This window comes from Excalfactoria chinensis, chromosome 1 (genome assembly GCF_039878825.1).
Source record: "Excalfactoria chinensis isolate bCotChi1 chromosome 1, bCotChi1.hap2, whole genome shotgun sequence".
Taxonomy (NCBI): domain Eukaryota; kingdom Metazoa; phylum Chordata; class Aves; order Galliformes; family Phasianidae; genus Excalfactoria; species Excalfactoria chinensis.
The window spans coordinates 65,814,890-66,103,247 of NC_092825.1; the positions used below are offsets into that span (position 1 = coordinate 65,814,890).

Consider the following 288,358-nt stretch of genomic DNA (forward strand, 5'->3'; position numbering starts at 1 on the left):
CTGACTAGCTCTACCCAGAGTTCCACCCTAAGAAAATGAATTCAGATTCCATCAGATTCATTCTTGAGAGCTGAAAATTGAAACTTACTCACATTGGAATCAGTGAAATTACTGATGGAGCAAGGCAAGCAGGGGAAATTATAAATATATTCTTCTGGTCTGCATTCTTCAGCAACAGTAAATCAAAGGAGACCACATCCTCATTATGGGTGGACTATATATCTACATCTATAAAAACAGTAAACCTAGAGTCTCACTGGAATTCTGGATAATCCAATAAAACTATCAATTACTCTAGTAGAAAAGTCCCCTAACAGCTTTAACATTCAAAAGCACTACTTTAAATTAAAACCATAAACCAATAAGTAACCAGATCACACCACGGAGTTTCAGTTCTACATACTGCCACTAAAACTCATCACTAATGGCTTACTAACAGATTTTTTATCCCTGAAAGAAGCTGTTACTGTCTTCTGTGTTTTTTTATACAGAATAAAAAAATGTTTCTGGACATCATGCTACAAAATTATGCATTGTAATTCAGGACACAATATAATCCCAAGACTATGAAGAAGAGTAAGAAGTGCTGGGGACAAGGGTCTACTTGAGGCAGAGATCAGTCAGTCACTTTTTGCAGTCTGTTAGTGAAAACTCAATCACACATCTCTGTGGACCTTTATCTTACATCCCATAAGTTCCAGTTTCCTTCCAAACATGGGTTACATAGTCAGCAGTTTAACTTGATCAGAAATCAAAGATCGACAGAGATACAGGTCATCCATGTGCTAAAAATCACGCCATGAGACTTTCTAATTTCACCAATAGTATTTCCTAGAAAGAGAAAAGTTCTGGATCTTCAACAAAATCTTGTTTCATGTTTTATTGATGCTAAAATTTCTTTACCTCCCAGTATTGCCAGAAAATCAAGGTAACTCAGTCTTCCATCAACTACCCCTAGCTCTTCTGTTAGTAAATTGAACTGACAGTCATCCATGAACTGACAGGCAAGCCATGATCTGCATACCTTGTTAGAAGAGAAATAAAATAAGCTATACACTGACCTATTTTCTTGCTTAATATACCATTTTCAATAGTAAATGTCTAGGTGTTTTTATCCTATGGCTTAACTTGAAATTACTCTGAAAATTGATCTCTCTTCCTTACTTTCAAAGTAAGCCATTAAAATATAAATCTGTTCTCTACAATTTCAATTCTAAGCAGAAAGAAAGAACAAAATTTCCCTGCTATTGAGGCTGGCATTTTTAGCTGAAGCAACAAATAACAGACAATGACATGGATGTCCAAACTTATGGCCCGCCTGGGCCACCATGAATGAAGAGGTGGGATGCATATAAGTAAGATGCTCTGAAAATAATGTTGCATATTTATTAATACGCAAACTGAAGCAATATAAAAGCACAATAATAGAATTTAATAGAGACAATTCTCAGCTACAAAACACTGTTTTTGAACAGAGTCACCGCCATTAGCTATACATTTTTACCATCAACAAACAAGTGCCTGCATGCTATGCTTATAAACATCTACGGAACAAAGCTTGTCTTCCATGCCACTGTCATCACTGATGAAGCCCAGAACCCTCTGCCTCACTGTGCTCACATCCACTATTTTGTCTCCATAAATGTTCAGCAAATGTCGATCGATGTAAACAGGTCAAATTTAGTCTTATTAATGTGATTGGACATAGCCCATTGATGTAGTCTATCTATACCCCTATGGCGAGTCTTCTTACTCTCAGTCAGATCAGCAGTCTTCTGTTCACTTTCAGTTCAGGCATGCAACTGCTTCTACAGCTGGTGAACTGAACACCTGTCCAAGCTGTAGGCAGCCAGTTACTCCCAGAGATGGCTGTGGGAAACAGCGTCAATCACTTCACTGAAATCCAGGCAGACAACACAGACTGTTCTAACTTGGAAGGGATCAGCAGAGATCACTGAGACCAATGCTGCTTCCACACAGGGCCAACCAAAATTAAAAACACATTCTAGAGACTGTTATCCAAAAGCTTCTAGAATTCTGGAAGGAACCTTTTCCTAGTATCCATCTGTTCTCTTGGTCCTATGGGACTTATCCTTAGGTGAAAGGAGCACAGCCACAGACGTGGTTCCCCCTTATCACTTGATTCCCATATTCCTATAGTAGCATGAAAGTTTTCCTTACATCAAGTAAAGAGCAAAGAGAGGTGTTTGTTTCCTGTGCAGTGACTAAATTGCAAACAGTGTGCCAGGAAACTGAGCAGACTATTGTGGAGCTAGAGAAAACTCAGACAGTTGCGTTGGTGTTTCTGTTGAGGGGTTGCCAGGCCTGTGCTACCCTGGTGTCAGGGAGTCCCAAGATACTTCCTTTTCCAGGATGCTTCCAGTGCTTTGCTTTTATGCACTGTATAGATGGAAAAGGTAACACTGGCTACTAAACCGTCCACTGGGCCAACGGAGGCAGGTGTCCCCTCTCAGCTACTTCACAGTGTCTTTTATCTCTCTGGCTCCTGTTGTTTTGGGAAGGTCACAAAAAAGACCAGATATCTGGAGAACTGCTTGTTGGTTGGTTCTTTGGGTTTGATTCATTGCACACAGAATGGTCTTTGTTGTCTGATTCTAAAATTATCTAATCCCTCCTGCCACGTGCAGGGACATCTTTCACTGGATGAGGTTGCCTCAAAGCCCTACCCAAATTTGACAGGCTGAGGAAGCTGGGCTAGTTTAGGCTGGAGAAGAGAAGGCTGTGGGGTGACCTCATTGCAGCCTTCCAGTACCTAAAGGGAGCCAACAAACAGGAGGGGAGCCAACTCTTTACAAGGGCAGATAATGGCAGGACAGGGGGAAATGGTTTTAAGTTGAGGAAGGGAAGATTTAGGTTAGATATCAGGGGGACGTTCTTTACCAAGAGAGTGGTGAGGTTCTGGAACAGGCTGCTCAGAGAGGCAGTGTACCATGGCCCCTTCCACACCCTATGGCCCTTTGGCCCTGGGCTGGGCCTTCAGCCCATATACCAACGTTGTTCCTGTACTGGGAAGACTAGAAGAGAACTCACAAATCCACACACATGCTCTCAAGTTCCAAAGAAACCCCAGAAGAATATGTATTGCTTTCATCATTTTTGTGGCTTTAGGTGTATGTTTGTTTGCTCTGTTTGGGTTTTTTTTGTTGGTTTTTAATTGTTTATATTAAATTTTCTATTCTATTTTTTTTAAATCTTCTGCTGACCACGCTTGACATAAGTCCTCCAAGCTGAACATCAGCCTTGCTCCTGTCATTACAGCCAAAGCCTTCTGCTTCTCCACAGGAGCAGCCACCCTCTGTGACACCTTTGACAGCTCCTCACGTCCCCGGGCAGCTCGGGTCCCTCCGCTGGACTCCTCCTGTTGCCCCGGTGCAGCAGCTCCGAGGATGCCAGTCCCTGCTCTTCCTTCTTCCTCTTGGTGAAGAAGAGATGAGGGAACTTGGGGAGGGACAAGAGGTGGGGACGGGAAGGAGGGGTCCACAGGAACATTGGCTGTCAAAAGAAGAATGCCCAGGACATGAATGCCTCATGTGAGCCTGCGGAGCGATCTGAAAGCTGGGGCTGTATCAGATAATTGCACACTTACAGGATGGGAGGATCAGGGTTGGCATCGAGGCGGCTATCTGCAGGGAGGTGGACTGGACCTCAGGCCACTCCAGTAGTAGGGGTGGGCTCTGGGTCTGGCTCTTCTCTGCCGCTTCCTGAGAGCGATGGGCTGGTGGTGGCTCTGCCCTGCTGGAGGTGGATCTACTTCCATCGGTTCTTCATCTGGCTCCAGATCCACCTCCATGGGCTCCTCATCGCTCTCAGGAGGGTCCACCTCCATGGGCTCCTCCACACTCTCAGGAGGGTCCACCTCCATGGGTTTGTTGGTGGGGAGCCTCTCAATTAGCCGCCTCTTCTTAGCAGGGGAAAAATCCATCCTGCCTCTTTTGATGCAAAAAGACCACTCAGCAATCAAGCTCAGTGCAGCCACTGGCGTCTCTCGCTCAGCAACTGGGGTTCCAGGCCCAGGAACACCCTTTTGTTAGGGTTCAGAACACTGGGCTGTGAGGTGACCTGTGACATCAGGAGGCCATGGTGATGCCATTCAAAGAATGTCCCATGGTGACCAAGTGTCAACACTTTATAGGTCAGTTTGGACCTGGTCTGTGACTAATGGAGCATGGGAACCCAGTTTTGAACAATAGAGGAAATATTTTTATGTATTAAAAAAAAAAAAAAACAAGAGACGGAGATAAACACAGGTTTCTCTGAATTTAATGCCTCCTATTTGTTTCCATAGACACTGTAACAGGTACAAGGAGTGCAATAACACTATCATCTGCTAGTGCAAATTCTCAGCTAAAAAACACTGTTTTTCAACAGAGTCACCACCATTAGCTGATTTGTGCATGGTCCGATCATTATGCTCTTCATTTTGTAATGTGACAACTGTGCATGGCCATCCAGAATATGACTTGCCTTTCCCATCACTTTTGCCACAGATGAAATGCATCACCCACCTTTTCAGTGTGCTCACAAATTGCATGTCCCAACATTTGGTCTTGTTGAACTTCATCCCATTGGCTTCAGACCAGCCATCCAGCCTGTCCAAATCCCTCTGAAGGGGCTTCCTACCCTCAGGCAGATCGACATTCCTGGCCAACTTACTGTCATCTGCAGACTTAATGAGTGTTCTCTCAATGCCCTCATCCACATCATCAGTAAAGATATTAAACAGGACAGACCCCACCACCAGGCCCTGGGGAACACCACTCATGACTCTGTTGCCAGCTGAATTTAACTCCATTCACCACCACTCTCTGGGCCCAGCCCTCCAGCTAGTTCCTTACCCAGCAAAGTGTACCTGTCCAAGCCATGGGCTGACAGTTTCTGCAGGAGAATACTGTGGGAGACAGTGTCAAAGGCTTTGCTGAAGTCTAGGTAGGCCACATCATCAGCCTTTCCCTCATCATGGGTCACTCAATCATAGAAGGAGATCAGGTTGCCCAAGTAGGTCCTGCCTTTCATGAACCTGTGCTGGCTGGGCCTGATCTCCCAGTTGTCACACACATTCCGCGTGATCTGCTCCATAACCTCACCTGGCACTGAGATCAGGCTGAAAGGCCTGTAATTCCCTGGATCTTCCTTATGACTATTCTTGTAGATGGGAGTCATGTTGGTGAGTCTCCAGTCTTCTGGGACCTCTCCAGTTGACCAGGAACACTGATGGAAAGCAGCTTGGCTATCACCTCTGTCATCTTATCACCCTCGGATAGATCTCATCTGGCTCCATGGACTTGTGGCAGTACAGGCGGAGTAGCAGGTCTCTGACTTCCTGAATTGTGGGGGTTTGTTCTGCTCCTCATCCAAGACTTCCAGGTCAGTGGGTAGAGCACCCCAAGGACAACTGGTCTGAATTTTAAAGACAGACATAAAGAAGTCATTGAGAACCTCAGCCTTTTCTTTATCCTCAGTCATCATATTCACAGCCTCATCCATTACAGAATGGAGATTCTCCTTGGTCTTCCTCTTCCTGTTAATATATTTGTATAAGAGCTTCTTGTTCTCTTTTACTCCAGCATCCAAACTGAGTTTAAGCTGGGCTTTTGCCTTTCTAATTTTCTCCCTGCACATTCTAACAACTTCTTTGTACTCTCACTGTGTTGCCTGTCCCTTCTTCCACACGAGGTAGATCCTCTTTTTCTCCTAAAACTTCAGGAAGAGCTCCCTGTACATCAGTGTTGGTCTTCTTTCCCACCAGCTCATCTTGCAGCTCAGGAGTACAGATTGCTCCTGCACCTTTAAGACTTCCTTCTTGAGAAATGTCCAGCCTTTCTGGACCTCTTTACCCTCCAAGACTGAGTCTCAAGGGATACTCCCTATTAGTCTCCTAATGTTATCTGGTAGTTAACTGGGGAGAGGGGTCTCTGTTTTTCTCCTCCTTTTCTCAACTCCTGATTCCCTGAAAAGCTGTAGTTGCAGGCTGCTGCTGAGGGCTTTCTAAGAAGCCTTTCATTTCTTTCAGCTGCTTTGTAACTCTTGATTTAGGTGTTTGCCATTATAACTGTACAGCATAGCTCCTGTAGGAGCTCCTGCAGTGATTTCTCTTGTTATTACATTTTAGTTAAATGCACAGATTAAAAGAAAAAAAAAATCATTTAATGGCTGAAGATGTAAGGAGCATGAAAATAGTAAGAATAATTAACAAATTGTCGTTCTTTTCTATGAATGTAAAGCTTCTGGATAAACAAGTATATTTCATGTTCAGTTGAACAAGTATTTAGCATTAGATCAAATGTTTAATAGTAGTGATAAGGAAATCTGGCTGCACAAATCCAATCAAAGCTGGAGAGAATCAGTCACAATAGTAATGCTGGCAACGACAGCCTCAACTATTAGCACTTTCATCTAGAGAAAAAAAAAACAAGCGATAATATTCTCCCCCAAACTGCATACAAGATTAGGTTATATTAAATCCCAAGATCAGGTCATAGTCCTGTGCTGAATGGATCACAAAATGCATGGTTTCTAAGTTTTGCTTAAAGGAAGATGATTGATGACAACCTCATAGGGAGGAAATACTGTAATCCTTCACAAAAGAGAACACACACACATGCATAAATTGTGGATATTATCCCAGGATACCTGAAAAAACTTCAGTCACCATCTTCCTCATTTTGAACTCCATGAATAATCATCCAAGTCCCAAGGTGTAAAGGCAAAGTTTGTGTCTATTGACAGAGGTTCTATTTTGTCCTTTGGTAAGCAGGGTGTGAGTTCTGCTTCCCACCTTTCACTAACCTCACACATTCAGTGGTGTACAGATGATAGACAGCTAAAAGGTGTCCTATGCTGTAAGCTGTAAAGAAAAACTCTACAAAGGTTAACTCAGAGATGATTTTATGTCTGCAGTTTTTAGGTGTTAAGGCATACAATGAACAGTTATCTATCAGAGGAATAGAAGGGTGTATTCTGCCCTCCCTTCAGTGCTATTCTACCATCACATTATCTACATAAACAGAGCATATCCACTTTCAAATTGAGAAGACAGCTTTTGCCCACTTCTATGGCTTGACCAGGAATAACAAACCCAAAACTAAGGATCCTTGTGGTTTTCCACGCACTATATTGTTTACTGTTTGAGCAACCTGCTCCACCTCTGAGGATAAGCAACTCCGTCCCTGCTGTACCTGACAACTCTGGATGAGTCTGTAGATCAGAGAAAGACTTTTCAAGGTTGACATTAATGTAAGAAATGGTGCTGGAACAGCTGCCCAGGATTTGGTTGAAGAACAGCATACAATGTAGATCATTTAACTTCAGTGGCACCTTAGAATGCTTCACAACCTACCCACCTAAACACAGCTGGGACAGGTTACATTGCATGAAAACTGGTTCCCAGTGCCATTGTGATGATGTGATATATCCAAAACATTTATATGCAGGCAGCAGATACAGATAACAGGAGCTCTACATTCTTCTCAGGCAGAAATTGAAGGCCAGGGTAGATTTCTCACAATGGTGGTATTTCTAGATGCTCTTTACTGACTGCTGAAATTCCACTAGCTCTGGGATGAAAGGGGCTGTACTCCTATACAAGTCAGGAAAGCAGTGGATGAACATCTTGGTAGAAATGTCAGGGAAGTTAAGGTAAGAGCAATGTAAAAACTGCCAGTTGGAATTCTACCTAGATGACAAAGTTAAAACCACTTTCTTTTGCAACAGGTGCAGGGATCTTTAAAGGCAAGCGACTGTGAATCAGTTTAAGTTTGCATTTCACCTGAAAACACGTGCCCAGGCAGTTCCTGGAAACATAAGGTATTCAGTCGCTTCAGCTCTAACAACAAATCCCTTTTAATTACCCTTATTCATACAGAACTTTCATCCTCCTTTATTCCAGAGTACACTTATTTCACTCAGCATAAGAAGGGTAGAACAAGACTTGCAGGGAAACCCATCCTTTTTGAATGATTAATAGCAGAAGTAGAGCAGAGTTCCTGTGCAGTATCCCATCCAGCTGGACTGTGCTGAGCTTGCAGGGTCCAAGAATACCACAGTGCAGTGATGCACATACCTGGCTGCAGGTATATGATGATTTTTTATCCTTTCTGTATTGCCAAAACTAGAAATGTATCATCTCTAGTGTAATAAAAGAACAATGAAATCATGAAGACTGACTATTCAATGGCTTCTGGTGTGATACAAATATCTTAAATGCAAGTGGTACACAGACAGTCAGTAGAGAAGAAAAGCAGCAGGTAGAACAAGTTCGCTCTGCCTAATAGTGACAAAAAGCACGTTACTGCATTGGCTGCAGGCAACATATAAGTCACTTAGGTATCGCACTGTAGTGTAAATTGCAGCAACCAAACCCAGCATCCCAAAGGTATGTGCCACAGATATCAGATTTTATTGATAGGGATGGGTTGAAGCTTAACGCATTCCTAAATAAGTACACAGTATTAACAAGAAAATTTCAAGATAAATGACAAATGTTTGATGTGTTTTGCCCTCTCTTTCCCTCCCCCCTAGTTTCAAAGCAATTCTGCTTCCTATGCACAATTGCAGGAATATATCCACCTGAGGGTAAGACGATGTGCAGCTGGATGTAGGTAGTGTTCATGGGGGAAGGCTCTATAGTAACTAAGTATTCATCTTATCATACAATGTGAAGCATCTATCTCATGTGTCTATGCTGAGAAACAGGGAAAGGAAGGCAACAACTCTGCCATCTCCTTTCAGCTTGTACATTCTGCCCTGCAGTGTTAGCTGATAAAAACAAGCATAGTCCATAGTACATGGATGGGAAGACTGCTGAATTGTAGTAAAAACAGACTGGGACAGCCTTTCCTACAGAGCTATGCAGGCTGTTTTCAAAGGTGCGGTTCTGTTTTGATCCTTGCTGAGTTTTTATTTACCTCAAAATCTTGAAAAAGGGCAGAGTATGAATTACTGTCATAACACTTGTTTAGCGGGAGCTCTTGCCTAAATGTAAGTGAACTAAGGAAATATTATTGCCCTCATACTTTGTTTCCTGTCCATTGTCAACTTTCAGCAAAGTATTTTGCTTTGAAAGGTGGAAAAAAAGAAATGTACAGCTGGGTGCCATCGGGAACACAGCTACAGTCTCAAACCCATGACCTCACCCATCTGTCTGAAGGACAACGTGCAGAGAGAAATAAGCAGTCAAGGCTGTGATGGGCCCTGGGAGCACCACACAGAAACATACCTCAGAAAGACACATACAAAATCCGACAGGAAGTCTTGGCAAGTAGAAACAAAACAATTTTAATGTATTCATATTGTGGAATTTTATTTCTTTATTTATTTAACACTGAGATGCTGTGTCCAAATCAGGTAACCCAGTTTGAAAGCTACTCAACATCACAAAATTACTGTGGAAAAATTACAACATGCTCAAATCAACTGAATCCAAGAGTTACAGAATAGTTTTTCACTCTTGTTGTGGACCAGTCAACAACCTGAAATACTATTAGATGTCTGGAGGAGATTTCTCTGACACAGCCACTGCAGGCTCCTTTGAAATAAGAGCAAGAGTGAGCAAGAAAGAGAGCCAGAGAGCCCAGGGAGTATCTCCCATCTCCAGTATGATTACAAGCCACGAGTAGTTCAGAGGAGGCTGTAGTTTAGAAATCTGAAAGATGACACAAAAGCAGTTCAGGCCATTCATCCTAAAGTTTCTGTTAAAGAGACTTATTTTTTACCTAATCAAATACTGCTCCTGTCAGCTAGCGCTGTAGAGATATGAAGAGGGCTTAAAGACTCTGAGTTAAGGCTAAATAATTCATCAGGAAACCTCCACCCATTTTGCACTAGAGGTGTACTGCATGCTAACATTAGACCTCCAAGTTCCAATAGTATCTCATCATTCCCAGGTCATACAAGCTCATTTCGACAACTGGAAGCAGTTGAAGCTTTTAAGATAAGATGCTGCTACAGGATGACAATTTTATGTTTTTAAACACAAGCTGAGGTTCCTTTTCATGCAGTAACCTGCATGAGGCCTGTTTAGTTCGTCAGTGACTGAAACAATCCTAGAGGATTTAACTCTAGCTGTGTGAGCAGGCAAAATAAGACAATAACCATCCTTCTGGGAAAAGCACAGGAGAGAGAAAAATAGCAAACATTTTTTTCACCTTCTGCAAGCCAGCTTTACTGATTTTCCCATGTGATTACTTGTAGAAAAAAGACAAAATTGTCTTTAAAAGTTAGTTGTATCACTCTGTCCCTCAGCCTTTTAATTATTTCATCAACAGTTCTATTCTTGGGAAGTTTGTTAGCTTGATCTTCAGTCTGCTTCCTTCTAAAACTGAAAGATTGTACAGACAAGTTACTTATTTTTTTTTGTAGTTTCAAACATTTGATTCAGCAATAATGAACAAGACTTTAACAACAAACAAGGCACTGACACGGAAGAAGCTTTTTTGATGCACAAGTAAATGATAGGTTGATCAAGTAATAGCACACCGGCATATTTTGTGCAACCATTTTTAAATGTGTAGCTGGTTCTTAATAATAGCTTGCTTTGTGATACTGCTACACAAAATTTATCTTGCAAATGGAGATCTTAGACCTCCAGATCATGGGCTTAGATTATAATGAGTCTAGGTTTCTGCACCAGCTACAGAGCCATCTTTAATACATACTTTAATACATACTCAGTTAACGTGAGTGGGCTAAGCCAACATAAAAGAAGTTAATGACTGCTTTCCAGTGATTTTGAAGAAGAAAACATCTCTGAGGACATATTCTTTCCTCCTAGGAAGGTGAAATTTCCTCTTTCTGGATCCCAAGAAAGTCACTTCCACATTTTTTTCCTTTGTGAGGAGTAGTCAGAATACCTCTTTTTCTCTGTAAGAAAGTCTACATGGACAGGATACTCTTCCTGCTGAAATACCACAGCCTTCATAAATAAATCACTAATGTAAATAATGGTTAAATATTTAATAACTTTAAAAGATGGAAAAGAAATTCAATTAGAGGGCATGTAACATGTCCCACTTGTACCTATTTTACATCTGCTATGGATTTACTATAGCTCATGAAATGGAAAGTTAGAACAATTACTTCTGTTAAATCTATGCACACTTATTTCCGTATAAGCAAAATGCAGAATTATTCAGCAGTCTTATTTTTATAGATTTATTAAGTGTGTTTTATAGTATTCCCTCAACTTGAAGATAATCTTAAAATTTTAACTCTCTTTCTAAAAATACACTCACAAAAAGAGTTTCACTTTTATCTGAACAGCACAGAGAATATTAACTCTTAGCATTCCAAGAGGGATCAAAGGAGGGATCAAAAGATCCCTTCTTCAGATGGAGTCATCTGCTGACGTGACTTTGCCTTCTGAGTTGTCTTCTATCTTGCCTGAATACAAGAGATTGCCAAAACTTTACCAGCTTTATCTGCCACATCCTACTGATCATTATACTTTCCTGTTAGTCCTGCATTAGCACACAGTGAACAGTGAAGTTAAATTCAAGATTTCTTTCTACTGTTCCTTGTTTGTGAAGTTTAAGACTGATGCAGAGGAAGATTATCTCCTGAAAATAAATGAATGATTACTTGTAGGATGTCATCTGGAAGACTATCTTATTTGTCAGTGTTTCTTTTTTTCTTGCAAAGTTTAATAACCCAGTAGAGAAACCTTGGATTAGGATTGAAGAAGGGACCTGTCATAGGAGCTCATGGGAAAGTATGAACCACAGCCATCTAGCAGAAAGCTTAAAGCTACTTGGAATAGGATTATATATAACTGGATCATACAAGAGACAAAAAATGATAGAATGGATATAGTATGTTTTTGTCCATGCATGTGTCAGCAAATTAAACCTTATTTACAGTTCCACCCTAAGAAAATGTGGGTATTAAATTATAGGATATCTGCTATACATCACCAACAGAGTAAACAAGACTTAGATGAAAAGCTTTGGGAGGTCGGGAGATTTTTTTTTCTGGGCAAAAAAGAAGGGGTAAAAATCACAGGGTAAAAGAGTAGGTTGTAATTGGTTGGGTGATGGTTACTAGCAGAAAAGAGTTTGTGCAGTAGATTATTAGAATGTGTCATTGATATCCCATTGATGCTACAAAATCTAGTGAAGAGATTTTTTTTCTAAATTTTACCCTAATTAACCCAGCAAAAGTGTTTGGAAAGGCAAAATACAGCTTAGGTGGGACTGTTGATAGAATGACAGAGTTCTTTTGAAAGGAAGGCAGGAGAATGTGGGAAAATAAAGTAGATTTCTACATACTCAAGGAATTAAGACCCGATGGTAAATGTGTCTATAGGGAAAATATCTTAAAGTACTGCATCAGTGAAACACATCCCTGTGTTTAAAAGTATAATAGTATAATAATAATAGTGTAAAAGTTTAATAGTATAAAAGAGAAGCATGAATACATATACAACTAAATTTTAAGAGTAATTAGGACTCATCCCATAAATACTTCAGTAATATAAGTGTGATCAAGAAATGTTTGGACTTTCTATTTAATAGGGAAGAGAACTACCAACAGATTACATTAAGGGGAATGAAGCACGTATATAAAGCCTGTTTCTGTATCAGTAGTTGTCAGAAAGTCAAATACAAGCAGGTGGCTTGAACAATGAACACTAGTAAAAAATAAGGCAAGAACAAACTATAAAATATTACTAGGTATTCAAATTGGTACTTGACTGACTAAAATGGTGCCCCAAATTCATGCAGAAAAGCAAACACACCACCTAGCTTTAAAAAGAAGGAAAGAGAACTGTAGAGTTACAAGAAATTTATTCCTGCTTTCAGGCAGTAATTACAGAGTCACAAAGAGTTCAAAGCCTGTTAAGAGACATGAGAGCCACTAGGGATCCTTGCAATCTACCCAGATTTCAGGCAAGCTTGTATTTAAAATTACACTGCCCTCCAACCAGTGCCACTTTCAACTTGGTTTCCTAAAGAAATAAGCATAGCACAGTCAACATTTTAATCCAAATCTTTGTCAGCCTTTCTCCCAGATTTGGAGCCCATCTACCAATTCCATTTAAACTTGAGATTGGTAGAGGTCTTAGGAAAAAGTGGCTACAAGTTTTGCCAAGCTGACAGTCATGAAAGGAGAGAAACTGTTCATTCTTCTAGTTGGAAAGACAGGACTGTTATCTCTTCCATTTGTCAGCATCTAGACAAGCAATCAGCACATTTCTCTGGGCCAGGCCCATGTTGTTTCTTGCCCAGATTCCAGCTTGAATTAGTCAGTGAAAATGATGTTATTTGTCTGCTTTCAAGTAATAAGCCACAAGTACATTAACCACCCTACTCCCTGCATATTCCCATCTTACTGGAGCTGGGTCTTAAAGTTCTTCATTCAGATCTGACAGACGTAACTGAAGAGTCTGCTGTGACAATCAGTTTTGGATGCATAATGCTTTTTGTAGGTATGAATATATCTCCAGATTTATCAGCAGAAGTGGAAGACAGAAATACTTATACCTGTGGTCATTGATTTATCCTGAGTTTAGTGTGCTGCGTCCTACTGACAGTCTGTATTCCACATTGGTGAGTCATATGCGTTTTTTACCCTGTTGGCTCTCTGCTTTGATGGTCTCTATGTAGAAATGGCATCGGACATCTCAGCAAAAATAACTTCAGGGAACATCTGAAAGATCTGGTCTTCCCAAAACCAAAGCACTCTTGACCTCAAGAACAGGATAGACAAAATTAGCTTGCAGAAGACAAACAGGCTGATCTCTTGAGTGAAGTACTACTCATATTCTGCTTTGGGAAAAACTTGGAGTGCACCTCCAAGGAACATTCTTTCCCTAGAAAACATGATGCAGAAGGAACTGGTCAGATAATTCTTAGTGTCTCACAAAAGCAAATTAAGAAAGACTTCCAGACTTTGAGACAGTCTGCTTAAAGTCCTGAAGACCAAGCTGAAGGTCTTGTGGAACAAGACCTCTTTCACAGATACAGGCACCTTAACCATCCTAATCTGCTAAAGAATTTACAGTTAGAAAGTCGTGAAAATATAGAAGATTTAATCACTGGCAGACTGTTGGACCAAAATCAGCACTTCAAAAAGCAAGGGACCAGGCTTAATTCTCTGGAAACTTCAGGTAATATTCCATTTCCACTGAATGAATTCTTGTTCAGGAATGAATTCTTGCTCAGGAGAAAAGCAAGCATAATGTGGTACATGACAGTCAAACAGCATCCATTATATAATAAACAGAGATATAACAGTTAGTAAATATTCCAAAGTTTCATCTTAGCAGTTGCAGGATGAGAGACAGAAGCCTTAAAACAAGGCTAAGAGGCACGGGAAGCACTGACAGTAGAGCATACTTGTCCAGATGGAGTGAACACAGTTACCAGTGCAGCAATAGGACATCATCAGGACAAAATGAACTGAAGGAAAGATATAAACCACTGTGTGTATTTACAGGAGCAACAACTCTTCTATGGAACTTTGGAGCTGTAGGAATAAGCTGCCTGTTTTGAGGATGTATGACAGCAAATACAAGGCAGTCCCAAGTGCTGCTTTAAAAGATATGTAGGTGGGGACTTAAGAAGAACAAAAAGGCCAATTAGATGGAGAGCAAACAAAAGTTTCAGGATGATATAGGATAATATGCATCATTAACAAAACTGCTGACTTCAGATATTCCTGTCTTGTGAACTGCAGAAAAAAATGTGAGCTTCGTTCAGTGTATCCTCTGTCTTATGAAATAGCACCCTTAAAGTTGAGGGAAGATAGGCAGTGGATATGCCTCCAAGGATAGATTAGGGGGTTGTATTGCTGTATTACTGGGGTTCAAGTGAGAGGAAATACTCGTCCAGAGTTGGCATACACATCTTGCAAATACAGAAAAATATATGTCTTTAAGGGAAACAAAGCTCATCCCACTATGATAGGTGATGTTTTGTTTGTTTTCATGTTTTCCTCTGGATTGTGTACATATTTCCTTGTATTCAAAAGTGAGGAGAACCAACGGTACATACAACTTTGAAACCAGAGTGCCAGTATCAGGGACACTGGCTGGTTCAGACAGATAAAGGCCACAGATCAAGGCCTGCAGTAGTCACAGTCATCAGAAGCAACACTGTTCCCAATCCTCTAAGAATGTCCAAATACGCTTCCTGAGTAATGAGCTACAGAGGGTCACAAGCTTACTCATCAGATGTTATCTAGAGAGCAAAGCCCAATTGTTGAAGGATGCAGTGAGACATAATCCTTATGAAGTCTGTGAAATGGACTCAATAGCTTTTTTACCTGAGTCCTAGAGTCTTTGAAGAATGATCCATATGTGTTTGCTCTCCTGATGCAGTGCTTTGAGTGTTGTACGATTCTGAATATATCTCCGTGAAATGAGAGATCAGCCTAGGACAGTACTTACCATTACAAAGCCAGCATGTACCCTCAGTCTTTCTGAAGGCCTCTTTTCTATACATGTTCTTTTTCTTTACATTAAATAGAACATTGTCTGTATTAATAACTTCACCTTTTTGAAAGCTGTTTGCCTTTTTTCTTCTCTTTGTTGGCTTCTCTTTGATATATGTGAGCTGATACCATTTAAGTCACCAGGAAGAACAGCAACTTTTAAGTTATACCAAAGCATCTTCTAAAAAATCTCATCAGACGAATTATCCTGATATTTATAGCATAACTTGGATAAAATGAGAATTTAAAAATAATTTGTGAGGTTAAGAACAATGTATATTACTTTGTCTTAGGGCAAAGATGACCAAAGTAGCACAAGCCCTTTCCATACACAGTTAAGGTCATTATTCAGAAGATTATCTTTAGGTATTGGAAACTGGCCTTCCCAGGCTTCTTCTGAAGCCTACAGAGAAAGGAGGAACCTAATTCAAACAGTACCTGGAAGACCAACTTTGACTCAAATAAGCTGAGGGAGAAAATCCTCTCCTACCTGCAGCAAGCCTTTGTGAATACCTTGCGTAGTTAAGACTTGAATTATACAATGGACCCTTGAAAGAAACATGGCTTACTCAACATCAGCCTGTCAAACTTAGGTGTACTGGTGGAAAAGGCAGCTAAGATCAGAGCAATTGCACCACTAAACCTGACGTAAATCATGAATGAAAGTCCTTGTTTATCATAACTCGACATCTTGCATAGGAATGTAAAATAAAATCTTTAATGGCTTAAATTAATACTCCTAGCTGTGAATGCTGGCAGCCTGGGAGCAGGCACTGTTCAGCTTCTTCAGCTATACTGCAGGCATAACAGGAGGTCTGGTGAGTAGCTCCTCATACCTGCTGAACCACCCTCTCAAATCATTCCTATATAAATGAGTAGAGGTCATAAATTAAAGCCTGTGTCATCAAACCCCCATTGCTGCTTTGCTGAACTGTTTAGACTTTGAAGACTTCATTCATCTTCAGAGAGCTTTGGGCATTCCTGGATGAAAGCAGGAGGCTCCTGTCCTTTTACTGAGGAAGCGTGGCATTCTCTACATTCCACTTAGCACAAGGGCTAGACTGACACTAGAAAAACAGCTGTGGTAAACGACACTGGTAACTTAACATGTCACGTGCCTCAGTGTCTTCCTTCTGAAAAATAAATAAATAAATAAATAACATGGAAATACAAGCTTTCATTTATTTTGAGAAATCTAATCCACACTATATGCATCACAGGGGAGAAAGTATCAGAAGGGCGGTGAGAGGGAGAGAAAAATGTCTCCATTTTCTAGTATTGTTAAGCCCTCCTCAGTTAAAAGAACACTTCTTTTCTAAGCCTTCACTTAGAAAATGGCTGTGAACACTACAGAGCAACATCTGCTTTGTGAGTGTAATCCATAAAAGGCTTCCAAATGCCCTTAAAAATTGTTCCCTCTTTTCTCCAGTCTGAATGTCATCTCACAGGAAGCCATCTGGGACAAGCATGCCAGCTATTCTGCTGCAGTGATAGCGGTATTGTCCTCAAGTGCCTCAGGATGAGTCACATCAATGCAAAAGTCCAATTATAGCAGAAGCCCCCCAAAGCAGAAGTATCATTTCAAATAAAGAAGACTGATGTAGCTGAACCGCTGGATTCAGAATGTAATTCAGTCACTTCATCACCTTTTGCTCAAAAGCCCTGCATCTCTTAAAGCGCCTGTGCTAAATCCCCAGCCTGGTTCTGACATTCCCAGCACAGATGTGATAGTCTTAAGCCCGGTATGTATGCATGTGGAGGAGCCAATAACAAGGGGTTTTGATTATTATTTTTAAAAACAGCATTTTTAAACTTAGCATTTCTTTTCACTTGAGAGCAGCGAATGAACAGTGCCATCCACTGTTCCTCTGCATGATCCACAATACTTTCCAAGGATAGTCTTAAATAAATTTCAACGTTAAAAAAAAGACTCATTTATAATAAAGAAATATACAGTGGTTAAAAGACGCAAAGCAACAAATATTTTTAAGGATAAATCATAGGATTGCAACTCTAAAAGCTGATTATGACAAGGTGGATTTTCAGAATATTTCTCAAATGTGGGCAAGCCATTCTAATTAAATTAGTTAGCTTTTACTCATTTATCCTAAAACAAAACATTACTACAATCAATTAGGCCATCTACTGCAGTGTTAAGTATAAATTCTCTCTTCATCTTACTATAAGAGCTACATTTCTTCTTCAGTGTGATCATCAGCTGTATGGAACATGACCCTGATGAATGATACTGCTAAAAACAGTACTTTTAGAGAGGCTTAATAGAGAAGAATAAATAATACAGTGTTAATGAAACTCTGTATTCATGGATTAATATGATCAATACAAGACTGTATGTTCCTGAATGTCTTTGACAACAAAATTCAAACTTTGCCTTTCAGATGTATATTTTAGAAGCTATTCCTATGAAAAGATTTCAGATTCATCCAATCTGTGGTGATGCACGTCTTGTTTGCAAAAACGGGTAGCCACACTGTATAGTGATGCTGCAGTTCAATTGTGCAAATATGCTCTATGTTCCCCAACCCAGAAATCCTGAAAGTATTATACCCATTTTTCCTGTTTGCTAGAACACAACTTCAGCAGCTAGCATTTTGCTAAGCAGATTTCTCAACGTTTGCCTTGCATCCATTTAAAACAAAGATATAATGTTCATTGAACACAATGATGAATGAATTAAACCCTGACAGTTTGCATTTCACCACTTTATGTTATTTTCTTGCAGGGAATGTCTAGACTATCAAGTAAAGACCACTTTACAGTTCAAAGTGACTATAATTCCTGATTTTTCTTGCATTACAGATCTCTCATTGACACAAATAATGGTAGAAATACTATTTAGAAAACTGTATAACCGCTGAGTCCCAGGTAATTCAAAGGATAATTACTTGTTCATGATCAATGTCCGCTGATTATATGCTGCATAGTGCAGAGCTATAAAACTGACCTATTATTATAAAAGCATATACTCATAACACGCTGTGCTGGCAACATGACTTTTATGAACTCAACGCAAACGCATAGCACCCAAAGTTTTCTCCAAGACATTTATAGGAAGGAGAAAACTTACAGTAGAATTGGTTTTGCTGATCAGGCTCATGCTCATTCATATTTCAGGATCAAAGATTATTTTCCAAAAGCCATTTCCTATTGATGCTGTTGTGTTTGCTGCTCGCTCACAACGATCAGGAGGACGCTAGGTTGTAAGGGTCAGACTGGAACTGATTTCTTTGATTTTCCTATTACGTTTTCAAAGGTAGGAGAGAATTTCACATCTTTCTGAAAGTCACTGGCTGTATACAAAGAAAGCTAGAGCTCCTGTGAGAGTAGATTAGAGCTGATTATAACTTGACTGAAATATTATTGCAATAAATTATATAACACAATTCCCTCTTCTTTAGACACAGATATTTTGACCCATTCTCCCCATATTTGTGTCTGTTTAGATTCTCCCAACTTGGGCAGCCTGCTCATATTGAAAATGAGATTTAATGTTAACAATATTAAATTTCAATTTCCCATTCTTTACCACAGTAGTCTACTGAGGAAAAATGTAACATAAATTGAATTAATATTTTATTACATTGTGTTTGGAATTACTAAACAATGTTTGATAATGGCTTGAATCTCCAGGACATTAATTGCTCCTTCATGGAAGACGCTTCTTTCCTACTGAAATGGTGAAATTATGCCAAACTCTCAAGTTTCCAACATTTAATTGTCATAGAAATAAATAAGAGATTTACAAGTTGCTCATATGAGGAATGGGGCATCTCTTCTACCAGCTTCTTCTTTTCCATGTGCTTAAGATAAACCAGAATCCTTAATGATGTCTCTAGATACAACTATCACATTAAAAGACAGGAAATAAATATATGTGGTATGAAAAGAAATTATATTATCTATTGCAATTCACACATCATCAGTTTACTCTGTAAACTGTTGATCTGTCAAAGAAGGACAACACAGGTGCAGGACTTTTCTGAGATGATTTCTATTAATAGGACCAGTACATTTAGGGTCATATGATTGCAAAGCCTTATGAAACTCTTTCCAATTTCCCATGACTTTATCCGAAAGGATCTCCTCCACCTAACAAATGAACAAATGCAGGAAAGAACCAAAGCACCCCTGGGGTTAGGCACTGAAAGTGTTATCACATCAAAAAATGTACTACGGTGACAAACCTAGTGTTGGAAGACCAACACTTGCTAAAAGTGAATCATGTTATTACTTAGAATGTAGAACAAGAAGAACAGACTTCTTAAATCTATTTTCTACTACGTCATTTAGGAACCATCTGAGTTAACAGAAAGTTATTTTCAACTAAAACAATTTTAGTGTATTGATTCCAAAACATGATGCAGCTTCAGGCCCCAGGTTTACTTTTGGACATGTTTGTTCTGCAAACTGGCTAAAAAGTAACTGTGCAGGAAGCTGAGTATCTCACTTAATTGATCTTCTTTTTTAAGTGAAGAGTCATACCTGATGACTGGAAATGATGAGTTTTTACTATTTCTCCACAGTTCTATGAAACCCAGCTCACTAGGACTAAATGACTTGCAAGAGACACTCAACTTACTCAAGGCATAATTTGAAGACAATGGGCTTTCACAGGAGGAAAATCTTGCTGTAGATGTCCCTGTTCAATGCAGATCCTCTAAAGGTCCCTTCCAACTCAAACAATTATGTGATTCAGTGAAAGTAATGACAAAAACTGTCTTATTGAAGTTCCTTTGGGATCTGCCTGTAGTACCGGCAGTTAGAATAGAAGCTTTTATTCACTTGTAAATTGAGTACAATAAAAACAAAAAGTTCTGAGAAGAAATAAAACCAGAATCACAATTTTGATGGTAAATCTGAGATCTAACAGTAAAACTGCACATCTGACTAAGCCCTGTACTATGCATTGTCAGGTGAAAGGAAGGAGGTGGAGAAGCTTTCAGGATTGTCTTGTTTTCTGGGAGCATAAGTTGGTTCCAGGTTTTGCCCATTACTTTTTCTCAGAGTCCTCTAACTGATTATCTTCCTAAAGGAATGATGAAAGTGGTTTCTTAAAAGAGCTGTCCTCTTCTACAACCTTTAACCTGCCTTTTATATAAAAAGAGACACAATGATGAAGCTGGAGTTACCTCTCAGTACACAAAAACTAAGGACTCCCAGACACTCAGGCTTACTTGCAGTTGTTTTCATTGAAACCTGGGAAAAAAAGCAGTCCAGAACAGATCTACTCCTCAGAGCAGAATCACATACTGGGTTTGAAATTAGGGATGACATGGTAATATGTGGCTACTGTGTTATCCCATGTTGTATCTCATCCCAAGGCGACAATGATCCATGATATTTAACATTTCCTTTACCTGCCTTCTACTCAAAAGCAGCTAGAATGGACCTGAGCTGATGCATGAAATATAGCTATTGTTGGATCCATGATCGGAGCTGTTTAATGCAACCTTCTTTTTCTGCATCTATTACCTCTTGACACTACTGTGCTCCTTTTGTATCTCTCCAAAACACTGTCCAGACTACTCAAGACAAAGCTAAACATGAGGTTACACAGTTGATATACTAATGCAAACCTAAGAGAAGTGATACTGAAAATTATGAACAGCTTTGTCGTAATATGAAGAATTATACAAACCACAAACTGCAGCTTAGGTTATTTCTTAGAATAATTTGCTAATCAAAAATGTATTGACTTATCTCTGTCAAAGGGATCTGGCAGGGTGAACTGAAGTTTTGACTGCAGGACTCTGTGTGTAGTCCCTATGAATGCACAGTGAACGGTTTGAAAGGAAAACATTGTAAGGAGAATGTAGATTCAGAAGATGTCAGTGTTGTTCTCAGGAAAATACACAACCTCTGTGTAGCATATAGCATATATTTTTAACATATATATATATAAAACACACACACACATATATATAAAAGTATAATAGATAAAACAAGAAACAACAAAATCTCAGTGAAACATATCTGACACCTGAAAGCTGAGAACTATTCCTGTCCCTTATCTGCAGTATACGCATACATAAGCTAGTGATTCTGATTGGGATTTCAAAAACTTTCATTAAGCATGAGGCTGCTTCCCAGCTGATAACTCAGCAGAAAGTGTCCAGAAGTACTGATTATGAAGAGGATTTACATTGTTGGAAGTAGGTGAACATACCAACACAGACAAAAACTGTATGCAGAGCGTGAATTTTAATAAAACACAAAATGGCCTCAGTCAATATAGAAAAGTTTATTAAAGAAATGACCCTCACCACTGATTCTTTTTCTTCAAATGAACTGAAAAATTCACGATACCTAAGGTGTCCAGTCTGATCTGGATTAGCTCTTGTAAGTCTTTATCTCTGACTTGAAACGCAACGTAGTGAGAAACATGACAAAAGTCATTTCTTGCGATCATTTCGTCTTCTTTAAAAATGAAGGAAGGAAGGAAGGAAGGAAGGAAGGAAGGAAGGAAGGAAGGAAGGAAGGAAGGAAGGAAGGAAGGAAGGAAGGAAGGAAGGAAGGAAGGAAGGAAGGAAGGAAGGAAGGAAGGAAGGAAGGAAGGAAGGAAGGAAGGAAGGAAGGAAGGAAGGAAGGAAGGAAGGAAGGAAGGAAGGAAGGAAGGAAGGAAGGAAGGAAGGAAGGAAGGAGAGAGAGAGAGAGAGAAAGAGAGAAAGAGAGAAAGAGAGAAAGAGAGAAAGAGAGAAAGAAAGAAAGAAAGAGAGAAAGAAAGAAAGAGAGAAAGAAAGAAAGAAAGAAAGAAAGAAAGAAAGAAAGAAAGAAAGAAAGAAAGAAAGAAAGAAAGAAAGAAAGAAAGAAAGAAAGAAAGAAAGAAAGAAAGAAAGAAAGAAAGAAAGAAAGAAAGAAAGAAAGAAAGAAAGAGAGAAAGAAAGAGAAAAAGAAAGAAAGAGAAAAAAAAAGAAAGCATGCATTGGCATGCATTAAAAAGAGTAAATCTTTACCATTTATTAAACCAGTGCTGATACTAACACATTATTCCTCATGTCTAAAACTGTGCAATGAAATTATAACGACCTTTCCATTACCTTGATATAGATTATTTAGTTTGCTGATAAACTGTGCCACCAGTGAATGAAAACATAAACTTGATTTGCACAGACCAGCTCAAATTCAGGTCAGCTTATCAGCTGCATTGCGTTCCTTATCTGATCTGGAATCAGTAAGCACTTGGTGAACCTTGAGAAATTCTGAATCTTAACAGTAGTGTGTTAATTCAAAACATTTGAGACCTACCCATGGACTTTGCCTTTCTTTTCTCATGCTCCTTTTGCATCTTAACATGCAGTTTTTCTATCAGTTGTGCCACTAGGTTGGGTCTATTGGCACTCTTGACCTGGCTACCAAGGGAGCACCGGCTTTCAGGGAGAATCTTTGGCTAAGAGCTTGATGTCCTGTCACATTGTCATGCCAAAGGATACGTAATTAGACTGTAAGGTAACAGGCAATGGATGTATGCATGCAAGAGAATCCAGATATTTTTATTTTGTTCCTCTTAAAACACAGGTTTTCTCTCAGTTCCCATGGCAAGTAATATCAATAATTTATGTAGGAGAGTTTTAAATAAAGGTCTGTATCAACACTTATCTGTGACTGTCTACTGCATTTTATAAATGTGTTTATGAAAAAGTTTAACTTTTTTTTATCATTATTAAATCGTTTGTTTATGAAAAAACCTAAGGAAGGATAATGGAGGGAGAGAAAAAAAACAAGGGGAATAAAGTCTTTGGAACAATAACAGAAACATTAGAAGTAAATAGTTCCTTCAGTGATTCAGCTCCTGGATAAGCACTAGACAAATATCTTTCTGTTCATAAAATTCACCCTAAGAAAATTCTGTTTCCCTTTAGTCCCCCACAGAGATCCTGGGTGGCAGTAATAATATAGAGGATGAGCAATTATTTACTTCATCAGTTGGTCTGGGAAATACTTTAAAGTTTTGCAATCAAAAGATAATGGTCTTCTGAAACTACTTTCTGCTATTTGAATTTTCTTCAGAGACTATTGTCACTGCATTAAATCATATGGAAACAAAACTTGATAATATACCTACCTCCCCCGGTAAATAAGTTAGGGAATCTGGTACTGGAGCTAGAAAGATAGCTTGTGCTTCATAAGAAACAATTATACAGAATGAGTATATCTTACCCATGAAGATGAAATATCTGTTATGATGCAAATGTTTAAACCTGTGAATTTAAATATGTGAAAGCTAAGGTATACTGCATCTGTGTTTATTGAGTTGTTCATGTTTGGTGTTTTGGCTAACTTGCAGTTTAATTCTATTTATTTAAAATAGCTTAATTTAATTTCCCAGATCATAATCTAATTCAGTTCCAGCATCAGCGATGTGAATGGAGATGCACTAGTTCTTTCCAACCACAAAAAATCATTATGTATGTTACGTTGAAAGATAAGCAATTCTTACAGGTCTTTCTTTCAATGTAGGAGCCTCTGGACGCTGGTGATTAAATGGTTGTTTCAGCCTGTCTTTCCTTTCTACAATCTCAAACACCTTTCCCTTTGTTAACAATTTCATTCAGTAAAGACCCAGTTCAGTAAATGACTTAATGCCACGTAGTAAGGAGACTTAGTGAATGATGGCCTGAATGCCGCAGTTGTGATTATTATCCACTGCAATCTGTGACACTGATTTCTTTTCTTATAAATTGCTGGGTGAATTCTTTCTTTCTGTGGTCATATATATATGTGTAGAGATGATATACTGCAGAGCTAAGGAGAACGGTTTTTATGTAATTATATTAGAAAGGAATTGCGATACATCATCTATATAAAACTACCTAATAAAAAATGCCAACAGCCCTTCTGAAGATATGCCCTGCGCTCATTTTGCTTGTGTCAACCAGACTGAAAGCTTTAATTTTTTTTCAGTCTATTATTTGCTCATTGGATTCGGAAATAGAGTCTTCAATTTAAGAAGCGCAATGTGTAGCAAATCAAAGTAACAACAAAAAAAAAATCCAGCTGTGCACTTCAGGGACAATCACCTCATCCGCTGCATGAGACTTACATATCATGGCATTCCATCAAAGCTGACAGAAAGGCATTTTAGCATAGTTCTGTACATTGGGAAGGCCACGGAACTGGTGAAAACAGACAGTTCCTTATCAAAAGTTCACATTCTAAAGATAGACATAAAAAGGCAATTCAGACTCTACGGAAAGTCAGATTAAGTTATTTTTGAAAATGAACTATGCAGCAATAGGCTGGATACCATGTCAGTGTCAGACACACGTTACAATCTGTCAGATGACAAACTCCAAATGGAAATATCTGTATGTATAGAGTATAGTACATTATAGAAATGTGAGCTCTTAATAATTACCACGCAGTTATAATTCTAATTAACTACACATATCATACTAATTTTATCCTCTCATCAAAACAGATTCCCTTTGTCTGTCATTTCTCCTACGTGCACAAGGACCACGGGGATATATATTCATTGCTACTCAGCACGTTTGGATGTACACACTTATGTCAGTCATCACCCTTCTTTTCCAAAATGCTGCATCTCAAATTAAGGTGTAATATTATCCTGCATATATTTATGCCTATCTTCAATTTGTACGTCAACTGCAACAAGCTGCATTATGATACAATACTAAAACTAGTAACTATGCACCTGAAGGAACACTCCAGAGTTTACCTGATGCCAGGCTTCAGCACAAGGCAGAAAACAATTCAGATTCTGTTAGGAATCTCATGCATCTAGGAACTTTGAGTTAATAGGCTTTCCAGTAACAGCAAACTTCCTTGCCCTGAGATAAACAATCTCTTTAAAGAAAAATACATATCTGTTTGTAAAGATTTTAAAGTAATGAAATTTTGCAGATGAAAGATGACAACCCAGTACCACAGTTCTAAATTTCTCCTCAAAAGAGGATGACAAAGACTCTGAAAGAACGACAGTGACACGTTTTCAAATGACGCAAATGAGAATGCCTTACGTGGCTGGGACATCACATGCAGTCAAGAACAAGAGCGCTCCTTATGGTGGGATGAATAAGCATATAGTAATCATGACTAGATAACAAACCACATAAACAAAGCTCAAAGCTCAACTCATGTATATTGAATATTGCCAACTCAGATTATTCTTAGTGTTTTTCTTTCTGCTCTTCAGGATATACGGATAAATGTTTCCAAAGCGCCCTAGAAGCTAGACAGTTTGCTTTACTATTAACTCCTTGGTGTTGAAACATTTGCATAACTGTTTTTTGGGTGGTTTTGTTTTTGTTTGTTTGTTTATGTTTTTTTTTGTTTGTTTTTTTGATTTTTTTTTAATGAGAATGTCAGTTTTAAAGTAGATCACAAATTATTGCAGAACTTGACGAAGGACATCAAAGGGAACTTCACTCATCTTTTATGAAACATCCGATTCGACATTTTAAAGTCAAATTTGTAGCTATAGTTACAGGAAATATTGTAATTCTAGACTGTACATTAGAAAGTGCTAGTAGTAGGTTAGGATTTGGTTTCAGAATATGGATTAACAGCAAGGAACTAGTGGCATTTTTTATTCCAACATGACAAGAACAGCTCAGGAAAAAAAAAAAAAAAAATTAGTTGGAAGAAAAAGGCTTCAGGCAGTTGCCCATGAGCTGGGCAGCGATACGAAGAATCCAAATCATGCTGAATAAACCTATTAAAACCTTTTAGATAAGAATTTGAATTTATTTTACGACCCGAAACAGAAGAAGCTCAAGTTTAAATCTATTCCTATCTCCCGAAATAAATAGGGAAAGAAACCTACTCCTGTTAACTCTAAGACATGATAAAATTTCTTTACTTGGTTTATACTATTTTTTTTTTTTCAGATGCTGAAAACCTGCTCTCAGAACTGCATCAGTATTTAAGAAAACTACAGATTCACACACATTTAAACATACAGTAATGAGTTCACAGGTGAGATCAGTGCTCTGTTACACTACTGCAAACAGGAGCTGAGCAGATTAATAGTATTTGCTAAATGTTACTATGTGGACCTTAGCATGAAAAGGAAATATGGCATCCAAAAAGACTTTTATTGTGTTGATCACATGATATTCAATATATGTCACACGATATTTTTTTATGCACTAAATGTCGAAGCCAGTAACTATCACATTGCTTTTTACCTAGGAACTACTACATTTGATGAGAGACTGGTAGGCAAAAAGAGGCAGTGAACCACTTGGGCCCGGGGACAGCCTTGAGCAGGGAGATGACTGAGGAAAGAGGGAACACAGAGATAGGTTTGGTGATGAACATCGCATAAACAGGGCATAATGCCCAACACAGAAAAAAACTAATTGTCCCAGTCAACAGAGGGGTAGCAACAGCTGCAAACTGACACATCTGGATCCCTCCCTTGGCGGTGGTAGCCAACAACTGTATCTGGTCTCTATTTGAGCTGCTCTCCTGGGGCAGTCTGCTGTTCTGGGAACTGTATACTTTGCTCATGTCTTAAAGCATGCATGTTGATTAAGAAATGAGAGCAGTATAGAATCAAATAGCAGATATTAAACAAACGTGGGAGATAAACCAGATAACAGAAACTTGCACATGGAACTGTAGATGATAATCTATTCTAAAGCAGTTCTATTTTCAGTGAGGTCTTGCAGCCACTGATCTGCATCCTTCTTATGCATATATATGCACATACTTGTATCTGTGTGTGACTGTGTATAAACAGAACAAAACACAGCATTCACACCTTCTCGCACTCTCTCCGTATGTATTTGTACAAATAACCTAAAAAAATAAAACTTTTAAGCATGAGAGGATCATAGGTAACTGAAAAAAATGAATAGTAAGATGACACATGAAACAAACCAGGGATACAGCATGTCTAGGTATAATAAGAGCAAAGGACAAGATTTCTAATAAAGCTCTACATTGAGAAATGAAGTAAATAGGCCAGAATCAAAGAGGAATCTTAATTATAAGCAGCAGTAACTCAGAAAGATTTGCAGGTCATAACATACAATCAAAGCATAAATAAATTGCCAGCATGATGTTAGGCCTCAGGGATTCAGGCAATCCTAGTGTGTAGAATCAAGGGAACACTTAGCAGTATCTCAAAAGTTATTTTATTTACTTTTCTGGTACCAGTAAAACTTCTGTGAGAGCACCAATTCTCATTTCTATCATAACATTTCATGAAATATACAGAAAAACTAGAAAGGGGTTCAGAGGGAGCCACAGAGATGATTAAAAAACCGGCCAACATGACTTCCAGAGAAACTCTAGGAGGTCAATAATTTCTGTTTATCAGAGAGGTTGTTACAGATTATTTAGTCCCAGGCTGCACATAGCTATGTTAAATAAATTCGAACAGCAGACTCTGCAAGCTACTGTAAAACAAAACAAAGACTGGCATCCACGAGACTGCTTTAAAGCTGACACAGACACAAACGGTTAGCTGTGAGAGTGGTTAACCAAGGCAACACCTAAAAATAACTGCTTTCACTTCATCAGGCATAAGGAATGTCTGCTTTAAAGAGGGATAAGCATCTGGGATGTATCCACACAGCTTCTGGAGAACAGTGCCACTGGGAAAAGCTTCATCTCATCTAGCTGGATTTACTCTGCAATAGGAAAAAGACGGTCTTAGCAGTGCTTTCATGCCTTACTCTCTTCTCTTCAACATGTTCTTCCTAGAGCAGAAAGAATAAATCACCTCATTAGGGCTCCAGGGACTCAAAATAAGTCTCCGCACTTAGACAAAGCACTGCCAAAAAATTATTTAACTGAATTTAATCTAGGGCGATCACCAAATGGATGCTCTCTCCTCATTTTCAGTAACCATGTGTGCCACACATTACTCTGAACTCACACAAAAAAGCAACTTTCTACTTACCTTCCTGCCTGCTTTCAAAGGTGCTTCCAGGATCTCTGAGTTTTTCTAAAAACTGTTGCCAAGCTATTCTACCCGTTGCTTTCAGTCCAAACCTGAGAAAAAGAAAACAGTTTTAAAGGATTTTCTGATGAAAACACTGTGTTCCAAGGAGAATTTTGAAGTAGAAACATTACAACATCAGTACAATATCAGCATGCGCAACATTCATGTTTAGAATAAACTTCCATAGCTTTTCTTTGTTACTAAAAACATAAACTGAGCCAACTTATTTTCTCAGTTCCAAATGTCTAGCTGTGGAAGAATTAGACCCCAAGCGAGAATTCATCTAACCATATGTACATGCCTGCACCTGAGCAAGTCACACTATCCCTTTATAGTCATTGGGAAGAACAAGCACTTTCAGGACAGAATTCATCTATCTCATTCTAAAGTACATAACTAAAACCAGTTAGATGAATCCTGCCCGTTGTTTCTCTCCAGTGACTATAAAATGGAGTCTAGGAGGAGCAGTTCAGATGTAGATGTTCACATTACAGATGTCTAGAATGCATCCCTTCTCATTATTTACACATAACAGTGGAGGAACTAACTAAAGGGAATGTATGTTTGTTTTTTTCTTTAATATTATGGTGCTGATTGCATCCACACTTGAAAACTCCAAAAGTATTGTAAGTGTTAAACTGTGTTAAAAACAGTAGGAGTTAAACTAGTATCATATTCAGTGAATGATTATTTGAAAAATAATAAGGAACTGATCCCATGACCATCCATATTATTGGCGTATTTCCTATTCAGTGTCAGTGATACTGTAGAAAGGCTCAAGTGAGTATGGCTAAAAGCCTACTTCACAAAGTTCTTCATAGGCAACTACATCCCTCATGTATTATCAGAAACGTACTGACTTGCTACTCTAATAATCTCAGAAAAGCTTTTAAAACTTCTATTGCTCCTTAGAATGGTGTCAGATGGTGTTTAGAGTATTTGCTAATCCAAAGTGCCAAGGCCAAAGCTAAAAAATATCCAGACAAAATCAGAGGCATGCAAGACTTTCTGAGTCTTTTACAAAATAAACAAACAAAGAAGAAAACAATAACCACAAAACAAAACAACCTCCAGTTTCAGGACTATGGCAGTTTCTCAAGCTCAAGCAAGAAGGCAAAACACACAAGTTACTGGAAGCACAGAATTAACTCTGGCTGTCTGAAACTGAAGACAACGCAGAGTATTTGAGGGGAGGGAAAGGAGCTGGTCTGTATACAGTGTTCCTGCACAAGAACAGAGTGCATGCACCACGTTCAGCAGCTCAAGGGACAAACACCTTAGAGTACCTAAGCAGCACAGTTGCACCGGAGCCCAGAACAGGGACTGGGAAGGACTAAGCACCAAAATACCGAGGTAAATGAAGGTAGGGGCAGTGCTGACATTTACATTTCACCATCTCATTCCTTCTTTACCAGCAGTACTACTGAGGGGTTGGGTTAATTAAAAAAAAAAAAAAAAATAGCTGTAGAAAGAAGAAATATTTCATCTCTGATTATTGTCTAGGATAAACGAATATGAGACAGTGTGAAATAACAGATGACCTTTAAAATTAAGGCCAAGATAACAACTGTTATTTTGAGCCCCCAGCTGAGATCCCATCCCACTCAAATGTCTGCGGTCCACTAAATCACTCAAATGATGCAGCAGAGAGTAATTCTGCATGAAAATGTGCAACTAGCCAATGGTACATCTATCAGAGCAACAGGTGTCTCCACTTCTACCTCCTTTCTCAGAAGTCCTACACTCACCTGTTGGACTTCGGCAATTACAGTTGCCAAAATCTTGGGAGCTGACATAAACTTAGGAAGAAATGCTAATATGATTCTAAGGTCTGTCGTGATTCACTGTAATATGTGATGCCACTGATTGTTCCACAAGGTATGGTGTTTTCCCCCATTCTGCAGATGGCTAATGGATCACGGAGCTCTTCACGTTTTACTCGTCGTCCAACACAGCCTTTTCTCTTGCAAGTTGGAAGAGGATGTGTCAGGCCCACATAGGGGGTGACGGGGAACTTCCCAGCAGTAAGTTTCGTGGATCAAATTAAGGGAAGTCTTATTTAGACAAAGCTCATTACAGTCAGCGGGAATAAAACCTGAGGAAGGACATCCATGGAAATAAATAGGAGGCGTTACTTTTGGAGCAATGTGTGTGTATTTGTCTGAAGACAATTCCTCTTCACTCAATGCAGCCCAGTCAAGTCAAAAGGCTGGACACCCATTATTTAGATGCTACAGGTGGAAAAACTGACACACACAGATACCATTCCTCTGCAGGGTTAGAAAAACTGCAAGCATTTTTAGAGTGGTAATCCAGCATTTTATCTACTACAATATACCAACATATTTGTTAAAGTGAGTAGAAAAAAAACAACAACACTGCATGCCTTCTTGGAAGTATACTTATGATTATATCTAAATGAAAAGGAGTATACTTCAAAAAAGGAAAAAGGAAGGAAGGAAGGAAGGAAGGAAGGAAGGAAGGAAGGAAGGAAGGAAGGAAGGAAGGAAGGAAGGAAGGAAGGAAGGAAGGAAGGAAGGAAGGAAGGAAGGAAGGAAGGAAGGAAGGAAGGAAGGAAGGAAGGAAGGAAGGAAGGAAGGAAGGAAGGAAGGAAGGAAGGAAGGAAGGAAGGAAGGAAGGAAGGAAGGAAGGAAGGAAGGAAGGAAGGAAGGAAGGAAGGAAGGAAGGAAGGAAGGAAGGAAGGAAGGAAGGAAGGAAGGAAGGAAGGAAGGAAGGAAGGAAGGAAGGAAGGAAGGAAGGAAGGAAGGAAGGAAGGAAGGAAGGAAGGAAGGAAGGAAGGAAGGAAGGAAGGAAGGAAGGAAGGAAGGAAGGAAGGAAGGAAGGAAGGAAGGAAGGAAGGAAGGAAGGAAGGAAGGAAGGAAGGAAGGAAGGAAGGAAGGAAGGAAGGAAGGAAGGAAGGAAGGAAGGAAGGAAGGAAGGAAGAAAGAAAGAGAAAGAAAGAAGGAAGAAAGAAAGGAAGGAAGGAAGGAAGGAAGGAAGGAAGGAAGGAAGGAAGGAAGGAAGGAAGGAAGGAAGGAAGGAAGGAAGGAAGGAAGGAAGGAAGGAAGGAAGGAAGGAAGGAAGGAAGGAAAGGAAGGAAGGAAGGAAGGAAGGAAGGAAGAAAGAAAGAGAAAGAAAGAAAGGAAGAAAGAAAGAGAAAGAAAGAAAGGAAGAAAGAAAGGAAGGAAGGAAGAAAGAAAGAAAGAAAGAAAGAAAGAAAGAAAGAAAGAAAGAAAGAAAGAAAGAAAGAAAGAAAGAAAGAAAGAAAGAAAGAAAGAAAGAAAGAAAGAAAGAAAGAAAGAAAGAAAGAAAGAAAGAAAGAAAGAAAGAAAGAAAGAAAGAAAGAAAGAAAGAAAGAAGATAGATTAGAGCTGTAACAACATGGATGTCCAACAAAATCATTGGATAAATCACTTCACAGTGATTTTTCACCAAACATTTCCCACTGAAAAATTCTCAGTCATCACTACCCCAACATCTGGTACTTTCATACAAATCTTAAATCAAAGAAAGAAAACATGATGGTAACAGAAAAAGTTTTAGAAAAATCCTGACAAAGTGACAAGTGAGTTTCTCTACATCGCAAATTATATTCACCAACTAGAAATCTCGGTAATCTGGGTAGAGTCAAGAAAATGGCTCTTCATTTAGACTGCTTTCATACTGGTGGTGTATGATTTGTCAACAAGAACGCCATACTAACCCATCACCTGTGAAGAGATATAATGCGCAGCAAAACGCTAAAACACAATCAGAAATGTGTCTCGTGTGGCAATAGTAAAACACTGAAATTAATTCCTTCAGTTAATACCGCTTTTTGTATAGTCTCAAGTTCACAACATTCTATTTCTGACTCAGTTTTCGAAAGTAAAAACTATGGAATTCCAGGAAGCTGGGTCTCAGTTGAGAGATGCCCTTTAAGTAAAGTGCACTTCAGTGGCTTGCCTCCAGTGTATTTGATCTTGCTGCAGTGGGAACATACACTGAGAGAGAAGTGTGTAGATGATCTTGTCCTAAATGTGTAAAGGATGAAACCCTTGCTGAAGTCTAAGGCAAAACTGCATCAACTTCAATGGGCCTGAATTCCTTAACAGGAGCCCAGGAGATGTAAATACCTCCAACATCCATAAAATGCTATGGTGTATTATTTCTTATAAACAGCTTCCTGACACATCACATGTCATGTTATTTAAATATAATCCTAAAAACCTTGAATCGTGTCCCTTGCCCATCAATTACTATTACACTTATTTTCAACTGTAGTGAAGCTACATTGTTATAAGAATTAGATAACTATGAAGAACTTCCGTCATTCCCTTCAGCTGGTAGATCTTCTGAATCACGTTCTCTGAGAAGTACCACCTGAGAGACACATCATACACAGGCTCAAACATTTCTGTTTATGGCATCGTTAAAATGTCACCATATTTTTCATATGCTAGAGAAGGCTCCAGTGGAAGAACACATGCAGAAATCTTTCCATTATGTAACTGCTTTTAAGAGCAAGATTTACTTGAAGATTTAAACGTGAAAGTGACATGAATTGAAAGAACTATAATAGCCATTTTTTGACAAAGCAATAGTCCATCACTGTTATATCATACTGTGAATGACTAGAAGCAAACACGATTTATCTGACAAACACAGAGCAATATGGTTAGTGCAGATGATACTCTCCAACAGCACCTGCTGCTGTAAAACATATCTGCACTGAGGTCCTTACAGCTAACTATTTCATATAAAGAAAAAATAATTCTGCCCTTTATTTATATGGATGATTGCATTATTCAAGCAATTTCCATATAAATTATGAACTGTGGAAACGTTAAGCAGTGATGCAGGATCTAGTCATTGGCCTCCTCACACTCTGTGGTTTGGGTACCTTGTAAGCTCAAGCAGTATCTTGTAGTAAAATTGGTGTGTAAGAGTTAATCTGTTCTTCCCTTGTCTTTGGCCATATGCCCTTGGCAATGTTGCCAAGGAGTACAGAGTGTATCCTGGAAGTTTCCTTCTCACAGTTTTTGCTTTCTGAGTATAAAAGATTAATCATGAGAGATCCTGGTCTACATTTAGCCAAGAGCCACAAAAACATCCATTCCTATGATATTTTGGCTTTATAAAGGAAATACGAGTTTAGGAAGCTAGTCTACATAAACGAACTGAAATAATGTTTAGGAAATCAGATTCCGGAAAGCATCCCACAGCCCAAACTCAGATCTGCTGAGATTCAATAGGCAAGGCAGGAAAATGTTTTCGATTCATTTATCTTCTGTATACTATAGTGCCCACAAGATCATTTGAGTTTTGGTAGTAATACTGAGAAGGTGCCTGGTGAAAGTAAAATAGCATACTGTCGAATCCAGCAGTTGGCATTATTTCTCAGTTGTCACAGCAAATGCACAAAAAATATTTGCCACATTTAGTTTACACTGACATTTCAAGGTATGAAATTTATTCATTACGGCGCACAGGAGGGTCCCTTCAGTGGCCTTTCTCAGTGGCAAACAATGAACAGGGCAGAGTGAAAGCTTTCAGCATCAGCTCATTCGTTGCCATTAATTGTACTTCTCCCTTTCTTTTCCTTGCCACATTAGTATACTTTGAAAGGAGAGGCTTGTAGAGTCACACTATTACTGTGCAGTTATGGTGCTAGCAGTCATAAAGCTGTTCTTCAAGCAAATTCACACCATCCCACATCCCTAGTCATTTGAATGCAAGACAGTAATGTTCCCTTTAGGATATTAAATACAAATTTGTGAGAACATAGAAGTAAGAAAGCAGTAACTTAAAGCTCCTACTCCATTAAACCTATATACATTACTGAAAAAACAAAAACAAAAACAAAAAACACCACCAACAAGAAAAAACAACCCAAGCTTTATATCCAGCTTTACCAGCTTTTCACACCGTGCCATATGCACTGCAACACAAGCACAAATAAGATGAACTAGTGGTGGTAGTCACAATAAGTAGTAGCAAAGTTATAAAACAGCACCACTAAAAAAAATGCCCCCTAAGAAAATATAGTTCTTACCTATTCATTAGCTCTTGAAAAGTTTCATTTGGTAAGGGAAATACAAAGATATTTCTGACTGACTTCAAGTAATGCAAAGACACAAATGCACTCCAACTGACATCAATTGCTCTGAAGGCTTTTTCAGTGTCCTGATAGGCTGAACGCAGCTGTAATGAATGCAATTTATGGAGTTTTGTTCAGAAAAATCAAGCTCATCAAGCTTTTAAAACAATAATGCATTTTTTACAAGACCTTCTCAAATGTTTCTCTTTGTGAACTGATCAAATAGGTTACCCTGGCATGCTCTGACCGTCAGATGTTTAATTAATAAGCTCACTGAAAAACAGTATTCCCAATCATACACTCTCAAATGACAAGTCAGACAAGTTTCTCAAACAATAAACCTGCCTCAAAATTCTGTGCTAAAAACACTTGGTGGATCAGCCTGCTTGATCTCTCTTCGGTAATTTTAAAACCATCAATCGCATAACCTAGTATCAAAGTTCCTCTTATTAAAAATGGGCCCTTAGCACAATGAATACTGGAAAATTTTAGGAAAAAAATGTAATAGTTTACATAGCTTGTTGTATAAAAATATTACACATCTCTTTGGTTATTTCTTCTTAATTCATGTGCTGTTGCAACAGAGCTATGTGGATGTGTTTTTGCTTGTGGGACTTGTAAAAAGCCTGAAAGTTGACTTACTGCAGATTCTGATAAGGCTCATGAAACAATAGGAGTCTGGTTTGTTTTCCTGAAACGTTAGCTCACACTGGGTTGCTGAATACTACAAGCATCCCTGAGGCTTTTCTCCCCCCACCATTTTTTGACAAGTACCCCATCTGCTTCTAAGCTGATTATTGTTTATTCAGAACTGCCAAAATCACGGAGTGAAGATAATGTATGGAGAGATTTTAGAAAGCCCAAAATAAACATGAAACACTGGGAGTGCTTGTAAGGTGAGATGCACCATACTTCCAATCCAGGCCTTGACCTCCATATCAAAGATAGTAAAGACAAAAAAAGGTCAAGAAGTTGAATGTCCCTGAGGCATGTTTGCCCCTCTTGTCTTTTCAAGGTTGAAAAAGAACAGCTACAGGTCTGTGTAACCCAGTTTCTAGTAAAACATGCAGTTCTGATACATAGCCTGACTTCTAAGTGAGGATTTCCATAGCATGAAGACACCTGAGTGAATATTGGAAAGCTTTTTTCTTTTCACCTTGTATAAAGCAGGCGAAACACAGTAATACAGTGACAGTTATGTTCATCCATCACACTCACAACTTTATTCAGTTAAGATCATATCTAAAAATCACAAGAGGTCATTGGTCATACCTATTCCATCTTCTATCTCAGTTCTAAGCTTGCTACCACATATGAAAATATATGTATTTCTGCAGCAGCACCTATCCACTAACAATTTATTTTATGTAAGTCAGAAAATAATTGTCAAATCGTGATAACTAGTCATTACTCAGAGAAGTCATTACTTACTTTTATCTGACAGAGCAATCTAGCAATTCACATTATGAAATACTTTAGCCATCAAGCTTCAATACACTCACATTTTGTTTTAACCCAAGGAATTTGGAGTTCTAATACTATTTTTAACACTGTTAATCTAAAAAGCAAAATCGGAACATGCAAAATAAAACAGAAGTACTGCTTCTGCTATCTGGCTGCAGAAGCAAACAAGGAAACCTGTGAATAGTACACATGCATTCCCATGACTTCTTGCTCGTTTTCTCCACCTATCAAAGTATTCTGAATTATTAATAGTACTCCCTTAACTTTCCTCTAAATGACCTCTCGGTGCCCTCCAGACCACACTTTGTTACAGAACACTCAGCTGGTAAACGCTGTCAAAAACTTTTTCCTAGTGAAGGTTGTAGAAGAAGTTTTTCCTGCTTCTGCATCTATTTCTACCTGCTGGCAGATTAGAACTGATTTAGCAGAGTTTGTGTCATTTTCATCTTCAAAGAAATAAAGCTACCTGAAACTCCCAAGGCTGTTCTTGTTTTTGCATAAATTGTTATGTACAAAAAGAATTAAAACAAAAATAAAACACTTGTATTTTCTTGTATTTAAAACTTGATCAGTATTTTAAATTGATGGCAATTTATGTGCATATTTGTCGTGGAAGTACCTTTTCATTTAATATTTCTTTTAAAACATTGACTCAAATGCCTTACAATCTTAATAGGTAACTTTATTACATTTAGTTTTATAAAAACAAATCAGAAGGCGCTTCTAGAAACTCTCTCTCTTTGCCAATATGAATCATAGAATCATTTGAGTTGACCATCATAGCGGGCTACTAAGCTGTTCAGGCAGGACTTGCCCTTGGTGAAGCCATGCTGGTTGTCTCTTAACACCTCCCTCCCTTCTATGTGCCTTAGCATAGCTTCCAGGAGGATCTATTCCATGATCTTCCATGGCAGAGATGAAGCTGACAGGTCAACAATTCCATGGGTCATCACCTTGACATCCCCGCTCTGCTCAAATTCACCATCTTGTCACCATCTCAGAGTAAAAGATAACATGCCAAACTTGGTATTATTGAGTACTGAGTGAAAAATGAGGTTCCAACATGGTACAAGATTCCAAACTGCAGGAACAAATTCACTATCTGGGATCCATGAGCTTGTAGTGCTGATTTAATTTTTTGTTGCATGTAAAGCATCATCTTTTGATTTTAAAGGCAGATTTAGCACACAGTTGGTAGAATTTTCCAGGCCAAAGGAGATTTTCTTCTCATTCCTGTACTAGTTGGAATTGCTGTGAATCAGGGCTGAAAAGTCCAACAGAATTCCAAACTAGATCCATCAGGACCAACAGAAATACTTCTATTGATATGGATGGAAAGAGAGAAAAGTACCCAAGAATTCCACTCTTTTTCTGAGCCATATCTGGAATTTGGTTTTCTGCAATGTTTTTTGTTTGTTTGTTTTTTGCTTAACTGTATCTGTACTTAGGCCAAAATTCCTCAGAAATTCTTTATAGCTCATCATATCTAGCATAGTAGTGGTTCCACTTCAAAGAGAAAAGAGCTTTATGAAAACACTGCTATTCTATATCACATTTGCAGTGATTTGAATAAATATTTATGAAAACTTTAGAAGAGAATACATACATAAAGATTGTGAAAAATGAGTAAATAACTATAACTTTTTTTTTTTTTTTTTTTTTTCCTGGTCTCTTAACTCCCCATTACATTCTTTTCTGGTGTCGTTTCTCTGCACAAGATTATGTCTATAGCATGTGAGCTGTCTGCATAATATCATTCAAATCCAAGATACAGCACCATTTGGTTGGTCATCTACATGAACATGAATTTTAATATATCTGCACAAATACATTCCTCTTCCAAAAATATAAGAATATTATGGTATTCTTAAACAAAATCTAGCATAACTTATGATAAATCATGCCTAAACTCTGTAGCAAGTTGTCTAGATGTTACAGTAGGCTAAAATTTTGCAGCAGCTTCATTTGGATTAAATATGAATGGCATTTTGCAATTAGAACTCATTCCCACATGGTATTAATTTCCACAGCTTTGAAATTAACCTTTGATTGCAAGCAGTTACTTTCTAGATATTACCCCTGATCGGCAGTGGAACTGTTAACGTAAAAATACACTTGTCATACTTAAATTGTATCCAATTGCTTGGAAAGAATGAGCAGTTTTTACCTTTCAGAGTGACAGTTTGCTAGAGAACTCAGAACCAGTTTAGCACATTTTATTGTAGGATTTACCTCCAATCCCCAACAGAAAACAGGGCTGTGACTCATGTTCACATTTTACCTTCCTAATAATGAATTCCAGAAATATGTAGGTCTTAAAATCAAAAATCTGTTCCATAAAGAGAATGCATAAACTCTAAAGTTGAAACGGTTTACCATTAGAACATCTTGTATATCACAGGCTATCAAGATTCTCTCAACTTCCTTTGCATTTAGTTCCATAATTAGTGTTTAAATAAAATTAAACTCACGGTCAATTTAGGGTTTTCCGACAGAAATGCATCCAGCTAATCCTGATCAATTTGTTCTAAAAGCTAATAGCAGGAGAATTGCCTTATTTTTTTTATTTGAATGTGTCTACCTAGTGAAGATACAACACCAGATGATGTGGTCACCTTTCAAACTCCTTTTTCAAAGGCTAAGTGGATTGTCTGCTAACATTAAGCTCTAAAGCATTTGCATCGTCCCTTGAATCATAATGATGACTTCTTTGCACAGTTTTCCAATGTCCTGGGAATTAGAGTACCCAACATGAAAGTGTTCAGGTTTTGACTCTGTCAACATACGAAAATAAAGCCCCTCTTTGGGACATTAACATTTTGTGAAAGTAAAGTTTCAGAGTAGAAACCAAGATCTCATAAAAAAGAGAAGAGACGTACCCTGCTATTTGCATCAGCATGGGAGGCCAAGATCTGCTGCTGATGTATGGGCCCATTAATGTGATAAAGAAGAACCAGGTTGGCCATTTTTCAAATTCCATTTCAACAAGTACAGAGAGAGCTGCACTGTAACACTGACTTCTTACCTCTCTATTAGCAAAAGGGGAAGGAATAATTAGTTGCTAAGATCACCATAAACTAATCAGTTTTGAGGGGTACTGAAAGAGAGGAATTTCTGTTCCCAGTATTAAATTTTCTTAAGCCATTGGCTTGTCTCTTGCCTCAGTTTCCCATCTCTAAAAGGAGAACAATAATGCCATCCTAGCCATGGGCCTACATTGGTTACTCACAGTAAACCATAAACCTTTGTTTTGATGCATATAAGTTATGGTTATATATTCATGGAGGACTTAAATTCTTCTCCTTGTCGAGAGGGATTCCTTTGCACCCTATTTCCCCTCAAGACTTTTCTTTGTGTCTTATTAAAGGATGAGGATTATCTCTGAATTTATTTTCAAGGAAGTTTTAAAGGAATTAAGATTAAGACTAGCTGTGAGCTGTACATATGGAAATAAAGAATGAATATATAGACTGACATCTGTGAAGTGCAGTAAAAGAATGCTTGATAAAATGGATAGATTTGCTTCCAATTTGAACAAACTTTTCACACAGACATTCAAAATAAAAGGAATACTTGAAAAACATTGGTATGATACGACTATTTAAAGACTAATATCTCTATTTCATGGAAATGCTGCGAGAAATATCAGGTTAATAGCATAGTTCAGTATCAGGAATGATACTTGAGAATACTTGAGGAGTTTCTGAAATTCTGCCTTGTTTATAGCTCCATTTTTGATTTACAAAATAAATAAATAAATAAATAAAAAGAAGAAGAAACACCAATCCACAACCTACAACAAAGAACAGATATATATACAAATTATCATGGCTTTACTACAAAACAGGAACACTCTCCAGTCATTATCCTACGTTAGCGACAGTTTGCAGTAAGCCATACTTACTCTGTACTCTATCACATGAAAACTTCTGCATTTCCTACTCTAGAAACTTTCCATTATTACTCTCAAGCAATTTCTGTTGTATTGAACAAAATGGCTTATTATAGATCTGCATATATCAAGGCTGGATAGCCAATTCCATTTAGTGAATAGAAATAGAGAACTAATTATTGGTACAAAATTGCACTTCTGCCAGTGTAAAAGTTCCTCACATTCCAGCCCCTAATACAGGAGCACAGATGTCTAAGAATAGGCAAGGATCTCACCATCATGCAGTGGTGATGACAGTCAGCCACATCATTATCAAGGCAGTGAGATACAATCTGGACATGCAATGCATGGAGACTGAGTTGGTCTGAGTGGTAGCTCCCAAAACTGGACCAGAGCTTGTCTGGTGATAAGAATCAACAGACTTGCTATTGCTGTCATACGGTCATTTAAAGAGAACACACATTATGAAACTTTTTTTCTTGATTGATCTATGTAACTATGCCTTAAAACACCAGTTATCAGCTCTTACCATCACAATGATTAACTTAACTTGCATAAATTTTCTGACCAAAGAATATACTCCCAGTGACAGTCTCTTACCCTCCTTCTCTGTAGAGTGAAGGAGGAAAACAAACACACAGGGTGTCTCCAAAATCCAAGCTCTGATCATCATATGCTTCCCCCTATAGAGATGCTATCTTCCCATTTACGTGAAAGAGTAACAGGCTGGCAGTATTTGAAGTTAGCCTTTGGATTACTTTGTTCTTCTTGTTACTAAACAAATTTACTATTTATTTCTATTCTCACCATGTTCATTCCTGTATTTATGTAACTTAAACCAATTCATAAGTTATCATCAGAAAAAAAATAAAAAATAAAAAAAAATCCAGTAATTTTTAATGTCCAGCACACGTACATTTGATCACAATTTTCTCTGTACATCCAAGATGGAAGGACTGGATTGAAACAAAACACAAACAATGAAAACAATGGATCAGATACTCTGTTAAGCCCTGTTCTTGTAAATACAGTCTTTCAGAGTACATAGATAACAGCTGCATTTAACTTCAATGCTAAGTAGGTCACTCTGAAAGTAATGCCTCCTACTTATTTTCAGGGAAATCACAACTGGCACAAAGACAACAGTAACACTATTTGACAGAACAAATGCTCAGCTACAGAACACTATTTTCCAAAATAGTCACCACCACTGGCTATGCATTTTTGCCACTAATGAACAAGAGTCTGCATGTCATGCTTGTAAAAATCTGCATAGCCATCTGGAGCATGGTTTGTCTTTCATATCACTGTCACCAATGCTGAAATGCACCACCCATCACCTCACTGTGCTCACAGCCACTGTTTGGTCTCCATAAATGTTCAGCAAGCATCAGTGAATGTCAGTGGGTGCCCTTTTTTTCCGTTTTTTCAACTTCTACTGACATACCACCATCATCTGCTTCTGGTGTCATGGACCAGCATAGTAAAACAGGAGGCATTCATTTTGGAGCAGCAATTCTAGTTCTGGTGTTGAAAAGACCATCTAAGCACATGTGGGCATAATGTTCTGGAATCCGTGCCATGAATACAGCTGGACTACACAGACCCACAATGGGAGATCTTTGCACAAGTTCTTAAAAATCACGAGTCTAGCACATATCTCAGGCAGAATAAAGCTAAATACCATCCTTACACTTTAAAGTTTGAGCTTGCTTTTCATTTCAGTATATATTCCTTAAGCAATTCTCCAACTGAAATTACCTTTTAGTTAGTAAGATTCAAAAAACTGAAGCAGACAATGCACATCTAATAAACGTAGAAATAGGTTCTGGTTTCCTAAGTATAAAAACAAGCTAATCATAAGCACAACTATTCATTATTTTCCTACTCGCTATTTTTACACATATACAAATATCCCTCTAATTGTTAAAACTGAAAAACAAACAAATGTACCCATTATACTTTTATGAATCCAGTCCATTGTTCAAGGATAAGAAATCATTCTTTGAACAAAGATTTGCTCTGAAATTGCTGCCAAAGAAAATAACCTTGAGTTATTTGCTGCATAACTGCCACACGAGTACATTAAAGGTGCCTAGAGAGAGTTTTGTCTTAAGCACGTGACTTTTAAGAAAAAGCTTTTAAGTTCAATATTTAAAAATTACTGCTGTACCCTTGTCTTTCCCTGATTTTTAAATTAACTCCAGTTATCACATAGAGAAAGAAATCGGATGCCATTTGTTCCTATCCTTTCAGTCTTTTACCTTAAAATGAAGGCTCGTATTACTTGGCTGCGGTGAATTCACAATATTATTGCGATGTTAAGGAAATTGCATATATATATTTAATAAGTGTTGTTTCTCACAAATCTGGATAATGTAGCACTGGTATGAGACCTTAGTAACTTTCCAGATCATTAGGACTAGCTGATCAAGACTGCCTAAATGTGAAAGCCTAAAAGTTCCAGGATCTGGACCTCAGATCTGCTCTTAAGAAGAGTTATATTTTTCACATAATAAAGCAAATCCTTAGATGGGAGGTCCATCTAAAAAGGCTTATGTCTTCCTAACAGACTTGGTTTCACAACTGTTAAACTTCTGGGTGGGTTTTCTTTTTTGTTTGGTTATTTGGTTGGTTTTGGGTTGTTTTGTTTTTTTTTTCAGTAAAAAATGAATATCCTTTTGGTGAGATAAAACAATTATTCTGTCACTCTAGGTTTGGGCTGACCTATTGAAAAGAAATGCTATGAGCACAAATAGGACTCTCTGGCAGTTTCTAGATCCAAAATACAATCTCTGAAAATGAATATTTTCCCCAGATTGTACCATAAGCATCCTCAGCCCAAAATATATGCATGGGTAGTGCCTTATATCAGGATCATGACAGAAAAAGCCCTCTGAATAACTAGAGGACTAGTCCAAAGTCGATTAGAGCTAATGGAGAGACTCAAAACTATATCCCAGAACAACCATAGCAGGATTATGGGAAAAAATAATTGTTAATCAATCCAAGGCAAATATTCATCGGGCTCTGGCTTGAATCAGAAACAGCTGCAGACCAAAAGCAGAAATAAGTTCGAGAGTCCACACTTCAGTAGGAAGAAAAGTAGCAGCAGAACTTGGTCCAAAGAACAATGTTATTTTCTTGTATATCAGCACAGAAAAGCATTTGAAGTGGATTCTGTGATCATTTCATTCAACACTAGAAAAATGAAGGACAGGAGCGTCCCAGGTCCTATCACATGAGATGCATTTTCTCTAAAAACCACATCCACAGGCCTTTGTTATTAAAGCTGTATTTTCCAGAGAAATGAGATAGATAAATACATGGAATAAATATGGGGTAGAAGCTACTTGAATATACAGAACCCTAGAGCGTTCATGGAACCACAGCTTTGAAGCAGGGCCCTTTAGATTTACCGAGACAGTGGGAACCTCTAAAATAGAAAATAATTTCTTTCTGATTAAACCGACTTTTTTAGGCTGCAGGCTTTGGTATATGGCATTCCAGTCATTTGTCTGAGGGAGGGACTAGGAAGAAGATACATCTAAACAGACTAGAAAGACTGCTAGCATTTATTTCACCAACCAGCTTATCTGCCCACAATGTACTAAAAACTAAAGAGAGAGAGAGAGACCCTCGGGTATTTTTGCTACAGAGAATTTCCTGGATGCTGATTTGGAGAATCCAAATATTCCATTGAAGACCCAAAAATCCGTACTGGTTTACTGCCTGCTTTCTGCCACTTCTCAGCTGTTATCACCACTGTCAGCAGTACACAACTTTGGAATGGTCAAATGAACCATCAATGAGGTTCCCAACATGACAGAAAATATTGTTCTTTCTCAGTTGATTAAACTATACTCAAAAGAGAGCTGAGTACATTTGGATTCAAATTTCTTGGGCTGCCTGTGCCTTCCCAACCAAAACCAAGCCTGATCTAAGTTGCTCTCTTGGACAATATTATTTTCAGGCATAATGATTACAGGAAATACAACTTTTGTACATTAATAAATGTGCAGACAGAAGAGTGTGCTTACCAGTACTCGTACCTGCTTTATGTTTTCCTTGAGGTTTAACTGGATCAGTGCAAAACTACCAGCACAGAAATGAATTTGACTCGTGATTTTAACTACACTTTCAAAAGAAAAGCATTTTATTCCTTCCTTAAATGTGTTACTAAAATTAATGAACTTTAGGGAAAAAAAAAAAACACACAAAACAACACACTTCCAGTGACTTTAAGATTTATCCATGATAAGAAATTCAGAGATATTTATTCACTCTCAATTTCCCTTGGCTTCTTCAACAGAATATTTCAGTTAGTTTGTGTAATATTGTTAGTTGTGTGATGTTACAGTTCAACTGTGTTATTTCTGATACTCTGTGGTTTCATATACAGGTACCATTCTGTACCATTCTTTTTATTTGATAAGCTTCAGAAGTTCTGATACAATTTCATCATTTTAGAGCTTTAAAACTCCTAAAGCAAAATTTTGTGATCGTTTTTATTATTCAGTACTTACGAAGCGTAGTTACATTTTTATAGATTTATTACCTTTAGATTGCAATGCCAAACACAAGGTTTATCATCAAATAAAGCAACATTTTGGCTACTTTGATTTCCTGCTTTAGAAAAGTACTGCTTCTGTTCTGTAATTGCCTGTACCAAATTATTTAATTGGTTTTGTTGATTTCTAATTCTGGAAAGTATCTCAACCAGAAAATACACAGAAAATGTAACAGCGTGGCCAAGTGATATGAACTCACAAAAACTATTTTGGAATTTGCTCATAATGAAAAAAAAAAAAAAAAAAGAAAGAAAGAAATCCAAATAAAAAACAGTAAGCAACAAAGTACCATCCTAAACTGCTTAATTTTCTTTCAGATCCATTTCCAGTAAATGTTATTTCCAACTGTATTTCATGATGGATTTCATAGACACCACAGAAAGTCATTCAAAATTATAAAACACTGGACATTCTTTGGAAACAGACTATGGAGATTCAGTTTTGTGTTGGCTTAATGCAGCTTGTAGCTGATCTCCATGCATGTTAACAGCATCAGTTCATACATATTGCCATCACTCAGTCTCTGTCAGTGTTTCCATCAGATTGGTTAACAAGTGCAATTTCATAAATATGTCAGCAAAGACACAAAGGCAATACTCCTTCCCTGTCCTGGGAATACCTGGGCAGTTTTTCTTCCTGCAAACCCTATTACAGGCAAATCTTGGGCTCTATCCCATTCTCACTCCTCTGCTCTGAGAGAGCAAGCTCTGCTACAGCTCCTGCCTATGCAGACTAGAAGAGGCATGTCTGAAGTATCCATCATGTCTGAAGTATCATATGTACACTCAAGATTAATGCTTGTCAATTGCTCTGACACCAGGATCTTCTTGGAAGATCACAGAATCACAAGGTTGGAAAGGACCTACACGATCATCTAGTCCAGCTGTCCTCCCATAAACATCACTACAACAAACCACTAAACTGTGGTTTAGTGTTACTTATATACATTAACTATATTATGTATTTCAAAAGGGCTGCTCCAAAATGAATGCCTCCTATGTTATGATGTTGGTCCACGATATCAGAGGCAGATGTTGGTGGTATGGCAGTAGTGGTTGAACCTTCCCACCAATATTCCATTACATGTTGCCATGTGATGGATGGCAGCAGAGAGGCACTTTGCTAAAACGGCATCTGACATGGAAGTGCCAATGAAACAAAGGTGTGTCATTAAATTCTTCCATGCAGAAAAAAAGGCACCCACTGACATTCATCAATGCTTGCTGAATGTTTATGGAGACCAAACGGCGGCTGTGAGCACAGTGAGGCAGTGAGTGTTGCTTTTCAGCAGTGGCAACAGTGACAGCAGATCATCTCCACTGGTGCAGATTTTGACAAGGGCAGCATGCAGCTCTTGTTCATAGTTGGTGAAAATGCACAGTTAATGATGGTGACTATGTTGAAAAATACTGTTTTGTAGTTGAGAATATGCTCTATCAAATAGTGTTATTGTGCTGTTCGTATCTGTTGTCGTTTCCATGGAAATAAAGAGCAGGCATTGCCTTTGATGCAACCTATTATGAATATGCGGAACAAGATGATTCCTCTTCACTCAGTGCAGCCCAGGCACACCAAAAGGTTGGACCTCCTAACCTTAGTGTATGTCTACAAATCCATCCTGCATAGCTGTAGCCAAAAAGTCTGCAGCACTTGATAATGTTTTTCACATTCATTGCAATCTACAAATTACAGTTGATTTCAATAAACGAGAAGCTGACACACCCGACACAAATACAAGCACTGGAAAACTGCTAGCATATAATACAAAAAGCTGTTTTATAGCTATTTTGATCATACAGGATCACCTTTCCAGGTACAGTAAGAAATCTTATTATAACTATAAGAAACGAATATTTTGCATTTAGTGACGGTCTAAGGCAGTTTCCTCTTCACATGGCACTAGTAAGCTTCAAAACTCTTTTAGGCAAGGCAATGAGTTTCAGATGCAATTCATATTTTTTAACAGTAGGCTGAGGATGATCTTTCTTGAAAGACTGAGCCTAGAGATTTGCTAGAAACCAAATACCAAAGATGAAGGTAGGTAGGCACTTCATAAGTATCAATACATTTCATAATCCAAGTGAATTCTTTGCTCTTCCATATATCGAGGTATTTTTTTCCTTTCCACTTCAAAAATTATGACAGATCAAGATTTGGGGCATTGAAAGAAAGAGTTTACATGAGAAAAACTAATAACTAAACAATTGAGCAATTGCAGCTCTCTTCACCAAGTCTGTGAAAAATTTCAGCAAGCTGGACTTCAGAGTAAATGTAAAAACTGAAAACTGACAATAAAAATAATATCTAAGGGTTCCATGCTTACTTTGTCTTACGTTGAATTTTTTCAGCCCACAAGAATAAAGCCTTGTTTAAAAACATCACTTTTTGTAACTGCTATTTCTGCAAATACAGCCCGGGAATGGAAAGTCAGGCTGTAGCTGTGTTCCTTCTGGCCCACATAATGGCAGCAATCATCAAGATTCTGCCACTGCTCCTTTCTCATTCATTCAAACACAGCTGCCTGAGGCAGAATTAAAGCTAGCTCAGTTGCATGTGTTCTGCAGTGCTACCAGGAGAAAGGAGGAAGAAAGTCCTTGGAGGAAATCCTGATCATAGTGAAGTCAGGATTTCAGTTGAGCCAAGATCTTATGCCTCGATTTAATTGAAACAGTTGAGATTCCAAGTCTAGTACTCCCACTACTAAGCGTCTAAACAGAGTGAATAGGCCTATTTGTGGCAATACCTATCCGCTGATGTAAGCAAAGGCTGCCCAAAGGTGGGAAGCTATGAATAAACCAGATGTTACTGCTCCTAGGCAGCTCTACCTGGTGAAAAAGGATGAAAGAGGAGAAAGCTTTTTATCTAGCTAAAGACACAAAGAAGGAAAAAAAAAACAGCTTTTATTCATAAAAAGTCATTTTCTTGCAGTAATAGATAGAAGACAAGGGAAAGTCAAATAAAAAAGGAGTAGACTTCCTCAGAGTAGGCTACAGTATCTTGTCTTGCTGTGATTGGCAAAATATTTCCACCACAACTCCAAGCTTTTCATGGAGAAAAAGTACAGCAGTCTTGATTCATTTCTGCCTGTAAACAGACTTAATTAAAATGTTTTCTTTAATGGATGAAACACAGGTTTGGATACTGCGGTGCCTGGCACTGGTGGTGTATTCTTCTGCCAGTTTGACAGGAACGCTTGTCCTTACAGGTTAGATAAGCTAAGTACCAAGTAGTTTATGCTATCCATATCTTTCAGCAGAGAAAGGCAATGTTCCTGTTTGTTCTCCAGAGAATTAGTGATATCGCAGCACTTTTAGCAACCACAAGGCTTTGCCACAGTGTCTTTGGCATAATGCTCTCTGTTGTCACTGACACATGCCAGCTGGCTGCTCCTCCCCACCCCAGCAGTGACTGCATTTCAATGGCGTTTATGCATATGAAGCACTTGGGGATCCCTTGGGAAGAAAGAACACAATTAATATTTAAAATAATATCATCTTATACTTCAGGAGAAATATTTTCTTAGACATCAGGAGCATGAAAGATATCCATTGAAAACACATCCTCTACAGACATTGTAACAGAGAGAAGTTTAAAACATATCATTATGCAGATTTTCTGTTGCAAATTAGGAAGTTTATTTTGCTTGTAATGCAAGTATTGCCAACCACTGTATATCAAAGCATTTTCCTCAGCAACCACAAGTCCCATGGATCTGGGCTTAGAAGGTATCACCTGAATCACGTGCTGCTTCACGCACACAGCTTTAAGGAACCTCTTTGGTGTCTCAGGGCATTTGGCAAGGGCAAGAAGGAGATCTGGAAAAGGGCTTTCGTGAATTCCCATTAACCCAAAATCTTAAATTTTGCCTACAATAACACATCAAACACTCTTTTGGGTGTTGATGGGTCTGAGAAATGTTTTAGGGAATCCCTGAGACAAGCAGGCCCCTAACATTAAAGTTCGGAGAAGAATTGCACTTTGCAGAGAAGATAGAAGGCTGAATGGCAGGACAGAGAAGATCTGCACAGATGTGTTTCAATGCCTTGTCTCTTTAGGGGGATATGCATGGGGGAGCCTGAGGCAAACCCAGCGTTTCTTTTGCAGGAAACAAAAGCTGCTTGCCCTTAATACAAGGATCAGAATCAAAAATCTGTGTTCAAACTTGTGACTACTGCCCCTCATAAAAGCTGCACAGTCACCCTAATAAACAACATATGGGAAATCTGGGGTTATTAGTTGCCAAAAAAGCAAAAATAGCAAAAATTTAATGGCAGCAGTGGCGTGTTCTACAGAAACATGCTGCAAGGAATAATTTGAGGACAGAGCAGTAAAATATGCCACTTTCTTCCATTTTTTTTTTTTTTTGTGCAAATGTGTCAAAAATGCATAAATTAGTAAAGTAAAACCCATAGTATAACACCTGGCACTCTCTCTGGCAAAGGCACTAGAGCTCAGATGTGTTTTCAAGGCAAACCCCGCAATGTAAAACAGCTTGGAAGCTTACCACCCTTCCAACCACTCCTGAAGGGACTGTGCATGAGATCCAATCTCCAAAATGCCTTTCTAAAGAGTGGAAGAGGTGCAGTACTCCGTGTCAGGAAAAATGGACAGAGCAGGGAAAGGAAGGGCCTCAGTCATGCTGCTTCCAGTCTTCTACCTCAGGATAATCTGACAGTTGTCTGTAGCAGCCTTTGTTTGTCCCCTTCCATTCAGCCCATGCAGAGATTGGATTTCTAGCCCGTCATGTCATCTTGCTGTAACAGGCACAAAAGGAAGAAAAAGGATGATGGGGAAGCTTTTAGAGTTACAGTTGTGTGCCTTATCTCCAAATGGAAGATTTCAATGTGCAAAGATCTATCAATCTTACATATTATGCACAGAGAGATACATCAGATTTTGTTTGTTTAAAAGAAAAAAAAAAAAAAAAAAAAAAAAAGGAAGAAAATAAATGCCTGAAAAACATTCTTCTCTTGCTATAAACACATCAGTGCTCATTTTCCCTATATTCTACTTCGGGCCATTTTGTGTAAAATCTTTAATTAAAGTTTTTCTTTGAAATTGTCATCATCAAACCAGAAGAAAGAAAGTGAAAATCGGAAGGACACAGCTGTGCATATATGAAGTGCTATTCAGTACCAAATGAATTGGAACAAAATAAGTATCGTGACTGTTATGCTCTTAGTTTTGGCTCTGTATTCTCAGTAGCACAGTCTAACTTGTCACTTTATATTGATTCCATCTGTTTACACTCTGCAGAGTATTGGCTTCCTACAGTGAACATTTCCTATTTACCAGCTGGTAAAGATAGGCCCAAACCAGATAGAAAAGAATTAGACTATTTTCAGACCCTCATAAACATAAAATCAAAAATTAATGGGGGAGGGAAGAGTAGGGGGAGTGAGGAAAATATATAGGCCTGATGTTTGTTCGTATGGATAGCTTTTCATAAGCCACTGGCAATTTTTAGAGACCTTGAAATTTGTGCAGTGAGCATACAAAATAAATCAATTTCCAGTCCTCTTTTACACTGCAATTTACATGAAGTGTTCTGTTGTAAATGTGCATCAATCCCAATACTTCACTAATCTTTAAAGAGAAATACTCAGGGTCTGAACTTAGCTAACATAAGATTTCCATTCACTCAAGCCAAGCACGGGCGAAAGATCTCAATAAAAGACGGTCATGCACATGCAGCAGAGAGTCACCTTTGCACGGCTTGAGTTTTCATTATTTCTTCTTCCCACTTGCTGGATTCTTTCTTAAGAAAACACTATGATTTGGAAAGACTGACTCCCTTCAGGAGAGCCCCTTTGCTGTCATAAAGCAAGCAAGCAAGCAAACAAAATGTACAAAAAAGAGTAAAAAACACCATAGAACAGTAACAACAAACAACACAACAAAACAAAACAGCAACACATGGTTCCAGGTTGCAAGTCTTTCCTGATTTTTTACCATTCAGAAACGCCATCTCATTGAAGTCTAGGCTTCTTTCTGTGGTGACATGTCCTTTTTCAAGTATTACTGGGAAAGAGTAATACTTGGCCCCTATATTTGGTGTCCCAGCAGTCAAACCAGAACTCTGTAAAGGGAAAGAAGGTAGATTTGGCTGCTTAGAAGATAATCTGCCATTTATTGAAAAGGTCTCAGACAGGCCACCAGCCGACAAGAAGCATGGAAAATAAGGGTCTGAACTCCTGGTATTATATGTATATTCTGCTTCTTGTTACCCACAGCACATAAAGAAGCCCATAACTATCCCAACTACACTGCTGCCTTACCTTCTTGAACAGTTGCTGAGTCATTAGAAAAAGAGCTCATTCCTGCACCATCATTTACTGCCTCAGGCTCACATCTATTCAGCCTTCGGCCCTCCTTCCTGGGCTTAGTTCTTAGCTCAGAAGGCAGCACTGGTGATCATAAACATCATGGTCATTTTTCTGCAGTTTGCTGTTACTTCTCTTTCCTGATCATTTTTTTCCACTCCTTTCTCAATTTAAATCTGCCCTTCCCAAGACTGATCTTCAGCAGTTGTGTCTGACTACAGACAATGAGAGAATTCCTATAGTCAGAACTCTACTTAGCGCTTTGCCCTGGCACTTGAAATATTCAAAGTCTTCCTGGCTTATCATTGCTTTACTGAGCAGGTTAAGAATAACTACAGAGGCAGCTAAGCTTGCTTCCTGCAGATTCGATGAATAGCTTTGGCGCCATAAAAATGTGCAAGGACAGGCTTGGATCATTTGATTAAATGAACTGTCATCATGGCTTGGATTTCTAAGCTTAGGACAGTGATGAGAAACCCAAGGTTGTCTGTCAGGTCTTGACTCCCCTATGTCTTTTCACTAGCTAGAAGATGCTCAGTATCACCTGCTGCTTTCTTGATCTCTTGATTTTGTCTAAATAGAGGTATGTACGATAAGGTCCTAATGTAGCTTTCTGCCTATACAAGGAGATAATTACTAATCCTTATTTTATGGAGGACATTAGTTACTTAAAAATTAAACAAACAAAAAACCATGAATGCAGATACAAATTCAGAACTAACCACAATCACCAGTATAAATGTACCCTTGACTGATGACGGGGATCAAAAGAAGCAGAATAAGGGTTAGCTTAGGAAGTACATGTGTAATATATCAATGATGAATATCTAAAAGATTGTGTGAACTCCTAGTGTCTGAATAATTATGTGTAGGTAGTTCCTTTACACATCTTGCAGTACTTAGTTAACTGAATTGTTCCTAGAAAATACAGGTAGCAGTAACCTTGCCCTAAGTTAATAATGTTTTCTGCTAATGTACTGAAATATATATAACTGCTGTATTTCACAAAGCTGTTAATGTATATATATTAACCTTGTAAATTTACTGTAGCAGACCTCTAATTAGGACTTTGGAGGATATTTTCAATACATAATTTCTGTAATAAGAATATATTTCATCTGTTTCTTTTGTGGTATGAAATACTTAACATGGAAACGTAAATGTTAATCTTCAGTTAGCTGCATATAGCCAAATGAGTAAAAGCTATGACATTAATAACAACTATACCCAGTCATGATTGATAGGCCTTTCTACAGTGAGAAAAGATTGTCTTGGATACAATCTGTCCTAACAGCCTTGCGATATGTTAATATTTTATTCAGGCTAGAGTGAGGATATATTCAGATGTCCTACCCAGTGGAAGGGAAGCAAATGGGTTGCAAATACTACTGCAGCCCTGAGGTGCAATAACAGCTGTGAAATCAGAAAGATTTTATTTCCCCCTCCCAAATTACAGGCCAAGTCGATGCCAAGCTCAGCAGGAGGTTGAAATTTCCTTGAATTTTACATCAGGTTATGTTTAATGTATTTCTTCTTCTACAAAGTGTCTTATAGTAGTGGCAGTAAGGCTGTCACACAATCCTCTAGAAGGGACAGAATACTTTTCTGTGTGCTTGCAAATAGCAACTATTACCATGCCACGTGACATCAGGTTAAACCTTAAATGTCCAAACGCAGTAGACTGTGATGCTAATGGACAGGTTTGCATGGCTCAGTTTCTTACATAAATTAGTAAATTTATGTTTCTTGTAGCCAAATCACCACCTCTTCTCTAATTCAAAAACATGTTTTCATGCTGTTCAGCGATGTGTCCGAGATGTAAGAAGCCTGAGCTCTTAGGCTGCTGAATATTTTTAAGAATACAAAATGGTTAAAATGCAATCCTCACGATGCAACTAAATGTTTTACTTCAGTCTTGCAAAAGGCTAAACAATTACAGAAGTTGTACTGGTATGGAGAATCTAGTTTCATAGCTAAGTCAAGCATTGTAATTCAAGACATAAGCATCTAGTAACTAAGAAATAAAATCACAGTGGGAATATGCTAGTCCTATGCCAGAGGTTTATTGCAAGACTTGAGGAGTGCTTCAGTTTTTGATGCTAAAAAGGGATTCACAGCATAGATAGAGACAAGAACCTTTAAAAAGACTTAGTATTATAGCATAAGAAAAAGCCCAGAACAACCAAACCTTAAGCATACGTAAATGACAAGATCTTCATAATGCAACAAGCCACCATCCTCTAACATATTGACAGCAATACAGCAAGAGCACTACTTACTTATTATCTGAAATAAACTACTACACCAGCATGAGGTTTCTGTTATTACCCTGGTCAACACACTTTCTTGGTGAGCAGGAATTCCAGCTGACTTAATATCATTCTTTGGTAACCTTGGTTTAATAAACCAAAAATAATAAACCAAGAAAGTTTAAATGAACATAAACCAAGAGTGCACCACAGCACTATTGAGGACCATTGCAGGGACATCACTGCAAGAATTTTATCTTAGCATGCAAACAAATAAAAATGCAAGAAAGCAGCTTGATCCTGCCTTCGTTGCGGCTGCTCTTCACAGTTCTGTGCTTCTTACAGACAAAATCACAAAATCTGGATCCCTGAGCAGCACAGATGTGGCAACTGTCTCTCATCCACAAGCATGATGACTGTTGGAGTTTAACATTTTTTGTTCAAGAATACTTATTCTTATTTTTCACTGCTGTACGGGGCACAAGCGGCTGGATCTCAACCTTGGGATGATACAGGAATCACACGGTCAAGAAAACTGTAGTGACAGTTCTCCCCTCTTTCTCTCTTCAAGTGTTCTTTAGAGAACTTTAAGCAAGGCTCCTTCCCCCTCCCCTGCACAAAATTCTGAGATCTTACCATCACCTGAAACATTTTGAATTTAAAATCTTTTTAAAGTAAAAGATGTGTTGCCTTCCCTTTACCTTTCTTTCCATAATCCATTGGCTTGCACCAAGTAACAGGCCAGGTCATTTTCAGAGTCAAATACCATCCAAGTATACTTTATTTCTAATAGTCTTAGCAGGCACCAAATCCTACTCTTTCCACGCTTGTCTCATGTCTCGGCCTTAAGTAACTGCTTCTGAAAAGCTTTGCACAATTTTATTCATATTAATATCTGCGGGATGAAGTCCTCAAAGCAAACTTCTGCCATAATTTCAGTGGAATTGGCAGATTCTTAAACAAGAGAATAAGGTCGTTCTCATAATCCCTCGTAGAAAAACTTTCGGAAAACAGCACCTGTACTGCCCTCCAGTGGTGGATGTACAGATATCTATTTCTAACAGATCTCAATTCCACCATTACCTTTGCTTCCCCACGCTGTACTGTTTGAGAAACGATCCCGAGTCAACGAACCGGCCAAAAGACAAGTTCTTCAAAGGATGGTCACCATTTCCCACATTTTAGCGAGTTTAAAAGGAAATCAAGAGTAACGTTTCCCTTGGATGTTAGAGGAAAAGCCAATCCCAAGTGTATAAAAAGCTTTAGCATTTTATTATATTCCATGTAATAAGGAAAAGATTAACCTTTTATTCCAGGAAAGATCCTTCATTTGTTATTTAATTAGTTTTCACTAATTAATTAGAATTTTTAAGCTCTCCTGTCTCTCTGGGAGAGAGCCCCTCCCTTTTTCTGCTTTTCTTTTTGCTGCTCCTCTTCTTCCTCCTGCCTCCTTTCAAAGTCCTAATCCCATTTTTGTATCCCCAGTATTACACTCCTTCATTCTCTCTTTGTCTGAGAGTTTTCTTAGCTTTGCACTCGCTGGGAACAAAGTTGGACTGGAATGTACAGAATATTTTTTGAGGCCCAGATCATACAAACCCGCAGTACAAACTGAAGGAAAAAGAACTTTCCTGCAGATCCCCTTTCAAAATTACAACCTTTATATTCCACCAGGGGGAACCAGGAGGGGTAGAAAATGCAATGGTGAAACAATATTTACTGCTTCACTAAGAACACTGCTGTGAGAGCACAACTTTGGTTTTTATAATTATTATTTTTATGTAAAATGCGGGTCTATTTTCTGTTTTACTTCTCATGTATCATCTTCCATTGAAAGGGAAGAACTCAAACTTAATCCTAGTTCACACAGAACTGGCATCTTAATTTTACTGTTGAAAAATTACTTGCACTGAAAACAAAGAAAAACATGAGGTATTTTATCCTAAGGAACTGGATTGTGAAGCATCTCAACATCCTGACTCCCTTATCTTGGCTTCTGTGTTTCACTTAAAGACATATCAGCTTTAGCAGCATGCTTTTGAATCCTTATGAAACTGCAGTGGTTATAATTCTTTCATATAAAGTAATTTACAGTGTTAATTCAGTGAAGCGACAGATTCGTCTTAAAGATTCGTATTTATACAATAGCAGATCTGTAGCTGAAGAGACTTGTCCCTTCCCTTTGGCAATTAGTCAACATTCCTACAACAATTACATCAATTAAACATACAGGAAAAGAATTTATTGTATGACTGTCTTATTAGAAGCTTGCATCAGCAGCTAGATTCTGCTTTGAGAGTGAGATACATGGCTATTCAGGAGCAATTTGGCTTTGTAATACAGAAAGTTTAGCTTTTTAGTGTGCTGCTACCTCCAACAACTTTAGTGAACTTTGACAGGAAATCAAGATAGGGTACCAGTAACTTTGCCAATATTTGAGATCTGTATTTCAATATACATAGATAAAAACATGCATAAGTACGTAAATACGTCCTTCATGTACACAAACACATAACATACATGTGCATAAATGTGTCCTACAATGTTCAAGTATTGGCATAGGCTGCCCAAGGAAACAGTGGAGTCCCCATCCCTGGAGGTGTTTGAGAAGAGGGTAGATGTGGCACTGAGGGACATGGTTAGTGAGTATGGTGGTGTTAGATCAGTGGTTGCACTGGATAATCTTAGAGGTCTTTTCCAACCTTAATGATTCTAAGATTCTACAGTGATAATAGATAATTTAAATACTTCATTCGTATTAGTAATTTATTATTTTCTTAGTAAAACTAAATTCATCTTACTTCTCTTTTGTTTTGTGTATTATGCATTACTGCTTCTCACTAACTTGTCTATAATTAAGCAGAATATAAATTTAATGCCTCATAAATCCTCCAGCAAGAAAATACAACCTACAAATCTTTCCATCAAGTAAGACAAATATTTCTCAGCTCTGTAGCTCTGTGATCTTTCACATGTACATATGAGAGCAGATGCATTCCCATCACAGAATCACAGAATCATAGGGGTTGGAAGGGACCTCCAGAGATCGAGTCCAACCCCCCTGCCAAAGCAGGTTCCCTACACCAGGTCGCACAGGTAGGTGTCCAGGTGTGTCTTGAATATCTCCAGATAAGGAGACTCCACAACCCCCTGGGCAGCCTGTTCCAGTGCTCCGTCACCCTCACTGTAAAGAAGTTCTTACGCACATTTGTGCAGATCTTCCTATGCTCCAGTTTCTGGCCATTTCCCTTGTCCTGTCTCCACACACTGCTGAAAAGAGTCTGGCCTTGCTAATTTGTCCCCCACACCTCAGTTATTTATAGACCTGGACAAGGTCCCCTCTCAGCCTTCTTTTCTCAAGGCAAAACAAACCCAGTTCCCTAAGTCTCTCCTCATAGGGGAGATGCTCCAGGCCCTTCACCATCTTTGTGGCTCTCTGCTGGACTCTTTCCAAGAGATTCCTACCTTTTTTGTACTGGGGAGCCCAGAACTGGACACAGTATTCCAGATCAGGCCTCACCAGGGCAGAGCAGAGGGGGAGGATCAGCTCCTTCTCTTATGCAAAAAGAGTGTTTAAAGTGTTTCAGGCATGTGTGTGTATCCCCAAGGGCAATTTATTGTTAGCAAGGAATTTAATAATAATCTTAGCTGAAATGGGCTTAACCCATTAAAGATTAGTTTGAAAGCAAATATTATTATATTTAGTTCAAGTATATTAGGGGAAGGGGAAAAAAAGGGTATAAAAAAAAAGATATAAAACTATTGCCTACATTTACAGGACAAAAATTAAAGAGTACAATAATACTGGTACCAATTGTTCAATAGAATCCACCCTGTTAATGACCAATGTCTCAGTTGCAATACCATATTAATGCCCAACATTCCTTCAAGTTCAGTCCGACCATGGTTCATTAGTTAACAAATTGTAAAGTGTGCTGACAAACTCCCCATCCAGACAAAAAGCATCTGGTCTCCATCTCAGGGTTCACAACCTAATCCATGCGCATTTGTAACACTGCATGTATATGAATGTAAGCTTCGAGTGGTGTCACAAAGTCTGGTAGTAAATAGCAAATCTTCCGAATAGAGATATGCCACAAACAAAATGTTTTTATACGGAAGTCGCTCTGAAAGTAACGCCTGCTATTTATTTCCATGGAAAATACAACAGATGCAAAAAGCACAATAACTCCATTCGATAGAGCACATTCTCAGCTACAAAACATTGTTTTTCAACATGTTCACCACCTCTAGACAGTTTCCATGGATTAGCTATTTATTCACAGTGCTTTTGCAGGTTCTCTATTACTTTCACTTGAACTACTCATATAAGGTTTTAGCCATATCTATTTGTCTTGAACCTGCTCCCATTGGAACATGGAAATTTTGTTACTGACAGGTAGGAATAGCCTCTAAATGGTTATAAACAGCAATGACTTATCATACCTCTGCCAGCATAGCATCAAATTCAGATTCTGTCAGACAGATAAGAAAGGTTTCAGTCACTCTCCTGAATTCATCTTTTGTGGCTGTCAGGGTCTGCGCAACATCAAGCATCTGAAATGCTTTTTTTAGTTCATCTTTTTCAGTTGTCTTTTGAAGATCTGTCCAATGTCCTGGGAGAAGAACACGGGATCTAGGACAGAGCTCACAGATGTAGCTGTAAAATACACTAGACAGTCATCAGATACTCATAGCCAAAGTTATACTGAGAATTCAACAGAAGCTAGTTAATTTGCAGACACATACAAGTAAATCAGCTTCTGCCTGTCCACTTGTCCACTGATTTGAAAGCAATAAATAAATAAACACAACTGTAACGACTTAATAACAGATCTTTAATTCCTGAAAGAGCTAGTTACTATTTTATCTATTTTACACACAACTTAAAAAAATAAAAATAAAAATAAAAATAAATAATAATAATAATAATAAAAAGCTTTTGCAAAATAAAATCAGCATTTTCTAATAAAATATTCCAAGGCCTGTCTTTCTGGAAGTACAGCAAAAACACTGAAGTTTTAAAAGTTGAAAACAATAAAGTACAGTGCATAAGTGTGTTATATGACAGTATCCCCCCTGGTTCAGACTACAGGTCTCTTTGCTCTGTATTTTATTCAGTTATTGAGTTTTCTGTAGAAGCATCACATACTATAGGGCTCAGCATTCATTGTTTGTATGTTGAGCTTACAGGTAGAATGTATTTTAGTCCATGTCGGCCTCTTTCCCTCAAAAAATTTGCCAAGCAATGGAAAAAGAGCAGATGTCCCTGACAGTGCAGTGCAGTGTCCAGAGATGCCTTGTGTTACTTTAGTCACCTCCAGCTTTCATTGGACCTGAAAAAGAACTAGAAAAGGACCAGAAGTTTTTGCCTGATTTTCTTTTGCCTTGCTGCAGTAGTATGGGAGTCTTCTAGTAGCATTCTTATGATCATCTCTTTCTTGACCAGAAAAGATACGATCATGGATGTCGTGTATATTTAATTTCTACTCCTACCCTTTCTGACAAAGGAAAGAATTCAGAAAGCATGGTTGGATACAGCTTCAGTGAAATCAACAAAGCCATCACTGCTTACTCCTACTCCTTCTCCCTATATCTGAAGCTACATTGCAGGAGAGGAGGGTGTGAGATGTACCATGAAAGAGGAAGCCTTGCATGATGATAATTACAAATTACTTGCAAAAGGAATGTCCACGTTGGGATTGACAGAAAATTCATACTTGATTGGAACAAACCATTAATCATACTGTTTCAGAAAATGAACTGTAAAGGGAGCAGTCATTTCAAGTGAGTACCCAAGGGACAAGATGTCTATCATATCTCATATATGTTATAACTAGCAACAGTGATCTTGTAGTGATTTAAGAATATAAATGAGATAACAGTCCAAAGCAAATGGATTTCAGAGAAGAGAATAAAATAAAGATGCAGTTTACCTACAAATACAGAAGCAATTGTAACAAGAATTAAGTGAGAAGGGCCATGGTTCCCTCTTCCTCCCTCTTTCCACCAGTAAATCTAGATTGATGTTGTTAGGTCCAACCTACAGCCTAGCCAAAGACCATCCTGAGACCTCTTTCCACCCCACACCATCATGGTGTTGGCTCTGCCTGGCCATACAGCCCAGCCCAACCCCAGGCACACAGCCATCGGTCAGCAACAACCACACATCAGTGGGCTATTAACACTATCTTGGCTTGGGTTAAACACTGATCTATGAGCAGTGAAAAATACCCTGCTGTACTTTCCATTTTGATAAAGGAATCTGAGAAAAGGATTCAAGACTGCAGAAAAAAAATCATCAATTTTTTTGTATATTTGAAACCCCATTTTCATTCATCATAAATACGGTTTTCAAACTGAATGTATAAAGAATATAGAGAGACCGTGATATTCAACTCAGAATTGTTGCTGTGTGACAGATGGTAGCAGAGGGGCAGTCTGACAAAACAGTGTCTGACATCAAAGTGTACATGAAGCAACGACGTGCCATTGAATTCCTCCATGAAGAAAAAATGGCAGCTGTTGACATTTGTTGGCACGTGCTGAGCGTTTATGGAGATCAAACAGTGGATGTGAGCATTGTGAGGTGGTGGGTGGTGTGTTTCAGCAGTGGCCACAGCGGGTCAACTTCAGTGATGCAGGTTTTGACAAGCACAATAAGCAGGTTTTTGTTCGTTGCTAGTGAAAATGGTGGTGACTAAGCTGAAGAATAGTGTTTTGTAGCTGAGAATTTGCTCCATCATGAAGAGTTGCTGTGCTCTTTCTATTTGTTGTAGTTTCCACAGAAATAAAGAGGAGCAATTAATGAAGTTTAAGTCAATTCCTCTTCATTTAATGCAGTCCAGGCAAACCAAAATGTTGGACACCCATGGTCTACAGGATCTGGTAACCATAGTTTATCTGCATGAGAGGACATCTCTCAAAGGGCTGAAGGAAATGTGCCCTGTGACAGAATAGCTCCTTGACAATCACAATTTGCTACACTGAGAGAAAGCACTGACCCCCAACAAATCATGCACGAAGGACTGAGAGGACAAGGCTATATGAAAGTTATGATATGCCTTCAAAATCAAAATTCTTCAATAACGCAGAGTCCCAGTGCTATAAAAGCTTACATTTCAGTACAAACCTGCAGCTGATTTAATTCAGTGCTGCCTTTTGCCATGCAATGATGCTTTAAGCTAAAGCTTAAAGTGAAGTCCCGGAACAAATGTGTCTCCTTGAGAGGATGAGTGCAAGGCACTGAAGTCTTCCACATTTGTCACACCCATGGTCTCCCATGGGTTTATACCAGAATTATCAGAATATACAAGAATATAGGACATGAAAGGAAGTGGTGTGGCTGGCAACAGAAATGAGAGAAAAAAAGAATTATACCTTGTCAAGAGACGTAATTTGCTGATAAAATTTTTGACTGTAGCAGTATTCAATACAACCACAGATATTTTGAGCTCCCTTCATCTGGTTGCTGCTAGTCAGCAAGAGCTATCTCCTGCATCAGCACTTCTTTTTTTTTACAGTTTAGAGCAGGAAACTAGTGCAGGAAATTAACATCTTTACCAAACAACACAGATATATCAGTAATATATCAGAAAATAACAATCAGACAGGGATAGTATAGCATGGTATATGCAACAGTTTCATAACTGTGGCTCAGTGGTGACCTACAGGGCAACGTTAAGCGATGTTAAATGACCTGCATCTGCTCTGTGCAACCATACAACTTCAACAGGGGCTACTATTGCAAGCTCTGTTATGTGAGCTTCTGGGAGAAGTACTGAGAAATGACAATGATCTATAGCTCAGAGCTTTGGGAGCTGTTGCCTTTTGGCATATTCAGATATGATGAGGCATAGTTTACACACTACTGTGCCCAATTCTGAGCCCCATCATACAAGAGAGTCAGGGGGTCAGTGGAAAGAATACATCATAATGCCACCAAGTGATTAGGTGATTAGGCTGGAGAGCAACTCTGTGAAAGGAGATCTAGGGACTATGTGCCTTAGCGGACAAAACGGTCATTCATACTCTGGGGAGTATCAGGTACATTGCTGCTAGGCAATTTATGCTGTTAGCAGAACAGCTCATGCACAGTGCCCTACAGCTTCTTCAGAAGGGAAAAAAAAGGGGCAGGCACTGATCTCTGCTCTCTGGTGACAGCAATGGGGCCTGAGGGAATGGCATGGAGCTGTGTCAGGGGACGGTCAGGCACCCCTTCACTAAAGAGTGGTCAGGTACCAGAGCAGGCTCCCCAGGGCAGAGGGCATGGCTACAAGCGCCTGAGTTCAGGCAACATTTGGACAATGCTCTCTGACAGTGTCTGAATTTGGAGTGGTTCTGGACTCAATGATCCTGGCAGGTCAGTTCCAGTTCAGGATATTCTATGATTCTGAGGCACTGGAGCATACCTCCTATGAGTAAAGGCTTAGAAAGCCAAGCTTGTTTAGCCTAGAAAAAAGAAGGCTCATCAGTATGTACAGATACTTGAAGGGAGGATACAAAGAGGATAGAGCCGGCCTCTTCAGAGGGGTGCACAGTAACAAGAGCTGAGGCAATCCTAAAATAAAGCACAGAATGTCTAGGTTGGAAGGGACCTTAGAAACCTAGATTCAATTCACTTGCCATGGGCACTGTTGCCACCACCTAGTTCATGCTGCCCAGGGTCCCATCCAATCTGGCCTTGAAACCTCCAGGGATGGAGCTTCCCAGCTTCTCTAGGCAGCCAGTGCCAGTCACTAAACATTATCCAAATAAAAAAATTCCTCCCAACATCTAACCTAGATCTCTCCTCTTTTCATTAAAAACCATTCCCCCTTGTCCTATCACTATCAGACCAGGTAAAAATTAAGTCTCTGTTTTATTTAAAAACTTCTTTAGTGCTGAAATGCTACAGTGAGATCTTCCCAGAACCTTCTGTTTCCCAGGCTGAACAAGCCCAGCTCCCTCAGCCTTTCTTCATAGGAGAAGTACTCCAGTCCTAAGAGCTTCTTCATGGCCCTCCTCTGGACTGGCTCCAACAGCTCTATGTCTTTCTTGCACTTGGAGCCTCAGGCCCCCTCAAACCATCTGCTTCAGATGGTGCCTCATGAGAGCACAGCAGAGAGGGACAATCACATCCCTCATTCTGCTGGCCACCACTCTTTTAATGCAGCCCAGGATGCAGCTGACTTCCCAGGCTGCAGCCACCTCCTGCTGGCTCATATCAAGTTTTCACCCACAAAAATCCCTATGTACTTCTCTGCAGAGCTGCTCTCAGAATGTTCCCAGATACACATAACTGAGATTGCCCTGATGTAGGTGCAGCACATTGCACTTGTTGAACCTCATTCCATCTATGTGACTCCACTTCTCAAGTTTGTCCAGGTCTCTTTGGATGGCATCCCTTCCTGTATCCCTCCCTACCACTCAGCTTAGCATCATCTGCAAACTTACTGAGGCTTGACTCAATCCCACAATCTCAGTCATTGATAAAAGATGTTGAAGAGCACTGGTATCAAGACAGACCCAAGAGCTGACCTGTCACTAGCCTCTACCTGGACACAGAGCCATTGACTACAGTCCTCTGGCTGCAACCATCTAACCAATTCTTTATCCACTGAGTAGTCCACCCTTCAAATCCATATCTCTCCAACTTAGAGATGAGGATGTGGTATGGGACCACATCATAGACCTTGCAGAATTCCAGGTAGGCAGTATTAGTTGCACTTCCTTTGTCCACTGATGATACTACTCCACCACTGAAGGTCTCCAGACCAGCCGGGCGTGATCTGCCCTTGGTGAAGTCATACTGACTATCCTGGATGGTCTCCTTGTCTTATGTAAGTCTTAACATAGCTTCCCAGAGGATCTGCTCCATGATCTTTCCAGGCACAGAGGTGAAGCTCACTGATCTGTGGTTCCCAGGTTCTCCTTCCTACCCTTCTTAAAAATGGGAGCGATGGTTCCCTTTTCCAGTTACCAGTCAGCCATGAGTTTTCAAATATGATGGAGAGTGGCTTGGCAACTACATCACCCAGTTCCCTTAGGATCCTGGGATACATGCTGTCAAGCCCCATAGACTTGCACTTTTTCAGTCTCATCAGATTGTCTCAGACTCACTCTTTGCTTCCAGCAGGAGGAATTTTGCTCCCTCAGCCTCTGCTTAGAGGTAAGGATGTGACAGACGTGGGAAGCCCGACTGCCCAGAGAAGAATGAAGAACTCACTGAGAACCTCAGCCTTCTCTATGCATGTTGATACCACTTCTCCCTTTACATTTACCAGAGGGGGTACACTCACCTTGGCCTTTCTATCCTGGCCAATGTACCTATAGAATCTCTTTCTGTTAGTTTTCAAATCCGTTGCCAGGTTCAGTTCCATCTGCACCTTGACCATCTCTGCTTTTGCTCCGAGGCACCCTTTCCCTTCCCGCCGGACGACACGGGGCCTTTCTGTCACTCCTCTCCTAGCGAGTCCTGCTCGGATGCATCTCCTTGCGGGCTCTGTTGTCCGGGACGCTGTTGCCATAGTAACGACGGTCCTCGCTCCTGATTGGGCAGAGTGGTATGGCAGCAGTAAAACGGGCCCCTGTTGGGTATTCGAGTAATGGAATCATGGAGTGGCTTGATTTGGAAGAGACTTTAAATATCATCTAGATCCTACAGACTGGACGAAGGAGGGATGAGCGCACCCTAGAGGGCCTGCCACGCACAGAGGCTCAGACTTCTGAGCACTGGAAGTCTACCATGGACCCTCCTTTGTGGGTATGGGTCCTGCCTCCTTGTCAGGGAATGGTCAGCATCATCCTGCCTTTCTCTGGTACATTTTTCTGTATTCACTAAGCTCCACTCATTTGATGAGGCATAAATAAAATACCATGGGGCTTGAAATCCATATGTTTTCCTTGGTTCTGATGTTGCTCTGATCAGCCCGCTCCTACCAAGTGCTTTGTACTCATGTGTCTATGGGCAGCCCTCTCCCAGATGTACAGAAACAGAGGTAAAGCCTGTGAGGGCAGCTTTCACAGCACACTGTTACACCCGCTGAGTTGCTAGGGTGTGTGAAGATTACGTTATTATCAGTGTTGGCATAGGCTGGATTACAGGATGAACGCTGGTGACCGTGGGTCTAACATCCGTGTGGCGGGTTCTTTGTAGCTGATAGCAGAAGAGCTACGATGATTTGAGGAGACTGCTTCTGCGTGAGGTGCAGGGCTGGAGGACATACTCTGTCTCCTCACACAACTGCAGCCCACAAATCAGCCCACACTGAAATCACTACCTGTATCAGTTTCAGTTAATGTGTTAGACTGGCAGCTGAGGAGCCAGCTCACATTTGCATCTGCTGTTTCTCCTCCGCGGTGGCCATTTCTGGCAGTGAGGCAGAGAGGACAGCTGCAGGTGATGGCTTTTAAAACTGCTCTAGCATGTATTCGCAGAGCTTGTCATCTGTGCACAGGGAGAACTCCAGCAAAAGCTGCTGTGTGGCATTATGATTTACTCACAGATAAAATTGCAAAATCCAGAGAAATGATACCGGCAGTTTGTTACAGAAACCTCAGTTAGGTCCCCATTAGCAGGAAGTGCAAAGGCTTCTCCTTGTCTCTTTTGGTATTAACAGCTTTATTGTTTATAAAATTAGCTGATGGTGAGGAGTCCTACATTGCTAACAGAGAATAACTCTCACATAGAGTCAAAAAGAACAGAAAACCCCCCTGCATTTTTGTAAGCTTTTCTTGCATTCATGCACTCTTGTAAGTCCACAGGGCTCAGATGTTTTCAAGACGCAGGATGTTATAAGCTCTGTATGAGTTAAGAATGATATCTGGAGAGATGTTTTGTTTGCTTTGTTTGCAGAGTCTGTTGTAGCTCTGCCATCTTTGTGAGAGGTTATTTATATGGAGAGAGCCCAAGATGGACTGGAATTGCTGTTGCTGATTTATTTGCTGCTCCCTGAAGACAGAGCAGCAATTTTCATTCAAGTGTGACTCAGCACTTGAGGTCTAAACCTCATTATGATGAAATCTGTGTGTTTTATTTTTAAATGAAGATGCTCATTTTGCAGACCCCCTTCCCATTTCAGAATAAAGTAGGTGGCTGGTTGCAATTACTTCTGTCTTCTCTTTGTGATATACGGCATTACAAGCAGCAGAAATACACATCTGCATACGTTTTGTGATTCAGACACTAGAGGACAGAAGTCTGCAGATCCTGTGGCAAAAGAGAATGGATTAGCAAGTGAGCATTAATAGCTGAGAAGGATGCAGTGAGATTACACACAATTGTTTCTGTACTTCGGCCTTTCTGTGGGCCATCGAGTCTGTGATATTTTTCTTAATATTATTTGGCTATTGAATCTATTTTACCTTTTTATGTTGATGGGAGAGGTAAATGATGTGACTCCCTCTAAACCTTTGCTTTCAACTACTATGTGGTATTATTTACAGCCCAAGCAACTCTGGCTTATGATAATGGTGATTCAGGCCTACGAATCTTTATTATTATTGTCAGAGCTACTGATGCCATGTTGTATATACAAGTTTACATACATGACCAATGAAGGCCGATTTTAACTAATTCATATTAAGGGTACTCAGTGCTTTACAGGTTAACTGCTGGCCATTTGGAGTACCATAGCAATGAAACCATGCAAACCTTCCCCCTGTATCATCTTGCTGATTTGTACCACTAAATGTGGTACAATTTGAATGTTGAGGGGAGAAAAATAATTGTGATTTTTATGGTGTTTTTCATTTACACTAAGTTTATAGCTGTAAGGCATTCTCTACAGATACATCTTGGGGCACTTGGTCAAGGGACTTGTACAGAGAGTCATGTTGACATTGGTTGAGCCCTGAAGGTTCAAATTGCCAAAATATGACAGAGTTCACCACGTATTGATTTTAATAGATTGAAATGCTTGGAAGGACCTGGTATCCAAAGGTAAAATTTCAGCATGGCTTCTATGGGAACACGCTTTGAGCAGGCTTCTGGTTTGGATGTATTCCTCCCAATAGCTCAGGGCAGTGAGGTCAATGGAAGGGAGAGATGAACTCTGGCTGAGGAGAGCCTTCCTGGAAAGCAGATTCTTAGCACACAGTAACTTTGTTGTCTAATACATGGAGTTCCAGCATAGTGACAGGAGATTGTCACAGAGGCTCCTGTTGTCTATTTTTTTGGATGGCACTAGCTGTTTCTCCCCTAGCTTGTTAGATGGTGACTCTGTATATACTAAATTTGGCATTAGCACACGTATAGACATAAGTGTTAAAATATAAGCTTAGAAGCCACTAGTTTTTGTTTGGGTCCTGAGGGTGACTGTCTCCTGCAGCAAAGGAGATAGATAGGCTGTGCATGAGAATGGGAATATGGTCCACTAGGGTCTTCAGAAACACAAGAAGCCTTTTAGGTAATTGGTAAGGATAAATTACTTGTATGTCATTAGGTTAAAGCAAATTCAGTGGATTTTTTGTGCTAATGAAATCTTTCTCCTGACTCAAACTTACATTAAGTTTGGGGAAATTTTGTTCTCTCTGTAGCAAGACACAGGAGACAACTATTCCTTCTGCTCCAGCCTTCTTGAAGGCTTAGCAGTTTGTGGGTTCTGGCTTTCTGTGTGACAGACTAAGAGCTGCCCAGAGCTGTAAGAGAGTAGTGTGAAACCCTGAGCGGATGGAACAGTGACTGTATCATCCATCACAATTCAAGAACAAAGGAACATCACATTACACTATGTGAGGGCAGTCCTTAAGCTAACAAAGGAAGTCCTTTTTCTGCACTATGTGTGGAGTCTATTGCCTCAGGATGCTGTCAATTCCAGCACAGAGGAAGAAAAACTCCACAAAGAGCTACTAGACACAAAGATGCTCACAGAATCCTGCGCTCTGTACTACATTCTTGCATAGGCATTTGTTACTGGCTGTGTCAGAAACAGCTCACAGGGTCAGACGGTGGTCTGATTTGATACTGTGTTTCTGCAGTTCTTCTGCCTTAAGGCCGAGGTGTTGGTAGAGAAGAGGATTTGTGTCCCAAGATGACATGGCTTGAATAGGAGGTCTACAAAATGAGCAAACCACAACACATGGAACACATCTTTTATTCAATAAGCGAGCAAGCACAGAAGTATAATGTGTAGTGCTTAATATTCATACAGTACTAAAAATATAAAAATAGAAATAAAATTTCACAGAAAGCATTTTCACTCACAAATATACAAGGAAAAGTGCTGTCAAGCCACATCATGCTACACCACTTGCCAGCTGAACTGACAGTTTGTTTCCCAACAGAACTGAAACACCAAAAATCTGCTAGTCCTTCCTCACAGCCTTTAGCGAGACTGAGTATTTGACTAGCAAAAATGGGCCTCCTGCAGCTGAGAACCTAAAAGGCATTGATGTCATTACCTAACAGAATAAAATCATTCTGGAGAGCTTTATAGTGATAGTAGCCTACTTCAGGCTGTTTGCATACCTGTCATAGAAAATAAAAAAGATAAAGTAATAAAGTTGAATTCTGATTATAATCCAGACGAGTCATAGCTTACTGTTACTGAACTATCATGCATACAGTACTCCCACCTGGTGGTGTATTTTTAAACACTCTTCCTTCGGTGCTGCTGTTCCCTCTGCCTACTTACTGTGTCACATACAACCAGCCTTAAGTCAGGTGTGATGGAGTCCAGTAGCACAAAGAATAGTACTGAGTGCTTTTAACTTTTGGTGGAACTGGAGGATATCCAGCACCTTATCTTCTCTTCCTGTATCTAACAGGTGAAATTCAGATCCAAACAGGAAACCAACATCAGTCAGACTGATTCCTGAAGAAATACCTCTACATCAGACGTTATGCTTTTAAGCCCAGTTTTGAGGGACCGAGCAAGAGCTGGGGGCTTAAAAAGTTTCTGTTTTCTGGCCTTCTGTATGGAGCTGAACTTCATCCATCAGGAAGACACGCATCTGAAACATGGGTGGGTTTTGTGATTAGAGTGACAATCACAGCTGTATTTCATAACAAGGCCTGTCTTGCAGAGTATGCCAGTACACAGAACCTACTCAGAAATTACACAGATATGGGTGCGCAGAACTTAGTGTGAACCCCACTTTGATCAGCTACTATTTTGGAATGGGATTTATTTATACTTGATTTACCAGCTATAAAAATAAATATGATGATTAACCCCTGAGATCATTCTAGCATACAGTTTTGGCCTGTTACTTGATTCCCTCTGAAATAATTTATTTGGTTTATGGACACTTACTTAGGTTCTAGTGAAAAGTTTTTATAAAACATTAAATAATCAATGTGGGGCTGAAAAGGTGTACATTCTAGTTGCATATATGATACATACCTTATACTGATATAATACATTCCATAACAGCTGAATATTCTAGTATTGCCTAGGAAGTTCTTGTGTCTGGATGGAGAATTAAAATACCAGAAGATAAACAGCTGTTTAGGATCAAAGATAATTGTATCTGCTATGGTTTACTTAGATTGATTTTCTTTCTTTAAATCTTGTTACACATAGTAGCTACAGTAGCTTGTCCAGCAAGTAATAAATGAATGCATAAAGCACTTCTAGCTATATCTGGATATCATTTGCATGCATTTTTTCTTTTTTATAAATAAAAATCAAATGTGAGGTCACATTTTCCCATCTTCTGTTTATATACTAAATCAAATTTCTCATTCATTGAAACAGTGAAGATGTCTTTCCATAGCCCAACTCGACCTGAAACACAGAGAGGGAACACAAGTCAGAGAGCAGACAGGATACCAAATTTCTACAGTCCAGTTATGCAGAGCACCAAGTGTTATTTGTGAGAAGCTGATCAGTATTAGCTTTCATGGAAAACCTCAGTAAGACCCGAGGCTACTTAGTATCTTCCCCATTTGCCCATTGCTGTAACTCTTGCAAAACCTTAAAGGTAGTACCCCACCTTGTCATCTAAATTTGGAGAGTATTATAGAGGAAAAAATCAGATTTACAAGATTTAGCTCTAGCCTGAACGAGAATTAAATACAGATTTTGTTTTGGATGTTAACTCAGAAGTTGATTTCTGGTGTCAGTTCAAAGAACAGACCTTTAATAATCCCATCACCTAACAATGCATTTCAAAATAACTGCGCCTTTACCACACATGGGCTGGAAAACTATCCAAAAGGTGCATGGAATACAGAGCATGAAACAGATTATTGAATACTGATGAAATTTTAGCATAGCAAATTTCTGTTATTTAACACTGAAAGATAAATTCAACAGATGACGTCATGTTTTTCAAAACTGAGAGCGACAATTTGTTAAATACAAATACTTAAATTATATCCATTGAAAAGAATGTGCACCATATACCCAGTTTGTGGCATTTAATTTTGTACATAAGGAACAGCAAGCTTTCAGTGGATGTGCTATAGACACTGAACACTTTCCCAGTGTATGGAGTGTTGCCTACTGAAGCCAGCTAGTAATATAACTTGCTGACGCTGCTGAAGACACCAGTCAAAGGCTACATCTCCCTTAGGTGCTGACTCTTTGCAATAGGTTTTATTTACGTCATAGTCAGTCAGGGTTATTTGCTGGCGTCTCACTGATGTTGGGTATAAATAAAGACAAAATCCAGGCTTGTTCAGCTAGAATAAATGAAAGGAAAACTGAGACTGTGCTACCACTGAGTTTAATCATAATAGCAAGAGCAAAACTACATGCAGGGAACTTAATTATGCATTTGATGCATACAAAGAATACCCATTTAATTTAATTACCATTGCTTTTATGCACCAACTCTATAATTGAGCCCAAAGACAAAACTGCTTGAAACCTCAGTAAATTACACATTTACATGATGATGCAGTATGTGTAGCAAGGACCATTTTATGAAGCCGGGATTGCCCTACAACTCCCTAAGGTATGACAGTGTTGCAGTTTGCTTTCAGGATCCAAAGGTCAAAAGAACATGAAAGTTACAGAAAATACATCGTATGTATTTCTTCTGAAAAATTTGTCCTTTATCGAACAGACAGTTTCAACATTTCCTGCAACCATAAATATCTGATAATGAAAATCAGTTTCATTCTGGCAACTACAATTGCACCAAAACCTGTATTTCCATTTCAATAATGTTAATAAAACATTTTCTTCCTCTGCTCGGGAAAGATAAATTTTTAATTTCTGAATCTCCCTAACAACACATATAAACAAATTATAGGTATTATAAAGGCCATACGCAGTAGATTATTTGTAACATGTTCTTTGTTACCGTATGAATGGATAGGTTGTCAAAAAAAGTCACCCACCTGGTTTATGATTTGAATCATGCAACTGTGTAAACTATGATGTGATATGAGTCAAATATAAGTAATATATCTAATCATTTTTTCTGCTTTCACAGAAGCTCAGGGTTATCTTCAGAGTAAAGATCAATGTGCTAAAAGAAAAAAAAAATGAAGAACTAAAATAAAGCAAAATAAAGTAAATGTAACTAATGACAAATCAAAAATATTCGAAACAAATTACAATAAGCTGTCATGTTATTGCCAGAATTCTTTGTCACACAAACAAACAGAAGAACAAAGCTCTGTTAATGAAGCTACATTCTGAAGTAACAAAATATTGTAAAAGCCAAAGACAGTGGACAAAAGAAATTCAAAATAAGAATACTTTTAATAAAAAGCACACAGAGAGCAAACGACACAAAGTATTCAATTTGCTGCAGTAGCTGCCTTCCTTCTGCATCACAAAACAGAGGGATCTTTTGGAAAGATTCGTAGAAGGTAAGAATAAGAGGCTCAGACCTTTGGGGGTTTGCAGGCTCTACTACAAAGCAGAGAACACTAACACTGCATACAGAAGCGTGCATGCAGCAAAAGCAGGCACTGCCCCACTTGTGTGGATGAACTGGGCAGTGGGGATAGTAGCTGACCTTTCTGCCTGTTGAAGGCCTCAGCAGCAGCTCTATTCTCTTTTCTCTGTTTTTTCTGATATGACAGTCTCACCTTCCTTTCACAACGGCCTTTCCAGCTTTCACTGGACAAGAAGGAGGGATTTTAGCTGTGCAGAGCAAGTAGCTGTGATGCTGCTCCACAGATCTTTAAGGTACAAACTTAGGTTTCTGTGTTACTTCACGTAACTGAACAGAGGAGAATATGGCTCTGTTGTTTGCAAAATCTTTCTTGAAACTCTAAGGTGCTCAGGATGCCTTACCAGGCTCATTTTCTGGTCTTGTCTTCACAGCCAAGAAGTGGGCTGGTAATCAGACAGGTAACCTGCTGTAAAATTATACTGTAAATGAGATGGTCGGTGGTTTTCACACAAGATGCAACTTGTTTTACATGCTGAATTTTCAGTTCGAAGAAGCAGGGGGAGAGAAGGATGAGAGCTAAGATATCTAAGAGCAGAAAAACACACTACGTGGTGAATAATCTACTGAAAACTAGAGGTCTTTCAGTAAAACTCCAATCCTTTGTCCTTACCAGAATTTTAACTCAAGCTAGCAATCTTGAGAGATTTATTTCAAGCACTCATCATTTACCATAACATAACTGCACTGGGGCAAAAGAGGTGCCATATCACAGTTACAGAACTGCTCATAGAAGTTCAGTTTCCAGTAACAACTGGAGTGTACAGCTGCTACATAATAACAACCTTTCTATGCCAGGTTCACAAATTCACAGATAAAAGCAAGGCCATCTAAAAAATGGCTTTTTTAAAGTATGACATTCTGAAAAGTATGTTACGACATGCACACAATACAAATTACCGAGGGTCAATTACTCTGACTGTAGTCTGGGCAGGGGGATGAAGACTGGCATAAAGCTCTGCCAAGAAAGATAAAGGCAGTACTGAATACCAGTAAACCTGCTTTCATGGGAAACAGATCCCCTCACACAAACCTGACAGAATGTTCATATGATTACAGTCTGACTGATTAAAGGTGATGGCAAAGATACAATAGACTGTCTTTAAGGCGTGTGATTTTAGTGTTTTTTAGTACAATTACATAATGTTCTATTGAGTTTGCACAGAAAGGTTTGAGGGAGCTGCGAAGGTGGCTTCTGTGAGAAGAGCTCAGGAGCTGCTTCACACATTGGACAGAATCAGTTCCAGATGGCTCCAAAGCAGATTCATCACTGTCCAAAGCCGAGCACCATTAGATGGCAGTGCCTCTATGAGGACATATTTAAGGAGTAAAAGCTGTGAGACAGCTTTAAGAGAGGAGGTAGAAAAATATGAGAGAACCAACACAAAGTGAGGCAAAAAGGAGTGGGAAGAAGTGTTGTTCCACATGCTGCAGTGGATATCTTCTTGCAAGTACATGGAGAAGATCATGGTGAAGCAGGTTGTCTCCCTGCAGCCTAGAGGACCATGATGAAGTAGGTGTCCATGCTTAAGCCTATTATGGGTCATCTACGCTATAGCAGTTTCTTCCTGAACTACTGTACCCGATGGTGAGGGCCCATGGTAGAATGGTTCTTGAGGAACTGCAGCCTGTTGGAAATACCCCTAGTGGAACAACTCATGAAAGGTTTGTCCTGTGGGAAGGACCCCCACACCGGAGCAGGGGAAAAGTCTGAAGAGGAAACAGCAGCAGAAAGTAACTGTTGTTAATAGGCTCCCCATTCTCCCTGTGGCACTCAGTTGTGGGATAATGAGAACTGAAGCCAAGACTTGAAAGAAAGGGCATGAGAAAAAGGTGTTCTCTTTTTTGTTTCACACTTCCGACTCAGTTTTTAATTGGAAATAAATCAGTTTTCCCCAAGTTTGCCCATGATGTTAATTACTGAGTAATCTCCCTGTCTTTATCTTGACCCATTAGCTTTTTCATTCTTTTTTCTCCTCCAATATTGCTGAAGAGAAATGAGGAAGCAGCTTGGAGAAGATCTGGCAGCCAGCCGCATGTTAATAAATAAGATGTATGATAAATGAATAAGCAACTGGCTAACTTAAAATAAGTTGTCAAGAAGGACTGATGATATTTGATGTTTTTATCAGAGATATGAAAATACTTATAAAAATTACAGTTAAGAAAACTTGCGGAAAACAAGAATACTGGCTGAGAGAAATAATGTGGAATGGGCTGCTGCACAGAAAACTAAGAACAGAGTATTCAGGTCACACTGCCCAGGTAAGGGACTATAACCTTTAAACCGCTTCCACTGAAAAGACTATGTGGCCATGATAAGCAGAAGGTTTACGTACGATGCTGTAACAAAAAGTGGTAACATGGCCACAGACAGACAAATGAGGGAACAGAAAGTTCCAGTTAAAGTTGAGTTATATCAGTGGCTGAAGTGATTTCTTCAGTTTGCAGTCACTTTCGGTACTTCACAAGGGTACTTGTGAAGCTGACACAGGAATTCTCCATCATGTTCTTAAGCCCTCAAAGAGCTGTTAAGTGCTATGTTAAATAAGTTGAGGGGGCTTCTTGAGTTTACTCTTCTACACTTATCAGAAACAAGAATTAGAAAATACTTGATATCTTGACACTGTCAAAGGACAGATTTACTAGACCAAAGGGCACTTTGGATTCCTGCAGAAAGCCCTCACAAGAACAAACATCTATAAGCTAAACACATTTTAGACAGCCAAGGCAGACAATGAAAAAAGCACATGAGAAGAACTACATGTTCTTGTCATTTGATGACTTCAAACTAGGATTACCTGCTATTCCAGAGGATCTCATACAATGAAACACTAGGGTTTTTAAGCCAGGACAAACTAAGAAATTTTATGGGCTTTGACTTTCCAAATGTCAGAAGGAGCTAAGAAGTCTTCTCAACATCAATAGCTTAATCAGTTGAAATAAGCCAGTCATCTTATCTTCTTGAACAGTATTGATGGTGTTGAATATATGCTGTTGATCATGAATGCTTCTGTTCTTTTTAGTCATTTCTAACTTCATTACAAAACAACTCCCAAAATTACACCAAAATTCAGGTTCCTCTCATCATCTATGTATCAACATTCTGCCAACACCTTAACATATCTTGAAGGTTACTAAGCTGTCAGTTGCTTTTTTTCAACTTCCACTCTTAAGATTTTTACTGTGGTTTTTAAACGTACCCCTGCCAACAGGAAGTGCTTCTGCATTACAGCACTGATCAATGAGTTGATGGCAGTGTTCCACCATAGATTCCAGCTGTGCTTTGTCATAAGAAACTCCTAGGAACCTCACCAGTTGCTCAACCATTGTTGCCAAGTCCTGTAAGAGAGCATTTAAAGATGAGTTTATTTTGCAATATTTCAAGCGAATTCATAAAATGATTTTCAATATTTCAAAATGATTTACACCATGATGAATGGGAAAAATACCAATGCAGAAGTTCCAGAAATATCACTGTCTTAAAATGCTGCCACCTTCTGATTTGCTGAGAATAAGCCCACACATTCCAAGTAATTAGACAAGCAGGAAGTTGAAAGATGCTGTGGTGCTACCAGCTTTCAGCAGCATCCCTCAGTGAGCAGTTAAGAATGAAAACGTTATCCAAATCACAGGTTTCAAATCATTGCTACTAAATTATTAACATTATTCTGTTTCAACGCGTCTTCTGTCAGAAAGTACAAGAAAAATACAAGCTGAAATTGTACATTTATTCTGCTTTGAGTTCTACCTTGCTCTTGTCCTTTTGGATGTTTAGACATAGGAGCTGGGTTCATCCTATGTCTGCATTAATTTTCCAGTCAAATATCACAGAAAACATAGAATGGTTTGGGTTGGAAGGAACCTCAAGGATCATCAAGTTCCTACCCCCATGCCACAGGCAGGGTTGCAACTGATAGATCAAGTACTAGATCAGATTACACAAGTCCCCATCCCACCTGGCCTTAAACACCTCCAGGAACGGGGCCATCCACAACCTTTCTGGGCAGCCTGTGTCAGCACCTCACTGCTCAGTAAAAAACTTTCCCCTGACATAAAATCTAAACTTCCCCTCAAAAGTTGATTTTTCCTCATGTTTATAAACTCTGGAATGCTGCAATGAGGTCTCCCTGCAGCCTTCTCTTTTCCAGGATGAGTAAGTCTAGCTCCTTTAGCCAGTCTGCATAGGAAAGATGCTCTATGATCATCTTCATCTGTACTCTCAACAAAAGCTCCACACCATTCACACCATTCCCTTGTTGGGTGCCCCAGTACACCAGCCAGAACCTCACGAGGGCAGGTTAGAGGGGGACAATCACCTCCCTCTCCTTATTGGCCACTCCACCTCTGACAGAATCCAGGACACCACAGGCCTTCTGGGCTACAGGAGCACACTGCTGGTTCATGTTAAGTTTTTCATCAACCAGGACCCCTAAATCCTTCTCAGCAAGGCTGCTCTCAAGGTGTTTTTCACTCAGGTCATATACATATCTGGGATTAGCTCGACCCAAGTGCAAAACCTCGCAATTTGCTTTATGAACCTCATTAGGAATACGTGGGCCCAACTTTTGAATTTATCAAGCACCCTCTGAATGGCATCCCTCCCTTCGGCTGTATCAATCACACCACTCAGCTTGGTGTCATCAGCAAACTTGCTAAGGGTGCACTCAATCCCATCATCCATATGATTGATAAAGATGTTAAAGAGTACCAGTACCAAGACGAACCCCTGGGGAACAGTGCTCACTTCAAACATTTTTATTAATTCTCAAAAATACATTACCGCTATAGGAAATAGAAAATAATGTTCAATGTAGTACTTCCATTACATTTCTGATTAAAAATAAAGCGGATTTATCAGCCAGCATGCCGTAACAACCCTAGAAGTTCACCTCATGCTACATGATCACCTCAAATTGTTTTTAAGATAGACTCACAGTAGACAGAAGGGACAACCAAATAACCGGAATAGATGTCAGATATGTAAGACAAACCCCTAATGAGAGAGACTTCAGTTCTCATTGATACAGCACACACAGTAAGACATTTATTTTAAACGGAAGCCCTGACAATTGCCCCTCTGCCTTGTGTGAGCAGTTGACCACCTATGCAAGCAGGTAGATACCTGAGTAGATTACTAGGTTTACAAAAGTGCTGACAGTCAATGGAATCTATGAATGCCAGTACTTTAAAAATTGTATCAAACATTAGAAAGCCCAAACATGAGCACAAGAAACAATTTTTCCACTCCATATATTTTAAATGTTATGATGCTTAAAGCATTTAAAACACCTCTTTGTTACATCTAACCTACCTTGTGCATATCTTCATACTTGAGGAAAAGTACATTGGCATCCATGTGATGTTCCCAAAACTCTTGGACATGTTCAAACCATGAACCATATCCTACTACGGATACAGAAGACATTATGATTGGCATGAGGAAAAATGAATACTGTTGTTAATAATTCCCCTTCAAAAATGTAAAAATAAGAAGACTAAATCAATTAGGGTGGTTCACAGCCCTAAGAGAATTGTCTGGTTTTGTTCCATCACAATGCACAGCGATTAACTTAATTGAAAACAAGCATTTCTACCAGTTTGGAATACTCAAGAGAGCTAACATACCCTAAAGAAAAAACATATTCAACTGAAAGTGAAACCATATCTCACTGTGGGCCTTCTCTGGAGCTCAGTAATGTCTGACTATTGCACTGAAGTTGAGCCAATATAAAAATTACAGAGATATATTTGTAAAAGGAAAATTTTCGGTGGCTCTGACCCATGAGAAACCCTGCAGTTGGCGTTATCACACTCCACCTTCCATCACTCAAAGCTATATACAACTTACATAGTGGAAAGCTATATATAGAGGAAAGTTCCATAAAGCATCTGCTGTGGTGGACAAAGAACAACCATTATCCTTTCTTCATTACACAAGTACTGAAGAAACACACTATTAATTTGCTTCACTGTCATTCTCAGAATACTAAAGATATACCAACAGAATATTCTGTTTATCATTACATCTTTTACATCCTTTGTTTCCTCTAAAATCTAAGACCTATTACCTTCCATTTTTACTTTCTTAGCATTTCCATACAAACTACACAGGTTTGCCAGAACACGGTCTCAGACACTGTATCTAAGGTGGTACACTAGGAGGGCCCATGTTCCCAGCACTGCTGAGGCACTGATTAATGGAAGCTCCAACCCTCTCAATTTTCTCCTGCTTTATTTTCCACTTCTCTGATAAAGTCCACACTTGGACTGGTTTGTCTATCTCTGTGTGTAGCAGAGTTACTGACAGTGACATTTATTATCTAGAGTATTTTTTGCTGCCAACATTAACAGAAAGGAAAATGTAGGAGAAATGCATTACAGAATCACAGGATTGCATAGGTTGGAAGGAACCTCAAGAGATCATTGAGTCCAGCCCTCCAGCTAAAGCAGGTACACTACAACAGGTTGTACAGGTAGATGTCAAGATGGGTCTTGAATTCATCTCCATAGCAGATTCCATAACCCCTCTGAGCGACCTGTTCCAGTGCTCTTACACCCTTACTATAAACAAGTTCTTCCACCTGTTTGTATGAAACTTCCTACAATCAAGTTCTAGGGCATTACTCCTTGTCCTATCACTAGAGACCACCAAGAAGAGCCTGGCCTTATCCATCTGCCTCCCACCTTCCTTAAGCTATTTATAAAAATTTATCAGATCCCCCTCTCAGTTTTCTTTTCCCTAGGTTGAACAGACCCAGGTTACTCAGCCTTTTCTCATACAGCAGATGCTCCAGAAGCTTTATCATCTTTGTGGCCCTCCACTGAACTCCTCCTAGGAGATCCCTGTCTGTTTTGAACTGGGGAGCCCAGAACTGAACATAGTACTCTAAATGTGGCCACACCAAGACAGAATAGAGGAAGAGGATTACCTCCCTTGATCTGCTGGCCATGCTCTTTTTAGTGTATCCCAGGATACCTTCTTGGATACAATGGCACAGTGGTAAGTTCTCTCAAAGTATCTCAGATGATCAAGGCAGAAGCTAAGCAAATACAGTGAGCAGTTCTTCACATTTTCTCAGTATTTTTTGACATTTTAATCTTTACAACAAAGCAACTTCAGAAAAGTATTAAACATCATTTCTAAGAAATCAATGCATGAAGTTTACACATCATCAGTCAGGCAAAAAACCCTTTTCCTATAGCTGCTCCTAACTGCACAGGGCAAGAACCTGTTAGCATTATGCTAGCAGAGTTCACCTGCAGTTTAAATAAGAAATTCCTTTAAGCTCCAGAGGGTAGTGTCAAAAATTAGCATATTCAAGATTAATCCCCCATTCAAGAACTAACATGTACTGAATCTGCTTCCAGACAGACAGATTTAAGGAGGGGTAAAAAGAATGGGATTGTGTCATTTGGATTTAGTGCTTCTCCCTCATGCACTACACTGAATGCTTACTCTTTTTTTTTGCTACTATATTGCTTCCACAAGATGGAAACACTTAAATAACTGCTATATTTACTGTATTACAAGACACTCCCTTTGCATAATTATGGACACAGAACACGCTGCAATGTTTTACTGACTCTAGAAGGTTATGACAAATCACACAGCTGCTATAAGATAAAGATCTAAATAGCTCCTGGGATATTTGCATGAAAAAGAATGCAGAACCTTCTTCCCATCTTAGAAGAACCTATCTTTAATATGTCACCAACGTAGAAGCTCCTGCTCATGGGTTGCAGGCAAGATTCCCATTCTCAGGGAATGCAGAAGAAAAAGCTGAAGGCGGGTTGGGAATGGAAGGAGATTTACCCTCCTGTACAAAAGAAAGTGGTAAGGATTATAAAGCCTGTTATCCAATCCCCATTGGCAGGCTTTTACCTTTTTCTTCACTTTAGTATTACACAACTTCTTTAGCATCAAGTCCCTCAAATTACAGATTGAAATAACATTTTCTGCACTAGATCTAGAAGAGATCCTGGTCTCAGAGCAGACCAAAGTGTCCGGTGACATTTTAGTATCACATTAGGGTACATAAAGAAGATTTTATGGAGAAAGTAAAAAAACTGCATTGTTCAGTTTTCTGATCTTGCTAGCTACAAAGCATGGCAATCCATTGGCAAAAGGCTCAGTGACAGCTAGTCACATGAGAACACAAGCCTTCACTCCCTATAAGGTTAGTAAGTTTGTGCAATGGAGCTACTTAAGGTAGTGCAGCCTGAAGGGAACACAGTGGGTGGGTATATAATGAAACAGCCCTTGTTCACAGGAGTTACTGAGCAAGAAGCTGATGAGCTGTTGTAACACAAGTTACATTACAGTAGTGTATTTTCAGCCTACAGTTACCTTCTTATAAGGGTTCACTTCAACTTACTAATGTACTCCTACTGATGTATTGCATGAGCTCAGTCTCACACAAACTAGAATTTACCTGAGCGAAGTAGAACAAAACTGATCCCACAGGGTCAAATACTGAAAGACAATTATTTACAAGGTATGATCACAGTTTGCAAGGACAAATCTAAGTTCATGCAGCACGGTATCACTAGCAACCTCCTTGCAGTACAACCAAAACAGTTGCATCTTTATCCTTTTTGTACTTGCAGAGATGAAAATAAACATGTAACAACACGTGCAGAGAGAATCACTCCTTACACTTGTCATTCATAAACCTTCTGCAGAACTCCTGAAATGTTCCTCTGTAGCTCATGGTCCTTAGGGAGCGGTGAAACTGGTAATAAGACACCACCAGGTCTTTGGGGTTGCGAGCCATGTATATTACCTACGACAAGGGAGGGAAATCATCTTAATGAAAGTTTGCCTGTTTTTTCCATTTCCCTGAGCACGTAAACAACTGTTGCTGGTTCAGTTAAACAAGCATGAATTAAATTTTACCTTTGAATTGCCATTATGGAGGTCTGAAGGCAAAAATCGGTATGGTAGGTGGCTTTTTATGAGGCGAGGAGATGTCAGTTCCTAAAATAAAGCAGAGAAACGTTTCTCACAGTGTATTAGTTTTTGGCACGTCTTGAGTTGTCCTGAACTAATGTCCTTTACTTTACTGAGTCACATGCAGAAATTAACTTCTTAAATTAACAGGGGTCTGGACTAGCAATTAGGTCGGGGAATCTCATTTGTCTTAAATCAAAAGGGTGGATAATGCATATGTGCAGATATTGTTGTTTTTTGTTTTGCTTTGAAAATACTCCAATTTGTAGGATCCTCTCAGGAAGACTAGAAGGGTTGAAGATTCTTAGCATAAAACGGACTCTGTTTTCGCTGATGCTCCTACTAAAATTCAGTGAATAACATTAGAAGTGCTGAATGAATGGCTTCAAAACACCCTGCCCTTAATTTTTCAACTTCAAAATCATAATCCTGAGCTTATATTAGCCTCTGAATTAGACCCAGACAATGCAAAGGTTTATCTAAGCATATAAACACTTCTAAAGGTATTTTCCTATCATAATTTTTGGGAAAAAAAAAAATTGTCTTATGATACAGATCATCTTCCAGTGGTTAAAAGCTGTATAAACTACAACTGGATAGAGTAGTTAGCAGAGAGTATTCATAATGCTTAATCTCAAACTAAACCTCTCACTATTGCTCTTGCTTATTTGTGTTGACATACCACTGAGATCTCATTAGACTAGGGTCACAAAGATCTATCCATACTAGCCTTAGCTAGCTTAAATCAGCATGCACTTTAGCAGTTCTCAGATGGAGCCTAGCACTTTGAATATCTTGCAATGATCAGGCGTGTATCTAAAGTAGAGCAACAACAAGATTACAATTAATATGCCATGCCACTAATCTGAGTAATTCTTAACAATGTCAAAGCCATTTCATGCAAAATATTCCAAACTCCTCTAACTACACTGCAGAGTGTATAGATCCACAGACCCTGAGTCTCTAGGGAGCTGTATGTGCAAATTCAGAGTAGAGGGTCTACAGATTTACAGAGCTCTGTATTTGTAGTTCTTCCGCAGATTCAGGGAACAGATCAGAACAAATCATTCTCATTTGGAGAGCTTCTACTTACATCAATAAGGTAGGACTGGAACTCTTTCATTCAAGAAATCTGTTGTCAATATATTTAGGACATTGAGAAATATGTTTTAAAGCATTAGAGTACGATCAAGATTAATAAAACCAACTTCAAAATAACCTAGTAACACTCTGAATCATTCCAACAAACTGAACAAGTCCGGTGATGAGAAGGACAAGGACACAGGATGAGATGAAGTGATAAATATGGAGCCTACAAAAAGATATCCAAATGCTGAGTGAGTTTCTTTGCAATAAATTGTACCTTGATGATGTCCAGACCAGGCTGAGGGTACTCTAGGACTGGAAGTTGTTCATCTATATTCATTAGTCCAATCTCATCTGGATCAGCTCCCTGACTCACTAGATAAACCACTTCCTGTAGCAAGCCTGTGCCTGCATAAACCAAACAATGAAAGAGAACAGATTGTATTACAGTCCTTATCTAAACAGAAGCATATGAAAGCAGACCCAGACAAAGAAATCATAACTTTTTCCTCAACAGTCTGCTCTGATCTCAGTCTATAGCCACTGTTTTAATGTAGTATGTCTGCTCTCTTCCTTTTAAATACATGAAAATCTCCTATCACATCAATTATATGAGATTTTTCTTTAGCAGTAACCTAAATATAAATGTTACTGTATCCCAATCCTTTTAACCTGTGAATTGGAAAACATTTTACATATACCGAGTCTTTCACTACAAATGTTAGTTAGGCAAATCTCACTATTTCAGTTTTAGGAATTAAGAAAAAAAAAGAAAATAATGAAGCAGACAGAGGGCATTCAAGTTCACAAAATACATTAGAGGCTGTACAGGGGAACAACCAGCGTCCTCTATCTAAATGGCAGGCGATTCTACTGTTATGTAATGATTTGAAAGTCTATTTATACTTCCATTTTATAGATTGGATAAACCAATGAACGCATCAATGCACAGTGAGTTAGAAACAATCTTTAGAGGCCCCCGTTATGTACCACTCTCCAGTCTGAAGACACTTACAAAGCAGCCATCAGATAATATAGCCTTAATGACTGTGCTTTGGAAAGTTAAAAGGTATTCTAAACAGAAGTTGGAGCAGGGAAACGATGAAAGTTGCTCCAAAAGTAATGCCTCCCATTTTGTTATTTTGGTCCACGATATCAGAGGCAGATACTGGCAGTATGGCAGTAGAGGTTGAACCTTCCTGTCAATATTCTCTTACATTTTGTTGCTGTGCGACAGATGGCAGCAGAGGGGCTGCCATCTGACAGAATTATGTCTGACATGGAAGCGTGCATGAAACAAAGGTGTGTCACTGAAATCCTTCATGCAGAAACAGCTGCACCCATTGACATTCATCGATGCTTGCTGAACATTTATGGATACCAAACAGTGGCTGTGGGCACAGTGAGGCAATGGGTGGTGCATTTCAGCAGTGGTGAGCAGCACGAAAGTCAAGCCATGTTCCAGATAGCTGTGCACTGCTGTCACACCATGAAATTCAGAGACTATCAACTTACCTGCTCAAATAAGCTAATATTGGCTACTACGTCAAATAGTAGTGCTTTGTAGCCAAGAATTTGCTCTATCAAATACTGTTATTGTGCTTTTTGTATCTGTTTGTAGTTTCCATGGAAATAAATAGAAGGCATTACTTTTGGAGCAGCCTATATATTTTAATTGATTTCACCTTCAAGCATATAAATCTAGACAGCAGGAAATTCTCCAAACAGGCAAACAAAAGTTCAGATATATTTGATATTAAAAAGAGAAAGGCATAGGCTTTTGGTGAGATGAAAGAATAGAAAGAGACAAGACCAGTGATGTAATTAAGAGACCCCCCCTATCTACTTCATATCCTTGGAAAAATTAGCTGAAAATTCATAAATCATGCCTTATGGCCCCATTTATGTTTGCAAATAACTTGCCAAGTTGCAGGTAACTTGTAACAGTCACCAGGCAACAAGGAAGGACAGACGGGAGGGAGGGAGGAAGGGAGGGAGGGAGGGAGGGAGGGAGGGAGAGAGGAAGGGAGGGAGGAAAAAGATCATGCATGTAGGTACTGTTTAGATGGAACATGGTCTGGATGCAGTATGAAAGAAAGTACCTCTCCAAGAACTGATTGAGAGAATAAGTACTTCAACACTTCTGTGTTTCCTGACTGATTGTTGGGTAAATTAAAATGGCTTGGAAAAAAAAGAAACTTTCACATTATCATCACCAACAGAGACGGCTGTCAGAGATATAATATACACTTGCCCTTGAGGCTGTTCACTCTGCGTTTTTAAGTCCAAGCATGTACTTTATATATTCAAATTAGCATACACATGGTACTTCTGTATCAGTCCTTGTGACTTGGAATGAGCACAACCCTTGTTCTCATTAAATATTTATCCTGACAGAAGACATCCTGGTTCTCTATAATTTATTTCTGTATTTCTAATTCTGCTTGTAAAGAAAAATGCTATCATAGCAACCCTATTCCATGAAAGGAAAAAGACTAACTGTTTAGGGATAAACACCAACACCAGTGCTTTCTGTGTCTCAGTCTTCCCCTGCTCAGCTGAACCTTGACAAAAGGACACTGTCGCTGTGGTGCCTCAATAAAGGATGGATGCTGAGGCAGCACTGCTGGAATTTCAGGAGAGAAGCACGTTCCCTACCAGCTCTCCACCAGGTCAACCAGAAAACTTAGAGGTGAAGTCTGGGGAGCAAAGCGCGTGGGGTCTTAGCTTGTACTGCTCAAATCTGTGGACTTGAACTAGGTCTATGGACATGAACTAGATCCATGCCATTGAAAACTGGAAATTTAACTCTTGAGGGAATTCTGATTCTTTGTTTTACTTGTCATCCTTTGTTATCATTCGCCTCCAACACGCACTCATAAAAGCACACAAAACACACACAAAAGCCATCATAAAAAATGATCATCAACTTGATTTCCCATGTTTAAAAAACAAACACATTACTTTGATTAAAACAAACAAACAAACAGAAAAGCTAAAAGCCTTTATAAAAGCATTAAATATATTTAATTTCTTCACATCTTTGCTAGGATTAAGAACAACTCAAATCTAAATCACAAATATTAACAGAGCTGAATGCTTATATGGCTTAGAAATGTTGGCTTACCCTAACAACAGATAAATTGCATACCAAGTCGCAGCCCTACCTCCTAGGGCAGGGTTTTTTAGTCCCTGAGAACACAAGCTGGCTGGAAAGCCAACCATCTGGGGTACTGTACACATGCACATGATGAGCCACCCAGACCTAGACTGAGGCTTGCAGAGTTTATTAAATTTGTCACTGTGGAAACTGAATGAGTTTTCTGGCATAGCCTTCAATTTCCCAGCTGGTTGTAAAGCATCCAGAAATTGGCCACTTGAACCAAATGAAAGACCTTCTCCTTCTGTTTCTGCATGCATGAGCATGTACATGCATGCCTCACCTGGCACAGTACAGAAAGAGTTAGCAGTCACAGACAGATTAATCTGTCAGCCTTTGGGCATGTGGCACCAGATGCAACACTGATAAGTACCCATCAACTCCACCCTTCCTTCTTTCAGCTGCTGCAAATTTGCATTTCATCCTGGAGGAAGACTACTGCCCCTGCTAGCTCCAAGGTCATACTGCCAAAACAGATATCGAAGTCATGTCTATCCAGTTTCAACTACAATGAACCCAGTCAGCACCAGGGGAACTTCATTGCACTGTACCTGAGAAACACTCTTCCCTGATAAGCTCTTCTGTTATGTCTATGCAGTGTCTCAGGAGAAACAGTGTCCCAGTTTATCACATAGTATCTGGAAGAGATGGGATGGGAAATTGTGATGATAAACTACAGTCAGAATTGGCAGGCTTTTAGGAGAGCCTTCTAAATTATCAGTGAAACTGCACAGATACTCTTTGTAAGAGCAACTACAAAAGAAGTCCAGGCACAGCAGTTCGAAATTGTGTTAGCTGGGTTGCAGTGTCCTTTGCAGTGCTGCCTAACGATACACAGAAATAAGGACTTAGGAGTCATTCCAGACTATAATCTTCCCTACGGGAGTCCCTGCAATGAATAGGAACTCATCATTTGTATCATTTTTCATGGTCGAAGCCTCAGCACCACTAGTAAAGTTAGCTCATAGACACAATGACCTTGCTTATCAATAAAGCTAACTGCTCCAGCGGTGTTGCAAGGCAGACAAAACTGTGAAATACCTCACAGTTATTTCTTTGTTTCTATGGAGGGAGAAATACTTTGTAGGGCAGCTGTTCTCCACCTCCTCTCACCTACTTTCTGGTCACCAATACATTTCAGCTGTCACAGACTGGTCTAGTAAGTGCTATAAAACAATTCTCCACTTAGTTCTTGCGATTGCCTGCAAGCTCATTCCTCTTTTACTAGTTTCACAGTATCACAGAATTGTAGGGGTTGGAAGGGACCTCCAGAGATCATCAAGTCCAAGCCCCATGCAAAGCAGGCCCCCTGCAGCAGGCTGCACAGGTAGGCATCCAGGTGGGTCTTGAATATCTCCAGAGAAGGAAAATCCACAACCTCCCTGGGCAGCCTGTTCCAGTGCTCTGTCACCCTCACCGTAAAGAAGCTCCTTTGCATACTGGTGTGGAATTTTCCATGCTCCAGCTTAGGGCTGTTTCCTCTTGTCCTGTCCCCACAGACTGCTGAAAAGAGGTTGGCCATGTCCCTTTGTCTCCCACACTTAAGATATTTATAAACATAAATGAGATCCTCTCTCAGTCTTTTCTCAAGGCAGAATGGACCTAGGTCACTCAGCCTTTCCTCATAAGTGAGGTGCTCCAGACCCTCTACCATCTTTGTGGCCCTCCATTGGGCTCTATCCAGGAGGTCCCTGTCTTTCTTGTACCAGGGAGCCCAGAACTGGATACAGTACTCCATGTGAGGCCTGACCAGGGTAGAGGGAGAGGATCACCTACCTTAAATTGCTGACCACGTTCCTTTTACTGCTGCCAGGATCCCACTGGCCTTCTTGGCCACCAGGACACACTGCAGGCTCATGGTCAACCTGTTGTCCACCAGGATACCCGGATCCCTCTCTGCAGAGCTCCTTTCCAGCAGGTCATCACCCAACCTGTACTGGTGCATGCAATTATTCGTCCCTAGGTGCAAGACTCTATGCTCGCTTTTGTTAAACCTCATCTGGTTCCTCTGCCCAACTCTCCATCCTGTCCAGGTCTCACTGAATAGCAGCACAGCCTTCTGATTTGTCAGCCATTCCATCCAACTTTGTATCACCAGCAGACTTGCTGAGGGTGGCCATTATCCCCTCGTCAAGCAACTGAAAAAGATGTTGACAGGACCCAGCACCCACCCCTGGGGATCACCAATAGATACAGGACTCTGCGCTGCCAATCACAACCCTCGGAGCTCTGAGTTTTAATGTATATCTTCAGGTAAGTATGGCAGATTCAGATTCAGCCTACAGTAGTGGAGGGAAAAATGGATTTTTCCATTAGAGGAAAAGTAATTCTAACCCATAAAAAGCATCTTCTCTTGACCTCTCCTGAAGTCCATGTGTACTAGTTCTCCTGCTTCGTGGAATTCCAACTGGCTTAAGAATATGGATTTTCATTTCATATCATAGTATCATAGTATCATAGTATTGTGCGAGTTGGAAGGGACCTTAGAGATCATCGAGTCCAACTCCCGGGATTCGAGCCCTCTGTGTAGCAGAGTGGCACTTCTACCCCTTGCGCCACAGGGGGGATTTGTACCAGTATTTTAATAATAAAAAGTATTTATACACTTAGATACCATATTTTCCAATCATTTTGTTCCCAGATGTGACTCATGGTTTAGAATAAAAGCTGCTTTTTTTTTTCATGTTATTTATTCAATATTTTTGACTGTCCTACTCCATACAGATTAAAAGGCTTGATTTTCAGAAACAAATGTAAACTCTGAGATTAATGTCCCTTTTACATGGTATAAATGTCCATAAATTCAATAGCCACCTGCCATATGAGTCTGTGGAACATGAGGAAGTTGAATACAGGTCTTCTGAATCTGATGGCAGCTGCTTAAATAAGATTGGATGTAAAGCAAATATTAACTGAATGATTTCCAATAATATTTAATAAGTAGAGTTTTGACTTGTTAGATGTATTAATCAGTTTATTTTTCTTTTAAAGCTATTGGCTTTAAAAAACCCTAAACCATTAAGCTATATTCCCCTTGTCTTTCACTTGGCTTACATCAGATAACACAGAAGTGGGTCCATTAGGTTGAGAAGTCTTTTGAATGCGTATTACCAGAGGCTGTAAACAGCAAACTATGAAAATGGTATCCTATTTAGAACTAAAACGCGCTTTCTGTGTGGTAAAACAAACAAAATAAATAAATGCACTACCCCTGAACTGATTATACACATATATTAGAAATACTGCTTCTATACATAACAGTACTCTAAAGCAATACCTCAATAAACTGGTTACAAAACAGCATTATTTTCAGTTCGTGCATTACTACTGCTTTTAAGAAATGGTCTGAATCCCAATTCTCCCTTACATTAGAACACTAACTACTCAACAGAATACAGGATGAGAAGTGCAGAACGAAATGTGATGCATCTCAGTCCAGACACTGACTATAAAGACTTCATCACTGTCGTAGCGGAAGGCAGGTGATATGGTGTGCTTCATACCCAACAGCAGCAGAAGCAGCTCCAAAGAAGACCCACTGACACCTTTTAGGAGGATGGATCCTAAAGCAACATCAGTAAATAAATGCATCAGGGACTGTTCTCTGGAAGGACAAGAGTTGCAGGCTAGACCCATATCCATGGAGATTACTGTGTTAGACTTGAAAAAACAGAAACAAGTAGCTTGAGTCACATGTCCCCTAAACACTGCATCCTAACCATGCCTAGGACAACCTGCCCCAATGGGAACTAGGCCAGGCCACTTGTTAAGGACAGCTGGCACAAAAAGCAGTTCCCTTCCATCCCTCTCAACCAGGCACAACATCCTCACAGCCATAGGAACTGCAGCAAGTACTAGGTGCAGGCTAACAGCACTATGAACTATGGGTCAGGTCCACAGACTGCTTTCAATCCCTATTTGGAACAAGATAACGCTGCTTTGTCTGTTTGTCTTCTGACTGATGAGTCACGATTTGAGTTTTCAAGCTCGTTTCCACGTCCATGATTCCACCATAACTACGTCTTACAGATTTTGTTACACTGATAGCTGATGCTGGTTGGTAGCTGATATCCAAAGAGGATATGTATTTTAATTGTGGACATTCTCTTTAAGCTTTAGCTATGTTGGTAACATATTTTCCTGTCTGTAGATGCTCATCATGTCTGTATTAGACGTCATCAGCAACAGAACAGTTTCTGTTCTGTTGCCCCAGTTCACTTGAAACTGTATCAGGTAAAGTCGCCTAAGGAGTTTATCCTTTTTTAGGCATAAACTCACCTACCTAATTTTGCTGAAGACATACTAGAATGCTTTCACACATAGTGCTCTGCAGGCAGTACTTTAAGAAGTGACAAGCAGCAAGCTAAGGACACTAAAATTCTGTGCTACTGCAGATGGTTATAAAAGAGGACATCTATCCATGCTCTTCGATTAATTCTCTCTGTTTTGCTCACCAAATTAAACATGGTATAAGGCAGCACAAAGAAAAAATGAGCAGTATAACCCATCTGAAAGGAACGTGAAAATAAAAAATAAATGAATTAAAGCTCCATTCTTGCTTCCTGCCTTACCACACTCTGGCAGACAGAATTACATCCCTCTTTACCCCTTCCATACTTATTCAAGGTTGATCAGGTCAAAAAACCCGGTACATTCAATTGTTAACCTCTTTCCCTGGGCTTCACTCTTTGAAAATCCTCACAATCCAGAGACACAACTCCTTTCATAACAGCATATGAGCACATCATGCAGTCATACCAAAAGGGTAGGCTCACCAGGACAGTAATTCATGGAGAAAAGGGTGCTTTCAATTGGCTGAGATATGCTACAGGGCAGACCCTACCTCAAACATGAGGAAATAATCTGGCAAATGGTAGCCATGTAAACTAGCAATGGTATTCCCTCAGAGTATTCCTAGATTTCTCAAATCCTATCTTCTCCCTGGAGCATAGTCAAGAAGGTGCAGGTCCTTACCCCAATCTTACCTCAGCTGTATCTGGCCCTGCTGCTTCCTCTAGTAGTCTCATTCTCTGTATGAAAAACATGCTCAAACTGCTTAATACATTACCCCAGCAGGAGATCAACTTTATCTCCAGTAATGTATGCCCCACACTGGGTCTCATTTCCCTCCATTTTCACATGGGTGACAACACTGTTCCAAAGGATACTGCAGAAGAGAAAACTGCTGTAATGACAAGTCATTGCTCTTAAAATTCACCCTCAAGGACTTCATTAAGTTACAGAGAAGTGCTCAGTTATCCTTGGAGTCACTGATTTCACTATGTCCTTCAGTGTTGGAATATGGACTGTGACCAAATGCAGAGTAGCACAGCGAGCTCTGCTGATTGAAATAGGATCCGAAGGCAGGAGACAACGGGGTATCCAAAACAGAAACCTGCATTGAGGTTGTCCTCACAACCTTTTGTTGTGAATCTGTTTCCTTCCCCTACAATAAGCATATTCTGGAGGATGTCTGTCACCTCCTGAAGTGCCTTGGGTAGCATTCAGAGTTGCATAGGGAACCAAAATGCAATTCTATGCCTTGATTTCAATCCTTTAAGGGAAAACTGTTAGACAAAACATGCCTACACGTTTATCTATGTTTGCACATATGAGGTGGTTAAATCACAAGAAGGCACCAGTAGTATTATGTGAAAGCACTACAGATGAGACGTGAAAAAAAAATAAATACATAAATGGAAAAGCAGCACATTGCTGTTTTGGAATTCCAATACACATTTTTAATCTATGCATGAGACTATGTAGCCTCTTCAGTCACCAGGGAGGAAGCCATTTGATGTCAGACAGCATCCCTCTCAAACTATAGTTGCCCATCATAAGAGCTGCCTTGAGCAAAATCATTGCTTGCACAGTACCCACGCCCCCAGTCATGCTTAACACACTGTCATTCCTTCTCTGTGCTGAACTACAGATCTACAGTTCTAGGCAAGCTACAGTCATTTCTATTCTATTTCTGTTATTGCTCTTCAGAATCAGAAATGGAAATAGATCTAATTGAGAGTACAAACGGGCATCTGCCAATCTGTGTCACCACGGGTTTACTCAGCACTGCTGCAAAATCCTTGAAGAGAGCACACTATGTCTCACAGACACTCACATTAATCGTTATTAATGTGCACTTCAGCTATATATGCATAAAGAAATCCAGTTTTAGCAATGCCTGTAGCTGTTCTGTGCTACTCTGGCAGCAGAAGTAAACAGGCTTTTAACTGGATGGTTAACCTGAGTTTATGATTGCCTTACATCAACAAGACACTGCAAAGCAGCCAATGTACTGATCAATCTTGACTGCTGCGTATACATCCAGTGCTTATCTTCTGAACGTGTCTCATCTCACTTGCTTCACACTTGTCTCATTTTGTTGGCCTGGATGAATTTATTACTCATGCACTTGGACACAATAAAGGGCTAATTTCACACCATTGTCTATACCCCATATGGTGATCTAATGCAATTACACATCACCCAGAACTTGCAGCCTTCTATTGGATGATGGCCTTCACATCCTGCACCATAAACGGTGGGTGGGTAACAGCACATGAAACCAGTTTGCATTTTTAAAATCACAAATGTGTTTTGGTATCTAGTAACAAAAATCTCTACTTAGTTGGTTCTCCATCATTTTTCCTATTTCTTTTTATCTTTTACTGTCCCAGCCATTGCTTCAGCTAGCTAAACTTTCCTTCCATGCTTTCAACCCCCAGTACACTTCCCTTCCTGACGTTCTTCAGTACAACCCATTCTCCTCACAGTGGGTCTCATTAGTATACACTCTCATTTGACTGAAATGGTATAAAGACAACATACAGGGAGTAGTTTCTTCACCTCAGTATAAAGTGTTCATTATAGCAGAATTAGTAGGAATAAGAGAAAAGCCATTTAATAAAAGTCTGCATAACAAGAAGGAAGGGTCATGTGTGGTTAATCCAATTCAGTCCCATGTTCAAGCATTTTGCTTCCTTTCATTAACATCTTTACTATGAATGATGAATATTAACACAAAATAAGAATAACCATTTGTCTGGTCAATTTACATAATTTCCTAATTCTTCAGTTTTTGAGGTCATTTTCATATAATCCAGTCAACACTGATTTCACTTATGTCCAGAATGCATATTTTACACAGGGTGAAATCTTTTTCCATGTTCTTTTCCTGAGCCAGCTTTCAGAAAGCAAATTGGTTGAGTTTTGCACTACTGCAAAGTAGGGAGGCAATTATGGTACATTTGCAGGACACCAAGCAATACCTATTAGGTAACAAGAGAATTCTTCCGCCTCTGAACTATTTGTTCCGTCTCCAATAACACATCTTCACTGTCTTGATATATGGCTCATGAGAGAAACACTGATAGCTAGATAACCAAAAACAAATTTTCCTTAATGACATTTTTCCTCTCTACCTTTATTTCCTGCTGTAGGCACTTAAGAACCTATTCTATTCCACTCTCACTGAAATTAAGTCAACCACGTCAGTGGCAAACTTTCAGTTGCCTTCAATTGCTTGTTATATGAAATTTTTATTTATCGTTTCTTTGCCTGGTGACATTTGGGACTGAGTCAATAGCAGCTACACATACAATGAACAAGAGATAATCCCACTCCAAAAGGGTTTTCAAAGCACAAGAATCCAAAGGTGCTGACCCCTACAAACACTGGTGTTCAAGTCGGGTGGTCCTCAATGGAGTGCATTTCAGAAGCAGAATATTTACTCTTCCAGTAGTTGAAAAGAACAAGATTTGCGTCACCAAAACCAAGAGCATGAAATCAAATTCAAATATGAACCCTATACATCAGCCTTGAACAAGACATCTCACAGGAAGCATCTCTACCAGCCGACACAGTTTGCTGATCCCTTCCAGTTTGCACAATTCAATTCTTTTCTGTCGATTGGTATGAGAAACAAAGCACCTTCACATTGCATTAAAGAGGTTTGTGATACCTGAGCTTTACAAATTACCCAAGAAGGAGAAACTGAATAACAACAATGTTACTGGAAAAGAGAAAGAGTACCAACATTCTGATTTCCAAGACATTAACTTGTTCATCCACATTCACAAAACTAACAGAGGCCAGGTATCTTTTCAAGTTCTTCCCCTTGACTTATAAGTGCACGTACTATTGCCTAACAAACCAGATGGCAAAGGTAAAGAATCCCAAGTGTATTTTATTTAAAAATCTCTGCATTTTTAAGTAAATTTTGTGGCTTCTTAAGACATGCCTCCGAGCCACTAACATTTGAATTGACTTCTTAGATGAAAACTGATTAAACTTGAGGCAGCAAAATCCTGCATAGAGAACAGGACTATAAAACCAGACTAGCATAGTCTGGCTATTCTGCAAGAGGATAAACTTGTTAAAAAACATGTAGGCTGCTCCAAAAGTAATGCCTCCTCTTTATTTCCATACATCAGATACAAAGAGCACAATAACACTATTTGATAGAGCAAATTCCCAGCTACAAAATACTACTCTTCAACACTGTCACCACTATTAGCTATGCATTTTTGCCAGCAAACAAGAACCTGCATGCTGTGCTTGTCAAAATCTGCACCAGTGGAGATGATCCACTGTTGCTGTCACAACAGCTGAAACACATCACCCACAGCCTCTCTATGCTCACATTCAGAGTTTGGTCTCCATAAGCATTCAGCAAGCATTGATGGGTGCCATTTTTTCTGCATGGAGGTATTCAATGACAAACCTTTGCTTTGTTGGCACTTCCATGTCAGATGCCATGTTGTCAGACTGCCCCTCTGCTGCCATCTGTCACACAGCAACAAAATCTAAGAGAATATTGACAGGAAGGTTCAACCTCTACTGCCATACTGCCAGTATCTGCCTCTGATATTGTGGGCTAACATAAAGCAAGAGGCATTACTTCTGGATCAGTCCTCATACAACAATAAAATTCTTGGGAAGAATTCCTTGTAAGAACACTGGAAACCAAGGCAAATCAACTAATTTAGCACACAAACATCTACATGGAGGGTTCTTGCTCCCTAAGAGTCTTCAGTTACACAGCATAAGGCCTTCACAGCCCTGCCATTAACCAGGGTAAACCTCTGCAATCCACTGCAGCTAACTCACTTCCCTGTGACTGACAGCTCTCAGTCCATAAACTCCCATAGCCCGGGCAGAACCTCAGGCAATATTTCAAATGTGGGGTGGCAACTGGAACATGTTTGCTAGTTAGGCAGTAAGCTCTGCAGAAGTGCAGCTTACTAGGCCACAGCTGGGTGTGCTCATGGGTAGGCTGGAGGACACACGTTGTGTGTCCCTGACACAGCACGTAATCATTGCAGCTCTGTGCAGCTCTGTCACCTACTCACTGACTGCTATAGCAGACAATTGCAGATTAGCTAGTGAGTTAGATGAACACAGAGTGTAGGGTGCACCTGCAAGCATAGCTTATGCAGAACCATGTAATCCTAGCCAAGGAGTAATACCCTCTATATGTTGAATAAGGGCATTTTTGTGCAGTACCATAACACTCAACAAGCAAGACTGTTTTCTGCTTCAGGTATGTGTCTAAAATTGTATCACTGGAGGACAACAAGCAGGGTGGGACTGCACAAGACAAAGATTTCCACACAAAGTGCAGTCACTTGGTACATTTTCTTTATAGTGTATTAAATTGAGACATTTTTCCAACCTGTTTTTGTCACATAGTTCAACAGAATGTGAAGGGGAAGAAACAAGTGACCAGAGATAAGAAGTCCCTGAACAAATTTCAGAGCTAGAAGTATAAGCAGATACGTTCCCCCTTTGGTCCCAAGTATAATAGCACTGGGTCTGATACAGACAACATTCTAGATGCTTATGAGGATAAATCTGCTAATTTTATGTGGAGACTCAGACAGGTGAGAAAAATTGGGCTTATACTGAGCGCTCTATATCTGATTCACAGTCCAGAGGTTTCCTCCACTGTTGTAATTGTCAATTGATCAAAGAGCTTCCCCTTTGACTGAAAAAAAAAACATGGGATTCATAGCGACCCTGGCATGGAAAGAATAATAGAGATTATGAGGAAATGAGAGTATGAGGAAAATAGGCTCTTGGAGAATGTACACTGGGCACCGATATTTGACAAGGGAAAGGGAACAGGCAGTACAATAAACCTGAGCTCCTCACAGAGATGGCAGTGTCCCAGCAAGAGAAGGTGCTGCATCCAGGAGCACTGGAAACAGAAGAGGTTAAGCAAGCGGTATGCATAGAGTGGGAGAGGCATGGTGTCCAATTGCTCCTGCAATTGGAGCAGACAGAAAATCAGTGATGTGTGCAACACACTTATCAACAGATAGAATGAGAAGCACGACCTTCTTCTGTACATACGGGTTTATTTTAAGAAAATAAAATAATAGGCAACTCAAACGAACTTCTTTTTGGCTGACTTCATACAAGACTGAAGGAAAGTGCTAAGCAAGAATTTGAAAGATAAGAACATACCCACAGGAAAGCTGTCCTTGAACTGATCTGCAAACTCACTGTTGGCCCTTTATGAAGCCTAAGGCTTATAGTCAGCCATCATATTCCCTCAAGTTAGTGCGTAGTTACGGAAATATAACTTGGCAAGGAAAATTCAAAACGTTATCTACATTGTATCTACAAAAAGACAGACCTCCAGCCAGGTGAAGACCAACACTTGCATTTCACATCAGACAATGAGTCAGAAGAGGAAGAGTCCTCACCAACTGACTGGACTTAAAGCTGATGTCTGCCACAAGATTCCAGAAAATTATTTGGCAAAATAATCAATGCTGGAGAGCCGGCTTTGTTAATAATGTAAATAGTTCACTTTAACAAACTGCCAGTTTTGCAAAAGGCAATCATCTGTGGGCTCTGACCCAAGCATGCACAATGCACGTTGCTACAGAACAAATACAATATTAAGAAAGCAATCCACTGCACACCACTTAGGAGTGCAGCAAATGGACAGATCACGTACAGTCAGAATTTGGCATCATGAGGCATGGCAAAAAAAAACAAAAACACCTAAGTGAACATGGAGTCGATACTATATTTTAGGCATGGATTTAATTCCACTGGAATCGCTGACCTTAGCCAGAAGGTGGACTAACTCTCAGTCGCAGGTCACTGAGGAAATACCATGGAAGAACTTGCTTCTTTATTAATTTTATACTTTATTCAGTTCACGGAGAAGAATTTTGATTTTCAGGCAAGGTACAAAAACCCCACAGGATGAGAAGGTTTGAGGAAAGCTATTATAGATGTAATATGTACTTCCTCTGGAACACTGCATCTCATCTGAGAAGCAGTCTGTTGCGTGAGCTCCAGTTATTTAGTGCTATATAGGATGATATTAGTACACACTTGCAGCCTACCATAAATCTCAATGAATGCTGTTCTGTTCTGCCCATTCCATACTACCAAGCTGCACAAAATATAAAGCTTGACTTACGCTTTTTTAACAGAGTAGATACATATCTGATTTTGAATTATGTACCCTGACAAAAAGTTGCTCTGTAATTACTGTTCTAACAAATACATATGGAGAAGCATACATGCACACCGACATATTTACACGCATCTGTATAAATGAGCCATGAGGTTTTATGTACAAGTTTCTCCTATTCCACCAGCGACCAAAAGTTGTTACCATTGATTGGATGCAAGTGTCAGGATTAATTAATGATACAAAGAGTATCATTATTCAGGCCTCCATCAGTGGAAATTACATTAAAGCAAAGTAATTTTCCATTAAGCTTATCATATTACTCCCAGTAAGGCCACTGGAACATTCAATTTTCTGCCATTACTGGACCAGCTTCTTCCTGGGTCACCACCAATGTACCAAAGTAATTCTTTCCAAGCACTATTTCCATCTCTCATTTAGGGCAGACTCATCCAGCCTTTCAGAGTTATGTCTGCAAAATGGCACACGTGCTTCCTCATCAGTCAGATAAACCAGCACACGGTCAACAGCTACTGATGGAGCCTTTTGATTTTACACTGGAGTATCACGCAGGGCTCAGTAAGAGGCAGGAACTCTTTAGGATTACAGAAATCCTCATCGCCTCCAGTCAACAGAAAAATCTTTCTTGGTGCTTCTGAAAGACAGGAGGATGGAGCTGTAGTTAAGATAATAGAGAAAAATATGGAGTTCTGGGTGTCATTTCTGGCTTTGCTGTAGATTTTCTGCATGACCTTGGGCAAATCAATGAGAAACAGCAGGACTGTCTAACTTCTGGTGATAGTCCTGTCCATAGTCAGCAGACACAGTTGATTCAGAAACCCTAAATAAGGCACATAGGATCAGCAGACAACACAAGCTCCAAGAGTTCCAAAAGAACTCAGGACACTTGAAGGTGAACTGTTTTCTCCTGGAGACTGCAGACATTATGGCTGTGTTTCAGAGCCTGTTCCCATGACAAGAACACCAGATTCCACAAGACCCACTCTAATACCCTCTTTCCTGGCATCCGTTTTTATTCTGAGGCTGCCCCTCTACCTCCTCCCACTCCACTGTACCTCCAGCTTGGGTATCCAGCTCTCAGTCTTCCTTTTCCTTTGCTTTCAGGTCACCTATTAGCTACTCTCTTGTCATCCCCCAGCTCTGCAAGTACGCAGGTGCCTGTCGTCAACCTCAGGGCTGCCCTGAGAGACTTGCTGTATTCATAAAGTAATAGTAAACCTCATCTGACTCTGCAAGCTAGCTTTCTACAGCCAATTGCATAGCCATCAGAGCTAATCTATTGCCAGGTGCTGTATCACAGCTATTTTGTGCCTATAAACCAAGGTTAGCCGAGGATACGTAGCAGTGTGCCAAGTTGGGTGCTGTAGTAGTGCAGGAACCCAGCTTCACAAAACAGAAATGTTTAAAGTAAAAGATCTGTGTTCTTTTTGCACCCTGCATGCTAAATAAAGAACAGTACCTGCATGGCTGTCTCCTACTAATCCAAGCATTTTGGGGGCCACCCACCAGCCCGCAAATTGTCCCCGCACTGTAGTGACGGATGTTTGATGCACCCATCAAGCTTCAGACAGACTTTAAGAGCATCGTTAGTAATGAATTACAATAAATAAAAGTGAAGACAAGCACTTCAAACTCCTTGAGAAACGGTAACGTAATAGCAGCACACCAAGGGGAAACAGAAAAGAACCATTTTTACAATAAACAGTGAAATGATCGCACCTGGTCAGAAACCTGTGATACCGAAGCATGTCACAGGGGTATTTACAGAGCTAACATCAGTCACCTCCAGCAGACTCTGAATTTTCTAGAAACAGATCATCCTGTAGCCGGGCAGTCACTCGGGAGCGGGCTTTGTAAAGAACCTGCTCGCTGCTGCTGGCGTTACCAGGTGGTTACAGAGCTACCATATTGCAGCCTCTCTGCAGACAGCACCGTGCCCACGTTAACTCTACTTCAGCATCTTTGCACGGAAACGGGGAGGATAAGAAAAGAAGAAACACGGTATGTGAAGCAGCCCCAGGAAGCGCTCAGAGAAGGAACGCAGGCTGCAGGGTCTGGCAAGGCTATCTCCGGCCGCTCGGCGCAGCCACAATGCACTCGGGGCACATGTTCGCAGCCGCCTCGGGGAGGCGGCACGGCGGGGCTGCGGAACAGACGACAGGTACATCAGTCGGTCACGTCAGGCATAACGCGCGCCGTATCTGTTCCCTCCGGGCGGCCCTGCTCACCTCCAGCGGCGCCTATACCCGGCGGCGGACGCCCTTCCCTCGGCCCCGGCCCCACCTCTCCCACGGGGGCCGCCCCGGGCGCGGCGTTCCTCCCCGGCCCTCAGGGGGCGGCCCCGGCCCACGGGGCTCCTGCTCACCGCCCGCCCGGGGTCTCGGCCCGCCTACCTGACTTGGGATAGGTGACGATCCAGACGTCGCTGTCCCTCACCGGGAAATTAGCGATCTCCTCCATCTTCCCCCGGCAGAAGGGCGGCAGCCGCACCCCATTGTACTCGAAGTACTTGCTCTCGAACTCCCCAGGAGTGCTGGGAGTCTCGGCCTCGCTCTCCGCCATCCTCTTCCCTGCCGGCCGCGGCGGGCCGAGATGCGGCGGCCCCGGGCGCTCCGGCGGGCGGGCTGGCGGCAGCGGGCGCGGCAGCCGCGGCCCCGGCACGCCCCCACGGCCAGCGGCGCATGGGCTCCGCGCGCGGTGATGTCATGCGCGGCAGCCGCAGCAGCGCCGCTGAAGGCCGCGGGGGCGCTGTCGTCTGTCTGCCCGGCTGGGACGCGGCGGGGCAGGGAGCGGGTTATCACAGCCCGTCGCAGGGCGGGTGAGGGCCGCTCATAGCCAGGCCTGTGGGCTGGCAGGTCAGGTGTTGCTGCTCAGCGCGTGTAAGGCCTCCCGATGCCTGACAGGAGAGCAGAAAAAGTTCAGTCTCTGCTCAGCTCTCTTTATACTAAAGAAATGGCGAGTGTCGTAGCTCTTTGGTCTGTTATAAATCAAAGCAAGTAGTTCAGCAAGCGCCAGAGAGGTCAGTAAAGAGTTTAGGTTTTGTTTGCATTTTATTAGCTTCTAATGGCTGCTTTGTTTAATGGTGTATGTTTTGCTAGCGATATTAAGCTGTAATGTTCTTTAAAAGCTTTAGATGCAAAGGGTCTGTAAGAAGCATGCAGCTTCTTATAGTAAAAACAACATAGGAGTACAAGAGGATACAGTGAAGTGGATCACCCTCTGTGTAAGACTGGATAGGGCTTGGAAAAGTTGAGAAATTTAGAAAATTTAGAAAAATAGTGAAATGTGTCATTATTATTTCATCAAGGGAAAAGATTTTAAGATCAGAAAGAAGTATTTAACCCTGGGAACAGATTGGCTGTTTAGATACATCTGTGTTTTGTGGTCTGTGCCTACAGAAAGTACTCTTCTTGAATTCCTGGGTAATGGTAACTCAGTTTCCCAGTTCTTCAGTTCCCACCTCTAAAACGGTGGAAGTATTTACTAGGCTACATGAAGAGAAATCTCTCCTTATAATTTAAGTGCAAGACTGAGGCAAAATGTGTTTCTGATGCAATCCTGATCAACACAGCCCAAATGCAAGGGTTTCTACTTCTCCAACGCGTTCATAAGTGATCCTTGACAGAGCCAGTTGCTCAGTGTCCCAGGTTACAGAAGACCAGTGTTACATTTAGAAGCAGTGTAAGTCACCTGGTGTTCCACTTAGGGCAGGTTCTTACAGTACACCATATTTCACAAATATAAAGTGCTTATGAGGTGATAATACGCAGAGTTTCAAATTTAGCAGACTTAGAGCATAGACTTCATGCACAATCTTTATTCCGAGCACTACGCTTCCCAGCAGGCCACATAGGAGGATGTATAGACAAGGTGAGCTTGTCTTACTGTCAGTCTAATCAGTGTGAGGAAGCGTGTGATCGCTTTGCTGATGAGTCATATGCATCAAGCTTGAAGGGAGGGCAGGGATGTAAAAGGGCTGTGAGTAAAAACAATCAGCACGCTGCAGTATCACCTCACAACTTTGTCTGGGACCAAACCATAAGCAAAAACAATTTTCTACTTAATTTGTTCTAGGTTTCAGTGGAAACCTTCATAGAAGCCATGTGGCCTGCTAGGCACAGTGCTGGGACTTAAGCTATCTAAACTCTGTTGCAAATTCTTGATCAGGCACGTCAGGCCCATAGGCCTCATGTAGCCCAGAACACCTCACAGTGCAGCTCACCTCCTGCCTTACAACACCACAGCGGTGCTGCTCAGGGTGTGCACCCATTGCTCTGCAACAGTCAAACAGTCAAACCATCAGTGTGATTGGCACTGTCTGGATTGGAACCAGGGGAAAAGGGTGGGCACAGAGTAGTGCTGTCTTTTCCTCTGGTGCTATTTGCTCAGACACAGTGAACCCCTGTGCAAACTACGTGTGGCATGTACTTGTGCCGCTTGTTGAGAACAATGCAGTGATTGCCAGTGCTAGTATTTCAACCTACCTCATGGCATCTCAGAAGAAATCAGAGCCCAGAAAAAGTCTGGATGAAGGAAGTGTGTTCAACAAAAAATGGGCAGATTAGTACTTTTTTTCTTCTTTTTTTTTCTTGTCAAGACAAATAATGTGGCGCTATGCTTAGTTTATAAGGAAGAAATGTCATTTTTCAAAGACGTTATCTGCAAAAATATGCTGCCAAATTTGATGCATATTGAGGAATGCTTTGTAAAGACAAAACAGTGCAACTGACAAGTTTATCATCTCAACAAAATCGTTGTTAAGAAGTTGAAACTCAGACGGACTCTGTTATTAAAGCTAGTTAAGTGGTAGCAAATCTGACTGTGAAAATAAATCAAAGCTATTTACTGTGGTGAGTTTAGAAAGCTATGTTTGGAAGGTGTGGCAGATACAATATGTATGTCCTAATATCTGATATAGCTACTGATAGAGCTCCTGCGAAAGAGGAAGTTATGAAATTAATAGAAGATGCAATTGCCATCGGCAACTCATATTTGATGAAATATCACTGCGTCATACATCCAAGAAAAGTTATGTAAAATAGACATTGCCATGCACATCGTTACAAATCATTGGAACAGGTTGCCCAAGGAGGCTGTGGATGCCCCATCCCTGGAGGCATTCAAGGCCAGGCTGGATGTGGCTCTGGGCAGCCTGGTCTTGTGGTTGGCGACCCTGCACATAGCAGGGGGGTTGAAACTGGATGATCATTGTGGTCCTTCTCAACACAGGCCATTCTATGATTCTATGATTACCAGCACTGAGAATTGCATAAACTCCAATCCATTGAATCATCACCAGTTCTAGAAGTTCCTTAAAAGTATGGATGCTCACTGTGATGACATCATTTACTTTTCTGAAGGAAGGTGGATAAGTCAGAGTAAAATTCTAAAAAGATCTTATGATTTCCAATATGAAAGTAAGTCGTTTGTGGAATCGAAGATTTGTGCCAGAACTTGAAGATGAAAAATGGTTCACAGTATGAGCAGTTTTGGTGGATTTGAATGCTCATTTAAATGAGTTAAACATCTGTTTTCAAGGTGAAAATCAACTTACCTGTTCTATGTTTCAAATCATAACAGTGTTTGAAATGAAATTAAATTATAGCAAGCTCAAGTTGTGGCAAATAATTTCATGCCTTTTCATGTGTTGGCTAAACACAGGTTTGTGAACAATGAAAAACATGCAGCTTTGCTTTCAGTTTTGATAAAGGGATTTGAGAATAGGTTTCCAGATTTCATTCATCCAAAAGGTATTTTTCAGTTTTCAGTTAATATATTACCTGCACATTTTCAAATGGAATGTATAGAGTTGCAATCGGACATTCAATTCAAAGAACATTTTGATCATGTCTCTTTACCAGAGAGTGGCTCAGCCTACCAGACCTACCAGACAGCAGCTCAGCCGTGCATTTACAACTAATTGTGTGGATTTAAAAGCTTGAGATGATATTGGACAAGGAACTCTGCTCTGTACCTACCCTTTAGGCATTTCTGTAAAGCCACTGATGAGTGTCTTAGCAACTAGAGCTTTCTAAATCTGGCCTCTAGACTTGGAAGCTGAAAAGGTGCATTAAAGGAAATTAGCTGCTTCTGCTATGGAGTCATTTTCACAGTGAGGATATAGATATCAATAAGAGGTCATAGAAGTGAGGGGAGCTGCTCACCTGGACTTCCCAGGAGTGTCCAGAGTTGCTCTAGTCACCAAAAGAGGTGTTGATCATGGTTTAGACTTCTTATGCCTGAAAGCAGTAAATATGTCATCTTCCACAGTCTCTTATGTGAATGCAGAGATGTTCAGAACAGTCTCCTCTATGGGTTAATTACAAACACTGCCTCAAACCAACACGGAAAACAAAATGGATATGCACAGCAGTGAGTCAGCTTTCTGCTTCATTTATTAATGAATCTGTGGGAGAGGAAAGGGGAAAAGGAATGGATCAGATTGATGGGAAGGCATTAAAAATAGATAAACAGACCTCTGCTACTGAGGTGAGCATGTGAAGATGACAGGGAAGGAACAGGATGACCAGAGAAAGATAGTGTGAAAGTAGTGTGTGTAAGAAGAATGGAATTGTTTAACAGGTAGAGATAGAATGATCCAAATGCTGCAATGAACGTGCCGAGTGCTTTCAAGTCTGGGTGAAGGCATTGGATGGCACTCAGCCTGTTACAGTCAGGAGCATTAAAGGTCTCAAAAATAAGACAAACTGAGGATGATAGAAAATGAAAGACTACACAAGGGGCCTGAAAGTGACAGATTTATGTAGCAATGTAATCTCAAAATAAGCTAGTCTAATGTTGACTAGCACTTAAAATGCCAACGTTGAACTGCATGTAACCTGAATTATGTAATCCTTGTCATCAAGAACTTGGCTATTTACACACTAAAAATTACCATGGGCATCATTACTGTATTACATTGAGTTAAAGACATTTAAATATGAAAACTTAAGTCGAAACTGGTAGCAGTTACGTCCTGGCACATCTGACGAAGCATTCTGTGGCACATAAATACTTAAGTAGTTATTTACTACTTCAGAGCAGATTTTTCAAGCTAATTGATGAATAATTGTTATTGATCTAAATCCTGAGTCCCTGTGTCAAGTTACTGTTTTGTTTTTCTCTACTTTATATACTGTGAGCATGTGAATACTAACTATAACAGTTGTCAAATTCAGACTAATTCTCAAAAGCATTCCCAGAGTGGTATTATAAGTTAAGTCAACTGATCCTCAAAACACACCTCAGGAGGTGTGATGTGAACCTCTATCTTAGACACTGAGCAGTTGGCCAGAATTGTTCTCTTCAGTATTCCTGCTTCTTGCTTCTTGTTTTTAACTTCTGGGGCAGACCCGGGCTAACAAGTAGCCTCATTCCATGCAAGACACTAAATAGCAACAATACAATTCTGTTATGTAGACAGCATGATTGTGGTGCAGTAGAAAATTGAATGTAACTTTTACAGACCACAATCAATGAAAAATCTTCCTTTCTTCTCTTTGCTTGGAATCTTTAGGCAGGTTGGGTCTGATGCATGTTACCTGTGAACTTTAGATATAACAGTGCTTCCATACAAGACTACCCTCAGCTGAACATCTTGCATTACGAATGAGAAACAGGTAGCACCATGTGTGATTTAATCATACAATTCAATTTACTTCTTTCTTATCCATAGAGGAAGCTTTTATTTATTTTTTTTTAAATTTTTTATTTTTTTGGTTGCCAAAGGCAAAATTCTGTCACCTCAGCTGTGTCCTTGTTACTCATTTGATTCATATGTGTGTGGTAGATACAGAGGAATTGTAAGACTCTTTTATTCCTCATCTCTAGGCATTCTCTCATTCTAGGCAGTCCAGGATGACAGATTCTATAGAGCTAAATGTAATGGAGACCTACCAACTTCTGCTGCAGCTAGTCTGAAGAAAAGAAGCTGCTAGACTCTAACAGAAGACTCAGCAGTAGGAGAACAGTGGTTGGAAAGAACTTGAAGACAGAGGAGGAAGTGTGGTGACAGATGCCTTGAGGAAGGTAGTTACTCGAAGTATCAAGATGTCATTCCTGCGGCTCACGCTAGAGAGCACAAGTTTTAAGTATGGACTGCTACCTTGCTGTCAGGTGAATGAAGGGCAAAGTAAATCTCCCCCTCAATTATTCCAGACGTTTGTGCTGTAGCAAGCATATACTGCTGAAAAAAGGGAGAATTTCTCATACAGTTGTTTGAACTACACTGTGTAAATAACAGCAGACAGAACAGCTGCTAGCACTTGGTAAATTATGTGCTATACTATTCCCACGCCTTTCTAAGGCTTATTGTGTGAGTGGCAGCAGCCACTTTATGACATCTCTCTAATACAATCTGTTGTCTTGTGCACAGTGCGCTCCCCAGAGGCCTGTGTGGAGCAGAAAGGAGAAGATGGGATGTCTCTTCTTTCCTACCTCAAGGAATCTGTTCCCCAGTGAGCAGGTTAAGATGTGAGCAATGTCTGCACCAGTGCCTGCATGGATTGTTTAAGGCATGGGGAACTGATGAATGACTACACAAAACTGACAGCCTTTCCTGCGTAAGAAATGCCATGACTGGTCCTGTGACATTGCCACTATTAATTCTTAGTGGCCACATGTATGTAATGGAAATTAACAAACCATGTTATTAGTGTACATGATGTATGACAGGCTTCAACACCACTCCACCCTGCAAATTCTAAAGTGATACACAAGTGGAAGAACTTGGCTGAATATCTTCCAGTGGCACTGTTTGAATCAGTGGTAGCTTTTGGAAATGAAACAGCTCATCTTTCAGTTGCTGAAACCACCAATGTTGTCAATTGCAAAGTTCAGAGATTTGGTTGCATGCCATCTTCAGCTACATCCTGATCCAGTACTTACAGACAGCAATACAGGTCTTCAGACAAACAGTCACAAGGACTGCAGCACAGTGTTGGCTGGCATGCTGGTGGTTTCATGATAATACTGGATGTATCATCAGTTGCATCAGAAAGTTGCCTGTGAATAGTTTGGATGTCATGTGTCTTCTGCAAATGGTTGCAGTCATTTCCGGTAGGTGGATCTGTAATGAGGATAGAGGTCATAGTGTTTCAAGAGCGTGTCACATGTCCAGGTGTAATTCAATAATTTGACTGGCCAATAGCCTTATATAAATATATTTTTTTTAACACTGTGCATTATACCTTCAGTAGCAAGCCTACCTGCTAAATATGACTTGAAGCCTTTGAAATATAGCAACCTGATATTATTCCTAACTACTTTTGTTATTACTGTTTAGGTGATGACACCTAAACCTACTACACTAAGCCTAAGTAACAAATCTGGTTTTCTTGCAGATGAATCTTTATGTTTACACCAAAGGAATCTGAATGAAGGTCTTGCTAAACAAGGTGAAAAACACACGTGAGAGATTCAAATCCCTATCATCCATCTTCTTGGACTGTAGCCCAGTCATTAGGTTGTGCACTGTGTAATATACATCCTATGAAGGCCATGGACTAGAAAATTCTTGTGGTCAGGAGGAAGAAAAGCTTTAGGAGTGTCTCCCAGGAGTCTCTGGCTAATTTATCTTGGTCCTGGACAAACAGGACTCTGGGGACCTTGTTTGTTTTAGTAACCTAATTCTCATCAGGCTAGGAATTAGTTCACAGCTCTAGAACTCTGCAAGTAATACATCTTACCATGTTAATTATTCTTTTAGTTCTATTATTAAAAAATCGTGATAGAGTTCCTCAAGCTGAATGTCTTGAATTTTACTGAGAGGGTTCTAAATGAATGCAACTGAGACATTCTATGCTTAACTGCAGAATCACACAGAATTGTAGGGACTGAAAGGGACCCCTCAAGATCATCGCAGCTAAAGCAGGTTCCCTACAGCAGGTTGTGCAGGTATATGTCCAGACAGGTCTTGAATATCTCCAGGGAAGAGGACTCTACTATCACTCTGGGTACCCTTTTCTAGTGCTCCATCATTCTCACAGTAAAGAAGATTCTCTTCTCAAAATATAGAAATCAGGTCAAATTCAACCATCACTGAATCTTTCTTGCTACACTGGAATGGCTAGTAAAGGAGATTTCATTGGATGTGTAGGAAAACTGCGTTGCTTTTCACCTCTCCTATCACAGGGATGAAGCAGTATTGGATTTAAACATGTATTTTAATGCTTTGTCTTTAAAAAAGGATACCTCAACCTAAGTAATATGTGCAAAGAGAAAGCAAACAGAAGTTTAGCTATAATAGGCTGTTTTCCTCACCAGTTCTAGGTACTGCATGACCTAACTCTTCTAACATTTGTTCAAACTACTCTTTAATTATACTGTTGCATTTGCAAAAGCTGGGCACATGTTCAATGGGGCTATCAGAGCATCTTCATGCAATCATTTATTAAGAAATTCAGCTTGATGGATTTTGAACATCTGACCTTAAAGGGAGTGTTCCTTCTTGTGCAACAAACAATTCATTTTTAGTTCTCTTGCTCATGTTTCTTTCTCACGTGCCTAAAACAGCATCGCATTCCATCCTGTTACATGCAGATGAAACTAGAAAAAATAATAAAAAATAAAAAAATGGCATAATAGATCTATCTTTGGATTAGATAAACCAGAGCTCCCGTTGCTTATATATATGTCTTTTAGCTGCTGAGGTTGTAAACCAAGCTTTCAGGCTAAGACTGCAGTAATCAGTGCTGTACTTGCTTTCTAGATTATTGGAGTTATAGGAAAAGCTGTGGAATTAGACAATGATGGTTACTGGAATGCTTCCTACATATTCACTTGTAAATATTGTACTATCATTTGCTTTTTTGGTCTATGACATTCCAGCTCAGCTAAATATTTGAGCACTGGTTTCTAGTGAGGTATGGGTCATCGGATTATAACAAATCTCTGTTAGAAGTACCAACAAAGGTCTGCATATGATTCCTTGTGCCTTGCAAGTGGTGGTTGATTGGTTAGATCTTAGATCTGCTTTTTTGTTCCCCTTCTGCAAAGGAAGCTAACATCAGAATGAGAAAAATACTGATTTCCTATGTGCGTAATAAATACAGAGAACATTCTGTGACGCTTTGAATCCTGAAAATGTGGCTGGATCTTATGATCTGAAGCAAGAATGCTTTATTACTCTATGCATTGTACTTGCAGATTCATGCACACTTGATGTATGCTTCAACTTGTGAAAATGACTGCTGCAGTGCAGTGTTTTCCTTCATGCCCTGTTCTCTGTTCTGTCATCTCTTTCCTGCTACTTTTGTTGTAAGGGTCACTTAAGAATTATAGGTCACTGAGTCTTTCTTTACATGGCACTCTTTTCTATTTGAAAATTGAAAATTTGACAGACTTGGTTGCGTTGTCAATCTTTGCAGTGTTCTGAGAATCAAACTCATTTTGCTGTTCCTGGAAACTGCAAACTGCAAACACAGGAAAATTTTAAGCAAAAGATAAAATCTATAAATAGAATTAGAATGGTCACTTAAATTCAATTAAAGCAGCTGTTTTGTGTGCATTACACTTAACCATTCGTATTCTGAAGCAATGACAGCACATGTCCCAAATCCCACTAAGATCAGCTTATGAAGCAGCAGTTTTCAGACATCCATTTCACCATACTTTCTCTTGAACAGCTACTTCCCTATGCCCTCCCTTTACCCAACCTCAGCTGTTCATTCTTGCTTTGTTTTTTTTTCGCTTCTGTGCCAGCTTCTTGGTGGTGTTATTTTGATCTTCTGGAGAGGTTAAGCTGCAGTCTTCTGTAAGTGCCGAGTTTACTGGGAAGCGGAAATAAAAGGTGCAAGGTTGTTGATAGTAAGTGCTTCAATGAGAATTATTTTCAGTTTGGGAATAAGGCTTGTTGATAGAATGTCAGTGAACTGATCATTTATACGGAACCTGAGTTTTTCTTTACAAGAAAAGACAGAAATATATCCATCAGGAACAATGCACCATAGAAGTAATTCCTATTGGTACTGCAGGGCCTAGAGCCTGTGCATTACTGACAGTCATAGTACAAGAAAACAAACAGAAAATCTTGGAAGAAGTGAAAGCAATCTCACACGATTTTGTGTTCTCAGAAAATTAGAAGTTTTTGTAGTCTAATATTGAGTTGCTACCACATGGTGACTGTGATTGCAATACTGAACGGGTTTTCTTAAGTTCATTTTGTGAATGGGTAAGTAGTCACCCACTTTGGCATTCTTAAAGGTGATGGAATCTGGCCACCTAGCTGCAACTGGAAATCACAGGGGGATCCAGGAGCAGTTTAGTTTCACCTTTTCCTTAGTTGTTTCTTAGCTGAATCTGAAGTGTGAACATATTCTTCAGAATATTTAATAGTTAATGCTTCATTTGGAAGACATGGTGTATTTTGAGGATAGGTTTGGTTTGCTTTGACTCCTCAGGAAAGAAAAAAGAATAATGGTGTTGCATTAAGAAGAGAACTGAAGTCCTGGGCTCACTAAAGATAACAATGGATAATAAGAGAGGGAATGGATACCTTCACTCAGTGGACAAATCACAAGAGCTCACAAGATAAGGAGCTGTGGGAATACTTTTTGGCATTGATTTGATTTTGAAAGGCTTTTTAAGATCTTGTGCTGAGAGCCAATAGGGTTCTCTACAGCTCAGAGTGAATAAACTGCTTGAGGAATTTGGAATGTATACTAAGCGAGATGTAGATAATGGGTCTCCCACATGTGACCTTCTTGAATTGGACCTTACTGTGCTTTATCAGTAGGGGATTAACAGCTGGACAGTCAAGAGCTTCCAGTAGAACTTCCCATTGAAGTATGAGGTAAAAAAACCCAGCATGCACTTTCTGTGAGACATAGCATTTGGAATGTAAATTATATGAAATTGTGTTTTTTGAAATGAATGGAGACTTGTAGCTAGTTTGTAATGGTCTTTAGACATCTCCTTGCTCGCCTGATTTAAAGGCACAAATGTGGTTCGGCTTAACATGCTCCTCGTCAGAATTATAGCATTATAACTAAGCTGAGTTGACCCATCAGTGGTGACCTCCATTAACATACTTTCAGCTGTAGACTTTATAAACCTCTTAAGGTGTCTTAAAGAGAGCGTTGATGTAAAGGTTTTTTGGATTATCTTTTCCATGGAGTGGGCAGTTCTTGGAGTATGGTTCAGGGCTAGCTTTCATAGCTTACACATTCCTAACAGATGTTTTATAAGATGAGATTGTTTGTACTAGACAACAAGAAATATTTAATATTTCCTCTTTGAAAAAGTTCTTTGGCCAGATTAATAGGAACAGAACTGTAGCACATGCTGGAGGAAGACTGGAGGGCTGCCTGGTGTTAAGGCAACAGAGCAAGTAGTCTGCTACCTACAAAGCCTAAAAGGTGAAAGAAAATGTTTACCAATGATATGAGATATGTAAAATACCACACACAACATATGCACAGTGACCTGCTTTGATATATAAAAAATAGGGGACATTCAAGCACAAGCAGGAGTATAGACATTAGCAGTCCTAATACCTGGAACATGGTAGTCCTGGTAACTTAAGTCCAGTTGGTGTCACCTTCTTCTAAGAGTTGCTGCAATGAGTCACTATAAGACATCAGCTAATGAGTCTTGAGCAGGTGCTTCTGCTTGTACAGCCATGTGAGGTCATGGGGAGTCATCTGGCGACGAACTCCATAAGCTAGACAAGTGTCTACAAAACAGTGTTCTGTAGATCACAGTATCGTGTGAGTTGGAAGGGACCTTAGAGATCATCGAGTCCAACTCCTGCGATTCGAGCCCTCTGGGTAGCGAAGCAGCATTTCTACCCCTTGCGCCACAGGGGGGATTCGAACCGCGGGCCTCTGGTGTTGCAAGCAGCAATTCTACCACTGTGCCACCGGGGCACAATCAGTTTGTTTCCAGGATTCTCTGTCTTGCCTTCTCACCTTCATTCTGTCCCATGTATAGCTTTGTATAGCTAGACTTGTCATTATCCCAGCTTCCTAGCTTCTTACATGCACCTGTATGCCTTTTCTTTGCAAAAAGGCACATGGATGTCAAGTACCTCTTTAAAAATAACCTCTCATGTTGGTATAACAATTAGAAGTGGGAACTTTAACTTCAGCTGGTCCCTTGTATGGCTATAATCAGAGAGATTGGCCAAAACTGAATTAACTGCTCAGTAACAGCTAGTGGACATGGACTGAGACAAATTGCATTCATCTCTGTGGCAGCTGATCATGACTGAATCTTGTTATTTCCAGATGTTACATCTTGCTGTTTGAGACCAGGCTTTCTATAGCAGGAACATGGAACAGCATTCTCTTGATACTTCAAAAGGCTGAAAAATATAAGCAGACACCAAGGCTAGTATGTGTCTGAGCATATATGTGCCTACTTAGTTAAAGCATTTATACTCATAATCCCAGCTTTGTCACACAAAACTTATGCGGGTATTTGAATACCCAGAAAGAATTAATCTATGATTGAGTAACATCTCAGTCTACAGAACTGTGAAGGACCTATAAATGTATTTCAGTACTTACGTTGTTAGTTCTCCTATAGATGTATTAATTTCTGTGGCACCATGGCGATAGGCAAAGCTATACGGAAGTCTTCTCTGAGTGAGGAGAATAACAGCTTATCCTGACAATAAACTGAAACTTCTTGTACATGAAGCATGGTTGTCTAACTGAACTTTGAAATGCACCCATAAAATCACGCAAAGCTTCTAGTTTTTCTTGGCAAATTTGATACAAGATAAAGATGAAAACTACCCAGTCTGGTGTTTTGTTTTCTAAATATGCAGAACTTGTCTTTATGTTGATCTTGGCAACAAATGAGGTTTAAAAGAGGTAACATTGCTTAACTACCCATGCTTTTTCTTTCTTCTAGTCTTCCAGTTAATGTTCACTTGTATACTGAGTAGCTGGGGGGAAGAAAAATAATGGTGTTTTTTCTTACCTAGTTTAAAATTAGCTTCCCCTTTCCATGAACATGGATAAATTTTGCTGAGGCAGGAAAAATCTGTTCTTGTGCTAGCAGGGTAAGAAGTGTAAGAATTTGCTGTTGGAAAGGGTGTGTTCTTCCTGGCATGTGTTGCTGCCTTTACAAGCTCCTTTGCCCTTGTTGTGTTTCTTGGGAGTAATCAGTATCATCTTAACCTAGTGTGCAGAGATGCACAGCCACTATGAGAGCTGACAAAGAAGGGGTTAATCTAGCTACCAGGACTGTGATGTCTACTCTGAATGTTATCTTTGGTTGAAATGAGAATCACAGTTCAGCTGTAGATGTGAAGGGTTTGTGTTTCACCTATGGGGCTGAGTGGGAAGTCGTTGGGCTGCAGACTGCAGACAGAATGCTTTCTTGAAGAGTGGGAACGGAAATAGAGAATTTACTTATCCAGAGCTTTCACTGAGACTAAACTTTTTTTCTTTGCTTTTAAAATTGACTGAAGCAAATACTTTGCTCGTGGCTTATCAAAACCATTCTGTAATATTATTTGGTTAGGGGAAGGATGGTCATTATATTTACTCCTATTTCTGGAGTAGTGTCATGCATTCCATGTGACAAGTCAGGGCCAGATCTATCAATGGGGTAAAGTTGAAGTTAGGAATTTATCTGAATATACCAGTTGGAAATTAAGATCAGAGTCCAATTGTTTCACAACAGAACTGACATAATCACTCCACAGCCAAATTTCCTTCAGCAACTTGACATTTGGCAGCTGGGGAGGGATGGAGGAGAAACACGGTGACCTAGATTAGTCAACAAAAATAGATTATGGGAGAAAAGAGGGAGTGTGACTTTTTGATATATGGAAAAAATTTAAGGCATGAGACAATGGTGAAAATTACTGTTGTATATGACTTGAAATCACTAAATTTTAAGCAGTGCGGTCTACAGTATTACAGATATAGAAGTATATACAGTATATAGAAATGTATCTGAACACAGGTGGGTTAAACAGCAGATTTGTGGGTAGAAGGGAAGAATAGATGAAAAAAATCCAATTTTTTTTTCCCTCAACTTTTTTGTTGTTGTTCCAGATGCTTCTGAAGGAATGAAGGAAGACAGCTGTCTGGTTTCAGTGGCATGTTTTTTAAGAGTGAAAGATGGTAGAAGAAGTAAAAGTTAGTCAATTCTCATGCCAGGCACAGCTGAATCACCCACTAACCAACTTTGAATGGTACCGTGTTGTGTCTTCTCCTTTGACCACTGAAGAGCGGGAAGGAAGGCTGCCACAAATCACAAGATGATAAATGTGATAAACTTAACGTGAAGTTGTGTTAGACACAGCCAAAAAACCTGTCCCTGGTACTTGCTTATTTAGTTCTCATTAAGCTGGTTCCTCTTTTTAAACCAACAATCTATTCACTCTTCTGGTTCTGAGTCTAGCTAACTGAATTGGGTAAGCCTAGGATCAGAGAAATGTCAGAACAATGGCAGGACAATGAGGGAAGGATATTAGGCACATGAGTGTGAAAGCAGATGAGGAAAGAATGCAGAAGTTGGCAGGATAAGGGGCAAAGGGTTGAAATGTGGAAGGATCAGAAAGTTGAGGATCCTTAGTCTTGTAGTAGAGTTGAGGTGGGAAGGATGTCGGTACTCCTGGCCCAAAGGAACACCTAACCAACAAGCTGCATAATTACTTACTTCAGAATAAGAAATCTGTAAGAATGAAAAGGTGTGAAAAGTCCAGTAGCACAGGGTAGCGTTATACTCAAGGGGCTTTGTGCAATTCTGACTGAGAGAATGGACAAAGTAACTATTAGAAAAGAAGTGACAGAGAAGTGATGATAAACAACCACTGGTATGTTATAGGAATACATCCATGTATTTTTGTTACAAAAACTATTGCTGTCTATGGGTGCCAATGACTCTTTTTAGTGAGGAAAAGATAGCTGGAGAGTAAAAAAGGCTGTGACTTGCTGAATGTGGTCTGAGCTGAATTGTCACTGATCTTACTTACATGCACAAGTGAAGATCAAGAGGTTTGAAAGTTCAGCTAAAGTATCAATAGTTAATAATCAGCTTACGTCAGTTCCGACTAAATAAAAGACAGCTCAACTTCATGGAGATGTGACAATTGCAGCAGAATTGCCTTTACACTTATACTTAACTTCAGCAACCACTTTGCTTCCAGTAAGGTAAAATATTTCATTTAAACCTGTTCTAGTTGCATATTAATATTGGTTTTTCATACAATTTAACACAATTGACTCGGACATGGAAAAATAACAAATGTACAGTGCCAGTGTACATGCATTTTTTTTTTTTTCTTGAGAAACAGCAACAAAAATATTTGTAGCAGCCAGCACTGACCTTTTTTTTTAATAAAAAAACACCTCTACAATGAATGTTATGCATATAGAAAATCAAATGCCTGGATCAGCTACATGTATTGGTTTCAGAATGACTCATTTAACAGGGAAATGAAATGCTTGTATTTTAACGGATGTGTCTTAGAATGGTCTGTAAATTAAAAAGCTTTGGTCTGTGTTAAATGAGGCCTTCAGCATTTTCCTGTGGAAGCCAATATAAATCTTTACGACAGTACAGGCTCTGTTACATTGTTTATGCAAATTTTCTCTAGTCAAAGAAGTGGCCTTAACTATAACTATGATAATAAATACCTAAGTTGCTTGGACAATGGCTCCTATTTAGTTCCTTGGAAATGAGAACAGATACAAAGAGCACAATAACGCAATTTGATAGAGCACACTGTCAGCTACAAAACGCTATTTTCCAACACAGTCACCACCATTAGCTATGCATTTTCATCAGTGATGAACAAGAGCCTGTATGCTGCGCTTGTAAAAAATCTGCACCAGCAAAGGTGACCCACTTTCACAGCTACTTTGATGGTGTTATTTCCAGGAAAATGCTGCCCATACAGTCCATCTTCCATCAGGCTGAACAGATGGAAGGTACCAAATCCAGACTGTACGGTGGGTGTGGTAGGACAGTCCAGCCAACATTGACAATGTGCTCCATGGTCTTCAGACTGGTGTGGGACCAGGCACTGTCTTGTTACAAGGCAGCTTCTCTTCTTCTCTGGCCTGACTCTGGAAGTTTGAACCTTCAGCTTTGACAGCATCATGATGTAGCAGTCAGATTTGATGGTTTGTCCAGGTTCCAGGAAACCCAAAAGTATAACCCCTTTTCTATCTCAGAAGACAGTGTACATTACTTAAACTGCTGAGGGCTGAATCTTGACGTTTTTCTTCAGTGAAGAATTTACATATTGCAACTCCTCTGACGGCAACTTTGACTCCAGTTTGTAGCGGTGACACTACATTTAATCAACAGTAATTATGCTGTTCAGTACGCCTTGACAAACTTGCATATGACGTTCTTTCCTGCGTGAGTATTCATGAGACACAGTTGGTACAAACTTTGCCATATTCCACCATCATTTTCAATACACTGAAGCTGATATTTGGCTCTGTGCACACTTCTGTGCTTCGCTGCCTAGAATGTGCCTTTTCTTTCACCTCACTGTTGCCACTTCTGAAATGTACCACCCACTGCCTTATGTGCTCACATCTACTGTTTGGTATTCGTAAATGTTAAGCAAGTGTTGATGAATGTCAATGGGTGCCATTTTTTATGCATAGAGGAGTTCAGTGACACACCTTTGCTTCTTCTGCAGTTCCATGTCAGACACCATTTTGTCAGACTACCCCTTTGCTTCCATCTGTCACATGGCAACAAAATATACTGGGATATTGGCTGGAAGGTTCAAACCCTACTGCCAAAGAGCCAACATAATAAAACCAGAGGCATTACTTTTGGAGCGCCTTCGTATTAATGGCTAGAGGGGGCAAAAGTCCATCTTCCAATTGTCATCCTACATGCTCTGAAATCCTATTTCAATTTGTTCAGCTGTGTTACTTACAAGATAGTTGCACAACAGGTGAGAAGTGGCAAGCCCAGACAAATGCTTGCTTTGTCGAAAGATTAGTTGTTTAACTCTCTCTTTGCCATCACGTTCTACATTCTTGTCACGTGAAACCCAGGCCTTAATCTTCCAAAGCCTTACGCCTGTACTTAAAGGATATGTTCCAGAATCTTTCGTCAAAGGAAAGACTTCCACTAACTTATTATAGGATTGCAGAGTGAGTTTGAGTACAATGAGAAATTCCTCCTCATACAACTGCTGCAAAATTGCTAAGGGGGTTGCACTGACCCAAGCTTGCTAATCGTGGACAGGGGACATTGGGTGACTTCTCCTTGTACATGTAGGAGAGAACTCATGTGATTAAGCATTCCTGCCCTCACAGTCTGCCCGTCTTGTTTGTTCTTCTTTGCTGCTTTTCTTTCAGGTCAGGTGGAGCTACAGCCCCTTTCTCTTAAGTCGCAGTGACAAAAGAGAGATGGAGGTCCCTGTCACAGCTCTCTTCCTTTCAAGCCACATAACTACATGCAGTCCATAACCAGGACTCTGCACAGTTAACAGCCTAAAGTAACTGATAAGAGAATGTGAGGACGGATGTTTACTTTAAGCCAATGAGATACATAGCTTAGATGCATTCCTCACTGAGTTTAAGTAACATCTTCCCTCTGTAAACAAATAGAAAAAGCTCTCTATTCCTGATAAGCAAAGTTATAGGATGAAGAGCCTTGCCTGTCACCATCCTTACACCAATTCAGTGATTAAAATAAAGACTGAAGATGGAGAAAGTAATTTAGGTCCATTTCTGTAACATCTCATTGGCCCACAGATGAAGCTGTATCCAGCTCTGATATTTTCATCTACTTTCTCTAATGGTAGTTTCCACTGGTTGCTCCAAACTTCCAGATCTTCAACTTACTTCAGGGTCCTCTGAGACCTTTTGAGAAAAGGCTGACTCTATGAACTGCCTTTTTCATCCTCATATTTAGGAAAACTACAAACTAACAAGCTGAAGTATTAAACTGGGTCATCATGTATGTACACAGTATAATCATCTAACTTCTCTGCAACACCAGGATAACTTAAAATCCTACCCTATGTATACAGCATAGTTGTTCAGCTCAGAAAGGTTGCTAAGCACTTCATTGCATGCGTTGTGTATTGCATGCATTGTACATCACATGCACCTGGGCTGCCTCCAGCCTCAGTTTCCCTCCGCCTGATATCTGCAAGGAATGCTCCCTTGTTCTGCTATTTCTTGTACGGCTCTTTCCCCAAGTCACCTAGCTTGCAAAAACAGCAAGAAATCTTGACCACAGTGAGCCTGTGGGTTTAGCTGTAAAGGAGCAGAACTGCTTAGGTTGAGAAACGCCCCAGAGGAGAACCAGTTATTTCTTGGCACAGTAGTTCTTCCAGTCAGTCAACTGTACAACTTGTGTTTGTACAAGCACAGCAAAGAGCAATGACTTCTCAAGTTGGTATTGCAGTCCAAAAGCTCAGTATTTAATGTACTGAAAGACTAAAATTGTCTGAACTCCTTTGGGTAATCTTCTGTGGTGCTTTGCAATCCCTGCTCCCATTATGCCCTCATTATATGGTTGTGTCATCCAGTCATTTGCAAGGTACAACTGTTTGGTATCCGTTTCTTCCCTCCTCCAACTGAAAGCAATACAGATGTTTCAAATCCTTGATATTTAAAGAATCAAGGGACTACTGTAATAAGCAGCTGCATTTGTACACAGTGTTTATGTTTATCCCGCCCACATACTCTGCTGACAGCATCTTCACCTATGCTCATCTCCTTAATCCTCTCTCCAGAATTTCTTACCACATTTTCAAATGTTAAGAAAGGGGCTAATGCACAATAAGCAGCTTACTGGTTACTAATTATACTGGTTCCTATTTATACAAGCAATAATTTCCTTTTATCACAAATGCTAGTTCCACCATTTTCTATTTTCATCTTTCAGTGCTGTGTGAAGGATCAGCTGTTTCTGTAGCCAATTTCTCTACAGAGAAATTACTTACTTACCTCTGTAAGTAAGCGAATACAAAATAATATAAAATAATCTTAGTGTGAAATATCTTGAAATGCATCATAACTCTTAGGAAGTTTTCTGCTGGATAAATGATTTGTTATCTACATATCAATCTCTAGAGCAATTTCCTGAATACTACTGGTCTTAGAGTTGGGAAGACAAGTACCTAATCTTTTGAGCAATAACAGGTTTGGAGTCTGTTCTTAGGTCAAGACCACAGAAGAGGCTGTGACACTGTCTCAGCAGTTGTTGTAAGATGATGATTATTAGGTCTTTTTATGACAAGATAATTAGGTTTCTAAGTCACAAAATTATTTGCCGCACGGCAGTTAACATATATATAATAATAGCTAGAATTGTTACTAAAAACTACTGTTAATGTAGAAATGACACAGCGTAAAGAGAGAAAGCATAGTTCTAATAACTCCATTACAAGCAAAAAAGGGAACTTCTGCTTTGTAAGACAAGATTTGAACAATCTAACTCAAGTGGAGGTCTGAATTTTCCCTTGAGTATGTTAGCCATACCCAATTTTAATGGCTTCCTGTCTTAAAAATTCCCGGTCCTTTAAAAATAACTAATCAGAAAAGCAAAGGTTGCAAATCAGCAGTGGGCATGGTCACTGCTGTTTCTCATTAGGATATGTAGGATATATAAAGCAGCAAGTGGTCTTTTGCAATAGACTATTGCTACATATGAATCAGGCCACAAGGTTAGGAAACAAAAATGCTGTGAAAATACAGCAGGCCAGTTTTTGACCATATTAATGTGAAATAGCATTAAGCCACTTGTTCTGTGTAATAATGATGAAATTATGAAGAACAAAGGCAACAGCTGTGGTGTCAGGCTGGAGAAGCAAACTGCTGTTCTCAAGATTTATTTATTTAACCTTGAGGATGAAAAACAGACCACACGAAGGAATTCAAGATATGAAAGGTTCCAGCCACTCTCCTAATGTGAAAATACAGACAATTCTTACTGATTTTTATTCATTCACTGTTGAAATTCCTTCAGCATGAGGAGGATAGTTGTACTTTTGATTATAACCAGCTCTTGATTACTGGTGAGTGGGTTCCACGTGCTGCAGATTAACTAGACTCTTGCTAGCAGCATAGTGATGCAGAGTGTGTGATAGCATGTGTCACTTGCATCATATCTAAAATCTGTTCTGTTCTTTACAGAGGCCTGCTGACAAACAAGCTAATCAAGGGCAAATGTGCCAAATGTTTTGTTACTTAGCACATGTTTTGCAAACTGAATTCAAACAAAACACTACATTTTCTCTTCCCACATCAGCTTTAGTGAAGGTTGGTGGTAGAAGGAGCATTTCGACAGTGTATTTAGATAAACCTACCTCAGAAGATTTTCTCTCTGTTTTGAGATTCAACAATAGTTATAAATTAGCTTCCTTGTAACCAACCAAAGTAACCAAATAAAGTCCTTCTAATATAGCTTCCAGAATTGGTCCTCAATTTTCCAAGAACACACAGCATGAGATATGAAATTTATCAAAGCTGGTTCTATTGTCCTCATGCTTCAGTCATTACTGGGAAAACAGGAGTTCATCTTTACAGAATGACTTAGTGTTGGATCCTAGCAAAAGGTATGTGAAATTGCTGTTTTATTTTCTAAAGTGAATTGCATGCTGTTAGGTTTGTTTGTTTGTTTGTTTCCTTAAAAAAGATTATGACAGAAACCCACAGAAAACCCCAGAGATAGCTTTACCTGCTGATGGACTTTTGCATTGCTTCTATCATATAAACTTTTGTGATTACTTTCCCATTTCCCAAACCAGTGTCTGTTAGTCCATTGCCAAATAAAACTCAGGACAGGCCTCGCAGTTTAGTTCAAAGCATACATTAGAACTAAGAAGTGAAGCTTGGAAGCTGCACTGAATCTGCTTAGAAACCATCAGCATCTACTGTTAGCTGTGTACAAACCAATTTTTGAGAATATATGCTGAAATCTGTGTAGGTTTATTACTCCTTACTAAAATAGCTTAGGAATGTATTTACCAAAACATTAACCCAAACCCTAAACATTTTCTCCGAGACTAGCAAAGTCAGACCCAAGTCAAAAGCAGGTCAGTGTCTTTCAATAAAATGACCTACTTTAAACTCTTGCCAATGAAACCTGAGCAGTTAACCTGAGACCTCTGCAAGCCTAATGGGCCGTGTGAACAGAAAAATATTGCCATAAACTATGTCTGTTGGTCGATACAACTGTTTTAGGAAGATCTGGAATCCAGTTATTGGCCAAGAATTATGTTTATGCCAAATGTAGTTTCTCTGTAAAGGCTAATAGAGTAGAGGGTAATTCAGCTGGTGCTGCAAATAGATGAAGAACTGTAACAGGCTATTTTCAGGAAAGTGTAAATAACATTCTCAGTCCTTGCTCTCCAGAAATATATCTTGTGGCAGAAGTCAGTGAGCAGAACAGCAGTGTGCATGTGGAGCCTTGGCACAAGGAATATAATGGGATTCCATTCCAGGTTATGATTAGTATTTGTCCTTAGCTCACCTCCCTCTGTAAAGCAACACTCTCTCGTCCTGGCCCTGTGGTTCCTCATGCATTTTTAACAGCCAAGGCTTTGGTCTTCTGACCTCCAATTTAGAAGATAGTGCCGAAATAGTAGTAGGATGTGCCCAAATAACACAGGTTGACTATAAGATGTGAGATCCATTTGTTACTGATTATACTTAATTCCTCTGACAGATTGGCATATTCAGGGTACATAAATGAGAGTTATGGAATAATAGAGAGACCAGAGCTCATACTCTTTCTCCCCTCAAGATCTCAGGCCTGATTACTTGTCACCTGTCCAGTAGCACTCCTTTGTTGCCTCCTACTTATGCTTTGTCCTGTGTGGTTCCTCTATCTATAAATGATATACCTTCAGTAAACTTAGTACTTCAATGGTATCTTTCTTCTAAGTAGTGGTAAGTACTGTAGAAATACGTTTTTTTTTTTTTTTACAATGGATTTAGTCAGTCTCTTAGGAAAATGGCACACCTAAATCATAATTAGGATTGTAGCTAAATGGAAAGGATTAAGGGAGAAGTTTTCAGTGGCTACACAATGGACAGATGGCACTCCTGCTGAATTTACATGCCAAGCATTAGGCTGGGTTGGCATCTGTAAACAGATGTTTAAGCTGCATGCACGTTTCCTGGTAGTTTGTATGCCATCAAACTACACTAAATTTCTATTACTTTGCCTGAGGTCTTACTTCATTTCCCTGTACTTAATGAAAATATGGCTATGGAATGGATTCAGTAAAGGATTTAGGATGCCTGCAACACCCATTGCAGCATAGTATATGTAGTGATATGTGAGATAAAACTGAAATTGCATACTGTACAACTGCAGTAAGGTTAGTTGGCAGGGCTTCTGAAGAGGTTGCATCAGTTTTCTCAGATGGCCAGTTTTCCGAGCTAGCTTATAGGATTTTTATCCTAAAAAGCTATGACATTCAGAGCAGATAAACCCATATCTGGAATTAAATGAATAAACCTAATGAACAACAACAACAACAACAAAAGGATTTGAGCAGGTTTTGAGAGGAAGAACAATTATCTTTATAGGCCTGGAGATAAAAGGGAGATGAGATAAGGCAAGTGATTAGCTGAAGGTTCAGTGTGTTAAACAAATCTACCTTTTTGATGAGGCAGCTGGTTTTCCAGGCAAGGGAAATAGGATCCATCCCGTCTACAAGTACCACTGGTGATATTTTGAGTGAGAAGCTGTTTACAAAGCTGTAGATGATATAGTGAAGAAATTATAAGATCTGTTACAGAGCAGCCAAAGGAGATAAAAACTGGTACTGAAAAAAAGAATAGGCATATGCAGGAGGAAGGAGTACTTGTGTAGAGAAAACGTGGTGTTGTGTAAGGAGGAAAAGATTTCTAGAAGATAATAAAGTAAAATAAATATAAGCACCCCAAAAATAGCAACAACAACAAATCACCAAATCAAAACAAAATTTAAGCTGAGATGAGGAAGGATTTGGATGTATTAGTTGACCTTATAATTAATCAGAATTAGATTCAGCTTCCCTAGGAACGACTGTAACTGTAAGGCTCAAAGGGTGCTCTGTCTGAAGGACTGGTTACAGGACTGGTCAGGGCACATTTGCAGCACCTGTCTCATGACAGAAGGCTGGAGGAGCCCAGTTACACGAGTGTCACAGATGAGGGCTGGCAGAGAACGAGGCTCATCACTCCATGCATTGTCAGTGAAAGAAAGAGTTGCTAAAATAAAAGAACAGAGAACAAGAATAGATCTTGATGAATGGCTGTGTATAACTGTACGTTAGAAATGCAAAGACTAACTATTAAAGAAATGAGGTCCAGGAACAGGCTTGTAGTGACAGCTTAGGGCTAAAAAATAATTGATAAACGGAGTTGGTCTCTACCTGCAAAATTGAGATTAGCACTGGAAAATCTCTTGATGGAATAATTAATGGAACCTCTTGCTCTCCTGCTGTTTAACTGGCTCTCACTGTCCACTTTCTGCAGCTGGTCAGAGCTGTCCCTCTCTGAGCACTTCAGTGCCTCGTTTTCAAAAGCATGGATTAAGAAATGGTACTTTCTTGCATGTAAGCTCTGAGTAATTAGTGTGAGAGCACAAGTGGATAGAGTACAAAAAAAAGACACCAAAACCAAACCAACCAAACAAACCAGATGAGATGGCTCCGCTCTTTTAGAAGAAAATGGGGAGGAAAAACCAGTCATCCACTTTTAAGTTTAGGAAGTATAGGATGTGGATCCCTCTCCATTTTCAGCTCCTTCCTTCTCCATGAGCTGAATGAAGAGAAGCACCAGAACAACAGGTAGGATTGTGTTGAGGACACTCTGCTCTGCCTAAAGAAGTGTTGAAACGATGAATGAATGGAGATGCATAGCCCAAGCAGATGCAGGTGGCTGGAGAGCTGTTAGGGACGGGGAAGCTGAAAATATGGCCCAGTGCTTATGGCGTTCATTTAGAGTTAAAATTCAGACTTCCTCATAACAGCATGTATTTTGTCCAAGGATTCTTCAAGATCTTGCTGGTAAAACTACCTTGTGACTTTTCAGAATTGGCTTCAAGCCCATTCAGGTGGAAAAACAGCTTGACTCCTGCTCTGTCCTCCTGGCAGTGTGCCCTGCAAATAAATTGCACAACACAGCCCCCCCAGGTGTGTTTCTGAAAGTGTGAGTTCCTCTCTATCTCTTTTGAGATGTTAGGATGGTGCATGCAGGTGCCTGACCGGCAATTAAATCCTAAAGGGTTTCAGATACTGCTCTGTTTTTCCTACAGCACAGCTTTGGGGATCTCATTGTGAATTCCCTTCTGAGCCACTCGCTCCCTACCAGCATTACAGCAGGATCCTGTGGAGATGGATGGGGGTCACATACAACTACTGGTTCCTCTTATACTATGAGAGGAAACTGGCACCTTTTTTCCAGGGAGATAAATCCTGCCCCAGATGCTTTTGAGATTTCCAGAGCACATGAGCACAGAAGCATTTAGAGCATCTCTCAGGCCTGCAGTGCAACTCTCCACAGAAATATCTGAGCTAGCAGCAAAGAAAACACCCTGCAGACCTGGAAGTGTGACGGTATTGCCACACCAGTGTTGGCAGGAGTCTAGCCGTGCTGACTCAAGGATAGCACCTTCTTAATCTGGGCCATGAGGTAGATTACACAGCCATGAGACAGCTCTTCCTCAGCACTGCACTGGCAAATGGGTCTGCTCCCTGATGAGTTACTGGGGTGACGCTGCAGTGCACCACACAGTGCTACACAGACCCCATTGCAGGTGGTTATGGGTGGGCATGGGTTGGTGGGTCTTGATAGGTCAGGTGGGTGGTTGGACTTTGTGATCTTGAAGGTCCTTTCCAACCCAGTGATTCTATGATGTATTATTCATCTATAGTCAGTTGGTGCTGCTGTGCTACAGAACTTCTGGAGGTGTTCAGGCACACGGAGATGCCTGGCTCCTGCTGGTTGCTTGGGCTTTGGATGAATCGAGCTGCTCTCCTTATACTCGTTTGTACAGCCTCATGAGATGCTGTTTTAAATCATCGCATGTACAAAACGATCTTTTCAGCCTCGGATAACGGGAAAACAGCTACATCTGCATTTTCTACCCCACGCACGGGGTCCGAGGGCTGAGACACACAAAGCTGAGAGTTTCCCATCGAGCTACGCTGTACCAACCGGGACCTCCCCCCCCTCACCTGCAGACTAAACGGCGCGGAGCCTCGAGCGGCCTCCTGGCCTCAGCGTGCCGCAGCCGCGCCCCGGGGCGGGGCCTTCTCTGAGGTGTCCCGCGGATTGGCTGTGCCGCCTTGTGCCATCGCGACGCGGCGAGGGGCGGCGGGCGATTGGCGGGCGGGCGGCGCTGGGCGCGGCCGCCATGTAAAGGCGCAGGAGGGCCCCGCCAGCTGATCGGTGGGGCGGCTGTCGGAGCGGTGCGGGCCTGGGACGGCGGCGTCCTGCCTCGCTGCTGGCCATGCTGGACCGCGAGCGCGGCTGGAGCGTCTCTTTTGCCGGTTGCGGATTCCTGGGCGTTTACCACATCGGTGCGGCCACCTGCCTGCAGGAGCACGCCCCGCACATCATCCGCGACGCCCGGCACATCTACGGTGCCTCGGCCGGGGCGCTGGCCGGCGCCGTGCTCGTCGGAGGCGGCTCTCTGGGTCGGAGCTGAGTTGAGCGGAGCGGGCGGGGGCGGCAGGCTGGATGCGGGCGGGGCCGGCGGCGCGGCGGTGGCGGGCGGGCCGGGTCGGGCCGCGTTCCTGCCTGCTGACCTTGTTCGTCCGGCAGCCCGCCGAGCCGCGCCGTGCCGGCTGCCCGCAGTTGTGCCGGGGTCGGGGCGGCGTGGGGTTGCCGGGTGGTGCTGCTGTGTGGCGGCGGCAGCTGGGCGGTGAGCGCTTCTCATGGCCCATCCCGCGGCTGGAGGCGGTACGGAGAGCTGCTATGGGAAACGAGCGTGTCCCTGCTCCGGTTGTCTTTGCACTAGAGTTCCAGTTAGCTTTGTCCTGCTGTCCCTAAAGCTTCCTTTCCCTTCCCTCGGGGTACAGCTGAGTGAGGTACGATCAACGCTGAGGCTGGCTTCAGTGCGCTTCTCTGGCCTTGGCATCACACGGGTGAGCTAGGTGGATGGTTGGTTAAGGCGGTCAGTGTCAATTAGTTGTTAAGAACAATTTAAGAGGGAACTTGGGCCCCAGAATAGGCTCCTCAAGGTCGTGGCACTGAGCTGCTGGAATTCAAACTGTGTTTGGTCACAGCTTGGGCTTTGGGGTTTGGTTTTGGGTGGTTCTGTGTGCAGACACCAGGTGGCTCAGGTGGTTCTGTGTGGACACCGTGAGTCCCTTAGAACTCTGGATAACTCAAGGTGTTCTACCAGTCTGGCTGTGGTTTAAGTAATCAAGATAGTGCTCCTTTGCATCTATACCGGGTATTTCTTGATGACAGATGCTAGTTTGCAAGTAAATGCAGTCTCTCTTGTGAAACATTGCTTGCCTGGCAGTGTGAGAAGTGTACCATGCTATTGAGGGCTTGTGAGAGCCCAAATATATTGGCCAAGTAAGTTTAACATGTAGAATGTTAAAGCAGCTTGGTGCAATAAAATGTTAAGCTTTAAACAGTGATTAGAATGCATTTTGAGAAACATGAAATTCCTGCAAACCTGTAAATGATTTTCCTTTTAAGACAAAGAGATCTGTTGCATAAAGGCTTGTGACTCAGAAGTGACAGGCTTTGTTCGTGGTACCCCTAACAGGCATAGATCTGCAAGACTGTGCAGAGGGAGAGGAGGAAAGGGTGAGAACTCATTTTGAACTGAGAGAGGGTTTGGTTTTTCTCTTCAAGCTTTATGGGGAGTCCTTCACTAAAATGGCAAAAGTTCTCAGCCTTCCAAGGGCTGATGCAGTGAAATGCTTCTCCTTGCTGCTCAGTCACTGGTCTGCATCACTCCTGATTTATTTCTTCAAAGCCTTAGCAACGCACACACAATACTTGTTTCAATTTAACCTTAAGGTACTGATGTAACACATGAATTGTTATGTGCTTGATGCCAGCTTTTAAAACAAATTAATACAAGTATCTAGTATTAAGTTTAATTGGTTGTAGATTACTTAGCTGCTAACTCTGTGTGGTTGTGTGAAAGCAGTGGATTACCATTAAGGTCTGAAGAAACACTCAGAATTCCATACGCTTCACTAGTCTACCATGCAGCTCCTTTACACTGATATCATGTAATACACAGTATTTATTTCTACAGTTGTGGCTGTACGTCCCACGTGTTTCCACGGTTGCCTTTTTCTGTAGGAAGAGAGACAGTCAGGTCTTCTGAGAGATGTCTGGTGTAAGGTGAGACAGGCAAGGGCACAGCTGGAACATGGAAGATTCTGAGCAGATACTGGGGAAATATTAGTGATGGGTGGACAGTTGAACTGGATGATCTTAAAGGTCTTTTCCAACCTTGGTGATTCTATGATACAAAAGAAAAGAGAATTGCCATGGGATGGGGAAAACATAGGGATAGGTGACCAGAGAGGCAGTGGGATCTCTGCCCTTAGAGATGTTCAAAACTTGACTGAACTCAGCCCTGAATTCACGTCCTGCACGTAAAACTACAGTTGTGTTTGTGTGCAGCATTTCTGACTTAATTTGACTTATATGGTTCACCTTTTGAAGGTTTGTAGCTGGATGCTTTAAATAAAGGCTTTCTTTGTGCATTTTGTTGTCTATTGGATAGAGTGCGTAGAACTTCAAGTTTGAGTTAATGTAAACAGCCATTGAACACAGGGGAAGGTGGGGGGGGGGGGGGGGGGGAGGGAGCTGGAGAAGAATGTTCTTTGCTGGACTGAGGGGGAAACCTTCTGTGAGTTCAGGGAAAGATGGAGGGAGGAGGTTGGAGGTGGTTGTACTTGAGAAGATGATGTGCATTTAAGGTTGATCCAAACAGGGGCTGTTGAGATGCTTACAGCTTAGGTCTTCTCCATAGGTGTCTTGGAGACCTGATATTTCTGTGACGATGTCTCCCACTCAGATGTCCATGCTTAGAAGAGGACAGTGTGATTTAGTATACAAAGACAGGTTAAGGTATTGCTACCTGAGGGGAGAAAATAACATTGTACATACTTGAAAAAAATTTGAACTCGAGCTTAAGTGAAGTTCTTTCTAGTGCAGTGCTGATGGTTAGCTTGGCAAGTTGAATCCTATCTGTTGTGGGAAAAAAGCTATGCAAGTTAAAATTCGCAGCTTGTGGACATATTTATGAGTGACCTTGTAATGTATCACTCAGGTTAATGACCTGTTACTTTGACCTTCCTTCCCCCTGCTCCCCTTCCGCTTCCAAGCTGACTGGCTTATCAGTCAATATCCCCAAAGTATGTCTTGGAGGAGCATAATACTCAGTATTTAAACAAAACTTTGTCAGGTGGATAAGCTGGTATGTTAGTCTTGTTAAACATGACTGTATGTGGCTGTTAGAGCAGTTGAGGTGTTCCATAAGAACAACGGTCCTTGGTAGTGGCTTGCTCAAGTTTCTAAATGCTGATTTAATTGGAGAAAATTTAATAAGATGTCTGTTACATATCGGCTTTAAAAAAAGCCTGTTGTGGGGATCTGTGTTGCAGATCTCCACTGTGTTCCTTACCTACTGCTTTAGAAACTTCACCTGCTGAGGTTCCCTACCTTAAGTTTCCACTAAGTGTTTCCTTTGCTGATGGGCAGTTTCCACTGATGGGTGGTTTTTTGTTAAAAATCACTTGTTTTTTGTTATTTTTTTCATTCTGCAGTCAGTTGGAGCTCTAGACATGCTTTAGTAATGGAAGTGTGTGTTTTGATGTTTATTTTGACTTCCATCTTTAAATGAAATGTGTTTGATTTGCAGCTGAAGCATGTGCAGATGTTCTGGCATTAGCCAAAGAAGCTAGGAAGCGAAATCTTGGTCCTCTTCATCCTTCGTTCAATGTGATAAAGATAATAAGAGATGGATTGATGAGAAATCTGCCAGAAAACACTCACCTGTTGTCATCAGGCAGACTGTGCATTTCACTAACTAGAGTCTCAGATGGTAAAAACACACTGATATCTAATTTTAACTCTAAAGAAGAAGTTGTCCAGGTACGTTTGTTTTTGGCATCTTTATGAGGTTTTTGTAATCTTCTGTCCATTTAATGTTTTCTGTTGTATTTTGATTTTAAACATCTTAATTTGCTGTTACTTTGACCGTACTTGAAAAATTAATTCAAACTTTATTATGGTGCACGTTTACAAGTTTTTTCCAGTCAATGTAACTAGGATTGGAGTGGGTAGGTGTGTGGGAGATCAGTCTGAAAAACAGACATGCCTTTAAAGTGCTTTGCTTCTAAAGAAACTGTATCTATCACGAAGAATATTTTGCGAGGTTATTCTTTTGAAAGCAGTGGTCAGGAAGCATTTAAAGAGTAGCTTTTTAGCATTATTTCTTAGTATCAGTGTAAAAGCCAGTACAGTATCATTCCTCTGGAGCCCTGTGGGTGTCCTGAAGTAGTTACATGGCTTATTCAGGAATTGAGGGAATTAACGTTAACTTTTTCTTTCTAATTAATGTTTCTACAGATGGTCTTTTTTTTAAGTCTTTTTTTTCAGATGAAATGTGATTACATTAATAACAAAATTGAATGTCCTCATCCTCTGTAATAAATAATACTTGATAATAACTTTGTTCTGTTTAGGTAATTAGGTAAGGGTACTTCCTGGGTTTTTTTTTGGTTACTTGTGCAGCTGGTTTTGCCAGCATCTGTAGAGGTAAATGGTAAATGATAATTTCAGTAACAGAGCGGTTACTGTTTGATTTATATCATCTTGTTTTCCTACAGGCATTGATCTGTAGTTCATTTGTCCCAATTTATTGTGGCCTAATTCCGCCATCATTTAGAGGTGTGGTAAGTCTGTTAAGATCTAAAGATAATTCCATCTGTTCTGAAAATAACAAAATACAGTGTTCGTGCTTCTTTTTTTTGTCATCATAGTATAAAATAAATCCTCTCATCAAAGCTCTTAGTACTGTAGCTATATGTTTGTTGCAGGTTATCTGTCTGCTCCCATTAATGCACATAATCTCCTGGTTACAGAATCTCTTGATACTTCATAGCTATACTGAGTTTTCTACAATTCCTCATTCAAAGGGTAAGAACTGCAGATAAGTTAGTGGGTTGTAGGTCTTTGGGTTAACAGGGCTTGGAGCAGGCATGCGCCTTGTGTCACGTTAATGACTTTTTGTTATGGCGTTGCACTAAGTTGTATTTTCTTTCCTTCCAAATTTAGTTTTCTTTAAACAAAGAGAGGGGAAGAATGCAGGGAAAAATAAAATAAAATACAATAAAATAAACATTTAAAAAAAAAAAAAGAAGTCCTTAAAAGTAGTTGGTTACAGACTGTTCTTGAGGCTATCTGGAGGTACTAAAAAGGTCAAGGATAGCTGTGAAATGCTTAAATTAAAGCAAAAGTGATTAGAACTGTATGGGGATTTTTCTTTATCTGTATTTCTAAACCTTGTATGTCTTCTTAAACTCCTCCAGATTAAAGGTGTTATGAAAACAGGACGTTGGACTGAATCCAAGGTTTAGGTGGATCCAGGATAATCTGGCTATTCAGTCCTTGTCACCAGACAACAATGTTATTTTAAAAGACCTCATTCAGAGTACAAACACATACAAGCGATGCTTTATTTGGCCCTATTTTGAGGGGAGGGAAAGGAGGGACCTTATCCTTTTGTTCTTTGCTGTGATTTTGGTATCATTTTAATGCTTAGCAGGCATGTTGTAACTTGGTAGGAATACCATATTTGCATATGCTTGGTATGACTACTGTAGGGTTTAAATATTGTAGAATATTCAGTATTTAAACTTGGTAGATTCTTGTCATTTAGTGGCTTGGTGCTTCCTATACATACACTTTAAAAGAAAGAATGTGGATGATGTCTAGTAGGTGTGCAATACTAGAAATAGTATTTATTTACTTGTGTGCATCTGCTGCAACAACTGAAGTTTGGGGTATTTTCAGAGCATTACCTTCCAGACTGTGTTGCATTCCATTTGATAGCATGGTCAGCATCAGCAAAAGAAGCAGGTTTGCTGAAGGACTTTTAATATAAAACAACTTCAGTTCTAGGCTAGTTATTCTGTGAATGGTAGTACTGCCAAAGGCTGGTTTCTGTTGGATTTGAGGTCCTTCTCAACAAGAAGTTTCCTTCTGCCATCTTTTCTCCTTCCTGTCTTTAATAAGAGACAGTTATGTTGTGATGACACAGGCTATGTGCCTCACCAGGGTAGTGTGTGCTTACTGAAGAGTATGACTGAGATCTACCAGTCTGTTACTCACTAGGTAGGAAAAATGAATCTAAATGAAGATCACCTTTTTACCTAGTTGCCAGTTGTGAAGTGTGTTGGGTTGATGCTTGTTGTATTTTGCTTGCTTTTTGTTTTATACCTCTCAGTCATATCCATGGGTTTAGATTCAAAATGTGTTAAAGAGATCAGACAGGCAGAAACTGCGAACGGAAAGCAAAAAGGACAAAACACCCATAACAAAAAGCAAACAAACAATGACAACAATGGTCCCCTTTGCCCCCAGAAAGTAGCAAAGAAACCCAATGAAAACCAACGTAACTCAGGCACGTGCTTCCACTCCTGAATAGTTTAAAGAGAAAGTTGCATTCTATGGCTGTGCCTTTCCTTCTTGGCCAGACTTTTTATGATGATTCCACAAAGGGTTTGGTGATTGCATTATACACCTGCAGGAAGTTTGTCAGCAGCTGCTTACTGCTGGGTCTAGAGAGTGTCCCAAAAAGCTGGCAGGTAGGAATAGTCTTCCCTAGGAGAGTTTGTTGAATAAATTGCTCTGTGCTATTGTTTTTCTCATTCCTAGTTTGTTTCTCACAGTGCTTGGGGAGCGAGTATCAATCCATATTAAACTGGTAATCCAGGTTGCTCCTGCCCAAAGCCACTTTGCCTTTCCATTTTATAAAAGGGCCTACTGTTTCTGTCTGATGCCTTAGGAAGGTTAGGAAGGAGGAAAATGGAGCCACTAAAAACAGCAAAGTTGGTAAGGAGGTGATCTTTTGATGTTGTTAGAACAAACTGTCTAAAACTGGCCCCGCTGGAGAGAAGGCTGCTGTGAGTGACTGGTTAAGTTTTGCAGCTGCTGCATTACAGATCTGTTACCTCAGTATAGAACTCTTCAGTTCTTGGCTCCTGGTGTTTGAGATGATGATGCATTAAAACTATGGACGTGTGCAGCTGAACACACAAATAGGTACAACTTGGGACATCTTCTAAACTAGCGTGCAAAGCTTTTTTTTTTGCTTTTATTTGTAATTTCTTAAAGTCTGAATACTTATAATCCTTTGGTTGCAAATTCTAATTGCAAGAATAATTATAAGCAACTCTTTTTAAATAGAATGGTTTAATACTGGGCAACCTAAAACTTGGAAGTGTAGAGCTATTCTCTTCTGTTCTTTCTCCAGAAGCACCCTGGTACCTCATAGGTTAGTGCTGTCCTTTGAGGAAGAAGAGATGGCTGTGCCAATTATTTCAGTGCATGTTGTGTGGGATTGTTGTCTTTAGAGTGGACTTGCTCTTTCTCAAACATATGAAGAAATCCCAAACAGAATACTGTTAGATTTTTCTATGGAACTACAGGACAAAGAATGCTATTCAAAACGTTTAGTCTGTGAGCATAGCAGATACTGTTCTGTTAATCTTAAATGCTACTTACTTCCTACTTGGAAAATCTGCTTTAGAAAATGTCAGTGTTCTTTTTACTTTTAATTTTGTAGCGCTATGTGGATGGAGGAATCAGTGACAACTTGCCTCAGTATGAATGTAAGAATACCATCACCGTTTCACCTTTTGCTGGGGAGTGTGATATCTGTCCAAAGGGGAATTCTGCCAACTTTCATGAAATGAACGTGACCAACACCAGCATTCAGCTCAGTTTGGGGAACCTTTATCGTTTAACACAAGCGCTCTTTCCACCAGAACCTAAGGTAACTCACTGCCTTCATGTATTCTTTGTAAAAACATTTTTCCATATAAAAGCTTTGCTTTTGCAGAAAGCTCCAGGAATTTCAGCAATTTATCTGGTCATATAAAGTTTACTTGTGACACTTCTCATCTGCATTATTCATAGTTCAGTGTTTGTGGGGGTTTTTTGTTGTTTTTTTTTTTTAGTCTCTCTGACTTAATTTGGTATTGTCTTGCTCAGTTTCTTTAGGAACAAGCACAGAATTCTATCATAAAATCCACACTGGTAACTTAATAATGGTCAGTTTAGAGTCCTTTCACGTTCACCTGCTAACCAGGTTCTTCAGAACTTTGCAGAAGTTTTAGACTGTTTATATCAGATATTAGTCTTGCTAAGCATTTAATTGCAAATTTGATGAGGGAAATAACTAGAATGCAGTTGCTGAAGCTGGAAAAAATTGAAGTCAGACTGCCAGTTGACTTGCCAGTTGTGTGCCCCCGCTGGCACAGTGGTATAAAGTGCTGCTTGCAGCACCAGAGGGCCTGGGTTCGAATCCCCCCTGTGGCACAGGGGGTAGAAGTGTCGCTTAGCTACACAGAGGGCTCGAAACCCGAGAGTTGGACTCGATGATCTCTAAGGTCCCTTCCAACTCCCATGATACTATGATACTATGATGATGATGACTTGGGATGCACTGCAGAGGAGAAATAATGTTTTGATCACTGTAGATGCTTTAATTTTTATTTTTTTAACCACTTGGAAAAAGAAAAACATTAAATTCTACTTATGTATATGTTAATTTTTTTCTTTTGTCCAGGACTACTGTGCACATTAGTAGATGAGCTGGTGTTGCATCTGCTGAAAGATGTTTTCATGTGGAAGGCTAAGTTTGAGCTGGAACATGAGAATTGCACAGCCGACCTCTTGTAGCTTTGGGAATTGGGAAGCATGGGGAGGGAAGAGGGGAATTGATGTATTCCGCCAAGCCACCCTGTCGCTTTGTTACTTGGCTTCTGACATTAAGCAAAAGACGTGAAATGAGAGAGGAAATTCTAAGCCATTAGAATGCTGTCTTTTTTTTACTGTATAATTCAGCGCATCTGTGGGAGGTGACAGATAAGCAGTTACTTGCATGACCATATGTGTCACACAGTAGGTTTATTAACCTGGATCTATAGAATTATAGCAACTGTAAGAAAATTTAACACTAACAAGGGTGAAATATAACTGTAAATGGCTTTTTATTTCATGAACTCGTGATCTGAATTTTGAATTTCTTTTATTTGGTTACTTGGCTGACTTGTTTACCATCTGCTTGCAGGTATTAGGAGAGATCTGTGAGCAAGGATATTCAGATGCTTTTAAATTCTTGAAGGAGAATGGTATGTTACTCTTGTGGATAATTATTGGTGATATGTTGTTAACCTGTCTGTTTTTCAGTGCTTTTTTTTTAAAGAGGATGGAGGGGTAGCAAGGGGGTTTCCTAAGTTATATTTTCATTCTGAATCTTGGCTGGTAGGAATCATACAGTTTTAACTACTCGCCTGAGGTAGTTGACACACAAAAAAACTGCACTTTTGAGGGTTTTCAGCAACCTTGTGTGAAGTGAATTCTAGTGTCATTTAGTGAAATTAACAAAGAATTCTACTCATAATTATAGGAAAATTATATTAGTTTCTTTTGTGTTACTGCCAAAGGATGGGAGAAGACTATGCTGTTATGCAACCTGTATCTTCTTATTGCTTCCTCTCTTGTACTGTCCAAGTACATTTGTAAGTAAAACATTACAGTCCAGAACTGGAAACTGTCTACCAGTAGTATTAAATAACTAATGGATGAATCCTTTGTCTATATCATGAAAGACATTATGAGAAGTCTTAAAATGTAGCAGTTACTGGGATCCAGATCAGTTTAGGAGTAAAATATAAGTCTCATTCCTTGGTCGATCTTAAGACAGACAAGTTAGAAACAATCATTTATTATTTAGCATGAAGATAACTGTATGTAAGAGACTCAGTGCCCACGCTCTTTGGGTGCAGAAGCAAATAGTGCTGGGTTAGATTATAGGGATGGAAATTATGATGCTTGTACTATTAAAGTTAGTACCAGCTAATGTGTGATAATGTAGCTGTAGCCTGATGTGCTCATTGCTTATACTCTAAGCATACGTTAATCATGATTCCTTGATTCAATTTCTTCATGTTCAAGAACATCCCAGTTCTGCTTGAGAGTTTCATTTCTTTTAATATTGTTAAATATTTTTAAGAGAATTCCACTTTAGATCCTTTGCCAGATAATTAAAAGCAAAATGTTTGCAGACACAAACATGCCTATAGTTTGGGGCTGCCTGTGCGAAAATGGGCTGTGTTCAGACACTGCACCTATGAGTTTCCTGCGTGCACACTTTCATCTGATGCTATATCTGCGATTGCTTGCAGATGTTTCTTGGATCCTTCCCCTCCCATCCCCTGTGCGTGGCACTATTTGTCCTCATTTTCATACTATTGATGTGATACTTTTGTTCTTACCATAGCCTTTCCAAACTCTTTAGTGATACATCTACTTTCTCCTTAAGCTGCTTCAACTGTAGGCATTTGTTTGTTTTTTTTTTTTCCCCATCTAGAACACTTTGATACAGATAATTTCTCTGCTGAAGATTTTGTATATTCTTTTGACACTTATCAGCAACAAATGCTAATTTAGTTTTATACTTTGAATATATCTTAATATTTACTGTCTTTCCTTTCACACCTTGTGACAGTGCCTTAGTCTGGTGCATTGTAGATGTTTTTTTTCAAATGAAAGTCAGTTTTCCTCATTTCCTTTAAACCATTTGCTTTGCTGCTAGAAAACTGCTTTGGAAAATGACTGCGTTGCAAATTCAGTTTCAATTAATTGTTTGCTTTTTTCATTTGCTTTGGAATTTGTTTTAAAATAAGGTCTAAATCTGCGCAAGAGTAGTCATAATGATGAATAAATGTTTGTCTGCTTATAAGATTATAAGAACAAGTGTATTTGACACTGAGTAGATAATGTTCCCTCAGGATAAGACTTTCTGTAACAATAAACAGAGTTCTATGTACTCTGAAGATCTGTGGATTGAGCCTAAGTGGAAGCTCTTGACTCTTTCAGGTATTCTGAATGACTCAATTTATGTCAGCTTATCCTTCACAAAAACAAATCCTCATGAAGCTACACAACACATTGACTACATGAAGAAAAAAAATAAGCCTGAAAACAATAGAGTGGAAACTTCACAAGTGGAAGTACTCAGTGACCAGATGAAGCAAAATCCATGGCCTCTGGAGAAGAGCATATTTGAGAGTCTACCTCCTAGGCTTCGTAAAGGTACATTCTTCCAACTGTGTTCTGTAACTTTAAATGGCAAATAGTAATTTCCCATCTTACCCCCCCCAACCTTACTCTAATCTTACAGTTTGCAAAAGATGTTCTATTTAATTGTGTTACTCCCTATGAAATCAGAGATTAGCGGAATGTTCTTTAAGTACTTAGAAAATGGAAATGTACGCCTTGATTTAGCTACAAAAGTAATATTGAAACAGGGTGAAAGAGATGCTTTGTGGAGTCATTAATTAAATTCTCATTGGTTTTGGATTTAGTTTGTAAGTCTACAGTATCTTTGTAAATGTTCATTTAACAATAAAGTTGAACTTCAAATCCAAACACTGGTTACCCCTGTCTTATTTTCATATCATACTTCAGTAGATTTCTTATTGCCTGGTTTTCCTGTTGTCGTAACAAGGTGTTAATAGACCAGGAATGCTTCTGATGTTTCTTAGTCTACAGTTCTTACCAAAATTTTCTTGTGGATGCTGATCAGTGTTTTCAAGATCTGAAATTTGCAGTCCTGGTGAATTAGGAGAATAAAATATGAAGTGTGAAACTTCTGAAAGCTATATTTAAAAAAAAACAAACAACAAAACCTGGAATATGTGGAACTCTAGAATTTAAACTCCTTAAAGTTCCACAGTCTCAGACAAGTCAAGGATGCTGTCTAAAATACATCAGGTTCACATCTCTAAAAAATACTTGCATCTCATAAGTAGTTAATGCTTTAAATTTACTGCTTAAGAGATCTGAGTAATGTCTTTTTGTCTCTCTGTTATCCACCAGTGCTTTCCATATTTTAAAATAGCATTGAGAATGCTTATGATAAGTGCCTCGAGATTGCTTTTTCCAGTTTCTATCTGAGCCTTATTCAGTAATACTCGATCACATTGTCTGAAGACTACCAAAATTTGAGTGAATTGTTTGAACAGTTTCCAAATAGTCTAACATCTTTCTCAACCACAATTACTCTTAAGCGCTTCAGGAAGCTTGTAAAGAACCAAATGGATTCTATGCTCAGTTCTCTAAACTCTTCCCTGTGCGGGTGATATCCTATCTGATGCTACCATATACACTACCTGTGGAGTCTGCTTATTCTGCTGCTTTACGGTAAGAAAGTTTTCATGAACCACTTTGTAATTGCACTTGAGTATAATTGAAAGCTTATTCAGTTTTATAGGTGCTCTGGTACTCTATAATTCAAATGTTAACAGTCTGAAGACAGTTACATCTACATAAAGTGTATCCTCCTAAAGCCTCTATAATCTATATAAACAATCATACTAAGAAAAAGTTTAATAAATTTACTGCTAAAAGCTGTCTTTAATTCCTCAAGAGAAGCATGTTTAATCCTGTGGTTGTGCATATTCTTCACTACCATTTCTGTATTCTTCAGTAGTATTTGATCTCCATCCGGAGTTCTGTGCTATAGCTTCTCCCTGAGGTCAGGAGTGAGATCTAAGAGCTTATTCACCTAATAAGCTTTCCTATTGGGTTTGTTTAGGTTTACTGAAAGTTGTTCTCTTGAAACAGTGCTATTTTAAAGGCTTTCTGACTCTTGCAAAGGAGGATCTGTATGCCACGAACCCTAAACCGTGGAGCTGCTTAACTGAATTCTAGTATTTGCACTACGCATGTCATTACTTTATTTAGGAAATACTAGAAGAAGTCAAATGTTCTGTGGACAGATCTAGGTAGAACTCTAGTAATATGTTTCCCTGTGCCACTTAAAATGATGCAGAAGTGCCATATTTCTCAAACGAGAGGCAGTCAACAGAATTGTGTGGGTTTTTCCCCCACTTTTCCTCCATAGAATCACAAAGTTGGGAAGGACCGACAACTGGCTTGTTAGGAGCATCTTCAGGGGAAAAGGCATAAAACATCTGTAACGTTGTTCTATGTCTGCCTTCACTTCCATTGTGCTTTTTTTTTGTTCTTGTTTCCTCTCTCATGTAACGTTTAAACTCACCAGGAAGTTTCTACTATGTAGAAAGAAGGCTCAAAGACAGGGATCTTTTGTAGTCTACCTAGAACTTGGTAGAATGCATATACTGGTCAGACACTCAGCGTAGATCGGAGACGTGGTGTTATGTGCTGCTCTCCTTTTCTCTAGGCTGTAGAAAAGAGATGAGTGAATTAGATGGAAATCTAGAGAGGTTTGAAGATCTGGAGATATTGGAGGGAGTTAACACAGCTGCTGTTCTCCCCAAGCTGTTTTGTTGGATGCATTATATAGGAATGAGACATGAGCTCTGCTTACAAACTAACTTGTGTATTCTGATTGTAGGTTAGTAAACTGGTTTCCTGATATGCCTGCTGATGTTCGATGGATGCAAGAACAACTTCTTCAGATTGCTGGTACAGTTTATTCCCAGGCAAAAAAGAGGCTATTCTGTACATCCAGGTAAACTGGTGTGCTGCTGCATGCAAATTCTGTATTTTTAAAAGTGTTCTGTTAACAGAGCTTCAAGTACTAATACATTTCCCTCTTTATTTAATAATTTTCTCAAGAGTAGCATGAAATAATTCTTATTCCTTCTCTTATTTAAGCATACTGTATGGAGTTCTTCGTAGTTCATCAAGGACTGCCGTGTGTTGTAGGCGAAGGGGTGTTGCCTATTGGTAGACTTGTATTTTAAGGACTGTTAGAGAGCAGCTGTTGGACTGAGAACAGATATCTTATTTCTGCTCTGCTTCCTAATAGTGAAAGCAATCAATGAGAAAAGAGGAGGTGGTTGCTCAGAAGTTCTAAATCAGTGTAGAACTTAGGAACTGGAAGATGTTTGGAGAAAGACTGAAATACTGGGAATCTAGCCAGAACACCTTGTAAGAGTATAAAGCAAAAGCAATAAAAAAGCCCTACACAGATGAATATGAAGGTAAGGTAGCTAGAAAAAAACTAAGACAAATAGAGAACTTCCATATTTCCATACAGAGGAATAAAGACACTCTATTTCCATGGAAGAGACATCTTCTGTAACCTAGTTGTAACTAGGTTCATTATGCTTCTCCTATCAAACTGGTATGAAATTTAACCTTGCAGACTTACTACTTCTGTTAGTCTTTGTAGCACTGTGTATATGCAGGAATCACTGACAACTTGCCCTGGTATGAATCTAAGACTGCCATTTGTTCCACCTTTTGCTGAGGAGTTGTTTGCCCGGGGATCTTGAAGAACTCCTACAAAATGATGACTGTCCACATTTTCCATTTAAAATAGACTTGTTGCTGTAACAGTGAGCTGTGCAGCCATGGCAGAGTAGAACTAGTGTTTGTAGGCTGTCTGTGCAGTCCAAATGGTTATAAAAATGAACTCTCCTAAAATTTGAGAAGGCAGAAATCAAGATGTAACAGATCAGGATGTGTGATGTGCTTTCCTACAAATAGCTGAGCATCTGCCTGCTGATGGAAAGTAGTGAATGAATCCTTTGTTTTGGTTGGCATGTAGCTTTTGCTTGACCTGGTAAACTGTGTTTATCTCAATACACAAGCTCTCATGCATTTATCCCTCCATTTTCCTTCTGCCACCCACAGCTAGTGGCTGTATAGTACTTGTTTGCCTCCTGGGGTTAAAGCACAGCAATGATCACTACCCACAGAATCATTTACAGTGTCAAACTTTGCAGTTTTCTGAAGTCTTTCTTTAAATGGATTTCCCCTTCAGATAGCTAGGTCCTATGGCTACTTAGGTAGAATCCCACACTATAGGTGACTCTTTGTGGGCTTGTACTGTATTTCATTATCCTTCAAGAACATACTGCTGCTTTACTGAAAAGAAATAATCCCATTGTGTTGTCCCTTCTTCCTCCTGTGTCTTCAGATCTAACTTCTCTTTTGCAATTAAACTTAAATCTCATGGAAACTTGAGCTGTTTACAGTTTAGGCATTCCTCAGGGAGCTTCAACTGCTGGAATGGTGTCTTCTAGTGCATCTGAAATTCAAGTGTAGGAACTGATGTTGAAGTATGTGTATGGGGAGTTTGTCTAGAGGGGAGTGAATGATGATATTCTGTTTGGTTTGTTTCTTTGTTTCCTTAAAGGCACTGCAAGGGAGAGAGAACTTGAAGGAGAAAAAAACCCCTCAAATAACCTGAGCACTGTCTTTCCTGGTGAATGTTGAGACCATGCTTGTTAATGTCCAGTAATTGCTATGATTCATGAGTGCATGGCTAGGGGAGATCAGAACTATTCAAGTGGTATCGCACCAATTGGGTCTCCCCTTCTAAACATATTGGAACAGTGTGGTGACTTGTAATGTATGAATTTTATGTATACTTCTGAGGACATCACATAATGGTAGGATGCTTTTCTTCTAGATAAGGTTAAGATCTTTTTCCTGTTGTTCTGTGTCCAAACTTGTTACATACATTTAGAATTAACCTTTTTCTTATAGTGTTCTTTGTCATGAAGATTCCCTGTAAGAAATCAGAATATTAACAGAGACATCATTGAAACCCTACTGATTTTTCTTATTGTTTCTTAAACAGGAAAGACAACTACACACCGCTGAGAAAATGTCAGACTGCCCCATCTAGTGTGGAATTTCGTTCTTCATACTGCCGTCTTAAAATGCCTCATTCTTCTGCAGATATTGAAACCTGGCTCTGGGAATCATCATGTTACATGGACTCGGTTATGAAACGTACTTCTCCTAAGACAAAGGAGCAGTCAGTCTTAAGCTCCTATCCTAATTTTCTCCCAAATTCTGATGAGTCTGGTCTGGAAATAGATTTTGACTCTTCTTCAGAGTCAAGTTTCCAGACTGCTCCAGAATATTAATTTGGAAATAGATTCCACAGCTTCCAAAATTCCAGTTTGGCAGAGAAATGTAAATCCCAAAGGACTAAAAATCACTTTGTTTATTGCCAATAAGTCTTGAAAAAAATGTTTACAGCTTCCTGTGAAATCTGCCTTTGGAATTCTTCTGTTTTATGGATCATTGAAACAGTGGCTGCTATAGGAAGTGACGGACTACGTGTCTGTCAAAGCACCAGCTCAGTAAACTATAGTAAGGTTTGTAGTAAACAGCGTCTTTCTGGAAATGAGATTTTGTTTTTTAAATCTACTTTCAGGACTGAAGTGTAAATTCTGTAAACATCTTGTTAAACAGGCATTGATAACAAAAGCTTTTTAAAAACATAATTCCCGATAATGTGTTTTAGGTTTACTTTTATAGCACTTAATGAAATTGGATTTGTACTTCATAAAGGGAAATACACATTTGTGCTTTTTAGTGGCCTCCCATCTCTGTATGCCTTATGTTAAACATACTGTTCTATTTATGGGACAGTTGTCTGCATGAGATAATGTAGGAACAGTGTTAATCGACGTTGTTGTCCATATTGCATAGTTGATATGACTGCTCAGGTTCCTGTATGGCTCTTTTCCTTCTTAAACACTTCAATGGAAAAAGTCATGAGAACTGGGATGCTTTCACCTCAGATGTAATCATGTAGTTTCAGTGACTTCATAGGACTTCTGTGCGCTCAGTAAGAGCTTAATACTCAACTAAGTATTGAAAGGTAGGTAAAATAGCGGATGTGGTTAGTAATTTCAGGTGTTAAACTTTATGGCAGATAGGAACATACTTCAGTGTATATTGAGTGGTGGCTAATGTTTTGGTCTTCTCTCTAATTGCTGCCCAATCATTCTTGATCCATTTATTTCACTTCTAGCTCAGGACATTTTTCTGCTCTTCCTTCACTTTCCTTTTATAGGAAGCGAGTTTGGGGGGGGAAGAAAAAAGGGTCCTTTCCAGCTCTGGAAGGTCTGACAGCCCAAGGAGAGCTATCCAAGAATTGCCAGACAAAACAAATCTGTAAGGCTTGGCATTAAGTGGCAGTATCCAGGGCTTGTGCCAAGGGTCTCAAATAAGGGGTTGGAAGTGGGCCGGATCACATCTGTATGGAGTGATAAGGGCTGTAAACACTTCCCTCAATGAAGGTTGTGTATAAATGTAACAAAGACGATGCATCAGTGCATGAATACTTCAGGAGAGGTAGTGCCTGTTGAGATTAATTATTGTTCTGCTGTTCTAGTATCGTGTTTGTTTCTTTTGAAGCGGAAGGAAGCAGTTCTGTCTTTGGAGGTCAGGTTGCCACGTGCTCGCAGCAGGTGTGATGCTTGCAGGCTTCAAATGTGTGGCTATCTCTTTCATGGAAGGGGGGCTCAGGGGGAGCGCCGTGGTGTGGGAGGAGCAGGGCTAACACAGGATGTGAGGGAGAGAGAAGGGGATGTTTCCTTCACGAGTGTCAGTGTGGGTACATAAAGGCTCACCACGAGCAAGTGTTGCTGCATCGGACCAGCCTTAGGGCAGTTCTTCAGCTGCCATTCCCCTCAGCTTCAAGTACTAAATAACGGTACAGCATGAAAACGACGCTTTGTTTGGGGGCCAAACAGCTCCACTGGCACGTTGTTGTTACGGACACCGGGTGCTATTCTACTTTACCTGTTCGGTTCCTGTCTTGTGTGTATGTATCCTCAAATGGAAATGTTATTGAAACCACCATTAAAAGATGAAATGTCCGCCTTTGGTGCCTCTATGCGTTACCTCACATTCCTACGCCCCTCCACCACAGGCTGTCCCAGAAGCGCCACCCCAACTTCCGTCCGAGCTGTTCCGCTTCCGGGCACCCCCCCTTCCTCCTCCGTCGCCCAATGGGCGCTGGCCCGGGGCTCCCTGTCATGGCCGCCTCCGTGCTGCGGCCTTGAACGCAGCGGTCCCGCGCCTGCCGCCGCCGAGCGCCCGTCAGCCCGCGTCACCATGGGCACCGTGCACGCCCGGGTGGGTGAGCGCCGCGCTGGGGGGGGAGGGAAGGAGGAGGGAAGAAGGGGCTGTGGGAGAACGGCCTCGGGGCCGCGCTCTTCCGACGACCTTCGAGCGGGTCGCGGTAGCGGCACCCACGGATGGGGCGGCCGAGATCGTCTGTGGGCGCTGCCATGCTTCTCGCTGGCCGGGTCTGACCGTGGTGGTTGTGGTGCGGGCGCGGCACGGTGTGAGCGGGCGGCTTTCGGTCCCTGCTCGGCCGTGCCACTGAGTGGGGGGTAGTCGGGCTTTGTCGGAGGACAAGGTGGGAGAGGCTGGTGGTGTTGCTGGCTGTAGCGCAAAGAAATCAGGGTAGATCGGCCAACATGCGTGGTAAAACGTGAAGTGTGTTTTGCTGAAGCTGCTTTCCCCTTAGAGTAGCCGTGGGAAGCAAACCTCAAGGACTGTAATGCAGTGTGGAATCACAGAGTGCCCCAAGTTGGAAGGGGGCCCTCAGGGATCATCGAGTCCAACTCCTGCCTCCACACAGTGTCATCCCAATCCAAACTCTGTTTCAATGTTTTTCTCATATTCTTAGTTTTGTATTCATAGAGTCATAGAATGTTTTGGAGTCAAAGGGACTTAAAGCCCACACAGCTCAAACCCCGTGCTGCAGGCAAGGCTGCCACTCACCAGCTCAGCTGCCCAGGGCCCCATCCAGCCTGGCCTTGATTTCTGTCAGATATAGGGCACCACAGCTTCTCTGGGCAGCTATGCCAGGTCCTCACCATTTGAATTTATTCATCTACACTACGTATTAAGAACTTCTTTACGGTGAGGGTGACGGAGCACTGGAACAGGCTGCCCAGGGAGGTGGTGGAGTCTCCTTCTCTGGAGATATTCAAGACCCGCCTGGACGCCTACCTGTGCGACGTGGTGTAGGGAGCCTGCTTTGGCAGGGGGGTTGGACTCGATGATCTCTAGAGGTCCCTTCCAACCCCTATAATTCTGTGATTCTGTATTGCTACACAGCGTTGTGTGCTTGCAAGCTAGAGAGAACTGCTTGTTTTTGTAACTTAGTTCTGATATGTAATGGCAGTTTATTACCCCAGTGCTCTTTAAATAATTTAGCATGTGCTGTATTAGTGACTTAAGACTAAAAGTGGATTTACTGAGTTACCCAGCCCTGACCTCTGCTTCTGCAGGTAACCCTGCCTTCACTCATGCTTGAATCTGTCACCTTGTGATAAGAGTCTTACTTTAGGACTCTCTCAGGTGTGGTAAATAAAACCATATTCTCTAGAATTAAACATTCTAATTAAAATGTTCACCTTGAAAGCTCTGATGGCTGGGACCTGAACATCACATGGAGGGATACTTTTAAATAACATTGTAATATAAAAGTATAGAGATATATGTAAAGTGAAATAGCGCACTGAAAGCACCTTTTTTTCTTCATTATTCATCATTCACACTCCTCCCAAAAACCCAAACAAAGTATTGGCTCCCTAATAAAAAGAATTCATGTTTATCACAGAAGGCGTGCTTTAAAAATAAGGTTATTCTTGGAAGAGCCAAGATTGTTATTTTTGAGAGACAATTTGAAGAGATTTAAGCTATTTGGCTTTCACTAAAAAAGACAACAGACACGTAGGTAACAAATGTGCTGGTAACTCCCCCCATTTCATTGTTCTTTGCAGCTTTTTTCCCCATGACCTGTTGAGTCTGGAGTCAGGAACAGTCACCTTTCTCCTTTGCAGAAGACAACTTGCAAACCAAATCCTTCATTAAAGGCCATTTCTTTGTGTCCTTCCAGAGTTTGGAGCCCCTTCCAGCGAGTGGGCCAGATTTTGGGGCCTTGGGAGAAGAAGCTGAATTGGTTGAAGTTGAGCCTGAAGCCAAGCAGGAAATTCTTGAAAACAAAGATGTGAGTCCTCAGGAAACATCCTGGGTTTTTTCTTTACAGGTTCTGCCCTTCACCATCCCTCATAAGAAACAGCCTCATCCGTGGTGCTGTTTAGTGTTGAGCCGTGCAATTGCCCCTAATCTGCTAGGGTGCAGTGTTGGCCATGCTTGAGTAAACTGCCACCTTGTGAATTGTGTTGCTATGGTAAATGTGAACTACAGAGCATCTCTGCTTTGGCCCATACTATGTATGTTTAACTTTGCTAGACGGAAGAGGTATCATGCATTATTGTTGTGTCTATATAATTTACCTTTGCTTTCTACTATAGTCTCTTCTGTAAAGTTTTAATAGTTTGAATATTTATAATTCGTGGCATTGTGTTGTTTGGTTGTTTTGGTTGTTTTAACTCTTTCCATATGTGTAACAGATAAACACACGGCTAGCTACAGCTACCTACCTGTGCTGTCTGAAATGTCTAAATAATTTGATGTGATTTCTGTGGTGACTTATTTGTTCATATAACACCTAAGAAATCCCAGCAACAACAGTCCACTATCTCTTCGGCTTGAAACAGTGCTTGATTTGGTATAAGCATAGGAAGTTATGCACAAATGTGGCAAGAACATCTTTACAGTGAGGGTGACGGAGCACTGGAACAGGCTGCTCAGGGGGGTAGTGGAGTCTCCTTCTCTGGAGATATTCCAGACCCACCTGGATGCCTACCTGTGTGACGTGGTGTGTGGGGAGCCTGCTTTGGCAGGGGGGTTGGACTCAGTGATCTCCAGAGGTCCCTTCCAACCCCTATGATTCTGTGATTAGAGCCTTCTTCTCTTCTCTTGTTAAAGGAACAGTATGGGTGATTTCATGTAGATTTGTGTGTGTGTGTTTATTTTATGCTTAGATGGTTTTGATACTTGTTAGATGCAAATTCAGTGTTTGTGTTTAAACATGGGTTGCATTTAGGTGGTCGTTCAGCACGTGCATTTCGATGGACTTGGAAGGACCAAAGATGACATTATCATGTATGAAATTGCAGATGTTTTCAAGGCTAAAAATCTCATTGATGTAAGTATTGTGGTGAATAATAGACCTACTGTTTAATAATTCAGGTCATGATTTTCTCTCTCCCTTTGCCTGCATTGGGCTGCTCTTTTCAGACACGAGGCAACTTTGCCAGCTTTTGTAATGATTTTGAACTCGTCAAATGGAAGCCATAGTGAAACATACAATACTGGTAGATACTGTATTTTGTGATGTATTCAGCTCAAAGGTGTTGAGAGATGGCAGACAGCACTCTTGAGATATTTTCAGGTTCACCATTCCTGTTAGAGAACTGCTAATTCCACAGGTGATACTTTCAGTTAATGTCCTTAAGAAAAGTGCTTAGTACAAATGACCAGTGCCCGTAATGTGGCTGCCAGGAATTGTCTTCCTCTGGCTGTACAGGGCAATTGCCCATGTAGTCCAAATTCTTTTTTTGTATTCAGTTTCTTTGCATATGTCCCCCTGTAGCACTTGGTTGCACTGCTGAATTTGTCATGAAATTCACAGAGCTTTATCTCCAGATAGGGTAGAAAATAGTACGTGTGTGAAATTAACATGCAAAGCATGCATGCTACCTATTTATTTAGGGCATGCCTGCTTTCAGAACTGTCTGAAGTGCAAAGGAATCAAGACTTTTACCTGTAAGTTAGTCCAGATTTAATGAATTAATGGATTAATGTGTGTGTATTTGGTTTTTTTTGTCAAAAGCATGGACCCAGTAAATAGGTGTATAAGTTCTAAGTACTGAAACCAATTTGAATAATAGGTTTAAGCATCTGAAGAGTTAGGTTGCAGGCTTGGTAGGAAATCTAGCCGGATGCTCCGGGTTTAATTTCTTTCTGGATTTGAGTGTTAAAGTAGTTGTGATCTGTTTTGAAAGCATGTATATATCTTTGTATATGTTATCTGTGAATATTGTGTGACTTAGCAGCATTGTAACAATTTCATCCTAGTAATTTTCAGTAAGCTGAAAGACTGAGCTACTTATCTTATTCTATAGGTGATGAGAAAATCCCATGAAGCTCGTGAAAAGTTGCTTCGCCTAGGAATTTTTAGACAGGTAGATGTTCTGATTGATACATGTCAAGGTATGTATTGCCTCAGTAACTGTAAGCTGTTTTACATAAACTCATATAATGGGCATTTCCCTGTGTGACAGGTTGGATTGTCTTTGTTTATATAATTTACAAAGCTCTCTCATATACCTTTGTATATTTTATGTGAAAACGTTAGGTGTTCTATGTGTAAGAATGTGTGTCTACATCCACAATCTATATGAAAGTGATATATTCACATCCAAGCACACATACAGATTGGGCAGCAGATGGCTTGAGAGCAGCCCTGAGGAGGATTTGGGGATGTCAGTTGATGAAAGATTCATCATGAGCCAGCAGTGTGCGTTTGCAGCCCAGAAGGCCAACCGTATCCTGGGTTGCATGAAAAGGGTGACCAGCAGGTCAAGGGAAGTGAAGAAATTCTTTACTGTGATGGTGGTGAGACACTGGAACGGGTTGCCCAGTGAGGTTGTGGATGCCCCCTCCCTGGCACTGAAAGCCAGGCTGGATGGGGCTCTGAGCAACCTGGTCTGGAGAGAGGTGTCCCTGCCTATAGCAGGGGGTTGGAACTAGGTGATCTTAAAGCTCCCTTCCAACCCAAACCATGCTATGATTCTGTGATTCAGTGTGACTGCGTGTGTGTGTATGGGGGTGTTTTGGAGCAGCTACTACATCCAGAGCCCAAGGGGAACCAGTCAATTTCTGTTGTTCGGCATTTATCTGTGAAGTGCTGGGAGCTCTGCTCTGGTGACAGCAATCCTCTTGCCACGTATGGACCACTGTATGAAATTCTGTATGCACACGCAAATGACATAGAATCATAGAATATCCTGAGTTGAAAGGTACCCATGTGAGTCACTGAGTCCAACTCCTGGCTTATCAGTCAGAAATCAAACCCTATGTCTGAAAATGACTAAACATTTAAATTCCTCTCACCGTGGGGCCATGCCTACTGCCCTGGGCAGCCTGTCTCAAGGCCTGACCACCCACCCTGTGGTGCAGACCTGGTCCCTGACCCCCATCTGCCCCTCCCCTGGCACAGCTCCATACCATTCCATCGGACCCTGTCACTGTCACACACAGCAGAGCTCAGCGCTGCCCTTCTTCTCCCTGTGAGGAGCTGCAGCCGCCATCAGGCCTCCCCTCAGCTCCTCTGCTCTGTGTTGAGCACACCGAGGGGTCTCAGTCTCCTCATATGTCTTGCCCTCCAGACCCTTCCCCATCTTTTTACCAAATTGTTTTTCTTTGTAATATAGTTTCTTTATTATCATTCAGGTCACCTAGATTTCAAAAAACTGAAGTTGTCTTCTGTCGGTGTTTGTTTGTTTTCTAAATAGCTTTCTAGAGATACTGTTCTTTCTTTATTTAGGAGATGATGCCCTTCCAAATGGTTTAGATGTAACCTTTGAGGTGACAGAATTAAGAAGGCTAACTGGAAGCTATAACACTATGGTTGGCAACAATGAAGGCAGCATGGTATGGATCATTTCAAACAATTATTAATTTCTTTTGATAGCCCTCTATACTTCCATGTTTCAAGTGTAGCAAGGAATTTAGTGATTAAATAAGTGAGGACTTGATCCAAGCTTAATTATTTTCTTGATCCAGCTTTACTAAAGCTTTGTTGGACTTTTGTCTTTAAAGAGCCTTTGTATTAGTCAGGCTTTCATTCAGCAAAAGCCTGTTTTGTGCTAGGGAATAGTGTTGTACAAATGCAACTCAGTTATTCCACCTCAGTATGTTGGTTTTTTTCTTAATTCTTAATTTTTTTTTCAATCATTTTTTTATAATATTTAAGATACTCTGTCTACTAAAGAGACCAGTAGTTTGGCATTTAGCTTGTATGAGATCTATATATATGTTGTTTTTTTTTCTCAGTCAGGATGCTTTATATTTGACTTAGAGGTTGTTTTTGTTTCTCACTAATTTCAGCCCTGTAACAGTTATTCTGGGCTGCAGAATACTGGGTTTTTCACAACCACATCAACTGTGGAACTTATTTCCACTTGATTCACTTCAGAATGTATCTGATTAAAATTGTGTGTGAAGAATATTTACCAACTGAAAGAAGAAGTAAATGCTGCGTTGTTTTGTTAACTTGATGTTAACAGTCATGCTAGTTTAAGTACATCCTGCTTTCTTATGCTTATTCCTGCTCCCATTCTACCTTTGCATGTGCACAGCATGGTTCTTCCGGGGCCTGGTCCATAAGCCAGATCAAGGGACTCATCCTTTTCTTCTTAGAAGTATTTTTAACCTGGCTAAGTTACTGCACGAGTCAGGTAATGGTGTTACATAAGTGCAGGGAGAATTGGAACCAAGTGGGTTGAGAAATGCTTGTCCAGCTGTGCTGCTGGTAGCAGTGTCCAGGATGTCGCAGTCCAAGTGAAACCAATAGGAAATCCTACTCGAACCATCTCCTGTCTGATCTTAAGCAGCTTCTGGACTCTTCTTGCCGAGACTAATCCTGCGGCCCCCAGCTGTGAAAACTTTGCCACGTAAATCCAATATGTGATTATAGTGCATTTGAAAACAGTCTTAGATTCTTGGTTTCTCTTTTTGTGCTCAGCTTTCCTTTCTACGTGATGTTATTTTGTTACTGAAAAGCAAAGTGTTTGGGTGATAAGAGCATGGTACAAGCATACACTGGTCTTGACAGCAGCTTTTGTTTCTTCAAGAGTTGAACTGATTTGACATTTATCCTAACCCATAAATTCATCTCAAACCTGGAGAGTTGTAATGCTGTGTTTTACTGCCATAAATGTCTTGTTCTTCAGAACAAGAATACCAGCATGGCTCTGTATTGATAGTCTCCCATTGGCTTATTACTGTGGTTCCAACAATCCCTACCTGGCAGGTAGTTCTTCTGGTGATCTGCTGAAAAGTCTGCAGTTGCCAAAGATTTATCCTGCCTTAGATTAGACTGGCTGGGAGATTTTGCTTGAAATAATAGCAGTACCAGTGATATGATAAGAACACATTATGTCAGCAGGTACTGCACAGCACTAAAGACTGAGTGATGTACTAACCATCATGTGTGCTATCATGATGGCTGTTGCTGCCACTGCAAAGAAAAACCTGTCTTACAAGAAAACCTTGCTCAGTTGCAAGTATATTTAATGCCTACTTTTCTCATTCACAGGTTAGATGTACCCGTCTTCAGCATGTGGTTAAGATGCAACTTAGCAAACTATGTTTTTTTTCCTCATTTATATAGGTACTTGGGCTAAAGTTCCCCAATCTCTTGGGACGTGCAGAAAAGGTCACCTTCCAGTTCTCCTATGGAACAAAGGAAACTTCATATGGCCTGTCATTCTTCAAGCCACAGCCTGGAAACTTTGAAAGAAAGTAGGCAATACATTTCTGTGTGTCTCTTTTTTTCCCTGAAGAAATATGGAACAATTAGTAAGATCTTTCACTGAGTAGTAATCCAGTCTGTTCCTTTACTGAGGGTCTGTTAGTCTTAAAGTATCAGATCTGGTTTCTTATTTTCCACCTATTTAAATAGTTTCACTTTCAAACCTACCAGTAACGTTGTGGTTCAGTTTTTCAGTTAACCTATATAAAGTAACTGGACAGTTCCCTTGGAGTTCTCTTCGTGAAACTGACAGAGGAATATCAGCAGAATTTAATGTAAGTGTAGCACAATCGTTTGTGGATCACATGCTTCATTTACATTTAATTCAGGTCACAGCTGGCTTTCACAAATATCTGCTTTACTTTCTTAACGACTGAAACACTTCTGCTTATGTACAGGGCAGATTTGTCATTGTTTGAAAGAAACCTTGGAACGTAATCTTTATGTTTGCCATATAAAAATGCCTCTGCATTTTTCTGCAAGTTTTTAATGTTTAGAGCACTGTTTTAGAAAGGCAGATGTTTGTTTTGCTCACTATATTAACCCATCTGGGCTAAATGGGGCAGCGTGCACCTATTCAGAGTGTTTTTCCAGCGAAATGTTTGTATTAATTTTGTAGCAAAACTGTCTTCCTGTCTCAATTCTTTTCTTTTTCCTTCTTTTTCTTTTCTTTTGTAGTTTCCAATCTGGAAGACCAATCACACACTGAAGTGGGAGGGCGTGTGGAGAGAGCTTGGCTGCCTTGCTAGAACAGCATCCTTTTCTGTTCGAGAAGAAAGTGGACACTCTCTTAAATCTTCTGTATCTGTAAGTTTTTTCCCTTGGTGTAATTGGGGTGTATTTTTTTGAGTAATCTCATTGTTACAAATGATTCCAAAAGAGCTTTTTGTCTGGCTTTCTTAGTAGGTAGTGTGTTTTTCTTCAGATACGTCTTCTGCTGTGCTGTGTCATTCACACAGTCAGCCAAAGAGAAAATGGTCGTTGCATTTTGACTGTTGCACGTGCTTGCCTGTTCTTTCTTCAAAACTTTATAAGAGGCTCTCCTTGTCATCTAGCATCTATTGTTGCAGCATTGATTACTTATTACGTACCACCACTGTTAACCTGTGCAAATATGGTTGAATTGTTGCAGGGTAATGAACCCTGCAACCCTGTGATGGAAAATAATGGTGTCACTTTGTGATATTCAGTGGATAAGAGAAATGAAAAGTAATTGTTTGATTCTTTCAGCATGCCATGGTAATTGATTCCCGGAACTCTTCAATCTTGCCAAAACGAGGTGCTTTGCTGAAAATTAATCAGGTAGTATTCAATCATTTCTGTTGTTACTGGATGTTGTCTGTATATGTAATCATAAACTGACTAGGATAGAGTGATGACCAGTAATTACTTTTTATTTTTAGAGTGTGCCATTTAAAAATAATGATTTATTTATTTTTTTAGTGGAGTCACATTTTCATTTCTGTATCATGCTCAAACAGTGCAGTCAGTTTCTTGCCATTAGCACTCAATTATTTATTAGCTGAGGTGCATCATCACAGGACGGTATCTCTCCTATACACAATAGGCAGTAGTAGCCTCTTGTTTTCTGCAGCTATGCTGTAAAGCTACCAGACTCTGGTTGTATTGCTACTTGAGAAGTTTGAAAGATGGGATAGAAATAACTGAGTGGTGTACACATGGTTTTTACTCTTGTTGCATTTAGAGCTTTTAGAAAACCCGTCTCTCTTGCTATATGGTTTAGCACTTCAGAAGCATTGACTTCTGCAGGGCTGCAGAAGCAGATTGCTTTGAAATGCCATTGGAACCAGAAGTGCTGCTGCAGCAGAGAACTCCTCTGAGTGAGAATGGCAGTTCTAAATCAGGGCTGAGTTCATAGAATCATAGAATCATGAGGTTGCAAAGGACCTACAAGATCATCTAGTTCAACCATCCTCCCTTTACCATACCTACAGAAAACCACTAAAGCATATCTTGTAGCTCCTCATCCAGACGCCTCTTGAACACTGCCAGGGATGGCAACTCCACCACCTCCCTGGGCAGCCATTCCAGTGCCTGACCACTCTCTTGAGAGAAAAAGTTCTTTCTTATGTCCAGTCTAAACCTCATCTGATACAACTTGTGGCCATTTCCTCGGGTCCTGTTTGTTGCCTGGCAGAAGAGGCCAAGCCCCCCCCTCATCACAGCCTCCATTCAGGAAGTTGTAAAGTGCAATGAGGTCTCCCCTCAGCCTCCTCTTCTCTAGGCTAAACAATCCCAGCTCCTTGAACTGCTAACATACCATTTCTTAGATGCTGGGTGTAACACCATTTCAGTCATTTCTTATATTATATGGTTCATTTAATACTACTACTTGTATTCTGTTCTTCAGCCCCACTTCAGTACCTATGGAATCTTCTCAGGTGCTAAATAAATACTGGAGATTTTATTTTGGTTGCATGATTTTCAAGCTTTTTTATATTGTGTTCTTGCTTGCAAGAGGGCATAGAAAGCAACAGGCTGATTTAATATTTAGGAGAGTTGCGTGTGCTTTTTCATTAGTTCAGAATTCATTTGTCTCAATATCTGACATGCTTCTTACATAGAAAACAATGCTTATGCAGACACACACATGATGAATTTTGGGTGGGAAGGAATATGTAATACCCAGCACAAGTCTAAATTTGGTTGTCTTTGCAGGAACTGGCTGGATATACAGGTGGAGATGTGAGCTTTCTAAAAGAAGATTTTGAATTTCAGTTGAATAAGCAGCTTCTCTGGGACTCGGTAATTTCTTTAGAAGATGTTTTAGTAGTTGAAATAATGGATGAGGTGACTGAATCTGTGTCTTACGATGACTTCAGTGTGGACTGGAAAAAGATGATCGAAATGAAAGATGATGGTAGATATCTTAGTATGGGGTTTTTGGGAGTGACATACTCTTCATTTGTAAGCTGGTGCTTTTAGTCATCTTACATGGATTTGCTGACTTTTTGTTGAACAAAACAGCATATTCTCCTAGGAAGTAATTTAATGACTTCTTGGCTATGCAAAAAGGACTTTCTTCTTTCTCAGTCATGACTAACTAATACGGCTACACTGTGAGTAAAAGTGAAGCACATCTCATCCTAAGGTATAGATAATTCTATGAGTTCTATTGCTTTTGAGTGTGGGCTGGCCTGCACTTGGCCTTTGCATATGCTGTGTAGTACTTAACTAATGAGATGTGCATGCACTTGATGATGGGCTCATCTCTGATCATGACAGAGAGATGTATCGGGCCTCTGGGGACAGAAGGTAACAGGAGAAATTGCCCAGCACCTGTAGCCACAGTGTTGGCAGTAGATCTCACCACTTGGAACTTCTGCTTTTACGCAGACAGGGGGCAGATCATTAAATGTATTTAGTACAGTGATCTGACTTCTAGGAGTTACTGTATAGATGAGCAGTAATTATATGTATGTATTTGGTGCCAATATAGTGATGTGTGGAAGATGGTATCATTTAGTTTTAAGGCTAATTTACAGTCAGCTGATAACTATAAAAAAAAGTATTTCTGTTTTCTGGATTTAACCTTCTCCTGGTTTTAAATCACAAGGAATAATTTGTGTCAGCAGGGTTTGTCTTATTTCAAGGCATGAAAAATGGTAAGAACGTCAGAGCTGGATGGGCGCACCCTTTAGCTATTGTGGAAGCAGCACTTGGTTTAAAAGTCAGACTTTAAACTTCAAGTTGCAGCACCGCATAGTGCAGAAAGAGGGCAGCAATGACCAAGATTTTCCTAAGAATACAGCTGTTGAAGATCCACACATGCCTTGTGATCAGCTGAAACTTTCGGTCACACTAAAGGGAGCTGTGCCTTTAACTGAGCAATGGCATTTTACTGATAATTGTTTTTTTATTAGGGAAATAGAATACTACATATTAGTAAAAAGGAAAAAAAAAGAGAAACAACAACTTTTTTTTTTCTCCAAAGGTTTTTTCAGCATCACTTTGGGGTGGAATGCTGGTACCCATTGGAGACAAGCCATCCAGTATAGCTGATAGGTAAGGTTTGTTTTTAATGCCTCTTAATTTCTTTCGGTCAACCCAGGTAATGTATGAGAAAAAAAAAATGTGCAGCAGAATAGGGAAGCAGAAGTAGTTCTGTTTTGGGGGATAATAAAAACAAACTACTAAGTATCTTTTTGTGCATGTTAATAATCAAGGCACGCTTTCTGGTTTTCATTTTCATAGTGGGGAGGGATAATTCAGTAAGTAGTAGCCCTGCCTACCAATATTTGCCATTTCTAAGTGGTATTTATCATCTTCAACACTTCATATTGGGCATAAATAACACTGCAGGTATTTTTAGAAGTAAAGCCAGTTAATAACTTGGTTTTTTAGGCAATTTTGCCCTCCGATGCCTATTTTTAAAGATCATCAACAGAAGGCTTTTAGACTTTATTTACATTAAGTACTTATTGTCAGTTGTGTTAGCTTTACATGTAATAGATCTTAACTGGAGTATTTCTGTCATAGTTCTTACAGCAGACTTTACTAGATTTGTTATGAAGTCACTTGCAATTTTGCAAACCAAAGTTATAAGTGTGAGTAGTTTCAAGTGAAGCACTGTTTGTGTTTCCTAGGTTTTACCTCGGCGGACCAACAAGCGTGCGAGGATTCAGTATGTACAGCATTGGACCCCAGAGTGACGGTGGGAAACTTTTAAATCCTGCTCTTCTGACAATACTGAAAACATTAGTTTGTAATGAATCCTCAAATTCTGTCCTTCGGCTTTCTGTAGCTTTAAGATAGTTGCTCCCTTTATGTTGCTTGATTCTGAGAAGAATTACATCTCTGATCTGTCATGATATATTAGTTCATAGTGGAACAAAACCCAGTAGTTCTTAGCTAAACCATAGCTACTTCTGTAAACCAAGCCTGCCTTCAGACTTTTGTAGGTTACTGCTATGTTTGTTCTTATATTAACCTCAGACCTTTAATGTATATAGAATACATGCCATTTTCTAATGCTCCTTACAGTGAATTTCACCAGTGCATGGCTTTACCTAAAATAAATCAAGGATATGCCAGAATTCTCTTCTTATTTTTTAGCCCTTGTTTCTTTTACTTTCAAGACTCAGAGCTTCTAAAACCATATTTTCATCTCCAGGTTGACCCGTGGTCTTTAGCAGGGATGACCAAGTTTCAAACTTTCAGTATGTCTCTTTAATTAGGAAGCTTTTGAGCTTAAAAAAAAACCTGAAAGATAGTAATAGTTGCATTAAATCTCTTTTTGATTCAGCATAAGTTCAGGTAGCTTAGGGGAAAGATCATCTGCTCATCAGAGGTATTTTTGAAAGCCAGGAGTTTCCTCAGTTCTGTTTCTTACTCTCCTGACTTGCCATTGTTATAGACTATTTGCTTCGCTGTATCACTTTCCTATTTTTACAACTGAGGTGAGTACGTGGAAGAGCTTCAGAAGGTAACTTCTGATGAACTGCAAGTAGGTGCATGCCACAGGTGGGGGTGCGAAGAAAAAAGGTTGATACACTTGGAAAGCGTAAAGAATGGTATAAGTCATAGAATCATAGAATTACCCAGGTTGGAAAAGACCTTGAAGATCATCAAGTCCAACCACAGCCTAACCATAGTACCCTAACTCTAACAACCCTCTGCTAAATCATATCCCTGAGCACCACATCCAAATGGCTCTTAAACACATCCAGGGATGGCGATTCAACCACCTCCCTGGGGAGCCTATTCCAGTACTTAACTACCCTTTCTGTAAAGTTCGAATTTCTACTTCGTAATTGTGATGTTGGAAAGAGCTAGAAGCAATTGGTAAGAGCTGTGAAAAGGTTAACAGTGCAGTGTAGAGCAACTTAAAGGATGTATTCTTGTCTCTTCAAGACCTGGTTCTTGTAAGATATTCCATAGTTAATGCTTTGATTTCAATGTTTTCTGTAACTAGGTGATTACTTGGGAGGAGAAGCCTACTGGGCTGGAGGTTTGCATCTCTACACTCCTCTACCTTTCCGACCAGGCCGAGGAGGGTTTGGAGACCTTTTCCGAACACATTTCTTCCTCAATGCTGGGAACCTCTGCAATCTTAACTATGGTAAGCCTCAGAAGAATTGTATGTAACAAAATCTGCTTCTCTCTATATGTATTTGTGTACTTTCTCTATATATAAAAGCAAAAAGAAGAACTGCTAAAAGCATTTTGTTTACTACATATATTTCAGTGGCTGTCAAAAAGCGGTTGCTATGAACTTGTGTGCTTGACTTACTGCCAGTAGTTTTCCTAACTCTTTGCAGGAGGTGCTCCGAGGTAATCTGGCTTCTAGCTGTGAAAACCCAACTAGCCTTTGAACATCTCAGCAGTCTCCTCTGATTCTTTGTTGTCCTGGTCTTTTGCATTCAGGTGATGGTCCCAGAGCTCACCTGCAGAAGCTGGCAGAGTACATTCGATGGTCTTATGGTGCCGGAATAGTGCTCCGACTTGGAAACATCGCTAGATTAGAACTTAATTACTGTTTCCCCATGGGAGTACAGTCGGGTGACAGGTTTGTTTTTTACACCGATTTCTTTAGCAGTAATTAGTTTTCAAAGCAACTGCACCTCTGTGTGCTTTTGGAAGAGAAAATTGTTGTCTTTTGTTTATTCAGTGCCAGTTTTGAGATTTCTTTTTAGCACTTTATGCTCGTTCCTTTTAGCTGGCTATGTCCATGTTTGTTTCGCAGTACTTCTTAGTTTAAGACTGTTTATATCTCAGGTTTCACAGTTCATTGACCTTGAGATCAGCTGTTGAAATGTGTGAGTAGCCGCGTAGCAGATTTCATTTCTTTAGGGGAAATGATCACTCAAACAGCTCAAGGGATTTTCCTAAGCCTTCCAAAAACAAGTGATTGGATAAATCACCAGTTCAATGTCCTTGCTTGAAAAGTGAACACAAGTGTAATTATAGAAAAAGAGAAAGGGAGAACAAATAACTTGTTAGCAACCAATTATTCTACACCAAGGAAATATTATAATATGTAATAGAAAAGCTTAAGGGAGCTCCTCATGCCTGTGTAGTAGCAAAAATATTGTGTGAGATACTGTTTCCTATAGGACTCAGGTTACGTTTCTACTTGTCATTCATGTGAATTGTGAACAAATAACAGCAATTTGAAATGTATGGACTTTTATTTTGGAAATGTAAGCGCTCCATATGGACGGCACATTGGCAAAGCCTTTGTCAGCTAAAGTTTGAGCCCCAGACACTGAAAACCTTGGAAATTGAGGCACAGGGAAAATTGATTTTAACAGCACCTTTGTTTTTTCATTTATGTTGTTTATTGTTTATTTCTTCTCAGGATATGTGATGGCGTTCAGTTTGGAGCAGGAATCAGATTCCTCTAATATGGAAATGCTTTACATCAGTAATAAGAAGATGAGCTCTGATGGAAATCAGGACTTCAGAATAGATTGATACGGTCTAATTCTTTCTTGAAATACTGATACATGTCTGAATGATTTACCTTCAACTCCACGAGGAGCTACATTAAAAGATTATGCTTTAAAGGTTCTTTGTAGCTCCGATTCTTATCAAAGATGGGAGATTGTTTGTGGGATCCTAGCTATTTTAATTTGCAGCTTTTAGTTGTTATTTGCATAATACTACAGTTGCACTGGGAAACTGGTTCTTGGATACTTTTCACATGGCTGTAATTGTCATTGGCCTGCACAGCCTTTGGGCTTCTAACTGCAAGTCTCACAAGTGTGGGGATGACCAGGCACGCGCAAGGTCAGTTTTTTACCAGTATCAAAGTTCATAAAAGTGACTTGATGCAAAATTAGTGGTTATAAGTAAAACAAAATGTGCTCTTTCAAATACGTTTCACTACTGTAAAATTATCTATATGGAAGTGCCTCCTACAATCAGAATTGCATACTATAAAGGTTCAACTCCAGCTATCTAGCATAATAAGTAGTAAAATCCAAGAATATGACAAGCTGGAGGGGAGGGATGCCATCCAGAGGCATGTGAACAGGCTTGAGGTGGGGGCCCATGCCAACCTCATTAAGTTCAGTAAGGCCAAATGTAAGGTCCTGCACCTGGGTCAGGGCAATAGCAAGTACAGATACAGATTGGGCAGAGAATGGCTTGAGAGCAGCTCTGAGGAGAAGGATTTTTTGGGAGTGCTGGTTGATGAAAGACTCAACACGAGCCAGCAGTGTGTACTTGCAGCCCAGAAGGCCAACCGTATCTTGGGCTGCACCAAGAGAAATGTGACCAGCCGGTAGAGGGCTGCACCTCTGATCTTGTTAGACCCCATCTGGAGAACTGTGTCCAATTCTGGAGCCCCCAACACAAAAAGGACGTGGAGCTGTTGGAGCAGGTCCAGAGGAGGGCTGTGAAGGTGATTAGAAGGCTGGTGTACCTCTCCTGTTAGAAGAAACTAAGTGAGCTGGTGCTTTTCAGCCTGGAGAGAGAAGGCTGTGAGGAGACCTAACAGTGACCTTCCAGTACCTGAAGGGGGCCTACAGGAGAGCTGGGAAGGGACTTTTTATACGGGCATGCAATGACAGGACAAGGGGAAATGGCTTTAAACTCGAAAAGGGTGGATTTAGACTAGATATTAGAAAGCAATTATTCACTGTGAGGGCTGTGAGACACTGGAACAGGTTGCCCATTGAGGTTGTGAATGCACCCTCCCTGGAAGCATTTGAGGCCAGCCTGGATGGGAGTTTCAGCAACCTGGTCTAGAGGGAGGTGTCCCTGCCTATAGCAGGGGAAGCAGGGGGTTGGAACTGGGTGATCTTAGGGGTCCTTTCCATCCCTAAACATTCTGTGATTCTAATTTAGCACTGACATTGCATTATTGCATTCTTTAAAAAGACTACTAACGTATATATTGCTGTTGCATTAGTACAGTGACTAAATCTGGTCCCGTTGGTAGCTCTCTTTCTAAAACACAAAGCTTAGGATATGTCTTTGCAGAGCTCCAGTTGACATCCTTCCCCTTTGTATAAAGTTTTATGAATTTACATAAACAGGATCACGGGTGTTCAAAACAAACGTTTGTGTGAATGACAGAAGTCAGGTCTATTTCAAATAACAACATTTAATCTAAAGAACCTCTTTTCAGCGTGTTTATCTGACAGCCTTGATAGCAAATACGTTCAACAAAGCATTTCTGAGTTTTTTGTTATTGTAAGATAAAAGATGACGCTATGTTAAGAATGTCAACAAATGTTTCTTTCTCCAGCGCCATCCACATTTTGACATACATACACAGAAATATGTTTAGTGGAAAGGATGGAAATGTTTGGATAGCACAATTCTGTCAGGATTTTCTCCCAGGAGTTCGAAGTTCATTTTGCTCATACTGATAGAATTAGATGTATTCTATTGCCTTTGGAGCTTGGGCTTGTGGACATTGCTATTAAGGTCTGCTCAAGTTTAGTCCTTTGGTTTCCTAAGCTAGCATTATTTGGCCATTTAGAGGGCAAGGCAGCCTTCCTGAGTAGAAATAGCCTCAACCTCAGTCTGCACACTAGTCCACAATTGAGAAGACTGTCATCTCTGCAATAAAAAAGAAGGAACGGACAGAGAAACTTTGTTAAAGGCTGAACAGGCTTTTAAGCACATCTGCTGACAGCCTGTGCTTTACTGCACACTATAGAAGTCAGGAATAATAACGTGAGGGAAAGTCACGAGCCTTTACCCGAGTCAGTGTTTCCCTACCTGTGTTGCACTATGTTGAAAGATCACATTTTCTTATGGCATTTAACTACACAAAACGGAGAGGAATGCATTTCCATATTCCTCTGGAAGGATCAGCCAAATCACACTGTTACTGGAGGAGAATACAGATACTAATAATTGAATCCTTAGTCCTATCTGAAATTTGTTGCAGATGTTTATAGTTGGGATGGATAAGATAGATAGAAAGCAGAACCCCTGCAGAACTGGCTGCAACACTAAGCAAAACCAGTTAGTGCATTTCTGGCCATAGACTAAATGACTGGAAAAGGATAAATGGTATAAGGAAGGCCTGCAGTAATAAATGTGATTCAGAATTATAGTGCTTGCTTAAATGGGCACTCTTGGATACCACAGTACTTACAGAGAAGTTGAGATGTTACTGCTTTTACAGCTTGTGACAGCGAGATGGTGATAAACATCTGCAAGCGCTGTATCTGAAGCTGGACCTCATGGCTGCAGACCCTTAATGTTGTGTGAACAGCGCTGAGGTGGCAGGTACCACGTGAGGCAGAGTTTCTTCATCTGTGTAATTACTTCAGTGCTTATAAGTTCCTCCTAGGGGCTGCAGTGCATGATGGAGCTGCATCCCCAAAGCTGTTCTGCAGACAGCACTCGCTGTGCAGATGGAGGGCCGCTCAGCAGCTGTATCACCGCAGGGCTGCTGGCCAGCTAGATTGTTAAAGACTAACAAACACTTGATGCAGTCCTGTCATAACTTCTCCGTTTCCTATTTAGAAGATCACTGTTTGTTTGAACTCCACATTTTGCTTTGTTTTTCGAAGTGTGATTTTGCTTTCTTTTGCCATAGATGTTCTTTATTTTTTCTTTCCTCAAGCAATCCAGCTTCCGTTCATTTTGCACCAGGCTGACATGCTTTCCAGTTATGCAGCAAATCGAAATGTTTGTTTCATAAACAAACAAGATATCAAAACTGGAGGGGAATGGATGCGTCTCTGTGGTTTTCTTTCAATAACTGACAGATATTTGCATGTAGGCCTTTATGTTTCAAGCGCTGTACTTCAGTCAGTTTGGTTTCATATGCTGTCGGATGTGAACCAGCTTCTGCTTTCTTGGTTGGAGTTTGTACTCAGCTTTTCTGCTTACAGTTTCATAAAGAAACATTCTGCTACAAGAAGCAAGGTTGGATAACCACGATGCCTTAAAGCTAAGTGCAAGCTAAGACTTCGGTGTTAATGTTAGGACATGAAACACCCACCGTACAGTCCTGCTGCAAATCAACATCTGCATGCCTTGGTGCCTTGTATTTGTTTTACACATCCATGTTATTATGGATGCACTGGAAATTACATCTGTAAATGATCTAACCTGCCAGAAGAATGTAAATCCTTGCTAATTGTTTTAGTTTTGAAAGATTCTTCCCCCAAAAAATGAATGAAATGGGCAATTTAAGCAGTGAACATCATTCTTTAGCATAAGCAAGGCTAAGGGTCATTTCCATTCCCCCAGCCCACACCGTCGATTTATTTTATTGTGTGGGTTTGTGTTGGTTTTTTCTATTTGCCCAAAATATTGATCTTAATGTTAGCTTAAAGAGTGGAAATAACAGCAGGGACCACTGCTGTCTCTGGGAACAACGTATGCTTGGCCTTGAGCTCTTTGCTGCATGGGGTGAATTTTACATGAGTGCTTGTTCTGTACACACAAGTCCTATAGATGGTTGGTGCCACCCAGTGAAGATTTTTAGAGCATTCCTCCCCAAATCCACAGCAGCTGCGTTAGAATGAACTTATTTAAGACATTTTGCAACACTTGACACTCACAGCACTGACACAGCCACTGGATGTGATGCAGACACGCTTTGCTGGCCAGCCTGGTGCTGTGGGTTTGGGGGTATGGACACTGTGTGTGTGAAGGATGCCTTTATTTGCACCTGGGTGGCAACCATGCATCTCATTAACAACTCCAATGGTTGAGATGTTCACTGGAAAAAATGTGTGCTAGTTGAAGCGAGTGTATTTGAACACACAGGCGAATACCTGACGTTCTTGGTAGGAGAACCCACTTTTTCCACTAGCAAATGCATGGCATAAAACTCCCCTGCCATGAGCAACATGCCTGTTTGAAGAAACAGAACATATTTGTTCTCCCAAAGAAGCAGTATTGATAAAAAGCATTCATCAGAAGGTCCTTCACGTGCAAACACAACAAACACAAAGCAGTTATGCTTGCTGTGAGGTGTTTGCAGGGAAGAAGGTGTTTGAAGAAGTCTAATTCGGAACAAACTGCCTCATTTTTACTATACATGACAAAATCAAGAGCAGCACAGCATAAAGCTTGTTAAAGGCTGTGTTACCTGTGAGTTCCTGTGCCAAAGCAAGGTGTGAGTGCCTGGTGCAGCAGTAAAGACAATCTGTAAAGACAACCTGAGAGGGTTTGGGGAATGGGGTGGGCATGGGAGGGGAGTATCCCATTAGACAAGGAGCCAGAGTGATGCAGGTGAGACCATGAATACACTGCTGTTTGCATCAGCTCCAGATTAAACGCTGCGTGCGGATGGATCTTGATAGCGCCCTCTCTTGTGTGCCCCGAGCAACACAGACCGCAGGACCTCGCAACACAAAAGATCAGAACCGAAGGCTGCTGGCAGGCCTGGGACATCGCTGAGAAAACAGGAAGAGAAGCTGAACTTATAACTGATGTCTTAAGCAGGATTTCCACTTATTGAAATTAATTTCTGAAATCATGAGAAAGAAATTCCGGAAAGGAAGGAGAAAAGAGATTTAGTGTAAAGTTTCAGTACTGATCACCACTTGAAGAAATAAATGAATTCAGCATGCCCTGAATTTGCACTTTGTCTGAACATCAGTTACTCACATCACTAGCATCACCTTTTCAGCTTATGCCACGATCAAAGGCTGCCACCCACTAGATCAGGTTGCCCATCCAACCTGGCCTTGATTTCCTCCAGGGATGGGGTACCACAGCTTTTCTGAGCAGCCTGTGCCATTGCCCACTCAGTTAATGATGAAGTCTCCCTGGAGCCTTCTCCTAGGTAAATAAACCCAATCCCTCCAACCTTTCTTCACAGGAGAAATGCCATTCCTGGGCTGCTTTGGCTGCTGTGGGTGCTCGGTCCTCGTGCTGGAGCAGAGAGGCACATGATAACCTCGAACCTAACCCATTAAAGACGAACACAAACAGCAGCTGCAGGTGTTGCTCTAAACTTGTGATCCGGGCTTTGCATAGTCTGTCGCTCTCCTGTAATGAAGCAGGAGGTGCAGAGCCCCTGAGGGGATCCTGTGGTTCCAATGCAGATAGATAGAAAACCGATTAGAGGCACAATGAGATGAGGAAGCACTGTCTTCTTGAATGCCGTTAGTCATTGTGTTAAATAATACTTTCAACATGGAAAATCAGAACATTTGTATGCAGATGCAACTGTAGGTAATTAACAGCGTCCCTGGCTGCAGGGCCGAGGTCACGGGCACAACTTTAGGTACTGCTTCAAGAGCTTCACGTTAAGTACGCGCACAAGAGCTTGCAGAGTCCAGCCTGACTCTAGGAACTCTCCTGGGTCCGTTTTCAGCTCCGTGCATCTCACAGAGCCCCTGTCAGGCTGCCTGAAAACTCTCCGGGATCTCCCGTTTCCGTGCCCGCCCTCTCCGCCAGGAGCACAGCGGGGCTCTCCTCAGCCCTGCTTTCCTCGCCGCCAGCAGCACAGCTGGCTGAAACTTCACGTTTCTACGCTATTTCCATCGCGTTCCTTGAGGCCGTTTCCACTGAGCTCCTCTCTGCCTGCCGGCACCGTGAGGAAGCAGCCCGGCTCTCCCCACGCCGTGCCGGCTCGCCATGCGGGCCCGCCTCCCGCCGTGGCAAGGCGCTGCGGACGGCGGCTCCCAGCCCGCCCCCTGCCCTCCGCCCGCCCGCCGTTCGCACGCCCCCCGCCTCCCGATCCGGCTCCCCGCCGGCTCTTCGCCCTCGCTCGCTGCCGGCCGGACGCTTCTCTCGCTGTCGGGCTTTGTTCGGCTCCGCGGGCCGCTTTAGCCCCCCCCCGGGCAGTTCAGAGATCGGACGGGTTGCCCCGGGCGGAACCCCATGTCCTCCGCTCCCATCCGCTCCCCGACGCTGCGGCCGCACAGGATGAAGAAGGACGAGTCGTTCCTGGGCAAGCTCGGCGGGACGCTGGCGAGGAAGAAGAAAGCCAAGGAGGGTGAGTTCGCCTACGCGGGAGGGAGGAAAGCGCATCCGAGCCCCCGTCCGTCCCGGGCAGCCCCCGGAGAGAGCGGCGGGGCTGAACCCCCCTTTGTTCTCCGGGCGCGGGAGGGCCCCGGCCGCCGCGGGTGGGCGTGGAGGCGGTTGGGGCTCTTCGGTGGTTGCCGCTGAGCGGCGCCGGCTCCGGAGGGGAACCCCGGCCTCAGCTTCTGTAAAATAAACTTCTGGGAATAAAGGTGATCGCGGGCGTCTTTATTTGTCGGTAGAAGGCGCGAGAGTGGTGAAGCTGTGAGGGAATGATTAAATCCACCTGTGGTTTTTTGCTCCCGCTCTATCCGTAGCTTTTTACAGCTACCCGGTGATTTTACTTAAATGGGTTCAAAGCAAAGAGACGCAGCCTCAGCGCGCCAGCGTGGGTAATAGAGGGCACGAAGGTGCTGGCGACCCCCGTCGGTTGGCTCCCGGAGGAGGTCCTGGCGGTGGGGTTTCGCCCACTGCGGAGCACGCAGCCCGGTGGGCCGCCCCCTGGCATGGCCTCCTTCGCCGGGTGCTGCCTCCGCGTGTTTTCCCAACCGCCTGTCGGCACCGAAGGCTGTGCAGAGATAGGACTGCGTGCTATGAAGCGGCGCGGCTCCCTATCAGCGAAGAAGTAGTTGTCGTCTTGCCGGTGGACTTGATAAAGTTGGCCCGGCTGTGTGTGTGCAAACTATAACTTTTCCACTCAGCTTCTGCGCCTCCAGGACTGCACGCTTGTCGCCCTCCAATTCCCCGACTGATCCCATGCCCGCTTCTGTGGTGAAACTCATTCCCTTGTTCCAAACTGCGACCATCTGAACGTGTGAAATCTGAGCGTTGGTTCCTTATGCCACATTGCAGTTGGGCTTTTTGGTGGGCTTAACAACAGCCTTGGCTTGTTCTGGTGCTTGATGGATGCGGGGCAGGGAGGTAATTCCAGTGTCAGTCTTCTGAGCAAGCATGTTTTGCCCTTTGTCTGCTCACTGCCCCTGATGTTAAGAAGGCATCTTTGTAATATTGAGGATATTTGCCCTCAAAAATGCAGCTCGGTGGAATTGCTTCCCTTCTCATGGCTGTTTTGGTGTGGCTTTCTGGTATTTCCTCCGTTATCTATTTTTAATCAGGTTTCTCCATTGTGGTTGTGCTGAGGAGCAGCCGAAGCAGCTGTGCCTTTCCGGTGATATCACTTAGTGCTGAAGGAAGGTGATGGAGAAAGCCCATCCCCAGGAGGGGATGGTAGGATGTGCTTGGAAAACATATTTCACTCAGAACTGATTTCCAAGCCTGAACAGGTTGACAGCTCCGCTTCTTCAACAAGAGGCTTTAGCATGGTGAAGTGATGTTTATTAGGGTATGGTCTGAGAACACTGGCTTGGTTTGCTGAGTTTGCTTACTGCTTCAGCAACCCATGTGGCCACAGCTCCCCTTAGCTCTGGGATAGCAAGTTTTAGAAGCTGCCTTTGGTGCTCTCTGGGGACTTGTAGCTGCATGGATAGAAAGTGTGGTCATGCTTTTGCTAGAGCGATGGGAAGGAAATGGAAATGTGCGACTCAGCTTTTAGGCTGAGTATTCCTTCCAGTTTGACAAGGAGAACAGAGAAGAGGCAGCTCCCACGCCTGGAGACCACCTCCTCTGCACAGTTCGTGATGTGTTTGTGCACAGGACTGTGGTGCTGCTGTTTGAAGGGGAAATAGCTTACTGCTCTTTTAGGTTCTCTTGTGTTGGAAGTTTTAAGGCCTGTGGAAGGCGTGCTCTGCATGTTATTGTGCACCGTAGTGGGGTAGCTCTGAAATGCAGCCCATGGAGAATGCAGCCCTGACCAAGGGGGCAAAGGGCTCAGCTGTGAAGAGGTCCAGGACTGGGGTCAGCATTGGGGAGAGAGGCTCTTCCAAAGCTTGCACTGGGACACAGACACAGAAGCTAACTGTAGGGCTGGAAGCTCAGTCTTGGCATGCATCTGTGAAGCAGAACTAAGTTGGAAGCTCACTGAAATGGCACTGAATTGAGTTGACATACCACATAAGAACTGTATAGGCAGCTTTCTCTTGGGCTGAAGAACCGCTTCACCCCTGGGGACTTCCTTGCCTCCTTTCAGGCAGCTGCTGCTCAGCTCCCAGTGGACCAGCAGAGGTCAGTGATCTTCCAAGACTAATTACTGTCCTTCCCACCAACTGCTCTCCTCCCCACTAGCAAGTTGAAAGGTCGGCTGCTGACTTGCCACAACCAAACCATTCTTGCCTCTAATAGCATGTGAAGTAAGCAAACCAAAGCTCTTGATAAATTTTGCATTCACTGGCGTGTCTTTTGTATCACAGCATAAAGACAAGCTTCATGTGATAGGACAAGGGCGAATGGTTTAAAACTGAGACAGGGGAGGTTTAGGTTAGATATTAGGAGGAAGTTTTTCACACAGAGGGTGGTGATGCACTGGAACAGGTTGCCCAAGGACGTTGTGGATGCCCCATCCCTGGAGACACTCAAGGCCAGGCTGGATGTGGCTCTGGGCAGCCTGGTCTGGTGACCCTGCACATAGCAGGGAGGTTGAAAGTGGATGATCATTGTGGTCCTTTTCAACCCCGGCCCGTCTATGATTCTATCACCATCTTGACTGTAGGTGTGTGCAGACCTTTAGTCTGGTCTGTGCAGCAGTTGTAGTCCAGTTATATTAATCTTTTTATTCTTTGTGCACAACTTGGCCATGAGCCATGTAGCTCAAAGAGACACGGAACGATGCTGATAAAGGTTGTGTTACTTAATGTGGGCTTCTTTTTTCAGTTGTGTTTGGCAGCCATGCCATAGACAACTGTTATGTGTGGCTATCAACCCATAAGCAGCGGAGTGTAAATATTCTTTGGCAAAGTCCTTTATAAGATGCTGTAATCTATTTTTAGGGAGCTTATATTCAGAGAGGTGTGTTCACTAGGCTTATCAAGACTGCCACTGTAAGCTTGTAACTTTTCTTTACGGTGGGACAGTAAATACAGTTCCTGGGTGGGGTGGTGATAATAACTATGGTGCTATTTGAGGAATTGACTGTGGCTTGTTAGAAACTTTGCTGCTACTCCTGCTTTAGTGGCGTTACATGGTGTAGTGCTTTGTTAGCAGGTGCCTGGAAATGAGGTGGGGTTACGATTTCAGGTCCGATTCCTCAACATTTTAAGAGTAAGATTCTATAAGTTGTTTAACCGCTTGAGGAAGACCTGGAATTTGTCCCTTGAACCTTTGCTTTACACCGTTGCTTCTTATACTTTTGTTTCTGAATTGTTATGACTGAACTGACTTATTAGTCAACGCTGACTTAAAAGAAATAACAAGCACTGTTGTTCGTTGGGTAACCATTTTTAATCCAGTTTCCTATGGCCATGGTGTGTGATCTCACTGTCTGACTCCTTCCTTCCTCTTCCTTCCCAGCAATGTTTTTAACCCCATCATTTAGCTAAAAATGCCCATGAGAGAAAACTGCCAGCCATCAGGATTATTAAATGAGCACAGACTTTGTCAGAGTGAGCGACCAGTTAGAACAGAAAAACCTCAGTGGAGCACCAGTGCAGGAGAAGCTATGAGTGATCTCAACCCTTGTAGGATAGGAGAAAACCCATGTGGGAGGGAAGCTATAAGAGAAAAGGAACCGTCTATGGGGAGAGTGCCATGTGGGGTTGTGTATTTCTCTGTGTTACAATAGGTCATGACACACATCCTGAGAAAAGCAGGATGTGTTAATTCCAGTGCTCATGTCGCCACACGTGGATTACAGTTTTTCCCCACATGAGGTTATATGGAAATGTGCATAAAATCTGCATTTGCCTGGTGTAACCGTGAAGTATCTGCCTTGATATCTTGGGCTTTCAATGCAGATCTGTGCCAGATTAGCTTTAAGTAGCCTAGGAAATTATTGGGGTGCTGGTAGAGCCCATGGCAGGGTGCTGGCTGTGAGCTACTTTTCAGACCATCTAAAATATACTGTTTTGAATAATGCTGTATTATATCTTCATTGATAAAAAGGAACTAAAAAATACACATATCTCCTTTTTCCTGTTGTTAAAAGACCGGTGTCCTTGAACTGAAATAAAGGAGCTGTTTTGCCACAAGTTTCAGTGCTGGATTACTTGCAGTGCTTCGATTTCCTCACAACATTGTAGGGAAGATGTGGGCAGCAGGTGTTTGGCAAAATAAAGCTTCTATTATTATCTGTGTGTGTATCTATATATAGGTTTTATGGAGGAATCGGCCAGAGAAATACAACATGCTTAATTGCTCGGTGTTGTTTCCCAGTGACACAATTGAAAGGAGAACACAGAGATTAGGGAAACACACCAGAAAAGAGCAATGTGTGGTAATTCCTTTTGTCATCAGTGGTGGAGAGAACTGACTGCTGCAGGAAGCAGCCGCATAGTATAACACATGCACATCAGGGCAGGTTAAAGGGTTGGTTTTAGGGTCCGTGCCTCTGTGTAACAGCGAAACGCTGTGTCTGGGAATATTTTCCTGCCTCTCTGGTGTTGGGGTACTTGGGCAGAGGCACTGCATTACCTGCCTGTTTCCAGCAGCTCTGCACAAGTCGAAGCTCATCTCCAGATTGTTCAGGTCGAACTGCTTGTGCTGCTCAATCCATTTCAGCTTTCTCGAGAGAGGAACAGGAGGAAATAAGCTCACGTGCAGAGTTAAATTGGAAGAAATTGTTTCTTCACAGTTCCTTTAAAAATGATGGGGCTGCTTGTGCGGGTAATTGCTCTCCAGAGAGAGAGAAGAGGTTCAGAAACAGGCTCCTACCTCATTGCCTTTTTGTGTGATGAGCACATCTCAACTCGGAGGCGTCCCCTTGAACACAACTGGATGGGAGAATTGGAGTTAGCTTGGAAAACAGACCTCATCTTCTTTCATTTGAACAGGATGCACTGAACGCTGTTAGAAGCTCTCTTTTCAATGCTGTCTGTTGCACAGTCTCCAGAGGTGCATCGATGTGTATGCACTGCCAAAAATTGAACTCCTCTGTCTCAGTGTGTTACAGCTCTGCTTTAGTGGCTGCTTGAGGCTTCTAACAGAAGTATTTAGCTTTGAAATGATTCTGAGAGGTGCCTTTAATGTAGATCCTGGAAAGATACAAAGCTGTAAGGCAGTCTTAACTTAATCTTCATTCACCTCGCAGGTGGCACTCATGCTGGCAGTGTTACTTATGTTGGGGGTTTGTCCTGCTCACAAGCGTTCTTTGCCATGCGGGTGGCTTTTTGTGGTGACTGTGCCCATTCATCCTACTTCATAAACTGGTGCTGGAGGAGTAATTGCTTGAATTACTCCAATGCGGAACTGGCCTTTGGCATTCAGATGGTGCCCAGAATGCTCAGGACAGAGTGCGCTGCCGCTGAGTGCCTGTGCTATGCTCCTGAGGGGCCGCTGTGTTTCTGACAAGCAGTGAAGTACTGAGTAACCTAAAGATACAGCTGCTCCTCCATTTCTCTCTCCTCAGAGGAAGCAAATCTGCCTCCCACAAATCTCTGAGATACAATGTGATATAAGCTTCTGCTGGTTGCTTCCAATTATCTGCTGACCTGATAATCGTTGTATTTTAAGGCTTTTCCTTTTAATAGACTGGTGATAGAACTTGCTCCATCTTAAGTTTGCAGCTGGATAGAGAGAGGGGTACAGAGTGCATAGGGTTGAATTCTGTGTTCCTGGTTCACTCAAGGATGTTTGCTGTGGTCTGAGAGTATACTTGGTGGGGAAGCGCATTGATTTGTGCATCATTGTGGGCTGTTGCTGTTGCAGTACTAGATCAGAAGACAAGATGGGTGCTGTTTGATCAGAATGACTTGCTTTTAAAGAGAAGAATTGGCATATAACGATATTGAAGCCACGTACCTTTCTAGGTAATGCATATACATCCATATGTGCAGACAGAAGCAAATTCAAGTTGAACTTACTACCCTTTCTACTATAAATTTAAACAGAGAGAAAGTCCTGAATTTCCAGTCAGAACCTGCAGCCTGATTGCTGAGTACTCCTGTAGGGCTCATTTGTGCCTCTGACCAGGTCTGTCTTCAGTCTTGTCTTGCTAGAGCAGTGCCTGATTCAGTTCCAATATTGCATTCTGTTCTGGCAAAACGTTTTGCTGTAGATAGTTTACGTCATTGTCTCCACCAAGAAAAGCTAACGTGCACAAGAACAACCTTTTTAACGGTGTCATAACAAAGCATGTTTTACTCTTGTAACCGTATCAAGGCGAGAATGGTTTGTCCAACACAACTTTAGGCATCGCGTCTCACTGTCACAGTAGAGTTTCTAATTACAGTTGAATGTTTTTCTACCAGACAGGATGCAGGTAGACTATGCAAAATAGCACTGCGATTTGGATTGAAAGAAAGTGACTTGCTGTTACATAACAAAACCAGGCATCCTAAAATTGCTTTATATTTAAAGTGAAAACCATTACAATAACATTAATTATAAAAACGCTAGTATATTCTATCATAAAACCTTTCAAGGTGCTTATATACGCTCCTAGTTTTCCAAAGCCAGGTTTCAGAGTTTCTTAGAAATACTAATGCAAGGAGTTAGAAAGTGACTTCTTTTCTCCTTAAAAGCTAAGCTGCCTCACTTCAAGGCAATTGTCCAGCGATATCTGTTTCTCTTCACTTCTTCTAAAGGATTTGTTAATGTTGACATCTTGGGAGAGATTTCCGCACGCAGGCATCTGGCAGTTTCTGTTATGAGGAGCATATGGATGAGCCCTGTGAGACTCTGATGTATGGAGGGCTGCATGCGGAGCTGATATGGAGTGGGGGAGCTGCAGGGTTGTGCGTGACCTCATGCAAAGTCTGTGCAGATGCTGTTTGCTGAACGGTGTGAATGGGGGATCCCTGATCCTGCTGGTGGGTCTTTGCAGGGAGATTAGGCTGCACTCTGCAGCGCCTGTTATCACACTGTTTTAAGGGCCTGTTTTTTCTTTAAGAGTTGTGATACTTCAGATCTCTTTATAAATACAAATGTACCCTACTGATTTGCATGTTGGCAATACAGCAGTCTGGAAGCCTAAGTATAGCTGTGCATAGCAGTGCATATGTATTTTAAGAACTGCTACAGGCCAGCTGATCCAAAAAACACATGAAGCTGCTCAAGTTTTTCAGCGCAGTGCTTTGAGCTTTAGATCATACCTTGATGTTGGAAGATTTGGGAGATTAGCTGGCAAGCTCTTTTCGTTGCAGAAGCATGTCTGAACAGCTTGTTGCTAAGGGATCTGAGGTTATATGGTCTGCAGTGAGGCCAGCGAGAGGCAGAGTCTGCTGGTTAGAGGGAATGGTGTTTCAACAGTTAAGAGCTTTGCTATTCCACTGAGATGAAAATTTTGTGCATATATCTTCTGCATACAGTTGTCATGAACACAACTGAGAAGCCTCGAGTTTGTAGGCTGTAGAAGTATTGCAGCAGATACTTGAAAGCTGCTTGTGAGGAATTTGCTTCTTAATTTTCAAGGGGAATTGTGGTCAAATCTCTGAGGCACCACTAGAAGTCTTGACCTACGAGGGGTGGTCTCTATTGGGGTTCCTGGGAAATGGCATGTCAGTGGGGAAATAACAGTGCTGATAGATCTATGACATGAACATGTAAGGAGGAAGAGTCTTCTCATATGGCATAATCTGTTTTTTTTGTTGTTGTTGCCCATGCTGCATGAACGCTGAAGGCTTCAGCCTTTCCTTATAACCCTGGATTCTCCATTTTTAGCCTTTCTGTGCTCTTACGCCAGTGAGTCTTAGTCTCCACTGCACCAGCAAGCTAAAGGCCAGCCCTCAAACTCCTCACAATTGCTTCTGGAGGCCAGAAAGCTGGTAAAAAGGAAGGAGGGGGCGATGGTGTCTTTTTTTTGTGCTAGCCTCTGCTCATTATCACCAACATCCAGGTTTCTTGAACAGATAGATGTTTGGTTGAAGAAAGCAGCAGTTTAAAAGTCAACCACATGGCTCCAGAGGAAGATCTGACCCATTATCAACCCATGCTTGCCTGGACTTGATTGACGATATGGGTTCTGTCATGGTACAGATTATCTGTCACAGTGTTCACTGAAAGATGCCTTACTCTGCACCACGCTCCAGTTGCACTCTGGTGTGGTGGCTTTTGTGTTTGCTTATCCCCTCTCTTGAACATTCTCTGTCTACACTGTGAAATGTGCTGTATGTGTACATTGCTACTGATAAAGCTTAGCTTCTCCCTCAGGGCACTGCAAAATCAGGTGATGCAATTGTCAGAGCTGTTGGCTGCAATTTGCAATGTATACATGTCTGCATCAGGTTTTTCCCTCAGTACGGGGCACATATGTGCAGTGGCCCTTGCTTTATGTGCCACCCCTGTGACTGTGGTGTATGTGCCTTTGGTAGTCATCAGATGTGACGCTGGCTCTTCCCTAGACTGAGGGAGATGGAGGAAAGCATGGCCTGTGTTGTAGCTAGGAGGAGGGAAGGTAAAGGTTAGGGTGATCACTGGGTTGTCTCTTGAGGCCTCTGCTGCATGACAGGCTGCCCAGTGACAGTACACACTAACCCCACCACTGCAGCCTGGACTGCAGGCAAGGAAGCTAAACCAGCCTGACTGATGTGGGTGACAGTGACCCCTGGTTGCCTTTGGGAGTGGGCTGAGTATGGAGGAGAAACAGGAACTTTGGTATTGCACAACTTGTAGATCAGTGACCAAGGGATCTCTCTGGGCTGAAGTGCATTCAGCCTGTTCAGATGTTGGCTTCCTAATTTGGGCTCTTGTTGGCAAAGTAGAAAGCTGTGAGACAAAAATGTTAACTTCTTTTGTATACATATATATTTAAAGTGGAGAAATATTATGGCTAATTTATGTGGCTTTAGTATTTTGCAGTTTGAATCTGTCTAAGTCTTGGTCTGAAAGCCAGATGTGAAGAGAACATGCACACCTGGCACCGTGTGCTGGCTTGGAGCTCTGGGCACTTAAATCACTGTCACTTCCTCATGGAAGAACATGCATCTGCGCAGCAAGGCTTCTAATTATAAGTGCTGGATGTGTAATTGTTACCATACGTTGGCTGTGGACTTCTCTCCAGGGCCTTTAGGCTCAGAAGGGAGGCCACAGCATGTTGTTCTGGTTTTGGCTTTGTCAGGGGCAGTTGAAAGGATCTTTGGGAATTCAGGTTTACCTCTCAGTGATTGCTTCCTGACAGTCCCTGAAACCTGTCTGCTGATCAGATATAGCTTGTGTTTTGTTTATAAAATAGGCAAGCTGTTCTGACTCTTGGAATTCCAGTCCCTTCTTTAGTTCTTTCTTTGAGTAGTTGAACTGCAATGAAATACACAGAAAAAACAAATAGTGTTTTGTCCATTATAGCTGCCGTGTGACCTTATTGATCTTGTTATTAGCTGGGGTGGTTGCATACACGGTCTCTTTGGAGTAGGAAAAGAAACTGAGGGCTGGATGAAGAGGAGAGTGATTCTGATGTGTATTGTGGAGTGCAGAGTCTTTTCTCTGTCTTTAAATAGAAAAATGTGTAATCCTCAGAAAGTGTCTTTCCACCAGGTCTGTTTGGCAGATGCATGCATATATGTTATTAAACAGATACAGACTCCTGTCACTTTTAAAATAGAATGGTGATGTTTGCTCTCAGGCTTGCCTAGTCCAGGACACAGATTTAGGGACAGTTAAGCTTTGCAAAATTAACAGTATTTCCTTCCGAACTGGTCGAATAAAAGACAGTACCGAGGCATGCAGGCTTGCATTTCCTTCTTAGTATTCTTCCTCAGGACTGGGGTTATGAAATCATCCCTCATAGCTATTATTGGCCTTCTTCCCCATGCATTGCTCCCAGTACTCTTGTAGTGAGTTGGTTCCACTGGAAAATTAGGCAGAATGCAAGAGTGCATAGCTGTGTCTTGAATCTGTACTGAATTCTGTCTGTCAGAGATCTTGGCAGTATAATGGAGCCTTATATTTGGTTTTTAATAGGATGCAAGATGTCATGCTCAGATTGGTCCTGCTGTGCCAGGTGACTGTATTTGAGAGCAAACCAGACTGCATCGATTGCATGTCCAGCAGTGTCTGCTCATGAACTGATAAGGCTTTTTATTGTACTTGAAAGTGGAGACACAGTCACAGGTAATCTCATTGGCATGGCAGTAGTCCATGTTTGAGTTGGACCACTGTAAGTCCTTCCAAGCAATGTTTTTCTTAATCCGTGGGTCTGAGTCCTTTGAAGGTCCCTTGAAAATATCTGCTTTTACTGCAGTACTGCAGGTGTAGTTGTATTAACTTGGTGAGGGGCTGTAGCTTAAGTAATTGTTTTGGATCCTACATATCATTTAGTTTAGCATCACCTAGTTTAAAAAAAACATATTATGAGCTGTAAGAAGGCTAAGGAAATGTGTTTGACTGAGCCATGATTTTGGCATTTAAGATTCTTGGTTTATATACTGTCTTTTCAACTGTGTATTTCTGATTCCTTAATTCCTATATATTACCAGACAAGTCACAGGCAACAGTATCTGCTGATGCAGTTCAGGATCTGTTCTTTAACCAAAGGAGGATTGGCTGGCTGTGCTGGGCTTGCTGAGTGTGGGGAAGTTCAGGGAGTTCAGTGAGTGTGCATTCAGGGAGATCTATAAGCAACCTGATAGAACCTGTGAGGAGATTACTGAGAAGATGGGGTCAGATTCTTCACAGTTGTGCATAGTGGAGGAAAGAGACAACAGGAATAAACTGAACCCAGTGAGATTCAGACTGGATAAAGGGAGAAACTTTTAAATGATGAGGACTGTGAAGCCATGGGATGGGATGCCCAGAGACTTTGTGCAGTCAACCCCTACAATTCTGTGATTCTGTGATGTCTAGCCTCACTGGAATGCCACCTTTTCTAGCTTGGAAGACCTGATATTATCTATGTAAAGCCTTTAAAAGAGACCACAGAAAGCTGCACGGCACACTGTATGAAAAGTCGGCATGCTAATTAAATAAGCGGATAATATAAATGCATTTGGTTTTGACACTTGTGAAATGTGATGTTACCTTATATTGGCTTTTGTTTCGTGATCATGTTTTGTTATTGCCTGGGAGGCTGAACTGGAATGGCAATGTGTGGCCTGGCTTCTTTATTTCAGTGTGGTCTTCAGCAGCATGGTTAGGAAATGATAGTGTCTATCTTTTACTTAAACCAGGCAGAGTTAAACATCTGGCTGAATAGTCTTACTGGAGCTATTACTTTCACTGTATTTCTCTCTCATGGCCTGTCTTTTATCTGACTGTGGGCTCCGAAATGTGGACTTTCTGTTACTGTGAGGTTTGTAGCTCTTATCACTGAAGTGGTTGCCTTGGCAGTCTTCCTGTAAGCAACGAAATAGTTTTCCACATATCACTGGTCTGGAAACCACTGAGGAAACTTCTTTGTATTTTTCAGTCTGCCTGTTTAGTGAGGTCTTTCAGTTCATTTTCAGTACATTACTGCCTTGTGTGCAGGTAGGTAGGACGTATTGCAAAAACATAAAGGTTTTTTGTTTTTTTCCAGAGTTTTCCTTGTCTTTCTGGGTGACATTTGGGCAACTCCATCAATTAGGCACATGCAGTTTTTTGTGGTTTGCAGGATCGTTTATCTCAGCTTACTCTTCCTGTAGAATCAAGTTGCACTAGCAAAAAACAAGATGCTTTTTGAATTGCAAGTCATAGCTCTAGCCTCCTTTCCATTGGTGCGGAGCTTGCTTGTCGAGTTCTGTACCATCAGCTGGAGAAGAAAGTGCCTTTCTGTTACATCGTGTGTTCACCTGCCATCACTGCCTTCCAGAAGTGAGTCTGTTCCTCTGTACTGCTCTTGACGTATTCAGAAAAAGAAATAAGATGAAATGTTTTTGTGTTTGCAAAGCAGACTGCTTTTGGTAGTTGTCAGTGTCTTTGTGCCTTTGGAGAAGGGGCTGAAGGATGTGGGGAAGGTGGCAAGATGAAGCAGGTAAAACTGCTCATGCTGTTAGTTGGCTAAGTGGGTTTCATTCAGATATCTACAAATGAAGTTTCAAATCATGAGGGAAATACAGAAAGAAAGTAGTGGAAGGATGGAAACAAACTCAGTTGTAAAATTCATTAATTACCATGAGCAACAATAATGACTTTTTTCATACTGAGCTTGATGAATTTGGGGCTGTTAGATTTGTATGTGGGATCAGAGAAAAAGCTTGGAGAACGTGTTAACTTTCAGTGCTGTTTTCTCTACTTTGTCATGTTGGAGAAAACAAGAATTGAATGAATTCTAGGCATTTCTATGCCTGAATAATGCTTTCAGCTCTGCTGCTGACTCTTTGTGACTGGCTATGGCAGGACTCATCAGACATGCTGACTTAATGAGTTGATTCTCTTTTTTTGGAGTTGGTTTTAGTTCAATAAGTCTTTGTGATGCTTGGTACTCCTTAAAATCAGTCAGCTTAGGTAGGGATCTCAGACCAAGTTCCTAGACTGTGAATGTGTGGTTCCATTATCTTTGGTGTTCTAAAACATCACTCTTTTTCTCAGTCTTATTTCTGCCACGTTTTTCTATTCAGCCCTTGTGTATCTGCACAGTGAAAGTTAACTGTGTTTTTTCCCTGTTTCATCTAGTTAGTTTTCAGCCTCACTGTGCCCGTGCTGTGTCATAGCATGGGTGCCTGAAGAGGAAGGGGTGTGTGACAGCAGGGAATGGAAGCGAAGTCTGGAGTGCCCCTCTGCTGGCAGCCTGGATGCCTGCCCAGTGCAGACAGCTACGTAAGCATGGCTCAGCACAGTAATTAAGGAAACAGGAAGCAGGGACTCACCACAAAAATGATGAATCCCAAGGTGGAGTTTTTGTTCTAGCTCCAGAGCTCTCTATGTGCTCTGTTTAAGCGTGCATCTTGCTTTTCTGCCTTATAGAACTTATTTCTCTGGGCTCCTGATTGCTTACTGAGTTCTATTAGGCTTACTGCATGAGTGAAGCAGAAAGGCACTAAAACGGACAAGTTCTGGCCTTGTCTTGCACAGCTGCAAGACTGGAGGAGGGTTGATAGGACTGCTGGAAAGACCCGAAGCTACACGCAGTGGCTCTGCATTGATATTGTGGGCTCATCTTGGCTTTTAGCACTGTCAATTTGTGCCCGTGCAGATGTAGGTCAGTTCCAGCTTTGTCAGCTTTTACCAGAACCAAATTAATACCTGTGTGGGGGTCATTTTTGGTCATTCAGCAGTACAACAGCATTAGTGGATTGGCTGCTGTGTTGCCTATAGCTGATAAGCTACAGGGAGGTTTCACTGTGCAGTTTGTGGCTGGATGAGGACAGGAGCTTCCCTGTTAGCATCTGTGGGGCCATGCAGAACATTGAATTGAAGCAGAGAACTGGTTCAGCTGGCAGCAGCTGGCTTTATGTAGGATTCAGCTACATTAAAGTGAGCCCTGCCATTATGGCTAAAAATCTTTCTACTTAGTAATAACAGATTCTAATTTTGTTTGGTTTGGTGTAGAGTTGCCAGTGCTGGCAGTGTTGTAAGTTGCTTGTGGTTGCTGTGGTCTGCTTGGAGCTCTTCTCTCCCAGGTTATGTCTTCTCACCCTTAAGGTTGCCTTCCTCTTTCTGGGATACCGTTACATATGAATAGCTTGCCTAGGACGGCCATAGCAATGTTGGTATTGTCTCAACACAGGTGTCACCCACCAAAAATGCATTTCTTTTTTTCATCACCACAACTAAAAATAGTTCACTAGGTAAGAATTTTCAAGGGAGGAAAAACTGACGACAGTATTTCACTGCCCTACACAAAACAAAGCTCCGGTTTTTCATGAAGGTTTCTAACTGGCTGAAAATACTGCCTGTGCTGCCATCACAACAGATACTGTTTTAACAGTGACAGAAGTTTGGGGGTGGTCTTTGTTCAGGCAGTCACAGAATAGGCCTTGCAAATTTACCTTGTCCGTATCCACAACTACGGCTTGCTTGTTGAGAATGGAGCAAAAGGATTATTACAGCTCTTTTCCAAAAGCTGTCTTTAGCTCTAACTTTCTGTAAGTGGCAAATCCTGGCTGTTGTGGGTGCCTTTTTTGCTTGCTGGGGCATACAAATAATTTCCCTTATTACTATTCCGTTTTGAATGCAGCTCCTTGGTGCAGTGCCTTTATGTAGATTTGAAGAAGTCTTTCCCTTTGATCTGCCTGGGGATTATTAATTCTCTGTTGTAATTAATGGAGGCTTTGTCTTTCTCCTGCAGTCTTTATCAAAAGATTGCAGAGCCTTTTGTAAATGTTAAGCGATTTGAAATGCGGCAGAGGCTGGTGAGTTATGCGTGTGGTTCATCCCTAGAACAGAGACAAAGAGTCTCAGTGTATCTCCACACGCTGTGCTTGGGGACTGTTTGATGTGTGCCAGTACAACAGTCTACATGGGAAATGCCAGTTTTTGCTAAACTCTCTCTTTTTAATGTTGGCCGCTCCATTAGGACGAATTATCTGGTGTATACGCCCCTCTGAAGGAGGGAAGGAGTGTTGTGCCAATGGTCTGCATAGGGTACCAATGGAGTTTTATATTGACTTTCCAGTTTGCAGAACTCTCAGGATATGAGCTGCAGGCAGGCAAGCGACTGGTTGAAAAAGTACCCTTGGTCCTGCTTGTATCTCTGTGAAGAGCAATAATACTTTGGGGGCACGAGAAGAGCTTTCTGTACAGAGCTGGTTGTACGGTCCATGCGTGTTTCCCTTCTGCATGCTGCTTGTACCAAAGAAGATGACAGTTACTTGAACAAGTCGTGAATAGTAAAGCCAAGAGTAACAAAGCAGCGCAGTAGCTTCCAAAGTTAGGGTTTAATAATGAGATGAAAGTATAAAATGTAAAAGCTGTGGTCCAACCGTGCTGAGGAGGCAGCTCAGCACTGGTTGAATGAGAAGGAGAGCACTGTACCCAGAGCTCTGTGATGGTTCTGTGGCAGCTGCTGCTTTCTGTGCGGGAGAATGAGCCCTACAGTCAGAAATAACCAGGGCTAAAATTAAGTAGCATTTGCTTTTGTAAGAGGCTGACGCTTGTGGTTGGCTTTTGAATAGCAAAGCAGAGACTAGTAAAGACTTAAAAGATGAACTGGGCTATGGCCTTTTATCTGTCTATCTATCTGTATACACATACATATGCATTAGACTAGAATTATTAAATCGAAGGTAAAAAGGATGAAATTGCTGCCATGTTTGCTCCTTCTTAAAAAGAAGAAAGCAGAGGCTTCTTTCAGTGCTCCTGCTGACTTTAAAGGTCATTTCCCTACTGTGAGAGACTCTTGATAGCAATGGTGGTGCTTCCAGCATCCTGCAGCTGATTGCCGCTGTTCTGTGCAGTTTGCATTTAATCCTGTGCACCAACACGGCCTGCCTGGCTTATAGACGTGTGCTGCTTTGCATGTGTGTGTGTGCAGTCTGGTTGTTATACTTTTTGGAAAGGCCAGCACAGCTCCCACCATGACAAAATTGTGTTGACTGCTGGTACTGCCAGGGACTGTTAAAATATCAGATTGCTGCCAGGAGCCCTTGCTGCTTTCCAGGGTACTGGTGGAGAAGTGACCTTTTTCTTTTGAATCTGAATTTCTGGATGAGGGAGGTACTTGGGGCTTTGGCTGAACGCCTTGGCCACTTGCCCATCCGTCATTGCATTTGGACTTTGCTAGTGCTGGCTGCCAAGGGCCCAAAGGAGTTGGGAGGACTAGCCTGCTAGTTGAGCGTAAGCTCAGAGAGGGGATCCCAAGCCAGACATCTGAGAGGAATCCCAGCTAGTTCTGCCAAAGCTCTTTCCAAGGTAGTGTCCTTCTGGACCGGTATTTACACCTGGGTTGCCCTGTGCAGGTTCACGACTTGGTCATTAAGCTGTCAACCAGTGTTACCTTAAGGCTGCTGTAAGCATTTAGCAGACCCTGTGCTGGAATTCAAGGTGGGGGCACACTGTCTGTGAGCAGGGGACCATTTCCTGGGTGCTAGAGCACCCAGGAGATCTGCTGGCATGGCTGAGTGACGTCTGCCATGGCATGCTGTGCTGGTGGAGCAAACTGACCAGCTCAGAGCAGAAACTGGATCTGCTGGGACCGGTCTGGGCTGAGCAGTCACAATCCCTGTCTGTGCTCCATCTCCTGCATCTGCTGTTGTCTCCTACTGCAGGTTTCCTGACTCCCCTGTAAAATGAAATTACTGGGCTTTAGAGAAAGATGTTTGATGAAGATCTCTTTGACAGAGCAGGCAAAGAATTACTCTGGTGAAACAGGAGAAAACATTTCTTGCAGGAAAGGGCAGAGAAAAAGAAGAGGATCTGTGAATGGGCAGGCGGATAGCAGGCAAGGAACAGCAGCAAGTACCTCATGTGGAACTTAACGTGGTTGATGTGTAAGTCCAACTCTAATTTACCACTAAAATGTGCTCTTGCATGGGCAACTTAACTGTAAGCATAAACCTTACACTGAAAATACTGTTGCTGGTAAGTTGCAGAGGCTAGCATTTGCCAATCTGGCCACAGGAAACACTTAGCAGAGAAAATGCCAGAAATGCTATCTGTGAAGGACTGTTGGTATCCTTGCCTAGGCAGCCAGCAGCCAGCCACGCTAGGCGCTTGGCCGTCTGCAGAAGTGACAGAGACAGGGAGGATTCCTTGCTGGGAGCTAGTCTCAGGGTGCCTGTTCCTTTCTCCTGGCGCCTGCCTCCACCAGACAGCTGAGAGCTATCTGAGTGCCTGCTCCGATATCACTGGCCCCGAATTAACAAGGCATTGGCAGCTTCGAGGCGTCAGCCTCTCGTCCAGTTGCTGCTGCCCCTTCAGCACTCAGCCCATCCGTGCCATTCGTCTGCGGATGTGTGCAGCAGACCTCTGGGTGCCAGAAGGGCTGACATGGCAGGACTCCTGTGTAAGCGACGCAAAAAAGGAGGTATGTGAGATTACATTTCTAGCAAGAATATTTTCCTAAGCTAAGGTGGCATACAGGCTCTCTGGGAAGCAGGTTTTGTGAGCCTTGCTACTGATGCGGCAGGGGAGTATGCTCTGGTCTTGTGGCAGAGCTTCACTGGGTCTGAAGGCACATGTGAGGGTTTTATGTGGCTCTCCATGTTATCGGGGGGGGCTTAATACACAAATCCATATCAATGTTTTTCTTTTTGTTGTTGTAAATTATTTAGGAACGAGATTTGTGTTAAGAATGGTTCTTCCTGATATTCAAACAAAACGAGAACGTAACATAATGGAACTTCTGGGGATAAAAACAGTTCAACTGCATTTAAAAGTTCTATGTCTTGAGATTTATGCAGTAATTTGTTTCTGTAGCACTGACTCTGAGGAGCTTAGGAAATCTCTTCTGCATTTGTAGAGCATGAAGTACACCAATACCCTGACCTTACTGAACACTTGACATTCACAGATCACAGAAATGCTGTAAGAATCATAAGAAAGGTACATCTAGAAATGAAGTGTGATTTTAAGTGGAATTTGGGTGTTAATGGTCAAAAGAAGGCTTTAAAAATGTTCACCTCTGATATCCAGTTTCCACATAATTTTTCTTAGGCCTTCTTGTGGCTGTATTCCTGTTGGTGGGTCCTGTAGGAAGAAGCTGTAGTTGGGAGCGTACAAACAGGGCAGGGTAGGACATGCTTTGAAAGCTCTTTGGCCTGGTGACTGAGGCCTCTTAGCTCCCTGAACTTTGGAGAGCTTTCCCAAACTAAGAAAGAATGCACAGAAGGGGCAATTAAGTGTCTATTTAACAATGATGTTTAATCAGGTGATTAAATCTCAGCCTGCAGATGCTGTGTTTGGTTTGGAGTTGTGAACTATACTCTGCTCCCCTTGCAAAGGGTGTGCAGTGTAGAGCGCAGACCACTCACAGATGCTTTTAGCCATTGCTTACACAGAAATGTCACTTAATGAATGAGTTGTCATCGTCCTTTTTTATCTCCTGCTTCAGATGCATGTGTTTTTAAAGGTTCACTGTAAGTAGCTGTATTCTGATTTTAAGGGGAGGTAGACCTCAGAGACTGCAGAGATACTATAGTTCTTCTAGGACTTCTCTTACTGTTAAGCCCTATGATACTAAGTGATTGGTACATACCTCCTTACATATCCTATTTTAATATCCTTCTTAATGATGCAGGGTACTGTACTGGCTTTACAGACTGAGAGCTGTATGTTTGGGACCATGAAAGATTCCATATTTGTCTTCAGCAGACCATGCTGCATCTATTTTTCAGCCACTGGCAGTGCAAGAATTAAATACATTTTCATTATTTGGTAGGATTTTCTGAGACTTTTATTGAGGCCTGTAGCAAATAGTGACACTTGGTGTTCTGCCATTGGAAAAAGTGGTGATGAGTTGTGGTAGTGCTATCAGAAAATGAATTAGATTTCACAGTTAGCTGTCTGCTGTAGGTCTGGCCATTCTGCAGTCCACACCCTTTCCTTCTGGAGAAAGAAGTACTCTGACATTACTTTTACCACAGAGTTGATTTTCTTGCAAAATATTTTCGGCTGGTAGACTGGTGACTCGACTCAGTTTAATAAGAAGCTATAGATGTTCGTTGGTTTTTATTTTCCACTGCAGCTGCAGTTCTTCATACTGTAAAGTTTGGTTTCTATTTGAAATGGATTTACAAGATATTTGTTCTTATTATGCCTCTTCTACCTCTGCATATCTGCAAACCTTGTATTTATTTCAGTCTTACTTTCTGTTTTTCCCTTCTCCGCAGTGAGTGACCTGCAAGAAGAAGGTAAAAATGCTATCAATGCACCAATGAACCCAAGTGCTGTGGACATCCATCCAGAAGATACGCTCTTAGGTACGGTATGCTACAGATTTTTACTATGCAATTGCTAATGCGTGTGGCCACTGTGACCACATATTGATCGCTTTGCAGTTGATTAGAGATTGCTCAGTTGAAACTGAGAGAATTGAGAACTGTTGCATGTCAGCCGCTGACTGGAAAATGGAAAGTCTAAAATGGAATTTTAAAAGCAGTGCCAGTTGTGCAGCTGTTCTTAAAGTAGGTATTATAGAGGAAAATTGACTTGCTTGGTGAATTTGCAGAGAAATTCCATTCTTCTCTGGTCACCTGGAAAACAAGGTTGCAATTTTACAAAGAATTGAATGGAAAATAGTGCTGGGATTGTCTGCTTAAGAGTTACTTCAGTTTCATTGACCCATGGTCCAAGGACATCACAGATGTCTTCCTTTGGCAAAGAAGTATCTTTACACATATAGGCGGTAAACTGAAGGATCAACTCAGAGAAAGTCTGTAGCAGAAGAGTGTGTTGTGGTACCTATGGGACCATTAACCTGCCTTGACTGAAATGTGTGTGCTTCACTGTTGTGGATGCTATTACTTTAGTTACTTTTGCCTCTTTTAAGTGATAGTGCGACAAAGTGGGATCTGATAACCATTTACGATGCTGAAATCAGTAATTAAATATGATTAGGATGAAAATATGTAACTCAAGCAATGCTTTATAGAAAAAATATAAATATTCAAATTCCAGTTCCCTTCCCCACCAAGTCTCTTAAAGAGTAGCAGCATAATTTTATAGACATAAGAAGTGTTTAACATCTTCTGGAATATATATATACATATATATATATAATATATATATAAAAATTATATATAATATTTATATATATATATATTAAAAATTTTTTTGTTGTTCCTTTCATGTCTCTTAATGTACAGAATTAGTTGAAGCAAGCGATCGTGGAGGCAAATATAAAATCAATTCAGAAGGCCGCTCATGCAAAGCTGTGACAACTGGTTATCTTTAAGCAAAACTCTGTGGTGAACTGTGTACTATTGTGGGTCAAATCTTGTTCAGAATTTCAGTTAGAAGCTTTCTGGGTGTGTAGTGGGTGCCACTTCCTTACAGCTAGGCTTCTTGACTCATCCCAGGGAGTAATAGGGAAGTAAAGGGACTGGAAAAGAAAAGCAACGGAAAGAAAATCATGTTTCTCTGTAGGTTTTCTGTAAATATGTGGTGTGTCTGGATAGAAGTGCCTTATTTTTAAATAAAGATTAGGGACACTGCAAAATACTGACCCCGGATGTCTGGGAAAAGCCTAAGGTAACACAGTTAGATGATAGAGTTTATCTGAAGTGTGAGTATTCTGTTTGTCATCTGAGAGTAATGAAGTCTCGCACTGTAAGACTAGAGGTGCTATAAGACTACCTGTTGACTAGGGAAGGGACTGGAATGTTGCTGTAGGAGCAAGGCAGTGTAGATGGATCATTGTTAGATTTTAGAGTTCTTCTATCCAAAGTAAACAATGACCTGACCTGTGGTCATATCGAACACCTGGTCTCCTTTGTTGTCATGCAGAAAGGAATTGGGAAATCAAACAGAAGGTAGAATTCTATGTCACTCCTCAAGATAAACTTGTGGGTTCTATAGATTATTTAGTAGGCAGTGTTTGCTGTCCCCTTGAACAGATCTAACTTGGATAACAGCTGTCGGTTGACTACTAAATGAGGGGTGCAGGGAGAGGTCCACTACTTGAAAGCACATAGCAAAATTTAAAAGATGAGACTTGCTCCAGGTAATTCTTAATGATAATATCCATATCTACATTTATACATACATGTGATGTATCTGTCCACATATGCTTTTGTAAAGATAATTCTGACAGAGTTTGGTTGGTTGTTAGCTTTACTGAGCTTAAGCTGATTTTGCTTTCGGTTGTTCAATATTGAGTCATCCATCATAAATGTTAATCTTTCCATTCCTGCCTCTTGTGATTGTTTTGCTGGCCATTGGAGAGCATTTCTCACATCTTTCCATCTCACAGTATTGGAAGAAATAGATTATTCACATGAAAAATGTATTTTATGTTCCTCCTCCAAAGATAAGTTGAACTGATGTAAACGTGGGTCATTTTCATTTCCTAGAAGTTAATCAGTTCTTACAACCAGGGCCATGTGCATGAGAGCCTTTCTATGTGCCATGTTTCGGGGAAGCAGATTGTGGAAGCACAAACTGTCATCCCAGGTCTTAGCAGCTGTAGTGTCATAAAAGCTTGCTTTGCTTTTCAGGGTAGTGTGATTTAGGAAGGGCTTTTTAAAAAACAAATTACATGCAAATTGAGGAGAGAGTGGAAAGTAATTGACTGCCCTTTTTGGCATGTTAATATTAGCATGCCCCACAGAATGTAGAGTATGGTGATTTTTCTGATGTATTTTGAGCTGAAGAAGGTCAGTGGAAACAGTCCTATTTTAGGAAGTTATTATCTTTCTGTGTCTAAAAATGCTTAACACTTTGATCACTGGATATTCCCCTGCCAGTGTGATGACTGGACACAGTCATTTCTTAATCAGCTGACAGGCCACTTCATGAGCAGTAATACAATTGTACGTTTCTTCTAACTAGTTTCCCATTTTATTTGGACAGAGGAGAATGAGGAACGCACTATGATTGATCCTAACTCAAAAGAAGATCCTAAGTTCAAAGAACTGATCAAGGTAGGATATTAGTTCTTTGTCTTTCTTAAAATCTTTAACTACTGAGACAAAATCATTTACAAGCTGGTTACCAAGCATACAATTAAGAAGGAACAATTCGTTACTGAGGTATGTCTGTGAAAACTGAAAGCATAGACGAGGATGGTATTGGGAAGGCTAAGAGCAGCAATGAGAGAAACAAAAAAAGGCTGAAGGTCAGAGTGCCCATGGGTGTGGAGTACAGCTCTACTACTAGTTTTTGTATTCTTGTGATTATTAAAGTGAGGCTCGGAGCTTAACTTGAATCTACCTGCAGGTCACTGCACATAAATCTAGGTTTCTTATTTCTATGAAAACAAGAAAAGAGCCTTGGAAAGCACTAGAGAGATTTCAGAAAAGGCAAAAGTCAGACCAAAATGAGCAAGCATGTGGTAGAGGACACTGCTATTTTTCTTGCCTTGTGTTCTGTTATATTAAAAGAAGGAAAAAGGGAAAAGATGCTCTGACATATTGTTAGTTAAAGCCATTAGAGTTTTTCAGTTTCCACATAGAGTAACATGCTGGTCTCCAGGGCACAGACAAAGACCAACGGGTGAGTGAACTGATGGACAGCTTAGGCTAATTACGTACACTTTCAAGCCATTCTATAAGCAAAGAAAAAGGCATTCAGCTAAACAGTGATTTGCTCTTCTGTGAGAACATGCTAACTCACCACCTGGTACTTCAGTTGCTTACAAGTTCTTAATCATCAGAGTTTGTTGTGATTATCTTTTATGTAATTCCTAGTGTTTTGACTTGACATTTGTGAAAAGAGCAATCTCTCTCCTAGAACTTCAATTTTACTTTCAGTGGCTTCTTGGAGCAGAGGCTTACACCCATTCTGTAGTACTGCTGCCCTGAATGTGGAAAGTGGCTTTGGTTCTTTTGTTTTGCACAGTTCTGCCTCTTATTTTTTCCTTTCCTTGATCATCCCTGTATCTATGTTTTATGTGGCAGAGAGGTAGGAAGTAGTCACTAGCTTACCTGTAGGATAGGGCAGGGGCCACAGTGTCCTGAGTGTGTGTTGTGGCTGGAGACACATGCCCACAATGCTAGTGATGATACTGTGTTCCCAGCTATGCTGATGTGATGTGTGGCTTCTTCCCTCCTGTCAGCACTTATAGTTTCTGCCAAGTATTTGATCACAAGTGCTGGCAATTCAGAACAAATATGATATATTTATAGGGAGTGTTTTCGCTTACGATTCCTGCTGCAATTTCTCTCTGTTAATTTAATATCATTAAAAAAGTACGTATCTGTTTGTTGGAAACAACAATGTGGCTGCAGTTAGGTGGGTGAAAACTTTGGATAGTGTGTCCATCTCCAGATAGAGGAGTGAACTGCGACACGTTCATTTCAGGAACCATTGTTTGCTCTGTCTATAAGCAAATGCTTCACAGAATGTCTCAGCAAACTGTTCGTCTGACAAATCTTTAAAACAACTGGAACGATCTGTTATTAACGTCACAAGGATGTGTTTAGGATTTGACAAAACCACATCAAAATGACTTTAGGGAGGAGTAGCCCTCAAAGTTTCTTTGTTATTCTAATTTGTCTGGGACACGTTCTGTTTTTAAATTAGGTGAATTTGCACATTCTTTTTTTTTGTTAATTCTCAGATCCAATAATTCTTCCAAAAGGCGCAGTGGCCTTGCACCACTCTTTCAAAATACACTGTGGTTTTGTTGCTAATAGAGCAGAAATACTGCAATGAATGACTCAGATGAACAAGAGTTGTTGCGGTAAAGGAACCAAATGCACTCTGTGATGCAGGAGACTTGATAGTGAAATCATCATTGCTTTTAAATTGAAAATGTTGCTATTGAATTCAGCCTGAGGTGGTGTGTTTTGCCTGGATGTTGTCATCTATCAAAGTTATATTTTTCTTTCTTGAAAGGCTGAAGAACTTCAGGAGGAGTGAAAATCAGACCTAGAGCAGAATCACACTCTGGTTCAGTACATCAGTTTGCACTTGCATGTAGTGAGGGTAATTTACAACCAATTAAACTGAAGCAGCTGATGCAAGGAGCAGCATGTAACCTCAAATGGTTTCCTTGGGATCATCCACCATGGAAGGAGATGTGTCCTGTGGAGTGCATACTTGAAAAATGATATGATTTAAGTAATTGATAAACATTTGCATACCTCTCAGTGTTTTTACAGAAGCTTAGCAGAGAAGCATTTAATACAATGTCGGTGTGAATCTGTTTAGGGAAGGAGAGGTTTAAATGATGTCTGCAAAACCTATTTTATGTCACAGAAGAACATGCACACACGCACACACAGACAAAACAGTTTATTCTTTATTGTGTGTTCCTTGGTTAAGTTTTCCAGGAGCTCCAGTGCTAGACAAGAATTAGCTATGTTAAGTGCTACACAACAGCAGCCAATAGAAGAAACATTGGGTCTCACAGAGACTGAGATCAAAGATCTCCATGGAATAACAAGGAATCAAGGAGCTGAATGTATTGAGGTTTTTATAGTACGAAGCTGTTCTCTTTTCCCCTCTAACAGGAATGTGTCAATAGCAGAAACAGAGCCTGATGCCTTTTAAAATTTGGCAGTATGACTTAGTTTAATTGGTGCCAGCCCAAATCCCTTTCAACGCTGTAGTATGACATGCCAGTGGTTTGCCATCACTGATTCTGAGTGTTTCTGTTTCCCCCATCAGTCACGTGCAGTTGAGGTAGGTGGAACATAGTGCAAAGAGGAAGCAAACATCTCCTTTGCTGACACTGCTGTGATATCTCTTTGTCTCCACAAAATGTTGCTTTAATTTCTGCTAGGCCTGGTGCCATAGGAATTATATGCATAGTGGATTAATCAGTCCAAGCTTTTGTGAGCATTTGGAAGTGATTTTGACAGAGCGGTTGGGAGAAATGCTGTGTACTATTGTGGTAATGCAGAAACCAAAAGAAAAAGAAAAAAACACACCCAATTTCTCATTTGTACTAAAGCAGATACACAGTGAAAAACCTCTCTGAAGGCTGCTTAATTGGCATTGCAAAAATACGTACTTCAGATCTTCTTGCACATATGAAAATCATCAGTAATTGAAGTTATGCCTTAAAGTGTTGTTTGTTATCATCCTTTACTGTATTCTCATTGACAGTTTGTCAGTACGAAGTGATATGTTCTGGTGTGTTCAAATAAGTTCCCTCTGTGGCCAGCAGCCTTTTCTTCATTACTTCATGTGCTCTGTGTGTAAATATAGTTTGGGGCATGGCTGAACAGATCCAAAGCTGAAAATTCAGGTCAGAAGAGTGGAGTTGTGTTTTTATTTCTATGTATAATCTACACAAGAAGTCCTTTATTTCTAGTGTCTAAAATGCGTGAGCTGCTTTTCCTCGTTGTCACATATTTGCCAAGTGACAAATGACAAAGGTTTCAAGTGTAACTAAATGAAACGTTGCTTCCTAAAAGCTCACTAGTCTGCTTTTAAAAAGAAGCCTTCTCTCTCCTTTCAGGCCTGGCAGCGCTTTGTGCGTAGTCAGTAGTTTCCAAGGCTGAATATGAATTTCTGATGCTCGTTTCCATTTTCAACCCTAAAGTCAGTTAAGCTTTTGTACCTTTGATCTGTGCTTCCTAATTCTCCCAGAAGTCAAGGGTGAAAAGGGTCATTAAAATCAGGGTTTTCTTTTCTTGCTGTTTTGGTGAGTGGGTTTCCTGTTTTCCCATTGTGGAAGACTCATTCATGTAGTTTGCTTTGTTTTTCATGTTATTCTTTGCTGTGGAGCAGTGGCCATGGGCTCTTTATGCCCTTGAACTCTGCAGATTAACTCCGAATGTGCCTCAGTGCTGTGGGAGTAGCCAGCCTGCAGAGCAGAAACACTTCCCAGAACTGGTGAAGTTTGATGTAGAAGCCCATCATACATGAACTGCAAAGCAAATAGCCTGGCAGAAGACTCATTTTTCCTTGTAGATTTCTACCGCATTTGAATTTCAGCTGTCTTCCTCACAGCAAAGTTCAGTTTTCAGTCCAATGTTTATTAATACACCATGGCTGATTTAATCAGACATATTCATTTGGCCAAAAATGATGTAATAAGTGGATGTGTCAAAATTTAGAGCACCACTGGAAATTTCATTACTGTAAACGCACATGTCTGAGCATTTGACGCCATTCTGAGATACTTTCCACGAGTGTGGATCTGCATGGAAAGGCAGCCATGGTTTTCAGGACATGCGAATATTGCTTTGAAGTTTTAGGATCAGTGTTAATCCTGAATACACAGAAAAGCAGATTTTATTTTTATTTTTATTTTTATTTTTATTTTTATTTTTATTTTTATTTTTATTTTTATTTTTATTTTTATTTTTATTTTTATTTTTATTTTTATTTTTATTTTTATTTTTATTTTTATTTTATTTTATTTTTTTATTTTTATTTTTTTTTAAGGTATGAACTGGCTGAGAGGCATAAGCATCTCTGTGTACCTGTATGCTGCTTTATGAGTCTCCAAGCACAGACCAAAGTGAGCCTCAGGTGCACAGAAGATTGCAAGCGACGTGCAGGATCTGGTGATGGCTTCACCAACCATTACATGTAAGGAGAGGCATAGTGCTGGGGCTGACACTGGGACAGCAGGCTATGCAGTGAAGCTTTCCCCCAGTTCTGCAGTGTACCTCTTTACATCTGTTATTTAATGCAGCATATGTAGCCCTAATTTAGGCACTGGAAAAATTCTGGCTGCTCCTTAGGTCTGCTTCCCACCAAGTGCTCCATGACTGTGTCGAGCTGTTTAGGTTTTTAGACATTCAGGTTATTGAAAACTTTCAGCTTCTGTCTTTGCATGAAGGAGCAACTACCAAGAACTGGAGCATTGACTTTTCATGAGAAAATAGTCAGAAGGTATTTCCCTATGTTAGTCATTTCAATAAGAAAAACAGTGCTTTATGTCCCTTGCGGAGGTTGAAATAGAAATAAAAATAAGTGCAGAAAGATTTTCAAGGCTCCTAATTAAGACGTGATCAGGAAATTAAGAGGGAAGATGGTAAATTCTTTGGTTGTGGGTTGTGTTTTTTTAATTGCAACATTTGTCGGTCTTCCAGTGCTGTAAAAATACTTGGATTCTTTTTTGTTTTATAATATAAATTGCAAATTCAATTTCCTACCAGAGCTGGATCTGTAGTCTGAGTACTAAAAAAGCCAGAACATTCTCTGGGATATTTTTCTTTCTTTCAGGTGTTACTCTATTAAAACAATAAAATAACTATGGATGGACGTCATACAATTTCTATCATTGGAATGTAATTTTTTGTGTCACTTATATTTTTTGTCAGATATTTTTCAGTGTTAAATATCTCAGAGACATTTAAATAGTATATAATGTAAGCATTCCCCTTTTATTTTAATAGCCTGTACCCATATCAATGTATTTCCAAAGCTTCTTTGTGATTCTTCTTTACCTACAGTCTTGAAAATGGGATATTCACTCCGACATTGGAAGGCACTTGCAGAATTCTGTTATAAATTCCTTGGCATTTTCAGGATTCTGACTGCAATACTATTCAGCACAGGAAAAAATGGTGTGTTAGTTACAGGTTTCAGATAGTTTAGATGTCTCATTATTTAGGAGTTGCTTTTCAGTACCACTGGTGAATAGTTTTCAAGGCCTTCTTGTCTTTCAGCTGTGGCAGTTTTTTTACTAACTTGCCTGTCTCTTCAGCCCTTTGCCATAAATGTCCTTCTGTCCCCTGAAAAAAGAAAGATTGAAAGAGACAAAAATAGTTAATAAGAGTTTTCTTTCCAAATGTGGTCATAGTTTCCCACCTGCAGAGCAGAGTTCTGTTGCTTTATTTGGGCTGCATCTTCTTGCAGCTGGCTTTTGCTGGCTGTAATCTCTAATGAGCTAATTGTGTTAGAGGTTTACAAAGGAAATGCAAAGTCTGGTCGTCCTATTCCTGATGGTAGATGATGTGCCATAAAATCCTAGCTTTAAATCTCGAAGAGAAGAAATGAGCAGTGGGACTTTACCTGATCCAGACAGCTGAAGAGGCATCTCAAGAACTGCTAGAAGATGCAATGCAGGAAGAGTAATCATCTTGGTGTTCTCCTCTCTGTTGCTATGTGATGTCTCTATCAGGCTGTGACACCAGAGCAAGATTACTTAAATATCTCTGTGACCTACATAGTCAAATATTCATGTCTCCATGAAAAGCCATGTGTTTTCCAGTGCAGCACTTAATTGTATTTGCCTTTCATGTCATATTATCTTGAATATTAAAAAAGAAAGTTCTTAGCTATTGTGACTGCCAAGAAGACTCAGAATTATAAGATCTAATCAAAAAGTGAATTTGAAGAATCCACAGTTTTACATAGGTTTCTCCAAAAGTAATGCCTCATATGTTTCCATCAACGCTACAACAGATACAGAGAGCACAATAACACTGATAGAGCAGATTTTCAGCTACATAATGCTGTTTTTCATCACAATCACCACCACTAGCTGTGCATTTTCACCAACGATGAACGAGAGCCTGCATGCTGCACTCATAAAAGTCTGCATGGCTGTACAGATTTGGCTTCTCTTTCACGTTGCCATTGCCACTGCTGATATGCAGTACGCACCACCTCACTATGCTCACAAGCATCAGTGAATGTCAATGGGTGTAATTTTTTTCTGTGTGCAAGAATTCAGTGACACATCTTTGCTTTATTTGCATTTCCATGTCAGATACCATTTTGTCAGACTGCCCTTCTGCTACTGTCTGTCACACAGCAGCATGATATAATGGAATATTAGTTGCAAGGTTCAACCTCTACTGCTGTATCACCAACTTCCACCTCTGACATCATGGACTAGCTTAATAACATAAGAGGCATTACTTTTGGAGCAACTCTTCTATATGAAGCAAATAAAAAAAAAACAAACAGCTTTTTAATTGAGGAACATTTGTTTAGGTGGCTCTACTTGTATTTTGCATATCTGTGATGGGCTAATATCTGTGATATTCTTCTGCCCTTATGAGTCGAGGATTTAGCAACACAACTTGACATTTCTCCTCACAGAACTCTATTATTCTACAAAAGGCACTTAGTTTCCAAATAATAAATTGGAGGAAAACACTACTGCCAACTTCAGTCAATGTCTTTTTTTTTTCCCCACAACTGTTTGGAAGTTGTTATCTTTGGCACCTTGAAAACTTAAATCAGTTCCTTTTTTTAATGTTTGTTCTTGTTTTGCAGATAGTTATGGAGGTCAGTGTATGGGGAATGGGGACTGTCACTTATGTATGTTGCAGAATGGTTACCAGGCCCAGGTGACCAAAATTATCATTCCGGACTTCTGTATTTTGTAATGCCTGAAGTTAAAATGCCTGTTGCTTAATGGCAACTATTAAGCTTATGAGTGTGTTTAGTTCCTGTTAGTGGGAGCCTTCACTCTTGTCCCTCTGAAGCTTTTTGTCTCTCCCCCACCATTCATATCTACTCAAAGGTGACAGTAAGAGTTCTGGGAGCCTACAGGTTGAGAGGGGGTCTGTTCCAATCCTGGCAGGCCTGCTGATAGCTTGAAACAGGTCAGGTGTGAGGCTTGAGACACAGAGAAAAGGTTTGCTAGATATTGGCAAAGGCTGTTGCTACAGAGCTATTGTTTACTACTCGCTTTAGAATTGGTGCAGTATGAAGGTAAAATAAGAAATACAGGGCACTAGAACTGCCATGTTGCCAGACCTGAAATAAAAACAATAACAGCAAAAACATTTGTCTGTTTGCCTCTGTAACTTAGGAATACACAAATATGGTTATTCTTGTTCTGTTTTCTGTTCCTGGTTACATTCTAAAGGAACATACTTTGGTGGTTTTTAGACATCTGCTTCCTCTTTCTGTGCTCCCAGGTTCTAATTGACTGGATTAACGATGTGCTGGTGGAGGAGAGAATCATTGTCAAGCAGCTTGAAGAGGACCTTTATGATGGGCAGGTGCTGCAGAAGCTGCTAGGTGAGTTCACACAAGAGAAGGTGGCTCCAGAAAGTGAAGGAAGCCCCAAATTAATCCCTTTCAAAGTTGTGGACGGTCACGAAGCTGTGCAGTAGCTCACTGCTTCACCAGGGGTACAGTTTGTTTCACTGATAGCTACAGTGTCAGCTTCCCATCTGCTCTTCTCAGGCACTCTGCCTTTGAAAGGGGAGGATCATTCTTAGGTAGCTCATTTGCGGACTAGGAGTAGGACAGAGAGCTGACACGTAGCAGAAAAAAAGGTGAAGAGGAGACCAAGCAGAAACCAGGTGGTCCAAACTTTGTCTTCATAGTTTGCTCCTGAAAGCTTTTTGGACTGAGGGGTTTTTTTGAGTTCATAAAGAATTACTTCAGGAAAAAGAGAGAGAATGCAAGACAGCAGGCACGTACTCACAATGTGCTCTTAAGTTCAAATGGTACATAAGGAGATACAGTTAATTCAGCTGTTTTGCAACCCCTTTACATGTTTGTAGTGTGTTTTTGCAAGAATCAAAACAGAAAAACTTCTAATGATAATGTAGTGGTTTACCAGAGTGTTTTCAGCAAAGAGACCAGGTATCCATTGTAGATCCCTACTGTTTATTGGAGATAAATAAGTACGGTGAGAGCTGTCTGCCTATGATATGTTTTCAACAGTGGGTTGAGATATAGAATATAAGTGTCAGAGGGGGGTGAGAGGACTTAGTGATGCTAATTCCACTGGCATTAATTGAGACTACTTACTGAATGTTGTGCACATATTCCTCAAATAACATGTGTGCAGTGTTTTGGTGAGCCAAAGCTTTTAAAATTGGTTAACAACAACTGGTGCGTAATATTTGTGTGAATACAAAACTGTTCTAGATTTGACATAACATCTGTTATCTTATGTCACTGTAAAAGGACTTTCAGCTGACCATGGCTCTGATGCTGTACTCCTAAATAAAGGCACTTTAACAAATCAGAGCTCTCTGTGGAGGCCAAGGTTTCTGCCCTCAGGCCTGCATGCATTTAGAAAGTGCTTTATTGTCCATACATGCATGACCAGTTGGACTTCTGCAGGAGGACAGGTGGGCATGTACATCTTGCAGGCCTGAGACTTTTACTTAGGCTGACTTTTCCTTATGTTCACCCTGTTTGGCCTCTAACTGGAGAGCAAATGCTTCTTCCCTGGCCTAAAGCCCCATTGTGGTGTCATCTCAACATGAATTTTTTGGTAGTATCTCAATTTATTCAGCAAGACTTACTCTGAAACTGTTCATACCCTCTCAGTGATGCAAGGTGCAGCAAAGCTTGTCATGCCCGGTGGTGGTGCTCCTGATGCTTGAGGCCTCGCGATTAAGTCAATCCTTAGTTTTACAACAGTCTTCTTTTCTTTTGCCTACAGGAAAGGCTAACAGAGTAAGGTTATGAAACTTTAAGTAGTAGTTACCTCTCCTTGTCTGTGGGGGGTATTTCAAGAATATCTGTCTTGATGGACAGTCAGAAAGATCTGTCTTGATGGGCAGATGAAAGACAACAGCTTGTCAGCAGGTTTACTTTGAAGTTGTTTGAAGTGAGAGATGAGCAAATGACTATCTGACCAATTTAGATAGGGCTCCTTGCTTAGTTGATTTTATCAACTAAGTGCTTGCAGTGCCAGTGAGAGAGAGACTGGAATGGTGTAGTGCTTTTGGTGTCAGGGTGAAGAGGAATCTGCTCGCTGACTGGAAGTTCAGGTGGGCTGAGAATGGATTGGAGCTATAACTTGTGACAAAAAAAAAAAAAAAAAAGGAATCTTGTAGAATAGATTATTTTTTTAATGAAAAATCTAAGATAATGTAAAATAATGCTTGTATGTTTTGGTAACCAGCTCCAAAAAGCCTCACAGACTGTCATGGTTTTCCCAATTTTTATATGTTCCGCCGCCCATTGCTTTCAACATAGTTTTTAACAATCCATTGAATCGTTCAATTTTACCAGACGCCGGTGAAGACATCCTGGCTAAGGAACATTTTTTTTCCAGTAAGATTATTCAGATATTGATAACAAATTCTTAGGCTGATAGAAACAATCAAAATGTTGAAAGTGTTCATGAATTGATAACCTGCAAATCTTTTCTGTTTGGGTTATTAAAGTAAAGCTGTATTTCTGACATTTAAAAATATATATACAGCTGTGTAAAATGTCCAAAAGAAAATGTGTTCTTGAACTTGAGACCAGAAATATTTCCGTTTTTGAAAGAGTATGTTTTGACAACTTTAAAACGTTTCTCTAGCCTATCCCATGTTGTGAAAAAGGTTGTGATGAAATATGTTCTTTTGTTTAAAAGAGTGGAACACGTAGCTGTTATTTGTTCATCCAGTCCTGGCTTGCTATCACAGTGAGTTTGACCATTTTTTTCCTCCAGAGTGAAGAGAGAAAAGAGATCAGCAGTTTCCATTGCTCTGGTGGATGGAAAAGTCTATCCCACCTTCCTCAGTACTCTTTCTCTTGTTTGAGAGAAGGGTGTTTGACTCCCTGCCTCTTTGGCAAAGGCCACAATGCAGATGAGGAGAAAAGTGGCTTATCTATGTTTTTTCAACAAAAAATTTTATTATAGAAACAAAGTTAACATTTTAGTTATGTCATTTCAGAAAATAATGCAATGTGAGTTTATTTTGGAAGTAACCAACTGGGTCAACATTATGACAACGCAACAATATTGTAGTAGCTTACTTATTTCTTTAAGCCACTTCCAGTACGTCAGCATGAATCTATGACTCTCTTGAAGGCTTGAGGAGGTGCAGTTTCTTTAGCTTAAATTCAGACCTTCAGCTAGCCCAGAATACATTTCATTAAGCTGAAGTAAATGTCCACACAAGTATTTCCCTTCATTGTCCTTAATTAAGTCCAATGATCAGAAAAGTGTGTTAAACTAATGGAAGTTCCTTGTATAGGATTGGTTGTGTTATGCCAAATGTTTTTTGGCGATGAAAGAAAACAGGAGACACCATTACTGCTAACTTGTTGCCTGTTTGAAAGTTACTAAATATTTTGTCACCTGATAGGAGAGCATGTTCTGCCAGACATTTATTTGTTTTCTGTCGCAGGATCTATTGGAACTGACACATTTTGATAAAGGTTTGCTTTCAGTTATTTTGCTTTCTGAAGAAAAATCATTCTGTTGGGAAATTTCTAGCAGAGCCCAGCTCTGATCTCCAGTACTCTGCACTTCTTATTCCTACCCAGTTCCTTTATCAACCTGGTATTGCTTGTTTCATTTTGTTGTTTGTTTTATTCAAATACAGAAAAATTGGCTGACCGTAAACTGAACGTGGCAGAAGTGACTCAGTCTGAGATTGGTCAGAAACAAAAGTTGCAGACAGTCCTGGAAGCTGTCCATGATTTACTTCGACCACATGGCTGGACAATCAAGTGGAACGTTGACTGTAAGGACATTTCTGTGGTTTCTGTTTCAGCTTCACAGACAAGCAGTGTGTGATAGTCACTTATTTATTTGCATAGAAGATATTACCAAATCCATGCGTGGATTGTAACTGGTACCTTCTTCTGTAGCCTTTAAAGACAGGCATACGTGACTATGGAATAATTAGAATGCTATTGCTTTAAGCATATGCTGTTATTAGAAAGCTATTTGTTTGCTTCCGAAATTTGAATCCTACAAATATGAGAAATTCAGCAGTCAGTCAATTACTAGAGGGTGATCTAAGCCTTGTGGCCATGACACTGTCCTGTTTAAAGGTGTAATTTCTAAGAGGCTAAGCAGGTAGTGTCCCATGTTCCAGCTTGGCCAGTTATGGTCCAAAAGTGAGAATCGAGTTTGAGAAGGCGCTTTGCTGAGGTAGTGGATATTGTTTGTCTTTTACAGCCTGGAAAGCTTGTGCTAACACTCTGAAAGCAAGATTTTCCAGTGCAGTGGAAAAAAAGTGATTGATTCTGACTGTTTTTATTTCATTGACTGGAAAGAGAGCTGAAATGATTGGACTCCTAAATTAGTTATGTAACCTGAAGGGAATTGAATCTAGACTCTGCTGCCTTTGTTAATTTAGGAAAAAGAAGGGAGAAGGAAAAAAGAAAGAAGTTAGTCTTCACTGTAGATGTTTGTCAGTTCATCCACCTTTTTCCCAGAGATATTTGTCTAAAATAAGACGCCAATATTCTTTTTTTTTACTTGCTTTTCCCTGCAGCGATCCATGGCAAGAACTTGATTTCCATTCTTCACCTTCTGGTAGCTTTGGCAATGCATTTCCGGGCACCCATTCGACTGCCTGAACATGTGTCTGTACAAGTGGTGGTTGTACGGGTGAGTATGAACCTTTATAAAATGTTTGTCAGAGCGGTAATTCTTGATTATTCTGATTTCATGTTGCTGGGCTGCTCCTGTCCATTGCCCTCCCATCTTGTTTAGAAAGTTCTTGTCCTAGTTTTTTAGTGAGTCCCAGTCCTGGGGATGCATTTTGTGTGATTAAATACGATTCCAAGAATATTCTCTTTCTAATATGTTTAGGATCATTATGTGTGGAAATGGTCTGAGTTGCATGAGAGGATGTTTAGATTGGGTGTCAGAATGAATTTCTTAGTGAAATGGGCATTTAGGAGTTGGAACAGGGGAGGTGGTGGAATCTCCATCCCTAGAAGTATTTAAAAGATGAGTGGATTTGGCACCTAGGGACATGCGTTAGTGGTGGACATGTCAGTGTTAGGCAGTGGTTGAACTTGATCATGTTGAAAGTCTTTTCAAACCTACATGATTACATGATTTTCTATTGCAATATGACGTTAAAAGTGTGATGTGATTTTGTATAAAAGATAGTTCCATCTGTAACTTTGGCACTTCAGAAAATGTTTTATGCCATGCATCTATAAAAATAGAGAAGTCACTGAAGCACAAATAGCACAGAAGAGAGTTTCAACATTTAGAATCGCCTCATTCTGTGAAGCCTGTTACTGATGTTGTTTTTCCCCAATGACTTATTATTCAGACCTAGATGTGTTGTTTTCCTTGGCGCACTAGTGGAGTTTCCATCATTTCTTGCACAGCCTTGTGTTTTTGTTAGCTTTCCTTAGATGTGGAGAATAGATTTAATCCGAGGAACCTTGACTTCTTCCCTTCTCCCCTAGATATTGCTATAGTTACTCTTTGCTCTGCTTGACCTGAACAGTTTCCTTTCAGTCTACAACAGCTCTACTTTCAGAGCATTTCTACTCTTGCTTTTTATCTTCCCTTCTTTTCCAACTGAAACTCTCACGGCAGCACAGTTTGTAGTGTGTAAACCCAACTTTCCTGAACAATGGTTGCAAAACCAGGCAGATCTGTTCCATCTGGCCATCCTCTGATCATGCCATGACTATTTGCTGTGGTGCTCAGCGCTGCTGCAAGTCAGGCTCGGCTGCTGGTAACAGGCTATGGAAGTGCCTTCTCCTTGCCACTTCAAGAAGATAAAGTGCTTTGCAAATATTGGTACCATTACAAGATGCAGTTGAATTGTGGTTGATTAGGCAAGCCTCATTTTCCTTTATGTTTAAGTAATAGCATTTTTTAGTCTCCATACCTGAACGCTCTAGAGGTACAGGGTAAGATATAAGTGATTAATTAACAGATACTCCCTACCTCACAATAAATTCTTTTCAAGAGATGAGAGAGAGAGATTCTTTTCAGAAGGTGTAAACTCCTGCTCTTGAACCTAGAGTCTGGGGTCCTGGAAATGGTTATGGCAACTGCTGTCAGCCTACCTCAGCTGGGCCTGTGCAAGAGGAGGCTTGTTTCATTGCTTGTTTCATTCAGCTTTGTTTATTTCAGTGGAATGCAAGACAAGATATGAACTGAAGTGTGTTTCTTCTACGGTGTTCCTGCAGAAGGAATAGATTCTGCTTTATAGTTTGGAAAAATGCATCTTTGTAGTTCAACATCCGTCATCTGGTCTAAAAATATATGCTGTTTTAGTAACACAGATCTCTGTAGGTGGATTTTATTTAGCCTTTTATTCACTGACAAATATGAAAATGGTTATGAGGTTAGCATTATTCTCAGTTTAAGTAAGAAAACTATTACAATTATCAATTTTATTGTTAAATCATTTCTTATCACAGATCCTAATCATTATTAGGGCTCTTTCAAACTGGAGCACAGTTAATATAAGATTATTATCTGAATATACATTTAAGGAGATTAATCAATAGTTTGTAAAGTGTAGAGTGACTGAGCTTTATGGAATTGATCCCAGAGCAAGAAAACCTTGAAAGATGTGGGAAAATTATCCAAGAACACATCAACACTGACGTTTTCCAGAGTAGTTAAGTTTCACTTTCATGGGTGACTTTGACACTTTGAATGAAACTTCTCAATTTAATTGAGTTGTTCACATGCTATGCAGATACGTGAGGTGCTTCTTGCCACAAGGGGCTGTGTTTACATGGTGCAAAAAACTGTCATGCTGGCTTAGAGTATTGCTACTTGATGAATTTGTATGCATTTTTTATCCCATCCAGGAATGGTACAGATTACTTTCTATCTTATGTAAGTGCTGTGGTCATTCTCTTCTCTATTTTTTCCTCTGATTTTTAGTGATTTAGCTCTAGAGAGGGCTTTCTGCTTTAATTTCCCTGTCTGGAAGAACCTTTATCTCTGTTCCTGTTTGCTTAGAACAGCAAGGAGACTAACCCAGCAGAAAAGCACTTTTGCTTATACTGTTTTATAATGGACACAGTGAGGTGTCTCTCAAGAGTGGAACTCCTGAAATCTAGTTAATTTCAAACCTGTTTTGAAATGAACCCCCAAAATTGATTGTTTTAGGTCTTTCTTCCAAATAAAGTAGAAAATGTGAGCATGGCAACATAAATCCAGATTCTATATGAAGTGTCCTAGCAGAGCGAAGGTTTAGGTGAGTCTTTTAGTTAAGATCTTGTTGACAGCTCCTTGAAGTGCTGAGTTAAGAGTCTTAAGTTTGTACTTGTTTTAATAATAGTGTCACTCAGTGTTTCCCTTTTGTTCCAGCCCTTCTTAATGAGGGCAAGGAGGGTTGAAACTTTGTGGTTACGTTGTGAAGCTCCAGTGAGAATTGGAAATCCTGAGATTTTTCTCGCATCTGACAGTCTCCTGATATTTGAAACGTGAACTTGCATGATGAAGAAAAAGTGTAATTCAGGAAAACAAAAATGTTCCCAGAAGCGAGTGTAAAAGTTGTTTGTAAGGCTCCCTGCCCGCTGGTTGTTTTTGCAAGGCTCAGTAATTGCTGTTTTTTGCACTCAGCTTTTCTATTCCTCATTTTTAAAATTGCTGCATGTCCCACCTTGGTGCAGGTGGGAGATCTGAGGTATTTTTACAGTAATTCCTCTGTAGCCTGAGGTACAGAAAGGTCAGAGGCAGAAGACACGTCTGGTGGCAATTGTGCAAGCAATCCTAGTTTTATCGATAGATGACATTTGTTTTGGAATGCAGAGCCAAGGGACCTAGCCTTCCTTGTGTGTGTGCTCAGCTGCCTCTGAGAGGGCTGCATAGAAGTGCTGCCATTTCCACCCGCTGGGGAATCAGTGGTGGGTATCCAGCACTCTGCCTCATCAGCAGTTTGGAGGCATTATTCACTAATCACCTCTTATTAAGACTTTGTTCACAGGGCACACGGTGACCAAATGATCCAGAAACTGGTATGAGTAAAATAGAGTCTTGGTATGATGGAATAAAGATAACGTTGTTCCATACACATGAAAACCCTGCTGTGTCAGTTGCTTCCTCATTTTTCCATGAATGCTGTCATCCTGGCTTTCATTCCCAAACCTTTGGCACCATTCCCGTGGCTCCCTCAGGGGAGCAGGGTTAGATGTATTTGTGATATAGAGGTAAGGTGTTGGAAAGACAGAAGAGGGCTGGATCCAGCTCTGGGCCAGGCTCTGGAGGGAGCAGCTGCAACTCAAGGGTGGGAGACAGTGGCTCCCACTCTGCTCTCAACCAGGCTCCCTGGGTGGCTTGGGAAAGCAGCACTGCCCTCATTTATTGAATAAGGAGTAGAAAAGAACAAATTCTTGTTACTGATTTTTTTTTTTATTATTTATTGCAATTCTTAGTTTAGATTGCTTCTGGGGAAGGATGTGCTTCTCTTCAAAGCTATTCTGCCTAATAAGTTCTTGTTTGGGGTTCAGCTGGTGAAAATGATTGAGATTGTATATGTGCAAAGAGCTTCTGCCTGAGGGTGCTGGTTTCCCTGCTTACCAGAGCTAGCAGCTTTCATTATTAACTGTGTCTTCAGTCATTCTGACAGGACCTGGTTCCTAGATGACTGCTGATATTTGAGCTCCTGATGTCAGCTTTTTTAATGTAAGGGAGGGAGGCAAGAACATAAGGCTGTGTGCCGTAATGTTGTAAGGGACCCATAGACTTAGTGAAAAGAGATGCTGAGAAGTTTTTCTGAATCAGATAAAAACACTTCTGGCCTCAGAGGCATCTGCCACATGCCAAAACTGGAGCACTGGTACCTCTGTATTGAAGTGCTGTCTTAACAAGCTAAGGAAGCTGGACTGCAGTGGTCTTAGCAAATACTGACTCTTTGTGGGATTCAAGAGTTCTTGTTCCTACAGAAAAATATTGCAAGGAAACAAAATCTAGTAACAGGAAGATGCTGTCTGTTGTGAAATCACTGCTAAGGTCTTCTATGCTCTCTACATTTCTGTGGTGATGGCTGGCAGGAGTGTGACTGGTGGCTTCACTAATGTGTCTGCTCTTGGAGAGCTGCCCTGGTGTACTGAGGGCTTTGCCAGCACAGCAGAGCCCTAGCTAGGGCAGTCTGTTCTTCAGTGCTAGACCTCTTCTGAGAGCCAGGCTGCCGGTAGAGTCAAAGTTTTGGTTGACACTGACCAAAATAAGTAACCCTGGGGTGTTTAAGATGAGGCTGACAAACTCTCTAATCTGTGTTCCAGGCACAGTGTTGACTCTGATCTCAGGCAGAGAATGGTTAGTAAGTTTACTGGCTGCAAATATATACACATTTCCCAAATGCTCATTTGACTGTCAGCTTGATAAATGAAACTGTTGTAGGAGTGAGCCCTTCTGTGTCAGCTGTTTCACCTCTACCCCTACAAAACTTTGCCTTAGCAAACATAGTTTACACAGTTTTCTCCTCTGGGATTCTGGAGGATGATGAATGTTTTTGAGCCTCTAATGAGCTTCTCCTGCATTATTGCTGTCTCTGTTTCTAACTCCCCTTTCACTTCCAGAAACGCGAAGGCCTTCTTCAGACAACTCATGTTACAGAGGAGCTGACGACTACAACAGAGTAAGCACAGAATGCTTTTGTTTGAGTCTGTGTCTGTGAAATTTTTCGCAGGGACAAAACAGAAAAATAATTAAGAAAATCCTGAATGTGTTGCTTTTTAGCTGTATAAAAACCACTTTGTTTCTAGAAATATGTTACAAAGGAGATCAGTGTCTTCTTGACATTCTTGTATCAAAAAAACTTTCATCTGGGTACCTCGTTGGGACTGACCTTTATTCCTCCTTCTGCAGGTCACCATACATAACTCATTTCTGTCTGGAGTTTTTGTCTCTCTTAAGTAAAGGACCAGTGCAGATATTCTGGGGGTAGATTAGTTTGACAAAAGGCAATGGCTCAAAACTGAAGCGATACCCTGATAAAGGTGTAAGAAGAGATGAGATCTCTTATTTTTGTACGGGACCTGAGGGCTAGAGCTCAATAAACATCCTTACTCTCCAGTTTTTGCAGTGGGTTTACTCTGCCTTATGTTTTTACATTTCTTTTTATAAGGAAAAGGCAAGACGTGCATTTTGGCTGCAAATAAAAGATGAGGCTCTCCTTCATGTGGCCTGAAGTCAACTTTTCTAAAAGGGGTTACACAAGCCCTCCTTCAGTCTTTCTGTGTATTGTCTCCCTGTGGAGTTGGCTCAGCTTTCCATGGCTTTGAAGATAAATGAAGTACCATGTGGCTTGCTCAGCAGGGAAGATATTTCAGATGGAAACATTAAAAAATGAGATCATAACATCTCTGTGTGGATGTTAAAGATCCATAGTGTTCTTTGTAGGATCTGAGCTCTGCTTCTGTATTGTGGACCAAAATTCCTCCTATGCTCTTGAACAGTGTAGTTAGCTTGTCCTCTCTCCTTCTGATGTGGTTTGTAAGATCTGTGTGGTAGGGTTTGGACATTTCTTAGCAAGAAAGATGTTTACAGTTACTTCTGTGTGTTTATGCATGTGTTTTGCTAAGTTACTTAATGATATATAAATAGAGGTTACTGTGCAATGTGTTGCATACCTGGACAGGTACAGAAAATGCAATAATCAGCAGACTCCAGCATTAAGTGAATACTTTCCAATTCCCCTGAGCAAATCAGGGCCTGATGCTCAGTTGATAAACATCTGCTTGCTGATGTCACTGGGCTGTGTATATAATTCACATCTGTCAGTATTATTTACTTTACAGTCAAATAGGATGTATGTTTTCTTTCTTCAGATAAAATAGATTAAAGCGAGATAGATAGCCTTACTCTTTCTGAGCTATGCTTTACAGTCTCTACTGAATATATACGTGAAAACTGTCCACAGAGAGGTGCGTTCATTCACTCTTCATCATAAAAACAATGATGCATTAAAAAAAAAAAAAAAGAAAAAAGAAAAGAAAAACCACAATTCCATATAAAAATATGACTTCCATAATTTCCATTAGTTTCAAACGTATTTCCTTGACATCACTGGTGATCCGCTGCGGACACTGCAGCACGTTGCATCATGTCTGCAACATGCCCAGCCTCCTGACACGGTAGGAGCAGTTAGCCCTCGGCATCTTGCAGGAAAAGACCTGTTAAGCCCATGGACTTGTATTTTCAAAGCAATTATTCATAAACTAACACAATGTTTTTAAATTCTCTTGCAGGATGATGATGGGAAGATTTGGTAAGTAATAAAGTTGATCCTGATATTTTATTTTATTTTTTGTTATATCCAGCACAGAAATCTTGTCTGCTTTTTCTCATGAGATCAAGAAAGTGCCTTCTCTGAAAAGGCAGTCAGACACTGGAATGCACTGCACAGGGAGGTGGTGGAGTCACTGACTCTGGGGGTGTTCAAGGAACGATTGGATGTTGTGTTGAAGGACATGGTATAGTGGGAGCTATTAGTAATAGGTGAACGGTTGGACTGGATGATCTTTTAGGTCTTTTCCAACCTTGGTGATTCTAAGACACTGGATTGAGCAGTGCCACAAGTTTGAAACGTTGGGAGAGTTTCTTAGTCTGCACACCGTGGGTAGAATCAGATCATTTAGTGCACAGCCTTTGTTTTTCAGACTAATCCTTGTTGGTCTGTTTTCACTCTTATGTAATAAACAGTAAAAATGCCACACAGGGCAGTATTTCCTACTTCCATTACTAGTGGCCTGCAAACAAAAAACTTCGCAGCCCCCACCAGTAAGTAAGACCTTTCTCAGAGCCTGACTGCTTAATTTAAATATAAATAGACATATGGAAATTAAAGAAACAAAGGTACATGGTACGAGTGCAAGGAAAGCTCTGTTTATCTATCTGTCCACTTGCAGACACTGGTCCTAATCCTTTTACAGTACTCATACAGCACTTTCACTCATAGAATCATAGAATTACCCAGGTTGGAAAAGACCTCAAAGATCAAGTCCAACCACAGCCTAACCATAGTACTCTAATTCTAACAACCCTCTGCTAAATCATATCTCTGAGCACTGCATCCAAAATGGCTCTTAAACACATCCGAGGACTGTGACACAACCATTTCCCTGAGGAGCCTCTCCTCCGTGTTCATCAGATTTGACAGATTTTACCAACCACAAATCAGGTCTTCTAAACAAAAATTAAGTGTTCTAGTGGTGCTTCCCAAAGCTTCTCTTTCTTTTTAAATTTAGTTTAGTTAGCAGTACTACACTGCTTACTATTCAGTACAGAAGTGTAAGTTTTTTTCTGAGTAACTGTGTGGTAATGGACTAGTCATTTAGTTTCTTGGTTTCCCAGTTGTAATACATGAACACTGCCCTTTCCCTCCATTGTAGAATACCTACATTAGTAAGGAATTAAGAACTCAGAAAATAAGTAATTGGAGGGAACTAAATAACGTGTCTTTATATACCAAAGCAACTTGGAAAATAAATAAATACGTTTATTTAACAACATAAATCTCTTAAAACGTGTTTTCTAGATAAAAGTAACGTGGAAACAGGAAACTTATTGAAAAAATTAACATCTTAAAACCAGCTGTTTTTGATTTCTTTTTAAAAGCGAGTGGAATCGTTTAGATTTGTAGTTCTTCTTTCACTTGTTTCACCTGATGATGGCAATTCAATTCCAAATGTCATCCAACCAATTCAGTGTTTGGAAAGTTTGTCAGCCCTGAAATGCTTGTGTGGAATATTGCACAAATCTTTCCCCGTTAGTAGATTTTAGATTGGATCCGATGCTGCTGTACAATGGTAAGGCCTAGTTGCTCTACAGTGATTTAAATATATACTGCTTGTAACCTTTGTTCTCTGTTGAGTGGTCAATCACGTTCTACTTATGTGTTCAGTTTTATGCTTTACTGAAGTCAGTTGTGTGAGTAAAATCAACTATATGAATATCTGATTTTGAGGCTGCCCTTTGGACGGGCATGTAGCTATGTTTATGGCTGTAGTGTACCATCAGGTGATGTTTCAGTTTCTCCTTGATTAAGGTATGACTAGGGAATGGTCAAAATTTGTTTCACTTTTTGTTTTCTTCCACTTATGTATTTTTTTTCTGCCAATTATGAAAGGCATGTATGGGCTGTCAGTGAACAACGCATTTATTTGCAGTTACCCCTGAAATTTCTAATGCGGTTTGCTCTGGTGTTTAGGTAGACACTAAAACAAGGTGATTACTTTTAGCTTGGGGCTCTGTTATGCATCTTCCTCAGCCAGGCCCTTAAACTTATGAAGCATAACATACTTACTGTACTTGGCTGTTTGAGGTGTATTCATTTTAATATATACTTTTTTCCCTGTAAAACCAGAGCGCGATGCTTTTGACACACTCTTTGATCACGCACCGGACAAACTCAGCGTTGTCAAAAAGGTAAAATAAATAAATAAATAAAAATCAAGATTTTATTTTCTACATTGGTTTCTTCTTACACTTTCGGAAAGGTACCCAGAGAAATCTGAAAGTGGAAGAAAAGGCTTTTAATGTAATAAAAAGGCTGCTTTTTCCCAAAAGATCACTTCTTCAGAGACAGGTGGTACCTTGTTTGATCAGTTTCAGTAAGGCTCTTGTCTGGTTACTGTTGTTTATTGTCCCAGGCTTTTCTGTGTAGTGCTGATAGAGGCATTGACACTTAGTTTGCTGCCATATATGTTGTTTTCGGCTGCTCCTAAGCAGCCAAAGATCAGTGCTTCATGTTGTTGTCTCACTGCATCAGCAGCTACTTCTTTATCTGATTCAAAGTGGTGCAGGTTAGAAAAAGCCACTCTGCAAAGTATTTGCAGTGATCCAGATCATTCTGGCTGGACGGTTGTACATGCTTTTATTCCTCAAGTGCTATCCTCCAGCAAGGAGACACTGAGCTGAAGGGTAATGAGCATTAGGTGGTTGCAAAAAGTCTCCTGGACGTGTCTTGTTAATGCTGATAGCGTTAAGTTAGCTCTACCTGTGCTACAGAAGTGTTGACTTCCAACAGTGTGTCTGTCCCTTTTGAAAGCATTCTAAGCAGGCTATTGGATTTCTGCTTCGATATTTCAAGACCTGTCTGGCTAAGCAGGATTTTGCATGTGTGAATAAAAATGCACCGTACAGATTTGGGTTAAATCCTGACTGCTATTTTAAGTGCCTATCACTGCAGAAACAGCGGTGGGCACGGAGCTGTGTGCTGTTGGTACCAACTGTTGGGAGTCTTAGATGAGTGTTGCTGATGCCTTGCACTCAATGGGTATTCTCTAACAAACTGAAAAGATTAGTGGGCAGTAGATGCACCTACTGCTGACCTCATCTTCACAAAGAAACTGCAAAGAAGCAATGCCATCACAGCTTCTTTCCACTACGCTGTTAGGTTTTATGTACTAGAAAAGATAACAAGTGTGTAATAGCACCACCTGGTGACTCCTGGCTTATGTTGCAACAAAAGTGATTATTCTACTCTCATTTCTTTAAAAGTAAATAGCTCAAAGTTGTGTTTATTAAACTTAAAAATGACTTAAAAGAGTATATTAACTGTAGGCATCACCTATAGTTCTAACATCACTGGTTCTGGTGTTTTGTAGTCTCTGATCACCTTTGTGAACAAACACTTGAATAAACTGAATTTGGAAGTAACGGAGTTAGAAACTCAGGTAAGTTTTTTTCTGGTTGTTTTTTTTAATGTAGTCTAACTTTGTAAATGACAAATGTAGGCCCTTTACCCTGTAAGACGCTGTTACAGAACTGCTTCTCTTTGGGCACATTAATTTATAGGCTCTTTTAAATAGCAGTGGCGTTCACTGATGTTAATTCCCTTTTTGCATGTTTACACGTGCTTCATATTGCTGTTGATTTGCATTTTAAGGTGAAATTCTTGGATATTCACTATGTCCATTTTAATGACTGTAGAATCCTCTGGATTTCAGGGCAGCTTGACTCCTGGATCAAAGTGGTATGCTGTAAAGCTGTTGCTATAGTTATGGATGGGTGGTGGATTGTGTCTTACTAGCAGTGAAGGTTCCTAATGAGCTGGTGGGAGCTCTTAATAGCTGGCTGCCTGGGGCTCTCAGGAGGAATCTGGCCTGCAGCATGCAGTTCATTACAGTGATATCAGTGCTAGCTTTGATCACATCAAAGAGGGACTGGAAACTATTTTGCTATTGCCACAAAGGCCTCTGTGTCCTCTTTATCCTGTGAGCACTTCTCAGCAGTGTGGATTAGCAACTCTGAGCTCATGTACTGCCATGGTTTGACTGCTGTTGGCTTTCATGGTTAGTTTATTTAAAGCTTACTGAGGTAACTGTCTACCACCACAGTCAGCTCTGCAGGAGCCCCCCCATCTCCTGGATACAGAATATGCTTGGAAACATTAAGTAAGTGTGAATTTCAGTGTCAGTGGGGTAGTTCTAACTCTGGAGGTCAAGTTAAGCTATTTTCAGATTGGCTTTTTGGTTGAGTTTTAAAAACAGAAACAAGTGTTCTTTCTAGAGTTCATCAAGCTGTGAAGGGAAGGTTAATTTAATGTCCTGGCAAAAAAGAATGAAAAATCATGACATCTAGAGAATTATTCCTGGAGTACCGATAGCTGATTCGAGTGACTTGGTTTAGTACCCGTCATTTGTTGATATTTTATATATTTGTTGAAATAATTGAGTGACTTGATCTGTCACTACAAATTGTGTCTAAATGCCTCGAAAGTATCCAGCAATTTACTTTTGAAAAGGTTGGAGGATGTCAGATATGCCATATCAGGATCACAAGAGAGAGTTCTGTTGGAAATAGCATCTGCCCCCCTCCACCAGCCAGTAAGTAGTCATCCTGTCTGGTAGGAATACTGAACAGTACTGCTGAGAGTATTTATTATAGTAGTTAGTATTTATGGAAACTGTGAAGAGTCTATTTTGAGTTGGAACCAATTCTTTATGAAGTTAAGGTTCCTACCTGTGATGGCTTTTTTTTTATTTAAAGTTATGATTAGAGGCAGAGTGTTGAATGTTGAATATACATGACTTGAGAGGAGGGACTGCAGTTGAAATTATTATGTACTGTTCAAATAGGACTATGAATATACAGTGTGAAATCATGTTTTCCAGGAAGTCTGGTTGTCTGGTTTGCTGTTGTTGTTTTTTAAACTTTTAATCAAGAAAACTCTATTAAATACAGTAGTAAAGTTGGCAAGGATCTTCAAGAAAATCAAAGGAGCAAAAGCTCATGTTTAAAAAGAACTTTTAAATAAAGTAATCACAACCGAGAACAAGCTGACATACTTCTACCTCATCCTGAAATATTCAGTAGCCTAATTATTGAGGATGTTGGGTTTGGCCCCTGTCTAGTCAGACTCAATAGTCAGCACCCTTAAGGAGTGCCAGTTGTATGTAGCTCCCAGGGAAATTGTTTCTAATTTCTGCTCCCTGGAACTATTTACAGTATATAAGTGATTTAAACACTACTTGACAGATGCTCTTGAATGGGTTAGCATTGTATCTGATTGGCTTGTTTTATTCAGGAAATGAAAGTAGAGGAAACAATCCTACCATATGTAGGGATAGAGCCTTGTATCATATATGTATATAACAGTGCGCTTCTAAGGAAAGAGGAATTCATTTTGCTCAGCTGTACTGGTGGATTCCAGTGGTACAGGTGAGTACATAGAGCAGATGAAACAAAGCCCTAAGTGCTTATTGCACTTGCTGTCAGCTCCTTGCTGTTCATGATAGGAAAAGTTGATGACTTCCGAACTGTTGTAAGCCTCTGTGCTAGCAAATAACGGTGGTAGAAGCTAATGCATATCATTTGGGCCAAGCATTAATTGTTCTGCTTGTTTGTGGGTGCTTATTTGAAAACAGATGCTTTCGCTTAGAAATGTCACCAATATTTCTATTTAGTTTGCAGATGGTGTTTACCTGGTTTTGCTCATGGGTCTCCTTGAGGACTATTTTGTTCCACTCCACAACTTCTACTTAACGCCTGAAAGTTTTGATCAAAAGGTGGGTAGAAATTCCAGATTGTATTCTGTTTGCTTTGTTACAACATGATATTTTCCAGTCACTGTGTCCTTTCTCTTTGTGCCCAGTAAATACATTCTTATCTTCAGGAGCTGTGGCAAAGGTACATTGGCTGTGGCACTTGATAGTTAGTATAATCAAGTGTTGCTTGTGAAATTTATGGGTAAATTCCCCATAGTTAAGTAAGAAAGGGTCATTTGCCACATAAAACTCATAAATATTTAGAAGAAATAAATCAATAATATGATCAACAAATCTTTGTGCTGTATAATACTTTCCATAATTAAAGTGATTTATTAAATTGCAGTACAGCTTGAAGTCTTTTTGTGCTCAAGGATGCTTGATTGTGTTAGGCAGCATAGCTGATGCCTGGCATTGCCTAGCATTTACTATATAAATAGGCAAAGAAAGGCAAAAGTTGAGTGATGGGAAGCTCATCTGCATCCCTATACACTAGAATAGTTTCTTCCCAAAGTCACAGAGTAAGTCAATCCTAAAAACCAACCCTTCATCTCATTAGTGTCAATTGCCTAACACCTGGTAGTCCTTCTTCTGTAGTTTATGTAATGGTTATACGAAATATCATTGATTGATATGTACTTGATATGCTTGATATGGTGTAGTAGAAGAAGTGGTACCCAGGCTGTGGTCTTTGGTTGACCTGGGGTTAAAAACTGTGTGTTGAGAGCTCACTGATAACAAGTTTCATAGCTGTATAAAGCTAAGATGGCCAAGAGGCCCTGATCCTGCCAAGTATGACTTCAGTGCACTCTTCAGCAACAGTAATGCTCCCTGAGAGAGAGAGTTCTTATCACTGATAGAATAACCCAGCTTTGCCTGAGTGGATCATCTCAATGTTGCAGGAATAATTGGATGTGTACTGGGTGAGCATTGGTACAAACTCAGCCTACTGTGCTGAGCATGCTAGTTCTATTAGTTACATAGTGCTTGTTGACATCCTTGGTATGTGACTAGTTGTTGCTTGGAAGCTTAAAGGGGTTCCCCAAAGGAAGGAAATCAGGCTCTGGCAAGAGAGCTTGTTTAGGTGTTGAGTTTCTAGATAGGAGGGGAATTAGATAATTTGAACTTGATAGAGCAGTGAGAAAATGTTGTTACATAACCTTTGAAACAAGCTTGTCTTTATATCTTTTTCTTGCTTTTTTATTACAGTAGCTTGAGTTTTCCCCCTTTTTAGAGATGCAGTATGCTGAGTCATAGCCAGTGCTCGTTCAGGCAAGGTTTTGTTGTTCATGGTTTAAATTAGAGTTATCCAGTATTCCTGAAGTAACATTTTGTTTCTGTTTGGAGGTTTTGCTTTAAGAAAAGAGGATTTGTAACTCAAAGTGCAAGAGGTAAACTCAGTCTTTTGGGAAGGGGAAAAAATATATTTTCATCTGGAAAATGATTGGCTTTGTCACAATGAATGAGGGGAAATTGGAGCAGGTAAAAAGATTAATAAAGTCCTGAGCAATAAATGTCAGTGAAAGGGGCCTTTCATCCTTGTTGCAGGGGAGCTTTGTATGCAGAACTCCCTGATTTCCAAGATGAGTAGCTTTAATTAAATCTCTCCTTTTTGCTCTGCATCTCCAAAACTGTCACTCGCAGGGACAGAACTGCACAGGATTCAAAATCCAAATTTACTTGTTTATATTTCATTCAACATGGCGGAGAAAGCTGCTGTGTAGGTCTCTTTAACCCATGATGTTCACTCTTCAATGAGTATCTTCTTTTAATCTTGCCTCCTTCTTGTATTTTTACTTTTTGTCTGCTTTCTTTTCTCTGACTTCACATTCATGTGTGGTCCTTGGAGGGTTTCTCAGTCTGCCTTTCTGCACAGCTGTGCCTAGCTCATTTTGCAGCATCAGACTGCTCGGGAACTGCCACCACAAAGCATTTCATTCACCTTTATTTGAGAAATCTGATTTGAATTTTATCACTTTCCAAGTAAAGGTAAAGCGTCCAGATGCCTTGTTCCTTGATGATGTGATGCTGATGTTGCTTGAAATACAGCTGATAATAATGCAGAAAAGTCTAACATTAATCAGAAATATTTCATTTATTGTCCTTATTTCTTACATACCTCTGTGTATTTTGTCTTCTCTGGTTATGTCACTTCTGTTACAGTCCTTTTGCCAGGATGGCAACTGAGCTTGGGTACAAGCAGGAAGAGCTCCGCAAAACACCGCTCTGTTCCAGTTGTTAATGGGAGCTCTTTGGCCTCTGCCAAAAAGACTGACATTAGGGCTTAATGGACTTCCCTGATTCATGTGGTACCCAGTCACCTTTTTACTTTTGGAATTCTGAAATTACTTTCTGTGTATGAAAAGGTCAGTATTTGACCTATGGTGACACAAGCTTTCTTTCTTAGGCCCTCGTGAGTACTTTCTGTCACGCTTAAAGTTGTAGATGTGTTTTATTGATTCAAATAGAATTGTCATTTTATATATCAAGTAGAGTAAAGAGACTAAAACATCTTTTAAAAATTTATTTAAAGGATTTATAATGCCTGTGTAACTTCAGGATTCTAAATAGTTCTTTTTTTCAGGTCCACAATGTTTCCTTTGCTTTTGAGCTGATGCAAGATGGAGGACTCAAGAAACCAAAAGCTCGCCCTGAAGGTATGGACATGACACTTGTCTTTGAACTATATATGAAGATGTAATAGCAGGTGCATTTCAAGAGCAACTCCGTTCAAGACAACAGAGTAGTATTAAGTGGAGCTGCAATGTGCACCTTAATGATTTTCCAAAAGACTAATTGTCTCTGTCTGGGGTATTTGCTAACCTGTGTTTCTTATCTGGAGCAGGTTTACTGAAATAAGCACATCAAGTGAAAGATTCAGGAGCTGTGCAGTGCTGTGTTATAAATTTGACTGGTATTCTCGATCACAGTCCAAGCAGGATCTTTTCATGGTCTAATTCTCATAATTATTACACTTAGATTGTATTCTTGGGGTCAGATAACTGAAAGGCTTTTCTCCTTTAGGAGATCCGATAACAAACTCTTCTTGATTTATGCAGTGCTGTTTTGGGCTCTGCTTGTTACTGTAGTTCCATCAAATCCTCTGTAGGATCAGCATCTTGACGGTACAGTCATGTAATATATATTTCTTAGAACAAGAATTTATTTTGTCATAGACTTAAGTGGTCTTGAGAAAGTGAGCGCAGTATTCTCTGTTAACGCCAAACCGATCTATTCTTCTTCCCTAAGTAGGCTGCAAAATGTGTTAGATGAATCCATGTCCTTTTGTTGGAGTTGTGTTATAAATGCCTCTTAAATTAGTTTTAGCCCATGCTTTCTGTGGTGCTCTCAAGAAAGGGGTGGTTTGGTGTTTTAGTGTTCCTTTGTACCAGTGATACACAAAAAGAGGAGCGTGCAGAACTCCTGCTCTCTGTTCTTCCAATAGATTGAAGCAGAACTTGATGCTGAGTTACTGCAGCAAAACTGTGTTGTACTGGATTAATTTTTTAGCCTCTTAAGGAGTTGTTAACGGGATGTGAAACTTTTAAAATCATGGAATACTTTAAATATTTTCATGATTGACAGCCATTTCAGTTAACACTTTATTAGTTATTGTTGGGCATGTTATGTATGTATGCTTCATCTTAAAATAAGAAACGTGAGGCTGGGAATATGCTTACTTCTGGGAATGCCTGCAAGATACCAATAAAGAATACTGTAATAACCCACACAGGGAGGATGCATCTTAAAATACCACACTCTTTAATGTAGCAAACAAAGGCATAACAAGGTCTGGAAGACAGGAAAATGTCAAAGTAGAATTACAGTGTATCTTTTGCAACAGTGAAGGTAATTAACCGTCAGTCTGAATTGTCAGGGGATATAGATGGAATTTCTACCACTGGAAGATTTGAAAAGAAAATACACAAGTCAAATGTTAAGCTTATATTTTAAGTTTAGTCATCACTTGGTTAGTAAGCTCAGTGCAAGATTTTGAAGGTCAAGTTCATGGAATCACATAATGGCTGGAAGATACTTCTGGAGGTCTGTCCCCAGTGCTCAAGCAGGGTCAGCTAGAATCAGATACCTGGGGCCATGTCCGGGCAGCTTCTGAAGATCTCCAAGGAGGAAACTGCACAGACTCTGGGCAGCTTGTGCCACTGTTTCATCACTCACATAGTAAAAATGATAATAATAATTAAAATATATATACATATATATATATTTCCTGATGTTCAGAAGGAATCTCCTGTGTTTCAGTTTGTACCTATATGCCCGTTGACTCTGGTCATGGCACTGGGCACCACTGAAAAGAGCCCAGCTCTGTTTTCTTACACCCTTCAGGTATTTGTATGCATTGATAGGATCTGCCCAAACCTTCTCTTCTTTTGGCTGAACAGTCTAAGCTCTCTCTCCTTCCTCATATAAGAGTTGCTCTTGTCCCGTAACCATCTTTGTGGCCATTTGTTGACTTCTTTCTAATCCATTCTTCTCTTCCTTGTGCTGGAGAACCCAGAACTGTACACAGTGTTCCAGATGAGGCTTCACCTTCCTCGAGAGGAAGACTCACCTCCTTTAACCTTCAGTCAGTGCTGATCCCATTTCAGCCCAGGATACCGTGATCCTTCCTTGCTGCAAGAACATACCCTGAAGACTGCATTGTACATGAGTTCAGATTATGTGACCACAATCACTTTTTCTGACTCAAATCCACATAACATTTCACTGCCAAATAAAAGAGCTGGTTCCACTCTCTTTTAGCGATAAATACCTTCACAAAGTTCTGATTCCTCAGGGTTATCACCACAGGTGATCAGCAGCAGTCACTGTACCTCACAGTGCTCCTGGAGATCAGAGTGAGTCAGCCTTAAATGCCTCCAGCAGCAGAGTGAGGGCAGGTGGCTGGTGTCTGTCCAACTGCTGGTTTGGGTCACTTCCAGTCCTTCCTGTGCCGTAGCCTGATGCTCAGCTCTTGCTTCTGCCCTTTCCTGCTGCCACTTGCTCCCAGCACATCTTAGGATGTGCCATGTTTTTGCAAATCATAGAATCATAGAATCATAGAATCATAGAATTACTCAGGTTGGAAAAGACCTTGAAGATCATCAAGTCCAACCGCAGCCTAACCAGTAGCCTATCTCTTAAAAAACAACCACAAAGCAATACCACAACAACAAACCTCTGCTAAATCATATCCCTGAGTACCACATCCAAGCGGCTCTTAAACACATCCAGGGATGGCGATTCAACCACCTCCTTGGGGAGCCCATTCCAGTACCTAACCACCCTTTCTGTAAAGAAGTTCTTTCTAATATCCAACCTAAACTTGCCCTGGCGCAACTTGAGGCCATTTCCCCTCGTCCTGTCACAAGTCAGTAGTGAGAATAGACCTGCCCCACTCTCACTGTAAGAACCTTTCAGGTACTGGAAGACAGCAATAAGGTCTCCCCTCAGCCTTCTTTTCCCCAGACTAAACAGCCCCAGCTTCCTTAGTCTCTCCTCATAGGGCTGATTCTCCAAGCCCTTAACAAGCCTCGTTGCCCTTCTCTGGACCTGCTCCAGTACCTCCATGTCCTTCTTGTGCTGAGGTGCCCAAAACTGGACACAGTACTCGAGGTGAGGCCTCACCAATGCTGAGTACAGGGGCAGGATGACTTCCTTAGTCCTGCTCACCACACCATTCCTGATACAAGCCAGGATGCCATTGGCCTTCTTGGCCACCTGGGCACACTGCTGGCTCATATTCAGCCGACTGTCCATCAGCACACCAAGGTCCCTTTCCGTCTGGGAGCTTTCCAGCCACACCTCCCCAAGCCTGTAGGATTGCCTGGGGTTGTTATGACCAAAATGCAGGACCCGACACTTGGCCCTGTTGAAACTCATTCCATTAACCTTGGCCCATCGATCAAGTCTATCCAGGTCTCTCTGTAGTGCCCTTCTCCCCTCAGGCAGATCAACACTCCCTCCCAGCTTAGTGTCGTCTGCGAACTTACTGAGGGTGCACTCAATCCCCTCATCCAAATCATCAATGAAGATGTTATACAGAAGCGGCCCAAGCACCAAGCCCTGGGGGACGCCACTTGTGACCGGCCGCCAACTGGATTCCACTCCATTGACCACAACTCTCTGGGCCCGGCCATCCAACCAGTTCTTCACCCAGCGGAGCGTGCACCCATCCAAACCACGGGCAGCCAGCTTCTCTACCAGAATGTTATGGGGGACAGTGTCAAAGGCCTTACTGAAGTCCAGGTAGACCACGTCGACAGCCTTTCCCTCATCTACTAAGCGGGTCACCTTGTCATAGAATGAAATCAGGTTAGTCAGGCAGGATCTACCATTCATAAACCCATGCTGACTAGGCCGGATCCCATGGCTGACCTTTAGTTCGTCCATGATGATACCTGAGATTATCCTTTCCATAACCTTCCCAGGCACCGAGGTGAGACTGATGGGCCTGTAGCTGCCAGGATCATCTTTCCGGCCCTTTTTGAAGATAGGCGTCACATTTGCCAGTCTCCAATCCACCGGGACATCCCCAGTCAGCCAAGACTGCTGAAAAATTATGGACAGTGGTTTGGCGACCACATCCGCCAACTCCCTCAGAACTCTAGGGTGCAACCCATCCGGCCCCATGGACTTATAAACATTCAGCTTTCTAAGTAGATCCAGGACCATCTCATCACGGATCACGCAAGGCTCTTTTGGTTCCCCCTTCCCGTCTACCAGTGTAGGGGGCTGCGTTCCCAGGGAGTTACAAGCATAACTATTGAAGACCGAGGCAAAGAAGGTATTAAGTACCTCAGCCTTGTCCCGATCCTCAGTGACCAAGTTGCCCTCAGAATCCAACAAGGGATGGGGATTTTCCTTAGCCTTCCTCTTGGTATTGATGTGTTTATAAAAACATTTACTATTCTCCTTAACCTTAGAAGCCAAGCTCAGTTCTAGCTGCGCCTTGGCCTTCCTAATTTTCTCCCTGCACAGCCTCACTACAAACCTGTAATCCTCATAAGTAGCTCCCCCATTCTTCCAGAGACCGTAAACTCTCTTTTTGTTCTTTAGATCAAGCCAAAGGTCTCTGGTCAGCCAGCCCGGCCTCCTCACCCGTCGGCTCATCTTTCGCGATTTTGGGACAGTCAGCTCCTGCGCCTTTAGGACAATTTCCTTAAAGTATTCCCAACCTTCCTGGGCTCCCACACTCTCCAAAGATACTCCCCAGGGGGCCCTCTCAACCATAGTCCTGAGGAGGTTGAAGTCCGCCCTCCGGAAGTCCAAGGTGGCAGTTCTGCTGACTCCCCTCCGCGGTTCGACAAGGATCGAGAAATCTAGCATTTCATGATCACTTTGTCCCAGACGGCCTCCAACCTTTACATCCCTCACCAGACCATCTCTGTTAACAAACAGCAGGTCCAGAGTTTTGTTTCCCCTCGTCGGCTCCTTCACCAACTGTGTCAGGAAGTTATCTCCCACACACTCTAGGAACCTCCGAGACTGTTCCCTGTCTGCTGTATTGTAATCCCAGCAGATGTCTGGGAAGTTGAAATCCCCCACCAGAATGAGGGGGAGTGACCTTGAGACCTCCCCCAATTGCCTATAAAGCATCTCATCCACCTCTTCATCCTGGGTAGGTGGCCTGTAGCAAACTCCCACAATAACATCGGTATTGTTGGCCTTGGTTTTTATTCTGATCCATAAGCTTTCAACCCTGTCATCATCATTATTGATTTCCACGCATTCACAATCTTTTTTAACATAGAGAGCTACACCACCACCTTTCCTACCTAGCCTATTTTTTTTAAAAAGTTGGTAGCCCTCAATCACTGCACTCCATGTGTGGGAGTCATTCCACCATGTTTCAGTGACGGCAACTATATCAAAATTTTCTGAACAAACAATGGCCTCCAGCTCCTCTTGTTTATTACCCATGCTGCGTGCATTAGCATAAAGGCACCTGAGCTTGGCCTCCTTGCGATCAGCAGCAGCCCTAATAGCCTTGTGACTACTATTAGGCGTTTCCACAGCCACCAGCTTAACACCAGCCCTCGTGTTTTTCCTACAAGGAGGCAAGTCATCCTCCTCCTTCACCAAGGGCCAAGACCTTAGGGGTTTAGAAGCATACCCCTCTCCTGCAAGCACAGGGACATTGCATGCAGTTTCCATTTTGGTGACCCCAGCTACTGCCCCACCCCCCTTCATAACTAGTTTAAAGCCCTCTGGATGAACCTACCCAATTCTCTCCTTAAGATCCCTTTTGACCGGTGGAACCCAAGGTCAAAAAACCCAAACCCCTGCCGGGCACACCAAGCTCGGAGCCAGGTATTGATCTGTTGGCCCATTATATTGAATCCCTCATTCTTCCCTGAAGCAGGTGGGATAGAGTTGAACACAACTTGTGCTCCCGAACCCTTTACCTGTCGCCCCAAAGCTCTGAAATCCTTTTTCAGAGTCCTCATGGAAGTTCTGCCTAACTCATCACTGCCAACTTGGAACATTAATAGGGGATAGTAGTCAGAGGGGTGGACTAGAGAAGGAAGCTTCATCCTTACATCCTTAACCCGGGCACCCGGGAGGCAGCAGACCTCTCTATGTAGAGGGTCTGGCCGACATATTGGCCCTTCTGTTCCCTTCAGCGCAGAGTCACCAATAACGATGACCCGTCGTTTTTTCTTTGATGGTGATGTTCTAATGGTGGGTGAGGAATGGATGGACTTGGGGGGCACCACCAACTGAGGAGTACTACCATCATCACCATCCGGGGACCTACTCAGCTTAGGGGGTTCCCTTTTAGGTAGCAAAATGCAAAATATAAAATCTTAAACGAGACAGGCGAAGTGATACGATAAAAGTTTGAGAGGTTACTGAAAATCCCAGATGAAATGTGGAGGATATAAGACTGTTATTCAGTGTAGGGTGGGAGGGGAGTGTGGGGAGGTCCTGGCAATGATTGTACCAAACAGGCAGTCGCTGTTTCCTCTGGACCACATGTTAATTGTACTTGACGTGTTAACTGTTTGCAGTCTTCCTAATTCCTTGTGTGATTTCTTAAATCTATTCCTGCTTCCTTCTTCTTCCATAGATACTGTTTCCTGTGTATCTTTTGCTTTCTCCTCTGCTTCCCTCTTTACGTATTTTACCCAACCTTTATTTTCACCTCTAGAGCCTTCACTATTATCCCTGGATAATAGTGGCATTTCCTGGCATTTTATTAGAGTAACAGGATGGGAAGTGTTAGTGGAAAAGCTTTTTTATTGGAATTGTTTTGTTCCCTGGTCTAGCATAGTAAGAAGGATATTAGGTAATAGAAAGCTTTGAGTCTGCAAAAAGAATTTAAGCTTTATTTGTGGAGCATATCACTGCTGAGTTGTGGGTTTCATAGAATCATTTGAGTTGAAAGGGACCCTTAAAAATCATCTAGTCCAGCTCCCTTGCAGTGAACAGGGACAGCTCGATCAGTTTTGAGAGCGCCATCCAGCCTGGGCTTGAATGTCTCCAAGGACTGAGCACCAACCACTTCTCTGGGCAACCTCACCACTCTCACTGTAAAATCTTCTTCCTTACATATCCAGTCTAAATCTCCCCTCTTTTAGTTTGAAACCATTTCCTCTTGCCCCATCACAACAGACCCTGATTAGAAGTATGTTCCCTTCTGTCTTATAGACCCCTTTAGATACTGAAAGGCTGCTGTCATGTTTCCCCAGAGCCTTCTCTTCTCCAGGCTGAACTTCCCTATTTCCCTTAGCCTGTCATCATAGGAGAGGTGTTCCATCCTTTGCATCATTTCTGTAGCTCGCTTTTGGACGTACTCCAACAGGTCCATGTCACTCCTGTACTGAATACTCCACATCTGGATGCAGTACTCCAGGTTAGGCCTCACCAATGTAGAGTAGAGGGGCAGGATCACCTCCCTCAACCTGATGACCACACTTCTTTTGATGCAGCCCAGGGTATGGTAGGCTTTCTGGTTTGTGAGGGCACATTGCTGGCTCATGCCCAGCTTGCCATCCATCAGTACTCCCAAGTCCTTTTTGGCAGGTCTGTATATTATTCTTAACACCCTCCAGCCTGTTGATGGTAGAGGTTGCTGTGACCCAGGTGCAAGACCTTGCACCTGGCTTTATTTGAACCTCATGAGGTTCACCTGGTCCTACTGTCTAGAATATTTGAGGTTCAGGATCTTTTATGATGTATGCAGGTACAGGTTTGCTTCTTCTGTGGCTAGTAAAGTTGGTGGAAACTCAGGCAATACTATAGGAGTGATGCTGTCAGAATGTAGCGTTTCCTACATCTCAGACAGAATTAGACATACTCTGTTACTAATTTTACATGAGGGAAAGGAATTATCTTTCTTCTGTTCCTAGAGATGTTAGCAGTGACTGTAGCATTATGAAGTTGTTTTGAAATGCATCTTGTATGACAAATAGCTTGGTTTGTGGTGATTGGAGGTTTTTGTTGCTGGTCCTACAGGCTCAGAGTTGTGAAGATTTGTGTTCCTTTGGGGGCAAATTATGGAGAACAAAAAGCAAATTAAGGATTTCTCCTTTTCCTCCACAGATGTTGTCAACTTGGATCTGAAGTCTACCCTCAGGGTTCTATACAATCTCTTCACAAAGTACAAGAATGTGGAATGATCCTGGAAGCTGCTGAGATCTTCATTCTACCAATCTTCTTAGGCAAAAAAATCCAATTAAAACACCCTCTGCACATTCCCTTTGTGCCTTATGCTATACTTAATGTGTTCGTTCCACAATTGCTATGATCTCTGTAACTGTATGACAGTCCCACTAAAAGTTATGCATGTGTAATCTCTATGTCACTTAAAAATGTGTAGATATTTTACACTTTTACCAGGAGATATTCTTGAATCTGTTTGCTATGATCAACAAATATTCTCTTGATAAAGGAAATATACCACTAACTACTTAACTAAGCAGGGAAAAGAGACTTTACTCATGACAGTAGACTGATTTTGTAATAACCTTTCTTTCATTTAATGATTTTCCAGACTTAACCATTAGTATTAGAAACCATTAACCATTAGAAAATCAGCATTGAAATTTATTGGGAAGCTGTGCCTTTTCTGTTAAATAAAGTTTAGTACATTCTATTGAGTGAGTGAGGTTGAGGCTAATTACAAGCACTATCTGAAGCTTCAGTTTTTGTGTTAAACTCATACTGCTCTGTTATTTCCATTCAGTGTTTACACAAAATAAGACTTGCAATGGGATAACCATCTAGTCATTTGAGGTCTCCTTTTATTTCACCTCCTTTCTAGGAGAAATATGTTTGCTAGAACCACTGTCATCCTTTAGGTATGCAGTTTCAATCAGGTCAGTCATCAGGAGCTTCTCAAATATGCCCAGGTTGGATTAATGCTTTCTGTCCCAATCCTTTCTGAGATGAGTGTGGAGAATAACGAACTTGACAATTCACAGGCTGGCACTTCATTTCATGTAACTAAGATAAGGGGTTGGATTCCTCTTGAGGTTGTTGGCACCTGTACAGTTTTGGGGGGTCAAGCATTTATAAACAGTTTTTATGTATTTTCTTTACTGAAGATGAAAAGTGAATTCCTATGTAAATAAGAGCTTACCTCGTGGATCACCCTGACTTCTACATAAGGCAGAGTGTACTTAGTGCAAGCCAGTGGTTAACTCTTCAAGTTGAAGCTCTTCAGTGATGTTTAGTTGTGCTTCAGGCTAATTTCAAGTTGTCCTGTGTCATCCTGAGAACTGAACTGTAGAATTTTACAGTGGGACTTTTTTTCCTTCACTACTTAAACGTTTTTTAATCCTAGGAAGAAAGGAAATGGGCTTCTGCTTATTCACTTCAAGTAATGGATTACTTGTGCCACCTCCCCTCGTGCCTCCAAAACAAAAGTGAAAGGAAGCTTCTCTGTTCTTCCATGAAAAATACAGGTCCATGTATTCTATGAGATTCTTTGGGAGTCACTGTACTTAAGGAGTGACTGACCTTGTGCTGTTCATACAGTGCCTAGTGCTACAGGGCTTGAATTTTGGATGAGATCATTAGACTCTACCATGGTCATGGCACTTATTGTAGAGGAGACTTGTAGAAGCACCGAGACCAGGTGGGTTAGCTCTCTTGGCAAGTTAATTAAATTGATCTAACTTTTGTGCTGTGAAATAGGCTGGAAAATGATTGAACTGCAACATCTCTGAAACTTTCTGTTTAATGCAGTGCATTTGTGGGAAATGAGTCTGTAGAAGAGCTGTCATTCCACCCCCTCCCCCCCTCTAGCTGATGTGGAAGAGCCAGTGCTGTCTGTATTATCTGAAATGTTGGGAAAGACCTCCAGAGAATCTAGTTCTGAAATTACTGGCTATATTAATATAAAAAGCAAACAGAAAATAAGAAGAGGTGGATGAGAGCATTTTTGGCTTGAGTGAAGGAAAGGCTATTTCTGAGATGGGACTTTACATCTGGTATTTTAATTACCTGTGAGCAGATGTGGACATAACAAATTTTAAGAGAGTATTTGTCTCATTCTGTTAGGTATTTGTAGTTACTCTGCAGAAACCTGAATCCCTCCTCTACAACCTGAGGCATGGGTCTCTTCTAGCATTTCTTACATTAACATCCCAGTTGGTCAAGACAGGATTGACACACTGGATGTGCTGGGGACAATCGTCATATCCTGTGGGTTTTGTTATCTGTTTTGTTATCATTCTTTAAGTCTGTTGGTACACGTTGCACAGGGAAAATGCATTTTTCATTCCTTAGCTCATTGTTGTATAACCAGGTCACTCTTCTGAGAATGCTGTCTTTATGGTTGACCTGACTGGGAAAGGGAATGGACCTTAACTGGAGCTCCATTGCAGGCAGAACAGTTTACAAGAAGAGCAGTGTAGGTAAAGCTTTCTCTAAGCGTGTGTTTTTGACTTTGTTATATCTGCATGATACTTAGTCTCAAAAAGATACATCAGTGTTTAGAATGTTGTTCATGTACTCTTTACTGGAGTTTCAGATGTGTTCCCAGGGTACCGGTGGGGTAGATTTGAACCCTGTTGTGTTCATCAGGAATGCTGATTGCTCTGCAACACTAAAGTTTCTACATTTTTTAAATACTTAATGAATGTCTGCCTTCTTCAGTCCATACAACTTGCCTTTAGGTGTGTCTTCTTTGACATACTCAGATCAGTGAGCTGCATTACCACAGAAGAAGCCCAGATATTCCTTAGCTGCATCCTATTTCTCAAGATGAAAAAGCAGCAAAGCAGATTTTATTATTTTGATAGTTAAAACTTACAGGGCTTCTCACCCTTCCTTCGCAAACCCCAGGGCTTTCAGTATTAATGTATTTCTGTTAAGAATCTTTTCTACAGTTTTTAACAGTGTTTACTCTTGATATCTTACTAAAAACTAGTCTTGCAAATCAAATTCCGGACTTGTCACGTGTGACAAGAGTTGTGTACTGTAAGCAAGTTACAATGCAATGCTATGTTTGCTAAAGATAACAGCAGGAGTGTTGTGCATGGTTTTGTGACTGCTGTACTATTTATTCAAATAAATAAATAAATGACGATCACATGGTTTTCCACATCTTGGTTTTTTTTTTCTTTCTTTTTTTTTTTTTTTCTTCGCTAAGTGGACAAATCAGAAAGACAACGGGCTTCAGCTGTCTTCTTTATCAAGGGTCCTAAATGCATGGTGACCCTAGCAAAGCAGTGGTCTCAGTTTTCTAGCCTTGCTACTGATGATGTGATTTTACAGTTAGACACAAACGTGTCTGACTCATTTGGAGGTTTCATCAACAGCATTTTTGTTACTGCCCTGCTTGATTGTGTTGTTCACCTTCTCCCTTCAGCAAGAGATAACTGAATTATGCTGTCTGATACTTTTGAAAGTCTCAGGGCCAAGTTCTTCTGCAGCAGAGCAGGAGGGAAGCCAGGCATGATGGAACTGGAGTCCTGGAGTCCAACGAAGTGTGGAATGACACTGGAAATGCCTGTATGTTTGCTCCGGTATGAAGGGGACAAAGAGTGGCTCTCCTATAAAGCAAAGCAGTCTGGGAGAGCAGGAAAATTCATGATCAGAACTTGTTATTGGTAGGAGTACCACTGATTCCTTGAGTTGTTCTTCAATGGCTGTTTTATAGGAAGTTGAGGTGTGTGTGGTGTGTGCATGAGACGTGCTTTGGGAATGAATGGAAAGATTCATGCGGCGAGATGCAGCTCTGGCACAGAATTTACTAGTGCAGTTCTGCAGAAGACTGGATGCTTCATGCACTGATGATGATATTTTGGAAGAAAAATACGCCCATCCACCATGTGCATTAGAGACTGTTTGCCTTGTCTTGCACTGCATTGTGTCTGAGGCTTTTAAGAAAGAAACATGAGTTGCTAGTTGAAGCGGGGAGTGACCTAATAACTACAGATTAATTTCCCATATTTTAGTTGTTCCTACTCCCTCTGCTTGCTGATAAGAAACTATATTTCAGAAGTACAGCATTTCCATTAGTACTTCTTTTTGATTTTACTCCCTACATTTCTGGGCTGTGGCATGCACTCCTACATAGGATAGAAGATACTCTTAGTCTTTTCTGAGTTAGAAGATTAAAAATGTAATGTGCTTTTTTTCTACTTAGAGAATATGCTGAGTTTGTACTTTGACCTCTAGACAGAATCATGCAGAATCACAGAATGATTCCAGGTTGGAAGGGACCTCAAGGATCATGAAGCTCCAGCCCCCCTGCCTGACAGGGCCACCAAACTTACATGTTTACTAGATCAGGTTGCCCAGGGCCCCATCCAACCTGGCCTTGAACACCTCCAGGGATGGGGCATCCACAGCCTCCGTGGGCAGCCTGTTCCAGGACTTCACCACTCTACAAAGTTTTGGAGACAGAAGTTTTGGAGTTAAATTCTCAGTTATTAAGAATTCATAGCACCTGGAAGTCTGTTTTCATCTCACTTTCCTTTATCCTATTTAGCTCATGCAGAACTATTAGTTCTCATCTATGGTGTGGAGCTAAACACAGAAGTCAGTCCCTTAATAGTGTTAAAACAGACTGGCTTAATTAGTGTGGCTGTCTCCTGTCTTGTTCTGGGATTTCATAGAGGACTGCAGAGCTGTTGCTTTTACATTCTGGAAGACTTAACTACTGTAAGTGATACCTGGAGAGGATGTCCAGGGAAAGCAATGGCTGTGGAGAGCTTTCCCTCTTTAATCAGTGGTAGAAAAGGGGAGGCATAGTATCAGATCTACTTAGCAGAGGTTACGCTTGTACCAGATGAGCATCTGGGGCACTGGTGTATAACTGGCTGTCCAAGGACAAATGAGCTCATTTCCTTCTGCCTAGGTCCCCCTTCTGCCAGGTAGGAAGAAAAGTGCTGATCTGCCTTATAAAAAGCTTTTACCTTGAGTAAGAGGTGTAATGTAGCATGATGATTTTATCTGTCGATGGATCTTATATTAAAGGCAAAGAAAACATGCAGCGATGCGGACTAGCAAACGATGTGGTGCTATGAAACAATGACGGTACCTTGCTTAATACTTTCTGGCATTTCAGGAGTTGTGAGGATGCATGCTTCCTGCATTTGTATTTCTGTTTATTGCAGTCACCAGCAGGAACTGAGCACGCAGACAATGAAGTTCCGCTTATGACTCTGGTTTCGTTTTCAAGGACTGTCAGTGCTGTGTGGTGCAGCTTTCACCACGTACAGTGTGCGTGCTTCGTGCTGCCCTGTGCAGTGGAACTGAGCCCCTGAGCAATTGCATTGCGCTGCTGTGAGAAGAACTTCTGGAGAAATACTGAAGAATTGAATTGTAAGTTTGGGACTCTTTCAGGGGAAGTTTTGGTGGTGTTTTCTTCAGCTGTAGAGTTTCATGCTTTTTCATGGATTGTTCTTGTTGAGACAGTGTCTCTTCTGATGCTAATGACTAAATACTGCTCTTTGAAAAGTCAGATACTGAACAAGGAAGTAAAAATAAGTTTTAAGCTGGGTGCACAGCGCATGTTCTCTCTCTCTTTTGATTTATTCTGCTTTTTTGAAGGCAGAAGTATTATCACTAGCCATCAAAATTGGGCTTTGTTCTCTGTTTGTGTGATCTGCTTAGAAAACTGTTCCTAGGAAATGTGTTTGTGCTGATGCAGAGCAGGGCTTTTGTCTTGTTCGGACAGGAAGTTCAGCAGTTGAAACAATTTGGTAACGTCGGTGAGTGCTTGTGTATATCCAACAGTCAATTCAGATGTTGAGGACCGCAGTCTTCTCACCAGTGCTTTATATCGTACATCAGGGATGATGTCAGACTGTGAGAAGACTGTGAGAAGTGAGGTGAGCTGAACTGGCTCACTAAAAGACTGAGTTGGTTTATCCATTGTCGTTACATTGCAGCATTATGCAATAGTCCAGTTCTCGGCCTAGCAAAAATTCACTCATCGGCACCACAGCAGGTGGTGCAAGAGGAATACAACGGCTGTAGCTTTTAAAGTGAACAAGCTGTGACATCTCAGTAAAACAGAATGAAGGACCACGTAAAGCCATTTCATTTGAATAGTTAATAATGCCAAAGCTCAATTTTATTAAGAAATTCCACTGTGAAATGCCACTGCAATCAATATTCAAACAGTTGTCTCCTAGAATGATCTCTCCTCCTAATAGTGATAAATAATTCATGCAGGAGGCCAGAGAAAAATAGCCTGTCAGTAACAGCTCTGGATAGTGAATTTGGGTGCTAGGCTGCAGAGGTTATGGGAAATGTGGAAGCTTGCAGGTGAGAATCAAATCTCCCATCCTTTCCAATTTCTCATTAAGCAATTAAACCTAAGGAGGAGTCCAGATCCCATTTTGTTCTGTTTCATGCTGTTTCTGCAGCAGGTTATCTTTTGAAAGGCCACTACCTAGGATCAAGCCTTGCAGCAATGAGACTTGTCACAAGAGACTGCTGAAGAGCGCTAATTATTAGTAGCAAGTAATGAGTCTATTAAATGCTAAGAAGCTGCAGTTCTTAGCCTCTGAAATGGCTGTTGGAAATCAGTGTAGGTGAATGCAGAGTGAAACACGTAGTGGGAGAACACAATACTGGTTCTACAGATAAGTGATGGGCTCAAAGCAGTGTTGATATTTGGGAATAAGATCTTGGAGTTTTAATAGACAGTTCAGTTAAAGTGTCAGCTCAATGCTCAGCAGTGATCAGTAAAGCAAACGATGTTAGGAATTAGAAGAAAGGCATGCAGAACAATGCAGAGGGTACTGTGGACACCATCCTAAACCTGTGCAGTTCTGTTTCCTAGCAATTCAAATAGGATGTGGTAGCATTGGAGAAGGCTCATGGGTGGGCTGGGAAGTTCATGAGAACTAAATATTCTGACAGCACCAAATCACTAGGACTCCAGTTTTGGTTTAGAAAGGCCGAGCAGCAGGGTACTGAAGCTTGTGAGCGTGTGTTAGGGAAGTAACTTGTGAATGCTTGCTCTGTTTTCTTTTTCCCTAAGCATCTGACTTTGGGTGCCGTAAGGGACAAGCAGCATCCAAATTATCTCTGAGATCAGGTGAGACATTTTGTCTCACCCAGGATGGCCATTTTACCATTCTGACCAAGTGCGACACACAAGACCTAGTCCTTGGAGTACATTAACTTTTGCTAAATTCTTAATTTCAGACCCTTTCCTACAGGCTTCCAAATGTTAAAGGTAGCTTTCTGATGTCTGGGTTCCTTGGCCAAACAGATGAAAGGATGTGGCAGGCAGTATGCCTTATTTTGATGTGTAAATATTCAAAGGAAGTGCAAGGGATGTGCAAGTTGAATATTGCAGTGAAGTTGAGTTGGTAAGTTGTGGTTTATTACACAGGGCTTTAAAGTAAAACTGTCAAAGGCAAAACAAGTGCCAGAAACCTAATTTAAGTTCGACTTGGGTTTCTCTGTACTAATTACCTCCTTCCTCCTAGTTTGTTACATATAGACAGTCTCATCTCAGATAGTTCAGTTGCTTCCCAGGCACTAAATGACTCAATTTCTCTTAAGTATCTTAGTTTATTATCCATGTTTCTAGTGTCAGCGTTCAATTTTGCAGCCATAATGACAGTAATTGCCTTGTGACTCTTTTTCCTTGGTCATTTGTTGGGCATTTCGTATCTAATTTGTTTGCAAGACTGATATACAAAAGTATTTAATTGCCACTTCCTACCAATAATCGTGGCTTGCCAAGATCAGTGTTAAAATATATGTTTGTAGTGGACTTTGACTGGAGCCTTTAATGAACATTGAGAGAGTCTGCAGAGGAGGACTATGCATTTTGGAGTGCAAAACTACCAGAGAAATGCCATTTTGGAAACTGTCTTTGGGCAGTTGTGCAATGGCATTTGCAAACAGCTCTCTCGGACAGGGTCTGCACCACAGGGTGGGTGGTCAGGCCTTGGAACAGGCTGCCCAGGGCAGTGGGCATGGCCTCAAGCTACCGGCATTCAAGGAGCATTTGGGCAACGCTTTCAGATACAGGGTTTGGATTTTGGGTGGTCCTTTGTGGAGCCTGGAGCTGGACTCTATGATCCTCATCAGTCCCTTCCAACCTGGGATATTTGATGATTCTATGATCTGCTGAAGTTAACTTATCTTTGGCTTAAAGAAGAGCTGTCCTTCTTTTTGGATCAACTTTTAAAAGAGACTACTCAGGTTCTATTCCTTACTTCAGACTTTGCCATGTTAAAGTATCCTAATTTTCTTAGTCTTGTGGACTTGGCCGATCAGCCTTTACATAAACATACAGACTGCAAAAGCAAGCACTTAAAACTGAACATTTCCAACCACTTAAGGGTCCTGTAGAGCCTGGCTCTGTCTTTCATGTTGTATAGGCATCATGGAACAGACTTACATATGTGTGTCTTTAATTCAAGGCCTCGAGAACCCTAGGAGACATCTTTGCCAGCCCCTTCTTCATAGATCATTGCTGGTGGCAGTGAACTTCAGTTTGGTAGGACATGTGTGGATGGTTATACAGCTCCCTGCTCCCACAACTCCATTCTCTGCCTTCTGCAGTGCTCCTAACCATTTTAGAAAAGCCTGCCTGTAATACTGCTTGTTGGCAGGGTAGTTCCATATCTGTGTTGTGTGTTGCTGTTCTGCTTTCATTCAAAGATGGCTAGGCTGCGTAGGAAAGTCATTCTGCAGTCACTGTATAAAGTACAAATGGCTGAGAAGCTGTGCAGCTTAATCTAACATGAAGTTGAGGTTGTATACCCAGAAGGAAGCTGTGTTTTTTACACAACCATACCAGATGGTCTAGTAAAGGAAACTGCTTGTATTTGTAAGCTTGTGTCTAATTTAACTACTGCATTCTTGATTTAATAGTTTAAAGTGTCGATCGTTTTTATATGTATTGATATCTGGAAACTGGAAGCTTTCTTTTTTAATGTAAATTTATGTAAATAATGTAAAAAGATTTTACTAATTAATTCAGATGAAACAATTAGTTGGAATTAAGGCAAGTTTTTGTACTTAAGGTCTTCCTTCCCTACATTCTGATTATTAACAGAAAAATTAAAGCTTCTTTTTAACCTTACTTTTTTAATACACGTTTAGATACTATTTTCAGATTGTTTTTAGAAGTGATCCATAAGTCATTAAATAATAACTAAAAAAACAACAACAACAAAAGCCTTTTCAATTGTTTTCTTCCTAACACTTATTTTGTTTGATTCATGCCTTCTTTACTCATGTTTCCTTTCACTCTGTATCTTTTATCAGGTAACCAGGAGTGAAAAAATACAATGGACACAGACTTCTTAAATGCATTTACACAGCCTGCTGCCCTTAATCAATTCCTTGTTGAGAATGTCATCACTCCAGGTATGTACTTTGTGAACCAAGACAGAAAAAGGTCCAAGGAGTGACCTGAAGAGACAAGCAGAAAAACTGTAGTACAAATGAATTGTGTATTTTTCAACAGTAGTCTTCTGGCTTCATCAGCAGCAAGTAAATGCTGTGACATGTGTGTGGTTTGGCCTCTGACTCTCTTGAAGCAGATAATGAAGAAGCAACACAAGTCCTAGCTGATTCTTTAACTGAAATTGAAATTTCATACATAAAGGTCTGCCTAACTTTTGTTTGCTTCCAGGATTGTCCCTCTAGATTTATTGTTTTGAATTACATTGAAATATAACTTCTGACGGCAGTCATTAGTATTTTGATAAGTCATTTTCTTCCTTGTGGGGAATCAGTTGAAATAAAAAATGGCAATTTCTACATATGTCAGTTAGTGATAATGCAGATTTTATAGAAAACTCATGTGAGTCATATCTGATAATTGTAATTGATCTTGTTTCTTTCCTTCATAGGAGAGAAAAGGAAACTCATAAAACCCACCTCAAGCAACAATCCCAAACTGGAAGAATTAAAGCTGGTACAATTTCTTTTACTATTAAGTTCAACTCTCACCTGAGATTGCTTTGACCTGCTGCGTTGCTGCTCAGCCATGTAAATTACACAGTTCCTTGGCCCCATACCCAGCCCTCTAAGGACATGGGCACGTCTTGATGCTGGCACTTGGGCTTTGTCAAGTACAATTCTAAGCTTTATGTGCTGACACCCCACATAATGATCTCTATTTTGTGTAAAGTGGAGAGCAGGTTTAAAATCTTTGTTTTTTCTTGTATGACCTCTCACATAACTCAGGACATGTGTATAAAGTAGCCAGGTGCTACTTGGCTGTAGCGATAGTGTCACGGCATTAAGAATCTGTCCAGGACAGACAGCTGTGATTGAAAGGAAATCCATGTCAATGCTTGTTATGACTAACAGGAGATGTTCGAGTACATGGAAGTTGGTTCCCCTGATCCTATGATAGCAGGCTGTGAAATTGCTATGGTGATGGACAGCAGTTCTCTCTCTTGTCCTCTGCCTTGTGTCTGCAGCTTCCTGATGGCTGCTGGCTTGGCGCAAGCTAAGGTGCAGCCTGATGGGTTAATAAATAACAGAGTAAGGAGGAGCGAGGTGTGCAAGTCATCACTGGAACAGAGCAGAAAAGCCCTCAAGCTGTTGTGCAGTTCATTGTCTGCTTGAGGTAGCTGTGACGGATGAATCCTATTTCACGGGAAAGTGCTTTATTTCCAAGTAATTTTGAAAATTCCCCCTGTGCATTCAATCACTGTATTTTTCTAGTGGCATAGCCCAGGGGAAGGCTAGCATACTGAAATTTCCTGCAAGAAAAGTGGCGTGTCTCTTTTGAGACTGGCACTTCTTGCATTATGGAGATACTAAAAGCGTTAGAAATATTACAAAAACAAGCTTAGGCTTTGTGCTGATGTGTGTGTTATATGGCATTCATAAATCCGTAAATATGTGTGCTTCTTTATTATGTTTTCTTAAACCTTCATGCACATTTGATCAAAAATATTTAATTTCTGTGTCAGGCTTTCACAATGTTTTTGTGTGAAAGAGAAAATCTTGAAAGGTGATGCTGCGAAATGCAATTATGTTGTCTACAGAGACACCGCATTTGTTCTTTCCAGACTGCCAAAAATGAAGAGATTCCTTACTATATGGAGATTTCTGTGAGCTTCAGTGCTTGATTCTTTCCCTCTCAGAAACTCCTGTAAGAATGTTTGTCGCTGTCTGTCTTCTCTGTGGGAGATGGCAAGGTGGAAATGGGGACCCAAAGGCAGGCATCCTCTATGTGCCATCACTGCCACTGTTTGCCCTCTTCATCTGAAGTGTTTGTGGCTCTTTCAAAGATGAGCTTGAGGTGGAGAGGGGAAGCTGTGGAGATCCTTACTTGACTTGAAAAAAGACAGTCTTGCATTGTATTTTTGTTCTGAAGAGCTAAGAAATGTGAAATGGCTCACTGTAGTTACTGTAAATATTGAAGAACGCGTAAAAGAGAAGATGGTTGCTTTAGAAGCCAGTAGCAAATATCTTTAGGTGTTCCTTTTCTCCTTTCTGAATGTATTCATTTTTGCACACTACTCTGCTCTGAACCTGAGTGGGACCCTAATAACAGAACTCAAAAGAGTAGTCTGAGCTACATGCTGCGGTTGTGGTTGTAAAGAGCTGAGATATCCAACAAGGAGTTTCATACGTCTATACTTGGCAGTACTTTCTGCTTTTTGGTCTTTCCTGTCCATGTCACTTAGTGTATATGTGTAGCCCTTGCCCACCTAGACATCACCAGGTCTTACCCTGCCAGCAGTAGCAGGAACAGAGCTTTCTGCACTGGAAAACACCATTTACTTCTTTGTTGAGGAAGTGTGCTACACATGCTTTATGAGCTCCTCAGTTCAGGGGAGTGTCTGAGGTAGGCATTTTTTTCTCATGCAGTTTTGAGCATCTCAGAGATTATTATTTTTATTTTTTTATAAACCGTTTCTTCTATTTTTCTTACTGTTGGCTAACATACAGGGATATGCTTTGATTTGTCTCTTATATTTACATCAAGTAAGGAAGATATCACCCATATGACATACTCCAAGCACTCACTTGGAGCAGTAAAAATAGCAATATGAGCAATACATGCCTTTTTTCAAGAGATTCTTATTAGTAACCAGCTGGGGCTGCTGCTTTTTAGTTCTGCTTCAGCATGTCCTCTCGCCTTTGTATTAGCATGTGTGACCTAATAAGGGCTTGGGGAAATACTGAAGAGCTCCTTTGGTCTCATACATGCAGGATACAACCCACAGAATGAGAGAAGGGTTTCACAAACTTTTGTCTGTGTGTGAATTCTCTGACGTCTAATAAAGGCAGGGGGTTGGAGGTCTACTATACAGCCTTCTCCCTCATGGAAGTGGCAGTAGGGCCTACCTTCTTTCCTGTATATCTGCTTCTACAAAATTCATGAGAATATGACTTGGGAGGCACCTGTCTCACCTAAAAGTTTGCCCAGAAGTGACCAACGAGCCTTGTATTATTAGGAAGAACTAACTGACATTTAACTTCAGTTTTCTTTAAAAATAACCAAGAGGCAAAGAGGAAATAGAGGTTGAAAGCAAAATGAAACATGAAATAAGAGACTAAAGAGAGAGAGCTGAAGCATGGCAGAGCACTGAGGAATTGTCCAGACAAAAATATAATTGTCAGCTGTTTTGTTTTCCTCCATAGCTGCTGATTGACTGGATTAACACAACTCTGAAAGAGGAGCACATAGTAGTTAAAAGTCTGGAAGAAGATCTGTATGATGGGCTGGTACTTCATCATCTCTTGGGTAAGCTGCCTCTGAGTTAAGCTCACAAATCAATAATGGAAAGACTTTACAAAGGTAGAATAAACGTACTCTTGAATGGAAAGATCTGTGAATAAGTTGTAATAAAGGCAATTCTGAACAGATGCCTGGTGATCCACTATTGTTTTATTCAATTATTGTTTGTCTTCTCTGGAAGTCTTTAGCATCAGCCAGGAGCACAAAGGCAACTGATGATGCTACCAGAAACATTGAATGGGATCAGTACAATTATTTCCATGTTTTCCAGCTTTTTTGTTTTCAGTTTCAGATCTAATACTCTGAATTGATGAATATCTATTTATTAAAGATGTGACCCCTTGGAAAAGCCTCTTGGTCCATTTGCTTCTTCAGTTTTCCTGTCCCTGCTTTGTTTTTCTTTTTTGTGGCACTCTTTTCAAATCCCATCTTCTTTTCCTCAAGGCTGAAGATAGCAGACTGAATAGGATTGGCTTGTTTTCATAGACAGCTTGTCTGAGCAATGAGCTGTGATTTCTTCTGTATGTGTGAGTTAGTACGGCCTTTGTGCAGTGCCTACAGGAAGGCTTCATGTATTGAATTCCTGTAGCTTCCCCTAGGAAAAGGAGCACTGTGGAGTGCTGGGGATGGGAGATGCTGCTGTAAAGAAAAGGCTGAGACCTTTAGAGTTCTGCTGATTTTACTTGAGGCTATCAGAGAGTGTGGGAGTCCGGCAAGGCATATGCTGGTGGGCTGTGGGTCTGAGCTGTGGGAGCTGTTAAATGGTACTGGGCATTGGGAACAAGACTTCGTGCGCTTTGCTGTGATTTTATATTGATTTTTTTCCTCTCTGTGATGGTGTTAAATGCATCCATCTTCTTTATGTGGGCTCTCTGTCAAAGAAAATCTAGGATCTCTCAAGCTGGATGTTGACAAGATAGCATTAACAGAAAAAAAACAGCGTCAGAAGCTCTCTGTGATTCTGGAAGCCGTGGCTAAGTGTTTGCAACTGGAAGAAAGTCAGCTGAAATGGAGTGTGGAAGGTAGGTGCAGCTGTGAAACAGGACGAAATTACCCATCCCAAGGCCTCCTCTGCTGTAAGACTGCTGTGAAGCAGTGGAGTGCCAGAAAAGTAATTAAGTGACCTGTTTGCAATTATTAGTTGAACCACAAGTGAGACAAGAGTATCTGTCCCTGACTAGGTGCAGATGTGTCCTCCAGATATGTGGTTTAACAGCCTTTAGCATCCACATGTATGTCTCACTAAAAGGACTTTTAAGATGTGGTATTGCTGAACTGTGATATAAACCCCAGCTTGATGTCCCATCTGTGTTACCATGACTTTGGGATGCTCTGTCCAGGAAGAACTTAGGATATTACAGTGAGGTTTAATTGTTTTGCACAGTAAACTTTGTTTTCTTTCTTTACATGGTATAGCTATTTTAGCAAAGGACCTACTGAGCACACTGCATCTTCTGGTTGCAATAGCAAAGCACTTCCAGCCCAGTCTGGCTTTTCCTCCAAATGTTCATGTGGAAACAATCACCATTGAGGTATTTATGGCTTTAATATTTGTCACTGAATATCGTAGAAACACTTCACGAGACCTAGTTTTATTGATAATTAAGGAGAAATCTGTGTGCAACAGTAAATGGGAGACTTATTTTCTGTGAACCGTGTCTTTCAATTTAATGGCTAGGCCATACATTTTTGAGGTTAGTTCTGATGCTGTAACTTTAAAAAGATAGGTGCTGGGGTTACATTTTGATGTTTTTCTCTATGAGCTGAGATTTGCATGCTTTCTTCCTCCACTGTGTTTCTTGAAGTTAGCTCTGGGGCTATTGGAGAATATTGAAAAGCCCGTGGTTTGGGATGCGGCTGCAAAAATCAGCACCGCTAGATTGCGGTTTCAAGGGTAACGGTTGCCATTCAGTTGTGTTTTGAGCCCTGCACCTTGTGTGGCATTACCTACAGTTTCCACTCTTCAAAGAATGATAACTGGAACTACGCATGCACTTAAAATACATATTTCATGTCCAGAGGATTCAAAGTGTCTGGGAGGGACAGCCTCTTCAGTGTCTGTGTCCCAGCCCAGCACATAGGCACAAGTAGAGCTTCTGATTTTTTGGAATTACTCTAATTACTTGTCCCTTTGCAGTGATCAGATGCTCCTGTCACGTGAATCCTTCCTACCAGTAAAAAGTCAGACTCATTATAGAGCAGTCCTCCCACTAGTGCCCTGTGTGGCTGCAAGTACCTCAGAGCACAGAAATCAGGAGGGAGTATCTGTGAAACCACTGTATCAGAAATGGATACTAGCCCTGAGAGAGAGAGGGCAGTGGTAATGGAGATGGTGGGGTTTTGCTGGCGAGCTGCTTCTTCACAAGAGAAATTAATGCTCCTGAAGGGAATAGGTCATTCTCGGTTGAAGAGAGCAGAAATGAGAAGCAGCCTCTCAAAGTGCCTGTACTAATTGTGCTGGGCTTCTTGATAAATGCTCGCTGGTAGTCATTTAAGGCAGCAGACAGTTCATGAAAGTGTCACCAATGCTTTCAGATTGTTTTGCATAACAAAACCAAAAATATATATTTTCTGTTTAACAGAACACCTCCAAAGGATTGAAGACAGCAAATGGGGTGGAATATATCACTGGAAGCAAGTAAGAGGGGATATATTTGGTTTGTACACTGTCAATCAGAAAGGAAATATTGTGGGTGTTTTTCCCCTTAGAAACAAAAAATATCTGATATTATGATGATGACAAAAATGCATATGCATGTTCTACTTTTTATTTAAATTTCTCTAAAAGAATGTATATAAGTATTTATGAGGTTGTTATTGCCATGGAATATAGTAATAAAAATAGTAATAAACATACAGTATTCTAAACTCACTGTAAAATAAACAGGACATTTTATAAAGCCACAGTGGTTTCTATCTACTATTCATTTGTTTTTATTGCCTCCATAAATTAAGAGAAAGGAGGCGGATTTTTTGCTTATTTTGATGCTGATGAAATAAGGTTTGAGCTTGCTGAGTCTGAGAGGTATTGTGGTTATTACAGATCTGGCAGGATATCATTTTTACACCAAGAAAATATGACCATCATTCCAAGAACCAGAAACAGTTCCCTACTGTCATTTTTTATATGCTAGAACATCTTCAAATTCTAATTTCATGAGCAACTTAGTGCAAGAGGTTATTATGGGATGTGTTTAAAAAATAAACGTTCATTGGTATGTGGGCCAGTTAAATTCTCATATGCTTCCAAGTGTCTGCACAGATATACAGTGTGCTTAAAAGCGTCTGTTGGAAAGTTACTCTGACATAAAGTTAATGGCAATTCGTACTGTATCTCCTGCTTTACAAGGTGCCTGATGGCCCAGATAAGCTTTGCTTATGAATAAAATCAGTTCTGTTGAATGCTTCTTCTAATTTTTTTTCTTTTTTATTGCACCTCTAGAGAGAATTCAGAAGAGCAGTCGAGTAAGTACTGGCATTGCTAAATCCAGCGTTTCTCCATTATGTATTATTATGCCCCAAGGTGGGATCGATTTTTACCGCATGATAAAATCATTACGTTTCCACCAGAATTAGTGGAGACTCATTGATTTCTCCTAGAGTTTTTCTCTAAATGTCTTCTATTAAAGTCTGTACGTTCAACACCATATGGCTTGGAAGCTGGACAGTCCGTTTGCCTGTAGGCTGCTGGTGGGAGGTGAGACAGGGAATGATGCAGTGGGCTGATGACCCAGCAGAGAAGTCCTGTCTGGGGACAAAGTATGCCTTGAATTAAAAGAAATAATTAGTCTGTGCTGATTTCATTCTCTGTTGGAACTACTTATGAACACAGTGCCATGAGAACTGTGTTTCTTCTTGCCTCAATAGTTTCAGTGTCCTTTCCTTTCTTCAGCTTTCAAATAGGATTCTGAAATCCTATGCTTTGTTATGGGTAGCAGCTCGCTAAAGCAAGCAGCCTCCCTGGAGATTTTACCTTTAGGGCTTTTGAGGGCTATGAAACACTTGAGGTGAAAATTGTCCATGCGTGCGGAGCCTGTAGAATGTCTTGGAACTGCCCAAGCTTTGGCTTGAGGCTTTGGCTAACACACCATGAGCTGCTCCTTGCTGCAAAGGAGCGTTTTTCATCCCTGGTAAATTGGTGCAACTGTTTTAATTCTCTGCTGAGCCCTTTGTATTAGCATTTCATACTTTGCAGAGGTGCAAACTGTATCGTTTAATACATGTTTATCACTTATTCCCCTGACTGGCCTCTAGCTGAAACAGTGAAAAATACTGTAATTGAGTATTTCCTCGAATGGATTGATTCTGCTGGAAAAAGAAATCTGAAATACACTCTTCTGAATGCTGTCTCCATCTATTTTTAACACGGCTTGCTTAACAAAGACTGAAAGGAGTCTCATAGCACAGCTCCAGAAGAGGGCTCTCTCGTTTGTGAGACTGCTGCAGATTGCAGCCTGGCTCTGAGATGTGATGGGATCCCATTCACCTGCTTCCCAGCAGGGAGGGAGGGCAAACCAGCTAAGCTCCTTCACAGCTGAGGCTTCCCTGCTGCTGGCTTTCCGGGGGAACCTTCCTTAAGTAGAGTTGCATTTGCCTACCTGCACCCGAGAAATCTATTCCCCATTTAGTTTTGCTGCCAGAATTGGTGCAGTGCAAATCTTGAGAACATCTACAGGTAAAAATTACAGAGCTGAATGAATTAAATTTGGTATAGTCAGGCTAAAGAGAAGCCTCTACCTCTGTTAAATCCAAAAGCAGGATTTTTTTCCCTTCTCCCCAAAACATTTCTCCTACCTGGTTTATAAGGTGTGATTGCCTTTCTCCTTCTCAAGACATCTTAAACCTGTGATCTGACAGTTTATTCCAAACAGTAGTGATGAATGTTGTTTTGATACAGCGGATGATGCCTTTGATGAATTATTTAGCCGTGCTCCTGAAAGACTGGATGATGTAAAAAAGGTAATTTATTTATTTATTCCTTAATAGACAACAAAATATGTTGGGTGAAACATAATTCGTGACTTCACTGAAAAAAAGTGCTCTTTTATTCCTCCCCCTCTGTTTTCCTCAGGTGTTTTTGCAGTTTGTCAACCAGCATGTTGGAAAATTGGGATTAAATGTGAAAGACATGGAATCTCAGGTAGCCTGCACTGAGCTGCACCTTATCATCTTCTGTCATTTACTCGAGTGTTTTCTTTACCATTAGGATCCTTCCTTTGTGCTTTAAACTTAGCAACGTAATGATTGTATCTAGTTTTGGGTTAAGATATCAGGCTGCAGTCTCTGAAGCTTGAGAAACTTCTAAGAAATGGAAAAATACCGCACTGTACTGAATACTGTGCGTTCCTTGTAATGCTACGGGGAGTCATTTTCAGAGTTGAATGAACTCCCATCTTTCTGAAGTAAGGCTGATTTCTGACAATTACACTGAAAGTCAGGTTGGTTGCTGGTGTTTAGTGATCCTTAATGCGGGGTTTGCTGCAGGGTAGGAAGGCTTGATTTTCTTTAAATGGCAGAACTCCATCCTTTGAACATCGAGCTTCCTTAGAGTCCCTGAAATTGCAGAAGTGCTTGCTGGACAACTCAGGATCACCTCCCATGCACAGCAATGAAAGGCTCAATCACACCCCCATGGTTCTTGGGGATGGAGCAAGAGATGGGAAGAGATTTCAGGGGTGTCCCTGGTACATCTTTCTTTGCTTCCATGGACACGTACACTGTAGCAGCAAGAGAAATCAGTCTGTGAGAAGGGAAGTTCTGGGAGGCTTTTGTCATAAATCTCAGGCACTGTACACAAGTGTATTCATGTGTTTGTCACTTGTGGCTGTCTAAAGTCTCTTCACATCTGGAACAGTTTGTTTTAATAGCGGTCCTTTCCTGAGGTCGTATTTTTTTTTTAATATGAGTTTAGGAGCCTTATGTAAGTATGTATGAAGCGTGCTGTCTGAGAGGTCGAGGAGGATGAGTCATTGGGCTGTCTGGTTGCCAGAGTAGCGTTGCAATTCCCTTATCACTAGAGTGCTGTTTATCTTTGGAATTTACTAAAAGCCCACATAATAAATAATATTCAAATCGTTCCTCTTCCAGTTTGCAGATGGGGTTATTTTACTTCTGTTAATTGGACAACTAGAAGGTTATTTTCTGAATTTAAGGGATTTCTTTCTGACTCCAGCCAGCACCACAGAGATGGTAAGTCGTTATTTAATCACTTAGAGCCTGAAGCTTCAAACATCTTGTGTATTTATTGCTTCCATATGTCAGAAGAGCTCCGTGTCTTGCTGCAACTGCTGCTGTGTATAAAGCCATATGCACGCATGGTGTTTGCTGGTAATGTTTTGGGACAGTACAAATGCAGGTACATGGTGCTGTTTGAGTACTTTGGGATGTATTGTTATCATCTTCAAAAACGTATTGTCTTATGTGATATGAGCTATTGTTAATTGCATTTATTTATGCAGATGCATTCTTCTGAAGCCTCCCAGTTAAAAACAGTCTCTCTGCAGCAAGGAATTGGTGTGCTATCCTCCTACAAGTCTGTCCTACAAATGACATTGTTAAATGGATGACATATCTTGCATAACAGAATTGGATTCATATAGCTTTCCTTATGCCATCCTAAAAATATACCATAATTGAGACATGACCAGAACATTTTGAAGGCCCTTTCTGTACTTTAGAAGCTCTTGAGAATATACAACCTTTCTTCCCCCAAGGCTGGGAGCTGTAATGTACCCAGTTGTCCTTGCCTGGCTCCATTCTCAACCTCTACCAGGCAGATTTTATCGGAACTTCCGAAGACAATAGTAGTGTCAGCCAGAAGGAAGTGCATGCTGGGTTGCTGGTGTGAATGCCCCAGCCACAGATCCAGGATACTGAAATATTTTGAGGTATCTGAGATCTTTTCAAATTGTTTCTGATGTGGCTAAAGGTCATAGGTGTTTCTGATGTGGCTCAGTTGCTGATCCTGGTGGATTATGCAGCTTCTAGGAAGCTGACCATGAGGACTGTTATTTATGTTGATGGTTTTGTATACGCACATGCCTCTGCACCGTAAAATCAAACTCCTTTTTCCATTTGGGTCAGTGAATGGCTCAGAAAATCAGAATCATAGAATGGCCTGGGTTGAAAAGGACCATGATGATCATCCAGTTGAAACCCTGAATGTTTTTCCTGAGTTGTATTCATTTGGGTCTCTGAAGATGAAATGTTTCATATTGTTTGTTCTCTAGAGATATTGGAGAAGGGAATCTCTCCTCTGATGTGACTTGCATTCAGGGTTTCCCACACAAATGTCGATTCCCAGTCTCACTGCAGCTCATCTCCCCGGGCACTATTTATCTGTGATGAAAATTCTCAGAGATCCCTTCTTCAATAATAGATACTTCTGTGGAGATCATCAAAGCATTTAAAAGCACAGTTGACTGAGATGTAGGTTCAGATTTTGTCAAAATTGGTTGACTGTTAAAGGCGTTAGGAAAATTCAGATTTTATATCTAAGACGATGGGAAACACGTTTTGAAGAGTTAAATAAAATCAAAGCATAAAATCTTTCCCTTTCTCCTCTTCCACTCAGTTTTCAAAATTGTGTGCTCTGATTTATTGAATTAAGATCAAACTTCAAGTATTTTCAATAACTACAATCAGAAGTCAATGAATATTTTTTAATATAAGATTTGTAGATAATGTTTTTCTTTCTGTATGAGCCCTATTCTGGCTTGCACAGATCTCAAGAAATGAGATGCCTCTCTACATTTTATGTACAAACCAGAGCTTAGAATTCCTAGTTCTTACTCTGCTTCCAATGGTCACTGGCCCCAGAGGAGGTTATAGAGGGACTACATACTGGTTCAATTCAATGCTACACATCCCAGCAATTTCATTTTAGCAAAGTTACTTTCAAGAGCTGTATTTGCTGTTGAATACTTTGCCAAAATGTTATTTACTGCTACACTTGTCTGATGTTTATTACAAGAAAGAAAGCAAGATGACAGTACAACTAAAAATATTGAACTACCGTGGCTCAGCTGTCATTTGAACATTAAATATGTCGTTCAATTCCCATGTGCTGTCTTACTCCCTGCCATTTTAGACATTAATTGGTACAGTAAAGTATGAAAATATAACCTTTGTTGATATTTAAAACATGTCATTCATGTAATAAAAGTGTGACAACCACATGCACCACTGAGATCAGTGCAGTGCACCAACTTGCACTCAAGCTGGAAGCTTGTAGTTCCAAACTATGAGTCACAAGGAGAGGAAACTGGAAGTTGTGATACCAACAAGGAAAATAGAAACAAAAACTAAAGGAGATAGGGAGGATGGGAGCTCATGTTGCAGGGGCAGGAGAACAGAGCAAAGTGAAGCCAAAATCCTGGAGGTGACCAGCCTGCAGGTGCTGTGAGTGGGTTACTTTTGTTCAGGTTTTCTGGTTGTCTCCTGCAAACAGCAAGGCTTATAAGCAGCTGTAAGCAAGGTCTGGTTCTGGTTCTATAGAAAATCATATATTATTAAATAAGGAATAGAATTATGGGATTATCAGGCTGGAGCAAAGGGTGAACTTGGTGTGGCCAGGTGATAAGGCCTGAGAGAGCCCCTGTGCTTATCACAACTGTGCAGACTTGGTAGTTTTTGTCAAACCAGTCCCAGAGCTGAAATATCCCAAACAATCTGATCGCTGTCAGATTGTAAATCCTAGAGAATTTACCATCTCTTCTGAGTGTGGAAGTGCAGCTGGATGGAACAACTTACTTTTCTAGGTTGCCTTTCTTAGGTAATTATCAGTATTTCTGTCTGAAGATTTACTTTGAAATCTGTATGTTTCCTTCCCTTGAAAATCTCAGATGCTTACAGGGAGGAAAATGAGGCCCTTTTACCTTTGCAGATTCAATAAGAAAACATTTGATTTATTCATTCTGATCAGAAAAAATGTGTAGATTGGTATGAGCTTAAGCTCTCCTGTCTGCTGAGTATGAGAAGAGGAAAACAAGCTCAAATTCTGTCAGTCTCAGTTACTTGTAAATCACAGAACCAGGTAAAACATAAATCTATCACTTCACTCCAGAGCACACGGTTTTTGCTTGGCTTATGCACGTGGGATCCCAGTGCTTGTTGTCAGAAGATAATAGGGAACAGCATGGCAGAATTTAATGTTGTACCTCCTGAAGGATAAATTGCTCAGTAGCCTAAGGAACGTACAAAGAAAATCTGAAGTTCTTACAGACCTTGTTACATCATTAGAGGGAGAGAGCCTGCTAATTACTGTGCAAGTAAATAGCTGCCCTTAAGCTGTAAGGAGCTAGTAATTTGAATGTAATATTATTTTTGAAATATCATTCATCATTACTGCATATGCCTGTGGTGCAACTTTCATGTGGGAAAGTGAGAGAAAAACAAGTGAGGTAAAACTGGGATGAGAAGCCCAGCCTTTATTTATAGAGGTATGCTTAATTTCTCAGGAGTAACGTTAAGGGATATCATCGCTACCATTACACGTATATACATCTTTATATGTTAAAGCATAAACCTTGCAGATACAGCTGATCAGAAGATTTCCAATCTTGGTAATCCTAAATGAAATGCAGACAACTTAGACAACTTTTTACTTGCATACTTTTTCTTCTTTGGTTCCAAATATGGTAAGCATATGGGCATTGTTTAACCAAAAAAAAAAGGAAAAGTAGAAATAAATTCGATGCATTTGTTAGATCCAGTTGTGATTCTACCCTGCTGTCCCCGTGGAAACATCCATTAACAGAAGACTTGCTCATGCAAGGTCTATTTTTAAATGAATGGATTGTTATTCCCACTGCATGGGTGGGATACATATTGTTGGAGATGGATTGTACATCTGATTTTATATGATAAATGGCAGCCATTCTGAAAACCACTCCATCAAAAATAAGGAGATGAATATTGGTTCATATTTATGAATCAGTATTTTATTCTAGCTACTAGAGAAATACTTCCAAAAATATCCTGGTTGTTATGCTGCTAGATGGACAGTATTTTCTATTACACCGATATCTCTCTCATGTCAACAGCTTCACAATGTTAACCTTGCATTGGACTTGCTAACGGATGGAGGTCTTCTCAGCTTTTCTGTGAACTCTGAGGGTGAGTCATAGCACACAGTCTTGTCCGGAGTAGCACTGCTAACATTCTGGCTAGCAAAACCAAGGGTGATTGAAGAAAGTAGCTTCTGCAGTGTGACACCCATGCATTTCATTATATGATTGACCCATAGCTCCTTGTTCAGAATGAATAATAATAAAGCTGAAAATTGTTTGTTTTTTTTTTTTAATTATTTCTGTGCTAAAGATGTTATAGTATTACAGATATACTAATAACTCTGACTTTAAACTGTTTAATAAGTCAGTGTTTGTCACAGATTTAGAAGAGTGGCAGTTATTGAAAGTACAGCAGCTGAGCTGGAGGGAAAGCCATTTTCCTGTCTCATAAGAAGTTTAGGTGATACAAAACCAAACTTGTTTTATATGGGAAGACACCTTTCAAAAAATGTCCTGAGAATCAGAAAGACTGACTGCTTTATCCAAAGCCAGAGTGGCTGGTGGGTCAATCTCCTGAACGTGACATTCATAGGTCTTAGTTGTTGCTCTGCCTAGTTCAGACTTCTGAGCTGAATCTTGATCTCTGTCATTCAAGTGAATGCTTACATTGCTGAGTCAGTGCTTTGTGCCTGATTTTGCTGGGATGTGTGTTCCTGTTCCTGTAAGTTCCTTGCCAAAAAAAAAAATCCCTTGATTGAGTCCAACTTTCCTACTTAAGAATTGCCCAACAGAACATTTTTGACCAGCTGCTCATCCATGTGCAATGGGGATGTGGGTTGCAGCTGCATTAATGAGTTCTCAAATAGCACAGGAGAGGGCTGTGGCTGCTCAGACTGACTTCTTGCAAAGGGCAAGGCACACAACCTCAGTCTGTCACTGTTCCCACAAATTCCAAATCTTGTTGCTGAGTAAGAAAATCAAGAGTTTGTTAAAAATAAGAAAAAATTCCACTGTTCATCAGCAAGTCTGTGTCTGTATTTAGTATGGAACCTCGCGCATCAAGGAGAGGGAATGACAGAATATAGGACTTCCAGTGTTTTTATTTCTGTTTTCTTTTTCTTCCATCACTTTGGTGATGCTGGAAATTTGCAGGATGGGCATGTATGAACTGTGGGCCTTTGGCCATAAGGCATAGAGCTATGAGTTTAGAAAGCTATTTGTATTAAATACGTAACAAGTAACTGGCATGAACTCAGATCTCCATGCCGGGATCAACTTTTTATATGAAAAGAGCTAAAGCCTTGTTTTTTCCTTTCCTCTGACTATTCTCTACTGCCTCAAATACATGTTTGATCTTTTAATAAAACAAACATTGGTGCCAACACCCACAGATTCTTCAGCTTCACAGAGAAAATCCTCAGTTAGTAATCAATTTTAATATGATTTAGGGGTGCCTACTACAAATACACTACTTACTCTACAAGGAGCTCATCTAGTGGTGTTTCATTGTTTCTTCTGATGATTTACAACAATATTAGAAGAATAGTAAACCCTCTCTATTAATTACCGTCTTCCATTGCAAGTATTAAACACAGCGGAAGGTTGTATAACAAGAATGTGGAAGCTGAAAACTAAAATCAAAAAAAGAGAACAACCAACAGCAGAAAAACATGATAGAAAAGTGACCAAAAAAAAAATAGTATCAGGCAATTCCCTGTATGATTCATACCATAGAAGAATCATAAACAATGAAAGGTGTATGAAAAATGAAAGGCGTAAAGTCCTGTTAAATTATCTTCTTTGTTCTTGCTATGCATCCCCATATTGCTTCCCATCTGGTTTTGTTCCTTCTTGTGTATCCACAGATATTGTGAAAGGAGATCTGAAGACTACAATGCGGGTTCTGTATTGCTTGTATTCCAAATACAAGGCTAAAGAAACATGAAGAGCAAGGCCAAGAGCTTCAATTGCCTCTTTTTCTTATTTTCCCCTTTCTTTCCTTTTCTTCTTTTTTTTTTTTTTTTTTTTTTTTTTTTTTTGTGCTAGCATGCCATGGTCTGGTTTTTGGATTCCCAGCTCTGTTTGCCACCCTGTATATACATGCACTTGTGTATGACACTTGCTGTATTAACACTGCATATGCAAGTATGTATTTGTGCAAAGTGACATAAAGATGGCCTGCATAACTGCAAGTATGTGCGTGTCCAGGCCAGTAAATTGTGTAATTCTGTGGCTGGAGCAAGAGTTTGTTCCTACTGATGCTGCACAGAAGTGTAATGCCTGCTTGTTTGAGACTCTGGATTCTTTGCTCCCGGAGATGAGTGTGGAAGCTGTTACTGCAGCCTCCCTGTTTTTTGCTTCTCATTCACTCTGAAGAGGGGGAAGGCCAATCACAGCATCTCTGTGAAGATTACAGACACTATAGAAGCTCAGGTTCAGAAATTTATTTACACAAGTGGTCACTTGTTATCAGATGGAGGATATGGACCAGGCACCAAAAGAACAAGTAGCCAAAATGAAGTTGGCACTTACCAAAGTGTTTGATGAAAGCCTCATCACTTGCCTTCTCCAGTCTGGACAAGGGACCCAGGATCATGTGCTGCCATGAGACTGCAGTAACCAGAGGGAGCTCCTGCATAGAAGAATGCCATGGTTTCTTTGACAAGCTAATGCCAAACTGGACAGCTCCAGCCTGTTGCAGCCCTAATGTTATGTGTTGCTAGTGGGAATGATGATTGCCACACCAGGCACTTTTACAGAAGAGACTGACATGACTGCATTTCCCTCCAGACAGAGGTGGCAGATGCTGGTCAATTCCACAGCTGGTAGAAGTAGAGACCACCATGGATGGGTGGAATGAAACTCTCAGTTTCTGCCACCTCCAACAGCATACTCATGCTGGGGGCTTTCAAACTCCTCTGGGATCCTCTTAGCAGTGTTTGTCTGACAACAGTCCCCATGTATCCCAGCGGAACCCTCTGCATGCAGCCTGCTAATCATGTGAACCATAACCCTTCTCTTTCTCTGGTGTTTTAAATCAGGACTCTTTCGAAACCTCTGTCTGCTCCCTTAAAGTTATGTCTTGTATGTATTGCATAAAGCTTGAGATGTGATTAAAAGAAAGTTTTGATATTATTTTGGCTTCTCTCTAAACTAATTTAATTTTGTGCAGTCAGTTACTCTGACACTTGATCTCCAATCCAATCCTCCATCTGTGTAGTAATGGGAAACTGAAGCATGCTGAGTGTGAGTGGTGACATTTAAAGATAAGAATTTGTTGTGTCTAGTTCCTTATCACCCAGCCAAAGAAAGATCCTTAGATAGCAATAATGAGAAGTCTTTAAGTTCTTCCTTTGAAAGAGGTAATAATGCACAGCAACTAAAGGAAAGCATTCTTCAAACTGCCCTGAAGGTAATCCCTTTTGTGCTAATAATAATCTCATTATGTCTTTACAGAGAAAATTCCAATACGTGTTGCCAGTGAACTGCAAGATCAAGTTGCTTCCCTAGCAAAAGTTGTATCTGCTTTTTCAAAAGATTAAGTGAGAAATACTTATTCTTTCACATGAACTTGTCTTGTCTCTTGCTTTATTCCTTAATAGGACTCAAACAATTGGGTGAGAAACCTTTAAGTTTGTTCTTGCTTTGTAGACCCCTTCTGCTGAGGCTGTAATTTTGCAAGCAAATTGTGCAGTAAGTCATTACTGGGCAAATAAAACAGGGATGTTGTTGACAGAGGACAGGAGCAAGAGGCAGGAGTGCCTCTGGGCAGGACACTACGCAGCACAACCTCTTCCACCAAGGATCTTAACCTGAATCTCCTCCATGCTGCTGGTGACCACAAGTTGTTTCCAGCATGTTGCTTTTGTACAGCCTCTGGGCTGTGGTGTGGGATGAACTGGTGCTGCATGGCTGGGTGGTTATCAGGGCTCAAGGAAATGTGTATTTTTCATGGCATGCTCGGAGTTTTTATGGTCTGCTCCTCTGGTATAAGTAAGTTTGGTGCTTGTGTTTCTGCAGATTGCTGTTGGAGGAAATTTGGTTCTTGGAATTTAATAGAAGAAGGGGTCGTATGTTCTTCCCAGTATCAGTTTGTCTAAACCCTGTTATAAACAAGTCATTCATTTGAAAATATTCCGGGGAAAAAAATGACAGCTAATGTGCCTGAATCAAAAACACTGCAAGATCGAATATGAACATTGTAATTTTTATTTATTTAGTTATTTATTTAAATGCAGTGAGCCAGTTTATAACACTCCTGACATCTCAGAATGCTTTGACAAAGAGCCCACGTTTGATTCCTAAAACACACTGCAGAATATTACTGATCCATCATGCAGGCACCCATTTCATAGACCAGTGTGGAATACTCAAGCATATACTATTTACATTTGAGTTATAGTCACAGACTTTGCATAGTCTAAACTGTAAAAGCAGACTGATGGAGATTATTCCAACAGTATGAAGCTGGAAAAAGTGGGAATATGTAATGTTGTTCTCAGATGTAATTTTTGCCTTCCATCAAAATATCGTTTCTCTTTCCTGTTAAAAATTTAAGTTAATGAAAAATAAAGCTGCTCACTGTTTAAGCTGGTAAATAAGCTATGATATCTTGAATAAACGAAGCTGTCTGTACAAACCATTTCATTGATGTAATCAAGTTTACCATGTTTGTGTTTAAATCCTAGACTGTAAGCCATTTCTGATGGAAAAGCATGGTAGACTATTAAGGTACTGCGTTTCTTATAATGCCGGTAGCTAGGTGTGTAGGGTTTGTTAAGTCACTGCCTGAGCCAATGATTGAGCACCTGGTGAAGGGACACAGCCAGCCCTGGGAGCACGGATGAAAACAATTCCTGGTTCCACCCTTCCTTAAGCCTCATTTAAGGGCTGGCTGGTAAAGGGAAGGGTCTCAGCCTGGAGATTCCTCCTATTGGAGTGTTTGGTGCGTTCTGATCTTTAGGATGGGTAAGTGACTCTTTTCTTTAATTGGCTTGTGTTCACTCACTCATTAGAACTGATTATCTGCTATTGCCTTTCCATGTGCTAGGTAAGCAAGTTTATCTGCAGTAACTGATGGGGTCATTTGCTGTCTCTATCAAACTGTTTCTGGGGAAGAAAATAAAGTCTCATTCTTTTCTAAATAAACAATGTTTTGTCTGGGAATTTCTGAACCAGAGGAGGATCCTGGTGTTGTCCTTGTTTCAAAGGTATGTCACCTGCAGCTGTGTAACAAGGCTTAGAATTGGATACTTGAAGTGCTTTGGCTCCTGCTTGATTTCACTTTTCTGTTGTCTTGTCTTTCTCATGTACGCCACCTAGAGTATAGATCACCTATAAAGCAGATGTAAGGTGGTGAGGGTCTGTGGAAAGAAGGACTAGAGGGGATGGTTTCAAGCTGTGGCATGGGAGATTCAGTCTGGGCATTAGGAAATACTACTTCTCATAAAGAGTGGTCAGGCACTGGAATGGACTGCCTGGGGAGGTAGTGGAGTCACTGACCCTGGGGGTGTTCAGGGAAAGACTGGATGTTGTGATGAGGGACATGGTTTAGTGATGGTTTAGTGGGAGCTATTGGTAATGGGTGAACAGTTGAACTGGATGATCTTTTAAGTTGTTTCCAACCTTGTTGATTCTGTGGTTCTAAGAGTGGGTGCAAGGGCAGAGTTACCATAATGGCATAAGGGAAGTAGCAGATGCATGACAGCTTGAGGCACAGGATCAGACTGTAGACTTGAGACAGCAAGCTGGATCTCTGTCCCTGGGGTTTGGACCTCTCCTCCTGCAGGGCAACGTGGCTTTTCTTCATGCCCTTGGGTGGGTAGAGCACCTGTATGCTCTTGAGGGGTGCCTATTCTTCATGTCTGTCTTCTGCTATTTTCCCTTCTCTTATTTTCTTACTATGATTTCTATTGTGCTGCATCTTCCAGAGAGATGTCCCCACAGTCAATGCCAAAACTCTCTTCAGCAATTAAGCTTTCAAACCGTGAAAGCAGCTAATTCAAATTCTTCTTCTCTGTGAGCTCAAAAGGTGTGTGCATGTGTGTGAAGAGATCTTGCTGCTCTTTCAGGCATCTAAAATCTCCCCAAAGAATAAAAGCCATTGTCAGTTTTTGCATGGTTGATTTTTTTTTTTTTTTAATTTTTTCTTTTTTTTTTCTTCCTAGTCAATTAATGTTGTGAGAAAGAAGAGGTGAAAGTGTTACTTTGCAGGCTACAGCAAACAAAACAGGGTACAGCAGGCCATCTGCTTGCTGTGAAGATGGATGGGCCTCCTGTGCTACTCTAAATCTGCTAGGATTGTGACAAGGTTAGTAGGACACAAAGAATAAGATACGGAGAAGCATGTTTTGAGACTAATGAAAACCTGACCAAGAGAGCAATACTGTAGGCTGGAACAGCCTGTCCCTTCATGTTCTCTGCCAGTCGGTTTTACTTTCTGGATTTTTAAAATAAAAACCCTACACCTCTATTTCTTTAGCACTTCCAATTGAATAAAACAGTGCATCAGCGCACCTCTTGCCAGTGAATCTTCCCTATAGTGCTTCCAGATTTATGTCTTTTCCCTCTGTGCTATGATAAGAGGAGATGCCTAAGCCATTCTGATCCAGCTTCAATTGAAGTTTTCAAACTTTATCCGCTGAATTCCTTTCTCAGACTGTACTGATTTCATATATCTCATCAGGAAGCTGATAAAGTAATACGAAATAGCAGATATATACAGAGGGAAATTGAGGATCTTGGTTGAAGACTGAAGAATTTCATCTGTAGCAGAATGGCTGGTTGCTTAGGTGGGAAATAGCTCTATTTGGGTATTAAAATCTTCCTATCATATAATTCTGGGGGAGCTGCTGCTGGGTAGCTTCATGCTCTCTACTTATATCACAAGTGCTCGTCAGGTTTTATCTCCTCTGGAGAACTGCAGTCTGCACTGGGCTGTCCTTATTGAAGGGCTCCACAGCAGTTGATGGCTTCATTTTTCAGGGGAAATGGAGCCCAGCTGTAGAGTTGTGCCCTCCATGGAAAGATGAAAACTTAAAACATAAGAACTATTATGTCCGTGGTGTGCTGCAAATATGTTTTCTTCTCCATTGTTCATATTCCTGTCAGTTTACTCCCTTTTCTTTTCTTCTATTTTTAAGGAATACTTTATCCATAGGGGAAGCATTTTATTTTAATGTAAAATGTCAACCCTCACATTTCAGTCACCCCATTCCTGCCAGGACAATCAGTCTCTGGATTCTGAATTGTAGTATGTACTTTCAGTTCATCCCTGGGCTTGGATGTCCTTCTGGACCACCTGTTGCATAGCCAGTTGCCAATCCAAGGCCAGAGAACATGAGAAATATTTTTCAACTCTGTATGCCCAATGCTAGTCAGGCTTTTAGGGACAAAAGCCAAGAGAAATAAAGTGTATAGAGGCAAAAAGACCCAATTTTCAAGGTGTCTCTTACTGTGGATGTTTCTCCTAGAAATGTTATTATAAGCCTATTGTATGATCTTAAATAAAATACAAAGAAATGTATTTCTAGTGCAGTTTCACCTCTGTGTGTAGTAGAAATGATTTTTGAACTCATTAATTTATGATATTGTCACAGTAATATAAGGGCATCTTAATGAAGCACGGTCTGTGTATTTTGTCAGATTATCCTGCAAACAGACCAACTAAAATCACAAACAACAGAACTTAATTACAGCCTCCTTCTAGCATCTGACTTTTCTGTGTGTTCCTTCGTCTTATTTCACTACTTTAGCACTCTGACTCTTTGTTCCCCAATTTTCTTCTCTCTTGTGGCCTCTGGTGTTAATTGCCTGAGTGGTCACACAGTTGCTTTTTGGCAATGCTTGCTCCTTTCCCTCTCCCTTCTCAGCACTGCTGAGATGTCGCTGGGAAGGTATTTTCTGGAGAAATCACATTTGCAATGCACAAAAAAAAAAAAAAGAAGTTGTGAAAAATTTTTGGAAACACCACCTGGCTGCTGTGTAGTTAGTTTAATTTAACTTAAAATGTTTCTCAGTGACATGCAAAAAGAATTCCTTTATCCTGCCTCTAAAACACACACACACAAACTGCAAAGGTTCTAGTCATAGCTTTTTGACCCTCCTGGTACATTAGGGATGTAGAAGTATGTCCAGCCCCTGATAACAAACTGATTTTCCATCCCTGTTTTACTTTCTGATGCAAGGCAGCTAGCGTTTGTGTGTATATGTAGGTTTCTTGGATGTGTTCTCTTTTTGGCAGGAAGATGTTGAATAGGAAGGTTTTGAAAAGTTCTGGATGTTTGAGAACTCCAGCAGATTGGACTCCTTTGATGCAGCTGTTGTACACCAGGAGATTTTGTGATCGTGTGTGAGATTTCTGGATGCTAGTCTACCAGTTGGCACTGATGGGAATACACCCTATGCTGTATTATGTGTCATAGTGTAACTTCTGGAAACATCAGGTTTGCAGTGTGCAAGTAGGATTACATCATGTGTAGAGTGTACCTCAGAGCCAATGCACCTCCAGCTTACTGTGTGTGCTCTGCGTATTTTTTTTTCATGTTTCTGTGCAAGAAGTCTTGTAATGACAAGGGCCTTTATAAATAGCAATCAGTGATAGAAGGCTGGACATCTCCATGGCAGAGCTTTGACTTTATTATTGGGACAATTACAGTGCAGGCAAGGTGATTACAGCTCTCACATAGATTCCTCCAAATTAGAGTGTTGTAGGTAAAAGAAATCCGAGTATGTGATTTCCTATGCAACTACCTGTGAAGCTTGTATCCTTACAGAGTTCAAAGAGCCACAAGTTTGTTGTCAGTGCTTTCATAGTCCTTAAAGTTACTCAGGAGTTTACTAGTGGGATATGGTTTGAAACATGTTTTGATTCTCCTGAGGGTACAGACTCTGTAAGGAAGGGCTAGGAAGTCTCATGGGATTTTTCTAGGACGTGAAGCCAAAAGGGCAAGAATTGTTGATAAAATTTCTTGCAGGGGATTCCCACTGTGGAAGTGTTGACTCTGGCTCTTTGCTACGTCTAGAAACCGTGTAAAACATGTACCGTGCACTTTATGTAGAGCAGATGGTAAAACAGGCTCTGCTGGTTGCAGTGTGTCAAATAACAGATTGTCTGGAAAAGTTTGCTTGCTTTTGGCAGACAATTTAATTCAGCTCATGGTATGTTACTGAAGTTCATAGCGCCTCTGTGCAAAAGTAGGCAGCTAACACATTTAATGTCATCTGCTACACCAAAAGTTTCTTAAATAATAAAAGAATCTTAGAACTTGTGTCCCTGCTTGTGCTCGTGAGTGGAGGTGGGGAAAGGAGCCTTGAGAGCGTGAGTAGAAAAAGTAGTCTGAAATCCATACATTTGATTTATGTTCCAAAGCCACAATCTTTTCTCAGCTGGTACAAAGTTGTCTTCAGATCTTTTTATAAATGTTTTGAAATAGTTCCTCCCTTCTATATTGAAGTGGGAGTGACATAAAAAGATCTCAGAAATAGTATCTTTTTCAGTAAAGTCTACGACTCCTAATGTCTGTGCAGGATGGTATATTAGATTTGGCACCAAGTATGTTCACATAGATTCAGTAACCTGTAAGAGCTAAGCACATGTGCATGTTAAATTAATAATAAAGAAGTCTATGCGTACAGCTTGATGATAGTGAGCACAGATCATAGAATCACAAGGTTGGAAAGGACCTGCAAGATCATCTAGTCCAACCATCCTTCCATTACTGTAGCTACAGCAAACCACTAAACCTTATCTTGTAGCTGTGATCATACTACTAGGAGATCCTAGGTCAGACTGGCTTATTCAGGTCCTTCTCTGTGTCACTGCATATTCTCTTCTCTGAAACAGTTCTTGAAAACACCATAATGTAATCCAGATGGAAGTATGTGGTTGAGCTGACTGTCACCTGGACAGGCCTGCTGTGCTCAGCAAGTGCATCGAAGCACTTCTTTCTCTTGCAGTCTTCTTTTTAGCTCTGTCAGATGGGTGACAGTCTGAAGTTCATATCAAGTTACCTGCTTGTCCTCCTGGTGCTGAGGACAGCTTGCAGTGTGGTATTTGCAGATTCAATCTGAGGAGCTTAGAGACTTGCAGACTGTGATTTTTGTGTGATACCAAGTGGTGATGACATCTTTATTAAAAATACCACAATAGGTGAATTAGTATACCTTTCACACTTTGTTCCCTTGTTGAACATCTTGTACGTTAAATCCATTCAGTGAGGTGTGTGTCCTCTTTATATTCATTTGTGCCAAATGGTGAGACCATGAGAAACAGTAATGTCACCTATAGTTCCTCAGAGTGACCCCTAAAAGCCCATCCTTTTTATTCTGCAAATCACCTGTTCAACCACTGGTTTGGACAAGCAGTGGCTGTCATGCTGTCAGTGCTGTGACATGTCTGCAGGTGCAAGGTAAGACTTGTGTTGGAAAGGATAAGGATGGGAAAAGGAGGAGGTGTGCTGGCATCCTTACTACACCCAACTCCTACAGGCCTCTGAGTTTTTCTAAGACAGACAACAGCAGGTTCCCTCCATGCAAGTCCAGCCAGATGACAGACAGACTAGACTGTTGCCAACTGGCATGGTTTTACTATGCCTTTGTTATTAATCACGATTTGCAGTTTTTCTTTTGTTCAGCCTGACTGCCATTTCTTGTTATCACCAGTTTATAACACTCCTGACATTCCCAGGGATGTAGAAGCTGCCCAGGGCCTATGGTTGTGTGGATTAGTGGAGATAATAATTGTGCTTCTGAGGACAAAGTATGTGAGGAGCAGCAGACTCCAATTGCAGACGTGAGCTGTGTTATGACTACAAAGGCAGTGGATGTAAAGGCTGTGGGTTGTTTTACCTGGAAGATGAGAGTAAGGTGGCATAGTTGGTCTGGAGGAGGAAGACACTCAGCTGTGACTTTGAGGGAGGCTGGAAGACATGAGGGAGAGGCAAGGAAAAGTGCCTTGGCCCCAGCAGCAAGAACCCTCTTCCACATATGCTCAGTTCTTGGAAGCAAAAAGGAAGGAAAAAGTGGCAGGTGCAGAGTGAACCTCTATAAACCTGATAAGCATGTGAGGCAGAACATCTTGAGGCAACTGCTGTCAGTTCAAAAGTGCTCACATGCATGTTTTAGATGCTTTACTGGGGAATAAAAAAGATCTGTAATTTCATAGCCACGTTACAGCGTTTGCATTTTCTCCTCAAAGGAGACAGCAAATGTGAAGGATGCAATGTTACAGGCAAGAAACCTGCCTAAATATTGACCCAGCAGAAGCAAGCTGTGTGCTTGGGAACCTTCAAGAGAACCTTCCATTAAAGCAATGAGTTAGTGACCTATAGGTCAAGCACAGTCTGCTTTAATGTCAACTTACATTTGCTTTTAAGGTCCTTATCTTGTACTGCTTCTGCTGGCCGGAGCCCAAGAAAGGTGTCTCATCTGAGTCTTTGCCACAGTCATGCCTTATATAAGCTGAATTTTACACAGTGTGCTCATGACAGCATCATTTGGTGAAATGATTGCAGACAGCCAGTACTTCCAAAGGGAGTTTTAAACTCATTTATAACCACACATAGCAAAATCCATCAGCAAATGACCTTAATGTACTGGAAAATTCTCCATTCTTGGACTTCTCACTACCTTTCTTTGTGTGAGCTTATTCCTGCAGAAACTGGGTGTGAAATGCTGCCAGCACGTAAGGGTAGCGATTCACAGTCAACTCTATGCAGGAGCTGTGATCATGCGGTGTTCAGGGCAGAAGAGAGGGAAGTCTCTAAGATGTGGCCATGTGCGAGGGGAGATGGAGGAGACACTGGAACTTGCAGTGTCTTCTGTTTTCCCTGTTCAGGGGAAGAACTGTCATTGTCCAAAATTTGTACTTTCTGGGTCCTGGAGATGTGCTTTTTTGTTTGTTTGTTTTTTTCTTTTTTTTTTCTTTTTTTTTTCCTTTAATTTTTTTGTTGGTTTTTTCTTTTCTTTTCTTTCTTTCTTTTTATAAGACACCCACCATTAACTTAACTGTGAATTTAGTGGGAGTAAAGATAAATTAGAGCACTTCGGAATATCCTGTTCAAAATATGTAGTCTGTCATTCAGAGGGATGTTGTCTGGATGTTTTCCAGAGCAGCTCCCAGGCCAAACAGGACCGTCATGGAACATTTGCGAGAGTGACAGACTCCATCCGTTCGACACAAATGGAAGCAAACGTGGGATGAGTGTGGAACCTGGATGCTTACCTGTGGAGGGGGGAGCTACTTGTGTGGGTGCTGGAGGTGATCCCACCTCCTCCTCACAACTTTCCTCTGGGACAAAATCTGTCATAAACCTCGCGGCTCTAGAAAATCCGTTTGTTGCTGGCTTGGAGCCAGTCAAACCAAGAGACGTTCATTTGCAATCCTAGTAACCACACAAAACGTTCACTTCAATTTTGCTCATAAGTTATTTTTGATTAAGTGCAGACTCTTGTGCTGGGTTTTCAGCTGCAGCCTATTCATGTACTTAGCCACATTTGCATGTAGCGAAGGGTATTGGGCATGAACAAGGATGTTTCCTTGCTGTTCTTCAGTATCTTGGATTTTCTCTCATCCTAGTGCAGCAGCAAATCCAGTATTAGTGGTTTAAGAATTAATTGTGTATTGGGCTGCTGAAGCAAACAGTTTGTGGAAATCTTGTTTGCGTTATCTTTGGAGAAATGGCTGTAGACAACTAGTGCTTCCAAAAGAAGGGGAATGGTTTTTAACTGACTGAATATCAAACATTGCAAAATCCATCAGCTAATTGCCTTTCTTAGTGTACTGGAAAATTAACTAATAGCTGGGGGTGTGTTCTTCTCCAAAAGCTTTATTTCTGTTATTTGATAGTTCTAGTGAGCCAATTGCTGCTAGTTTTATTTCATACTTGTCAGTCTGCAAGAATATATTTTAACAGTTGCTTTTGACTGTTTTTGACTGTTGCCCTTGAATAAGAATTTTTATTCTTTTAAAGGAAGGTGCTTTGCAAACCAGGTTGATTTTCGTATAGCAAAGAATGTGCTGGAGGACACACTTGATGTCTATGGGCAGGGTGGTCTCTTTGCCCTGCTCTGGGACAGGAGCAGCTGGGGAAGCCCAGAAGTGTTTTGGGTTGGTGGTGAGGGCCGTGAAGTTAGTCAGTATGAGGCATGGAGGTTGAGTAGTGTCTTCCAGGCTGGGTTCAGCAGTGCATCCCCAGTACGTGCTGAATGAGAAGCAATACCCAAACAATGAGCTCCTCTAAGCAGTAGCACCTTCAATCTGCTGTTCATGTGTCCATGCACACCTCATTTTGAAGAGCTCGCTTGTGAGGTGTGTCTGCATGGGATGGGAGTTCTGTGGGTGAGAAAGCAGCAGCAGTCTTCCACCTCTGGTGTCTCAATGAGTACACATAGAAACAGGTCAAGCAACTTACTTTTCATGTTATTTCAGGTTCTGTTAATTTTAAAATGTTCTTTTCTCAGGTATCTGTACTGTGTGACGTCGTGTATGGCTATGTGTAAGTGCAATCATGTATGCTAAATTCTTTGTGAAATCCTATTTCGAAGTGTCTAACTGAAATTGAAGACTAATAATGAGTAAGCCAGTACATTAGACAGATCAGTAATCATTTTCAGCTGTGTGAGGTGAGAATCTGAGCAAACATGCAAGACTAAAGAAAATTTCCTAAGGGTGGGTGAGAGATACCAACTTTACTATAGAGATTATATGGAGACGCAAGTCCATGTTCTGCAGTAATCACAAGTTGAGGCAAATACACTTTTATCTGAAAAGAAAAATAGTGCTAATGTGAAACAATAACAGAATTGCTTTAAAGTGATTCATTGTTAGATGCTTAGGGGATAGCTATATTTGGGTAAAATCTCCGTCTCATCAGAGATGTGAGAGTGACTTGCGCCCTGGAGCATGAAATATCATGAATCTCTCAAAGCAAACATTGTTTGCATATGAAATCAACCCCCCCTACACGTGAGAAGTGAAGCAAGCCCAACTGCTGTGACAAAGACTGATTTAGAATGTTCTGCAATCTGCTGAGATAAAGGGTGAATCAATAGGGCTGGAAATACTACGAGGTCTAAGCAAGCCTATTGTTACTGTATGTAGAGTATTTTTAAGGCCACCTTTCTCCTTTTTCCAATGTCCAATGTCTCAGTTTTTTTTGTTTGTTTTTTGTTTTTTAATATTTATTTTACAAATAAATACTTGAGGATTGCCTCAAATAGGTGGGGCTTACTTGAGAACAAATCTCAGATAATGCATCTACAAGTAAGTAAGTGTTAGCAACTTGCTCTCAATAATTTCTAACAGAAGTTTCCGTGCTTGTCTGCTTATAAAAGATACCTCAGAGTCTTGCTATTAAAAAATAAATGGTTAGGAAGGAAAATTTCTCACTGAAAGTCTAATGATGTTATGGTCCTGGTCAGTTGGAGAGATCCCAGAATACTGGAGATTTGCAAATGTGGCATCCATATGTAAGAAGTGTTGTAATAAGGATCTGGAGAACTACAGTCCTGTCAGCCTGACCTCTGTGCCAGGGAGGGTTATGGAGCAAATCATCTTGAGTGGGGATCAGGACCCCAAGTAGGTCCTGCTTAACCAACTTCATCTTTTTCTATGATCAAGTGACCTGCCTGGTGGATGAGGGAAAGGCTGTTGATGTGGTCTACCTTAACTTCAGCAAGGCCTTCCATGCTGTCTCCCACAGTATTCTCCTGCAGAAGCTGGCAGCCCATGTCTCAGAGAGGCACACTCTTTGCTAGGTAAAGAACTGGCTGGAGGGCCGGGTCCAGAGAGTGGTGGTGAATGAAGCTAAATCCAGCTGGTGACTGGTCACAAGTTGTGTTCCCCAAGGGTTAGTATTGGGGCCTGTCTTGTTGAAAATCTTTATTGATGACCTGGATGAGGGCATTGAGTGCACTGTCAGTAGGTTCGCAGAAGACACCAAGTTGGGAGGTGGTGTCAATCTGCCTGAGGGTAGAAAGGCCGTTTAGTGGTGTGTGGACAGACTAGATTGCTGGTCAGAGGTCACTGGGATGAAGCTTAACAAGCCCAAGTGCCAAGTCCTGCACTGTGATCACACCAACCCCAGGCGACACTGCGAGTTTGGAGCAGAGTGGCTGGAAGACTGCATGGAGAATCTGGAGTGTTGGTTGATCCTTGGCTAAATGTGAGCCAGCAGTGTTCCCAGGTGGCCAAGAAGGCCAATGACATCCTGGCTTGTATCAGAAACAATGTTGCCAGCAGGAGCAGGGAGGTGATTGTTCCTCTGTATTCAACCCTGGTGAGGCAGCACCTTGGGTACTGTATCCATTTTTGAGCTCCTCACTACAAGAAAGACATTGAGGCCCTGGAATGTGCCCAGAGAAGAGCAACAAAGTTGGAGAGGGGTCTGGAGCACAAGTCTTATGAGGAGCAGCTGAGGGAGCTGGGATTGTTCAGTCTGGAGAAGAGGCTGAAGGAGGATCTAATTGCTCTCTGTGACTACCTGAAAGCAGGCTGTGAGGTTTGAGTAGACTCTTAGATGCTGCAAGGTGAGGTTAGCCTCTTCTCCTGGGTAACTAGCGACAGGACAAGAGGCCTCAAGTTATGTCAGGGGAGATTAATGTTGGTTATTAAGATAAATTTCTTCTCTGAAAGAGTGATGAGGCATTGGAACAGGCTGCCTGGGGAAGTGGTGGAATCACTGTCCCTGGAGCTGTTTAAAGAAAGGGTAAATGTGGTACTTAGGGACATGGTTTAGTGGGGTAATACTGGTGGTAGATGGTTGGACTTCATGATCATGAAGGTAATTTCCAACCTTTATGATTCTACTTGTGTGTTTTTTGATAACAAATCTTTTCTCCCCCAATTTTAGCTTTGCATATAATTTTAGATCATGTCAATACATACCCTAATAAGCAGGATCTGGTTACGGTTCATTATTTTTTGCCTCTTTTTGTCTTGTAATTCCCTTTCAGTGCTGTCTGCATGCTAGGAGCAGAGGAAGAAGTGTGGATGTGACAGGAGGGCTCTGACAGGGGAGCTGTAGTCCTGAGCTTCTAGGGCTGATTTGTGGCCAGAGAGGAGCATCTTGTTTCCTTTGTACCTCTGGAAATCTTTCTTCCTCTGTACGTATTCCAGCCCCTGGGTGCCGTGGTGCCTCTAGAACAAGGGTTTATATTTCTCTGCTTACATCCTGGCTCTCCTTACATTTATTTGCTTTTAGAAAATGGATTTGGTAATTGAAATGGCTTCATCTGTAGATAGTTAATCATCAAAAACTCATGCTAAAGAGTGGATAAGATAGTAGCTTTGTAGCTTGTAGCTTTTCTAAGACAGTCTGTATGGATGACTGGCTGAGGTTTTGTGCCTTGTCCCTTGATCTGAAGGAGACAGATACCTGTGCTGAAAGAGATTTGCGCTGCCTTACCCAGGAAGGACAGAAGCACTTGTAGTTTAATAGAGTTTTGTGTTAGTTAAAGACTCCCGATGGTATTAATTGCCTTGAGGTAGATCCTTTTTTCAGTAGCTCTCTCCAGTAACCAACTATCTAATTAAAAAAGAATTTAACCATGTCAGCCAGTGGTTGCTCAAGCACAAATTCTTGGCGTGTTTCACATCCTGCAGGAATATTTTCACTACATTAACTGCATGGGAACTTTTTGACTATAATTCCTGACCTCTATGCCATGTGGTGCAAATGACATCAGCGTTGATACAACTTTCCTCTGTGAAACTCTAATTCACTGAAATAGGCAGAGACATCTTCAAATGGGAAGGAAGAGGATGCTAAGGTTATTTCCTCTACCCCAGCATTGACCCTACACCAGTGAACATCCCACAGACCACACTGGGGGCCTTGCTGATTGCTACAGATTTATTTCTGGGAGGCACTTGGATCACAGAATTGCCCTGCAGGATAAAAGCCCTGTGGGATATGGATCTACATGGGATTAATGTTTCATGACAAGAAAGTGCCAGGATGTCTCACTGTAAAGGAAAGAAACAGATACTTCAAGTGCAACAAAAGCTGCATAGTAGGCAATGATCTCAGAGCCCTCCCCACATGTGCCTTCAGTTTTTCTTAAGACTGGAGAAAGCCTAAAAACCTCTTCCTGAGCCTCTTTAGAAAGCAGTGATGAGTAATGCTGTGTGCAACCAGCTTCAGAGGATGGCAGGCTACACAGCTGTCTATCATTGGACTTTGTATAGCTATGCTTGTTTAAACATAAAAGGAAAAGCCAGTATATCTGGAACTGGTCATACGCATAGATCTTTCTACAATCTTGTAATTGGACTGGAAATTGTTTTGGAATCATAAAATGAGTTCTCTGATGGAGGTCTGGATGTGGTGAAGCAAAAACATGCCGCCATGCTTTAGAAAGGCAGGAAGCCTGACCCGAAGTGCACCTTTTGTGGTCAGTAGCTGATAGTAAGAATATTTCCATTTTATAATGGGGTGGAAAAAGGAAGAATATTCTTATGGTTGGATATGGAATGGCTTATCTGACTGCTTTTTAGGCTGCAGCTTCCTTCTTCTGTGCTTACCTGCGTGACCTGGTGTAGGGAACTTGCTTTGGCAGGGGGGTTGGACTTGATGATCTCTGGAGGTCCCTTCCAACCCCTGTGATTCTGTAGTTCTACCCCTCTGTTGCAAACTTCTTTTTCAGTCAGCTGGTGGTGAAGCTCTGAAAAACAAAAGAACAGAGCTATAACCACTTGGAGTACAGCAAACAGAAGTGTTATATCACAAATACATGAAGTAGTTATAAATCATTGAATACCATATACATATGCATAGGTACATTTTTCATAAGAAACAAGACCAGCCCCTTTTTGAATTTCTTTGAAACATGGTCACAAAGTTCTTTCCTGCTTCACAGGAGATTTTGTATTTCATCTGAGATTGTAAGAGGGGAGGAGATACAGAATATGTATTCTCAGAATAATGAAAGTAATTGGAAATATTAAATTACAGAATTGGACTGGAATTGCTTTGAACACCTGAAAGAGGAAAAAAATGTTTGTAGGGGGGACTGTTTTCATTAAAAAATATTTATTATTATTTAATTATTATTATTATTTAAATTATTTAATTATGATATTAAATTTGGTTTAGTGGATGTGGCATTTTGAGGTGGATTACTGTAAGGTACTTTAAGGCTTTACAGTGGTGTAACCCTTTACTCATATGCATTCATTTTTTGTATTTTGGTAACGCAATAGAAAAATATAACCGTTTCATAGAGGAAAACAACGCCTTGGGAGTGAGGGTGAAATGTGTCTGAAATCACAATCACTTTCTGTAGCTGAGCTAACAATATTATTTCATCAAATTTATCATGCAAATAGATATTTTTCTCTACTGTCAGTTTAAAGTAGACTTCTACACTCATCGCTATTGTAGTAGCCATAATCAAAGCCAGTTATCCAAGGATTCTGTCTATCTGGTTCTTTTTTTTTCTCTAGTGCTTATAGGCTGTAGTGCGAAAGACGTAATAAAAGTCCTTCCTCAAAGTCTGTGCATTTCAAGGGTTTAGGGACAAAGTTCTGTCCAGTTTCTCCGCTAATTTGCAGAAAGTTATTGAAAAAATGCCTACCTTCAGTTTGCTTAGCTTGTAAAATGGGTGAACTTCAGAATGCTGCTAGTAGTTTGAATTGCTATTTCCTCCTCTTTTTTTGAGATTTTCAGGTGACATCAGACACTATTTGCATTCAGTTCACATTCATCTATTTTCATGTTTCTAATTATCATATAACTTGGATTAAGGTGAAGAGTATTGCTTGTATTCAACATGTGTTGAGGAGTTACTGTTACTGCGGTACTATCAGTAATGATCCCTTTCCATTGCTAGGACTCCCTTTTGAATGTATTTAAGTAGAACCGTGTGCTGAAGCATAACTTTGCATACCTCAAACACTTCACTCCCATGCTATGGGAATCCATCCAACTTGTTGGTTTCTACTCACTGGTAATCCGGAGAAATCACTTCAACAGCAAAAGGGATATTTCTATGATGATGCCTTATGTCTCAATCAGAACAATCCTTTGGCATGCTTTCAGAATCTGCTGTCTTACGGAATTAAGTATTTATAAATGTGCTGCAGAAATAGTATCTTGGCTTAGCTCTCTCAGTTTTGTGTAGAAATGGCTTGGAAGGAAGAATGAACATTTTAAGTAATAACAGATACCGTTACAGTGTCAGAAACTCTAAACTGAGTAGCCCAAGGCATCCGAAGATGGCTTCAGGATCTTTTTTTCACCTAAATTCTCAATCTATTCTTGCTGCTGCAATGATGAGTAGAAATCTTAGGTGCTGGTGGTCAGCATGATGGTCTGATCAATGAAACCTGACAGTCATTCAGGTGACCATGCTCCTAATCTGCAGGTTAGGCAGTGAATCTGGTGCTTAATCCATGACACAGTCCTTTTTGGAATGTTTGCGTAGCCAGTCATTACTTATTTGCATAGACAAGCACTTACATATATTTATTAGCACACATTTATATATAATGAATATTTTATATACATACAGTTTGATTCTATTTTTTTTCTGTGATGAAACTATGTTTTTTCTACTGGAATTTTGGAACAATCACAATGAGTTAGGTTACAGATGTTCAAGTAGAGGCAGTGATATTTATCTTGGTAGGCATGTAGGCAACTTTTATCTTAATTTTTTTAAGCTGCATCTGCCTGTTCATTTCCCTGGCTACTTTCACACTGACTTTGTTGTTAGCAAAGGCATTGAGAATAGTCTGAGTATCAGAAGCCTGTGCTGAAGGATGTGGGTATCCATCAATTTCTGTGGTAGATATCTGGGTGTATGCAGACTTCTTGAGTTGTGGTTTGTTGGGAACTGTGATTATTTTTGTCCATATTGAGTTTCATGTTGAAGCTTTACTCATAAAATCAGAAATTGTTTGAGAATAGGTCTAGTCGAGACTCTTGTAAAGAAAGGGGAGAGTTCATCAGAAAGCTGCAACTAATTGGAGAAACACCAAATTGGGATTAAGAACAAAAACTCTTAAGGTCCCAAAGGAATGCCTTTTTTTTAGGAAGCTTGCTGAATTAGCAGGCTGGTTTCTGTGTACAAGCTACAGAAAAGCTGTCGTAATCCCATGAATGTTTTTCCCCCTAATGTAGAACTTGAGCAAAAGAAATAGTCATGCATGTGACCCTCATGCATTTGCTGGATAGTGAGTGAAGCAGACGACTGTCTAATTGTGGGAGTGTATTTAGACCCTGAGTTCTGTCCTTTCCCACTGCAAAACACTGAAGGACCTTGGTTTTCATAATTTTGAGATAAAATGTATTAGCTTCTTTATGTGAAATGCCACTTTTGTTTAAAAATTGATGCATAATAAATGAAATTTAAAGGATTTTCAAATAATTCCCCCGAAAGAATTAAACAGACCGTTTCACCCTGAAAGCAATAGTCCAAATTGACCAGAACTTAATTTTTTTGAAAATATTGGTCTAAATTTTTCATATATACCAAGAAATGCTGATTTTAAGTATGCAGCAATCAGCTCTAGCCACAAAAATATAATAGTAATAATCATAATACTCATCATTATCATCACTATCATCATCACCATCAAACAACCGTTCCTTGCCTAAGTGTCTTTATATCTGATCTTTTTGATCAGACCTTTGATCTTTTAAAGCCAGATTTTCATGGATGGTCAATATGTCCACATTTGAGGCTCTTCAATCTGGATTTGTAGAGATGCTGAGCACAGCTGGAGTCAGGCTACCATGCATGCTTAGTAATTTTTGAATTAATTCAATGAATGGAGGCTATTTATTTAAAAATTGATACAGTACCACTGGTACTGATGTGCCAAAGAACCCATATGAGAAGTAATTGCTCTCGGTTCAGCCCAAGCTGAACCACTGCACTGATTGGTGCGCAGAGCCCAGAGGTGATGGTGGGGAAGCAGCATGGCTGCTCATGCAGGCAGCCTTCAAAGGTGATTTGTGGGAAAACTGCCTGGGATCAGATATTTAGGGAAATCGTGCTCATCTGTATGCACAAGGGAGATGAATTCAGATCGCCCTCTCTGCCTTCAATTTCACACATCCCAACTTTTGACTGCCTGCTCCTTTGACTCATAATATCCCTTTTAGTCTGTTTTTGTGTTTTTTCCCTGCAGTAATGAAAATCAAAATGTACACTTCCACCCCTTACACTGGAGGGAAATGCAGACTAACTAGTACAGGTGCTTTGGCCTTCCCCACTTTCAACATGGGATGAGTAAGAGTCACGCTGCTGCCACAAAGCAGGAAGCAGCAGTTTGTTAAAAAGATCACTAGAGACAAAGACATTTCCCATTCATGAGTCCATGTTTTCAGGAACAAGTTACTTGTCTCAAGCTTTAAAAACATAAAAATTTCCTTAAGGAAGACACCCAATATCTGTCTAGATAGATGGCTAAAGTGAGGCAACAACAAACGTGGCTCTATGGAGACAGTGCTATGTAATTTTTATAATGGCTGGTATTATCAGCTCTGCCTCCATACTCAGTTTGGGATTACAGTACAGCACTGTTCTTCAGCTGTTGCTGAGACACAGAGAGAGAGACTGCTGTTATTGTGCATTTGAATTACAAGGCATGAAGATTAATGATGTGCAAATTAGCCGCGCTCTGCTATAAGTAATTTTTGCTTTCATTTTGCACTCTCATCCCCGAATGCCAACATTCGCTTACATTTGTAACTTTCCTGTGGAATATTAAATACCAAATTAAGTACTGACTCATCTAATTCTCAGTTATGGGATGCATCTAATACAGAGAAAGTTTTTGCTTCTGTGAACCTCTGCTGCCCCTTTGTCTACAATTTGTATCAGTAAACATTCACAACATGCAGCTTTATTCAGATTGTGAGGATTTACCACTATCTTGTGTTCCTGAGCTTCTCCATCAGAGACACTATTAGTTCTGTCTGCAGGTCGCTCTGTCTTCTCGGTAGCACTTACTTTATCATTATCTCATCATCATTTTCCATGTTTGCAGCATACCTTAGCTCAAATGACCTTTCTTCCTGGGGAAATTATAAAGAGAATATTGATTTGACTGTTGCTATGGGCTACTGCCAGGTGTTTTTTACCTGGCAATGCAGCTGGGATGTGTCAGGAGTTGTCCTCTTCCCTCTCCATTGATTGCGTTGTCTGTGGCAAAGGAACATATTTTCTCATCAATTGCATTGTTAACCCGTTTTTGTTTGCTTATTTATTTATTTATTCTTCCTTTCTTTTCATTCCAGAGCAGGTGGTGTGTGTCCACATACAGTGTTTGAAAATTGTCGAGGTTTTCATTCTGGCTTTCTTACGTAAAGAAATGTTTTGCTTTCTGGAAAGAATAATTACTTTCACTGGGACTGCATAGACATAAGGATTACTTGACCTAGTTTGAAGGTAGCAGGATCTGCTTTCTTGGGCTGCTAGTTTCAAAACAAATATTTGCTAGCTGCTGTTCAACATGCATCTTGTGAGATGGGCTTCAAAGTACCAAATGCGCACTAGGTTTATCGTGGATTGTCAGGAATCAGAGCCTTATGATGCTGACCTCTAATGTGCCTTGGTCAGCACTTTATAAAGAAATAATGGCTTTTAAAAGGGTCTAACCAAGTATCTCCTGATATTTCCATTATGTGCTAGGCTTAAGACTGTCATTAAGACTAGAAAGTACTGGTCTGGAAAAATATGGACATTATATATATATTTAATGAAAATGGACTTAGACTTTGTACAATCAGTAAGGATGTAGAAGGGACTGCTATGTCTCAGATGACAGTGTACGTAAGGCACTTTTTAAAGGAGTGGCCTGGGTTTAATACTTGCTTTTAACTATATGAGATGCAAAAAAAAAAAAAGGCAATTTATTGCCTTGTTTGTTCTGTGCCTAGTGGTCTATTGCTAAGTGGTCTTTTAAAGAATGAAATGCTTACCATTCACCACTGTTGCCAAATACTGTTGCCAGAAGTTTTAAGAAGACTAAAACATGACATGCATCTGCCAGTGATCACGCACTCCTGGTATTCTGAAACCAGGTAAGACAAGTGAGTTACATGATAGGTTTTAATTGATACTGGGTATGGGATAGAAATAGTTTCACAACTGGTATTATCTTTAAAAACAAACTGCACACCAGATTATAAACAATCTTCAGGGTTACAAATACACAAACCTTTGTTATTGGATAAGACTAAGACAGAAAACAGCCTGTGATGGTCAAAGGTGTAATTTATGTATATTGATCCTTAAAGTAAGTTTCAAAATGTGTTCAAGAAACAAAAATCCATGGTAAATTTGGGCAGCCGAGTCAGTTTCCTAAGAAACAGTGATAATCTCTTCAACAAGACCTGCACATTTCTGACTGTGAGACAACGGAGAGCACCTAATATCTGTCAGATCTGTAGGATCTAAAGCAGAAATCAGGCAACTTCAGCAACCTTTGGAGAATCCAAGCATCTCAGGAGGGAGTCAGGTGTGTAACTGAGATAATATTTTTCTCTAATGTCTGAATTAACTTTGAGTATGCATGCCAGAATTTCCTCTGGCTTCAAGAGGATTTCATGCTGGTAGTTACTTTGTCGTGTTATGATCCTTCCCTTCTAATCTCTGATATTATTTTTAATTAAATCACTGGAGTTGTGCGTTACTTCCATGACTAATGATGACAGAGTCTATTCCTAGCGGAGAGGACACCTGCTGAGTCAATAAATCAAGGAGGGAAAGATAGCCAAAACAAGGATGTGAGCAATCCTGTAGGAAAAAGCAGCACTGTTACCAGACTTATCATGGCCTACAGTAGTAGCACCAGCGCACTTGGGCCAAAGCCTGGTGATTTAGTTTGATGGTTGGAAACATACATTAATAAGTCTCTAATTTACCACACAGGCTGCTGTATAAATAAACTTGAAAAGGAAGGAACGCTGTTTTATTTTCATACCTGAGTCTGAATGTGCAGAGTTGGCAATTAGAAGAAAACATGCTTTCTTTTGTGAACTGATGTGAGTATTGCTGCAGAAGCAGGTGACAGGGCCACATCTTTGGAGCAGAGCCTCCTGTTCGGTATTAGCTCCTTTAACTGAGTTATAGGTGCTGTCAGGGTGTTTCCTTACCAGGTGCCTGTTTGTGTGTGGCTGCACCAAAGTGAGCTTATGGAAGTCCAGGTGCAGAAGGAGTTGTGTATTCAGTCAGTGCCTTCTTAAAACACGTAATATTTAGTTAACCTGGATGAATTAAAAATCAGCCTAGCAAGAAGAGTCTAAGCTGTATTTCATGGCTTCTGGGCAAGCAATACTTTAATATCATGCAAAATAGCACTAATTAACATACACCCTATAGCCCCCCCCCCCCCTTAAGTTCAGCCATCCTGCAGGATAAACAAGCCAAACATAGTTATTACCATTTTAATTTGATCATACTGTAGAAATGTCAAAATATTAGCTGGGAAAATTAACTCCTACAATTCAATGTATGTTATCCTGGAATTAAATCAAGGGTAGCAGGGAATTAACTTGCTTCTAGTCCTCCTACAATATTGCAGGAGTTCTGCTCCAACAGATGTAACCAAAAGGCCCTCATGCACTTACCTGGCAGGAAGTCAGAAGGCACAAATTTTGATATATGCCTTTTCCAACTTCTTTTCTAATGGAAGCACAGAGACAGAAGGCTGCCTGAGTTGGTGGTGGGCTAGGTGGCTACCAGGCAGCTTTTCCAGTCTAATTCAGCCTGTGATTTTCTGCAGTGCCTTTCTGTTGCGTGGGGCTTACAGATAATTACGACCCAATTTGAGTTAACTAGTTGAAAGAAAAGCTGGATATTTTAATACTTGGAAAGATGTGTGCTTCTCCCTTGCAGCAAGCAGTGTGATGGGCAAACTGGGTGTGATACGTTTCTCTTGTGCCTCAACCTCTTTTCTGCACACAGCTGTGTGTGCTGCATGCTGCCTGTACCTGTGGCACGAGAGCAGTCCCTGCCACTGAGCAACTGCTTTGTTTGTCTACATGTCTAAAGAAAGAACTGGTGCCTCATTATTTTTCCACACAGAAGCTTTTACAAGCAGGAGCTTTTAGTGTATGTTTCTCACAGAGTGCAAGATTTCTTTCTGAGTCAAGTGACAGAGTCTCTTAAGGCCATATATCCCCTTGCTCCTTCCTGTGTAGGTATCACAGCTGCTTTAGAGTCCAGTGTACTTTCCTTCTTTAGGTGTCATAAATGTGGTCTTCTTTGTATGCATTCATTATTCATTGAAGTCAGTACTTGGAGACAGGCGACATGAACATTTAAAAAATCAAGAATACCCCATTAGAATGTCATTCAAAATTATTATAGGGTTACATGTCAATTAGGGAATATTTGTTGCAGAGACAGTGCATAAACCTTACTACACGTGGCACAGCTGGACACAGTGTGTGGCAGGAACGCTCTCATGTTTCTCATCAGGAGCAAGCAGGAGAAAGTCAGAATGCCCCTGTGGAGCTGACCATGTGTCATTTACATTATACTGACATGTACTTGTCTGAGCAGTCAGTGCAGGCAGAGATCTCACTGCTGATGAATGGGTTTTTGCCCTGATCAAGCAGGAATGAGTCCTCTGTTTTCAGAAGTGTGCATATATTCCCAATGGTCTGCTAAGGCCATGCAACCAGTGGTTTTCCTGTGTTTTGAGTACATATGTATTTTTAACTTAGACATTTATGTTGTGCCATGAACTTGTGTGTTGAGTCATTAAAAATGATGTTATCAGTGGAATCTTTTAAAAGAAACATTACCTCCTGCATTATTTTTACCTGCATCTGTATGTATGCAAAACATCTTTTACGGTGTATTCACTTTCTCGTGAGATGTTTTAATTATCTGTTAGCAGGACAAGGGGAAATGGATTTAAGTTGAAAGAGGGTAGATTTAGGTTGGATGTTAGGGGGAAGTTCTTTACTAGGAGAGTGGTGAGGTCCTGGAACAGCACAACAGTGTTGGATGGGGCCCTGGGCAACCTGATCTAGTAAATGTGGAAGTTTGGTGGCTCTGCCAGGCGGGGGGTTGGAACTTCATGTTCCTCGAGGTCCCTTCCAACCCAGGTCATCCTTTGATTCTGTTAGGTCTATGTACCAGGCAGGGCAAGCAGTACACTGAAGTCATCATGTCTGCATGTGGACTCTGCTTTATGGAGGTTGCAGCCTTCAGCTACTGCTGCTGGTGTTGCCAAACTCAGTCTCAACCCCTCTTTCTGTCCTGTGGGAAATCTTCAGTGTGAAGGATTTTGCCATTTTTAAAGGTTGAAGTAAGAGAAAAATGTCTGCTTTTGCTGACCTAATGAAATAGCCCAGACCATGTAGGTAAGCAGCTGTATACCAGCTAGCCATGCACTTCCAAGGGTATCTCCACCTTATATTCCCCATGGCAGATTGCACTTGAGAGCATTTATCTCTAATGGCTTGTGAATTGTTTTTGCTTTCTCTATGAAATAAGATCAAATACTTGGCATATCTTTAAAATTAATATACATGGTGGTTTGTTGCTTTTTTTCCCCTCTACCATAATGAGCAATGCTACCTAGAATTGGTATATGGCATCTGTATACACTGCTACAACATCTTCCTTTTTTTTCAGTGTAATAGTTTTATAAAACCCATATACATACGAGCTGAAAATGCATCTTGTATATTATCTCTTTTTGGTATAGGACCATATAATTAGAGAGGAAATAGCACAGCATTCCAAATCATATCAGTGGGAATTTGTGACCATTCTATTGTTGGCAATTTATTGGACCACACAGAGTTTGAGTTGATTACACTTAATTTCAAGCGGTTTAACCCGAGGGAAATACTGTCAACCTTCTGTCACTTCTCTAGCATCTTCGTGTGATTTTTACTTCTCTGCTGTAGCTTTGGAAATGTGTTCCTTGCAGAAATCACATGTGGCCTTTGCTGGGAAGACAGGCAAGGACAAGGGAGAGTTTGAATATATCTAGAATGGAATCTGTTTCTGAAAGCAAACTCTTGGCAAAACAGCATTGTGGCAAACTGTAAATACAATGCTGTGTTTCTGCTATTTGGTCACATGCAGGGAATGGAAACTTGGATGCTGGTTGAACTTTCTGTTCAGTGTGCGCAGGAGCCTTTAGTGCTACTGCAGTGTTCACTCAGTTTCTGTTCTCCTGTACATATAACAAGTGGCATGAAACTTATTTCTTGAGAGGAGGGTGTTTATGCAGTATTCAAGGATGCTAGCTGTGATATTGTTTACTGAGGAACACTGGGAAGGGCTGAAATCTTCCTGGGAGCAGGTGGCTGAAAAATTAAGATATCAAACTCTACATTAATCTGAGCTAATCAACTGATTGGGTGTCTGATCAGCACAACTTATCTGACCCTGTAATTTACATGGTTGCTAGGTAGCTAGTTTCCAGCATTCCTGAAAATGCAGCATGATATGATGCATAAATCTCTGCCCAATGGATGTGTATGAAATTAGTGACTCTTGCAAGGATCTCTGCCGAAGAGCGTGGAAGAGTCACAGAATCACAGAATGACCCGGGTTGGAAGGGACCTCAAGGATCATAAAGTTCCAACCCCCCTGCCTGGCAGAGCCACCAAACTTCCACATTTACTAGATCAGGTTGCCCAGGGCCCCATCCAACCTGGCCTTGAACACCTCCAGGGACAGGACATCCACAACCTCCCTGGGCAGCCTGTTCCAGGACCTCACCACTCTCCTAGTAAAGAACTTCCCCCTAACATCCAACCTAAATCTTCCCTCCTTCAACTTTAAACTATTTCCCCTTGTCCTGCTATTATCGGCCCTTTCAAAGAGTTTACTCTCCTCCTCATTATAGGTTCCCTTCAGGTACTGAAAGGCTGCAATGAGGTCACCCCACAGCCTTCTTTTCTCCAGGCTGAACAAGCCCAGCTCCCTCAGCCTATCCTCATAGGGGAGGTGCTCCAGCCCCCCGATCATCTTGGTGGCCCTCCTCTGGACTTTTTACAACAGTTCCCTGTCTTTCTTGTACTGAGGGCTCCATACTTGGACACAGTACTCCAGATGGGGCCTCACAAGAGCTGAGTAGAGAGGGCCAATCACCTCCCTGTCCCTGCTGGCCACCCCTCTCCTGATGGAGCCCAGGGTACCATTTGCTTTCCGAGCTGCAAGAGCACACTGCTGGCTCATGTTAAGTTTCTCATCCATCAGGACCCCCAGGTCCTTCTCTGCTGAGCAGTGTCTTGAAGGAAGGCTTGATCTGACATTTAGAGTGCTTTAAAAGGCTGCATGCTGCAGTGTACAGAACTGACCAGAAAGCATCAGACTGTGTAGGAACAAACAAAAGGACACTTGCTCCAAAGCCTGCACTGCACTTGTGCAAAAGCCATGGGGTTGGCTGGGGCTCATCCAGGGCAGGACAGCCTGGCCTGCAGCTGCTCACATCACCACGCAGCTGTTTGCTCACAAGGATGCTGTCAGGTGTCCAAACTTAGCACACTCTCTGTCCTTCCGTGTGTGGGGAGATGTGATGTTTAAGAGCAGTTTCACTTATTGAGATGCTTGGCACGAAGTGGGGTTTCTAATTGAGCAGAGCGATTAAAGAATACCCCCAAACTGATGCATGGGTTGCTTACCCTTACTGAAATGTAGCAGTGGCAGCACACAGTGGGGTCCCAGTGTAAGCACAGCGTGCACTGTCAGACTCTGCACTTGCTGCCGTAGCTGGGCACTCCTGGCTGTGGAGCAGGGGTGTGTGGAGTGACAGCAGCTCAGAGCCCTTAGCTTGGATTTGTACCACCAAACCATGGAGTTCAGCTGGCTGGTTTGTTCCCACAATGCTGCACTACCCTGGCTGGACGCGTTCTTGGTGGGAGCCTCACCTAAACTAAGGCTGAGTTTGCATTGACTTCCATGTGAGTAGTAGTGAAGGTGGGTAAACATGTATCCCAAACCCATCGGATACTCGTGTCAAGGAATGAAGACTGGCAAAGACCTCCAAGGTCATCAAGTCCATCCCCCCCAGCAGCCCACTGCATATGTCCCTCAGTGCCGCATCCGCATGGTGCTGGAGCACCTCCATGGATTCTGACTCCCCTAAAGCTGCCCACCTCGGGAAAGGCAAAGAAGAACAAAACTGACAGTGGCATAAGGGAATTAAGTTTTATTGAGATGGGTTTGGATGACATTGGATAGGATTAGGGATGGGGTTTAGGGTTAGAGCCTGGATGGGAGCTTGCAGACGGCTGCTTCTACCGCATCAGCAGTGCCGGCCGGGGATGTGCTGGGCCCGACGTGGTACCCGGGAGCGGCTCCGCCCCTGGGCTGGCCCTCGCCGCCTGGACCGGCTGGTGCGGCGTCTTCGGGGCTGGCTGTTGGTCTCCACAGCCCGGCGATGGAGAGGCGAGCGGCTGCGAGTGCGGGCCCGCCCCGGATGTCTGCATGGGCTTCTATGGGCTGTTGTGGAAGCCCTGGAGGACCCCGGTGCTGCCGATGTGCAGGAGCTGCGGGTGCAGCTCTGAGCACCTGGGGCTGCTGTCTGCCTGCGTCCACGGTGTCTCTGGGGCCGGCTCGGCGATTCTGGGGCCCGGCGCCGCAACGGAGAGCGGCTTCTTGTCCGGGCCCGCTGTCCCTGCCTGCACCTGCGGTTGTATCCAAGTGCAGGGCAGCGCCTCGAGGACCGAGATGTCCCCTGGCTGGCAGAGACTGTGCTGCTGCTCCCGGCAATCGGGGCAGCACTGCGGGTTCTTCCACGGCGTCCCCGGGACTCATTAAAGCTGTTTGCATCCCGGCGTGCACGTGGAGTGATTCCCCTGCGGTCTGTCCTGCGCTGGATGGACAGGCCGCTGCTCTCAGGCACACCGGAGCGGTGAGCTGGCCCCGGTGGTGCCTGGCTGGAGGTGCCGGAGCTGCTGCTCTCTGTTGAGGATCCTCGGGATGGCCGCAGTCCCTGCTGGCTGGTGGTAGTGAGGCCAGCAAGACGTGATCTGGTGCTGGAGGCTGTAAGGGGAGGCAGGAAGGTGAGCAGGATGGAATTCCAGCCATGGGGTGGAACTGGCTCCCGTTTGTCCCGGGCTGGAGGGATTTGAGCAAGGCCACTCTGAGCAGCCGCTGCCAGGCCTCGCCTGTCCCCAGCCCAGCAGCACGCGGCTGTTTGCCTCTTACCGGTGCCCTCTCCAGCAGCACAGCTGTCGCACTCCCAGCTGGTTGTGCTGTTACTCAGCTGGGAACAGCGGCGGTGTGTGGCTCGTGCAGCACAGGAGCTGCAGAGGAGCATCTCCCAAGGTCTGTGGAAAGCAACGGGTTGTGGCCGTGAGCACAAAGTGCCCTGAGCCAGGGAGTGCCCGGCACAGCTCTGGTGCTCAGTCTGTGCTCCCCCAGCCTGTGGTGAGGCTGCGATGCCACGCAGAGCCCCAGAGGGCAGCTGAGCTCACTCACCCCTCTCCTGAATGCCCTCTGCCAAGGGGGTAAAGGCAGTTGATGGCCACGCAGCGCTCGTACCGAACACCCAGGGATGAATAGGTATAGTTGTCATCCCATGTTGGTTTTCTGCCAGAGAAGGGAGGGAATGTGATGAGCACTCACTGGCCCAGGACTGAAACTAACCCATGAAATCCATCCATCCCCATCCACCTTATCCCTGCTTTCAGCTTCCCAATGATGCTCAGGCCCATGTTAATGGCTGCCAAGGGCCAGGCATCTCAAGAGCTGTCTGAAGGACACCAACCTGAATGGGATTCGGATCCCCACATTCAGCATCTCTCGCAGGAAAGATTCCTTGTCTCTGCAGTGGGGGCACCGGAAGCAATAAATCCCTGCGCTCAGTGCCTGTTCCTGCAGCAGAAACACAAGCAGTGTGGGTGTGAGCTGAGTGCTGCTTGTTGCTGCTGAGCGCCTGCGGTGCTGCAGGTCGAGGGGAGGGCTCCTACCTGGACGCAGGCCCGGTGGAACCAGGCGTGTTGGCAGGCTGGGCACACCATGGTGCCGTACGACCTGCTGTCACCCACAGGCTCCATGCAGATGAGGCAGGTCGTGTCCGGCGCCGGTTCTGCCTGCACTGCCTGCTGCGGGCTGTGCTCCCTGCAGAAGGCCCTGGGGGAAGATGGAAGGGATGGGCGAGGTGAGAAGGGCTGCGAGGAGGGCAGAGGAACGGGAAGGAGCCCCAGGCCTTGGCTCTGGCTCTGTCAGGCTGCTGGGAGGTTCACAGCGCGTTCCTCGCTGCTTTGGCTGGTGCTGACAGCAGGGTTGGAGGCCACAGGCCACACCTGGCAGCCCTTACCTGAGCGCTCCAAAGAACTGGGTGACGCATTGACCCTCATAGGCGCAGGGCAGATGGAAGCTCTGCTCACATCCCGGTTCTCCGCAGATGACGGTGGCCCCCGAACTGCCACAGACGAAGCAGAGCTGGAAAGAGCAGAGCAGCCCCCATCAGCTGCAGGCTCAGGGCCTACGCAGCGGGCCCTGCACCTCTGGGCAGGGCGCAGGATGCGGGCAGGGCTGGGCGGCACTCTGCAGAGCTGCCTGGTGAACAGGGCTGGTCTGCAAGAGCAGGAATGTCTCCTGGAGCTGGGAGGAGGGGCTGGGATTGCTTTCTTGGGACCAGGCTAAGCTCTCCTGGCACCAAGCTCCCTGTTCCGGTCCAGTGCTCACCGTCTGCTCTGCCTCCCTCACTGTGCGTGTGATATCTTCTGCACAAAAACGTGCCTCGTTGCTGCCTTCCATGTATTGACAAAGGCCGCTGGCAAATATCTGTACAAGGGGAAAGAGCATGGTCTAGTTGGGGCAGAAAGGAGGGAATCACTGGTTGGAGGCAGGTGGCAGGAGCCACAAGGGAACTCACCACACAAAACTCATGGATGTACAATCCATCAATCTCTACTTTGCAGCCAAGGATGCCCGAGTCCTCATCCACTCGGCCACAAAGCACGCATACTGGAGAGGAGAGAGTAACAGCAGTGAGCGCCTTGCGGGGCCAGGTGCCCCCTGGGCTGTCCCAGGGGCTGCTCTGTGCCGGTTGTGCCAGCTGAGGGGCAGGGCCGCAGGCCGCGCATGCAGGGATACTTGGCTCTCACCTGGCTCTTCCGAGCCGACATCCTCCTGTGTCTCCGCACACTCCGTGCGCGTCGACCGCAACCACTTGCAGAGTTTCTGACCCATCACTGCTGGGCTCCGTCCTCTGCGTGCAAACCTATGGGAGAAGAGGGACGAGGCTGAGTTGGCGGCTCAGGCCCCCGAGCGCTGGGGAACCGGCCTCCCTCCCTCAGCAGCCTCAGGCAGCCCCTTCCTCCCTGCTCACCTCACCAAGTCGCACTGAGCTCGGACTGAGCCCCACAGCCTCAGCTCTGTTCTGCAGCCCGCGCGTCACAATGGCCGTTCCATTCTGATGTCATTCTTGGGTGCCCTCAGCCCTGTGAGGTGTGATGGTGTCACAGAGGGTGGCACGGAACGGCCATTGTGACACGTGGGCTGTGAAGTAGACCTGAGGCTGCGGGGCTCAGTCCCAGCTCAGTGCGACTCGGTGAGGTGAGCAGGGAGGAAGGGGCTGCCTGAGGCTGCCGAGGGAGGGAGGCCGGTTCCCCAGCGCTCGGGGGCCTGAGCCGCCAACTCAGCCTTGTCCCTCTTCTCCCATAGGTTTGCACGCAGAGGACGAGGCCCATCAGCGATGGGACAGACACTCTGCACTTGGTTTCGCGCCACACAGGAGGATGTCGGCTCGGAAGAGCCAGGTGAGAGCCAAGTATCCCTGCATGCGCGGCCTGCGGCCCTGCCCCTCAGCTGGCACAGCCGGCACAGAGCAGCCCCTGGGACAGCCCAGGGGGCACCTGGCCCCACAAGGCGCTCACTGCTGTTACTCTCTCCTCTCCAGCATGCGTGCTCTGTGGCCTAGAGGATGAGGACTCGGGCATCCTTGGGTACAAACAGAGCTATCGCAGATTGTCTTACCACGAGTTTTGTGCGGTGAGTTCCCTGATGGCTCCTGCCACCTTTCTCCCACCAGTGATTCCCTCCTTTCTGCCCTAACTAGACCGTGCTCTTTCCTCCTGTACAGCGATTTGCCAGCGGTCTTTGTGAAAACGTGCAAGATAACAACGAGGCACCTTTTCATTTTGAAGACCTGACGCGCACAGTGAGGGAGGCGGAGCAGAAGGTGAGCACTGGACCGGAACAGGGAGCTTGGTGCCAGGAGAGCTTAGCCTGGTCCCAAGAAAGCAATCCCAGCCCCTCCTCCCAGCTCCAGGAGACATTCCTGCTCTTGCAGACCAGCCCTGTTCACCAGGCAGCTCTGCAGAGTGCCACCCAGCCCTGCCCGCATCCTGCGCCCTGCCCAGAGGTGCGGGGCCCGCTGCGTAGGCCCTGAGCCTGCAGCTGATGGGGGCTGCTCTGCTCTTTCCAGCTCTGCTTCGTCTGTGGCAGTTCGGGGGCCACCATCACCTGCGCGGACCCGGACTGTGAGCGGACCTTCCACCTCCCCTGTGCCTATGAAGGACAGTGTGTCACCCAGTACTTTGGGGAGTTCAGGTAAGAGCTGCCAGGTGTGGCCTGTGGCCTCCAACCCTGCTGTCAGCACCAGCCACAGCAGCGAGGAACGCGCTGTGAACCTCCCAGCAGCCTGACAGAGCCAGAGCCAAGGCCTGGGGCTCCTTCCCGTTCCTCTGCCCTCCTCGCAGCCCTTCTCACCTCGCCCATCCCTTCCATCTTCCCCCAGGGCCTTCTGCTGGGAGCACCGCCCGCAGCAGGCAGTGCAGGCAGCACCGGAGCCAGAAACGACCTGCCTCATCTGCATGGAGACCGTAGATGACAGCAGGTCGTACGGCACCATGGTGTGCCCAGCCTGCCGACACGCCTGGTTGCACCGGGCCTGCGTCCAGGTAGGAGCCCTCCCCTCGACCTGCGGCACCGCAGGCGCTCAGCAGCACCAGGCCCGGCTCACACCCACACTGCTTGTGTTTCTGCTGCAGAGAATGGCCCTGAGCTCTGGGATTCGCCGGTTCCACTGCCCCAACTGCAGAGACACGGAGACGTTTCTGCAAGAAATGCTGAATGTGGGAATCCGAATCCCATTCAGGTTGGTGTCCTTCAGCCAGCTCTTGAGATGTGAGGGCACAAGAGCTGTGCCTGCCCAAGGACTGCCCCGGCAGGCCTGGCCCTTGGCAGCCATTAACATGGGCCTATGTGTCAGTGAGAAGCTGGAACCCGGGAGAAGGTGGATGGGGATGGATGGATTTGAGGGTTAGTTTGAGTCCTGGGCCAGTGAGTGCTCATCACATTCCCCCCCTTCTCTGGTAGAATTCCAAGACGGTGGGAAAACACCGCTTATACAGGACTGGCAGTATGGCACCGACGCTGCATGGCCAGCGACTGCCTTTACCCCCAAGGCAGACTGCGGTCAGGAGAGGGGTGAGTGAGCTCAGCTGCCCTCTGGGGCTCTGCGTGGCATCGCAGCCTCACCACAGGCTGGGGGAGCACAGACTGAGCACCAGAGCTGTGCCGGGCACTCCCTGGCTCAGGGCACTTTGTGCTCAGGGCCACAACCCGTTGCTTTCCACAGGCCTTGGGAGCTGCTCCTCTGCAGCTCCTGTGCTGCACGAGGCACACACCGCCTCTGTTCCCACCTGAGCGACAGCACAACCAGATGGGAGTGCAACGCCTGTGCTGGAGAGGGCACCGGTAAGAGGCAAACAGCCGGGTGCTGCTGGGCTGGGGACAGGCGAGGCCTGGCAGCGGCTGCTCAGAGCGGCCTTGCTCAAATCCCTCCAGCCCGGGACAAACGGGAGCCAGTTCCACCCCATGGCTGGAATTCCATCCTGCTCACCTTCCTGCCTCCCCTTACAGCCTCCAGCACTAGCTCAGGTCTTGCTGGCCTCAGCACCACCAGCCAGCAGGGACTGCAGCCATCTCAGAGCTCTGTGGCAACAGAGAGCAGCAGCTCTGGCACCACCAGCCAGCAGGGACTGCAGCCATCTCAGAGCATTTTGTCACCAGAGAGCAGCAGCTCCAGCACCTCCATCCAGGCACCATCGGGGCCAGATCACCGATCTTGTGTGCCTGAGAGCAGCGGCCTGTCCATCCAGAGCAGGACGGACCGCAGGAGAATCTCTGCACGTCAGCGCCGGGATGAAAACATCCTGAATGAGTTCTGGGGACGACGTAGGAGAACCCACAGTGCTGCTCTGATGGCCGAGAGCAGCACAGACTCTGCCAGCCAGGGGACATCTCGGTCCTCGAGGCGCTGCCCTGCACTTGGATACAACCTCAGGTGCAGGCAGGGACAGCGGGCCCGGACAAGAAGCCGCTCTCCGTTGCGGCGCCGGGCCCCAGCATCTCCGAGCCGGCCCCAGAGACACCGAAGGAGCGGGCAGACAGCAACCCCAGGTGCTCAGAGCTGCACCCGCAGCTCCTGCACATCGGCAGCACCGGGGTCCTCCAGGGCTTCCCCAACGGCCCATAGAAGCCCATCGAGACATCCGGGGCGGGCCCGCACTCGCAGCCGCTCGCCTCTCCATCGCCGGGCTGCGGACACCGACAGCCAGCCCCGAAGACGCCGCACCAGCCGGTCCAGGCGGCGAGGGCCAGCCCAGGGGCGGAGCCGCTCCCGGGTACCACGTCGGGCCCAGCACATCACCGGCCGGCCCTGCTGAAGCCGTGGGAGCAGCCATCTACAAGCTCCGTTCCAACCTCTTACCCTAAACCCCATCCATAATCCTATCCAATGTCATCCAAACCCATCTCAATAAAACTTAATTCCCTTACGCCACTGTCAGTTTGGTTCTTCTCTGCCTTTCCAGGCATCGCTGTGTTCGTCATCCTGCACACAGATCTGGTTACTGGGGACTCTGCTTTTATGGGGTGTCTGGGACCCCCCTCTGCTGCACGCACCTCGTTGGGGTCTTCCTGCCCCTCGGTGTGCAGCAGCACCAAGGTCACTCCGGGCTGGTGTGGGTGGTCATGCACCACGTCTAGATGCCCTTGTCCATGAGGGAATGGTGCTGCAGCTGGAGATGGAGGGGCTGCAGGGGGGAGGCGGCTCTTGCAGCCAGCGCACAGTGAGGGGCCCGGTGCCGGACGCAGCCCTGCTGGAACCCAGCGTGTTGGTGCTGCCGAAGGCACTGGGCGGCACATCCACCCTCCTGGCCCCACCTGAACGCTACGGGGCCTGTGGCTCCAGCAGTGTCCCAGTCGAGCGTTTACGTCTTGCCGTGATGTTCTCCAGGCTCTGCCTGCGGGCTGTTGCCCGCTGATAGTTGTACCACTCATTGCAATAAACGACTCACAGAATCACAGCATCTCTCTGGTTGGCAAAGACCTCTACGATCACCGAGTCCCACCAACCACCCCCCAGCTGCCCATGTCCCTCAGGGCCACATCCCCACGCTTCTGGAGCACCTCCATGGGCGCTGACTCCCCCAGCTCCCCGGGCAGCTGTGCCAGTGCCCGACTGCTCTTTCAGCCCAGACATTCTTCCTAATATCCAACAGGGACCTCCACTGTTGCAACGTGAGGCCGTTCCCTCTGGTCCCATCGCTGTTACCTGGGAGAAGAGGCCGAATCCCACCATGGAACACCTTTCCAGAAGTTCCATGAAGTGAGGCCTCCCCTGGGCCTGATTTCCTCAGTGGTGTTAGTACTGCAATGCAAACAATTGCTTGCACCCGTTGGTACCCAGGCATTCTCATTAAAGATGTTAGGAGTGCCAGTAAATCAGCACAAGGGTGTTATTTTCGTATGAGTGTCCCTAATCTGTAGCCCGTATTTCTCTGGCAAGGGAAAAAGCGAACCTGTTGGTTAAGCATCGGGTTGTTACAGGGCAGGAGCAGCAGTGGTGGGGTGCGTGTGTGCTGTAACACAGACGAGCTTTATTTTTTATGTTATAACAGGACATTATTCTGTTGTGGATATACTAGTTGAAGTATACCAGAGACATCTGAATAAGCCCTACTGAGGTACTCAGAACTTTAAAAGATACTGGGAGGAGAAACACTTCCATGAATTTCCTGTGAGCAAAAGAAAGCTTCATTAGTTCAGTCAGAAATGCCAAGTTTGTGAAGGGGTCATGCAGAATGTCTGATCTATGTGTGCTCCCTATGGACTGAGCACTTTTCAGTCTGTGTCACCTGGGCCATGACAGGGTGAGCACCCAGCCTCCTAGAAAAAGGGAAGGAGTCAAGAGGTCGTGTTACAGACCTCAAAGGAAAAGCACAGGTTTAACATAAAGGCACTGCTGTAATTAACTGTAATTCTTAAGGAATATTGCATGATACCTTTCCTGCCTTTGAAAATACATAGGATTTTGCACAGTGGAGGCTTGAGGCATGTCTCTTGTCTTATGCTTTATAGCCTAAAGACAGCGAGATTTCTGTTAGGGCATTTTCGAAGGACCTATTCTGGCTGATGCTGAGATAGGAGAAAATCTTTCCCATTGCTCACAAACATGGGTGGAAATTACCAGGCTCTTGCCTTCACCTGCTAAGTGGACCTTCTCATCACTCACTCAACTGCTTGCCTGTAACTATTCATTCCAAAAGAAAATAAATAAATACTGTGACTGCAGTTTTAAACCTGGTGTCAGCTCAGCCTGGTTTGCTTGCATCCTGAATGAGATGAGCAGGCTCTGAGCAGTCCAGTCCCACTGCTGCTAACAGCAGGGTGATGAGCCACGCTGTGCGTCAGGCTGGCAGGCAGCTTGCACAGCCAAAGAGAACTCCTTAAAGTGAGCCTGGATCTCTCCATATGGTGATGCAGCTTATAGCGTAAATATACGGAATATTAGTGATCTATCTGCCTTTTCCTCTACTTATTCAAAAATTGGTTAAGTAATGTTTGCATGTTCTAAAGTGTATTTCTTCTGCTTTGTTTTTTTCATGTCACATTCATTTCCTCTTTCAAGAAGATTGCTACAAGTGAAAAATGATTGAATGAGTACATACATAATATATTTTTAAAAACTGTGAAATATCTGTTGACAGAGGAAACCTGGTTAAAGCTATGCTTATCTGGCTGGAAAAGAGAAACACTGTGTGAGGGCTTTGTATCCTCTGGTACAGCCATGTGGGATGTGTGCATGAAATGCTTATCCATGACAAGAAATATTCAGAGACTTTCTACTGAGAGTAAATGAAAGCAAATAGATGGCCTGACACATGCCTGGCATTGTCCCCAATAGGGACCTGTGAATATTCATGTGTATCAGGCTGTGTATTACACAGCCTATATCTGCCAGTGTTCCTCATCTTCCCACACTCTTATGAATTTCTGTCTTCCATCTTCTGCATTGTTGCAGCCATTTACTATAGCTGACTGCCAAGACAGTATGTGCCATGATAACATCCGCAGCCTTTGTTGCTTTCTCCGGTTTCTCCTTCTGGGCTGCTTATTCTGTTTCTTGCTCCTCAAAAAAACAAAAAAACAAAACAAAACAAAAAAACACCAAAAACAACAAACAAACCCCAAACAAACTGTAATTCTAGGTTTCCCCCAAATCAGTAAGCATCTGCTTCTTTATTTCATTCCTTTGGTCCTGCTTTATTGCTTTAATGTGACACAACTGAGTGTACTGCATTGTGTCTGGAGTGTGAGAAGCAGTACCAGCTCCAGAGAGTTTACTGTGTAAGAAGTAAAACTAAACCAAGGGCAGAGGTTAATCTCTGACATGTCTGAGATCAAGCTGGGATCAGAACTTGTTTTCTGACCTCTAGCTCGGGGCAGCAAGTCAAGTGTTCCAGTGTCCTTAATTAATACTTTGTTTCTTTGCCTCTTGAGCATAGCCAGATTTAATTTTGATATTCTTTCTTAAGTCTGTTTAGAATATATATATTTACTTTCAACACTTCAAGGAACTGTCCGACATACTCCTCTGGGAAACTGCCATCAGAGACAAGGGAGGGGAGTAGAACTGGCAGATCTTTAAAGAAGTTTTCCTTTGTTCACAGAAGGTGTCAGAAGTCAGGAAAGAAAGGCAAGAGAATGGCATGGCTGAACTGGGACCTGCTGGTCAAACTGAAGAGCAAGAAGAAAATGCAGGGGCAGTAGAAGGAGGCACATGTACACTGGGAGGAGTATAAGGATGCTGCTAGATTGTGTAGGGATTGGGTCAGGAAGGCCAAAGCCCAGTTGAAACTGGACTTGGCATGGGATGTAAAGAAGAACAAGAAAGTCTTCTTCGGGTACATCAAACAGAAAGGGAAAGTCTAAGAAAGCGTACCCCCCCACCCCATGAACATACAGGCAGGTTGGTAAAATGGACAAAGAAGACTGAGATACTCAACAATTTTTTTTCCTCATTCTTTGCTAGCAACTGGTCTTCACAGACCCTTCAAGAGGGTGGTTTGGAAGGTGGGGACGAGAGGAGCAGTGTTCCTCCCATTGTAAACTTAAGATGAGGTTTGTGACCACCCGAGGAACCTGGATATCCATAAATTCATGGGTCCCAATGAGATACATCCCAGAGTCCTGAGGGAATTGGCTGATGTAGTTGGCAAGCCACTCTCAATAGTATTTGAGGAGTGATGGTGGTCAGGTGAAAATGGCAATGTTACATGCAATTTTAAGAGTAGTGGTCAGTGGTCAATGGCTTAGTGTCTGGATGGAAGTCAGTGATGAGTGGTATCCATCAGGGATACTGGGACCATTGTTGTTTAATATCTGCATCAATTACATTGATAGTAGTTTGCAGATGGCACCAAACTGTGTGGTGCAGTTGACACACCCATGGGATGCTATCCAGAGAGGCCTAGACAGGCTGAGCAGTTAGTCCAAGAGAACCTTCAGAGGTTCAACATGGCCAAATGCAGTGTTTTGCACCTGGGTGCAACCTACCAATACAAACTGGGTAGTGAAAGAATGGAGCACATCCCTGCCCGAAAGACCTTGGGGCTACAGGTGGATGGCAAGCTGGGCATGAGCCAGCAGTGTGCCCTTGCAGATCAGAGAGGCAATTGTATCCTTGGTTGCATCAAAAGAAGTATGGCCAACAGATTTAGGGAGGTGATCCTTCCCCTCTACTCTACACTGGTGAGACCTCATCTGGAGTATTTCATCCAGATGTGGAGTCCTCAGTATAGGAGAAACATGGACGTGTTAGAGTGTATCCAGAGAAGGGCCACAAAAATGATCCAAGGGGTGGAATGCCTGTCCTACGACAATAGGTCAAGAGAGCTGGGGCTATTCAGCCTCGAGAAGAAAAGGTTCTGGGAGGACATGGAAGTAGCTTTTCAGTGTCTAAAGGGGGAGCTATAAGAAGGAAGGGGACAGAATCTGTATCAGGAACCACAGTGACCGGACAAGGAGAAATGCTTTAAAACTAAAAGAGAGGACTATTTAGATTGGATAGAATGAAAAACTTTTTGACAATAATGGTGGTAAAGCACTGGCACAGGTTGCCCAGAGAAGCAGTGGATGCCCCATTCCTGGAGACATTTAAGGTCAGGCTGGACCAGGCTCCGGACAACTTGATCTAGCTTTGGATGTCCCTGTTCATTGCAGAGCAGTTGGATTGGATGACTTTTTAAGGTCTCTTCCAAAACAAATGATTCTATTTTTTTCAGACCAAGTATTTGGGTCTATATTTCTGCTTTAACTGATATTCTCTCTACAGGCAGAGATCAGATTTGACCTTTTAAAGTGCTTCTAAGTCCTTTATTCTACATCATGTAGTAGGAATTTTCCTCACACACTCACATTATTCCGTGTCTGTAAGCATTTCCACTTGGGTTTCTGGCAGTATCTGTGGTGAAGTTTGAAGGGACATAATATTGTTCTTACTTTTTAATTGCCAGTTTGTTTTGTCCCCGTTCCTACCATCTCCTGCTAAAAAACAAAATTCAGTTTCTTTGACACCATTTCACATGATCCATGTGATCAGGATTGTAAGAAATTAATTTACATACTCTGTTCACATTGTCTCTGCTATCGTCTACTCGCCTTTTTTTTTCCCTGGGTTTCTAGTTACTCTTTAAGTTGACCTCTTTTGATTTCTGTACTGGAAGTGACATCTCATTATCTCTCCATGGGGTCAGTGCAATCTTCATTCTGCTCCTTGCTTCATTTTTAAGCGTAACACTTTTCTCTCTGCTTTTCTTTGAGTGCTTCCCCCTCCCCCCCACACACCTTCTCTGGGCAATCTGGCACGTTATTCAGCTCTAAGGAGAGCTTTTTCTTTTTTTTCTCTTGTTGCAGATGAATCTTCACATTTTTTTGTTCCTTCAGTTGGCCATGATCCTCCATCTGCTTTAACCACTATTTAGCAGTGGAGATGCAAGTGGCAGACATGGTACTGTGCTGTGTCTTTTTGAATGCTTTTGATTTATTTCTTTTTATTTCTTTTAATTGATAATTTCCAGATTCTGCCTTATTCTTGAAAATGTGCCTTGCTTCCATATCCTTTCCAAACACAGACCTCTCTGTGTTGAAGAGCTGCTCCTTGTAAACCTTGTCAAACTGGGCCTGCTGCTTCCTGGACAACCATCATGCTTCCCTTGTTTAGGCTATATCTAGAAAAAATTATTGCTATGAACATTCATCACTAATTATATTTTTCCTCCTTTTATTATTTGTAATAATACCTGTATTGCAGGGAGGGAGTTCAGTGTATTGGCAGTTAATTCTATTTTCCATAGGTCTGAAATTTTTAGAAAGGAAGAAATTGTCTGTTTCTGAAAGCTGGGTATTCTAATACCTCTACATTTCTGAGCCTATTTTTGTATTATATTGTCATGTCTTGTTGCCAGTGAAATCTTTGCTCTCTTTGTTTCCTGCCTCTCTAGTGTTCCAGTCCTGATGTGGTTAATTTGAAGCATGGTAAGAGAATTCAGATTTTTGGGATCAAAACCAATAGCCTGTACAGTTCATCTAATTTCTGAAAAGGAAGTGCATAAGTTCAACAAATATCATGAAATATAGCAATGGAGAAAGAAAAACTGCTATAGTCACATTTTCAAATATATATTCCCTGAATATATAGGAAAAATAAAAATAATAATAAAAAAAAGAGTAAGTGAAAAAGAACAGAATGCCTTGGAAATAGATTGTGATTGTGAGGTCCTGGGGGAAAAAAACAAAACAGGCTCCTGTGGAAGGACCAGAAGCTTCAGGATCCAGACTCCTTCTTAAATGCATTGTGACTGTACAGACTGCTTCCCAGAGCTGTAGTAGGTAGTTGCATATGAAAGAGTATGTGTTATGCAGTGTTTTCAGTGCAAATGGAGCCAGACTATGCTTTGATTTATTCAAGGCCCTTGACTAGTTGTGTGAAAAAAAAACTTGCAGATGTAGTTTTGTTGTAGTAAGGTCATAACATTACTGCATTTGCAATTCTGCTGAAACATAAAAGGAGCTAAGGACTTTGTTGTCATGAGGCTTTCCTCTTTAATGTTGTAAACCAGAGGATGGTTCTAGTCCCATAAAAAAAAATTGGGTTGTCTTAAACTGATCTTGGACATTCTCTCTCTCTCTCTTTTTTTTTTTAAACCTAAAGCTTTTTTTTTTTTTTTTTTTTTTTTTTTTTTTTTTTTTAATTCAAGGCTTTTTCATCTTTTCTGTGAAGACTAGTATGGCTTTTGAAGCTCAGCTATATGCATTTTTACTGAAGCTAAATTGTACCCTGCCACCTACACTCCAACACCCCTTCCCAGCCCCCTTAGGAACTCACTTCATCCAATTACCACGGCTATTGGATAAGCTAACCTTTAAGACAGACTCATGGACTATGGAGCAAGTGTCTTCCCTTGAGTCCTTAGGGAGCTCCTAGAGCAGCAGGACTGACGGATGGGCTCCCAGATGCTGCCCACTACTGATTAGGTCTGCCTCACTTTGTCATCTTGTTTACAGTGAGATTTTCTTTCAAAGGAAGAACTAATCAAACAGCTGCTTTTCTATCAAATCTCACTTGGGAAAGGTAGTGCTGAAGACAGATATTTTCAGAGTTAAGGCCAGAAGATCTGCTTTCTGCTTTCAATTCCCAGCTCTGTTATTTATTCCTTCTGAACTGAGGCAAATTACACATTCTGCTTTTTTGTGGCATTTTTGGCTGGGTTTCTGATGTTATGTCTCTTCAGATTGCTTTTTAAAATTAATTTAGATACCGTCTTGAACAGCATGTAGTCAGTCTCACATTGCAGTGAGAAATCTGAAGACCAAGATGCCCAGAGTTGTGGTATTTTATACAGTATTGTTCCCAACACAACTGGGAGGTGTTTCCTAAAGTGTCAGGGCACTTGGTTCCTTTTGTAGTCAGGGGGTTGTGTTGAGTTTCATGAACTGGTTTATGTCTATATAGTAACTGTTGAATCATGGCCTGAACCACTGATTGAGCCCCTGTGGAATGGTCTGAAAGTACAGGTGAAGGCAATCCAGCTGTGTGACCGGAAGGGGTGGAACTTGGCTGCACCTCTCTTAGACACCATTTAAGGGCTGACTGCTGCTGGGAAGGATCATTTTCTGAAGATCCCTCCTTGGTGGAGCTTTCTCCTGCAAACCTGGAATCTTCAGATACAGGTGTGTAATCTCTTTCTTTTCCTTTAAGCTAGTCCTTCTTGTTGGCCCTTCTGCCATCACACCTTTGTTATGGCATCTTTCCCATCACGTTGATCTGTCCAATTTCTACAATGGAAGGTAGCTCTCCAAGGTTGCGCCCTGTTACCTAAGACAGTGGATTCCCTGGCACTTGAGGCAGAAAGGAGTCTGGGTAGCTTCTATTCAGGAGCTGGAGATGATACTGTGCTAGTTGGGTAAAAATGATTTAGCCCCAAAGTCTAATACCTTAATTCAAATTGCATGGAAGGCAGCATGATGGATTGCTGGCAGAATTTAATCTTTAATGAGTTTCTTCTCTGACTTCATAAAGCGTGGAGTGCCTTAATCCTTTTTATCGTCTTTGGTTAAAACACAGCATCCCTTTGGATGAAATTTGTGTTCAAGCTAGATAATTTTTTGGACTCACAGGGGAAAAAGAAAGCAAGGAAGAATACAGAGGATTTTACTATTATTATTGTAGGCATAAAGTAATATATTAAATAATTTTTCCATGGAATAATTTTTTTGCAGTGCATCGCTTCAGTTTTTGATTCACATTGTCCCACAGCAATGGTGTCAATTTCTGTGATTCTTATATTTTCTAATCATGCTATTGTTATTAGTTGATTGTTATTATTACTTGAAGTTAAGGCAAGATGACATGCTGACTTGCAAGATTTGAAACTATTTTCTTATATTTTGATTTTCTTTAATATCTACTGTTTGTAGAAAGCACTTCTTTTTTTTTGCAAAAAGAGACTTATAAACAGATAACTAGGCAACAGAATATTTTCCCCAAATATTTCCTCTGGAAGTACTAATCAGCCATTTGGAAACCTCTCAGGAGAAATACTGCCCAGTGACTCAAGTAATCAGTCTTACAACATGAATTACAAACCACCAACACAGAACATGTCATACTGTAGCAGTGGTGATCACTCTGTATGTGGAAACATCTGACCTTGTGTTTCTTTGCATGAAAAAGTTCTATATGTTTTATGGTTGTTTCTTGGACAGTACATAAACTGGAGGAAAGGCTCAATCTCTTCACTAATTATTCCAGTGAGTGTTTAGTCTTGTTTATGGACGGCATGCTGTTATGACCTGGCACATGCTGACCTTGCAGTGCATCAGTAGTTGAAGAGAAGTTAGTGGGACACGCTCTTAGGTTTCTTCACTAGTCTGAGAATTTGGGAGCTGCCTGTGCCATTCAGAGAAGTTTTGGTCTAACTTTTACATGTTTTGGTGGTGCAGTGGGATTTCCTCCTCTGTATGATAATCTCAGTAGGCTGACAATTGTGCGTTTGTCTTGCTCGACACAGTTTTGCTCTTAAATGAGTTTCTTTTTTGGAACCAATTTACTAACCTGATGCGAAGATAGCATGGAAAGACTCCTTTGAAATCTGTTACATTCTCTTAGAGCAGACTGAAAGATTAAGTCTCAGTGCTCGATATGCAACATACTGTGTTTAGCAGCCTCATATTTAGCATATTAGTGCAAATGGTAGAAACAATTTGTCAAGGAGACAAAGGGAGATTTTTTTTTTTTTAAGAGTTCTACTGCTTGCAGTGTGTTCTATAGATTATATTACATTCACAGGCTGCCATTTGCATTAGAATACATTCTCCACAAGCTTTTCTGTTATGCTTAATAGATAAATAGAAGAGGAAGGGGAATATTTCTTCTCTTGCATTTTTACTAACAAATTCATTAGCTGAATTCTTCTCTGTTCCTTTCTTTGCAGTGTGAAATTTCACTGAGGTACTTCTGTCTCAGACTAAGTAGTGAAAAGTGAAGTGGTTTTGTCTCATAAATAAATAAATAAATAAAAATCTCTCTTGCAAGCCACAAAGGTGAAGAGCTTCTTTTTTTATGGAAAAGGAAATCTGCTTCTCGGGTCTGGTCCTTTGGTCCTATTAAATATTGAATCTTGCGGAGCGAATGGCATCCTGACTATCGCTGATGTGCCACAAGGTATGGTGTCAATCTACATAGTGTCAATTTTGGCTATTTGTTCTTTGTAGTGCAGTTTCAGGCTGGCATATATTCCTTGGTCTGTTGCTAATTTGGAATAGCAGGAATAATTTTGGCTGGTCAGTAACTCTTTGAGAAATTTGATGGATGGTAGTCTAATGTTTTCTAGTAAGAGCTTCTTGAGGAAATTAGTATTCTTAGATGGAATGAAGAATGGGAGTATGTGTGCATGTAAGAAAAATGATGTTTGTTTATATGAACAAGTGTCGTAAGCAAGTGAAGAAAAAAAAGATTAATCATTCTGTACATCATTCCTCATTCTAAGATAGTCCTTTAGCTTGGGTCCAAAGAGCCTGTTAACAGAAGCAGCTGCTAGGAGCAGCCTGGATAGGTGGAACTGCAGACGTGCGGCTCATTTGTATAAATATACTGGTACATGTTGTGTGAATGATTTGGTCTCAGTTTTCCACTCTAATTCTCATTAGTTCTGTAAGAGTAATGGGTGTTTTAAGTGTTTCATTAGTAGCTGTGTCACTCTGCAACCACTCACCCAGCAGCTGGTGTTCTGAATGCTTAATTCATTGCCAGGCTTCTGCAGAAAAGCAGAAGGGTGCATAGGGGCCCACAACAGGGAGTTGTGCTCAGAGTCTTTTGTATTGGCCCCAGAGAGTGGTCCTTCCAGCCAGGCAGGTGAGAAAAGCCCTAGCTTCCGTCAGCATCCTGTCAAACACAGAAGCATGCAAGAATTGTGCAAGCTGGCAAATACAGTGCTCCATAACTACAAACTTAAAAGATATTTCATAAAATTTATAGTATTTCCCATTTGAAGGCAACTTCTAAGCTACACAGTCTTCATTATACCCTCACAGACACAGTAAATGTGGTTGGTGAACTGATAAATATCTTTTAGAGATACCCCTCTAATGTCAAAACCCCCATTTGATAGCACTCTTTGAATTACACTTGCAGTAGTCCTACAGTTAATGGCAGCATATACATTATTATGTGGTTCAGCGTAGCGCCACAAAGGAACCCGGATTTTGCAAGAATTTTAAGTGCCTGCAAAGTGTGTGTGATGAAGATGGATAGGACATTTGGTATAGAAAACGCTGCCTTTTAGGAGCCATCTGTGTTTTTACTGATGTGAATGAATTTTAACTAATGAAAACTTCAGTGATAAATGTTGTGCATATTGCAATTACTGCGCAGTGTGATTAGATTTTTATGTAGCAACTTAAAGGCAGAAGAGTGGAAAACCCTGCAAGGAATATCTCCCTTATTTTGAGCTGCAGGTGTTTGCTTTCTTTTTAAAATCTCCCTGTCCTAACTTGATATATTCTGTTGGAAGATTTTAGAAAAAATATATATATATATTGTAGACTTTATCTATTTAAAGAACAAATGCTTGAAGATGTGGAGTGGATGTATCTTCCAATGAAGTGATTTGCCATTTAAGGTCAGGGCTGGTAATCTTGTCAACAGAATCTAATCTGAATGTTTATACAGTGCAGCTTCCCTGAGCTCATAGTATCTTGTGAATGAAGGAAATCCTGAGAGTGTTTATTGCTCCTGAAGTATATCAATAGCTCTTCTAGGATTCTAGTGCAAAAACATAGTTCCAAAAACAATTTGAGTCACATGTTACTGATTTTCGATGAAGGGAATGATGTTTTGATGAGATGGCTTGTGTTGGGAATCCTAGTTTTTCAGATGTGATTGGCTTCCCTTTCTTCCCAACACAGAGTTTGGGAAGCACCTTTCAGATGATAGTTGACTGGTTGCAAGACCCTGGAAACATCTCCAGGCCACATGTGGGACCTCAGCTTCATTAGGTACCTCTCCTATCTGTACCTTTCTTAACTGCCATGGCTCCCTTTACAGCCAAGGATAGAAAAGAAGCTTCTGCTGTAAATGCACTCAGTCTCAGTGAGTATCTGAAATGCCACCAAGGCACCCTAGCCTGCAAGCAGTGATTTCTTTGCATTTAATATATAGGGTAGCATGGATGGTGATGTTAAACACCAATCCCACCGTGCCTCCCTACCCACCAGTGTGGGGGTC

General features: G+C 41.3%; 6 protein-coding genes across 7 annotated transcripts; 4 read left to right on the forward strand and 2 right to left on the reverse strand.

The window, feature by feature from the left end:
• Positions 1–67,021: 67,021 nt before the first annotated feature.
• SULT4A1 (sulfotransferase family 4A member 1) lies at positions 67,022–98,109 on the reverse strand. Its single transcript, XM_072326588.1, has 7 exons — positions 97,845–98,109; positions 81,114–81,244; positions 79,697–79,777; positions 79,457–79,583; positions 76,112–76,206; positions 74,001–74,139; positions 67,022–68,672 (listed from the first exon to the last, which is right to left on the reverse strand). Exons 1-7 carry the CDS (start codon positions 98,011–98,013, stop codon positions 68,560–68,562), a joined length of 855 nt encoding a protein of 284 aa, XP_072182689.1. The 5' UTR covers positions 98,014–98,109; the 3' UTR covers positions 67,022–68,559.
• A 24,589-nt stretch (positions 98,110–122,698) lies between these two features.
• LOC140247178 (patatin-like phospholipase domain-containing protein 2) lies at positions 122,699–140,224 on the forward strand. 2 transcript variants are annotated; one of them, XM_072326589.1, is made up of 9 exons: positions 122,699–123,031; positions 126,235–126,467; positions 127,205–127,270; positions 130,165–130,374; positions 131,674–131,734; positions 133,485–133,700; positions 134,678–134,810; positions 135,988–136,104; positions 138,187–140,224. In XM_072326589.1, exons 1-9 carry the CDS (start codon positions 122,845–122,847, stop codon positions 138,476–138,478), a joined length of 1,515 nt encoding a protein of 504 aa, XP_072182690.1. In that variant the 5' UTR covers positions 122,699–122,844; the 3' UTR covers positions 138,479–140,224. The 2 variants fall into 2 exon arrangements, with proteins under 2 accessions (XP_072182690.1, XP_072182691.1); XM_072326590.1 differs by having other exon boundaries at positions 122,761–123,042.
• Positions 140,225–140,321: 97 nt separating this feature from the next.
• On the forward strand, positions 140,322–155,336 carry SAMM50 (SAMM50 sorting and assembly machinery component). The gene is made up of 15 exons (XM_072359594.1): positions 140,322–140,483; positions 142,261–142,371; positions 143,314–143,415; positions 144,395–144,482; positions 145,819–145,925; positions 147,667–147,797; positions 147,995–148,082; positions 148,486–148,614; positions 149,038–149,109; positions 150,487–150,573; positions 151,763–151,833; positions 152,415–152,482; positions 153,743–153,889; positions 154,195–154,336; positions 155,129–155,336. Exons 1-15 carry the CDS (start codon positions 140,463–140,465, stop codon positions 155,172–155,174), a joined length of 1,410 nt encoding a protein of 469 aa, XP_072215695.1. The 5' UTR covers positions 140,322–140,462; the 3' UTR covers positions 155,175–155,336.
• A 6,099-nt stretch (positions 155,337–161,435) lies between these two features.
• On the forward strand, positions 161,436–221,249 carry PARVB (parvin beta). The gene is made up of 13 exons (XM_072357047.1): positions 161,436–161,695; positions 180,387–180,476; positions 183,067–183,137; positions 190,995–191,097; positions 194,364–194,504; positions 195,264–195,379; positions 200,284–200,342; positions 201,955–201,974; positions 204,072–204,133; positions 205,315–205,383; positions 207,616–207,717; positions 210,281–210,353; positions 218,242–221,249. Exons 1-13 carry the CDS (start codon positions 161,581–161,583, stop codon positions 218,316–218,318), a joined length of 1,098 nt encoding a protein of 365 aa, XP_072213148.1. The 5' UTR covers positions 161,436–161,580; the 3' UTR covers positions 218,319–221,249.
• Positions 221,250–223,324: 2,075 nt separating this feature from the next.
• On the forward strand, positions 223,325–245,904 carry PARVG (parvin gamma). The gene is made up of 13 exons (XM_072340617.1): positions 223,325–223,476; positions 227,395–227,496; positions 227,985–228,049; positions 230,740–230,842; positions 231,718–231,858; positions 232,253–232,368; positions 233,419–233,474; positions 234,279–234,301; positions 235,734–235,795; positions 235,908–235,976; positions 236,924–237,025; positions 240,880–240,952; positions 242,712–245,904. Exons 2-13 carry the CDS (start codon positions 227,418–227,420, stop codon positions 242,789–242,791), a joined length of 969 nt encoding a protein of 322 aa, XP_072196718.1. The 5' UTR covers positions 223,325–223,476; positions 227,395–227,417; the 3' UTR covers positions 242,792–245,904.
• A 24,172-nt stretch (positions 245,905–270,076) lies between these two features.
• On the reverse strand, positions 270,077–272,973 carry LOC140250131 (PHD finger protein 7-like). The gene is given in 9 exon segments (XM_072332642.1): positions 270,077–270,816; positions 270,982–271,103; positions 271,255–271,365; positions 271,544–271,694; positions 271,697–271,908; positions 272,096–272,220; positions 272,467–272,565; positions 272,657–272,748; positions 272,889–272,973. Coding segments are annotated over 9 exon segments (1,737 nt in total).
• Positions 272,974–288,358: the final 15,385 nt, after the last annotated feature.

What these genes read in the sequence shown, in the direction of transcription:
- SULT4A1 (XM_072326588.1), bottom strand. Translation starts at nt 98,013, where the DNA reads ATGGCGGAGAGCGAGGCCGAGACTCCCAGCACTCCTGGGGAGTTCGAG. An exon ending in CGTCACCTATCCCAAGTCAG is followed by an intron (nt 81,245 to 97,844) that starts GTAGGCGGGCCG and finishes TGGTTTATGCAG; the next exon opens with GCACAGGCTTGCTACAGGAA. An exon ending in TCCATAATGGCAATTCAAAG is followed by an intron (nt 79,584 to 79,696) that starts GTAAAATTTAAT and finishes CCCTTGTCGTAG; the next exon opens with GTAATATACATGGCTCGCAA.
- LOC140247178 (XM_072326589.1), top strand. Translation starts at nt 122,845, where the DNA reads ATGCTGGACCGCGAGCGCGGCTGGAGCGTCTCTTTTGCCGGTTGCGGA. An exon ending in CTAAAGAAGAAGTTGTCCAG is followed by an intron (nt 126,468 to 127,204) that starts GTACGTTTGTTT and finishes GTTTTCCTACAG; the next exon opens with GCATTGATCTGTAGTTCATT. An exon ending in TCTTTCCACCAGAACCTAAG is followed by an intron (nt 130,375 to 131,673) that starts GTAACTCACTGC and finishes ATCTGCTTGCAG; the next exon opens with GTATTAGGAGAGATCTGTGA.
- SAMM50 (XM_072359594.1), top strand. Translation starts at nt 140,463, where the DNA reads ATGGGCACCGTGCACGCCCGG. An exon ending in CTTTGCTGAAAATTAATCAG is followed by an intron (nt 149,110 to 150,486) that starts GTAGTATTCAAT and finishes TTGTCTTTGCAG; the next exon opens with GAACTGGCTGGATATACAGG. An exon ending in CCATCCAGTATAGCTGATAG is followed by an intron (nt 151,834 to 152,414) that starts GTAAGGTTTGTT and finishes TGTGTTTCCTAG; the next exon opens with GTTTTACCTCGGCGGACCAA.
- PARVB (XM_072357047.1), top strand. Translation starts at nt 161,581, where the DNA reads ATGTCCTCCGCTCCCATCCGCTCCCCGACGCTGCGGCCGCACAGGATG. An exon ending in GAAGAAGAAAGCCAAGGAGG is followed by an intron (nt 161,696 to 180,386) that starts GTGAGTTCGCCT and finishes CCTTCTCCGCAG; the next exon opens with TGAGTGACCTGCAAGAAGAA. An exon ending in GAGCTGACGACTACAACAGA is followed by an intron (nt 200,343 to 201,954) that starts GTAAGCACAGAA and finishes ATTCTCTTGCAG; the next exon opens with GATGATGATGGGAAGATTTG.
- PARVG (XM_072340617.1), top strand. Translation starts at nt 227,418, where the DNA reads ATGGACACAGACTTCTTAAATGCATTTACACAGCCTGCTGCCCTTAAT. An exon ending in GCTGAAATGGAGTGTGGAAG is followed by an intron (nt 231,859 to 232,252) that starts GTAGGTGCAGCT and finishes TACATGGTATAG; the next exon opens with CTATTTTAGCAAAGGACCTA. An exon ending in TGGAAACAATCACCATTGAG is followed by an intron (nt 232,369 to 233,418) that starts GTATTTATGGCT and finishes TCTGTTTAACAG; the next exon opens with AACACCTCCAAAGGATTGAA.